Source organism: Larimichthys crocea, chromosome XIII (assembly GCF_000972845.2).
Source record: "Larimichthys crocea isolate SSNF chromosome XIII, L_crocea_2.0, whole genome shotgun sequence".
In the NCBI taxonomy this organism is placed as follows: domain Eukaryota; kingdom Metazoa; phylum Chordata; class Actinopteri; family Sciaenidae; genus Larimichthys; species Larimichthys crocea.
The window spans coordinates 30,033,778-30,322,135 of record NC_040023.1 but is presented as its reverse complement, the minus strand read 5'-3'; the positions used below and the strand labels follow the sequence as shown (position 1 = coordinate 30,322,135).

General features: G+C 41.6%; 9 protein-coding genes across 21 annotated transcripts; 6 read left to right on the top strand and 3 right to left on the bottom strand.

Annotated features, from left to right (window-relative positions):
* The first annotated feature begins 7,742 nt into the window (after positions 1 to 7,742).
* LOC104919556 (Scm polycomb group protein homolog 1) lies at positions 7,743 to 25,772 on the top strand. Of its 7 annotated transcripts, none has more exons than XM_010731604.3 (17): positions 9,020 to 9,123; positions 9,658 to 9,931; positions 11,553 to 11,620; positions 11,922 to 11,999; positions 12,249 to 12,319; positions 12,442 to 12,676; positions 13,157 to 13,245; positions 13,408 to 13,651; positions 18,938 to 19,182; positions 19,651 to 19,842; positions 20,460 to 20,586; positions 20,747 to 20,947; positions 21,168 to 21,338; positions 21,893 to 22,015; positions 23,903 to 24,031; positions 24,607 to 24,740; positions 24,875 to 25,772. In XM_010731604.3, exons 3-17 carry the CDS (start codon positions 11,596 to 11,598, stop codon positions 24,992 to 24,994), a joined length of 2,184 nt encoding a protein of 727 aa, XP_010729906.1. In that variant the 5' UTR covers positions 9,020 to 9,123; positions 9,658 to 9,931; positions 11,553 to 11,595; the 3' UTR covers positions 24,995 to 25,772. The 7 variants fall into 7 exon arrangements, with proteins under 7 accessions (XP_027143005.1, XP_010729906.1, XP_019122778.1 ...); XM_019267233.2 differs by having other exon boundaries at positions 13,405 to 13,651; positions 18,941 to 19,182; XM_027287205.1 differs by having other exon boundaries at positions 13,405 to 13,651; positions 23,975 to 24,031.
* A 6,910-nt stretch (positions 25,773 to 32,682) lies between these two features.
* cited4b (Cbp/p300-interacting transactivator, with Glu/Asp-rich carboxy-terminal domain, 4b) lies at positions 32,683 to 35,734 on the bottom strand. Its single transcript, XM_010731603.3, has 2 exons — positions 35,421 to 35,734; positions 32,683 to 34,398 (listed from the first exon to the last, which is right to left on the bottom strand). The coding sequence occupies exon 2, from the start codon at positions 34,387 to 34,389 to the stop codon at positions 33,613 to 33,615; it is 777 nt and encodes a 258-aa protein (XP_010729905.3). The 5' UTR covers positions 34,390 to 34,398; positions 35,421 to 35,734; the 3' UTR covers positions 32,683 to 33,612.
* A 43,500-nt stretch (positions 35,735 to 79,234) lies between these two features.
* On the top strand, positions 79,235 to 90,488 carry LOC104919591 (CTP synthase 1). The gene is made up of 18 exons (XM_019267153.2): positions 79,235 to 79,455; positions 80,137 to 80,317; positions 80,573 to 80,743; positions 80,933 to 81,033; positions 83,312 to 83,428; positions 83,539 to 83,622; positions 83,835 to 83,915; positions 84,315 to 84,466; positions 84,692 to 84,824; positions 85,036 to 85,124; positions 85,694 to 85,788; positions 86,892 to 86,954; positions 87,082 to 87,125; positions 87,212 to 87,308; positions 87,387 to 87,442; positions 87,609 to 87,705; positions 87,865 to 88,009; positions 88,580 to 90,488. The coding sequence occupies exons 2-18, from the start codon at positions 80,152 to 80,154 to the stop codon at positions 88,662 to 88,664; spliced, it is 1,776 nt and encodes a 591-aa protein (XP_019122698.1). The 5' UTR covers positions 79,235 to 79,455; positions 80,137 to 80,151; the 3' UTR covers positions 88,665 to 90,488.
* A 590-nt stretch (positions 90,489 to 91,078) lies between these two features.
* Positions 91,079 to 96,389, top strand: rab42b (RAB42, member RAS oncogene family). 4 transcript variants are annotated; one of them, XM_019267229.2, is made up of 3 exons: positions 91,079 to 91,599; positions 91,894 to 92,116; positions 93,019 to 96,389. In XM_019267229.2, the coding sequence occupies exons 2-3, from the start codon at positions 91,899 to 91,901 to the stop codon at positions 93,461 to 93,463; spliced, it is 663 nt and encodes a 220-aa protein (XP_019122774.2). In that variant the 5' UTR covers positions 91,079 to 91,599; positions 91,894 to 91,898; the 3' UTR covers positions 93,464 to 96,389. The 4 variants fall into 4 exon arrangements, with proteins under 4 accessions (XP_019122774.2, XP_019122773.2, XP_010729904.3 ...); XM_019267228.2 differs by having other exon boundaries at positions 91,080 to 91,794; XM_010731602.3 differs by having other exon boundaries at positions 91,081 to 91,599; positions 91,891 to 92,116.
* On the bottom strand, positions 95,755 to 100,020 carry taf12 (TAF12 RNA polymerase II, TATA box binding protein (TBP)-associated factor). The gene is made up of 6 exons (XM_019267230.2): positions 99,854 to 100,020; positions 98,740 to 98,951; positions 98,008 to 98,085; positions 97,631 to 97,745; positions 96,721 to 96,809; positions 95,755 to 96,535 (listed from the first exon to the last, which is right to left on the bottom strand). Exons 2-6 carry the CDS (start codon positions 98,815 to 98,817, stop codon positions 96,500 to 96,502), a joined length of 396 nt encoding a protein of 131 aa, XP_019122775.1. The 5' UTR covers positions 98,818 to 98,951; positions 99,854 to 100,020; the 3' UTR covers positions 95,755 to 96,499.
* Positions 100,021 to 101,640: 1,620 nt separating this feature from the next.
* Positions 101,641 to 110,504, top strand: si:ch211-79k12.1 (peroxidasin homolog). The gene is made up of 7 exons (XM_010731600.3): positions 101,641 to 101,792; positions 102,529 to 102,650; positions 103,154 to 103,352; positions 104,548 to 104,693; positions 106,805 to 106,949; positions 108,563 to 108,707; positions 109,695 to 110,504. Exons 1-7 carry the CDS (start codon positions 101,741 to 101,743, stop codon positions 109,780 to 109,782), a joined length of 897 nt encoding a protein of 298 aa, XP_010729902.2. The 5' UTR covers positions 101,641 to 101,740; the 3' UTR covers positions 109,783 to 110,504.
* Positions 110,505 to 113,595: 3,091 nt separating this feature from the next.
* On the top strand, positions 113,596 to 255,036 carry cadm4 (cell adhesion molecule 4). Of its 4 annotated transcripts, XM_019267175.2 has the most exons (10): positions 216,478 to 217,482; positions 224,792 to 224,938; positions 231,895 to 232,182; positions 235,054 to 235,215; positions 236,891 to 236,981; positions 242,408 to 242,580; positions 249,030 to 249,140; positions 251,740 to 251,868; positions 252,824 to 252,902; positions 253,074 to 255,036. In XM_019267175.2, the coding sequence occupies exons 1-9, from the start codon at positions 217,386 to 217,388 to the stop codon at positions 252,862 to 252,864; spliced, it is 1,239 nt and encodes a 412-aa protein (XP_019122720.1). In that variant the 5' UTR covers positions 216,478 to 217,385; the 3' UTR covers positions 252,865 to 252,902; positions 253,074 to 255,036. The 4 variants fall into 4 exon arrangements, with proteins under 4 accessions (XP_019122719.1, XP_019122720.1, XP_010742299.1 ...); XM_019267174.2 differs by lacking the exons at positions 216,478 to 217,482; positions 252,824 to 252,902 and adding an exon at positions 113,596 to 113,978; XM_010743997.3 differs by lacking the exon at positions 252,824 to 252,902 and having other exon boundaries at positions 216,631 to 217,482.
* Positions 255,037 to 257,076: 2,040 nt separating this feature from the next.
* Positions 257,077 to 259,510, bottom strand: LOC113747440 (adenosine receptor A1). Its single transcript, XM_027287260.1, has 2 exons — positions 259,092 to 259,510; positions 257,077 to 258,311 (listed from the first exon to the last, which is right to left on the bottom strand). Exons 1-2 carry the CDS (start codon positions 259,457 to 259,459, stop codon positions 257,456 to 257,458), a joined length of 1,224 nt encoding a protein of 407 aa, XP_027143061.1. The 5' UTR covers positions 259,460 to 259,510; the 3' UTR covers positions 257,077 to 257,455.
* A 3,808-nt stretch (positions 259,511 to 263,318) lies between these two features.
* Positions 263,319 to 269,120, top strand: rps19 (ribosomal protein S19). The gene is made up of 6 exons (XM_010743986.3): positions 263,319 to 263,386; positions 264,658 to 264,728; positions 265,050 to 265,150; positions 266,266 to 266,449; positions 267,038 to 267,092; positions 269,066 to 269,120. The coding sequence occupies exons 2-6, from the start codon at positions 264,658 to 264,660 to the stop codon at positions 269,093 to 269,095; spliced, it is 441 nt and encodes a 146-aa protein (XP_010742288.3). The 5' UTR covers positions 263,319 to 263,386; the 3' UTR covers positions 269,096 to 269,120.
* Positions 269,121 to 288,358: the final 19,238 nt, after the last annotated feature.

The following is a 288,358-nucleotide window of genomic DNA, read 5'->3' as shown; positions in this document are numbered from 1 at the left end:
AACTAAAAATAACTAACATATTGGCACATATGCAAACACGTTTATCTACAGTAAAGCGGGCAGTGTTTCAGGTTTCAGGATGAATCGGAGGGGTTGAAAGATTAACTGGCCAGGAAGGAAGAAAATATATATATTTCTGGTACATGAAATCACAGACATTTTTAGAACTTGGATCTTTGTTCTTGTGAAATAACACATCAAATTAGAAAACTAGTCAGATAAAACTCTCTGAGAAGCCAAACTCAACCTCCAGTCTTTGCTGTGTGCTCGCAGAGCGACGTGAGATCATTTAAAGGGTTGAAAAAGTCAAAAAGGTTAGGAACTACAACTTTGAGTACATGTAGCACCCACGCAGTGAAGATTGCCTATTGTTTTTTTGTTGCTTTTTTGTGATATTTTTGCAGGTTGAACATGCTGATGTTGTTTGAAAACTGCTGCTGGAAACAATGTCAGGATCAGGACATCCCTGCTTTTGGCTGTTCGATCAGAAATGGCACCACTTCATAAAGAAGCACTGGCTTCGGGAGCCTGGAGGTTCTGCTCGGTGACCACGAGCAATAATGCAATTTCCTTGCTTTTAACTGATATAAATGAATAGCAGAAAGTATGAATCACAGACATACACATTGTTAAGTACAATGTTTCATGTCTTGGAACTATTCATTGACTTGTTTTTACCATTTTTGCTCATCCGGGGATGGTAGATTGTGTGTTTTCTGCAGCAACAAATTTACACCCTAACGTTTGGGATCTGTCTTGGAGGTGTTTTTAGGTTGAGCAGCTTCAACGCTGAAGAGCAGCATGAAGCTACACTCCATCTAGGCACAGATACGCTAGGTTGGTGCGAGAGTTTGAGATACTGAAGTAACAAGATCTCTGGTTGAACTCTCACAAGATGAGAGATGAGGGAAGTGAAGAAAAACCAAACAGCGGGCTTCCGCCTCATACTCTGCTCTACGGGGTGCATTTGTGTGCGTGCACGCATGTGTGTACGTCTGTGTGTGTGTGTGTGTGTGGATGTTGTGGGTGTTTGTGTATTCTTTCTCCAGCAGGACCCCCAGATCAAAACCGCAACCCACTCTCCCTCCCCATGCCTCTCTCTCTTTCTCCATCTCTCCACCCCCTCTCTCATTAAAAACTGCAGGCCCTGGCTTCTAATTAAATCCCACTTGAAAAGTCTTAAAGTCAGCCTCAGATTGATTCAATTTGCATTTCTGAACAGAGAACATTGCCTAAAAGGATTAATAAATTGGACGAAAAAATGCCTTCTTTCTGCGCCACGCCGTCAGAGCTTGTAAGACAACATCCAAAGAGAAATATCCCCCCTCAACAAACGTCTATCCAACATATGCTCTTGCTCTCTCTCTTGCACGTCCCTCCCAGGATGCCAGCAGAGATGGGAAGTGTGTATCAGGACTCTGTGTGTGTGTGTGTGTGTGTGTGTGTGTGTGTGTGTGCGCATGCAAGTCCTCGTCTATGGAACAAGCGCAGAGTCCTCTGAGGCACAGTCAGGAAGGAACACACACATTCTGACTCTAACTGTGTGTACATGTGCATGCTTGTGAATGTGTGTGTATGTCTATTTATGCCTGCGTGTGTGTGTGTGTGTGTGTGCGTCTGGATATTTGTGTATGTGTGAGAGGGGCGACTTTGTTGGAGCGTGCCAGAGTGCTGAAAGTGACAAGAAGGCACAGTGGGAAAAGATCCTTGCTGTACTGTCAGTATGTGCAAAAACAGACCACGACGGTGGAGCCATGCCATTGGCTAGTGGACACCTACAGCAACATGTTTGGAAATCCAAAAACACATTGCCAGCTAAGAGAGCCAGATTCAATTAGTGCGATAAAATGAAAAGAGCAAGTAAGATATTTCAAACAGACCAAAATCTGATGCTGCTGCCAAAAAGAACAGCAAACAAACACTAATGTGAGAGTTTACATTTGCTTTGACACAATAGGTCTGTCTTCTTAATTGTACATTTACATCTTTTAGAAAAAAAAAAAATTGTAGTATATGTAGGTGTGGAACCAAACCAACAAGATAAGAAAGATACCTCTGAAATTTCCTCTGATGACAGCTATCAAAAAGGCATTTGCATCTGCAAATCAAACAGTGCAGTCTCTTTGAATGATTTGCGTTTCTTTTGAGTGTGTGGAATCAGCTGTTTTTTCAGTCATTTTCCGTCTTTCAACCCTCAAAACATTATGAAAAATGAGACCCAGCTTATCTTTCTTATCATGTCTGTTATACCTTTATCAAAAGCTTGTGTTTGCGGTGACAGCCACAGATTGTATATGTCCTCATATTTTTCTTATAAGTGCCGTCCTTTATGCTCGTGGTGATTTTCTCTCATCAGTGAAGATCATTGTGGCAAAGATTTAATCAAATTATTGTGTTCCCAAGGACTTTCATTCACCTCATGAGTTTTGAGTCAAGTCTTTCATGAAAACATGTTTTTGTTTTGTGTGTACAATTTTCTGGGAAAGTGTGATTTGTACTAGAGCGGACTGTTGGATGGGACACATTGTGTCAGTGTTGTTATTTGCCTGTCAAACTAGCTTGTATAATGGCTGATGGACTTTCATAGACTGCTGGTAGCTCAGTGGTTGAAGCCTTATTAATAAGAAACTAGAGCCACATGGAGACCCTGACAAACAGACAGGCATACAATATACTGTAGGCATGGCTTCGCTGCACGACACTTGGTTTGCCTGTAATTACAGTGACTCAAGCAGAAAAACTAGAATGTGATTAGTCCTTCCAGTACATCTGAAACAGAAGTGTCTGAAAAGGGAACAAAACCCAAAGAATTTTACATAATAAAAAGGAAAAAAATAAATCCGTAATCATCATTAGAAGTAGAAAGTTTGAGAGTTTCAAGAGAATAGTGAGTGACAAAAATGATAGTGTTACTGTGCTGTGTGCTCAGAGGAAAATCACCATGATCAAATGAATGTGGGGAGAGGAAAGTGGCTGAATTATCTGGCCCTGCTTTTTTATTAAACAACACTGACCCCTAGTGAAATTAGTTAGGATCATCCAGAGAGTCATTTGCATAATGCTTGTGTGCATGCGAGTGTGAATACACTTATCCATGAGGATTATGAAGCTTTGTGCAATATTTCTGTATGAATGTGTTTCTGTAGCTGGATGTGTGTGTATTTGTGTTTTTTTCATGTGTGTGTGTGTTCATACTGCATGTATGGGTCCATGTGCTTTCACTCGTCCACATATGTACAATCGTAACACATTAGATTTAAGTACAGAGTCTGTGTACAGTGTATGAGGTGTGTGTGTGTTCGTGTGTGTTTGTGTGCGTTCTTATAATGGTGCCTGGTGGACTGGGGCTTCCTTTGATGCGATGAAGGCCGACAGGCGTGAAACAGGTCCAATCAGGCGCGTGGGCGCTGCCAATTAACCCTTTTCACCGTGTGAAACCAAACATAATTGCCTGGGGTGCAGGGGGCCACTGGGCCATGGCCTGCCCAGCGTAGGCTGAAATGGGCATTAGCAGTGCTGCCAGGTGACCATTACACACAATTGAACTGCTGGGTGTTTCTCCAAATCACATAGTTAGAGTTGCTACCCAGACATAATTGGCATGGCATTACCAAATGGCCTCCATTTCTAATTTTCACACCTACGCTATTTATCTAGAATATCTTTAGAGATATTGCACTGTGCCAGGTTTATTACACTACTGCAGAGATACTGTATTTCAGTGATGTTTTGCACAGATTTCCCTCTGGGAGTGTGGATTACATTATGTTTGAAATATTAAATTTCTCTATTTGTAGTACATTTTGATATTGCTGATATAATTCTGTTCAGATTGTATGATAATTATAATGGGAACAAATAGTGGTTAATAAGTTAAGCTTTGTGAGCACTGATAATCAAATTTTATTCATGTTACGCTCAAGGCAAATAGCCCACATTTGAAAGTAGAGCACAGTTTAAATGAAAGTAGAGCAGTGCTCTCTTTGACAGTAATGCTGCAATGACATTTACTCAGTTGTAATTATTATTTGTCTTCTTTTTATATTCTTAAATTAATGATCATGGTTTGTGACTGCATGTAATAAAATGACTGCTTGCTATTGATGAAACTTAATCTTAATCAAACATAAGAACTGAACACAGGCATTCAACAGTCTCAGCAGTACATGTTTGACTTCTGGAAATTATCTGTTGGAATACAAATGTAATATAACATGGATACATAAAGATACAGAATAACGTCGGATGTTGATAGAACTGTATGTCCAAATACAGTTGATTGAATTGATGGTGAAAATACTGACTGGAATGGAATAATTTGACTTCCATAAATTTTACCTGAATTTCTGTCCCAATTTCAAGTCCCCACAACTCATCATTACAATCCACTGACACACTTCATTAGCCAAGTGGGAGTATCCAAGGATTCATGTCTCTGGTAACTCTCATTGTATTTAGACACACAGACAAAAATAAATGTGCAGACACACAAACCTAAACAATGATAACAACAGATAACTACTGTATATACAGAAAAGCATGCATATACTCTTTATATAAACAACACATATTAAATGTCATAAATCTGTCACTGTAAATCGTACATACAGGGTTGAAAAGTGAGAATGTAGGAGTGCTAGAAATGCTGTAATAAATGTATCAGTATCAAAACTGGTATTAGCTTATTGCAAATATGTTCATATCTGTGCATGTGCCAGATTAGTAACAAGAAACTGCAGCCAATTATATATAGCCAATAAATTGGCAACTCACTCTATATGCATTATAAATATGGCAACCTACATATAAAGGAATATTTATATGGTGTTACATGCTTTTGCACAAACTGCACTGTACATTAGACTTACACATTGTCTTTGATTTACTCAGTAAAAATTCAAGTAAAAATAAAATGAGGTTAAGAATACAATATGTAATATGTAAGAACATCATTACAAACAATACCACCCAGAGAATACTAAGTTAATATTATTTCAGCTGAAATGTCAGAGGTCCTAACTCTTGCAGGATGGTTCAGAGTAAGTAATACATATTATAGCGTTTGTGCCTTCAAGTTTCAGGTTTATTCGTCATATGCAGGTTAACACAGGGTCAACAATGCAATGCAAAAAAAAATGCATGTTCTATACACTGTACATGTGACACGGTTGTGACAACTATATTCAAGTACTGAGTATTACTGTATAAATAGATATGAACATACTACATAAATAAGATATATTACACTATTTATAATATCGATAGTAAGAGTAAAGTGACGGGTAAAGGATATTGCACAGTGGTTGGTTGCATTTTGCAGACAGGGTAAAGTGACAGGTGTTCTAAAAAAGTATTGCACAACATTTCCAACGTGGTTCAGTAGCAGCAGTCATGGCTGACACATATTTTGCAGATGTGTTAGATTATGCATTCAAAAGTCTGATGACCTGGTAGTAAAAAAACTGTTGCATATACTACCACAGTTAGTATGTTTTATACTTATATAGCCTATATGTGTTTATGATTGATAAAAAAAAGTTAATGCATAATGGAATCATTTATTCTGTATATAGTTTGTGTCTAAAGTATCTTATTATTGCATATGAATGCTTGTAGTTTACTCAATATATCAATCAATTATTATGACAAAGCCACTCTAAAAAACTGCAATACTTGAAAACCGAATTTGCACTGTTACATATTTCATTTTTGATAGACCTCTCTATGTATACTGTAAATTCTGTCCATACTGCCATACGTATATTTATATTTATACTGATAATTCTGTTATACTGTGCCATATTGCCACACATACTCTGTATGTCCTGTACATGTGACAGCACTGACAATAAAGTTGACTTGACTTGACTTGAAAAAATTGGCGGACCCCCTACAGTCCCTCTGTGGACAGGAGTACGGTATAGGGGGGAAAAGTTAGGACAATTCCAAGGGCCCACGACTGACAGGGGGTCCAAAAAATAGGCCCTAAAAAATAGGTAAACACCAATATAAAATTATTAAACCATCATCGAGTATATATATTTCAAATATAATAATGAAATAAATTATCTCTTTGTTTTTACATGTTTTGGGCAGTAAAAATTTAATAAAAATGGCCTTCAGCACATTTTTATGGTGGCTTTTAATCTTGCATCAAATAGTGAACTGCACTGCATACTGTATGCAGACTTGCATGCATGTACAAGTCACCAGCAGTAAATATTGTGCTAGTACTAGTACTGAATTACAAGACGCAAAACAGTTGCAAGCCTTTAATTAGAGTTATGTAAAGCTTTTGATGGGATAGTTAGGTCCTAGAGATGTGGTGACAACGGCTGCACAGAGGAGGGGGCCCAATTAGATTTTTTTGTCATGGGGCCCAAAATTTCTGGTGGCGCCCCTGTCTGTGGACCCCTTAGGGGTCACGGACCCCTGGTTGAAGACCCCTGTATTAGTATGTAAGTACAGTAGATATTTTAGTATTGCAGTGTAAAAGTTAATATATAAAACATAATTGGGCTATCCTGGGGTTAAATCTATTTTTTTAAACATTTCATATTGTTTTCTCTTCTATTGTTTTATTTGCTCTGGAGGTGATTACTTGGCAGTGTTTAACTGTGTGGAATGGAAATAATACCAATTAAAGCTAAGTGACAGCATTTTAAGAGAGGTGATTTTGGAAGTTATAGTCGATGTTGTTTGTGTTTTTTTAATGTGCCCTCTGTTTATCAGTTACCATCTGCATATGCAGTTAATATATTTGATCTTTTAAAGTGTGAAAAAAGACACTTAAATCCTCATGTAGCACATTATTATTAGTGTGATGTGGGTCTCTTTTGTAGGACTGGTTGCCTACCATGCCTGGAGGCCAGCGAGCTACAAAGATTTCTGGTTTCTGTCTTTGAAATGCTGCGCAGTTTTACATGTGGCACATGTGCAAAAGTTTGTTTACTAGTGTGATAAGTTAACTGAGTTAATAAAAAATCTTACACTCTTAATTACCCTGTTATTAACCACTTAATATAAAGTTATAACACTCTTTTTTTTTTGGAAACCTGTAGACACAAACAAGCTCAGATATGCTGCATCTCCAGTGTCTATAGCTGTTGGGATGGAAACCATATGACTGAGCCGCTGATTAAAACAAAGAGGAGAGGTAGACTAGAGTTTTTTACTAGAATGATAAATTAATTGAGTTAATCACCCTGTTATTAACCCCTTAATATAAAGTTATAACACTCAAGCTTAGATATGCTGCATCTCCAGTGTCTATAGCTGTTCGGATGGAAACGTTTATATTGTGCAATGAGTTTGATTCAAAAGGAAGTTCATATACACTGTACATTAAGCCAGAGAGGCTCTTAAATCAATGTAATCAATAAAGGGACCCTAAATCTGAGTCAGATATGGAGTACCGTATCCTTAAAGACAGGAAACCATATGACTGAGCTGCTGATTAAAACAACCATACATATAGATTTGCATAGATTTGTAATGCAGGTAGTAAATGTACTAACTGAAGTTGTGTAACACTTACACCTTGTATTAAGGCTTTCCTATTGCATCAAATGGCAACATTTCTGTCATTTCTACAAAGAGATGTGACATGTCTGGTGTCTTTGAACTCTTTTGATCGTGACTACAATTCAAAATAATGTAATAAATTGTCGCAGCAACAACAGACAAGTGTCAGCAAGTTCCTATTTCACACAATTGTAACGACAGCTTTATTTCATTCTTGTTTTTTAGAGTGTGACTGTTGTGTTGTGAGCTTGGTCAGTATTGCTGGAGCATGAGGAAACCTGTGCCACAGAAAGGTAAGAGATTATTTTGCCGCTCTCTGTATGACAGCAGTATTTTTTCCAAATATTTCAAACAAACCAATGTAAGTTTTTTACTAGTGTGATAAGTTAATTAAGTTAATAAAACCTCTTACACTCTTAATCACCCTGTTATTAACCCCTTAATATAAAGTTATAACACTCTTGTAGACACAAACAAGCTCAGATATGCTGCATCTCCAGTGTCTATAGCTGTTGGGATGGAAACGTTTATATTGTGCAATGAGTTGAAATCAAAAGGAAGTTCATATTTACTGTACATTAAGCCAGAGAGGCTCTTGAATCAATGTAATCAATAAAGGGACCTCAAATCTGAGTCAGATATGGATTACCGTATCTCCAAAGACAGGAAACCATATGACTGAGCCACTGATTAAAACAAGGAGGAGAGGTAGACTAGAGTTTTTTTACTAGTGTGATAAGTTAATTGAGTTAATAAAAACTCTTACTCTTAATCACCCTGTTATTAACCCCTTAATATAAAGTTATAACACTCTTGTAGACACAAACAAGCTCAGATATGCTGCATCTCCAGTGTCTATAGCTGTTGGGATGGAAACGTTTAGATTGTGCAATGAGTTGAATTCAAAAGGAAGTTCATATTTACTGTACATTAAGCCAGAGAGGCTCATAAATCAATGTAATCAATAAAGGAACCCCAAATTTGAGTCAGATATGGATTAATCCATTGAAATATGGATTTCAATGCTGCTGCTGCACTATAATTTCCCAGCTTGGGATAAATAAAGTATATCTATCTATTACCGTATCTCTAAAGACAGGGAACCACATGACTGAGCCACTGATAGGTAGACTCCCGTCCATCAAATGGGAATATTCTCGATTCTCTTTATCGCATTGTTTTGTTTCCCCACGTTTCACCAAAATTCAGCCAGATATATTAACATATCTTTGTTAAGGTAAATAAGAAGACTGTACAGCCCGGCATATTAGTTAATTACCCTGTTATAATGTAAAGTTAGCCTTGGGTTAAAGCTTAAACATTTCATATTGTTGTCTTCCTCTCTTGCTTGTAATGCTGACGTCTGGCCACTAGGTGTCGTCGTTTCCCCCCTTCTATCTCCCTCTCTCTCTCTCTCCATCCCTCCAAAGCTTGCCCGTTTGTCTGACTTGACTGCCCGACAAGAAGTGTTGGCAAACACCCCCCCCCCCCCCCCCCTCCTCTCTCTCCCTCTCTCTCTCTCCTCATCGTGTAGACAAAAAATGGCGGACAAGCGCTAAACCCACATCAGAAACACACACACACACGTTACAAAGCAAGGTAAACATCCTCGGACCGACGACCGAGCAACGTCTCCTTCTTGTGGGCGCTCGGTTTCACCGCCGAGCCCGCCCGGCTGATCCTGCTGATGTTTATAATCAGGTCAACGAGCTAAGCGGAGCCACTTTTAGCATGCTAACCTTAGCATCCCGGGGGCAAAAGTGGGCATGTCTGTGTGTGTAGCCGTGCGTAGCATAGCATGCTGGGTATGGTGGTTGGCTGCTGCATGTGTGCGAGTTTTTTCTTGAATGATTTTTTAAAAAAACCTCAAGAGGTTGCCGCCAACGTACACCAACAAAAAAAAACACAAATTTAAGCGATGCTGTCCCGTAAATGAGCATGTAGCGCGCATGCAAATATTGTTTATGTGTGTGTGTGTGTGTGCGCCTTTCTCTCCATGTGTCGGCTTTGTGTTTTGAATGAAGCTCAACAAGCGTGAGACGCGATATTTCGGCTGTAAATAGGTGGAGACAGCGTGTACATGTGAATACGAGTGCTCTTAGCTTATAGACGTGTTTGTTTTGTTTTTTAAAGGAAGTCTCCGGGTTAGCAACAGGAGGAGAAAGACAGAGAGACAGGAGAAAAAGAGAAAGAGGGGGGGTACCTGCTGAGCTCTGATAACACCAGTCCTCCTGTCACTTCCCCCCCCCACACACACACAGACGGAAAAACAAGGAGCGGGCCGCTTTAATTTGGACGCCATCCCCCTTTTTTTGCGAAAGGGAAAAAGGCGCACTTCTATTGAAAAAGGAAATCATCCGGAGAGAGGAGAGGAGAGACGCTGCTGAAACGGTTATGAAGTTTTAAGGTAGGTGTGTTTATATATATAGGAACAATTTACCTCTGATTTATTTTTTATGTATATATATAACCTGCTTTCATAGTGTTTTTCTCTGCAGAGAGAGATGTCTAACTAACACAGGGTGCCAGGATTTACTAGTTTATGTTATTGCTCACATGTTTTTTACATATTTATTTTTGTATTGTTTGTTTTATGTCTGTGGACACTGCAAGACAAGAAGAGAAACAGCCACTTAAAGCACTTGTTATATCACTTTGACCTGTTGACCTGTTGTGTTGTGTCTGGATGGTAGTGTTGGTTTTGGGTTACAAACATGTGGCTCCTCTCGAAACTTGTAAACATTTTACATAAATTACAGTTTATTTCATCAAAAGGCAAAGTTTTATTTATTGCTTGCCAGTGTTTAACTGCGTGGAGTGGGAATAATAACAATTAAAGCTAAGTGACACTGACAGAGGTGATTTCGGAAGTTATAGTCGATGCTGTTTGTGTTTTTTTTTAATGTGCCCTCTGTTTATAATTATCTTTTAAAGTGTGAAAAAAAGACACTTAAATCCTCATGTAGCACGTTATTTTGTAGGACTGGTTGCCTCCCATGTCGACCCCCTGCCTGGAGGCCAGGGAGCTACAAAGATTTCTGGTTTCTGTCTTTGAAACGCTGTGCAGTTTTACATGTGGCACATGTGCAAGAGTTTTTACTAGTGTGATAAGTTAATTGAGTTAATAAAAACTCTTACACTCTTAATTACCCTGTTATTAACCCCTTAATGTAAAGTTATAACACTCTTTTTTTTTTTTGGAAACCTGTAGACACAAACAAGCTCAGATATGCTGCATCTCCAGTGTCTACAGCTGTTGGGATGGAAACGTTTATATTGTGCAGTGAGTTGAAGTTAAATGGAAGTTCATGTTCACTGTACATTAAGCCAGAGAGGGTCTTAAATCAATGTAATCAATAAAGGGACCCCAAATCTGAGTCAGATATGGATTACCGTATCTCCAAAGACAGGAAACCATATGGCTGAGCCGCTGATTAAGACAAGGAGGAGAGGTAGACTCCCGTCCATCAAATGGGAATATTCTCGATGTCTTTATCGCATTGTTTTGTTTCCCAGTTATATTATTTTTCAGCTTGTTCCGGCTTTGTTTAAAAGATATGATACTCCTATTACACTGAGTGGAATATTCAAGCCTGTGTTTTTATTTTACTCCATCAAATGGAAATATTCTCAATTCTCTTTATCGCATTTCGATATCGCAGTTTTGTTTCCCACGTTTCACCAAAATTCAGCCAGACATATTAACATATCTTTGTTAAGTTAAATAAGGAGGCTGTACAGCATGGACTTGTAATGCCCGGCATACTAGTGGGTCAGTGAGGTTTAAATGTACTAACTGAAGTTGTGTAACACTTACACCTTGTATTAGGGCATCAAATGCCAACATTTTAGATTCTGAGTGTCATTTCTACAAAGTGATGTGACATGTCTGGTGTCTTTGAACTGTTTTGATCATGACTACAATTCAAAATAATGTAAAAAATTGTCACAGCAACAACAGACAAGAGTCAGCAAGTTCCTATTTCACACAATTGTTACAACACCTTTATTTCATTCTTGTTTTTTAGAGTGTGACTGTTGTGTTGTGAGCTTGGTCAGTATTACTGGAGCATGAGGAAACCTGTGCCACAGAAAGGTAAGAGATTATTTTGCCGCTCTCTGTATGACAGCAGTATTTTTTCCAAATATTTCATACAAACAGGTATTCATCATAACTTGCAGGCAAAGCTGGAGTTCTGGCATATTTTAGTTTGAGTTCATTCCAACCAATCCCTTTGTTGTTGGTTTTTTCTTCTGTGTAGTCAGATTCATATATTATCTTGTAATAGGCCTGTAATGCCAGACAATTTCTTCTTGGAGCAGGTATTGCAAAGTACTGACTGATATGAAAATAACCCGTAGTTGAGAGCTTATTCTGTATTTCTTGGCTCTTCTAGCTATAGAGTGGAAAGATGCCAGAAGGATCAAGCATGCCCGGAGTGGACGGCCCTCCCGGGTGCCCTCACAGTACCAAGGTAAATAACCCACAGCAGCTGGTGATATATGAAGTAAGTTTTAGGCAATTCTAACAGGAAACAGTGCCCAAGGATTTGCCTGAGCTTTGTTGCATTAATCATCAAGACACACATGTTGCTAATTGATTTTAAGCCTTGTGTCTTTTTGTTGTTTCGTGTCAGAGGCCCACAAAACATTGCATTGCAAACATGAATTCATCCATGACTGGAATAACCAATTTTTTTGTTGCTCCTCTTGTTCTGCTACAGGACATTTCAGTTGGGAGAAATACCTGAAAGAGACGGGTGCCATTGCTGCACCCTCGTCTTGCTTCAGACAGGTGACCGAGATTGATAGTTGGTTAATTATATTTCATTCCTTTGAACTCTTTCTCCACTTGCTGCTATTAGGCTGCCACTCTCCCAACTAACGCTTGTCCACTTGTCTGCCGTCACCATCCAGAGCCTCACGCCTCCACTTAACGAGTTCAAGGCTGGGATGAAGCTGGAGGCTCAGGACCCGCGAAACACCACGTCTACGTGCATCGCCACAGTGGTGGGCCTGACAGGCTCGCGGCTGCGTCTGCGCTTGGATGGGTCCGACAACAAGAATGACTTCTGGCGCCTGGTGGACTCGTCGGAAATCCAACCAATTGGCAACTGCGAGAAGAACGGAGGCATGCTCCAGCCACCACTCGGTACGGACACAAAATACATGACATTATTTTAAATGTCTTCTACTGATATCTTTTCTCCTTTTCATCTTTTATGTCCTATTTTTAAATTTTGGCCACTAGGTGTCCAAAATTTAGGTGTGACTGACAGCACTGAACGTCAATGTCTCATGTTCATGCCGAGTTTCTAATACAGCTTACAGCTTAGAGAAAGACAAAAAAAGCACTGCTTACTGAGACTGTTGCCACAAAGTGTTTGACATTTAGACCGTCGGTTGGACAAGAAAAGACGTCACGATGATTGTCACTTCTTTAGCTGTCTTGTTCCACCAACGGTCTAAATGTCAAATATATTTTATTCATAGTAACATAAATCCAAGAAAAGCTGATAACTCAATTATCAAAATAGTTGCAGTTTCGTTCACTAATCATAGTGGTTCCATGATCAATGTCGCTTGGAGCTAAAGCTAGTGTAGTTCTAAAAGCAGTTGTCTTCTTCTTCAGGTTTCCGTCTCAATGCATCCTCCTGGCCCATGTTCCTTCTGAAAACACTAAACGGAGCTGAGATGGCACCGTCTCGCATCTTTCACAAGGTACCTGTACAGGCACACAGCTCACTCTGAAAAACTAGTTGGTGGTCTGACTGCCAAAAAGAGTATTTGGTTGATTTTACTGCACTTCCTTGTTACACATGCACATATACTAACACCTGCCAAACCTGACCCTCCTTTTTTCCCCTCTATGTTTCCCAGCAGGAGCCTCCTGCACCAGAGCAGAACTCCTTCCAGGTGGGCATGAAGCTGGAGGCGGTGGACCGTAAAAATCCCCACTTCATCTGCCCGGCAACAGTGGGCGCCTTGCGCGGCGTCGAGGTGCTGGTCACCTTCGATGGCTGGCGGGGGGCCTTTGACTACTACTGCCGCTATGACTCGCGTGACATCTTCCCCGTCGGCTGGTGCACCCTCACAGGAGACAACCTTCAGCCGCCTGGCACCAAAGGTCAGGACCTTAACAGTAGGCTGAAAGTTTCACGAAAAAGGCTGTCACATGTTTGTCATTTTATTAGCGTGTGCCCAATCATCCATATTACAAAAATCGTTCTGACATTCACACCCACTTAACAGAGACATTGATCAGCCATGAGAAAAGTTTAGGGTCTGAACTATTTTCAGACTGTACTCAATGACTTCTAGGTGTTTAAATCACAAGTTTAATCATGATACGATATTAAATCGATACGATATTTACTGATATTAAAGTCTGATGCAATACTTTCTGCGTTCAAGTTCAAACTAAAATCTGATTTGACAATTTTCATACTGAACTCTTCTAGACATTTAAATGATTTCATCAACGCTCTCTCATGTCTTTGCAATTGTGATGCCTCTGGTCAAAACTGGTAAGCAGGTGGCATTTGTTAACGCAAGCACAAAGGGCCAATGCAGTGTTTTTGTTTTTTGTATCCAGCCAGGTCCATCGTGTTTCCTGAATATCTTATCTCGTAATAACATTCTTTGGGTAGAAAATAAACTTTGTCTGTAGCTCCGTCTCTTCTCTGAAATCCAAAATATTTTCAAACAGCTGATTTATTCCTTAGAGGGGAGTAGACATCCTCATCGTCTTTTCCTTGGCTGCTTGCCATTATCTGTCTGCCATCAGAACTATTTGAATGTTTAGGAAGGAGGTGCTTTTGGACTGAAATGGAGACACAGACATGCCATAGGGATTCCAAAATAAAGGCGCATCTTTAAAGATGATGATACGGCTCAATGTCATCGCTTTGCATCAGTTATATAGTATCATTGATCAGTGAATCGATACACTGATCCAGATTGATAATATACCCCTAATGTCTGTTGTCTGTTTGTCACATACAAAGAATCTGCCGTGGTGTTTTGGTGCATAACAAACATAAACATAAGTAGAGAATATAAATAAAACACAAGTATTAAAACATCAGGAAGCCTAGATAAAAAAAAAAAATTACAAAAACTTGAAGAAAAAAAATTAGATAACACATAAATAATATTTTATTTTATTGAAAAGAGCTGAACATGTGCAAGATAGTAATCCAAAGAAGATGAACGTTGGTGTAACACATGGAGTGCTACACAATCAATGCCAGCTTGGTTAACATGTCGTACAAACTAGTTCTGTGTGAGCATAACTCGACCTTTAGTGGTGTCCGGCCGTGCAGATCATTTTGGTTTTATTTGTTAAGTTTTATCCTACATACAGTATGTCTCTGAGATTTCGGCCTCCACTGCTGTAAAATGGAGGTAAATTTTTGTTTGTGGTGTTCACAGCCTTTAAAAACTGACCCTGTTCCTCTGGATGAAAACACAGGGGGACTGCGTGTTCTGTAGATTCACACTGTCAACAGTTTTTATTTCATTTCCTCAGTAGAAAGTGGTGCCAATGAATTGTCCTTGTTTCTGGAACACTGAAGATAGATATTTCAATACCCCAACATGTAAAAAAAAAAACAACAACAAATCTGTCTGCATGGCTGTTTACCCCTAGAGCTGAGATGAGGAAATTGATTTTTTGTTGCACTTTTACACTTACACACTCTTGTGGCCCACACACACACACACACACACACCGTATTTTCACTTATTTCCATGATTGGATGTCTTTTCAGGACAGTGGAAAAGTGTGTACAAAGTGTGTTTGTTTGGCATGTTTTCTTATAACTTAGATGTAGAGATTGGTCACAAAAATCCCAGCTCCAGCCAACTTTAACCTGAGCAGAGGTTTAATCAGTGAGGTCAACTGAAAACTTTAAGAGCTTTAAAAGGAGGTTTATAACTATACAGGGCTCTTTACATACATTACATGTACGTTGCTATGTAAGACATGTTACTATGTGAGACATATTTTTATTTATGCTATTTGTACACCAGGAATTGAATTTAACAATCCACGACTGTCAGCAAAAACACAACTTTACAGCCTTCGTAAGGTTTTTGTCGTGGGATTGCATCACGCTGAAAGATGACGCTTTTATTTTGTCGACTTCCTGTATGTTTACATCCATGCTGATACAATCTGAAAACTTTGTACAGTGAAATGAGCCCTTTTGTGGTCAAAGAGTACACATTTTAGACATTTAGTGGTGTAATTTCTTCCTTTTAAATCCAAGAACTGATGGAAATGTTTCCACAATAATGAGTAGACTTCATGTTCTACTGGAGTTTGCTGTTACTTTCATGTTGTTATTTGTGGGTTTGTTTGGCGAATCACAGTTTGCAGTCTTGTTGTTGGAATTACATCATACGCCCGAAGGCGATATGATGTAGAAAACATCCTTGTTAATTTGTTATTTCAAATTCCTGATGGTGTTGAATCTCTCTCCACATAACCTGTTCTTTTGAACTGAGCGATAAAGTAGACGTGTCTGACACAATCTGACGAGGAGCAGTACAGGAGTTATAACTATGTTAACTTCCTCAACATGAGCCGGAGCCAGAGCTGGGAACCAGAGTAAGCAATTTGTTATCCAAAACTACCTAAAAGGAAGAAGTGGATAGAAGGGTTATCAGCAACAGGGTCAGCTGTACTCATCTGGTAAAATCCACAGTATGTGAAGGAGTGGAAAAGGAAGGAGGGAAATGGGGGAGGCAGGACATGTCTTTGTAGCCTGCTAGTGTTTTATGAAGGCCTGGCTCCCAACCAGTTGGCAGAGCGAGGGCCATGACGTGGTTGAAGCGAGCCTGGAGTGCCCCTCCACAGGCCTCTCGCTGGCACCACGGCTAGCAGTCTGATCAGATGCCTCGTAGAGAATCGGGCTAAGAGAGGGGATAGACACAAAGAGAAAAGACAGACATGCTGTGAAAGGTGGACTGTTTACATTCTCAGCAGATGGTGGGAGGAGAGAAGAAGAGAAGGGAGGAAAAAAGAAAGAGAAGGGAGGAGCAACGCAGAGGAAGAGTGGTAGAGGAGGACAGGGCAAGAGGAGAGGGTGAATCTCAGGACAGCTGTGCAGACAACCACACACTTTTGACTTTTTGTTTGGGCGAGAGAGAGGTGAGTAAAGATGAATGAAGTTACCGAAATGCAGCCAGAGTGAAGCACTTGAGCAGTTATGTTCCTGTAATATGAATCTGGTAGTGGTGGCTTTGTGAACTCAATGAACTCAGTGCACCCGGCCGAGAGAGAGAGAGAGAGGAAAAGAGAGTTTGCTTGTTACGCGTTTGTTTGGCCGTATTTACAAGGACTGTCATTGATCAATGAGCATGTAACCTCGAGCTCCTTAAACCTTTCAAACACATTACGTGGGATTCGTCCAATCTGTGTCGGATCAATCAGGCTTCTTGCTTCTTTCTCTTTTTTTTTTTTTTTTTTTTTTTTTCTTTTTTTGTTTGGTTTTCTTAGCTTCACAGTTGCTCCCCTATGAAAAGTAGCAGGTTGAGCTTTGCATTGATCCGTGTGCTCGCGTGAAAGTGTGTTTAATAAATACAGCCCCATGAGCCAAGACCTGCGTTAATGAATGTGGCTGCTCCTCTTGTAAATCTGTCTGAGTTGATCCAGGATGAATACCAGTGCATTTAAGCTTATGTGTGTTTGTGTGTATAGACTTGCAGGTGCATGTGAAGCCAGTTATCCGGGCTATACTGTGGTTCTTTCTTCTGTGTTTTTTCATGCACACATTCTTGATATTTTGCCAGCTGTGTTGGCTTATATGAAGTACACTGGTTACTTGGTTGTTTTTATTTATTCAATATACAGTGGGCCCTCACTCTGGATGATTTAATCATGTGCATGTTCCCACAGTAGTTCCATGTGATTTCTGAAATGCTCCCTATCGTGAAAGGAAAGGGTGTGCGTGTGTGTGAGTTCAAGGGTGAGAGTGTGAGGGATACATTTTAAGACCGTCTCGCAGCTGACAGCAGCTTGCTTCTTTATTAAGGTGTTCACAAGTTTCTTTTCTTTTTATTATTCTTCCCAGCAGGGACTTGAATATGGACCCAAGGAAAATGATCTTGAATTGCCTCTGTGCTTTCTTTCAAAAGGACTACTTCCCCTTTTGCCTGATATCTTGTTTTTCCTCTGCTTGATCTTTATATTTAGTCAGAGTTAGGGATCATGGTTTATGCAGGTAGCGCCTGTTTGTCTGATTTATTTAAAAAAATATTTTCTAGCTTACTTTTAGCGTCATCTGGCCTTGCAGGTGGTTATTGGTGTTTATTTGTTTTTGAGATATCATTCTGGGAGTGGAATTTTGTTTGCGGTAAAATTGAAAAGTCGCCATGAAATTGAAACAGAGTATTTATTCTTCCTAAAGTATAAACTAAATTCCATTCTTCTCATTCGTATTAACAAGTTTCTCAATACTTAGACAAAGAAAGCTCAAATTTCGTGCATGAGAAGACACTATTGGAGCTTAGTAGAAAATGTGTTTTGTTATGTGGATGAACCAGCCTTTCATATTACAAGAGTAAGTACTCTGATTACCACGGGGATGTCTTACTGTCATGATTAAATTAATTCAGTCACATTGTCACATCTAATCCTACAGGAGACTACTTGACTTGACTATAGAGAAATCATTTTGCAGTGAGTGAATCAGTTCCGTGACTTTATTTATATGCAGGAAAAAAAGCAAACGACTAAACCCTTTGAGTCTACCGAATGGTTAAAAATCGCAGAATGAGCTTTCCTATGACTCTAAAGCACACTATAGTCCGCGAGATGTAGAGCGGTGTCCTCAGGCTCATAACCGAGGAAAGGAAGTTCAAGTGAGGAGAAATGTTTTCGCTGCCGAGAATGTTTGACCTTCTCTGCTGCTGTGCAGCTGCGAGAAGCTTGAGCTCAGGTGTGAGGAACAGTCTGGATTTAGTTTGTGCATTCGATTTTTTGGTTTTCTTTTTTTCAAGGTTTGATGCAGCATGTTGTGAAATTGAAATGCCGTTCATCATCTGTGAACAGTGTTCAGAGCACAGGTGAATGAGGGTAATACTTGATGGGCCACATTTGTGCACGAGTGTATAACGTCTTCTTGTTTGGTTGCTGCTGTGGTCAAACGGGGACAACGCTTAAGGCTTGTTGGATGTGTGCGCAGTCAGTGTTATTGAATACTCACATTGATGAGGAAGTATTTTTCTAAACTCACAAATGCAATTAATAAAAACTCTGACTGTGCAAACATTATTACACTTCTCTGTACCCCCTGTGATCAAACGTGGAGCCTGGAGCTATAATTCTTAATTCAGCTTTTTTTTATTCAACTCCTCTTTTCTTGTGTGTGTGTGTGTGTGTGTGCGCCCATCGTTTCCCTTTCAGTAGTTTTGCCTAAGAGCCTTGCGGCACTGACAGACGGGAGCGTGGAGAGCCCAGCCATGCACCCCACCCCCACGGTGGGCAGACCTCCAGGTCAACGAGGACGCAAGCCAGGCCGCAGGAAAACCAAGGTGACGGGGCCCTGGAGTCAGAAGGGTTCAGCGCTGGGACCACAGAGCATCCAGCCAGGCAAAGGCCTGGAGCCCATCAAGGTCCCCAAGAAACGAGGCCCCAAGCCTGGCAGTAAGGTCAGTATGGTTGGGTTAGTCAGAGACCGATGCTTGTCTCTTAATTGCAGGATCAGTTCACCCAAATTACAGTAAAACAACAACGTATTTTCGGGAGGCACGATGCTGCAGTGGTTAGCACTGTCGCCTCACAGTTTCCTGGTATGAACCCTCAGCCAACCTTTCTGTGTGGAGTCTACATGGATCCTCTCCAGCTTCCTCCCACAGTCCAAAAACATGCAGGTTAATAGGGGTGAATATGAGCGTGAATGGTTCTTTCTCATGTGTCAGCCTTGTGATGAACTGACAACCCTGCCTCGCCCATTGTAAGCTGGGATCGGCTCCAGCCCCTCGTGACCCTGATAAAGAAAAGCATCAGCCACAGTGTTCAAGTTGGATGCATGTAGACATAGTAGAACATCACAACATATCGAGTTTGAGTCCACTCGATGACTCCTGTGTCCTCTTCTCTCTGCTCTTTGTTTACAGCTGGGCTGGGCAAAGAGAGCAGGCTGGCTGGAGGATGCTATGGCTGGCCCAGGACGGCCAGTGACAGGACCAGGGCGAACCAGAGGCAGACTGCCTGCCAACTGGACACAGAGGATAGCTCTGCAGCAAGCCCAGACTCAGGCAGAACCTATCAAGATCCCAAAGAAACGAGGGCCCAAGCCTGGCAGCAAGGTAGCCGTCCAGTACATACACATCAACACAAATCACTGGAGCGCAGAATGCCAAATTTCAGCATCTGTCTGCATGATGAGGTTATCTAATGTGTGTCATTCATTTTGGACCACATAATACATCATCTGTTAACATTTCTGTTTATCAGCTGCTTTACATGGACAAGTTGTTTAGTCTGAAACTGGCTCAGAATCAAAGAAAAGATGTGTTAGTGAGGCAGATCGAGCTGGTTTAAATTTCAAAGGCACCTACGGTTCCAAAAGCACAGCGGTTGTCCACGACAAATGTTGATCAGCATTCAGTTTGTATGCTGGCAAAGCAGGTAGCTGCACTCATCAGGTCCCAATAATGTGCTGAGGAGAGATTTATGAAACAACTCGGCTGATGAATGAGTTCTCCTTTTGATCTTGATTTTGTTTTCTCATGTTGCAGCGTGTTACATTTACAGGAAGGCACTTTGCTTTGTGATCACACGTATGAGAATAACGACTAAGCACATCACGAGACTCACATCTGGTGCTGTGTTATGAACTGGTCTGATCAAATGTGCCCACAGGGATGAACCAGTTAAGAGACAAATGCTGTAAAATGTCTGAATGCGTGTTTTTGTTGTACAGAGAAAACCACGCGTGGTACCTAATCCAGTCCCCACGTCTCCTACCAGCAGCACCCCAGAGCCCGACACCAGCACTGTGCCTCTGGACAATGCTACCATCCCCAACTCTGCACTACAGGCTCCCACAGGTACACAACATCCACAGACCTGGACGTACCGCAGATCATTATTGTTATATATGTAGGACTATCCGTCACGCAATCTAAGTGGTTAAAAGGTTCAAAATAAGCGTAGTGTTTTTTTTTATTTAGTTACAAATTCATTCAACCTCTTCTTGTTTACCCCTAGTTTGTGTTTACCTAAACAAATACGGCAAGGTGGGACCCCATTTGGACCAACGGCGTATCCAGCAGCTCCCGGACCACTTTGGGCCAGGACGGGCCTCTTCGGTACTTCAGCAGTGTGTTCAGGCTTGTGTGGACTCTGCACACAACCAGGGCACGGTCTTCTCCTGCCTCAAGTCTGGACAAGGAGGCGAAGTCATTTCAGGTGGCAATTTTCTCTCTCTCACTCCCCCCTCACTCCTCCTTGGGGAATGTTTGCTTTATTGTGGCATTGTCATATCTTTTGTTCCGTTAGATCAGAATGTGGTGCTGTTGTTATGTGTCAATTCTGTTGATAGAACATGTTGCTTTTCCTCGTTTTTGCACGTCAAAACACTGCACACGTCATTGATCCTCTCTTCTTTGCTCCTGTTTGTCCCGTCTAGCCTTCTTTGACCAGCAGCAGCGCACCCTGACCCTGCCCACGGTCAGCAGTGTCACCTACGTCCTCCGCTTCCTGGAAAAACTCTGCCACAACCTTCACTGCGACCCTTTGTTTGGCAGCCAGCCTGTAGCCAGAGGAGGTCTGCACTACGACAGTCACACGTACACTACAGGTCAGTACTGTGTGACACATTTTATATAGATTTAATTCAAACTTAATGCCTTAATGAACCAATGAACCTTTAGGACACAAGTATTAGACCTAGGAGATAAAAAACTCCCTACAGCAAAAGCACGTCTGTTTGCTTCTCTCATGGGGACATGAGTAAGCTTCTAAATACTCAAGAGAGGTGCACCACATGCCTCTCCGGGGTGTCTCCAGTATGTTTACACTGCTGTACAAAATAACATATTGAAATGTGGGAAACATTAACGTTTCTAATTTGATGTCTAGAGTTTATATTTTTGGAAGCAAGATAAATCAGACATTAGACATTTTGTTGGCTACCAGCGGTTATTATTTATTAATTTACTGGAGTGAAGGAACAGTTCATCTTTGCCACGTTGATTACTGTGTCCATCATTCATCCTACAAGTCAAAACCCTGATCACGAAGGAGGTTAACGAGAGTGCAATCAAATGACATACACTCTGGTCAACTTATCACATCTGTATCTCTATCTCCTCTGCCTGTATCAACTGTTTCCTCCGTCTGTGTTGATGTTAGAGAGGAGAAGTTTTGGAGACAGCTTGACGACAGGCCCAGGTCGAGGCACAAAGCGGTTCCTCCAGGACTTCAACAGTCCCTTACCTCAGAAACTGGCCAAAATCTCCCGGCACTCCACGGACGGTATGCTGCTTTTTTTTTTATATCTGCCCTGTGCCTCATTATTCTGAAAAGGGGACGATGTCCTGCTTGTTTTTAATAAAACAGTTAAATATGAACGTCGGTATTATTAGTAGTTAGACAGCCCTGTTTCCAAAAAGGTTGGCTCGCTGTGAAATGTAAATAGCAACCAAATGTGCAAAACATTGAAACCCAAGACAATTCATCAAACACTGAAATTCAGAAGTTTTATTATTTTTGGAAAATCATATGCCTATCTTGAATTGGCTGCCAGCAACATGTTTAGAAAAAAGCTGGGACAGTGGCACCAAAGATGGAAAAAGTTGTCAAAAGCTAAAAGAAAACACCTCGTGGAATGTCTCTCAGTTAATGAGGTTAATATATAAAAAGATCATCACAGGGAGGCCGAGGCTTTCTGAAGTAAAGACAGGGAGAACGACTGCGCTGACAAATAGTGCAACAATTTCTAAATATTGTTTTTAACTCTCTACAGTACAAAATATCATTAAAAGACTGCCCACAAAGATGGCACCACATCAAAAGTAGATTCTATTGTGGACATCACTGCATGGGCTGAGGAACACTTCCAAAAACCATCGTCGGTGAACACAGTTTGTCACTGTATCCAAAAGTGCAAGTTGAAACTCTACCACGTTAAGAGGATACTGTATAGAAACCTGATCCAGAAACACAGCTGCCCTATGTGGGCCAGAGCTCATTTAAAATGTTCTGAGGCAGTGGAAAATTTGAAATTTGTTGCATCCTCTGTGCTAAAGAGGAGAGTGATCATCTGTGTTTCTATCAGCAGACCGTTCAAAAGACATAAATTGTGATGGTATGGGGGGTCCATTAGTGCATGTAGCATGAGTAACATGCACCATTAATGCAGGTTTGGGAGCAACATATACATATGGACCACAGGGGAAGCCCTGCTTATTTTAGCAAGACAATCCCAAACCACATTCTGTATTTCAACAGCATGGCTCATAGTAAAAAAAAGGAGTCCGGGTGCTAAAAATGTTTGGTACGTGATGAGACATAAAATACGACAAAAGAGGACCCCGAACTGTTGAGCAGCTGAAATCCTACACCAAGCAAGAATGGGAAACGTTCCACTTTCAAGATTACAGCATTTGGTCTCCTCAGTTCCCAGACGCTCACAGAGTGTTGTTAGAAGAAGAGGTGATGCAACACGGTGGTAAACATGACCCCGTGCCAATGTTTTTTTCTTTTAAACATGTTGCTGGCATCATATTCAAAATGTGCATATTACATTCCAGAAACAATAAAATATCAGTTTCAGCATTTGATTAGTGGTTTCAATCTTTTGCACATCATCGCATTTAGTTTCTTTTCACATTTTACACAGTGTGCTTTTTTTTGTTTTTTTGGAAACGGTTGGATAAGCAGCGGCTCTCAACTCCGATTCTGCACCACATTTTATGAGACATTTCTAATAATCACCTCCTCTGAGTTGTCCACTAAATCCTTATAGAAGCTTATAAAAGGAGGCAGTAAAACAGAAGAAGCTCTTGGCTCAGGGGCGAGTGGTATTAAGTTCCGGGAGGGGGGGTAGGAGGTTAATCATTTAATCATCTTTCAATTTCCTTAGATTTTAATTAAATTAATGGAATATTTGAAGAGATTTATGTAAAAGGGCCTTTCACTTTTACAGGCCAGAACACACAGTCAAATCATTGTCATGCTTTCTGAGGGTTAGAGGCGATATCACTGTGTGTATAGTATATCCTGAGAATAAGTCAGCCAGTTGAATTCCTTTTGTGTAGCATTTTAGTCACTGTATATTTATATTTGATGTATCTTATTTGTTATCTTAAAGCCTCCCTGTCTTTATTCTGTCTCACTGGCGAGTCTTCCGTTGTCTTTCAGGTGAGTCTTTTGAGAACAGTGTTACCGTATCCGAGCACTTAAAGAAGAGCCCTCTCTCTCCAAACTCTACAGTACAAGCTACCAGCCAGAGGTCTTCCTCCAAGCTGCTGCATCATAACAACTCTACAGGTAAGACAAGACACCGGTACAGGAAATATTGTCGCCGTCTACGTTGACTGTCTCTTGTTTCACTGTAGTGTTTTTATTGCTACAAAGTGGCCGTCCGGACTAAAAACCGTCCTTCAAGAAACAGCGAGACAGTGAATTTCAATAACGTCGAGTTTGTGTAACAAATCCACGAGGCTTACGAGGCAAACTGTAGCAACACAATGGTCACATTATAAAGTAATCTAGCAGGAATGTCCCCTTGCACATACTGGAGCCCTCTGCTTCATCGCTGGAAAGATCCCATTCAAATGGTGCAGAAGTTATATATTTACAAGATGAATAATAGCAAAAGATTTAAAGCTGTTAAACCCCCGACTGTTCAAATTACTTCAAGGGATATGAAGGCAGATATATTTCGGGGTTCAGTTGAGCTAGGGTCGCTTCAACCACTGTAAATATTCTTTTCCTGAACAGTACTGTGATATGGTTGGTGGATCACAGCGAAAAGTTTGATGTAACATAACAGTACAGGGTTAGGGTTAGGGTTAGGTGAAATACCAGATGTTTCATTTGAATTTGCGCTTTTGCTCTTCCAGGCTCGGCCAGTTTCCGGGAGAGCCCGAGACCCAGCGGCCAAGACCCCAACCTGTGGACAGTGGAGGACGTCATGCAGTATATCAGACATATCGACCCAGTGTTGGCCCCACATGCTGACCTTTTCAGAAAACATGTATGTATTCTCTCATAATGGGGAAGAAGATGCCCCCCACAAAAAATTGATATGTATACATTTCAGTTAACTCGGTGAACAGCTTCGTAAAGGAAACAGTCCTTAAAGTATTCCCTTCCTCCCCTCTGCTACAGGAAATTGACGGCAAAGCACTCCTGTTGCTGCGTAGCGACATGATGATGAAATACATGGGCTTGAAGCTCGGCCCCGCCCTCAAACTCACCTTCCACATCGACAAGCTCAAACGGGCTTGACGGGGTCAGCCGACCGGTCGTAGCCTTCCAAAGGACTGAACTCCAAACCATCCATCCTCCCTGTTATAGGATCAGTATATAATGCACTGCATACCGGACATGTTCTGACCATTTACCTGTAGCAGCTTCCATCAGACCATATCTGGTATTATATACCCCTGTCCTGACCTCATCCAATGAGGAATGTTTATTTTTGTGTAGCACAATCCAGCCCTAAGGCAGCATGGGATATGTAGGATTACCCACTTGTCCGTCATCTGTTTTGCATTTCAGCATAACTTGAAGAGTCATAATGTGGCCATTTTAACTGTAAAAGGCTTTTTTTTGGCCAACTTTTATTACGTTACATTTATTCTGTACATTTCATATTTTGTACTTCATGGATATATGGACTTGTATTTTTTGCCTTTTTCAATGGTTTGTGTGGGATATGTTAAAAAGAAAGAAAACCCTAAAGGAAGAAAAGAAAACACTACATTCATCCCAATAGCTGGGGATGCTTCTGATTAACGTCTCTGTTTGAGGCATAATTTTGCAACTGCAACAGTATGATTTATGGGGAGGGGGGGGAAACATGTTTTATGAAAGGAAAAAAAAACTTTATTCTGAAAATACTGCCATGAGAAAATCTGTTTCTTTTCTCTTATTCTGGATGTTGTTTACAATGCCTTGTCTTGTCTTTGTTATTTGTACTTTTTTAATTTTTTATACTATATTATTAGAGTTCCTACATGGAGAGCCCTATCATACTTAACATTGTTCAATAAATATATAATAATGAACTGTTGGTTTATTTATTCTGTGCTTTATTGTTCTGTGGTGTCGACATTTTAAACCTTTAATTTGTGATTACAACTTGTTTACACTCCACTACATAAAATGGTTTGTTCGGTAATTGATTAATTGATTTAAGAATATGTTATCCCTTTAAATTGCCTGACCTTTTCATGAAAGGTAGGTTTGACATTTTGAGGTTTTTCTTTAACTGAACCGACAGATTAATTCAATTATTCACAATTTTACATTAAAGGTTACATTTAGTTGCCATTTACTGTATTATTGTTTCATTTTCAGTCATTTACCAACAGAGGGCAGCACAGCCTTGCATACCTTTTTGCGGTCACGTCTCCTTGCTGTTTCTCCTTGGGATTCACTGACATGCACTGCCATGGGTGGCCATATCTCCATCTGGTAGACTCAGCATGATAATCTCACTGATATTTTTACACCATGTTAAGATGACTTATGGTTATCAGCATTTTGTTGCTCCATTGTTAGTGTCTCCTGTGTTGCCGTGTGGCTATTTTCACATATTTTCCAGTATTTAAAGACCCTCTTCTTTCATGTGTGTGTGTGTGTGTGTGTGTATATATATATATATATATATATAAATATATATATATATATATATAGAATTATGGGAACCTATTGTTCATGCTGTTTCTGGTAAATATTGCTGTCATTGTTTCTTTCAGTACGTCGAGTGGGCTATTAGGCTTGTGGGCACAGAATTACTGTCTACTGAAGCAGCTCGACACAAAACAGAAAAACCTAACCACATCCTCTTAGTGAAAACAGGAAAACATATCACGCAGGGTTGAAAAACAGTGACCAAACCCACTGATTCTAACTGAAATGGATGAGTATGAATGCATGTCTGTGTGTGAGAGCATATGACACATGCACACAATCTGTGCTGTGTTTGTGTGTTATGCTCAGGCACATGTGACAAGCTCAGAGCTCGTGGCTGATGCCTGTGCTTGTTGATGTGTAATAGTAGCCAAAGTGTTGTGCATGAAGCCAGTGCTATTTATAGAAATAACAGCTCCTTGTGCTGCATATTGTGTTAGTGAAGGTTGTGAAGTGAGTTTTTACTTCAGCTCCTAACACCACAGTGGGATTTTTTATCAGGTGGCATTCTTGTTTTGCTGATTGAGCAGTGTGTTCTGGCCTTTAAGTAGAAAGGTGAATATTCGGTATTACTGGCTTGGTTCTCTGTAAACAGACAAGCGAGATTTATTATCTTTACTGTTATGACATACAGTGGAATTGAGTATGTCTGGGAAATTCTCCCCCTGATATTTACCAACAATGCTGTGCAATGCCCCTGAGTCACCCGCTGGTCCCCCCCCAACAGTCAAACACCATGTAAAGCAGCGAGACAGTTTCAGTATGTATGAAAGGAAGCATTGCGGGCTTGCAGATCAGTCATAACTGTGAGAGAGAAAAAAAAACGACTTTCTCAGGTTTTTGCTTCAGGTGTTATGGCATTGCCATTATTCTCTGCAGAAGCAGTCTGGCATGTAGCACTCTGCAGAAAAGTGTGGGCACAGTTAGAGAGAAATAATAGAGAAAGGTGGTTAGTCCACCAACTTTTCTCCAGCTGATACTAGAATTCCCAGCATGCCTTCGAGCTGTCAATTGAGGTGCTCTCTGTGGGGGTGAGAGTCCTGCTTGGCCTTGGATCCTGTTGTGCCTATGAAAGGCCCGAGGCTTTGGTTATAAAAGAATGGACTTGAATTTGTTTTGTCAGGTTGATCTTTAGAAGATGCTTCTAGATTGTACATCGTGTCCTGGTTTATAATGCATTATGTGCGTAAACCGAATCAGTGGTTTAAAAAGTCAGTGGCATTACCCTCAGAAGAAGCCATCTCCCCCTTAGTTCACTTGAATTCTTGGATGCCTATAGGATCATTTGATCCCATAAACTCTCAATAATCAAGTCAACATACCCTAATATTGCTGTTGGACTTAACTCCAGACAACAACAAATACATAAGGTCTGTCCAAAGACATAATAATCTCTGAACTACCTTTAACAAAGCTCATATTTAGGTTATTCTATGTAATCTCCTTTTGATAACTAAAGTAATACTTTTTACTTACATCCACTGAGCCTCCCCTGAAACTGTTTGGAAACCCCTTCCCCCCCTGGAGAGGCCTGCCTCCTAATTTAAAAACCTCTGATCTAAATGCTTCAAGAATTGTGAGTACACAGTATTTTTTATTTTTTGCAATGCAGCAACTTCCACGCAACATTCTGCAGCATAGGACACTTTTGTCTGTTACCGGTCAATCGTAGGACAAAAACCTCTGAGGGTTTATATAACCATATAATGAGGGATGGAAAAAGAAAATGTGATCACCGCTCAGAGAAACCATAACATGCAAAGGAAGAAGACCCGGAGATCTGCTCAGTTTGCTCGTCTCCAGTGACTTCTGATTGAGAGATAATATCTGCTAAGATCTCTGTCTCAACAGCCCTTACCACCCCCCCCAAACACACTCACCCTGTCAGTCCCATGCCTACAGATGGTGTGGGCTGGGCTAATGTCAGGATTTTCCTGCAAGGAAAATGTTGGTCACATGGCAGCATGGGTATTATCTATCCAGAAGTGAAAAGAAAGTCGCATATAAACACACGAAAAACCACAAACACAGAAAGGCGTAGGTATAACAAATGACGTGCAAATGGTTTCCCTTGGCATTAACACATTGATGTAACAGTATATGGAGATTTCACCAGCAGGATAATACTTACAAAGCCTGACAAGAAGTACTCTCTTGTATTAATTCCACCCCCAGCCTATAGCCTGTTACTCTGTCTTTGGTAGCATGTGCATGCCACTGTCACCAGCTTAGCACGCAGGCTTAAAGCCCTGCACCCAAAGACGCTGTGTACAGAACATAGCTTGTGCTAATACTGTTTCTCTCTCTATTCTAACCTCCGAAACCAGCCAGGCCAAATCATTTCCCTGCTCACGTTAAACAGGCCACCGTCAAAATAAAAGTGAGCACAACAATATGGCATTCTGAAACAGCCTTGCAACAAACCACTGCCTTTGTAAAGCTTATAATGTTCAATCTTTGTTCAGACTGCCAAAGTCACCTCTACATTATATTGTACAGAGAGTAACAACAGGAACAGCATGGTTGATTTAACACATCGGGGGGGTTGTTTTGGATTTGTATTACATTGCACAAGTGTTAAATGTTAGTGTGTCCTTGGAATCTGCTAAATAATAAAAGTTGTTTGTGTTTCTATGGCTGAATGTGTTTGAATTACACAATAAAATCTTTTCTATCTGTTAATTCATGCGGTTAAAAGACTAACAAATAAAAAAACACACTAAACAACATTTTACCCAGGGTTGTTACCAGTTCAGCTCTACAGTATATGTGCTGACATCGGGGTTAACTTTCTGCCACTCTTGTGAAACCGCAGTTCTGCTCAGTTTGGCTCAACTGTCTAAATCACACAACCCTTAAATATTTACCACCTTTAGACATTGTTGGGACACATCGGTGTGTTTGAGCTGGCTCGACGGAGAAGTGTCAGCTGTGTGCAGGAAAATAAATTATTTACACCCACCCCCCCCCCTTCTACTTCAAAGAGCTTGGCAAACCATTCAACCCCAGATTTAGGGAGGAGGGGGTCGGAGGAGGAGTTGCCAGTCACTAGGCAACCTCTGTGTCACCTGCCCCGACATGCCAAAATCAGCCACTTACCTCTGGAGGCTGCATTCACAAGGTACACGACTGCATTTAAAAGCCTCCTCAGCTGGATTCATATGGAAAACAAAACAAGTACTGAGGCACAGTTCAACTATGTGTGGCTCCAGGAAAGAAAGTGTGATGTGATTATACTGCTTTTTCCCCCCTCCCTCATGTGGGATAGAGGAAGAGTTTTGTTGCTTAGAAGACGCTGAGCTGAACGCAACGCTGCAACAAATGATGTTTTTTCAAAGAAAGCCTTTGTATTGAAATATCTATGATGTGTTGCTTTTATGACGGATAGGGAGGAGCGGCGTCCAATAAGACTACGGATCAAGTGAAGAGAGAGGACGACTGATCGGTTAGAAAATGAAGAAGTTCTGCTTGAGCAGCATGTCCACTGAATGAACTCTGCCCTGTGGGATCTGCTGTTTATTTACTCCCTGCCAGCACACACACACACACACACACACACATACACATGCACACACAAGTTTGACACAAAACATGCATTAAAAAAAACCCCTCCAAACTCTCTTGTTAAAGCAGGACAAGTTCAAACATGTGTCCTCTTCACATAATATTCATAAACACTGAGATGGAAACATGCCCCTTGTTGTCAATAAATAACTCATCCACTCATCTGGGAAACTTCAGTTTCTCTCTCTGTCTTTCTCACTTTCACTTTATATATATATATATATATACACACTTTACAGTTATGCACAGTGGGGGATTCTTGTTTTTTTTTTATCTCAGAATTAGCACTCGAATGAAAGATAACGCTCTGTTTAGTCACACCGTTTCGACATTACAAATCGCCAGTGCTTGTTTCATAACTAACATCTTCTGCATGATCTCTGAGTGACGGGATTTTCTCATTTATTCGGATCCTACCGTAATCTACCAACACACTGTAGGTGTAAGGATCACAATGACCATAGATGAGACATAAATCCTTTATCTTCCCCCCCCAGGCTCCACATTGATACTGAGGTATCCCTGTTAGCCTGTTTGATCAGGTTGTGTGCTGATGGTGTGAGTGTGTGTGCATGTGAAGACCTGGCCATGCGTGACAACAGCAAATGACCACCTATCCATCATTGGCACTAGGGCCTGAGATTACTATGAGCTCAGGCTTGGCACCAGCTGGACCGAAGCCTGCCGAGGGAAAACTAGACATAATACATAAGACATAATATACAGATATATAGTACAGGAGAGAGGAATGTAATCTGGATTTGCATTTAGCATGTCATGTGTGATGTTTATTGAAGGATTTTCCATGGAATCATAAAAGTGTTGTGGGAAAACCCAGCTAAGAAATCCCCGAAAACTAGAACACTAGAACAAAAAAAAAAATACCTCCACCTCATTTCTAATTGTAAGCTGGAGAGATCCTTCACTCTAACCTCACCTCACCTCTCGTCTCTTTCACTATGCTTCTCTGCTTCACTATCAGAATGTGGCTTTTGGTTTCTGACTTATATTGAGAGAACAAGCAAGCTGCCACAGGAAGACACTGTTGTCTGGAGCAGTTTTGCTGTGGGTGGGCTGAAAACGAGAGAGTAAGAAAAACAGAAGTAACTGTAAACGTCTTCTAGTGTCCCACCCTGCTTAGCCCCGCGTCTAGACTGGCCTCTGCGAGGCGGGCGGCAGTCATAACAAGGGATTGAGAGAGCAAACATGGCTGTTTAGCGTCGTTGGCCATTTGTCTATGGAGTCACAATCAAGAAAACAAAACCTCTGCATTTAATTGGGGCTAAACAAGGAGCTCGCAGTGCAGTGTACAATTATGAGATATATGAGGAGACAGAGTTCTGACAATGTGCCAACACGCCCCATGTGCCACACACCAGAAGACCATCTCACCAGATTGGCACTGAGCAAGGGACCTGCAACCGTTACTAAGCACTGTGCCAAGGCTGTTGGCCTACTTATGGGCCATTCTCTTGATAGTGTCAAGCCAAGAAAACACACACACACACACACCATCGAGCGAGTCTTTGTTGCTTGAAACAAGCGTGCATTTAGGCCAAGATATTTCAGTTTAGATCATCCCTGATAACAGGTTTCAAATTGAACATCAGTCTTTAACACAATTGGACTAATGAGAATAGATAAGGCCGCGGGAGCAGAGTTAACTCCAATATTGAGCAATCAGCAAACACTATTCCTGGTTGTGAGCAACCGCAGTGCTCTCATTTTTCCCCCTTGTTACTCGTGATGCCGCTAAAGATGCCTTTGTTGACAATGATGAAAAGCTAAATGTGGTGATGCCATTCCCAACATGACCTCAATCAAGCGTTTTCGTAGCCCGGAGGCACAAAACAATCCAAAAAAACTCAGCCACCGCAGAGAATCTCTTTACCCTCATTTTATAATGAACGCAATTAGAGGAAAATTGTATTACTCCTCCAACTTGGCTGTGGCTTAGACTGGAGTGGGGTTGTTTTGAATTTGTATGTCATTTGTTCAAAGTTATTGTTTGGAGTAAATAGTGGGTTTCTCTCACCATCCACTGGGAGAGCTGGGAAAAAGGCAGCAATGTCTTTTGAGTCAGGGCTTACAAGCTTTAAGTCAGTTAAACCCCCATCAAGGTAAGCATTCTTTGGTCATTCTCACCTCCCCCAACCACACACACACACACACACACACACTACTCTTTACACACAGTAAAGCAACAAATGTGCTGCAGAGAAACCAGATATTTAAATGCTGATGCTTTTTCCTAAGGTGCCAGCCTTTGAGTAAATATTTTACCATTACTGTAATTATTTTCACAACCTACAATGTCAGTGCGTGGTATTTGCTTAGATAAATAACAAGAAAGGAAATGTTGAATAGTAAATATCATTTAGATATCACTACCTGGAGATGTCACATTAGACACTGACATAGAAAACAGCTTGTCTTTTGCAAGCCAGCAGAGAAATGTTCACGTCAATCATGCCCCTATCAGTGACACTGTGCCTTTTTAGAGATGAAAATGTCAAATTGAAGAAAAGATAGGATACTGAAAACCCAGGAGATCCCGAGTAGAGGATACATCCTTCTCAAAAAAGCAGAAATATTGTATCTGTTTAAACATTTCCATCCCAGACTTAAGAGAAACTGAGGTTTCCCTTCAACCACAGGTTAACTAAAGTACTTAGCTCTCAGATGCCTAGGGGAAGAGAACTGTGCAATGAATGGAAAAGCAGGCCACATTTCTATCCAGGCCATCTTTATTGATCCTCAAAACCCCTTTTCACAAAGACCATCCCCCCATCTTGACCACAAAAAAAGAGGGACAATATAAACAACCAATAAATAAGAATCTGCGCGATTAAGGCGGTTCTACATCTCCAATAGAACACAACAGTGTGGACATGTTGGAGTTATACAGCTTCATACAGTACAAGCAGTTAAGTTCTTTTGAAAACATCACGTCTAAAAAAAAAAGGCAACACTTTACCAAAAGTGAACCATTTTTTAAAGATCTGGATGATAACCCCATTAAAAATGAGACGTTGTACTTCTGTTTGATTTTTGGGATAGAAAATCCAACTCTTTTTGGGTGACCTTGTCATCAAAGCTTATTTTTTTAACACTAGGCCAAATAGAATGGAGAAAAAAAATCATGAACAGAGAACTTGAATTTAATTTTCTTCTCCAATCCTACTCTCAGGGAAAAAAAATCATTAAAACCACTTGGTTCCCAAAAAAAAAATGGAGATGGTGGTTGTTCTTTATATCAGTTTTCTCAGATAGGGATAAATAAATACACCTTTTTACTGGTAAACTGTCAGAGTCCAGGCTTAGAGGCTACACAGTGTCATAGCATTGTTCAGAGTGGCTTTTGAGAATTTCAGCATTACATTCATGTCCAGGAAATGGGAGAGGTGGAACCAGGCATTAAAGCCAGCCACCCCTCTGGCCACTAGCACATGTGAGACTCGAGCACTGCGTGTTCCCTGTGGATATCCAGAGTTCTCTTCTGTGCACCCTGCGCCGCAACTTGGCTTAGTTGTACAGGGAGGTGCCCACGAAATAAAAAGTGAAGAGATGAGCACCCTTCATCCATCCTGGACAATCCTCACTCTTCTGTCTCCATTTGTGCCCCTTTTGCAAATCAGGTCCTCTCAGCAGCTAACAGTGCTGGGCTGCTGTTTGCTGACAAAGTCTGAGATGAAGTCAAACTCATTCTGGCCCAGGAAAAGTTCTGGCAGCTCCTGGACCCGATCCAACCCCAGCTCCATGACCAACGAGGTCAGGACCTCCTCGTCGATCATATCAGCGTCCATGCCGTTCAGGGCTAGGGCCGGCCCGGCCATGTGCTGCATGTTGGCCAGCTGGGCCGGGTTCATGCGGTACTGGGTCGTGGGCCCCATGTGGTTCCCACCCATAGGCCCCAGTGGGTGTCCATGGTACTGGGTGTTGAGTTTCTGCAGCTGCATGCTGGCCATGAGCTGCTGGGATGTTAACCCTCCATTCATGAACTGTTGTTGTTGCTGTTGTTGCTGTTGTTGCTGCTGCTGCTGTTGCGGGTGCTGGGCTTGTTGCTGGTGCTGCTGTGGGTGCATGTGATGCTGCTGCTGGGGGTGATGCTGTTGCTGCTGTGGCTGACCATTATACATCATGTTACCAGAGGTCATCTGATGGTGACCCATCTGGGCCCCATTCAGCTGTCCATTCATGGGTCCGCCCACCATGCCCTGCCGCTGCCTCATGGCTGTCTCCATGTTGGCCTGGGCGCCACCATAGTGCATCATCTGGCCATTGGGCAGCGCCCTCATGCCCTGCTGGTTGGTATGCTGCTGGTGACCTGCCTGCAGGCCGCCATTCATGCCCATCCTGTAACCGTGGAGACTGGCGCCCGCTGAGCTGTGATTCATGGGCATCATCAGATGGTCTGCCATGCCTCCTGTCTACGAGCAGAGAGAAGACACTGTCAGGACAATGCAGGGAGCAGACAAGATGTTTGGAAGCAGCAAAAAAAAAAAAGGGAGAGAAGCAGCTGACATTGCATGAACATATTCAGCTGAACACCAAACTAGTTAGGATGCACAACAATTGTGCTTCCCATGTGATGAGATGTGCAGATTGCTGTGGTCCAAACCAATTTCATACTCATGACCACACGTCTTTCACCTTGCTTGAGATGAAACAAAAAAGACATAAAACATACAATTCTCTTACTAATGTCACAATCCCACCTCAAGTTAAACCACCGGAGAGAGAAAAAACGCTTCCGGAGGAGGAAGAAGAAAAGATCTGCAAGGTTGTTTTTGCCTATTGGCGAACACCGAAAACCTTGCTCGTGTGTTTAGTCTTCCTCAAACCTCCCCTCTTTGTGCCAGTGAATGAACGCTCAGGTTGAAATTACAGGTTAACATACATTGTTTGGGTACATTTTTTCCCCCCTTCCTCCTTCTTCCAAGCCAGATAATTCATGCACGACGGGAATCGACAAAATAAAGAGGAAATAAATAAAATAAAAACGCGTGCATGGCGTAACGCATTGCTTAAATATCTATGTTGCATGCCAGCTGAGGCAGGAGAAATCTGTTACATTTTACGCACGTAAGGTTGCAACAAAGAACACTGACATCATGCAACATCTCCCCAACAGCTGAATCACCACATTTTCTTAACAAGGCAAAGGGGGAGAAAGAAAGAAAGAAAAAATCCCAACAAAGGCTTCTTCGCTTCTCTCCCGATGACTTCACTCCGATTTGTTTAAACGTTTGTATTTAGAAATCTTGCGCGCCGTGGTCAAAATATCTATTTATTTATTATTTTTGCACATCTCGACTTTGAAACAAGGGGAATGCAAACAATGGAGCAAGGAACAGCAGACCAACACACACACACGCACACACACACAGCAAAAAAAAAAACGCAATTTCTCCAACAAATATATCCGATTAAAAAAAAAAAAATCACTTACCCGTATCCGCTACGTTTTCACAAAGTTGCGCGACTTTGCCTCGGTCCCGTCTTTTAAAAACAGTTTTCCTCTGCAAGGTAAATAAAAAAAAAAGAAAATAGAGAGAGAGAGAGACAACTCCTCTGAATTACAGTATGTATTCCACAGGGTTACGCTTCATGCTCAAGCAGGGGGGACGGTGTGCACAAAAGACTGCCGCATCAGATCTTGAAACGACTGCCTATTTTCTGGGTCAACTCAGGGATTATGTACATCTAAAAAGCTCAGAGGAAGGCAGTCGGGGAGAGGTGGAGCCTCGGTCCTGCCTCTTCTTTGTTCCTATTGGCCCTACTTAATATACTTGTGCATGGGCGTAGAAAAAAAGAAAAAGAAAAAAAAAGAAAAAGGTCTGTTGGAGAGCTGTGACACAGTAGCCAATTTAAATACCCTCCTCCACACTGTTTCTTTTTGAAAGAATATTTGGAGATCTTGTTTGTCTTTAAGTAAAATGCTGGTGAAATTAAGTTGTATTCATTTTCTAGATAGATAGATAGATATGTTTGCTTGTGTTACATGCATTTGCATTGGTGAAATCCCAACTTGTCTGCACCTACTTATCTATTTGGCCTGTGTGCATGTGAAGCAGGAGTGTTACCCCGGTATGTGCATGCACACTTCATCTCTCCAAGATCACCGAGATCGCTCTTAGTCCATGTGACCCACCAGTCTGCTGTGTGTTCGCCTCTGCTAAGGCAGTGTGGAGGGAGGGCAGAGGAATGTAGCCTGTGTGCTATTCTAGGCCACACTGGCTGCAGCAGCAGTGTAACTACTGCTGTGCATGGATGTGTGTTTGCCTCATTTTTTACGTGTATGGACTGTGGATGCAGGCATGTGTGTATTTTTCTGTGTGTGTGTGTAGCTCCACTCTGCAGATGCACACATCTCTCGATTGCCCACTTCAGGACAACGACCTCTTGCCTGCAATTGCAAATGAATGGAAGCACTTTGAGAGAGAGAGAGAGCCAATCTATTGTCCAGGGAATTTGTCTATAAATGGGCAACCCCTGGCAGGCGTTTGTCATTGTTTGACATTGTCCTGCCACTTTAAGCTAGTGTTAATAAGCCACTCCCAGATGTAGGTACTATCTGAGAAACTCACCCAGCCAGTCAGTCCAAACAAAGCACACAATCAACATAAGTTTCTGCTGTCAGGAGCTCTTTTAGTCAAGCATGTGCAATGTTACCGCAGTCTGTGACAATATGACAAACACGCATTTTTAAAACGCATCAAAACAGTCTGTATTTTTATCCCAAGGCCAAAAGCTCCTAATGGTGTCATTTGCATTAGGGAGCGCCTGCAATGTGTCCAAACCTTCTGGAGCTCACCAATCAAATCACTGTCTGTTTAAAACCCAGGATATTTGCATGAAATCGCAATCAGCCATGATTGTGGCGGAAGATGTGCATTTCGTAATTATATATCTCTTGAATGAGATTGCATTGTTGTAATTAGATGAAGGGTACGCTGCAGTCTTTCTTTTTAAATGCTGCTTTTCTGTATATTATGTATGTGCCATATACTGTGGTTTAAAGGAGGAGCTTCCACACATCTTGCCCTAAGCCATTTATTGATTTCTGTGCTTATGCGTGAGTGTGCATGTGTGTTTTTATTTCAGGGATAAAGAGCAAGAGAGAGAGAGAGTAAAAGTCCATGTGACTGTGTTTATAGGAGCAATAGGCTGGAAGTGTTGCTTCCATTCCCAGCTTTGGACACACCCCTGTGCTACACTGTAAAACATGCAATAAAAATGCTGCTGTTGCAGGATCTGTTCATTTCACACAGGTTTCCCCCTCTAACAGGATCTGAGGAGTTAGTGGTTTAAGCCATTAAACATATAGTACGTGTCCTCAGCACGTCAGTATTAGCCTTTGCAACCTCTGATGAGCTCCCCCTAAACAAGGCCTCAACATTCCTCGCTGACTCTTCTTTATGACAGCATGTAGCCACTAACTGCTTTGTCAGAGGGGTGTACAACTTTGTCCTTGCATGCATCATCTGGTCAGGCAGCCTACGTGTAATTCTAGGCATCTGCACTACTTCTAGCAACCTTACAACCTCCTTGCTGTTATGAAGTTGACCACACAGACCACAAAACATCTAGCTACCGCTTCCAGGCCCTCTATGTCAGACTTCAAGGGAGCTGGCAGATGGTCTATAGAGATGTAGAGGCCAATGTTCATTGCTTTTCAACACAGTCTGGGAGTATGTTGAGAGCCCCCTTGGAGCTAAGGCACCCACTGGAGTGGAGTGGTCGTGGAAGACCGATGTTCTCTACAGAGGAATTGCCTGCTGGTTGATGCATTTCCTACCAACTTCTGCAAGTTGGTAGGAAAGAAACTGATAGAAACGTAACACCCAAAACTGAAGAGCAAGATATTCCATCTGGCAGACAGTCAACATACCACTGCTGATTGGTGCGTCTCAGTTGGACATACCTTTCTACACAGTATCTCAGTACCACTTGAAACCTATTTGAAGTGGTACTAATGCTAATATATTTCAAATTGAATCACAATATTAGTACTCCTTGTAATGCTTTATACTAAATCCTGCATGCTTATTATAGTATTGCAAAATTTGAACCCCTGTGGCACAATAGCACAGTCCTGCAGGCTGATAAATGACTTTTTTTTTTACAAAACTAGGCGAGTAGATCGAGAAACTAATGGGCAACAACTACACTTGACACTTGGAATTACAGTATTATCTACCACTGAACTGATTGCCCAAGTCATCTTTAATCTCTGTCACCATCAACTAATAGCCACTGATCTAAGTCCAGCTGACTCAATCCTGCCTACCTGACTAATCCTCCCAACACAGCCTCTGCCAGTAATGATGGATGATGTTAGTAAGAGCCTCGTGGCTGGTAAACATATATGTGTGGGTATATGGAGGTGGACACTCAGAAAATGCAGCCACATCCTTCAAATAAATGGTTTCACCTGCATCACTTCTGGTATCACCATTCTCGAAATAATGCGTTGGCTTATCTCAAATAAAACATACTCACTGTATTTGTTTTAACACCTGAATTTACTGAATTACTGATAATTACTGGTTAGGTATTTAAGGACCATGTACATATAAGTTCCAGTTGGTGAACTGTTTATTTCGGGTGCTTCTAATTGTAGTGATCTATGACCTTAAACTTTTTAACTTCTGGCACTCACAAGAGTCAACCAGACTGACACAGTCAACTAATCACTTGAAACATAAAACGTAAATGGACATTCTTTTTAATACATGGCCAACGTTTGCTGTCTTCAGACATGAGTGAACTCTGAACTGTATAAATTGTATTTTACAATAGCTACACACCATCAGCATTAATGAAATATCACCTTATTCATCAGAACAAAGCGTGTGATAAAAATGCACATTTCCCCTGAGATGTGAAACCAAAAGTCAGTTTGCCTCTCTGTCTCTCTCCTTCTCTCGCTTTGGGGGAGGGTTGTTATTGTTCTGGTAAATGAGAGAGTCTCTATAAATACTCCCAAGGCTTCCTTCTCAGTCTAAACCACCAATCAACAGTCACTGTTCAGGCCGAGCAGCTGAGAGAGAGCAATAAGCCTGAGTCAAGGCTAACGTGGGACGGAGTGGGGGGAGGGTCTGAGTCAAACACACTGTGGTGGAGAAGTGGGTGAGGGACTTTGGAGGGGGGATAAACCTGGTAACTGCCACTCACAGACCCGAGGCCACAAGTGGGGGGTGAGGCTTGAGTGAAAGTAGTGATTTGTTGGGTGGGGGGTGGTCAGAAGGTACAACATTAAAGCAGCTTTCCAACAACTTCTGTGATTGTTCCATGTAAAGCTAAAATAACACCTTTAAAACAGCTCAAGTGATACACTCTATTAAGAATAGGCTTATAGTTTGTCTCTATGAGGAAAATTAGGTCAGTCTTGTTGGGTTGGGCAATATAATTGAAATCAAGTGATACACTTGATTGGCCTTTTTTTAGATACTTATTTCATGCCACTTGAAAAGCCCTAGGCTTGATCTGACTAAAACTACAATCAGAGGGTGCAGACCTCTGCCAAGGCCAATAGTCCAGTCTTTTATAATCTGAAAATCTGCAAGTGCAACAACATGTCTGTATTGAAATTACACTTGCAGTGCTAACAAAGGTAAAAAAACAAACAAAAAAAACAATTATATATGCACCTATATCTATGCACCTCGGATCTGCTCTGCAGGTTTCTTTCTTGTTCCATGCTACATCCTTTTAAGCAAGTTTTGTGAAAGTCAAGCCAGTAGTTTTTTTAGCATGTTCTTGCTGACCGACAAACAAAGGGCACAGAAAACATAAAACAATAAAGCAGATCCGAGAATAGATTTGGTAAGAATAGGCTAATATTTTGTCTGTGTGCAGAAAATTAGGTCAGTCTTGTTGGCCAGTCCTGGAGTCATGCAACTCTGTTAGAAGTACAGTAAAAGCTGTGAGCTCTCAATGAACTAGTTATCCCACCACGACTGAAGACGCAAGAGTTCATAACAGAGCCGAACAGCCTCACTAAGTGATGGCAACATAATCCCGCTGTCATAGAGAGAAGTGAGACATGATAATTACTTAAATGTAAGTTAATGCAGCACTCTTTGGAACAGTAGACATGCACAATCTAAACAGAGGATTGTGCCACTTTTACTCAGTGATTGTCTAGGTGCGAGGGGGGGTTTCAATGTAACATGGTGTTTGAACTTCTTTCTCAAGCTCTGTTTTGTTATTCCTCACACAAATACTTCAGTACAACACCATGATTGCCTCACAGGCGATACTGTCCAAAAATGTGTGCCATTATCCAACGCTCATTTATGCTTCATTCACTAAACCAACTGCTCAGAAGGCCCATTGTTATGAAAACACACAATGCTATAAGTCTTAAAGAATGCGAAGTTCCTGTTAGCCTAGAAAGTCGAGACCGTGAAGGGATGTCTCAGGCACTGAGACGACTTCCCCAGCCCAGCTGAAAATTCCGACTTATCATGATAAGAAATACATGATAAGTAGTGTAGCCTGCAGGTGTTCACACACTCCAACGCTGACTTAATGCAAGCTACACAAATACAACTGGAGTTCTCCCTAGGTTTCATGTATCCATTCTTGGCCCATTACCAAGCAATGTCACTCATTTACAGTCAGCACCACAAGTCCACTGCCTGCATTTCCAAGCAACACAATTCCTCAGCATTTACTAGCCTGAGGGATCATTGTCGACACAAACACTAATCATGTCCCCTCCACTGAACTTCCTGCCTCGCAGCCACTGATGACGTTTCCAGTTACCTCCAGGAACATGCAACATACAGAACAGGAGTGAGGGACACACACACACAGACTGGATGGACAACAAGAGCCAGCACAACCTGTCAAACAAGTAGCTACTATTGAAGAAAGGAGTGGGAGAGCACAGTGACGATGTGAAGAATGACCTATTAATCATTCATTATCTCCCAGCACTGTTAATGAGGTGACGACTCTTAAATAATTAGCAATGTGACTGAAGCATATTTCCATAGCAGTAGCCCGAGGACGTGGAGGGCATTGGGGACGAGCGGGGAAGGGAATATGGGATACACCAGCCGCAAAAAGAACAGCCCCCACACCAGCTTAGCAAACAATAACTATCCTGATAGGGGGCTCTGGGAGGCATGGACAGAGAGATAGAGATAGACAGAAGAGAAGAGAGATAATGAAGTTGTATGCAATATTGAAACAAGAATGAGCCATGAAGGAAATCACACTTTGAAATAGTTATGTCTATATGTAGTGGGCGTTTAAGTTGTTCACCCAGCAGCCTTCATTATCCGTCTGTCTCGTTTCAAGAGGGGCAGGCCAAGGCCTTCAGGCTTTTCTAACACACAAGTCAACGGGGAACTGCAGCCGGCTAGCACCCCAGCCTGCCATGGGCCTATTCATCTTCTGCAAAACACACAAAAGAGCAGACCATGAGCCACATTCTTGACATCCAACCTCATCACCCCCACTACCCTCCCACCCCCTGGCCCTGACTCGCGCCCCTCCCCCAGTCCCTCACACCAGTCAGGGCAGACAGGAGCTGCTATGCTGCACTACCTAACTGGCTGGCTGGCTGGCTGGCTGGCTGGTTGGAGCTGTTTGGTGGAGGAAGGGATGCATGGAGGGGAAGGAAGGGTACAGGGAGAGGGGGCAGGGATGTTTTCTCTTCAGTCAGCTAATTGACTCACAGATGTCAGGAGGAGTCAGGTTTGTGGCGGGGCTAAAGCACCCGGGGACACTTTTCTCCTCAACAAACAAACATAACACCTATGCAGACACACACACGCCAGCAAAGATTGTGCACACACCCGCACACATGCATGTACCTGTGGCCTTCTCGCCTGTTTCTCTCTCGCACACCTCTTCGGCAAACAGATATGTCTCCAGGTTGGACAGGGGGGGATTGAGGGTGGGCTTTTTTTTTTTCACCTATCTAAAATAAATCTCCAGGTCTAAATATGACAGTGAGCTGTAACCTAGCTCTGACTGTAGCTCAGCTGCTGTACAAAAACACTGAAGAACTGACAGCCTTTTGTGGACAGTAGGAATCTGGATTGTTCTGGGCATAATTTCATTTTTCTGTTTACCATCTGGGGAGCCTCTGTGGCTGTCAAGCTAAAGCAGGTCTCATCTGCTGATACACTGGTTCAATAACAGTTGAGGCGGTTCAAAAGCCGGACAGTCTATGATATGACCTATTTTCAAGCCAAGATTTCGTGTCATACCATGTTTGCACACTGCACCTACATGTATGCACTGCAGAATTTAAATGGATTCTCCGAACACCCAAACCACTGACAGCTGTGTGTGTGTGTGTGTGTGTGTGTGTGTGTGTGTGTGTGCATCTGTCATCATGTTCACGTGTTTGTGTGTTCCAACTAGACTGCTAAACAGCTGAGCCCAAATTGAAAGTCAGTGCTGTCATTCCCTATATTTACCAAATGACTCACCCGCAGCAGAAATCTGTTTGGACACACAGTTAGTATTCAAGCAGTTGGTTACAACATCTTTGACAGCAGCAAAATAATTAGGAGAGAACGTGTGGGTCAATAAGGAAAATATTGCAGAATTACAGTCGTGGGAGAGCTCACTAGAATAAGCTCTGGTCTCTGGGGTGTTGACAAAGACAAGGGAAGGGGTAAAAGGCAAAGTGTTGCATGTTTGGAGTTTAACAGTTTACAGATCTTTACATTTTCAGATATCCATCCTCCGTAGGGACCTTCAAAAGCACAGTAATGTTGTACTATCAAGAAAACAAAAATCATGCATTATTGAGTTGTACCAAAAGCTCTGTGCCTGCATGATGTTTCCCATGTGGCCTCCACTGGTCTTCCCATCATGAGGTCTGTTGTTAATAGTGGAGCCATATCCCGCTCCTACGCCGGCGCTGACAGCTAGACATCCCCACCAGGAAACAGCTAGTTCTCCTTCCTGACCGGGGCACCTCTTCTGTGTTACACCACCATCACGCCTAAACGTTGAGCAATGTCCTGCTGAGCACTTGTCTTGGCGGGTTAACACATATGCTATATGTGCACACGCACACGCTTCAACACAGACACACAAACATCAACACACACACATACACAGGCCAATCCACTGCCCACTAGTGCTCCTATAGTCCGCCTGTCCTCTTCCTGTTTTTCCACTCACCCACACTGTTGTCACTCTGGCCAGGAAGCTGTGGGAGAGATACGCATGACAAAGTCTCTCTTTATTAAATTGGCAAGAGTGTCTGTAGTGCTTTTGGAGTCTCCGTTTGTGTGTATGTGCGTGTGTCTGTCTGTCTGTTTGAGAGAGAGAGAAGAGAAGAAGAGAGCAAGCACTGAGGAGATGGGGGTGGGGACCTAAGCCAAGGGCTAGAGGCTTATCCAAGATCCACTCTAGGCTCATCCTTGGATATTGCTGTTTGAAACCATGAATCAAGAACAGGATAAAACAGAATAAAAACCAAAAGGCCACTGTCATGTTTCCATAACAATATCCATCCACTGCAAGAAACTGTCAAAGAACATTTTTAGATACTGATTTAATAAATACCTGAACCTCGTGTTCAAGCACTATTATCCAGTGAATACACTATTATCCACCATGTTCTGAAAATACAAATTCTGGTATCAAACTTATGTAACTGATGTAGCTACTTGCATTAACTCAAACCATGATCTTTTCCTGAACCTCATCAAGTACTTTTAAAGATCTTTTTTTGTTGTTGGTCTTTTTATGCCTTTAATGATAGGACAGCTGAAGACAGACAGGAAGCAGAGAGAGGGGGAGTGACACGCAGTAAATGGCCGTCTGATGCAGGATTCGAACCGGGGCCAGCTGCAGCAAGGACTGAAGCCTCTACACACGGGGCGGCCGCTTAACCCACTACGCTACCGACCGCCCCTCATCCAATACTTTTGATTGCTGATTGTTTCGCAAAACACTGACCTCGCCGAAGGTCATCTGACTGTTGTTACCATGGCAACAGAAGTCACCTTTCTTGCATGTTGAAATACATTAAGATATTAGGGGGGGAAAAGCTCTCGGTAGAGTGTGTATATTTGGAATTCTTTCCGAACAACGGTTATCGAATCACCTTCCCAAAACCAAAAAGAGTGAAAGCTGCGAATGTGAGCTTACCTGACTGCGTACTCTAATATCTAATAACATAGCATTATTTCCAAAGACGCAAGTAGCCCATCATTAGCTAATGTTATGTGTGGTTACAAGTTACGCAGGGCGTAGCGACCAGTCACTTTGACTAAGTGTGTTAAATCATTGTCTAGTTAGCGACTGAGAGCACATCTTGCCGCTACGTCACCGAGCTACCAGCACCACTTATTTCGAGTGGACGTGTGAAGGATTTTCCATGTGCCACTTTCTGGTCTGGTTGAGCAGTAAAGCTCCAAGTGCTTCTCTTAAAACTCTGTATTTGAATGTGCATTTAAATATTTGTTGTCACTATGTAGTTTTATGTGAGTTATTCTCTAAACAGACGCTGACTGATGCAACACTTTCATCTGTATAAAACATTGCACATTACTTTCAATTCATTTCTGCAGCCAGCATAGCTGCACACGGTCTCCACGTCCATGTGCAGGAGATAACGACAGGGAGGACAGAGGACAAGATAAGACACTGTGCTCTGCGGTCAGGGAGTACGCCCTCCTCTCCCTCCTCCATTCTCCGTCCTCTCCTGTGTCCTTCTTATCTGCTGCCTCTGTCTTGACCTCCACCCTGCTGCATGGTGTTTAGTCAGGGGATAAAACAGCATGGGACTGGTCAAGTCAACACTCTTAAAACACTCAACAGAGCACTCCTCTCATAGAAAAATATAATGCTTTCATTTTGTATTTGTCAAAACTGTGTAATTGCACAAGGTTTTTAGATTAGTATGCAATGCTTTGCTTTGTAGAGCAAAGGCTGCACACGGAGGATTTTCTATTTAGAAATTTCTCGGACACGTTCGATGAAAAAACCCTCAAAGTATGATGCACGTTGTTAGCAGCAATGTTTATACAGGAAACATAGTTTAAGACCAAAATAATATTTCACTGCACTTTAAATTGGGAATGAATGTATCAGTGCATTGACGAATGCTGAGTGGCTGATGTTGCAAATGCAGACATTACGACAGGCTGTGTCAACATAGTCAAGTTTAGTTTTTCTGATGTTGAAATGCAACCTGACTGGTAATGAATTGTCCAATCCTGCAGTTGTGAAAGAAACTGACGTTGTTTTCACATGGGAAAATTTATAAATCATTGTTGCTATTAATATGCAGGGGATGAGGGTAGTCACGTTCAGCACGGACCACAGTATGGGGCGGAGGTGACGGTTCACCTCCTGAGCACTGCTAAGGTGTGCTTGAGCAATGCACCGAACCCCTAACTACTCCCTGGACACTGCTGAGTCGCTGCCCACCACTCCACAATCTTCAGAATTTCCCCATTGTTAATCTTCTTCTTCTTAATGGCTATAGATAATAGACCAGTTAAACTACTGCTACATGTATAATACTATGTTTTAAATCATAATAGTTAAATGGTGCACTTTTCCAACCTTATCATTCAGAAGACCTACTCGGTTTAACAGAGGAACCAAAATTGTCGCAGTGTGACATGGCTTGATCACATCCTCCACGTTAGCTTTGGGTGACTAATGAAAACACATTCTTATTTAAGTGACTCCTGGCTGGTCAGACTGTTTCAACAGATTTGGAGGAGTGAGCATCTGCACACGTTAAACAACAACGTGTCTTGCACAAATTGCGACACAACACGTAGCAGCCAGCTAATATTACTTATGTCCAAGTCCAACAGCAAGAAGCCCAGCTCGGAGTCCGTCGTTCATTTAACAAAGCTCTTACCAACGATTAAAAGTCTGTCCCAGATTTACTCTTGTCTGGCGGCCTCTTGCTTGTTCACCCTCCTTTTCTCTTCTATCTTTCTTGGTCATCCTATTCAGTCTCTTCGCATCGGGTCTTGTTCGGGTGGTCATTACGACATTGCTCCAAGTCTACCTACCCTTCCCCCCCGTCATGGGATATCATACCTGGAGCCTGAAGTTACACTTGAGTAACAGTATGCTGGAAACAACCTATTTTGCACGTGTTGTTCAACCACTACTGAGGGCAGAAGTGTTTTGTGTATACATATGTTATGTTTGTGTACATATGTTGTAGACGATTGGGCAAAAAGCCTGCCATCATACAGCCTTCTCCTGTGTCCTGCTGCCTCTGATCTATCATCTTTTGCATGTCCTAGTCACTACGCACTGAACCATACAAAATAGAAATGAGGGTAGACACTTTCAGTCATTTTCTCCTTAAGGGCATTTACTGTATAGTGTTGCACAAATGACACATGATAGGGGGGAAAGTAGTTTTGGAAAGAATGAATAAAGAGACCTTGAGTTTTACACCTCTGCACTACTGACTAATCCTACAAGTCCTCCAAACTTGACAACAAAATAGGAAATGTGTCTATGCTCTTCAGAATGAAACATGAAAGTATGGTTTGACAACCCTTATGGCAAGACATTTGCTTGTGCCTTAGAAAAAAACATTCCAAACTGTTGGAAAATAGATCAATTTTTACTAAAGTTTGGTTGGGTTCAGGCACAAACACAACTTGGTTGGGTTTGGGGAAATAATGGTTTGGGTTAAAATAAGTACTTTGTTAAGGTTAGTGGACTTTTGTCCTCATGGTTACAATAACAAACATGGTTAATGTTAGGGAGCAACCATGGTCATGCCTTAAAAACAACATTTACTGTCAGCTGAAAACAGGAAACAGCAGTATTACGTGTTAAAGTCCGATGTTTTGTTGACCCATCCAGCCTCCTCCCTGTGCAGACTTTGACACTCATGACAACATCCTTTGCTTTCGTCATAATTAGTACGTCTGTTAGAGGACTTTGTCACTTTAAGTGTGAATAATTGTTGTTTTGGGGCACTTACTAAGACGACTGATGCCGTCATTCATCTTGGGAGGACAGTCTTGGCTAATTGTAGCTTGACTTGGGTGTGAATGTCAGATTCTGGGTTTGAAAAGTTACAAAAAAACTCAACTACCCACAATAAAACAAAGAAAACTAAAACTGTTATTAACTGCTGTTCAAAAATCTCAGCGCAACAATGTCTGCAAAACTTTGGCAAAAAAAAAAACATGATTTAATTGGACTTCTTTATCCTAAATCTCACACTTAGAGAAGGTAAAAAAAAAAAATCTCTCACTAGTTATGGAGCAAACTGGAAGCAAATGTTTGCTAAATCAAAATGGGCAGCAATCAGTCACTGGCTAGCAAAGGCTATTCATCCATTTAATAATTTCCCGGTTTTATTTTTCGTTCCAGCTGGCTGTAGCGACAACTTTGAGCAGAAGATGCAATTACTTCACACCTCCAGTTGCATTTTGGGAGGTGTGAAGCTTATTCAAAAATGGTGACACAAGGTCAGTTTGCCATTTCTGCCAAGGGGAAGAATACAAGTAGAGAAGCCATTCCCAAGTCAGCTTTTGTAACTCCACTTCCTTGTGAAAAAACTGTGATTACCCTGTTGTGATGTGCCATTTTGCCATGAGGAACTGAAACACCTACACAGACCAAACAACACCGTTGATGTGTTAGAACAATTTCAAAAACACTTTTGAAATGTTTTGCAGTTTAGAGCTGTGAAAAAAACCACTGCCACAATGCTGCTGTTCTCTTTTAATGTTTCATAAACAAGTTGCCGTGCTAAAATCTTAACAACTACATGATAGGGTGAGGAGAGGAAACGCAACAATAGATTTGGTGATCCAAGGTGGACAAAGATGTCCTTATTTGACTATGGCAGCAATTCAGTCATAACGGCATAGCTCATTTCCATCCCTTACCAAAAAGACAATGATGGCATTATCAGTGAAATGGGATGAGCTGCCACAAGCTACCTCCTGTGGGGAATTCCTGGCGATCAGGACACACACTTCCCCACACAAACATATACAACATAAAGTACCATTGCCTATTCAATGGACTTTGATGGATATTCTGCTTCAGCCAGGCAGGCGAACTCATCTGCCACCAGTTATCGAGGCGTTAGCACATGACTGTTTGACTTGTGATATGAATCATGAACAAATTCATAGGATGGAAAAGGGAACTCAGAATCAGTCATAGTTGTCCAGAAGTACAAGCAGTCTGTAAGTCATTCTCTTGTTCACATATCAAGATTTATGTGACTGATAAAGCAACAGTTTCTGTACTTGATCGGGGGCGGCAGCATTTGACACAACACTTGCACCTTTATCTAGTCATGACAACTCTACTATGACAAACTGGAGTGTCTCCGACATTGAGCTGTTTCACTGTCGGGCAATTTCATCTCCAGAACAGGCATATGATTCAGAGAGGTTTTGTAGCAATGAGGCAGTAGAAGAGTTATAGTTTGGAGCAGCTTCCTTGGTACAACTTTCAGTACAGGAGGAAGAAAATCTTCCCAGCATAGCAAAGAAGTCTTTGTCTCCTCTGACTTCTTTGTTCCCTGTCATAATACAGCCATACCTAGGGCCATCAAGGCTTTTCAAAGTCCCTACAGCATGTATGGGAAGCTGTGTAAATCAATAACCTTCAAGTGCTAAATTGTTTGCTCGCCATTGATCGAGCAGAATCTACATTCTCTGAGATTCAATCCGCCTAATAACAACCATTATTTGTTTCCCTCTGCTTCAAATCCCAGAGTTGGAGTCCCCTTGCTTTGAATTGAGACAAATCTATATATTGATGCCCCGCTTGTTTTTCTTAGCTGACCCTTTACAGGTGTGAGGTTGAATTCATAACTGTGTGTTAATGTGTATGAAGTGAAGTGACGGCAGGACACCTACACGTGAACCACCATTCTGGCTGTTGACAGTGTCCACAGACTTATAACAGTCAAGTCGAATCAGTGTGCCGGTCCACTGAATACATTTCATTCTGCCTGGCATGACATGACCTTTAGATACTGTTAATGTATTTATACATGATAAAACCACTGGTCCGTGACGGCTAAAATGTAGCTGGTCATTGAGCACAGATTTAAGAGCTGTTCACTTCATCTAGGAGAGACTAATTGAAAGGAAGGTTTAGACGGTTATTAATGAAATTTATGTGTTATTCACAACACAATATAGTAAAAGCTGGGAGGGAAATATGAGTCCTTAACAATAAGACTGGGATGATGTGACACCATGGGGATAAATAAAGAATATCCCAGATGGAGTATAGACATTGTTGTTGCTTATTTGCTTTTCTTGCTGAGGGTTACGTGAGAAAATCAATGCCACTCTAACGTCTGTATGCTACAGCCAGGACACAATTAGCTTAGCCTGGACTGGAAACAACTAGCCAGCCTCTGTCCAAAGTCTGTTAGTGACTTCCTGGGGTCACTGTGATGACAAGCGCCCAGAAAGGGGGAATTCTTCCAACAAGTAACTGAATCATAAGATCAAACAAGCAAGATTTTATCATATTTATTGCACAGGACAGGAGAGTGTTACTGAATACTCTTTATTCTGCACGGTATGGCATGACCCTTAACCGTTTGCTTGAAGACAAAGATTTGAAGTTGATCATCATGGGAACAGCACTTGACAAAAACCAACCTCATCTTTCAATCTTGATTTTTTTAGACCACATGATCGAGGAGAGAAAAAAAAAATGCAAGTTTGAACATCAATATTTCCATCACAACTGGGCACCATCATCTGCATCACGTGATGCGATCAAAAGCACTTTGTGGCGAGTGTATTGAGTCAATACGAAAAAGCCGTCTTCCTGATTGAACTTTGACCCAGACTGATTTATCTCAGCCTCTCTTGTCGAATTTCCGGGCTTATTTCTATGGTAGTGATGAGTTTATCCACTCTGTAATTTAGATAACACCACCCCCCCCCCTTTACCACACATCTTCAACAGTGTGATGCAACTGCTTAACATGGGAGGAAACAAGCGAAGCCAAGTGAATAATCTGGGGTATGTTTGCAAGTGTTACAGAAAAAGGTGCAATCTTTTTTTTCAGAACTGCGTCCGGAGCTCAAACAAACAGTGAAGAAAATGTGTCCCCTCTGTTTTGGTGAGATGCTGATTACCTTATCAATATTTGAGGGGCAAGCTGAGTAATTTATGGGACCGCTGACACAATGACTATGTAGCTGAGTGGGGCCTTGCCATAGTCTCTCCAGACTTCAGGGGCTTCAAGTGGGAATGCTCGTAAATAACGTTGCTCGCGTGTTTCAGTTGAGGGGGGGGAGGGGGTCAGGAGGCTTGAGGCATTGATCAGCTCTTGTGTGCATATTGTGAGACATTGAATTATATATGCACATGTGTGTGATTGTGCACACATGGTATATTGTATTACAGGCCACAGCATCCAATCGTCTTCCCTTCTCCTGCGCTATCCAAAGAGACCCCCACTCTGTTTCTCCACCAGGCTTATCTTGCCCAGCCGTTCATTCTTCCGAGAAGCAGCGTTCGGCAGAAAGAGACATCTGCTCAGTGAGAGAATGCCCTAATTATTCATGACCATTTAGCCATTCAGGATTTGGTCTGCGCGGCATATGTGGTGTTTCTCATAAGTACGCGTCAGCCACACTTGTTAATGGCAGTTTCATTATTATTGTTTTGTATTCTGTACCTCCAAATTATCACAACAGTAATTCTGTTCAGTCTACCAGTAGTTGGTCATTATAATTCAAGACAAATATTATAAGTCTGTTGAAAAGAGAAAAACACAACACAAGAAGAAGGATGATGTGTTTTCGTTGGCCTTATTTCTTTTTGCTTTGGTGTGTTTTTCTTGTAATTTTCTGCAGTTTCAATGTTTATTCTCAAACCCGTGTGACATCACACTGATACCTCTATTGTTAGGGGTTTTTTTCTCAGGTGTGTTCAGGACGTTCTCTCCAGAGAGCATTTCAGACCCGCACAAACACAAGCAAATGCCCAAACTGCTCTGAAAATTTGTGTTGACTTCCCCTCCCCTCACTCTGCCATTCTTCTCTCCCTCCCTCTCCCCTCATCTGTTTGCCCTTATCACAACAAAACCTTGTCACCACGGTAGCTGTGGCCACGTAAATCAGCCCCGGCCAGCATCATCTGTTCCCAGCTGTTTACCTCCAGCCAAACAAAGGAGTCTGTCTTTTTGTTGTCGCTGGGGTGGAGTGCTGCGTCGGCTGAGGGCTGTTATTCAACAGCACACGCCGCTATCAGCCCCCCCTTCTCTGAAAAGGCCAGTTCAACACAGGGAATCAATGGAATAGGAAAGGAGGGGAAGATGTCAATGTGGGGGTTGTCGGACACTTAGAAACTATAAGCAATCCTTCTTTCCCAAAGGAGCCAAGACAGACAGGGCACAAAGGAAAGCCACATCACGAGCAAACATGAAAAGCAAATAAATAGTTGCGCTTCCCCTCTCTTCTCAGCTCAGGTGTATGCAGGAGCTGTTCTCTGGGGAGGAGGGGGTTCAGTTGTGTCTCCAGAGGAGGCTTAGCAAGCGTCTGTAGGAGCTCCGAGGTCTCGTTTGCATCTGCAAATGAGACAGAACCCGGCTGGCCCATGTCACCTTGGCAACAGGCCATCAGCACCTCCCTCTCTCCTATATTAGCAGCCATGGTTGTCTGTCTGCTTGTCAGTCTGCACCCTGCCTCCCTCCAACCCTCCACTGCAGGTCTCATCAGCACAACAGCAGCAGTAGCAGCATCCGCTACCTGACTAGTCCCAAAGGATTAAGCATCTTCCTAAATCTTTCATTGAAACCGTCAAATAGAGACAAAAACAGCATTATAAAAGATGAATGCCAAAGGCTTTTGTGGGTGTCCCAGTGAATCCGATTCAAAGCAAAGAATTGGCAGCAATAACGTGCTGTGGTCATGAAATTTACATGGTGCCTATGCCAAATGACGAGAGACTGGCAGCCTTGTTTCTTTAGGTTTTTGCATAATTTGTGCTGTTGATCGGTTAAGTGTCAGCCAACAAGTTGCACAGAGATGCCAAGGCAGGTCTGTGACCCTGCAACTAAGCCCGAGAGAAGAAACATACAGAGCAAACTCATCTTTTCAATTACCTTCACTATTGATCTTCAGAAGGTCACTGATGTGTTGGGTACACTGTTTTTCAGCGTCATGTGTCACAGACAGTTCACAGACAAAATAGTGGCACATTGTGTTTCTCTCTTCCTCTTTGAGCGCTATTATTAAACCACACAGGGATGTCAAATGTTGTCTCTCGCAAAATGTTTTGCAGCCCTTGAATTTTGTTGTCGGTCACCTCTTTATTGTTTTTTTTTTGTTCTACATATTATGAAGGGATAAAAAGTGTGTGTAAAACTGCTTTCTTTCTTTCTTTCTTTCTTTCTTTCTTTCTTTCTTTCTTCCTTCCTTTCTTCCTTTCTTCCTCCCTCCCTCCCTCATTTCTGCTTTCCCCACTAAGCTTGTGCGTCCCCTCCCCCCTTATAACATGCCATACGCTTCCTGTTTACTCTTGATACAACTGGAAGAGAGTGGTTTGGATTTGGCTCCTTAAAATTCCTCGCATAGATACACCGCAAGCAGTTGGCATCCTAAAAAATCATATCAAGTCTCATCTTATCAATTCCATTTCGGTCTTACAAAAATGCCCGATTAGCTTTAAATTTGACTAAACTGACCGATTAAGCTGTTATATGCCAGTTAATGTCAAGATTTGAGTCAAGCTCGCTGTGCTCACAGTATTGCACACAGACAGTGTCAGACAGTGCCAGCCCTCCCATTCAAATGATGCAAATATGATTTCAGTGGATGGGATCCAAACGGTTCATGCTGAAAGCAATTAAACTCAACTGATGCAACTCTGCTTGACTGGAATTCAGCATATGCTTACATCATCACATCCAAAGTGATTGTGTGTTTGAAAAAATGAGATTATTTAATATATAAATATATATTCGCTCAGCGATACATTTTAATTAGGCATTCGTTTACGGTTAGAATCTTTGCAAATAAAAGCTGTATTAGTAAAGAGAGTTTCCTTTCAGTGTAAATCAATCCATATGATGTATCCTCTGCGGGTTGCTTAGAAACTCAGCTCTGTTGCACTTTTAACAGCGTGTAGCTTGTAGAACTTTTTATGTCACTAATAACAGTCTGCTGTTACAGAGCTCTTCAGTCGACTGGTTTCATCTTTTAACATCTACGTGGTCATGACACTTAAATGATAATTTACCCTGGGTGTAATACTTAGATGTTAATGCGACCTCTTTGGGTATTCATGTAAAAACAGAGTCCAACACCTTCTAACCTTTGAGCCTGTGAGTGCAGCATGCTTATGTTTGCCTTGGCGACCAGTGTAACGCTAGCCCCAGCTCTGCGGCCGCAGGGTGTGTAACTTAATCACGTCCGGTGTGATTGGCAACACTGATGAATGTCCACTTTGTTTGCACAGCACATTCATCCCCCCCTCAGGTTGGATGCAACCAAGACTAAATCTAATTAAACAAGGACACTGCTCCCTGCCCCCATCGCTATCCCATCAGCACTGAGGGAGTCACGGTCCCTGTGTATACCGTGGCAAACATGAATCCTTTTGTTTTTTTGAAACTCAGACACAAGGATCAGTGCTCTCACACGTGTGACCTATTTTTCAGACATCCTGTAGGCAATGAGCCACACCTCCGGCTGCCTTGTCTGATTTTTCATCACAGGTCACAGCACTTTTTTATGGGTCCTGTGGAATGAAGCCATTCTAGTGCTCATTGACTCTTTGTCATTGTGGTAAGATCGTCTTTAGTCAGGAAGGTAAATTAGAAATGGATCAATGCGGAATGAAGTAGTGACAGGGCTAAAGAGGGTCCACATGTCTTTTTTCTTTTCAATACAATGTCCTTTTCTTATGAGGGCTCTGCCCTTGTTGGAACTGATCCATGGCCATCTAGTGTGACTCACATATCCTGGTTTATGTGAAACATTTGTCATTACACATGCAACAAAGAAAGTAGCATGCCTTATTACGAAACAACACTACACATTTAATCGTAATAGTAGTAATCATATAGTAATATACTGTAACTGTAGTTCTTTAAAAAGAAAAACTAATTGTGTGTCTGGATTCATGTGACAGAAGTCCAGATGCTAGGGTGGTATGGCGGTTCCCTATTATGCAAATTAAATTAATTACAGCATGTAAATAATGCTAATAACCTGTGAAATTATGGCCTACATAAACAAATGCACATGGATGTTGCTGCTATATTTATGTATTTGCATGATTCTTGCAGTTTTTGAAGGCCTTGGGTAAAAGCATCAGCTAGCTAAATGTAAATGTGGGTATAAATCGGACCTGTGGCTCTTTGCTGCATGTCTTTCTCCAATAAAGATTAATAAACAAAATATAATATATATATATATATTATATATATTATATATCTATATAATATCTATATATATTATATATATATATAATATCTATATATATATATATATCTATATATATATATCTAAATATATACATTGACAGGGCAAGTCATCATTAGGAACATCAGACAAAATCCGTTCTTATGGCATCGGTATTAAAGTTGTCTACTGAAGTGAAGTAATTGAAGCGTCTTAACCTTACCTGCACCAAATATGTATATTTAACAAAAATCTATATACTCAAAGCATAATTATTTCTAAAACATGTGGAAATATCCAGACTTCTCGTGCATGCTGCATTGTTTTTTTTTTTTCATATGTTAAAGCACCTGCTCTTCTATTGGTAAGAACATGATTATCTTGGCTCACCTGATTAACCCCCCTCCTGCTTATTTGACATTTCCCCAGTCAACCAAATGGCTCAAGACAACCAGTTCTCCTAGTCAAAGTAGAGGCAGGAACATTGCATGCGCATGTTTGTCAGCTCAAAAGTATATTTGGAACATACTGAAGACACAGATGGACTGTGAAGAAGTGGCTACCACCTTTGCACGCTGCTGAACTGAGAACAGCAGAGGAGGCACCCTCCATGCAATGAAGCCAGTAAAGGCACACTGAGCAGAAACAAGCAGGTAGCTTGCTCCTCTTGCTGATCACAAATATAGAAGATGAAGATGAAGACATCCCTTGCTATATAGTTGTCTTGGGAACTAAATATGAAGGTCATCCCCATTTATTAAAGGACCAGTTTGTAGGATTTATCGGTGGAGTTATTGATTGCAACCCTGCGCGTTTTGGGCCAGTGTGCATCTGGTGGTAGACGCCATTGCTGTCATTACATGTCAAATTGGCTTCACCATTCAGAATCAGAATCAGAAATACTTTATTAATCCCTGCAGGGAAATTGTGTGTCCAGGGCGTCTGAAGACATATAGGGTTAATCTTCAAGGTAATAAATAATGATTCTTACACTAGAGTGAGGTTCAGTCATACTAAATGAAGTAAGGTAATTCTTGCAGTATTTAAAAAATGAGATAATCACATCATTGATTATGATCATCAGCAGTGGAAGCATGTACAAATAGGTCGATGTGTAGGTCAGACTTAGTTTGGCAAGGAAAAACTGGAAAAACTTTAAAATTAAAGTTTGTTTCTGGCATTAATTCATACCCCAAACCGTCCTTGGAAGACTGCAGTGAGCCTGGATGACAATAACAAAGTAATGTGTGCTGATAAGGAGCGGCAAAGAAGTGAAAGCCTGAAGGTCAGTCCTGGTTGTGCTGGGAGCTCCCAGAGCGCTGAGGATTCTGCTGACATCCGCCGTCTTTGTTCTGCGTAATTGGCTAAAAGACTGAGCAACTATATTTACACATCCCCTGAAGAACATTAATTACAGACTGAGAGAGAGAAAGAAGTATCATCACTTTGCTGGTAGCTGCACATATGAATGCTTATTAAGGATGGTAGATAATATACTTCCTCTGGTACCATTAAAGATCACATACACGAATCAGACAGCTTAAATAAGCTCAACAAGCATGAGTGTTGATTTATTCACACAGTATGTCATTGGGAAGGATTTGTATTAAATCTGACATTTCAAACATTTGATGGCAGCTGATATATTCTTGATAAGACATAACAACCAATACTACATACGTACGGTGACGGAGAAGGTTTTCTTTATCTACTTCAACTGCAGGTAATTTTCTTTTTCATTTCTTAGATGTGTCTTGACAATCTTTGAAAAAGTCTAGGCAGTCTCATTCACCTGTGGATTATACATAGAAATGAAATGACAAAAATCAAATACATTCAAGAAAAGACTAGTCATGCTCCAAAACATGTCCTTAAGATTAAGAAGAAAGAACATTTGGTATGTCTGCCTTCTCTGCAATGGATTTTCTCCCTGGGCAAATCTGTCCCCTTTAATAATTTGCAACAGCAAATATTTTTATGGAAAAATAAAATGCTATCTGAATTACTTTTTATCAACATAATTAGGAAATATTTCTAATGAACACGTCTGCCAAGTCATAGAAATGTTCATATGGAACATACATATTGAAAATGTTTATTTACAGTATATTTATGAAGTTTGTTTTCTCCTCTATATCTGTTATTGTAGTACAATATGTGGTAATAGCAAGTAAATCATGAGTAACATGTTCATGTATTTATGTTTAGGCACTATTCTCAGGATAGAAATCTGTTTGGTTTGTATTGTGCTTGTATTGTTCAACAACTATTGGATGTATCCCTGATTTAGTGCCACCATAAACTCCAATTATAATTTGCTCAATGTTGGTTTATGACCAAATGCCTGCAAAACTAATGTCATAGTGAGTTAACATATTACAATCAAACACCTATCCATTGTTGTGCTGATTATAATATGTACTAATTTGTTATCCTGCTGTAGCTACCCTGAAAATATCTTGACAGGGGTGTTGATTATTCGCATTGACAAACTAATACCAGCCCAACAACAAGATGAATCCAGATATATCACCAACATCTGTTAGGAATAATTAAAAATGCATTTTAATGTTTTTAATTTGACATATTAAGCAGTTTAGTAACTAAAACAGACACACCCCTCTTGTGTTTGTACATCACATGGACACATGAATGGCTTAGCCAAAAAAAATGAGACCACACCTTTTTCCTGCAGTTTGTATCCTGCTTTTTTTTTGTGAAGGTGTGTCCTGTAGTGGTGACTCTGTGTTCTCTGGTTTTTGAAACAGCCATGTTGTTGTTGAAGGAATTGCGTGCATTTCCACTACAGGGGATGCCTGCTAGAGACCTTGTTAACCACTTCCTGTTATTGTCTATCACAGGAAGTGGATGGCCACTACATTGCAAAAGTTCAATGGCAGACTTTCAGTTTTCCTCTGTGTGTGTGTGTGTGTGTACGCGTGTGTGTATTTGTATTTTGTAACGGATAGGCGCGGATTACACAACACGTTAAGGAAACAGGGAAAAAAAAAAAACCTATAAACAACCAGACCAAGAAGCAAACAAACAAAATGTGACCACTGTCGTTGTAAACAATAACTGAAACTATTTTTTATGTGCAACCAGGGCCAGTTTGCCAAAATACCCCTCCCAGGGAATAATAGACTAATCATTTGTGCATCAAAGCAGCGCTGAGGGGGGGTTAATACACTTCACAACACCACCCACAGCAGCTTTAATCGTTACAACAGTTAATTTTACGATAATACATTTCAAGCAGATCCTCTCAGAGGTTACTTTCAAAAAGCAGTTGATTAAGTACAGTGCTCTGCGAGAAATACAATAGGACTACTTGACTAGAGAGCAAGAAAAGTAGCGAGGGAATTGTGATAAAAGGCAGCAAGGCATCAAGCTATTTGTCTGAGGCTTTCAACTGGAATTGTGATGGAATACTACACAGAAGCATTAGCAACAGAATAGTGTGGATGATGTGACAATCTTGTCTGCAGTAGCAAGACACCTGTGACTTATAAACATGACTGAAATGCAGGAGTAAGACCTTAGCTACTACGGGGACTTAAAAATCAAATCTGTAAAAAGTGATTTATGACACAGTGAGACCCTAATCCTTCACTTTATGACCCTCCTGCCACAGAGAATGGCATACCTCAGCAGGTAAGGAATTTTTTTAGGATTTTCTTTCAGGCTTTAGAAATAATTTTTCCCGAAGCCGAGAGAAAGGGGAAACATGTAATTACAGGAGCACATAACCATAAACAAAAGAGCGCAAGGGATAAATCACATTTCACAGGCATTGTTACGTCTTGTCTGATGTTTGTCAAATTACATCATGCGAATGTTTTGAGTTCTTAATGTGTGACCAGTACGGCTTATTATTCAGAGTAACCAAGAGCGGTGATGCAATTGAATGAAACCGCCCAATAATTTCCCATGGAGCATGTTTTTGTACCCCTCTCTTATTCGTCATTAGTCCACATTGTTGTTGTTGTTTTTTTTTATTTGAGCTATAAAACATCAAACTAATGCATGAAATCTATTGACACATGAGCCAATCATAGTGTTATTTCTATTTTGTATTTATGAGGATATGGAGCCTTTTGTTGTATAACCTCAAATACTGGTTGAAGGAGACTGACAGAGGGTGCAAGTGCAAGGGAAAGGGAAGAAGAATAACAGTTCTCGCTGAGGAGGATAGGGAGTTGGCTGATGTAATTGAGATAGAATGAGACGGTATCAGCACTGGGGTCACCATGAATAAACAGAGGGAGGGCACTGAGGACAAGGGAGTATGTGAAGGAGAAAGAGGCCAACTCTGTGCATGGTGTGTGTGTGTGTGGAAACATTCTCCTATATGCCTTTGAGCATATGTGCAGCTTGCATGCATGTCCATGTGTGTGTGTGAGGATCATCATTGTGATGGGGGGAAGGGAAAGCCTTCGCTTTAAGCCCTGGAACTGACTGACTGACTGGTGTTTTCCCCTGTGGAGTGCTGGCTGTGTTTGTGCTGCATCAAATAAAGACCTCGCTCCCGGGGAATACCCGTGGGATCGTCACCTACACAAAACACCATCACACACAACGTTGTCCTCTTCTTTGTCTCGCCCACACGTCTATCTCCCGAATGTATTTGTTCAAACTCCAATGCGCTCATGCACTCATTTATCACGACACATCATCCACATCAACAATCAACAGTATGGCACACAATAAAAACTGACAGCCGCGGGGAGTGGGGTGATCATGATAGAAGCATTTCATGCATGTGAAGAGCAGATCATCATCATCATCATCATCATCATCATCATCAAGTGTTTGCAAATAAATATTTGCATTTATTCGCAACATGTTTGGAGTAACAGATGGTTTGGGTTTACACATCTTTACAGTGCAAACAGTGCCAGGTGTAAGTGTCACAAATATGTCACTAACTTGACTTTTAGATGCTTCTGTGCAACATAGGCAGATACACATGTGACAATGATGAAATAAATATCGTAACATATGGCCTTGATCGAACCCGTAACTTCTGGGTTGGGATGGATTGGACCAACTGTCGGGCTCTGACAGTGCAGATATAGTTACTGTACGATAGTTACTATAGATACTCACCCCGTACAGGATACAAAAGGACAGTCTTTTGGGATGAGTAGAGCTGGAATGTACACCACATTGAAGATACAACAGATGGTATCTAAACACGATTTAGCTCAGAAGACCTCAGAAAAGCTTCAGTATTTCCTGTGTAATTAAAATGGACGAGATGAGGATAAATACACAGCGCGGTCACTTGCCATGGTGCCGGTACACATGCGGATACATGTTTCCTCTGATGGCATGACACGCTGTAGATAATGTGAAAGAAAGGGCATTTTTGCTGTAGTTTTACAGTAGGCAAAGAGCTTCTGCTGTGAAATTAACAGTTTGGGAAATAATTTAAATCATTTTCTTGCTGAGACTTAAATAAGAAGATTGATACGCCTTCTATATCTGTAAGTATGAAGTTAGAGCCATGAGAGAATTAACTTAGTTTGGCACAAATACTTGAAAAGGGTAGCATGGGTTAATTTTTACTTACTTAACATTTTACTTACTTACTTCTTACATACTTAATTGACTTGTAATCAGCTAAATATCTGTTTTTACTCTATATAACTCTGGGCACTGGGTACAATAAAAAGTCACATACCCGCAAGTATCTCACTGATTTTGGTAAAATCCAATATTTCATGGAGAAAATGGTTTCTAGCCTTCCCTCATCCTCCGGCTACGGTCCGTCAACTCTCAGTTATTGACAGTAAAGCAAGCAAGTGCAACAACACAAGACATAGCAGCAACCTTTAGTTATTAGTCCGACAGTGAGAAGCCCAGCTCAGCATCTCTCTTTCAGCCTTTTATTTTGCGATGCTCTTGCCATCGACTAAAAGCCGGTCTGACATTCACTTTTGTCCAGTGGTTTCTCGCTTGCCTCGCTCCTTTTTCTCCCTGTGAAGATGTTACATTAGCGAAGTTACATAATGTTAAGTGAAATGCAGGAATTTCATTATATTGGGCATTGATCTCTCTTGTAACCCCATTTTAAACTGACCCTGGGTTGTTGAGATAATCTCCTTCATCTTAATCTGACGGTCAGCTGGCTTGCACTATTGGGCTGTTCTTGACCATCTGTGGCTGACCATTACCCGTGTTTTTTTTTGCAGTGTGTCCTAGTGTGGTGACTGGTCAGCTGGCTGAGAAAGCTGAAAAGTTGGCAAGAGACAGCTGTCTGACTGGATGTTCAGCCTATTGAAGCAGTGATTTTACACATTACAAGCATGGTTCACTGTGTCTTCCCACTCTCTGAGTGATCCCTCAAAGGCTTCCCACTCATGTGTGTTCATCAGAAGGCACAGACAAAAAAAAATCCCCACTGGGAATTGAATACTGGGTCTTAACAATCCAATAGACACCGAAGTTGTTAGAAGGAAGCTGGTACTGGCATTTGAGCAAAGAACTAAAAAACAAAATGTTATTTAATTTGAAATATGTTGTCTCAGGGGGAAGGCATTCTGGGAAATGTTGGACCATGTGATGATTAGCTGGGTCTATCTAGACGACGAAGGTTGAAGGAAAGTGGGTACACCAGAAAAGTCTGTGTCAACACTTCTGAGTCTCAAACACCCCCTGTAGGCTTCGATGCTGCCTCTACAAAGCTCACTTTAAACACAATAAACCAGAGTAGCAGAGTTGTATTGTGGACTATTGAGCCAAAGTGGATTTAGAGATACAATGTGCACCACTATGAGTTTGTTCATTTCTAGCGACTAATAATATGCACAGACATGCCTGAGCACGTACGCATGCAGACATACACACAAAAACACAAAACAACACAAAAACGTGTCCAAAACAGAGACAGACATGTGTGCCGTGAACGTGAGCATGTCCTGGCTAGTCTCCCTGGAAGCAGCCTTAGCAGAGCCAGGGGACTGAATGAGGCCTTTTGAGTCCTGGCTGGTGAGGGGCAGGTCCATTGTTAAGGACAGCTGGGCCTCTTGTTTCTTGCTTTCTCTCTAGGGGCAATGGGCACCCAATATGAGGAGATTGGGTTTCTACCACACACTCCCTCCCAGCCCCCCACGCATCTGTAGCAGCATTGACTGTGACTGTCTATCCTTCTGTCTGAGGCCACTTCAGAACTCTACTCACTGAGAAAAACCTTCCTGTTGCACTTAAGTCTGAATCTAAGAGGAATGCAAATACAAAAAAGCCTATATTATATAGGATTGAACATTATTAAGACACATCTGTTAAATTCTGCTGAATCTAAGAAATGTTTTTCATATGCAGCAATATCATCACACAGTTGACTGTTGCATATCACTGGCAGTAACACTACTCGGCTTCTTTGTAGCATTATTCCTAAATCACACGCACAGTTCCGTGCTCATTCTTGTCACCACATCTCGTCCTTCAGTATCTCCATCCCCCATTCCTCCACCCCTCTCCTTTTTTTCCCACACTCTCCTCCTTCCTTTCCCTGCCTGAGGGAGAGCTGTGATTGGGTGAATAGAGCTGCTCTCTGCAGAGTGTACTCCGTCTGTCACTATCCTTGTGGCAGGAGAGTGGAATGGAATAAAGCTCCCAAACTGGGCTATTAAAGGCTATTTTCATCCCTGCACGTCTGTTTCTGTGGGCTCATGCTCCAAATATAGATCTGGCACCAGTGGCGCTAATGAAACACGTCCCCCTTTTCGCTGGTTTAAATCTACTTATGTAATCTCTTCCTCGCATCAACAGGAGCTGGCCATACCTTACCATCTGGGCCTGATCCTGCCGTTATCTCCTCCTGTCATTACTGTCTTAGAAAACCAGGCCTGTGGGGTTTTTTTCTTTTTCTTTTAGAGGTCAGGTGCATGAGGTGGAAACGGACGGGAGTAGGAGCAGCGTGTTTCCATTTGGATGTTGAGCACAAATCCAAGAAAAACACGCTGGGTGTGACCTACAAGTTCTAGCCAGTATCCTGTCATTCCAGTGCACAATGCCGGGAGGGTGGTGACAAATCCCTAAGCCACTTTGTGTCAGAGGAAGACACAAATAGAGTTGCGTTCCATGTGACAGATGCTGCACACAGAGGGCCGTGTTAAAAATCAGTGACAGTTCAGTTCCCCCGATGTTCCACACTTTGTTCCTCTAAAAAAATAAATACATAAAGCGGTCGAGGCAAAAAGTCTGCATGCACTGGAATTCATCAGTAAGCAGTAATGTCATAAACACCCCAAAAGACACAACCATGGATGGCTTTGTTTGTGTCACCTGTTTTTGTAGTAAAAGCACTTTGGTATTTGGGGGAAAAAAACAGATTCAGCAAACATGCTCATCAGCTAAGTAGAGTTTATGGAGGGATGTTTTAAAATCATGGGGGACAGGTATGTTCCTAACACGTGCTGAGCTGTTTATTTTAAGGCTGAGTCATAACTACAGTGGTTCAGCAGCATGTTTTAATGGAGCAAGCATTAGCAAGTAAGTGATTTATAAGAATGAAGCTCTTTTCCCAGTTTCTCTACAGCTACATGCAAGTGCGCGTGGCAGCATTCCCCTATCTCTCCTGTGTGCGTTCGCTGAATAGAGAGTACTATGGGTCAGTGGAGCAGCTGGTGACTGGGAGGAAGAACTTAACCAGGCCTCCTTTGTGGATCAGCTGTCTCTGGCCGAGCTTTGTCATTCCAAATTGGGTCCCTTACATCCAGAGCCTGGGGAGGTTTTGACATGTAAATGGAGGACTGAGAGCTCCAAAGACCCACGATTACTCACCAAAATGCTACAGGGGCCAAAAAACGGTTCCCTGAGATGCACTGCTGGGGATGGGGGGGATGACACAAACGCAGCATCACCGCAGACTGAAGTGTGCCTCACAGTCTGGAATTATGTTAATGATTAAGCTTCCGTCTGGACACCAAACAGTCTCCACCATAATAGAATTATTTATGGATGATATGGGCAGTCACTATGTGGGCAGTCGTATGAAGCATGTAAACACTGTAAAGCCCTTTGGGACACTGTTATATTGGGTCGTACAATAAATAAAGTCGATGTGACAATAATATTTTATTTACCTGTTAATTCATTTACCAGGGCAATACTGATAAATAGTGCTACATGGGGAAAAAGAAACGCAACAGATGTTGCGATTCACATCCGAGCCAATTTGCAGCCATTTGGTGTTTAAATTAGTTTAACAATCATTATAATTTGAGAGAAGAGAGCAGATAAAGCAAACTGTGCACATGAATATATGCATGTGTCAATGTGTGTATGCAATGTACGTGAATGTGTATGCACTGATGGAAAACCTGTGCGTGTATCTGCATATATGATTGTGTACATGTACGTCAGCAGTGGATCCATTCAAATCTTATTCACCGTCCGCGCCTTTGTTGCTGTTGTTTAAGCCATTGTTCAATGAAAACTTAAACGATGACTGCATGATGAACACATGCGCGATAGACAAAACACATGCAAATCAAGAAAACATCTTCACCAGTTTCACATACACATACAGCATTTAGAAGAAAAAAAAAGATGCAAAGTGAGAAAACACAAGCGAATACAGGAACGCTGCAAGTAGCACTGGCAGCGACGAAAACAGTTTCCAGGAGACACTAAAAAGTGATGAACACAGCTGGGACATGCTTACTTTTGCCATAGTTTGTGTTGCCAAGTTTATGAAGTCGGATGTCCATAAGTGGTGTTGGAAAATATGCTAAAATGTAGGTTGTTTTGGTGGGACAACAAGCGTATCCCAGCTGTATCCGGGTGTGTTCATTACTTTTTAGTGTCCCCTGGAAACAGTTTCTGCTGTCATCTGTGCTACTTGCAAAGTTTCTGTTGTTGTGTTTTGGTATTTGCAGCATATTTCTTTATTGTATAGAAACTTACAAACCATGTGGTTTCAATGTATGTTAATATATATATCTTCTTAGACAGCATTGGCATTCTGACTTTAACAGCTGCAGAGCATAAAAGTTAAGAATATTTTAGTGAGTTTAACTTTATTCTATTAACGTGTGCAAAAGAATATGAGTGACAACAATTAACAAACAGGTATGCTGAACTTTTGCACACAAAAATAAGTGGAAAATAAACTATATGGAAAGCCATATTATATAAGCCTAACCTTTGATCATTTCAGTAGCTCTATAAAATGAAGCTTATGGCCAAACAGCAACGCCCCAGTGAGCTGGTGTTCACCATGTCTGCGTGCCACATGTGCGTCTGGCTGTTAAACACTTCCAACTCCCTCACTCAGAGGAGAAGCTGCTCGTATGTGGTTAAATCGTTAACAATGATTCTTTAACCAAGAGAGCAAACAAACAAGAATAACCTCGGCACATTTGGACATGCTCCAGAGCTGCAAACATCATTGCAATAACACAACGAAAATACTCTGTGGCCTCAATAATGCACAACATCACACATCTGGAGTGTGTGTCTGTCTCATATTTATAAGAGAGGAGAAAACCAACGGCGGAGAGCAGCTGAGCAGCAGTAGCAGTCGGCACACAGGAAGTGAAATTTGCTCAATATACTGTAGCCTGAGGCAGTTTGAGGGATAATTGCTGACACTCCTAGCTCGCTAGATAGCCATTCCATGGTGCAGTGGTCAGGAAAACCCTCTGTTACTGACAGCTGTCTGAAGCACGGCACACAGAAAGGACATGACACGAAGCATGTACACATGGATTTACCCATGTCCTCCATACTGCCTGCACAGCTTATTATAGGAGGATGCTGGCAGCATAATAAACCAGGAATTGCTGCCCACTGTGGCAGAGTGCTTCTTTCCAGGCTGCCCCACTTTCTGCCAGTAGTTGTTGACTTGGTTTATTTGTTCCGAATGGCCACTTATTGTTGTTTTTTTCTTCACTGTTTATGAGGATATGGAGTGGTTCTACAATTGTGGGCAGAGAACATTTAGGCCCTACTGCTGTGCCTGTGTGAATAGTTTCCATCACTGGCATCAGGGTTGTGATGCTGGGCTTCTGTAAATAAGGAAACGTTTATCACACCCACAGAGAAGACTGCAATAATGACTTTTAATTGACAGCAGGACAAACTGTTCAACAAAAGTTGCCTAATGTGTTTGCATGATGTAAAGCACTGCCTACATTGAATGCCAATCACACAGTAATCTGATATGCCTTTACAGTACAGTGACGCAGTAAGAGAGAGAGAGAGAGAGAGAGGCAGGGCATGGGTGTGTGGGGTGTAAGGAGATGAACAGAGTAGCAGATAATGACCTCAGCTTCCATCTGCTGGGCACCGCGGGGCGGAGACACCTTCAACCTGCCACCGGTCGGTCGCCACGGCAATCTGCCGCTCCCCATCGTCCTGGTGACATCTGCTTTTGGGTGACTGAAAGATGAATGCAGCACCAGCCGCATGGGCACAAAACAGACGTCACGCAGACCACTAGACACACACACACACACAAACACTGCGGCACAGATGGCCAGAGACACACTACTGTGGAGATTACAATCTAGGCATTCTCCACTGCCTCTAACCTCTCAGTAAAGTGGATATAATATAATGACAGGTTTGTGTTAGTGCGATGATGTTTGCAGTTTTGGGTCTCTTCCGAAAGAGCTGGCATCGGCGGGCCACTGGCTAGTGTTCCATAAATGTTGTCATAGTGCAGTTTATTTAGGCTATGCAATACCCCCATAACCTCTAGTCACACTGCTCACATGCATAACACAATCGTTCACCTGTTTAAGAAATCAAAGTCATGTTTATGCCTCATGAGTTCATAATACCAATTTGTTTGTTTTTAGCGCATGGGGAATAAATGTTGTTTACTAGTACTCTGTATCTATGGCGATATCGTTTTGCTTGACTAGAGTCCCCAGCCACAGCTGTCACAGTTATTTAGTGCCTCTGCGGTAACCTTGGAAACACCCACCCTGCATACAAGTGTTTTTCCAAAGTGAGATCCTGATAAGCAGGTGAAGAGCTGGGAATATGATGATTAGACACAAAGCAGCATGAAAAAAGTCACAAAAACCACCTTATGCGCTGGGTTCACTGAGGAGAAGGACATCTGGAGGGAGGACAGAAAGAGAGAGAGGAAATTAAGGGGTGGGGCCGGCAGTGACAGGGGAACAGTGAAGGAGTTGCAGAGGAGGCAAAGGAAAAAGAGGGGAATTCAGGTCAGTGTTGTGGATTATGCATGTTGGGCTGGCATTTTCATCCACGTTTTTGGAGAAAGAAAGAAATGCTAGGTGAAAAGGGCAAATGAGTGACAGATGATCACGAGGTGAAAACATGATCAATTGTAATTTGCTATCAGAGTTTCTCAAAGTGCATGACTGAACCTTTGTGGTTTGTATTTAAGGGACGTGCTGACAGGTTATGCCCAGTCATAAAATATAACTCTATGCTCAGTTGGATGAATGTGAACCAAAACAACAAATCTGCTTTTTGAAATAAAGCAAGTAAAACTTGGAACTGGCATTTGCAGCAGAAACAAAGTTAAACCCATCTGTAGATGGAGAAGAACAGTAATTGTCAGCTAAAACAGGCCATATTTTAATGGACTTATTTCAGTTTTCTAAAATAGCAGGAACGCTTAGTTTATGAATTGCAATTCCAAGAATAACTCCATGATTCCAGTAGCTTGGTCAAGCAGCTCTGTTTAGAGTCCAGAATAGCCCTTTTATTGGTTTTAAAAAACAAAACACCTCCTATGCCAGTGTCAGAGGCGTCAAAGTACAAAAGTATGTCAACCCTCAGTGTTTACTGGGTCAGAGACTATTTGGGTCAACCTGGGTATACTGATATTTGTGTTTTTCTGATCCAGCTTGAAGTGCCAGAGCAGAAATTTTACTGCAGAAACATTTGAGTTAGGGGTTAGGGTTATATATTAAATCAAACTATATACAATCCTACAATCCACATGAGACCAATCTCTTCAACCTGGCATTTAAAAGACCATCTCATCACATTCTTAACGTGGGTGGATATTTGAAATTTTGTTATTCCACTGTTCTGTGTTTTTACATCGTGCCCCTTCATCTCTGTGCCATAAGTACTGCTGTCCCTGCAGGGGAATCAACCAGGCAGATAAGTGAACTGGGCTATTTAGCAAACTTCCTCTAAGAAAAACAAAATGCTCCTGTGTTTCAAAGGCTGTTTGGTCAGAAACACGACATGACGTGTAATGTGGGTGGAAAATATGAAGGCCGGTCGAACTGTGGAAACAGCATGCATGACTCTTTAATGTTTCCTCCTCTTATCATGATCGATATGAATGAGAGAAAGTCTATATACACCTGCAGCTCTTTTTTTTTTTTAGATGTTTCGAAGAAGCGCACAGGATGGCAGAGATGATCAAAGCACAGCAAGGCAGCTAGATACATTCCTGCCTTGTTAGCAGTTGCCAGCAAACAAACTTCTACCTGCTTCAGAGCTTTGAAGCTTTGAAACTTTATTGACATGTATTGGCTGGGCTGGTTATTTTCACCTTCACATGTACAGTGGGAGCACTGACAATCCGACCAAATCATACAGTGTATACCCAGCTTTACTCAGTAGAACTGCTCTATTCTTTTCAGCATCTTTCAGTTATTTTTGAACCAGCTGATGAGCAGCATGATACCTGCCTGACTTCGTACACAGTGTGCAGCTTTGTATGTGACCATGAGGATGTTGAAATCTTCTCTCAACTGACAGAAACAACTAGTGTTCTCAAGTCTAGTCTATCAGTTGACCTGACCTGACTTCAGTGTTGCTGGAATACTTCTGGTCATGACATGCAGTGTGAAATGTCACTTCCAAATCTGAGCTTTAGTTGCTAGTAGCTCCTTACCTGTTAGAGTTGATGCTGTGAGCAAAAAAAAAAAAAAAAAAAAAAAGATAGTATCCACATATAAATAAAAGAAGGCAACAAGGAAAGGGAACCAAACTAGAAAGGAGGGAGACAAGATGGAAACGAGAAAAAACAGGAAACAAAACAAGGTAAACAAAAATTGGAAAACTGGGACACAAAAGAAGGAAACAACAAAACAAGAAAAACAGGAAAGAATGAAAATAAATGAACCAAGGAAAGAAACCAAGGAAACAAACAAGGAAAAAATAGTAAAGAAGGGGAAAAAAAGGAAAAGTGGAAAACAAGGGAATGAAGGAAGGGAACAAAAAAGGAAACATAGAAACAAACAAGAGTTTGGCCGAAGCTGCTGGTTACAGAAGTGTTATTTCCCCTTTTGTATTCCCATTTTTAGTTTTTTCTTTAAATAATATGTTGATTTAATCATAGTCTTTATCTTCCATCTTTATAATCTTTATCTTTCATCCACCATTAGTAGTGCACGTAACAGAATTTTAAGCTTGGTAATTGAATGTTTCTTGCTCAAATGCACTCTGGGAAGGATTGTTAACTTCAACCTTGAAGATAGACAAACTTGTACTTTTTTAGTTTTTATAAAAAAAAATTTAATCAAAGAACTAGATCATGGGAGGGAAAGATATGTGGGAGACTAGATATGAGATATTAAATAGACCTTTGTCTCTGTCTTTTTATATTATGAGAACTGTAAGCATGCATGTAATCAACCGATTAGTGATCAAACACTGTGTTACAACATCACCAAAAAGTAGTTTCAGGGTGTGTCAAACAAGGTAAAGAAAGAAGGAAATGAGGACACGGCAACAGGGTAACAATGACACAAGGACACTGAAGAAACAAAAGAAGGAAACCAGAAAATAAAAGAAGGAAACAAGGAAATAGTTAAGTATTATTATGTATGGGGAAATGAATAGGGCTTTAACAGGTGCACCTAAAATTTCTCCTCTAACTTTTCGACCATGGTTGATTTGTTGGGTATTATTGAAGTAGCCTAGACATTCAACATTGTGCACAAATAGAAACATTTCGAGCTGTTAATTGATTTTGGGGTAGTGAACCTCCAGGACAGACTGACCGTCACATAGCCATATATTATTACTGTTTAACACCAATAAGGGTAGCATTTAAGCAAAACATTTCCCTACGACATGTACAGCTGACAAACAGCACACATTTGAATCTACACAATGTCCAATATTTAATACTTTTCTAATACTGTCTGTCTGCTGCCTTAGTGCTTGGTGGCATGCAGTCAGTTTATCAGAGCTTGTTTGCTGCAAACAGCTGCTTGCTGGTGAAAACTGGATTGATGAGGGAGGTGAGGCGAATACAAAATAGGGCAGCTATCCTGACAAGTTGACACGTGTCAGCTATGATGACACACATTAAGATGCCACCAGTCTGTAGGATTGCCAATGGTTTTGTATGTTGTGATGGCCCTCAGAGACCAACAGTGTGTGTAGTCTTTAAATGTGTAGAATCTAAACTAAAAGATGAGCTTCACATGATATATTGATTCAATAATAATTAATGCAACTTTAAAGATTCAGTGTGTAGGATTTAGTGACATCTAGTGGTGAGGTGGAAGATGGCAACCAACTGAATACCCTTCACCCCACATTCCCCTTCCAAGCTACTGGCTACTGTAGAAACATTACATACATAACAATACGTAAAAAGGCAAATTTTTAGGTAACAAAAAGACTTTTCAGGTGATTATACACTAATGAAAACATACTGAATATTAAACTCCATGTCTATCATATTCTGCCCAGAGATCTTACACACTGGACCTTAAAAAGTTAATAAAAAACAAATGTTAATAAAGCTAATTTGCCTTCCTGTGTGGCTTGTTTTTGTGCGTAGCAACAAAAACATTGTTGTACAGCAACTGACTTGTGGAAGATTCACCAGCCTGTTTCTGGCTCTACAGACTCTGCAAATTTAACATCACACTCTGAAGATTCCACTCGCTACCCCCAGCCAAGTGTGGAGGTCCACAACACACACACACACACACACACACACCAACTCATTTATACGCACGTAGCCGCAAAATCACATATTCCCCAAAACACATGCGGGCACATACTCACACATGCATCCACGCTGACTTACATGTGCACACACACAAACATGGACACGATCCCCGCTGTGCCTGTAAAATCAGCATAGCTCTCAGAAATTCCACTAACACCTCCCACCCCATGTGGACGCACACATACACAAATACACACACACGCGCACACTCCTGTGTACCCACACAATTAATGTGAAATCACATCCATCTTCCACCCCTCTGCCCCTCCCCTGTTCTCCATTACAAATAGCTGAGGATTGCATTCTCTCCCTCTGGCCTTGCCTGATGTTGTTTTTACATGTCTTGTTGTGTGCAATACTCTCGCTTATGTAAGACAAAATTACCCAACATGAATGTTATTCTCAGTGGGGGTGATTGCACTGGTGCATTCCAAACTCAATGAGAGACGGAGGGAAATTGAGAGAGAGGTGAGAGGGAGATAATCTTTCCTTAATGATTATTTTTATGGCAGCCATGCTTCACTTCGTTCTCAACAATGAAGACAGAGGGAAAGCAGCGGAGAGGGAGGTATGCTGCAAAACTCATGAGTCAGATTCAAACTCACCAGCACCTGCTGAGTTACCACGATGCCTTAGAGTCAACAATCTTAAGTGGATTACTTCTTTGCAGATTTAACCCCTGCCTCAGCATGAGTACTGGGGATTCTTTGATAAACATTGACCAAGAGATAAGGAAGGAGTGTGTCCAGTTAAGATCTTGTTTACCCAATACAGAGTCAAAGGAGGCTGGAGTCTAGTCTAGCATAAATTGGATCGAGGAGAGCGAAATATCCTCTTGTACAGTTTGTAGAACACATTGAATATGAATACGGAGAAGAACGTTTCAAGGCTGATGAAAGAGGATTTGCCCGAAACAACAAAGGAATAAGATACGTTGGTCAATGGCTTTTTGTTTCTGATGCTTCATGCACGACAACAACTGGCACATTCAGTCCTTTTGCCTGGAATGACCCATAAAAGTCTCATGGAGGACCTTGATGAACCTTTGGTCTCTGTAGCAAGTTAGTGTTACATTCAGGCTTGTTACCAAACAGTTTACAATCAACAAGGGCCAAACCACATTGGTTCTGGCTGGGTCATGTTCCTGCATTCTTCCATACATGTGATCCAAAGTGATATGTCCTCCGATCAAGTCGTCCATTGTCCCTGCCCGTCGTCATGAAGACTTCTCAGAGATGAAGCAGGGGGGTGAGATGCAGACAGATCCTCTATTGATAAGGTGACCAAAATAGTACATCTCTTTTTATAATACTGTAGACTGTCTGTGGAATAATGTACTGGCAAACACACATGAGGTATGGGACAGGATTAGTGACAATTTGACTGATGGCAGGTTCTTGTAGGCAAAGTACAGAACGTGCCTAATATATAACTATAGTGACATTTGTACTGTTTAACCAAGAATTAATAAATTAAATTAAAGCTGCACTAATCAATATTTTCATATAAACAGTCAGTTAAACAACAGCATGAAAGGTGATGTTTGTATCGTTGAAACATCAGAGAATTATCATTCAATGCTGAAGCTCTGTGGAGCTATTAGCTTCTTGTAGCTGACTGTTCTGGTTTTCAAGCCCACAACTCCACTGTTTTGGTTCAGTTCCACTCTGGTCAACCTTGTTTCCAAACACAACCAAAACACATTTTTCGAGAGATTTTGCCTTTTACTTGACAAATATATCAGAAAAATAATATGCTAACATTGTGTTAACATTTTGTACAAATGCCGCCAAGTGACGCTGGTTCTAGATTGGATCGTTTGCATTTTCCACAGGTTTTTTGCATCCACTGTTGTTTCTCCTACATGCTTATAAAAAGAAGGTGAGGCGAGCGGTTTACAATATGTCACCTTTCTACTACACACCACTGAACCCTACACACTGGTCCTTTAAATAAAAAAAAGTTGAAAAAACAGAAACAGATTAAACAAAAAGTTCATTGTAGTCAGTATGGAAAAATCTTGGTCGACTAAAATTCTACCTACTCTTCAACCATTTAATTGGTTAATGAGAAAAAGTCAGCCACGGTGCACTGGGTGCATTTTACTGCTGGATGCCAGTTAGAGTCACACACACACATTGCCAAGCAAATTAATTTCTGCAGTTGGCCTATTTCTTTTTCACATGTAGCTGTATCATAAATGCAAATTTACATACAGAAGTAACACACACAGTAACTGGCATTTATTCTCGATAACTGGCAACCAACTGAAACTAGTGCCCTGAAACATACAGTATTTTTCAGGCAGCAAATATTTATAGCTAATATTTTTGAGGAAGACCACTAACATTAGTTATCATTACGTATGCTTAACTTTCTTCTTGCTGTCACTCTAAGGTTTAATGTGGTTGTCTCAGTTGTCTCATTGAGTGTTGCATTGCAGGATTTACATACTGCTGTGTGTTTTCTTTTGGATGCTGTTCTGCAGATCAACTCTTTGTGGTTTAGGTAGGCAGGTTTTATTAGAGAAGATTTGGCTGGCATCTCTTCCTAGACAGCAACAGCTACTTCTCCGTCTCCCACATCCACTTTTATTGGAGTGCTGTGTGAAGAGGGTGGTGAACGGTGACAGTTAACAGTAACAAAAATGTCAAATTAGAAGTGAGTCAAGTTATTGGTTTTCCAATCACAGTAATGATCCTGAGTCCTCTTATCCGAGACAAGTTTGAGTAAAAATGCAGTTGATTCCCGAGATGAGACCTTTAAAAAGTGGTCTCGAGACTGCAACACTGGGACAGCTGTTAACATTATACCATCCATCCATCATTGAGCTTGAACTGTTAGCAGTCCATAGTAAATATGTACACACATTGTCATCAAAAATAAACTTTAGCAACTCCGCTCTTCTGTCCTCTACGATTTGTGGTGGTTTCTTTGAAATGGTGTCAATTACTGATTAAAGTTAACTAACTTTAGGTTAGGATTATCAGTCTCAGTTAGGTTGAGTGAGTTGTGAAAACAAGGTTTTTGACTTCCTGATTTATGGGTCTTATTATTTATTAAACCAGATCAGTAAAATATATTTTTAAATCATTTTTATTCATAACCAAAGTTATTTCTAACTCAATATAGACTATCACTCAAAACTACAATACATAAGGCATGTGTATGTTTTCCCACCCCTGAAAATATTGGATTAGGAAACCCTTTTCATTTTATGAAAGTCACACCAATAAGAATTAGCTTGGACAATTAACCGAGCATATGGACCAACCAATCAACCCACATCTTTTTTCAGAACATATACCTAACATTAGGGAAATGGAAATAACCTAAGCGCCACTAAACTTCACGGTCATGTTTAGCTATTTTAAACTTGATAGTGTCTGAACTATCAGCAGCAAATCCCACCTCTCCAGGCTGTAATGGATGCTGCCACAGCTAAGTGGTGTAAGCAAGCTGAACAATCTTCAATGCATGAAGAGGTTAAAATAATTGAATAACGGAGTTAGTGATAAAAGGGCTGCTTGTTCACCTCAGCCTAACATCTGACTTGAGAATGACATGTGGTCTAGAAGCGCTTATGCACGTGGTCACAAGGCATCAGGGTACATCTCTTCTGTATCTTTGGACTGATCTGTTATCAAACCGAGTACTCAATGTCCAGGGAGTTGTGAATGCCATTCAGTTATTTTGAGGAACAGCACTGAATATGATACTAATTTAAGATGGGAAGGGAAACAATCTCTCAGTGTGTTTTGATTTAAAACAGTTAGATAGAATCATCTTTACATGGCCGCCTGTTTGTATTTTAAATCTTCAGTGTGCTTTTTTTAATTAAAAGAATCCCTCTGTGTTTGGCTTGGCTTTTGGCATATCGATCTCATTACTATTGCCTCATCAAAAAACTCTTCACAGAACATATAATAGCAGTCCCGGTCAAAGGCCACAACCCTGAGTACCCGGGCTTGTTTGCACATTACACACATTATTTATAATGGAATACATGGCTTGATGAATGAGCTCCCATGATCTTCCTCTCAATCTCTTATTGAGCAGGCATGTCCTCCTGAAGGGGGGCTTAGTGGAGAAAAAAGAGGAGAGCATGCGGTTTAAATTAATCAATCCTTCCCATTTCCCCCCTCTCCTCCTAGGCAGACAGACCTCTCCTGGAGGGGGGTCTGCGGCAGTGGGGCAGAAGAAAAAAAAACAAAACACTGTCATCTGTTTTCATGGAGGTGGCAGAGGCCCAGCACCTAGCTGTGCTTTGGCTAAGAGTAAGAGGAGAGAGATAGAGAAAGGAAGGAGTGAAATGAGGTGACAAGGAGTTGGGGGGGGGGGTTGTAGTGTAGGGAAGAGATAGAACAGGCTAAAGGGAAAGGTGTAGGAGGAAGGAGGTCACGGAGAAGAAATAGACATGAGAGAGCAGGAGGCCGCATGCTAAGAGTTGGGTCGGGATAATAGTCGAGGATCATGGGATATGCTGGCCCCCATACGTGTACAAAGGCAGCTCACAGATGACAGTGCAGTGGCATACCAGGCAGTGATCCAGAGTCTCATCCCCCATGGGAAGAGGCTCTCTCTCTCCTTCTATCTGAGTGTCTCTCTACCCCTCTCTCTCTCTCTCTCTCTCACACACAAAATCACTCAGTTTCATTTCTCTCCATTTCTCTCCCTCTCATATCTCTCTATTGTCATCCTTGGTCCCATGTTATCCAATAAACTCTCTCTCTCTCCCTCAATGCCTGTCCTCACTGGTGCTCATAATCAAATTAGATTTGCTCCAAGTAGCGGGAGGAAAGACTAACTCTCATTGCAGACACCAAACAGACAACGCCCTTCAACTGACATTTGTTTTCTCAATAACTTGTGGCTTAGGTAATGAGAAGAGAATGGTAGATGTCACACTCCCACACAGGCACACTCACATGCACGCCCATAGCGTAAACAGAGTATTAACTAGGTTTAAGACAATGACAACAAACTCAGAGTGTGGGTTTCTCCCAGTGGTCTATGGGCTGGATTTCACAGTACGACTATTGTCTTGCTTCTGTTTACAACCGCACCTGACCTTGTTGTCACATGTGTGACATGTCACTGTAGCTATTATTAGGGAACACATATGTGAGTATGTGTGTGGGAGGCACATAATGACACGTAAATTTACAGAAATATCTCTCATATTAGCGAAATTGTCACTTCAGAGAATATAATTAAAGTACAGCGTAATGATGAATAAAAGTCAATTTCTTCCATAACAGCATCAAATTAAACTTGTGCTGAGATGATTGGTCAATTATTTGAGAAAAAAAATGATCAGCCAACAATTTTGAGAGCCAATTAATCATAATGCCGTTTAATGTTTAATGAAGCAAATCAGTCAAATTTGCTGGTTATAGTTTCTGAAATGTGAGGATTTGCTACTCTTATTTCTTTTCTATCACTTTGAATTCTTTTCACTTTCCTCTGACAATTTGAGATGGCCAATTTAGACTAAATGATTATGGATCAACTGAAAATATTGATCAGCAGCCCTACAACGTCTGATGTATTTAGCACCCTGCTTCCTGTAATTTATCTGATCAAGCGCTACCCTTTGTATTATGCCCGTCACCTGATTAATATGCTTAAGTGAGTGTTTTTGCTCTGTTGCAGTGCTGCTCTGATCATCATTATCCATGCTACCCACATGCCTAACCATTTTCCACCACAGCCACTGTTTATCCAACCCACCAAGCACATGAGCAGCCATAATGACACTAATTGCCTAAGAGCTCACTTTTCCTCTGAGTGGTTGTGTACTGCATTGTGTCTTAAGAGCCATCTGTGTTCTCATCTTAAATCGATATATCTTTCACATTCCAAAACTACAAAAGGACAGGAAAAAAGGCACCACTCCCATTCATAAATAATGTGTCTAGGGTGCGGGGGATGTGAGCTACTGTTTCTTTGTGTATCTGTTTGAGCAGGGAGTTGGACGTCTCCAGCCCATTGGAGGTCTGGGAGAGTGAAGGAGCTCCTGACATCTGACCCTAGTGCTATCTAACTTGGAGTGGAGGTAGAGAAAATGTTGCCAACACACACAACAAACTGACTTTATTTCTGTCCAACTTTTATCTTGTATTTATATTTTATTAGGAACCACTTTAGTTTATTCTTATGCCACCAGATTATATGGTAATAAATAGTCTACTTTAGTAGAGATGGAGCAGGTGTTTAACTCCATCACATTAGCACCAGGAAAAATGAGTCATCAGTCTTTTTCATCTGTTTTGTGCTGCTGATAATCAGCATCAGAATTATTATAATTCTTATTCTTCTTATTACAATTATTATAAACTATGAAAATGGAGAAGAAGTTTTTCCATTTTTACCACAAGCATTTCAGATCAGAGCATTCTGACAGACTTTGTATGTTATGCGTTATGTATTTTAAAAATTGACTGGATTCTCTGTGCCATTTCTGTGTCTCACTTCCGGCCCGCTCTATCTGCTCTGTGCTGATTGACGTGGCTGGTCGCGGTGTTTGTCAGAAATAGAACAGCACGTGTTCTCCACGAAGCAGAGCGAAGACCTGCTTCTGGGACGCTTCTGAAATGCGCTGAGGCACTTCTGCTGGGGTCACCGCTTCAGCAGGTAGCTTACTGGCTGTCTTGCCTTGGGTTAGGATTATCTTAGTTTCGCATAAAAAAACAGGAGATAGGGAAAACAGATAGCTTGATGCTCTCTATTGTTAAAAAATACATTTAGCAACACCATTAAAGCTCACTAATTACCATGTGTCATTTTTGTTCCCACACTACATTTGTTGTGGTTTCTACAGGGACTTACATGCAGGATATGTTTCACAGCCACCAGGTGCAGTGATTCATGGAATCAATATTCTCAGTTAATGTTTGAAATGAAAGCAAACAAGTGTATTTCCCAAAATGTATAACTACACCTTGATAAGTGAAAATTCACATACTGATATGAGAATCCATAAACATGTCATCTTCTTTTTTCACCCTGCAGTCACTGACTAGACTGTCGGTGTCACAAACATGCAGTGCTTTATGATGCTGATTTTAAAAGCAGCAAAGTGAATGAATTTGTATGAGCTCCAATATGAATTGGTGGTCAAATCAGGCCAGGTTGAAAGAAGTTATTTTGAATATTTTGAATTTTGAATTTTGAAATAAATTAGCTAAATTAGCTTCTGTTCATCTTTAAAGGAAGGCAGCACGGTGCACTGCCATCCACAGATGTGTTTTCTAAAAAGGCGTATTCAAAGGATGTGGAATTACCTTTGAGTCGCCCTCTCTGTTATTTTAAGATGGCAGAGAGATAAGGGAAGCACAGTACCTTTTCATACAGGAGGTTAATGTGTGTCTGTGCTCACTTGTCAGATGTAATTGAAGGGAACAGCTTATGAAAATGAGGTGGCAGGGATGAGGTCTTTAATTAGATCAAGATCATGGACAGAAATGAATTAGAATCACCACTCTCATTACCCACAGCAAAACTGGAGCAACACGACAGTGAATACATGAAGGAAAACTTTAATATCTCAGAGACAGTGTTACTGTTTAAATGGGGTTTTGAGGGACCATTGATCTATTTTGTAGTGCCTCATTTAAACAAACCAGGATCTATCAGGATACTTATGCTTACAGCAGTTGTAATATTTTTGTTTCTGTATCTGATGCCTTATGTTCTTCCATAAAGTCACTGTGTTCATTATTTGCGAATAACCTTATGCATGCATAAAGCTCAATTTAGCCTAGATATATATGCTGAATAATGAAACATAGAGCTCATATGCCATCTAGTGGTAAACATCAACAACAAATCATACAAGAATGGCAGGTTACATTGTACAAAATCAACATGTATTCAAAAGATATATTAAATTAATCAGTAAATAAAAGTAAACAATGTATATATACACACACACACACACACATCATCATCATGTTGGAATAACAGCATGCAAGTTACATGTAACATCATTATGGTGAAAGCCATTGACAGCAGGTGATATATACATTCATCCATCCAGTTTCTCCAGGGTTGCTGGAGCCTATCTCAACTGGCATTATATATTATTATTATTACATTATTATTATATATGGTATGGTGTGTATGTATATTAGAGAGTAAGGTCCTGCTCTGTATGGGAAGTGCCGTGAGCAGATAATTTCTGTTATGATTCTGCTTACTTACTTACTTCTGTTTGGCACTACATTAATACAATTGAAACTTTAATGTAGAGAGATAGCAGTAGCAGCATGAGACACAGTAAACATAAATTAAACATGCATTAAAATTAACTTATGAGATAAATCTGAATTTAAATGAAACCTGAGCAAATACACAGAGAAGTTAATGTCATATATGTTATATAATGTGTGTGTGTGTGTGTGTGTGTATATATATATATATTGCACCTCTGTAGCAGGTCTTATCTACTTTTACTGCAACTGTTCTCAAATGATGCTTTTTGTCCTATAGGTTCTTTTCTTATTTGTTTCATTGTTGTAGTTTTATGTTTTGACTTTTCTTTTAATTTCTAATTTTTCATACAACTGCTCTGTTGTTGTCTATTTCTGTTTTTACTCTGCTCTGTGAAGCACTCTGGGCTACAATTCAGTATGAAAGGTGCTATAGAAATAAATAAAGTTGAAGTTGAAGTTATATGTATAGTAACAGTGCTAACTTGTATTTGTCAAAACATATGTGGTTCCTTTCTATGGTTGTTTACTGTATTGTGTAATTTCCTATTTTACGGTCATCTATAAATGTGTGAAATATAAATAAAAAATGTATATTTATCTATTTATGCATGCGTCATCCCGGTGAAAACCAGGTGAAAATTGTCTCCCGGTTAATTGTTCAGCTTCTCACTGTGACGCTCTCGGTAACCCAACTCTGGATTCTTGCAGCTGATTGGTGGATTGTGCAGGGGCGGGTGCCTGGGCTCTGCCTGACAGTCGCAGATGAGGGCACACACCGAACCACTAACAACAACATGAAACGGAAGGAAACGGGCGATACCGGAGAGAAGTACTTCAGTCAGCTTTCTGCACGCGTTTCCCCTGCAGTGAAAAACGTGGGGGCTTCGTGCTTCAGTAAACAGAAGCGGAGTTATTAGTTGTTTACTAAAACGCTGCTTGCCAACACCGCCCTCCTCATTCAGGCTTTGGGTAAGTTAAAAAAAAAGCAACTAGACAGTCAGTTTTTTTTTAACTTAGTCGTCCTTGTCTTGAAACTAATGACATTCAGCTGGTGCTGCAGTTGAAGTTAAGCTGCTGTCAGCTAGTTGAGCGGGCTGTGCAAGTCACTCAGCCTTGCACAGCCTGGAAATGTATCTTCAAAGACAGCTGGAAGTTATTATTTAGCTGGCAAAGGTGGTTGAGGCAGAGCAGATAGCTCTTTGTATGCTCCTGTTTTAATAGCTTTGTATGATAAATAATGCATTCAGAGCTCCATTTACTGACTGACAGTGAAGGGCTGCTGAACTGAGCAGCTGATAGGAGTTCCTCTGTATTTCCCGCCACTCAGTCTCATGTGGTTGAGTGACACAAACCCTCAATAATTTCAAATATGTGCAGCTTTAAACGCACCATGATGGGTTTTGGGATACTGTTATGTGTATCTGGTTTACTCGGTCAGTGTCACCAACTCATCTCTCCAAAAACAAGTTTCAAAACTTATTACTCCCAGATGGATTGTTTTCTAAGTGAGCCCACATGCAGCACACCCAGAACTCATAAATGTATGTATTGCATCAGCTCTTATTCTCACATGTTGTTGAGCTGGTTCAGTTTCACACACACACACACACATGGCATACATATTTAATTGTTTTTTTTGTGTGTGTTTAGTCTTCACATGCCACTATGAAGTACATCCTGGTCACCGGTGGTGTCATATCTGGTATCGGTAAGGGGATCATTGCCAGCAGCGTGGGAACAATCCTTAAGTCCTGCGGTCTTCATGTCACAGCCATCAAAATCGACCCGTATATTAATATTGACGCTGGGACCTTTTCGCCTTATGAACATGGTGAGTAATTGAATGCGTTCGTCGTCTCTGTTGTGTTGTATTTGATTGGGTGGTGGAGTCCTGCGGTTTCAATATTTGACAAGATGGGATGTGACAGCATGTGGCCTTGTGGATCAACAGTCCGCCCTTAGCCGAGTGGCACAGGGGAAGCTGTTTCTATATAATAGATATTTGTTGTGTCGGTGAGTAAGGCACTGAGTTTCTACCACTCACGCAATGATAAATAAACACAGAAATCATGTCTGCTTTGTACAGGTGAAGTTTTTGTTCTCGATGACGGCGGGGAGGTAGATCTGGACTTGGGGAATTATGAGCGTTTCCTGGACATCCGCCTGACCAGAGACAACAACCTAACCACTGGGAAGATCTACCAGTCAGTCATTAACAAGGAAAGGAGAGGAGACTACCTGGGCAAGACTGTACAGGGTGAGTGAGTGTGCCAGTTCCCAACTGACAGCTTGACAGATTAAATAAATAAAAACATTTACATCCCCACCTTAGGCAAAGGTTTGATGTGCATGCATCACAGACTTCCTTGTATTTCTTTTTTTCCAGGGTAGAACAGAGAATGTGGTAAGAGCCGTTTATTACTTACTTCTATAAATCTGTTTTCAGTGGTACCCCACATCACAGATGCCATCCAAGAGTGGGTGATGAAGCAGGCCAAGATCTCGGTAGACGATGATGGTGTGGAGCCTGAAGTTTGTGTCATTGAGGTATGTTGGTTCTCCACAAGCTGCAATGCATTCAGTGCAAAAGAACAAACCTTCCTTTTTCCAGTTTAAAACTGTCATAATATTTCAACTCCCTTAAGCCTCAGTTGTGATTTGTGACCAGAGCATTTATTAAGTGCATTGAAGAGAAATGGAGTAGGTTTTCGATCAGAAATGAAAGCAAGCATGTTGTCTAAAGCAATAAAAAAAATATTGGCACCCCTCAGCAAGCAATGGGAGATATTGCTGAATTTACACATCTGGGGCTGTGAGCAGAAAAACAAATATTATTTCTGAAAAACTGAAAAACCAGGGGATTTAAAAGTGTATTTGTTAAAGAGCATCTGTCTAACAACCCTTTTCAGAAAGCCTGGCTCTGTTTCCAGCCGTGGGATATCAAAACAATGTGTTTTTATTTTGTATTTGCTGCTGAAAAGGGTCAAATTCTCATTTTAAAAGGGTTCTAAAAAATAATAACCCCTGTCATAAAATATACAGTTCTGCTTGAAGTTTACATACCCTGGCAGAATTTGTAAGATTTATTCCATATTTTAAGAAAACATGAGTCATTAGGCGAAACACATTTCTTGAATCTTAATGCGTTTCGTTATAAACTATGAGGCAACACAGAATAACACAATCATTAAACAAAGCATTGCAATAAAGAAAATACTGAGATGGCCCCAAAAGTTGCATGTGCCTGCTGTTGGTAACATCAATGACAGCTTGCAGTCTTGTGATATGTGACATGTTTGAGATCTCTCCAAAGTGACTCAATGATATTGAGGTCAGGAGACTGTGATGGCTACTTAAAAACCTTCACCTGTTTCTTCTGTGACCACTGAAGGATTTGTTTTGAATAATTGTCATGCTGCAAAGTCCAAGTGTGTCCCATGTGCAGCATTCAGGCTGATAAATGCAAATTGTCCTCCAATATTTGCACATAATGTGCTGCATTCATCTTGCCATCAAATTTAAATCCCCAGAGCCGCAGTAGCTCACCATCCCCCAGAACATCAGAGCTCCACCTTCATGCTTCACAGTAAGGATGGTTTGCTTTCTGTCATAGATCATGTTGACTCGTCTTCAAACGTGGCGTTTTATAGTAAAATTCGCACTTTGTTCCAGAAGGTTTGAGGCTTGCATAGACACTGTTCTGCGTATTGTAAGTGGACTGTAATGTTGGGACAGGAACCACCAATTGTAGCAATTTGAAACAACCCCACCACTTCTTTTCAGCTTTTAATTAAGCTTGCCTGTGGGGTTTTCTTTCCTTGTAGTTGTAGCTGAAATCTTTGTTTGTCTCCCTGACCATGGTATCAACAGAACACCTAATTTTGGTTCTAACACTAATGATTTTCAAATGTTTGTATATCTTTTTATAATCTTTCCTGAAGTTCCGCTACCTTTTCTTGCAGCTCTTTTGACAGTTCCTTTGCTTTCCCTGTGGCTCAGTATCTAGAAAAGTCAACGTAGCTCTGGGTGCAGAACTATATTTTAACACCATCATTAAAGACAATCACATAATGACCTTATTATTACCTTACAAATGCATCAAGAATTTAAGGACATGTCTCAGCAGGATTTTGAAAAAAACGCGTCTATTCATTTATATTCAGTAGGTGCTACTACTGCATTGCTGTCTGTACAGGTCTCTCTATCAGACAGACATGTGGTTCAGAACACTACAGCATCTCTAAGGCCAGTAAAGTATATCACATACTGGCTTCCTGTTGGTCAAATAATTGATTTTTTTAAAAATCGATTTTGACCTCGCAGGTCTTCAGGGAGAAGCAGCATTCAGTTTTTATGCACGTGTCTAACATCCAGAAAACCTGAAGCTGCACCAACTCTTAAAATGTATAACTTTCTGTTTTCCTGTGCAGTAAAAAAGTTAGGACTGTTTATTAATATCATATTTATTTGTAGCTGCACTGTAATTATTATTCTACTTCTAGTTCTTCTAAAATCCTGTGTTTTTTACCTTTTTCCATCTGTGATCTCTTTTCTAATGCCTTTGTTTCTTATGCAAATCACCTTTAATTGCCTTGTTATTGAACAGTGCTATGCAAAAAAACATGTCTTGCCTTGCCTCGCTTCCAGCAATTATTTTATGGCATATATCAAAACCAGTTGTGACAGTGTATCCAGTGCGGCCAATGACATTTTGCAGCCTCTAAGGCTGTGTTAGGGTTACGTAAGGTACTGAGAAACCAACCTGTGTGTTCATGTCTGCAGTTTTGTTGTCTGCCAGTCGTCTAAGCTGCTGTTTTGTCAACAGCTGGGAGGCACAGTGGGGGACATCGAGAGCATGCCCTTTATCGAGGCCTTCAGACAGTTCCAGTTCAAGGTGAAGAGGGAGAACTTCTGCAACATCCATGTCAGCTTGGTACCACAGGTATGGCACCTCAGTCATATGAAAAAATGGCTTATGGCTATAGAACAATAAAAGACAACACTAGTTTTTTTTAACATTTATGCTATAATTTACGGTGAATTTGTCCTCAGCCCAAGGCCACAGGAGAGCAAAAAACCAAACCAACCCAAAACAGTGTCCGAGAGCTCAGAGGCCTGGGCTTGTCTCCAGATTTGGTGAGTTAGATTACAGTTTCCCTCCGGCACCCCAGATATGGCAGGTATGCCTCTGATTTCCCTCTATTGTAGTAATCTGTTACCAATAATTCTGGGTTACGTATCATAGTCAATACAAACAAATAAAATCTAAGATATAATTTCAAGTAGGAATCTTTGACACTATACCATGGTCCTATTGTGATTTTTAAAAACATTTTAATTTTTGTCAGATTATGTGCCGCTGTTCAATGCCCTTAGAAACGACTGTCAAGGAGAAGATATCCATGTTCTGTCATGTGGAGCCCTCTCAGGTAAAGTACTGTGATTATAAAGGGTAAGGGGACTAGTGCAATTCACGCTCCTTACATCTGCAGTTGTGGTATTGTATTGTGGATTTTTAATAATACAAGAGGTATAAGGTACATACAAGGAGGACATAAGCTAAGTAGGTAAGGATAACTACTATTTCTCTGTATGCTGTTGTAAAGCAGGGCTGAATGATGTATGACTGTTTGTGGTGACTGGTCAGAAATCACAAAAGACACCACAGATCAACAATAGTGTAACTTAAATTCATGATTGTACGGTTGAGTAATACAAAACATAATAATAAAAATATTATCAGATAGACAATTATATTAAACCACAATTTGAACAATTATCAGTTAAAAAAATGAAGATGAAAGAACATGTTTTGTAATTCTTTCCAGGTGATCTGTGTCCAAGATGTCTCCACAGTCTACAGAGTGCCCCTGCTGCTTGAGGACCAGGGTCTTGTGAAGTACTTCTGTCAACGGCTGAACCTGCCTGTCATGATGAAGCCCAAGAAGATGCTCACAAAGTGGAAACAGATGGCTGACAGGTCAGAAAGTGACTTACTTTTTATCAATTTATGTTAAACTTCTGAAGCAGTCCGTTTATTCATCCAGGCACTTTGTCACACCTGGGAATTGTGTTACAACCCAAATACTAAAAGACAAATGTTCCAACTGTGGAGGTAAAATACCTGAATGTTGAATTGTTCTTGTAGTAGGTGTAAAGTTATGATTAAATTATACGCCAGAGAATCATCTTTCTTTCTTTTCAGATCTGACCGTCTCTTGGAGAATGTTTCCATAGCCCTGGTGGGGAAATACACAAAGTTAGCTGACTCCTACACCTCTGTTATCAAAGCCCTAGAGCACTCAGCCCTCGCCATAAATCACAAGCTAGAGGTCAAGGTATGAAAACATTTCACACTTTCATGTTTTGTATATTGATTTCTGAATTTGGCATCACTGCTTTGCAGTCTGCGCTGTGTGTTGTTATGGAACACCTCTTAAAACTGGCATCATATCTAACATTTGCCCATATTTATACAGCAGTCGGACTGCTCACCGTGGCGTAGACTGATCTCTTTCCAGCTGATGTTGTTTTTTGTTATCATTACAGTACATAGACTCTGCAGAACTGGAGCCTAGCACTCTGAAAGATGAGCCAGTGAAATATCATGCAGCCTGGCAAAACCTCTGCAGTTCTAAGTAAGTAGACAAACCTGGGAGGACATAGGTGCCAGCAGGTGTGGATGATTTTACTATATATTTTACAGTCAATGTACCACATGGTGGCAGCAGAGTGCTGCCATGCACAATTGTTTATGCAGCTTCATAAAATGATCAGTGGACTCCTGTGCTTTGTAGAAATGTATGTTTTATTGCATCCATATATAAAGATTAGGTCTGCAATGTACTCTTAAAAAATGTTTTATTACGAAAACAAAGATAAAAGTATGTAAGACTTAAAATTGTGAGTCCTATAACTATTTTCGAACAGGATAGTTAACAGAGGGCTGAAACAATAACAGGCTTTTATACTGTATATACCTTTCACGGAAGGGTTGAATACATATTCGTAGCAGTAGTCTGTCTTTCCAGTCAAACAATAGGCGTATACAAAATCTACCTGAAATTGTCTTGAATTCTTCCTCTCAGACTGTCATTTCTGTTTTTTTTTAGTCCTATCACCATTATCAGTAATGTGTCTCTGTGTGCACGTGTTTATATTGCATAATGTTTGCCTGAAGCTGTCATTGCTTTCTTTCTGCCCACAGAGGTGTGTTGGTACCAGGAGGCTTCGGTGCGAGAGGGACAGAGGGCAAGATGCTTGCTATTAATTGGGCTAGAAAACAGAATAAGCCATTTCTGGGTAAGATAGGTTCAAAACTCCTCTGTCTCATAAGTTCTTGAGTCTCATAGTCCTTCCTATGTGATGACCGTTGCTTAAGATATGGCATTAACTCTTGGTATCATACTCGTATTACTGTGGATAAAACAAAATTAATCGGCACAAAAAGGCATTTGCTGCTCTGGACTTTGACATGGTTTGTTATTTTACAAGCTTAATGTTTGATCAAAATTAAGAGAACAGTGAAAGTGAAAACAGACCTTCTAAATTATATGAAGTTCAAATATAAAACAAAATACAACTGATTGCATAAGTATTCCACCAATTACCTTTGATGCACTTAAATCACTGGAGTATTTAGGAGGTGCACATTCACTTCAATGCCTGTCACCTTATGGCAGCATCGTGCTGTGGGAATGCTTCTGTGCAACAGTTCCTGGCTTTGTGCAGGGCAAAATTCAGCAAAAGTGCAGATAAATCTTAAAGTAAAATCTGTTATGGTCTCTGTGACTTTGGATACAATGTATTTCCCTGCAGAACATCAACCTGAAATACAAAGCCAAAGCTGTACAGAATGGAAAAACAATGTTAATGTCTGAAAGTGTGGCTGGACTTTAAAGTTACTGTTCAGCCCCAATCTCCATGTAGCTTTACATAGTTTGACCAATTATGCAAAGAGAAATCAGAAAATGTTGTGTTGAGGTTGTTACAGACACACACTGTCCATAAATTCAAAGCTTAAATTGCTACCACAGGTAACTCTCCGAAGGATAGCCCTAAAGGGCATGAATACTTGTGCAGTTTCCTTGTTTGTTGCATTCATACGGAATTTAGATGCACTTGTAGAGATTTCTTCTCACTTTGACATTGAAGAATATTTTTTGTTGTTGTTCAGAAAAAAGCTAAATTGCATCCATTTAAAACATTCAAAGTTCTAAAAAATGAAGAAACGTTGAAAAGAGAGACATGAATACCTTTTCTCGACACTGCATAATCATATGAAAATACACTGGTGTTAGTCATGTAAGTGGTTTACACAGTGGGGATCTTCAGTCTTTGTTTATTCATGAATCCTTACAATAGCTCTCATTATGCATGAATCCTGCTGGTCTTGTTTTGTGCAGGCGTGTGTTTGGGCATGCAGCTGGCGGTGTGCGAGTTTGCTCGCAATGTTCTCGGATGGGAAGGTGAGTTCAGCCGTGGACAGCGCTAAGGAAAATCTGATTCCTATGGTTTCTAATTTAATAATGAAAGAACCTCAGACATGTTGTGAGGTTGATTTGAGCTTTCATCAGTTTCGCTTATCTCTTTCAGATGCCAACTCCACAGAATTTAATCCCGATTCACAATACCCTGTGGTAGGTTATCTTTCTCTGCCATGCCACATACCACATCATCAGCAGAGTCTTCACCAAAATGGTTTTAACATGTTTAATCTTGGCAGGTTATTGATATGCCAGAGCACAACCCAGGGCAGATGGGTGGGACTATGAGGTTGGGGAAGAGACGGACTATTTTCAAATCCATCCCCAGTGTACTGAGTATGTGTTTTCCTTAAATTAATGGTGGTCTTCTTGAGCTCTGTTGTGTTTCTGACGACTCACATTTCATTGTTCTAGAAAAACTGTACGGAGATGTGGCATACGTTGACGAGAGGCACAGACACAGATTTGAGGTAGAGACCAAAACATTCTGTCTGTACATGCTGCAGGGACTCAACAGTCGCTTATTATTTGTTCTGTTTTTCAAATTCCTGACAAGATCTGTTGTTAAAGTATAATAAGATGACCTCAAAACCTTACTTACTACAAAAACCTTTCCTGAACCTGTGTGCAATTTAGGTGAACCCTGAGCTGAAAGACCACTTTGAAACAAAGGGTCTTCGGTTTGTTGGCCAGGATGTAGAAGGAGAGAGAATGGAGATCATTGAATTGGACGGTGAGTGGAAAGTGTTCTTGTAAACAAGAATCTACATTCAGTTGCACGATGATGAATACAACATTCTGTGTATCACCGGGCAGATTGTCAGGACGAACTCTTGTAATCTCTGCTGTTCCTTTTAAACATTCACTAATCCACTTGTCTTTGTTGTTTCAGATCATTGTTACTTTGTTGGAGTGCAATACCATCCAGAATTCAACTCCAGGCCTATCAAACCTTCTCCTCCATATTTCGGTCTCCTGCTGGCTGCTGCAGGAAAACTCCAGGGCTACTTGAACAAAGGCTGTTGCCTTTCTCCACGGTCAGCACTGACACAGCAATGTGTTGTTCATGTGAAACTGCTAAATTACTGTCCACAGTTCATAGATTTAGCTGTAACTATTGTTAGCTCTCTCACAGTCCACATTGTTTTCTTCCTACAATTTTGTAATAACTTTAACAGTAAATTAGCAGTTATGTTTTAATTTAGTGCTTTGTAGCCATCAATTAAATTGGTTCTTCTTGGAGTGGCATCAAAACACTTATATCTTTCCATATTTAATCTGCTAACTTGCAATAATGCTGATTAGTACATGCAGGAACCAAAGCAATGTATACCATATTTTATAAAGTATGTATTATTCATAATTGAATTCACTCAAAAAATATAGTTGGAAATTACCATTCACATTAACAAGTCAACTAAATGTATCTGTTGTCATAATCTACACCCTTGTATTATACAATGTAATTACATCAAAGGACCCATGGGTACTACAGATACAGTTTACAGTGACGCTGTGTCATCATAGGACCTGCAATCACATTAAAGCAGTCCCTGTTAGGCATAACTGCTAGCATACTCATTTTATATATTCATCTTTCATTGCAGGGACACTTACAGCTGCAGCAGCGGCAGCAGCTCTCCTGAAACGGATATCTGCGAGCTGAAGTTCCCCGCTTTGTCCGGAGACTAAAGCACATAGTTGTGTTTGTGTTTGTGCACATGTGCAGGTAAATGCAAGGCCCAGAAAAAGAAACTGATCTACTGACAAGTCAATCTTTTTTTTTATTATTTAGCCGTTTTTACACTCTGTTTGGTACTAAATGTTGTTTGTTTGTAGTTTATACTGAGAATATATTTTGCCTTCGGAGATTGTATGAAAGGTAAACGGCCGTGTTGTGGTTAGCTCCATGGAGCTTTAGAGTTGCTGCAGTGAGCAAAAAACAGAAAAGTGTTTATGAGGCAAATGTAAGAAAAGGACACTGTGGAATAACTGTGCAGAAAACGTTTGCTGAATGAAAAAAAATGGAATAGGGTAAGACATCGGCCTATCATAATATCGTATGTCTTGCAACTTTAATATCATGGTACTCGGGTTGTGAGGAGATGGAGGGCTTATTTTGCTGTTAGATATTGAGACTCTCAGAATAAGCAGACCTGTTTGCAGGAAGCATCAGCGGCAAAGGGTGAAGGTCAGAGTCAGGGTCTGTGCAATCAGGTTTCCTGTCTTCCTGCAAATTAATCCAATCTAAAGGATGAAATCACTGATAAGAAACAGGACTAAGAATGCAGTGACTTACCGGTTTCATTATTAAATGTTGGGGCAAGGTTTTGTAAACATAAAGGTTGCTGAGTTGGATCTTTTAGTGCAGTGTAAACAAATGGCAACAAAGTGGGAAAAGGATCATTGCACTATGCTCACCAAAACAGACTGTACACCCCTCAGGTGCATAACCCCTGCATAAGAGATGCTGGCAGTTTTATTTTTTCATTTTTACTAAAATTGTAAACACAGAAAAAGGTTTGTGTGATTTTATACATCCATAGTGTTGTGAAATATATTCATGCATTATAATTGTGAAAATGGGATTTTTCCTTCAGGTTCTGTCTACCATCAAAATCTGTAATCATGATTTGATACATTTGTTTGTCTTTTTTGCCTGTGTATTGCATGTTTGTCATTGTCTTTTATAGGTTTATTTTATTAGTGTATGTCTCCTTATAGGTTTTAATATGACTTTGCATATGAAAATACTCATTCAGGGTTACAACACTAAAGTGTAAACTACAGGTTATTCTGGTTTCAAATAATCTTATACTGTTACATGGAATAATGCATGCTAATCTGTACGTGAAATTAACCTGGACAGCAAAGTTGTGCTTTTGTGACTCTGGGGTATATATGAAATATTCTGTCCTAACAACATGACTTGTTTATTTAATATCAAGGACAATGGGTTTAAATTCTGCATGAGAGTTGTACTAGGCAAACTTGCACTTTTGGATGTTTAGGTTTTTTCTGCCTTTTTAAACCAGAACTCACCAGTTTAGGTTGCATGACTTTTATGTTTGAGACCTTTTTCCTGCTGACATCGACAAACGGTTTTGAAGTCCATTGCCTTTTACTGCCATATCTGACCCAGAACTTCCTAAAACGGATTTTGCTGACGCACAGTCATCTGACAATCCAGTCAGTTGATGTGTCTCTTGATCAACAGTATTAATTGAAAAAGAAAGCTTGCCATATGAAAAGTAATTCAGTCTTCAAAGCTGAAACTTGGATCTCATTTCAAAACAACAGTAGCAGTCAACTGTAGATGACACGGTTCAAAGTTACATTTTCACTTGTAGTCTTGTCAAACTGAGTGATATTAAATAATGACAATGTTTTCATTTATATGTTGGTGACTCATATGTATTGGGGATAAAAAACACATTTTATATTTATAAAGTTCAGATGCATGTATGATGTGCTATATGTATTTATTCTGAATAAATCTATTTTTATTCACAGTGACAGTCTGGCCTTTATTCCAGTGGAGCTGAGAGCTGTAGCAAGTTCTGCATTTTACCAGTAATGATGTGACTCTTGTTGTTTTGAAGTTCTGAGATAAGCAATGATATATCCACACTTGAAGAAACTGAAGAGCTTTGTACTCACAGATAGCATCATTTTCATTCGCTTTGAACGAGTGCTTTAAACCAACTGATGCCTAATAAAGCTAAAAAAGCCTGAAGCTGCACTAGCAGCTTCTAGAGGCTGAGTGAGATCATTACACCCCACAAGATGAAAAGCTAGCAGTAGAGGTTTACTGAAATGAAGTAAACAAACCTTTAACAGAGCATGTTGTCTAGTCATAATCCCCAGAGAAAGCACAGTCAGTTTGGGAGCAGACTGTTGATTCATATTTGGACTACAGCCTTTAATGATTGGCACCCATGTTACTAAACCGGCCACTAAATTAAGATAGACATGAAATCATCAATAAAATATTCTGTGTAAATACAACCTCCAACAAACCCACTATAGAAAAGTGTGTTGCATATCCTGAGTCTACCCTAGTTCCCAGGGAATGTAAAGCTGTATTGTTACAACTTCCCTTTTTATTTAGCAATGCTCCCTCCCGCACAAGACCATAAAATGATAAGAATAGCTAAAAATTGTATGGGAAAACAGTGGCCCGCACATTTAGATTATGATTGTTAATGATGACATGCAGTTATAAGCTGGTGACAACAGGAAACCGCATGGTTTGCCTTGATATTGTGTTAAAAGCAGCTACTGCTTCCTTATAATCCACGCCCCCTTCCCTTCTCTTCCACATCCGCCCTTTCCTCAACAGCCCTCCCTGTGTCTTTGTAGTTTTGCCCCACCTTTTGTCAAGCAAGAACAGGCAAACTTTAGAAGTCCACACCCCCACACTGCACACTCAAGCCCATGCCTACAGTAGCAGTTAAGAGAAGTGCACCGATACTGGAATCTGCTTTGTGGGACAGATTACTCTACATACCTGTCTTAGAGGATTTGGCAAACCACTATGGGAATTACTCATACTACAGCCATCAATAGAAAAAGGAGTTGGAGATGACTTTAAACGCAAGCTACCGTGCTACTGATTGTGACATTTGTAAGGAGTGGCTTGTGTGATCGTTTCTCAACATTTTGGATATCAGAGATAGGGAAACAGTTGGTGGGAAGCTTGTGTTATGGAAGCTTAGATTGCTAGTCTCTTGGAAGTTGCTGCCCTTGCACCATCTAGGCTGCAGTATATTAATCCTCAATCCTTCCTAACCTTATTGCAACCCCTTTTAAAATTCCTTAAGTGTGTATCCTACTTTTTCTCTCTTCCCTACAACTTCTTGTATACACCTCTGTATCCTTGCAAGTTGTCTTGACCGTCTTCATCTTTTGTGACTAGCAGAAACAATGGACCTGACTTTGTGGCAGTACCAGTTCAGGATCATCATGCTGGGGGACTCCACAGTGGGCAAATCCTCCTTGCTGAAGCGCTACACTGAAGACTTGTTCCTGGAGTCCATCAACCAGACGGTGGGTGTAGACTTTTATGTTCACTTCCTGGAGGTGGAGCCGGGGGTTCGTGTCAAACTGCAGTTCTGGGACACAGCTGGACAGGAGAGGTTCAGGTGAGGGTGAACCCATGTTGTGACAAATAGGGATGATTTGTCTGTCTTCTAAATTGGTACCTGTTGCAGTTGAACACCTCTCCATATGCAGATTTCAGATTCTTGGATGTCTTAATGAATCACAAATCCCCTCTTTACATACACCAGACCTACGAGCACTATTCTGTTCTTACACTGAATAATGAAGAAATGACTCACATGCATGCAAATACACTACCGCTGATTATTCCATTCACACCCAAGCTGTTCATCAGTGTTTGCATTGAGCTACGACTGTATCCACCCTGTCGCCCTCACAAGATCAGTGCGCAGTGTGTACAGAGATGCAGTATACGTAAGTCGAAAAAGGTAGATCTTTAAAAATGGCATTATTCTTCCTGCTTAGCATATTTAAGGAAACTTGGGGATGCATGTTTCATTTTGTCTCTAGATTCATTATTTCAATTCTCCAGTTGAATGAGCCGTAGCAAATTGCAAACTGCGCCTGTTTGTGTTTACCTCCTCTCTGCATGGCATCTGTAGCCGAGTAATCCCACGAGTCAGCCAAATCAGGTGTATTTTCACACAGTAGTATTTTACCGAAGAAGTATGCTGGCTGCAGGGAGGATCCTTTACTAAGCCTTTCCTTTGGTTTAAACATTCAGTGATTCATGAGGGAAGTACGTGCCTCTCAAAGGTTTCATGATTAGAGTGAGAAAGACATAGTTTCTTACAAAGAAACAGACTCTTTGTCAATCACCTTTCAACTCAAACAGTGCAGATAATCATCTCATTATTTGCTCACTTTAACATGAAATACGTTGGTAGCAAAGTCTGAACTCTGCCCTATCTAGTATGGGCTTTGAGAGTTTGAAATTCAAACCTGCTCCTTCTTTCTTGACCTATTTCTCTTGTCTTCGCAGGTCAGTGACCCGTTCTTATTACCGCAACTCAGTCGGAGCCCTGCTGGTGTTTGACATTACCAACCAAGCCTCCTTTAACCATATCAAGGAGTGGCATGATGAGGTGTGCGAGCGAGTGCAGCCTCATAAGGTTCTGTTCGTCCTGGTGGGTCATAAGAGTGACCAAGATGCTAAGGGGGAAAGAGTGGTAAGTCGGGAAGACGCTGTGAAACTGGCCGGGCAGCTAGGGATTCCCTATATGGAGGTCTCTGCCAAGACAGGCCAGTACGTGAGGGAGGCCTTTGAGCTGCTCACTCGACGGGTTTACCAGGGCCTGTTGAGTGGAGAGGTAGAGCTGCAAGAGGGCTGGGATGGAGTCAAGTGTGCTACACCACAGGCGCCACACTTGCAGAGAGCCAGCCTGATACAGCACAGCATAGCCCCAAAGAAAAAGTGCTGTAGTTAAACTGTGGACTGTTGGTGGTCACCCATGTGCACGGATGTTACTGTGAAACCAAAATCGGCCTCCAGGAAGTTGGATTAATGGTGGAATCTTACTGTTCTACCATGACCATCATGATTTTTGTGCCTTTTTTTGTGAATAAACATATCATAACCATTAATCAGAGCAATGTAAGAGCAAGCACTTTCTGACTTTGTACAATACTTCTGAAAGGTTTTGAGTAACTGATCATTTTAGCCATGGTAGTGGCGTGGAGATCTTTTGTTGGTCAGTTGGTCCACCACTTTTGGGTCAAACCTAAAAACCATTGGATAGGTTTCCATGATATTTTGACAGTGTAACAAGAGGATTATTTCCTACTGACTTTGACGGTCTCTTGATTTTCATCTACCACCTAGTGAAATGTCTCGACTTTTGTCTTTTGAGACAGCTACCGACTTTAGATGGTAAAAAATTCACGGAGTACCGACAGGGTAGCTGATGCATTGAATTTTTAGAATGAACATAGACGTTTTTTTGTGGGTGGTGCACCGATACGACTATGCAAATATACTCAGCTTGGCTTCTTTCCTAAATAAATAACTTAATTAAATAGTATTTCATTTAAATATTCTTGAACATGTTAAATAAGTAAACATTGTCAACCAGTTCTTGTTGACATTGCTGAGAGCTGCTTCTCCCCCTTTACTTCTGTGCTGCTTGCCACAGTGTGGTAAATTGCAGTGCACTCAGATATATTACCACAAGCGTTTTTCTTTATATAACAGGAAGAAACAGTTCCGGCCCACTTTAACCTGTGGTGGTAGATGTTAGCATTATATTGATTTTTGGATCTTTATAGTGTAAAAGTGCAGTGATGGTGACTGATTGTAACTCAGCACATTTACTCAGGTACTGTACCAATTTAAGGTACATGTACGTTACTTACTCTACTCCACTACATCTCAGGGTTAAATTGTATTTTTTTATTCCACTACTATTTGTCCGACTAATACTGATACAGCTGTAAACTGTACTAATACAAGGTACTAGTTACTTTTTGGATTCCTGTCTAGAGAAAATCATCACCTAAATTTAGCTCAGCTTCTGAGATCATGAAAAGTTAATTTATTTTTTAAACACACTTGAGTCTCACAGGACAGCAACGCTACAAACATTTGATGATCTTAGAATGAATAGAATATGATGTACTGCGGGAAATACCAATCAGTGTACATTAAAATCAGCTTAACATTAAACATCAACAGCAATAAAAATGCAGCATGCACATTAATGTGCCGCCTAAATGCCATGCAATAGTAAAACACTGACAGTGATGCTTTTTCTTTTAATACATTATACAAGGTTTTTAATGCAGTGTTTTTACTTGTAGTGGAGTATTTTCACAGTGTTGAAAGCCGAAGTTTTTACTCAGGTAAAAGGGTCTGAATATTTTTTCCACCACTACAAAAGTGGCTGCCAACCTGGAAGTCTGAAGCCAAAAGCATTTTTGAGATATATCTGATCATTAAGGAAGTTTTGTTACATTTTTTTCAAATTCAGCTTTTGCTTTTTTCTTGTGAAATACTTGGGTTTTTTTCTCTTTCATAGAGCCAAAAAATAATCTTTAGTCACACTGCTCACAGCTCATGTCCACAATATAAAAGTTTGGGAACAACTGTGCTAAAAGACATTCTGCTTTTTCCTCAGATCCCATTTGTGGACATAAATCTGTGATCCCTGTCTATCTCATTCTGTCCATGACTGGCAGCAGTTAATGTATTGGGTCCCCTGGTTGGGATTAGAAACATCACCTTAGGCCTTCATGTGAATTAATCTTTTCAGGAAAATGCTTTGTTCAGTAATTGCACAACATCCTGGAAGTGAGTGATTGTTTTCAGGTGCTGTTGTTAAAAATTAATTAAATAAAAACTCTGGGGTGCCTTTGGATATTGCTCTTTTGAAATGTTTTGACAGCTTTCCATAGCAATTACTATTCATCTGGCTGACGAACAGCCTCCTGTGTTTCTGCAACCATAACGCATATCATTTATTTTGCTACTTAAGAGACACCCAGTATTAAGATTCACTGACACGTTAACTGTTGTGTCTGTAGACCGGTTTGTGTCCTTGGTTCTCTGGAAAACATACAGCTAGTCAGCTGTTGTTTTGCCCCCAGTGTTTAAAACTACTGGGAGATCCAGTCATAAATGTGGAGAACCACTTGCAAGCACAAGGGAGGAAACACTTAAATGCACAGCAATAAGTGAATTTTGTTTCACGTTAGTTACAAAGTAAAAGCCTTGCCTACAGACTCAAGTCATTTATTTATTTTTTTGAATCCGACATCGTGAAAAGTCAACATCTGGGGACCAATTGTTCGAACGTTTTTTGGATGCAATTTGCTGAAATAGTCAAAAGTAAAAACATTTACAAGGGTGGTTGAAATAAACGTGTTAATGTAATAAAACCTACTGCATTCAGTAACAATACATAACACCATGCACATGTCTAACAACAGAGAAACAATTTACTGCATTTGTGGCCACCCTCAGCAGTAGGAATTTGGTATTATAAACTATATTCATTAGGAAAAAAAATAATCAAAAGCATTGTGAGTAGAGCGGGTAAACAGGGCAGCCATAATCTCTCACATACTGAACAGTTATGATTATCTATTATTGGCGAGATAACAAACAAATATCAAAATGCTCTAGAGTATCAAAAAGGTAAACTGGATACAGCAGTGGTCAAAATCCAAAAGAAGTATTCCAGTAAATGTTTATTGACAAAAATGCAATGAATAGAGTTCTGCCAGACTTTGCTAAATGGCAACAAACAGAATCAGAGACAAGAATTACATTGTTGTGTGACAGCACTGGCAAAACACTCAAAAGTTAGGGAGTCAATGACAATGAAACACTATCTAATGTCAAAAAAAAAAAAAAAAGGATAATCCCCCACCCACCCAAACCAGCTCTTTCATGTTCAGTCCAAAAAAAAAAAAAAAAAAAAAAAACAATACACAGAGTGGGTACGACACATTAGCATACAGTCTTGCTATTTTTTGGTTGTCTTGCGGATCAGCGCCATTCTCTGAAATGACAACAAATACAAAAACAGTTAGACCCACCGTGTGTGTGCTCATTAACATACTAAATAATACTGACAAATACAAGATTAATTAATTAATTAATTAATTAACATTTGACGTGTTTCCCTACATGTAACAAGAAATATTCTAACATGTTCAACAGAAACAAAAGTCATCTATTGCTCACCTGTTTGTGAGCCTCTGTGGTGCACGCCTTCTTGAACGGCCGGATCTCATCTGAGCCATAACCAGGAATCCACATGTTCCACTGACGCTCTGAGAAAAACAACGCACAATGTCAGCAGGACACGGGACTTGAAAACACTTATTTAGTGACAATAAATACATATATAAATAGAACTATCGGGGCGATCTGTTCCTTGTCGGTAACTTTGTCTGTTAGTAAGTGTCACCATCTCCATTCCAAAACCGGTAAATAACAAAATATAACAACACAAATAATTCAAACTTCAGACTGTCTGGACTACTCTGTGTGTGCTTTAAACTAAACAAAGCCAAGCAGCGGGGATGACAGCACACCTTCCTGTGATTTGGTTGCTGTATTACCATAAAACTATCTACACGTTTCTTTTCCATTTCCTCACTGAGTGTCTGCAAAAATATCACAAATTACTTCAACACCAAGGTGGAGAACATGCTGTTTTTTGGCACAAAAATGTAATCAAAAGTTTGTTTTTTGGATTTTATCCACAACACGGGGATCCATTAAAGTTTTCTTTTGATGTGAAGTTTTTATAAAAAAATAAAAATGAAAACTTAATCGTCTCAAGGTTTTTCTTTAAAAACAGAAAGTTTGATGCATTCCTTATTACATTCAAAGTAACCGTCATATTTGAACATTAACGTTATGGATAAAATTAATGAGATGATACTTTGAGTTAAGAAGCGAAAAATAAACCTGAGATATGGAGTCCTGAGACGATCAATTTGGAAAGCAATTATCCCCCAGTAATTACAAGCTCATCATTTCATCTTCTACACTTCTGTGTGACCCACAGAGACACACACTAAACCCACCGTTGCGAAAATATTACATGTCACACAACCAAGAAAAAAAATAGCAACCAGCAACTCACCAAGATGTAATTGAACATCCTTCACCTCCAAGGTGTTGGACTTACGATGACGTGCCAGTTGACAGGCCGCTGTCACTACACTCTCTATAAAGTCATCTGCAATTTGTAGCAGCATCTGAGAAGGGGAGACATTTTGAAAACCCATCAGCCGTAAAAAGGAAAGCAACATTTCACAGCGGCTGGAAAACTCCTCATATTTTCTGCTGCTGCTTACACATTTATCATGCAGCCACACTTTCAGCGGAATAAGATTTCTAAATGATGGATGTGGCAACAGGTTAGGACAGCAACAGAAACAAGAATGCAACTGGTATTTTCACACAAAAACATCCACATCTGCCTATGTTTACAGCTGCATAAAAAAAACACTGACAGACCTCCTCAACGTCCTCATCCAGCTGCTCATTCGGATCAATCTCTCTCACCAGGTCCTGTAGTTTCTTCTTACTAAGCACCTAGAAAGAAAACATATAAACATACACTCGGGTACAAAAGAGTACAGGTATGCAGATGTGTGCCCTCTATAAAAAGTCTAATGTTGGCTCTTAATTTAATTATTTACAATTTAAGACAAGACCCTTGTTAGCTGTGGGGCTGAAATGTGATTTTGACAGTAACGTGTAAAAAATAAAATCCTTAAGCCAGCTATAATACATCTCCAAAAAGACGAACCACGATGTATAATCCATCATTAACTGCTTGGGGGGGAAACAGGATATAAAAGATATAAATACGGTAAATTGTACCGAGGGAGTGTCACACATTTAAGCTACCTCTAAGAAGAGTAAGTAGTTCTTAAAAATGAATTAATGGTGAATGTCATTAAGACTATAGGACCAGTGGGACTGTTAATCATTAGATACGGGCTGTGATCAAAATGATGCAATAAATCAACTTGCACATTAAAGACACAGAACTGCGCTGGGGGTTGTTATTCCTTTGTGCTCGCCAGTTTTGTAGCTCACATTTGCAAGGGAAATGTTACCGTTCCTAATCTACAGGATGAAATTTGCATGTGTGTGCGTTTATTCAAAGAGCAAGTCAGATGCTGGTACAGAGACACAGCCCAGCAGCAGCAGCAGCATCATCTTTGGGTTTGTGAGACTAACCTGAGATCCCTCTGGACTACTTCTGCCAGGAGGGCCTGGTGTCAGGGCCTTCACTGCTGTCGTGGTGCTGTTAGCCATGCTGGTGGCAACAGGAAGAATTTGGGAGGAAGTCTGGAGGCAAAACTGTTTTGGTCTGCACCTGTGTGAACAGAATCCTGACGGGCACGGATGAGGATGACGGATTATCTTCTACAGGGACCACGTCCGTAAATCTGCCGGAAACAGGAATCAAAGCACAGGTTGGCATCACAGAGGAAACAGGCTGATAAATCTGATTACAGCATCCTTATTAAAAAAAAAGTGATATAATAATATTAGCCTTTAAAGCTGTATGTATAAACTGATATCTGTTTTATCTTTATTAGATTAGATATACTTTATTCAACCAACCACAGGGAAATGTACTTGTTACAGCAGCAGAGGAAAGTGTAGCATACACTACAGAATTAGAAAAAACACAATAAATAGACAGAAATATCTATAACCTACACAATAAACACTCAACCTTTAAAACACTGAGGATAAAAGTGGCATGATGATGAGTATTGTAATATAAAGTGACCATAGTGTGAGAAATATTGCATGATACAAATAATAAATATTACTGCAAGAGTAGTGACCATGACATAAATAATTTATCTTTATTTGTCCAGCTTATTTTATTTTATTCTTTCAGTTTCTATTTTTGCCTCTGGGCATTCTTCACTTGTCGTGCTGATATTTCACTATTTTTTATAGAGAAATAGTTTAATAACTTTGTTTTAATCGGTGCAGTGTAGATATGTCAGTGATGGTATTAGCTGCAGGAAACACAAGCTCAGCCTTATCGGTAAAACAACGCTGCATATTCAAAGAGTTAGCTCAACGAAAGCCCGCTCATGAAATAAAACGTCCTCTGAAGCGACTTCGGAGCGACTGTGTGCGTTTATTAAACGCACCAAACGCGTGAACCGCGGGCTGTAACGCAGCAGCACATGCTAAAAACAATAGCAGCTATTGAAGCTTTTGGTTTTTAGCCGGACGTGCTAACGTTAGCGGCTAACTCCAGCCGCGCGGCTCTCTCTCTCTCTCGCGCGCTGCATCCTCAGATCACGCGCCTGAGTCGACAACTCACCGAATTATCACGAGCACTATCTGTCCATGTTTCGACGTCGTCGTCGCGGTGGCAGCGGGTCAGTTTGAGACAGAAACACTCGTTTGAATTCAACCCGAACCCCCAAAAAAATAATCAGCGAGGAAAAATGTTTTTCACTACTTCCGCTGTGCTTGATATCTATTTCCGGTGATAACGTCCCGACTCTACTCCGCCACCTGCTGGATGTGACGTGGAACTGCACCACGATGAATATTATGGCGCAGCAAAATGTAAACACAGAGAGAGGCGGGCACGGTGCACGAAGGCGTCTTTATTGTTAGTTACATCAAACAAAACAATACAGGCATAAAAATACAGGCAGTATAACATGAATTTAATACACAGAAGTCTATTTCAATATATTAGAATTATCTTTAATTCGCCAGGTATGTGTACAGACACGAGGAATTTGACTCCGGTTACTCTTTGCTCTTTTATATCAAACATATAGGTAGTCTACAGTTAAAAAACAAAAGAACAGAGGACTTGACAGGTAAACGTAAACATAAACATAAACAAGAACAAAAACTATGTACATATAAAATATATACATATATATGCTATAGTAATGATATAAAACAAATATGTGCGATGTAATAGTAATGTCAATAATTACAACGAGGATGAGTTTTTAAACTTTAAACCACCAACATTAACAATGTTGTACTATGCAGTGGATGTATTACTTCATTATATTTGCCATTCGAGATGACATGCATACATATCCGTGTTTGTTATGCACCAAAACCGAAACCTACTGAGCAACATACCTATTTCTGATTGCGACTGAAAAATCTTCTTCAGGAAGACATCTTACAATAGGTTTACTTTAAGTGTTTCAGAGCGCTTGCTGAGACTTTTCCATGTTTTATTCTTCCAAATAACCGCGCAGAAAGTTGTTAATATCCTTAGCAGACATGGTTAGGATGGGGTCTCTCTCATTTTGTCTGTGTATTATGTCTACAATACAGACAAAATGAAAGAGTCCGTTGGAAATAATAGGCTGCTCAAAAATCGAGGTCTTTCATTTGCACCCAAAGGTTAAATATAGCCTAGATAAAGTTCTGTGTCTGTGTGTGGATTTTAGATGCACAGCTACCAAAATATTTTTACACGTCCTTTGAGAGACATTTGCTCTATGTTAAGACTGAACATCATATTTTAACAATGTACCAATGTAGGTCTGTGGTGGAGGCAGGATGAAAGCTCTGACTGAAAATGAAAAAAGGGAAATATTTTAGATTAAATGTCAGTTAGTCTAAAGATGACTCTGTAAGCATTATGCGTCGGAGTGCAGCAAACAGTCTCTGAGACTCCTTGACAGACTGAATTTCTTTCGATCTTGTCTCCTGTTCAGCTCTGGTTAACAGCGAATCGATCAAAGGTCAGACCTTATGAAGCGTAAAATGTTTGCTTGTATGGCATTGCATTTCACTCCGGGATATTCCCAAGCTCTGCGGCAACTTGTCAACACTTCTCAATTTTCTGTTCTTCTACTTTCTTCAGGAACGACACTGACCGCCGCAACAGGTTCAGACTGAAAACATGAGACAAATGACGCACTGAAAATGAGCGGACCGCCACAGTTTCTTCATTTAAATAACATCTCATGCATTAACGCGTCCCATCAAAAGATATAATGAGGCTCATTGAGCAATTTATATAATGATTTGGATGAATAGTTTATTTGTGCTTTCAGAATTACAGACTATTTTCGAGCCCACTTCCTGAAAAAAAACAAGAGTTGTAAGCCACACCTACATCTCGTTAGACATAAGTACTGAGCAAACTTTCATTTCAGATTAGAAGCTGCGTAGGACTGCACACCATCATTCTGATATTGGAAAGACTTCTTTTTTTACAGTCATGAAAGTGCTTGTACTTGTTGCAGTGGTCGCCTTGATTCATGGCAGTGATGGTAACTATGTTGTTGTTGTTTTTTTTCTCATTCTCTATCAAAGACAATCTCCTCCAAACATAGATTAGATTGCTCCTCTATAATGAGCTGTTGGTTTAATATTCAAGTCTGCTTCTGATCTTTTTTTTTTTTCTTCACAAATATATTCATACAGTTTCTGTCTCTGGGGTGTGTGTGTGTGTGTGTGTGTGTGTGTGTATTTGTGTGTCTGCTTGCCTTTGTGAGTTTGTTTTTTGAGGGTTTTTTTCTTCTTCCTCTTCTGTCACACTGATGGGTTTCCCCTGGTGGCTTATGAAACACAGACTAAAACAGGAAGCGTTGGTGAAATTATCAAGAGACTCATGAGAAAAACAATTAAATATCCATTATGTATACATACTGTATCTTTACATAAAATTCACATTTTAACTTGGAGAAAAAAATGCTGTAAACTTGAGTAAACATTTTTGTGTTTATGATTTAAAGACAAATTGCCTCAGTCATCGCTGTGACAGTAAAGTGGAAGAACCTGTTGTTGGTCATGTGGTCATAGCTACTTTGACTTTGATAGTATTGGCAGTTTTCCAACGGGAGCCTGAAACAAATGTCAGGAAGAGGGAGAGGTTGTTTTGAAAGTGTTGCTCTGAACAGCAGCTGTAGATCCCCGGGGCTGGTCAGCACGCCTTCACTCCTGAGCCCCCCTGCCTGTTCATGTTGCGATCAATAACCTGCATCTGTAATCTCTGTCCACATGCAGCCACTTTGCTCATTAAAGGGCCAACCGAGCCGATTCTGGAGGGAGTGGAGTTCAAACTGGAGTGTCTGTACTCAGACTCTGAATTCAACATCAGCCAAGTCCACTTTGAGATCTTCTACAGGGTGAGTCAAGGGATCCAATGGGTAGGGGGTATGTGAGAAGAAAGCAGTGGCACATTTTAAAAGTTCAGGATCCTCCACTCACTGTTATGTGGGTTTGCTTAAAACAGTGCAGAGCTTGAATATTTTATTGTCATCGTTTGAACCTTTTCCAAACAAATGTGAAATATTCTCATTGATGTAGTGGGGAAACATGAATAATTATTTTATTGATGTTGTTTTTATATATCTTTACATAAAAAAAGAATGTTTACTGAACAATCATGTGTCATAACATTTGTCTACGTAAACTAATATGCAATTCCTGCCCCTACATGGGCAGTTAAGTGCTTTGTGCAAATGTCACATTGAGCAGCTGTTTGCTGAGTGTTTGAACACAGTCGAGAACTTTATACAAACTCCTCAAGTTAATCATTATGTTGTACATACTACTTTTGGATCACTCCTGATATCTCTGATATCTCAACCTTTATAATGGTCTTTCTTTCTTTCCCTCTCTTCACCAGTACATGCAGGAATGGCATCCAGTTCGGGAGCGATCTTGGTGCTACTATTCCATGAAAATCGAGCAGACTGCCGAGAGTCTTGTCATGACTATCCCCCGAGCAGGAAGGTACTCTGAGGGGCCCTACCGCTGTGTGTCCAACGCCGACAATGTGACTGCACCAGACAACTCCTCCCAAGAGCTGGCCATCAAAGTACACTGTGAGTGCCTGGGTTGATGGGTAGGTGGTGTGCGGGGACTGTCTGTTGAACAACGAGTCGGTGATACTATATTTCTCTTTTGCCAAATAAAGAAACCTTAGATTTTTCTGTGTTGTCTGTGTCCTGCAGAGGTCAAAGAGACTTCTGCAGAAATCTGACAACAAGCTAGATAAAAATGTGTCCTGCAAATAAGGCGCACAGCTTCTGAGTTTCACTTTCTAATAAGGAAATGTGCAGCATAGCTGAGAATACTGACATTACTGACAAAGGAGGAAGTATAAATATACACTGGTAAATAATCTAGGTAAGAAAACCGAACAGAAAGACCCTGAAACCTGGCAATTTTCCTCATATTTCCAACCAGCAGGAGGTAAAGACAATCTTTCAGACACTGTGGACACAGCTTTCTTCACAGTGAGAAATAGAAAAACACATGAATAGTTAATAACACAAGACATATCTATGCAGGGCAGCTGCAGACTGTGTACAACAAAACAACTGCAAAAATTACAGATCCAGCCCAAACACTGTGTTACCTATGATAGGTTGACTGCAGCCATTTCATTTATTATTATTATTATTTTTTTTTTTCTGCGCTCTGTGCAAACAAAAACACATTCTTTCCTTGGTAGGGTTCAAGTTTGCAACTATCAGTGTAGGATACACGGTTGAATGAAACGACATCCATAGCATAGCTAGTCAGATTATCAGTGTCCTCTATCTTCTCAGTGGCCATCAAATCGACCGTGATGCTGTTTGATAGGCTCCTCAGCCTCATGGGGGGAATCAATAAGAAAGAAAGATTAGAATGGACTAAAGAACTGAAGGAGACAGAAGAGGGAGAGAAGCCAGGAGCTGGATGGACGTGGGCCATCTATAGAGATGGAAGAGAAAATGAGCCATTATTCACAACACTGCCTCTCTAAAGACTTCGATAAGATGAAGCCTATTATCATTATTATTGATTGCTTGGTACAGTCTGTACCACTGGGAGGCATTCATACTTGAGCCTATATACTCAAATATACTGAAAAGATAAGTGTTTACCAGCTGCTCCCACTGCAAACATATGTTCAGTCACGTCCGAAACTCATGGAGAGGTAGCTTCAGTGTACATAAAATTTCTTGCTTCATTAATGCTTGATCACGCTTCCTAACTACCGCTGTGTGTGTGGGTTTTTTGTTTTTTTTTTAGATATGGGAGAGCTGTCAGTGTCCAGGGAGGGCTTCACCAGCTACCTGGGTGTCCCACAGGACCTGAAGGTGCGAGTTGGAGATGACGTGGTGCTCAAGTGCTCTGCCAGCTCATCAGAAGAGCCAAGCTACTCCTGGAATAAGAACGTGAGAGAGCGTCAGGAATGTGCACACAGTGGCAGTGTCCTCATTATGCTTTTGGAAACTTGTCATTCTCTCTCCCACTCTCTCCCTCGCTCTGGTTTCAGTGTGACCTCTTTATTTTTTTTTTCCCCTGTCTTCTTCCAGTCTCTCTTGGGCCTTCTTTTTTCCCTCAGCTTTGCTCAAGCATTCTCTTAATTTTCTTTCCTCTTCACATCTCTGCTACACTCCCTGTCTTTCTCAAGCCACTTGTTTCCCCCTCGCCTGTCGTCTTTTCTTCTCCTCCTCCTCCTCCTCTTCTGAAGAAGTGCTCTGTATTTAAGTGACCGGTTGGCTTAGGCTCACCGCTCGCTGGGGATTGCGGCTTGCCCACTTACTGAGGATTAATAGTTTAATGAGGTCTAGACAAGAGCCAGTCAACCTGAAAACAATTATGTGGATAGATTTCTAATGATTTTTTTAATGTTTGGTTAACCACTATTGAATTATTCAACTGGGCTCTTCACTGAGCTAAGGAACCCTGGCCCGAGGGAAATTAAGACATCTCGGTGTAAAATGCCATAGTGACAATGTGAATGTAGAACAAGAAGAAAGTTGACGAGTTACACTGTACCCTTGTGGTGAGAAAATGGTATTACACTTGATGTGGTGATGCCAAAATCACAACTTCCAGCACCAGCAAACAACATGTATAATAAAGTCATAGAAACTATGAAGATATCTCGGGAACAGGCAGACATAATTGGCAAGTATTCCCTTTTGTTATTCTTCTTGATAAGTCGCCACTGAGGTTAATATGCTTGTTAAAGGGTCACTGTTAATCCTGGTTTTAAATGAGCTTACAAGTCCAAATCCAATTCAGTGGACATTTTATACCGCTAAGACTGTTTTGTCCTCTGCATGATCGTGTGGAGTGCTTTAGGTTTTTGTCATCATTTGTTGAATATACAGCACTGTCACTTTGATAAATAATAATAATAATAATAATATTTATTGTCAGCATGACTGGCAGTTCTGTCACTGAATGGAGTCATTCAGCGCACCAGCTCACCTGTCGATCTATCTACTCACACACACGACCTTTAGTAAAGAAGGAATGACTCATTCAAGGAAACGACGAGCTGAACTGAGATGAGATAAAAATGTTAGTGGGTGTGTGTCTGTGTGTGTGTAAGCTCGCTGTACCTATGTCAGGCATGGATATGGGGCACAAAGTGGCATCAGAATGGCCCACTTTGACAGACAGCTGCCGTGGGCACATTGCCCCCCGGTAATGACAGCAGGACAGAGGCAGAAACGGGCCACTGCTTTAGGAGCCAGTGGATTTGCATACAAAATGCTGCTTTGGCCAGACCTGGCCTTTATGGGAAATCCTCTTAATTCAGATCCATTCAAATTGAAATGGACTTTCTTGGCAGGAGCTGCAGCTCCCAGGAGCCAAATCATTTGCATGGTGTAATGTCTTTTTTTTTTTTCTTTACCCCCTCCTTCACGTTCGTTTGTTTTCCAATCCTTGTGTTTGGCCTATTATTTGTTTCCTCCCATGTCGGGCTCTTTCTCATAATAGTGCTGCTATTTTTGTGTCAACAATTCATCCTGCTCCCTTGCCATCTCATTATGTGTTGTGTTAACAGTGTGTTGTTGCGGCATCATTCTTTGCGGATGATAGTGTTATCTGGGTTATTGACTTGTGTCGATGTGTGTTCATTCATTGGGATTACTGCACAGGTAAATACACTTCATTTGGGACTTTGGTGACTGTTCTCTGAGGACCATGCGCCAACACATATTTCGATCTTTCTGTCTGTGTCCCTGTGCCATTGCTGAAACAGTCTCTCTGTTACTGCCTACCTTGTTCTATTTCGTTCGCTCTTTGTTCCTCTTCCGTTCATACACAACTCAAAAAAACAAAATAAGACTTTCTGCCCCTTTACATATCTGAAACTCTGCGTTTCTCTCTCTTTCCCCAACTTGCATCGTCTGTTCTCACTCTCTCCTATGCTTCCAGTGAAGGATGATTTAAATTTGTGTGACTTAGTCGATTCTGAGTCGATAAAATGTATTTTTGCCTCCTGCCCTACTTTGTGTTCTCTTGTATGTCTCTATCTTTCTCTCAGGGTAACGACTGGATCCTGCCTTCCTCCACACTCACGCTGAAGAAGGTGAGCGAGGCAGATGAGGGAACGTACACTTGCATGGCCGAGCATCCCTCCATGGCGTCACTCAACAAGAAACGCACCATCAGCATCACCGTGCTGTCCGGTAAGAAGAGAAATACCTGAACATCTCCTTTTGTCCTTTATTCTGGCTAAGTCTAGATGGTTGTTGCCGCTTCCTCTTTCCGAGAAACTGGTAAGCGAAAACAATGTTCCATTACCTCTTACCTCTACCAATCAAAAGAGAAGTCAGGTGCATTAACGTCATCGTGAACATATGCAGAAGTTCTTATTTGTAATTGTGAAACCGTTAAACCCCCGAAATTTCTGAGGAAAACGTTACAGTGCAAAGGTTTTAGTTGCACAGAGAAGTGAGAAAAACCACTTTGATGCTGTAACAAAGAGACAAATACATTTCTAAAAAAAGCACTTCACATGAAAAAGGTGAGAAAAAAAGTCCCAAATACGTCAAATGGAGCGACAGTGAGATGATACCAGTTGCTGTACATTTGAGTATATACAGCAATGACAGAACAGCAACAACTTTAAAAGATAAGATGATAGTAATTAGATATAAAAGAAGCAATGCTTTTTTACCTGACCTTTGATTTTTTTCCCCCTCTGTTGACAGAAATGCCATGTCAAACATAAGTGCACTCCAGGGCACCGAATGAAAAGACACAGACCTAAGAGTGGTTCAGAATACTCGTGAGCCATTTGAAGTGTCCTTTCGTGTATTTGTTCCAAATTGCAATGTACACTTTCTGAGATTCAGAAAAAAACCCATGGGATTTTCTAATATGATCAGAAAGCATACATTGAATACATCGTAGCACTTTATGATAGTAAGTGAACATTTACAGACGCTCGATTAAAACTCTGGTCGTCTGTTAGCCTTTGTGGATTAACGTCTACGCAGTGGACAGTTTCTCTTTGTCTGAGTCTGCATGACTGACAAACTGTCTCGTTCCTCACGAAACGTGAAGATTGTATTCAAGTGGAGAGCTAATTTCATTACAACATTACAGCTAATCCAATTTACAGCACTTCATCTGTCTTCATCATCTTTATCAGTGACCTGTGAGATGACTGCACTATGTTAACGCACTGCAATTTTTAAACACTACCCTCTTAGCCAGTAGGATTCATAAGCCCTGTGATTTCAATCGTTTGAAATTATGCAACCTCTAAAAATGCAATTAAGCCAATGCATGTTATTTATTATGGTAGAGTTATCTTATTACGGCTGCAATTGACTCATTGGTCACTGCGCTCCACGGTGTCTCCAGTATTTTCTCAGAAGCACATGTACTAATTAAAACGGTAATAATTTCTCCATGCTGAAATAATGCTTGCTCATCCTTGAAGGTATGGTGAGCAAATGTTGCATGTCACTGCCGTTGCTTTGAAATTGCATTACAATAGTGGTACAAACCTTTAGCAAACATTCCTGGTGCGAATCCATGCGACTCTAACTGCCAAGAAATCCTCTTAACATATGGAATTAGAGGATGCATGAACAAACGAGGCATGTGTTGCTGCTTCAAATACTCATGATTGTGTTTTCTCAGTCTTTACTTTGACACCTTTTTTCTTCCACAAACAAACTGCAGGTTGCCTTTAGAGGTTTTGCCTGGAGGCGGGAGGCTTATAGTTTTACTGATTTCATAGTCTGTGTGATACATGTTTCCCTTCATGTTTGACTGATCTGCCCCACAGCTGATGCCCCCTGGTATGAGTCTAGTAATGGCCGTCTCATGTTGATGACCTCGGCTGCAGCTGTGTCTCTCCTGGTGTTCATCCTCTCCATGACTGTGTTCCTGTGCCGCAGGGCCAAGCAGACCAAGACCAGCAAGGGACCCATGTAAGGAAGGGCGATATATTTGAGTGTAATCTGCGTGTGTGTGGGATTGTTATTTTAAATCGCATTCAAAATCTGATGGATAGCGTGCCTCTGAATGCACGTGTGCCTGTGTGATTGTTTGATTTCTTTATCCACACTCACCTTCCTATTTTCCTTAACTCAGCCCAAGTCTCCTGCAGTGTGACTTTATATTACAGATATGGTTATTGCTGCAATATTTCATTCTGTCTCGTGCTAGAACCAAGGCCATCTCAGTTACAGCCTGTATATTATAGTGCCTGTGCCAGTGTGCACCTTTGTGTATACTTCACCTTGTGTGTGTGTGTGTGTGTGTGTGTGTGTGTGTGCGTGTTATATATGCTTCGTTCTTGCAGTAAACCTCTCCACACATGTGCAAACTGGTGCCTGTGCGATTTTATGTGTTTCAAAAGGCATTATCCACACTGAATATTAAAGTCTATCTCAGCAGGTCTGACCTACTTGACCCCATCCTTGATCTTTTCCATGCTCCCTCAGCTCCCATGCGTTTCTGCACACTTTCTGCTCATGGAAAGTCAGGGCTAATAGCACCAAGCTTCCTTCTGTGACAGTATATAAAGTATGAAATAGGAAATAGCAATCATTAGTGCATTAGCGAAAATCCTATTAAATCCGCTGCCGACAGTATGTTAATGTGCACCGTGACCCCATGCAGCTTTGCTCATTAACTTCTTTCCCATGTGGACATGATTTCTATGTGTTTCCTGTGACATTGAAGAAAGTTTAATCCTTATATGTGTGGCTCGGTATGTGTATATGAGCATGTGCACATGAAAAGAGAGATGGAGAGTGAAAGAGAAAAATAGACTTTCACATCAAGAGCCAGGTGTGGTTCCATCCCTCGCTTCTAGTCTATAATTTCCTCACTTATACTTTTCTAGTGCCTACTGGGAGATCGATATACTGATAATCACGGTCCTCTGTCTTTCTTTCTCTCCCGCTTCCCAGTGATGACCGGTCTCAGAAGAAGCCCATCTACAAAGCCAGTGTGGAATCCCTGCCCTCCACCTGTGGAGACAAGCAACCTCTGGTGTAACTGCACAGGCAGGTGCAAGGATGAAGAGGCTGGGGGTAGAAGATGGAAGGAGAGAGACGAGGAAGATGTAGTGGGTGGCCAGAAAATGAGCGATTCTTAAAGCGGGAGGAGGTGGTATAGGATTATGGATAGCCATGCTGAGGGAGGAGAGAGGGAAGGAAGGGGGGAGACAAAGAGGGATATTTGGTTACTATAGCAAGAGCAAAATCTAAATCAGTAGCAAGATAAGTGTAAAAAAAAAAAAATCCTGAAGGGCAAATGATTGCTTTAGAGACATAAAAGCTGCTTTGCTTGTGGGTGTGTACTGCAGTTATGCATCTTTGACAAAAAGGTGGCCAATTTCTCATCATTTATTTTTGCAGTGCAGAAAATTGTGAGCTACGTTATTAGTGAAAATGATGGGAGGGTGGCTATTGTGTACTGCAAGAGCTGTACTGCGAGGCCTCCTTGTGCAATTCTTTCCTTTCCGTAAAAAGAAGAAGAAAAAAAAAACACATAATTGCTCAGCTGTGTATTATGAATGAGCCATTTGGGTAATAAGACGGGGTTTTAGTTCGCTGCTTTGTTTCTCTTTCAATCTGTTTTCCAAAGCAGAACCAGCTCAAAGCACCTATGAGAAGGTCATTATAATCTCTTTACTGTGACAGCTATCAAGCACATTGCACTGTTATTTAATTTACTGTACCTTGGATTACTTTGATATTAAATGGCTTTTGAGAAAATATTGTTCGCTTGCCTCGTGTGTGCCATTGATTTTTGTTCCATTTTACAAAAGGAGACAATGTGTTGAAAGCCGGACATGCATGCTCGCCCGGCCGCACGTCTTTCTCGATCTGGTGGCATCTCAGGCTTGCATCAGCTTGTTTACCAACCTTTCCCTTCAGTCTGTAAGACCTTACTCTGAAGCAATGACCTTTACTCAAAGTACTGTGTCTGTGCATGCTTGTGTTTTTCCCCCCATCTGGCTGTGAGCACAAAACCCACTCACTCAAGTTCAGCTCACATACACATATGTGAACTAAAGACTAACACTCACTCAGAGAAAAATAGTGAGGTCACGTAACCTTGAAACTTTGTCCATCGATTATAAAAGTAGGCAAGGTCAGCTCAAGCCAGTTCAACTTCAATATGGAGCACGTTCACGTTTATTCTGATTCACCTAAAGTAACTAGCATAGAATACATCTTCATCTTTTTATTTCCTCCACTGTTGCCTTGTAACCCTTAGCGCCGTGCCACAGCACCATCGCTTATTACCATAACCGTGCTCATAATGCAGAGAATTTCATTACGCTTGTCTGCTGAAGTTATGTAGGGTTTTATGTGGTTTTATTATCGGTGTGTGGTTGACCGTAGGCTGTCGTTAATAATGGGCGAAGCGGCAGTTTAACAATGACACTCCATTAAGGGGTGCATGCGCCACAGAGCACAGCCAGGATAATGTTATTAAACTGATTATTCAAGCCCCCCTGTACAGCTCTCCACTGCTGCAGCCATCCTTTGTTGAGCATTTTACAGACTCCTTGTATTTCTTCTCCAGCTCCACAAACTTTTGCTTACTTTATGTCTTAGGTCAAGCCCATGAATAAAAGACACGAGATATAGAGACTGTAACCAAAATAGACAGGACTTTTTAAAAATCGGTCATGCTCTGTCAGAAAAAGTACAGTGTTTTTAAATTTAAAAAATGCCGTCCTGCATGTGAAATGCCAGTGAGCACCATTTTGTTTTGGCCTTTGAGTCAGTCATGAGTGAAAAGCTATGTGCTCCCTTATGGGCTTTGGACCCCGGGCTTCAACCGTTTGGCCAGAAAAGACAAGATTATGTATCAGGAATTTCACACAGTGGAGCTGTCCCCGAGGTACAAGGCTCTGGTTGGGAGGGAGAGAAGTGTAGTTTACAGTAACATTTTGACCTTGATAGTGCCTCATGGATAAACCACCGGACAACAGCTCGGGGCAATGCAGGAGCTGTGCAGAGAATACAGAGCAGTGAAATGTTTTGTTTGGGGAAAGGCATGATCCTAACAGGACAGGGGTCTGTGACATTTAGGTCTGGCAACTCAGTCTGGTAGGCAGCTGTCCAGGTAGTCCTCAGTCACTCACACTAGCCTTCATGTAAAGGTGACTTATACCAGACATGACACCCCATTGACTATCGCCAGGCATCTGTAACTTCATGCCACTGCCTACTGCTGTTCTCGTCACGGTCACTTGGTTTTGTATGTGCTTTCTGCATATGTTGTGTCAAATGGCTGAAAATGAAGGAGTGGAGCTCGCTGGAGAAGCAGGTGTTTTCCCCTCATTACTTCCTGACAATGCCCCATCTGGTGCGTGGGAGCTGCTGCCACCGACTCCCTGCCAACCCGGGGAACAAACACTCGCGGGGAGGCTGACGGGGAAAAATAGGATGGGATGGGAATTGGAGAATGAGTGCAACAGATATCATCCTCACCAAAACAACGAGGTTAAAAACTTGTTGTGTCGATACTAAAAATCAGTGAGGGGAGAAAGCCTGAAGCTGAGGCTTTACGATTTCTCACAGATCCATAAGTCGAAGTCAGATATGAGGCGTGAGTTCAAAGTAACTTTATGGAAAGCCAAGGGTAGAGATATTAATATTAATGCTAATGGACTGGTTTCATATTTTACTGCCTGTGTCAACTTTTCTGAATGTATTAGACAAACTGACCAAAAGTGCCTGGGAAGATTTGTGACAGATGAGAGAGAGGCCAAAGCAGATTTGAAACCCATGACGGGCTATCCCTAATTTTACATGAAGGGGGCGCCAAAGATACAGTTTCAAAAAGATGCCTGCAAGCCTTTGAGGTTACAAACCCGTGTTATAACACTAGATTAGAGAGGGGGGGCAAGGGAGGGGGGGGAGATGAGGAAAGAGAAACAATTTTCATAATGGAGCAGCGCTCTCTGACTGGAAAACACAATTATGGACAAACTGTGGCCACAGCATGAGGGTAAAGTTAAAGAGGCCCTTTAGCGGGACTTAATAGGCCCTGACTACAGATGAGCAGAAACACTGGGTCGTCCGGTGCACAAGTTTTTGTTCCAGGCCATTAGCGTCATTGTGAACGGCGATTTAAACCGAATACACTTAGGTCTGCACTCCTTGATGAGCCCCGTGCACGATGAAGCAGCTCCTGCAACATGTCCCCTGATCTCTGAACACCTGGAGACTGCTGCACATTCTGATTTGGCAGTAAGTCAATAAACAACCTTACCTCTGGTTCTGATCAGCGAGTTGACAAGTAATCGTTAACAAATTAAAGTGAACAATTAAAATAGCTCCGTTTGCGCGTCAGCATTAAAATGTGGTAAAAGGTGATTGCTGACGCGCAGACGAATCGGCACATCCGCGCACTGATTGGTGCGCTCAATCGCTTTTTTTCTAATTTGACTTCAGAATACAACAAATGACTGCAACATTATTGTCTCCTCAAACAGTAAACATCTGTTCCATTTTCCGTCATCTTAATCATTGTGTCAAACATCCCTTTTCGCTCCGTGGAACTGAATTTGAAATAAATTGGTTATTTGCGTCTGAAAATTAATGTTGGTTATCAATCACATTTAGAACGGATTGATTTCAATTAATTGGAAGGTGCAGCCCTTCTTCCCTCCCCTGCTCTCCTCCTCTAGAGCCTATTTCTTTTGAAAAGCCCAACCCCTCGTTCTCATCCGCACACTCCTCCACCTGCTCTTGCTCTCTGCAATTGGTCAGAAACACACACAGGCCCGCCCTTATTGGCAATCTTTTTTTTTTTTTTTTTTTTTTTAAATATATTTACAATGTAAAGTAACCAAGAAAAACCGGCCAAACCATAATTTTCAGGCATTCAGAGAGAGTGGGTGTGTGTGTCTGTTTGGAGCATTACTATGTACAGACCTGCTGTTACGCACTGAGCGATTGATAAAACACACACTCGCTCACGCACAGCCGCCCGCGCGTTTACGCACACACACACACACGCACACGCACACACACATACACAGACGCTGAAGGCGCTGTAGGCAGAGTGAACCTGCGGGTTCATGTCACTCTGATTTCTCCAAGGAAGAGGAATACTGACGAAGAGATCAAGGGAGAGGGAATATCAGCGACAAGACATGGCTTTCGCGACCGTGTGGAACTACTGCATCCCTCTCAGCATCATCACAGTCGCCTGCTTGGTGCGCACTGGTAAGGTTCCGAGAGGAAGGACCGAATGAGTGTGATGTGAATGAGAAGAGTGTTAAGCCGTGTCGATGTGCTGCTGCTTTTGTTTCCGTGCAAGTTTTAAACCAAGTCTTCTAGAAGAAGAAGCTGAATTAAAAACGCACCGGGTCTATTCTGACTTGTCAGACAGGAAAATAAGAGAGGGGGGTGGAAGGAGGAGCTGACCGCGGGACAAAACACGTGCGGATATTCCAGTTTACAATCATCCTGCGGATTATTGTTAATATTCAACATGGTCTAATTACAATCAAAGCCGTTTTGCGCAAATCTAGGCTACATCTGTGGTACTGTTTGGGTATGAGTCATTGTGTTGATCACTTCTAGCAACTGTTAAGCTGGAACACCCCCGAGCACCTCATTGCAAAAGTGAAAGGCTTAGGCTCTCTGGCACTTTCTTCCTGCCCACGCAAAAATATGTATTAGAATTATTCTGTGCTCTGTTGACCTTTGTGCGTCACAGCATTATGATTATTCTCTCCTTCCAGTCCATGATGGGGAGTTATTGTGTCATAGCTGCTGCTGCTGTGTGTGTGTGTGCATGTGTGTGTGTGTGTGAGAGAGAGAGAGAGAGAGAGAGAGAAAAAGAGAGAGAGATGGGAGTCCCGAGAGACATATGTGCATAACAGCCATCCATGTAGAGAGCTCCGATTGATTATTCTGACAGCCACATGAGAGCTCATAACAAATACCCGCAGTGGACCAGACATGTGTGACACACCAGACCCAGCAGTGGTGTTTGTTAACTGCTTTTATATTCTGCGGTAGTGTGAGCGACTGAAAGGACCTTTGAGACCTCACCTTATCAGATACAATAACGTACAACAATCTATTACAAAGCCTTGTTGATGGCACCTGCAGTGCTTTTCTTACCATCACTCCTCCCACCGGAGCATTTCATTGTGGGATAGTCCTGCATAGGCATCATGGTAAACCACCTTTATCACAAGTGCATCTGCTGCAAAAAAAAAACAAAAAACGAGGATTTGGATTAATCTCAATCATGACTGTGAGCAACTCCAGCCTCGTGGCATTCTGTGCCATCTGCTTGTAAAATACAGACTCATAACAAACCTTATTAAATTCCACCCAAAGCTTCAGTGATTCTGGCTGAGCAGGAACGGTAAAGCAGGAAGTGCACACATGAAAAGCTGCATGAGCTGTCCCGTGGCTATACGTTGTCCTAAGGCAGTGAAAAGGTTAACCGCGAGGTCGGATATTGTCTCAGTCAGACCTGTGCTGTGTTGTTGTGATGATGTCTTTTTATATAAGGACCACTACATTTCTTCATAGCCATTCTCCCGGCTGCAGTGAGACCACCCTCTCCACGGCCTGTGTATTGATTTCTTCCCTTGAGTGTCTTTGTGTGCATGTATGTCTGCTCCCGTAAGAGTGGTGGGCTGATTTATATGCACGTGTGTGTAAGCGCTTGTATGCCGTTCAAACCGGGGTACTGTGTAAGAGGTCCACGTTTGTGTATGTGTGTCTGCATGACTCTTTATGAATATGCTTGTGCGTTGCATGTAAATTTGCTTTATGTCTATGTGTGTGTGTGTGTGTGCGTGTGTGTGCGTGTGCGTGTGTGCTGCTTATGGGGTTTTGCCTGAGCTGCAGGCAACCTCTGCTGGGGGCTGCTCACTGATCACTGTCATTAATCTAGCCGCTGACAGGGGCCGGGAGAGACAGTGGGTCGGGGGAATGGAGGGTTGTTACAGGGAGGGGGTGGATGGAGGAAGGAAGGAGAGAAGGAAGTGCAAAGATGGTCTGTTTCTTAACACTCTTGCACATATACCCTGCATGCTTTTAAAAAATGTATTTCTGATAACATATCAGCAAGTCCGTTTCCTATTTCCTCCACAGAGAAAAAGGCAAAACTAATTTAGAAGAAAGGAAAAAGGAAAGGGTTGGTAGTTGTTGTTGTTGTTATGCCAGGACAGAGATTGACGGATTGATTGGATGGATAGACGAATGAGTGGACATATAGATTGAGAGGGTGCTGTGAAGACGGGCGAGGCTGGGAGACTTGGCCCCTCGTTTGAACTGCGATGGAGAGACAGAGGGATGGAAAGATGGAGAGAGCAAGAAAGGCAGAATTGAGCGAGTGAGAGAAGAAGAGGGAGAGAAGAAAGGCAGAAAGACTTCACAGTGTGTCTGACGGGAAGGCCTGAGGGACACGCACACACACACACACACACACACAATCACAATCACACGCACACAGATTCACCGCTGTGTGTTTGTGCATGGCTTTGTGGGGGTGATCCACAAGCAGCAGTGGGCCAAACTTATACCACACGTATAGTTACAAATGTGGTTAACTCCTCCTCTGATGCTTGCCCACCCTTAATCGCCACCACGCACCTCTCCATCACTTCCATTCCTCCACCTCCTCCCCATTCCTCTTCTGTGCCTCCATTACCACCTGCCTTATCGCTGTGTGCATTAAATCACCTCCATTTGTTTATTTGAATGTGTGCAATGAGAGCCATCCGTTTGAGCTTGTTCCCCATCATGCTGTTTGGACCTTGGCTGGGACTCTGGTGGTTGAAAAACGACAGCAGTTGGACGTACTTGTGGGAGGAGATTTGAATACCAATTATAGCTGCTATATGTGTGCGAGCACACACACACACACACGCACACACAGAGAGACGCATACAAACGCACACAGACAGAGGCCATGCATAAATCAATGTCGCTGTGAGTCACAGAAGGGAGGCCTGGCGTGTAAACACAAACATCAAGGGAAATGCTGTACACACAAAAACTAAAAATATGGATATACACGAGCACGCGCATATGTGCAGAAATACACGCATACACACACACACACATCACACATCACACCTTGCCTATAGACAGCTTACGTAGCACATTAGTTTCTTTTGAACGTGGGACTATAGGAGTGCTAATGCATGAGTTTGTCTGAGCCCGATTGCAGTTTTTGATGCTTGTCAGATGCAGTTTGCATCATGCCAGAGTTAAGATTGCCTCTTTACTTTCTTTCACATCCACACTTCCATTGAGCTGGGGTTGCTATTTCAGCGCGTTTCTTTGTTCTCTATAATGTGCTGAAAAAGTCTCCACCGTAAGCCAAGGTCTATCCTTTGATCCAAACCTTGGAGGATAATTCACCCCCCAAAATAAAATAAACTTGTCGACAATTTAATTAAAAAACAGAGCAAGACCTCCATCCCCTGCTCTCTGCCATGCCATCTGCTGGTTCATGGTGTAAATTTAAACTTGTGGCACAATCAGATTTTCGTGTTTTTTTTCTTTCTTTCTCCGATACACTGTATTTTGTAGGTCTAAATAATTGGACAACCTGAACTTGGCAGCCAGTGCTGGCATGCCCGTCAGCACAAGAGAAGCTGAAATGTGCCTCTTTTTAAAAAAAAATAAAAAAATAAAATGCTGCCTACTGCTGTCGTGCACGCCTCTGTTTGATCAACTGATGCAGTCTTAAAGGGTCCTGACAGGGTGGCCCACTATCTCAGCTGAGCAACTGCCTCGGCATAAGCTCCATAAACAAATTGAACTGTGCCGCTTTTTTTTTTTCTTTTTTCGGGCGAGTCATGACTGAAAGAGTTACGGGAGCTTAGTGTGGGCTGGTTTTATTCTCTCCTGGGCTTTTATGGATCCATTACTTAGGAGCAGAAGAAGTTCCTAGAAACACCGTTTAGTGCAGGTGATGTATTTTACTGTAATTATCTCCTAATCTGCCCCCCCTCAGTCTTCAGTGCAATCCATAACTCCTTGTTTTGAAACTGCTTTTGTTTCACACAATGATTGCATCTTAATAACCCCCTCCAGCATTATAGACCAGGTCCAGAGAAGGTTTTATTTTTTATAACAACTTGGATAGAAATAAAAGGAAATAAGACATGACAAATCCTCGTGTCTCCACCGCAAGAGCACATCATATGACATGGTCATATCCCTTTTTGGCATCCTGTTTACTGAACTGTGTTTCAGTCTGTCCTCAGGGGGAGGTTCATGTTGAAAAAGAATACATGGGGCACAATGATTGAAAGGGCCTCACAAAGACACCAATTGGTAATTGAAGCCTTATATCTCATTTGACCATTTGTTTAATTGTCCATTAGTGAAACTTTCTGTCAATCTAATCAGGGCAGCGCTAATGTAGAAACACTCTTTATGGCTGCCACCTCATCTCCTTCCCATTACTATTCCCCAGACAGAGCCGCTTGTGATTATCATAATGGTGATCTATGTCGTCCTTATGTGTCTCTCTGTGAGAACAACTGGCGTTTCACCAACTTTGCCGTTTAAGTTTTTTAATGCTGAGTATGATGCCAAGGACGTCTCCTCCATTTCGCTGGCATCCGAAGCCTGCCAATCAATCCAGCGCTCTTAACTCCATCCGGTTTGATTGGCTCGCTATAAAAGCGAAACGCCCTTTCTCGGGTTGCAGCTTTCCATACCGTGTCCTGACGTCCCCTGAGCCAGAAGCTTTTCTCCAGCCGCTGACCACTCTCGGCGTATATTTGTCTTTGTTGTGTGTGTGTGTGTGAGCGTAAACGCACCATGTGATCTTTGTACTGGGCGTACTGTTATAAACCCGCTGAAGTTGAATTGCGATCAGGGAACAGTGACGCAGGGAGAGGGAGAGAGAGGATACCGAGTCTGAGAAAACATTAAAACACCATGGGGTGAGCATTCCTTGCTATTGGTGACACAGTTTCCATGACTAAGAGTAAACGTTTATACCTCCTGCTTGGCCCTGGGCTTGTTTAACACCCTCCCTTGCTGCTGTGACACCTGTCTCTGCAGCTCCCATGGGGCGCAGTGCTAACTTGGCCAGACAGCGGCCTCCGGTAACACCGGTAACCAAGGTGATTATCCTTACTCAGGCACTGCAACGGAGCTCTCACCAGCCGTGATTGGACAAGAGAGGCTGATTGAGCTGAAAAGGGCAAGTGCCTAAAATTGAAGAGCTAGAAGTTGTGTACTCTGTTGGTGCAGAGGCTAATACACATCCCATCTGGAAGAATTGATGTAGAGATAAGATGAGGGGAGGATGTCTGATAATGAGGTGCTCATCCAGGGGTAACGAGGATCAGCAGAGTAGTTAAACCCAGGTGAAACTGTGAAGTCTGGGCAGAGAGGTTTCCAACAAGACCCCTTTTCCCTTTACCCTTGGGAGGTCTGTGTGTCCAGCAGAGGCGAGCTGATGAAGAGTGACCAGGCTTAGCAAGGGCACCGAGGGAGTGATGGGGTCAGAGAGAGAGAGAGAGAGGGAGAGATGCATCGCTGCACAGTGCATAAAAGAGTGAAGGAACGGCGCGATGGGGGTGGAGGGAAAGCGCCAGGGGCATGCGTCACAGACCAGTGAAGCAGGGAGGAGCAGAGGAGAAAGTCAGGCAGAGAGGAGTCCAACAAATAAGTGAATGATTGCAGGATTTCGGCTCTAAAATGGATGTATGTAAGGAAGAGAAAAAAAAAAAAACAAGGGAGCGAGCGCAACCCCAGCTCCCCGCGAATGACTGATTTGCTGTGTGGCTGTGTGAGGAAGGAGGGAAGGGTGAGATTAAGAAGGTGGGAGCAGCGTAGAAAAGTACAGGGTGCTGGTGTGAGAAGAGGATGGAGGTGAAGAGGAGGAGGAGGAGCAGAAGGAGGAGGAGGAGGGAAGACAGAGAGATGGATGGTGATACACAGAGATAAAGACAGAGAGAGGGCAAGCACTGTGTAGGTGACCAAACCAGAGAGACAAGGTGTCATGATCGATGAGGTCAGAGCATACAAACACACACACACACACACACTCTGACACACACACACACACACCTAGACACAAGCAAACATGTATTGAAATTGTTTTCCAGCAGCTCACGGCCAGTCCTCCCACTTACAGGGAAGCTACATGGTGCTTCAACTCGGAGAATTAAACGCCCACACACGAACAAGGCTATTCTCCTGTTTGCCATTTAGAATCCTTCGTCGTATCATCACTATTAATAGGTACGCTTTGATGAAATTGTCAGATACTAAAAATTGACAGTCAAAGCGCCGCACAATCTACTGGGAAATCAGGCGGTGAATTTCAAGGCGGACACAACAATGGCGAAGAGGTCTCAGATTAGTTTTCTATCACGAAAAACTCTTCTAACGTTTTCTCCCAGGAGTGAGAAATTCATTTGAGCTATGACCATGTCTGGCATAGATAACATCACTGTTTATAGGGTGATCAGAACTTGATGAAGTTAACAAATGTTTAAAGCATAAAACATTTGAAGTTGGTAGGGGGGGAAAAAAGGGGGAATGGATTTAATAAGCAAACTCAAAGATTATCTTTGCGAACATAAGAGAAAACCACCCATCCGTTCTGGTTAACTGCATGCACTTTAAAAACCAAAGGCTATCACTCAGTGAAAGACAAGCGATAGCAGTGTCTGCCAATAGATCAAACTCAGATTGCCGGGCTCCATTCTGGATAGATGCCAAGTGATTGTTGACCCAGCTACTGAAAAAAAAATAAAAAATCTACTGCAGCTTTTGCAATACTTCCCACCGCAACTCCTACACTCCCTCTGCCGCTTGTCCCTATCTGTTTGTTCTTCTCGTCATCTGTTTCTCAGGCCTAAGAGCCAAGAGCTTCAACATCAGGAGTGAAAAAGCTTTGATCCACTTCATTAGCAAACCGCAAACAACCATTAATTATAGGCAATTAATTAGCAGCACATGAAAACAATCCTGGAGATGCTGGCCGCTCGCAAAGACCCCCCCAAGCATTTGTAAGTAAGGAACAATTGAGCGAGAGAGAGAGATGGACAGAGAAAAGAAGAAGAAAGAAAAGGCAAAAAAAAATAAAAAATGAGGGGAATAAGCCTGCAGTCATGCTTAATGTGCTGGGGCGAGATTTACTGCAATGATTTGCTGGGCTCTTTTAAGATTCATAAGGTCATCAATTCATGCTCTGATCTCAGCAGGGCAAAACAAAAGTGAGGCTATGCACCGTCTGCGCTTGAAGTAAAGAGAAAAGAAAAGAAGCCGGGCCAAATTGGATTGGTGCTGTGATTGTTTCTGCAGAGATTGTTACAGTTGGCAAGGCCACTTAAAAAAGTGGCCAAGCACCAATGACCTTGAGGAAAGCTCTGGCTGATTCTCTCCCAGGATTCATTTTCTCATGGGCAGCTGAGGGGCATTTAAGTGCACGACTGCTGATTCACCTTATGGCAGTTAACAGGTACAACCCCCCCTCCCTACCCTTACCTCCCATAAAGTGTACCAGCAGATTGAAGCGGTGCTTCGACTCATGTCCACAGACGTGTTCCTATCTCTGGTCCATCTGTCAGGTGAATAATCTTATCGTGGACTGCAGAAGGACCATGTCTTTGCTTTCTGGCCATTGCAGTAGAGGAGTTGAACAGCCGTGAAGTCTGTGATAGTGAATGACACAAGCCTTGGGCATTGGGCGCAGTTGCGGAGAAACAGTGGTTCATAGCAACTACCACCCGCTGGGCCATACTGGTTAACTGAGCTGTGAAGCAGCTTGCAGAAACCAGTGGGGTTCTGTGGTCAGTACCAAAGTCATTTTTAGCTTTTGTGGACTCTGTAGCCATGGAGAGCAAGTGGTTTTTGTGTCTGAAATATAGATCCTCCAGAGACTCAGTACACACAGCAAGACACCACAGTCGCCTCTTGACTGCATATACAGTAACATACTTTATTGCAAGAGAAACTAATAAAAGAAAGCTATGGGGGAATGTGCTTTCACTTCTGACTATTTTTCCCCTTCCCAAAGGCCAGAATGGCTACCACCTGTCCTCTTCCCCTTTATCAGACCAACTGTGATTTAGTCACCAAGCTTCCAGTTTGTTGTATATCGTAATTCAAAATGACCCGTGATACATTTTACCTAAAAATGTGCTTTTACTATCATTATCAATTTGCAAAATGCATCTCGCGGTAGGGGAAAATGTATCTTCCATTGTTCAGGGTTGTAAAAAGGATTACAAGTGCTTGCCATCTTCCTAAAAGTCTTGCATATCATTAGTTTAAACTGCGATTGGTATGTCAAGTCACTTTGAAGTAAAAACTCTTTGATTTATGCTTTGTAAGGCAGGAAATTGAGGTTGCCAACAAAGATGAAGGCTAAACAATATCTGGGAAATAGGTGCGAGTCTGCCCAAATGAACAGAAGACAAAGTTAATTTCTCAATGTCAGGATCAGATCAAGAGAGATAACGGAGAAGTTTCCCGTATCTGGTAAATGTGTCTCTGTTGGTTAGATAACGTTGCCAGTTGAGGAACAAACAACATTATTTGACATTTTGGACAACTTTGCTGGATGAATTTTACTCTGGATGCTTGCGAGTTTCTTCAACTTAGATAAAGGAGTTTAAATTAGTATGTAAAGACCAATTTCAACACTGAAGAAAAGTTGGCAACCCATTAGTAAACAGCTCACTTCAGCATCCTAGACAACACTATTTGTTTGTGTGTTGTGCAGATACTGAAATAATATAGTGGTACCAAGATTACACTTAATTATGCTGACATCCTAATGTCACTGTTATCTTAAATACAAGTCATACTTACAAATCCAATGAATTAAAAAAAAATAAACTAATAAATTTCAGTGCTATGTTCAAGCTCTGGTCCAGATGACCTTAATTCTATTAACCATACTTTGGAGTTATTAGTCAGGGAAATTACACATCAACAACAAACTAATGGCTTTTAGAAAAATAAAAAACCTTGTAAGATTACTAGTGTTGAGTTATTATAATAGCATCAGCATTATGATATATCTATCTTTACTTTTTCTACATATTTTCATTTTACTTCTAAAGCAATTTACTCAAAACCACGGTGACATTGGTTTGGAGGGGGGTCAAATTTGGTTTTGTGACAGCACTACCTGTATATGCAATTATAACGGATGCTTATTTACCATGGAGATGGATTCGAGTAGCGCTTTGCGGAAGGCGATTTATGAGCTTATGGGGAAAATTAAAAACAAACATAAACCATAAGTAATTAAAAAGCAGGTTGATCCCAAATGATGACTGATGTGCAAATCTCTGGCCGTGTTACAGAAGTGTCCACAAATCTGCGGCAAAACAAGCAGGCAGGCAGGGATGGCAGGTTGGCTTATGAACATACATACACGCTCACGTGCAGAAATTTGCATATGGACAAATACAAATATTACACTGCACTCGGGAGATGGTAGAGACCTTTTCAAACTTATTTACTGCAGCATGTTGTGTCCTGCTGCTCGCTTCTTTTTAAATGCCACGTTGTCTCTCTGGCCTCCTTTTTATGAGCTTCTCCAAGATAGTGTAGACAAAGAGAGGGACACACCTGGTTATTGTATTTAAAGTACAAAAACATATTCACAAATGCACCTAGACGTGTGCTTAGAGCCTTTATCCTGCCTTTTGTCCTCAAACAAAACCTGTTTTCACTCTTGATCGCTGTACTGGTTTCCTCTCTCCGAGATTTTTATGCCTTGTTCTTTTTTCTCCTCCATCTGTCTTTCTCCCCTTCAACCACTCCCTCCTCTCTGATCCCTCACTCCCAATTTTCCCGCAGTGTGTAGCTAGTTCAAGGGCCTCGACAGTGACTTAGTGTCTTTTGTCTGTACTCGCTATGATCACTCAAAAGCTTTTTTATCCGTCCTACCTCTCCCTGTGCGCCTGTCATTCGACGTCTAACCTTGTTGGTACTTAAATGCCGGTGCCCATGCCCATGCACACCCTCCGCTCATCTGCTCCAGGTGCATGTGTCCGCATGAATCTGCTCCAACTGTTTCTGAGAGTTTGCAATGAGGGGGGGAAACTCAGTGATAGATGGAAAGTAAGATTTTGGTGAAGGGGAGAGGGGAAACATTTAGTTGCCAGGAACCTTTGTTGATGGATCTTTTGGCTAACCGTGTCTCCTTCCCCCCCTGCTGCTTGCACCCTGTTCTGCCTCCTCTTCCTATCAACCTCTTATACTGTAGCTGCAGGCTATGGGGTTGCCAGAGCCAGGTGTGGAGAGGTAGACAGTGAGAAGAAGGGAGAGGAAGAAAAAACGGGAGAGAGAGAGAGGATTGACAGGGCCCAGGTGGCCAGCTTGAACGCCTATGCTTCTGCTTTCTCATTTGCATAGACAAAATGTTTTTTTCCCTCTGTCAGACTCTTTATTTTCCTCACTCTCTCTTTCCATTTACACACACCGCATCGATTCATTCCCAATATTATTTTTGTTTTCTCCCCAACTCCTGCCGCTTCTCAGAATAAGTTCCACTTTCTTTTCCTTCCTTTTCTTTTAACTTTCTGTTTTCTTTTTATAGTCAATTGCCTTTTTTTTTTTCCATTTTACCGTACCTCCAGATTTACCTTCTCTCCCCATCTCTCTTGCTCTGGGCTTGCTGAACTGTGCATTTTACTTATATGCTGCTCTGCAATATTCTGGAGGTGGAGGCTTATTTTCATCGTACGTGCACTTCAGAGACCGTGCAGTCCCCCCAACCATCTCCATTCATCTCCCACCCACCTTCTCTTGCTCCCATGACTGTTTTTAACTAACCCTATATCTCCTCTCTCCCTTTCAGCGCCCTCCATCCCCCCTGCCCTACTCATTTCATTTCTCCTGAAGCCTGTGCATAACTTTGTGTTTCCTATTATTTTCAGCAACTCAGAGTTTAGATCCTTCATATTTAATTCCTTCATCTACTTTTTTTTTTACCAGTCTCTTGTGATCAGGCCATCACTCCCGCACAAACACACACTCCATCACTCCTCCTCTACTTTTTTTCCATCTCTCTTTCTTAACCTCTGTGGTGCTTTATCTCACTTATCCATTATATATCATGATTCACCTCTACTTTGGCCTGTTCATGGCATAATGGCCTTTTTACAGTGGAGTGTGCTGCTGTGTAGGTGTGTGTGTGTTTGAAAGAGGCTGAGTAGTATTCTGCTCACACGTGCAGGCACATACACATGCATCGTTGTCCTGCCGTTTTTGTCATGCCAAACACACTCCTTGACTGGCTCAGCCTGAGCCTGAGCCTAATTTGTGCATAAACAAGCATGTGCTTAGGTACAAATACTCTGGATACTTTCTAAAAAAGTCAATATACACACCTTGTGGCAGGTTCTCATCTGTAAAATTTCACATAGAGGCACATATATACAGTTGACAGTGTCTGCAAGATAACCACACATCGATTTGGTACACTCAGACATGCACATAAACAGACACACACACACACACAAACACAGAAGAAAACAGCCATCAGGTTGCTTCAGAATTGCTGAATTGAGTTATGTTGCCTGTCAGTCAACTCCCACACACACACACACACACACACACACACACACCCCTGACAGATCCCTTCCACACACACATCAGCCCCGGCTGACGGTGCATATTTCGTATGGGGAAGGGACTCAATTACGGCGAAGGTGAAAGAAGCAATAAACACGGCACAGATACAGTGAGGCTCGCTCAGCAGCGCTGCAGTCAATCACAGAACCAGGTAGGTAGCCGCTGCCGCTTTTGCTCATCCACTTGTGAAGTGCCCGGGAATGGCCAGGGGTGGTGGATGGAAAGAGGGAGGAGGGGAGGGAGGGAAGTGGATGCAGAGGAGCAAAACTCTGCCATCCGACCCTCCTGGAAATGATGTGGCTGTAACCAACTTTTACATAGACCTGCCACTGAGAGGACAGAGAGGTGGGATGGATGGGGGAGGGGGGGTGGCAGTGAGAGATAACAGCTGACCTTCATTTTAGCTCTCAGCATACACTCATAGTGTATATATATATATATATATACACAAACACAAGCACATACAAAAACACTTGACATCAGTGGCACTGTAGCATGGCTACATAATTTGGTCACCCACCCACACTAGAGGACCAACAGTACCATCACAAACACAAAATAATGCATCATTTGCCCAGGATGCATCTGTTCTTTTTCCCTTTGTTTGTGTGTGTGTGTGTGGGTTTATGTGCGAGGCTGATAGAACAAACACCTAGCCTGATTCAGCTGTTGCCTTAAATCCATTTAACCTCAATCATAATCATAGAGACAGTTCTTACTTCTGAACCTAAACAACTTTGAAATACAAGTCTGTGTTACTACTTACTTTCATGGTAAGTGCCACCGTTTCTATGAAAACGATGTGTTTACCGAGTTAATTGCTGAGATCTAGGAACATGGTGACCTCAACTGGCACACAAGCTAATTATTGCCAAGTGTCTGCTGTAAACACCCATCACAGTTTACAGAGTGGCTTCCTGTATCAACTCTGACCTACTGTACTTTAATTGGACATGAACACAGTTGTTCATTTATCGAGCGTTTCAGGTTTTTACCACAAAAAAAAAGTAATTTAGAATGATCTAACTTGACTGTTGGCTCGCTTACAACCTGTCTGACCATCTGACCTCTCATACTTCCTACTTTGATAGGTTCAGTATTATCATAGCCAATAAAAAAATATGCGCTAGGACACGAATGTGATTTTGATATTTGGCAGCCTTGGGCACTAGCTGACAGCTAATGGGGTTACACCTGGCAGGCTTACCAAAATATAAATAAAAAAGAAAAAGAGCTAGACAGCTGACAAAATTTAGCTCCATCTCAGCTATAACGGGTACCCTGTCTGTGGGGCACAGGTGGTGTGTGTCAAAACAGGTACATAACCTGTGAATATTTAAATCCTGCAGGTATGGTGATTTTACCCGAGGTGTTGTCAAGCAGAATTTCAACTTTTAAAATGTCTGTAAGATCCAGTAAAAAACACAGCCTGTCAATGGATCTAACAGACTTTCACATATTTAGTAGCTGGTAAATGTTCTGCCATACACCCGCCCACGCATCACACATTCACATAAAGTTCTGTAAAAAAGTTGTGTTCGTGCTCTGAATTCCCACTTGCATGTTGAGATTCAGACCAACAGATGGAGTTCTGTAAATATGTATACTCGGGCAAACATGCAACGCATACAAATGAAAGCAGGTAGGTGAATGAGCATGTACTTGAAATCGCACGCACGTCATACTGTGACAGTTTAGTAGTTGCATTAACAGCATTGCACGACGCCAGGCTTAATAACTACAGCAGAGGTGGAGAGGGAGGAAGTGACTGCCTACTGAGAATCTAATAGTTCCAGCAGCTCTCTCACTCACCTCAGCTACCTTTTCGATCCTATCTGTCTCTCTCCATCTTTTATTCATTTCTGTTCCCCTCAGCACATCCGTATTTCTCTTTGCCTCCTCCTCTGTCTCCCTCTCTCTCCACCTTGTCCTGCCTCTGAATTTACCACCAAGGCTTACCTTTTGGCAGTTCCTCCTCCACTTTTCTCCGCCTGCTCATCTCTCCCTGTGTCTTTTTTCCTCTTGGCCTCGCTTTCTCTCAGTCATAGTCTCTTATGCTCCATCTCGGTATCAAATCCCATTCTTTTGTACTTGGCCCAAACCTATACTCTCCCCATTCTGTCTCACAGTCTGCACTGTGTCTTTCAGAAGTTTGAGTTGGCAGAGAGTTATGAAGGGACAGCTTAAAAGAGATGGAAGGAAAAAAGTGGTAAGGAGGTCAGGTATCTTGTGGAAACCAATGCTGTAAAGACCATCGCAAACACGCATCCACCAGCTTTAATCTCATTAATTGCTTGTGCAAAACTCAGGGGTTGTGACACTCTTGTTATTGCTTTGTGTTATTAATATAAAGAGTCACAAAATGAAGGGGCTGGAATCAATAAGCGGCCTTAAAGGGAAATTAAACAAGGAAAGAAAGGGACAGGGCACGGGGACAAACTTGGTGCAGCTCTGACATTGTTATTAGTTGCTGCTGCCCTTTAATGAGGGTTATTTAACGGGCCAGAAAACAGGCGCACACACAGCAGCCAGCAAAGTGAATGCTGATTTGCAATTTCAAGTACAGACCAAAGTCTGACAAAACTCCTTTTTATACTAAACTAAAAACAATGGGAGTGAAATATGAAGGTGCCGGAAAAAGCAAAGAACTTGGCCATACCCCTGCAGCCTGCCCTTAAATCCCCCACATTCACTCTCGCTTGTGTTTGTCGTTTGTTCTACTTTTATCCTCATTTACCTCTCTCTGCTCTAGGTCTTTCTTTATCTGTCTTCCTCCTTCTCTCCCATTTTCCCACAGCGCCTTTCTTTTATGGGAAATGTATTCATTATAGGACAATAAAGGTCTGTTTGGAAAGAGCGGACTGGCTTTTAGAATGGCGTGTTTAAAAGCAGCAAGAGGCACAGAAAGTATGTGATGGCATTACACACCTGATGTCTTCACTCAAAGGTAGCGCTCCTCTCCGCTCCGCACCGCTGCCTACCCCCTCGACATCATATCAGAGCTCCTGCAGTAGAACAATGCTTTTTAGGCTATTAGAGCTGAGGAGAGTTCTCGGAAATCAACTGTGCTTAACTGCTGCACACTGCACGCAGCCTGCAGCACAAATATAGAGCTATTCACAGACTGGTATGAATGCAACACGAGTTTCAGTGCCACTTTGGCATTGCCATATTTACATTTAACAATTGTCTGGATCCAAGTGTGACACTCAGTTCAATTATGTGATGTGTCTCCCCTGTGTAAACACAGCTCAGAAGTGTAATGTAATTCAATGTAATAAAGACACCTCAAGGGTGGATGACAGAGATGGATAGAGCAAAGCAGTCACAGAACCTCATCTGCATGGCGTTAGTTCAGCCTGGATTAGTTGGTGTTCCCAACTTATTTTTCTCTACTTCTAATGGGAAGAAGTTTGGGATATATTTGTTAAGTAACGTTAACGACAGTTAATTATTAAATCACAAGTTTTCATGGCAGTTGCCAACACTTGCAACACATTTGCACAGTGAGAACAAAAATGGCGTATATGTGCTTGAAACACATGTATTCTTGAGTTAGGCTATTAATATGCATCGTATCACTGGGTATAATGGCTGATAATTACCAAGAAAGGAAGTTAATATAGCACAATTCATATTTAATCTGATTTGGCTGAAATAATATATGTATAAACCCAGTATCACTTTGGCTTTAATGAACTGGTTACAGAACAGGCATCTCGACTTGTCAGAGCCAATAAATTACAGGTGGACTGAATCATAGTAACAATGGCTCAGTTCCATTAAGCGTCATAGTCATAGGACCTCTGTGTCATTCCTACATCTGTGACTATTCTTGCTTGTGTTCAACCATTGATTGCATGATCATTCTAGTAAGTAGCCTTTAGTCCCTTTGTAGCATCAGACCACCAAAATCAACTTACAAGATGCAGGTTATATACTTTTCATATAATTTTCATATATTATAATTACTTTTGGTGAATCTAATGTTGTCTTTAAACAGAAATGACTTGCTTTTTATACACACTATATGATTAAACAGTGTGTGTTGATGCACCGTTGAGCAAATTAACAACTGAACTCGAAACAACATTACCGATGAAAGGAAAATTAAAAGTATCAATTTTATTTTGCTTATTTTGTTTTGCATTTTTGTTTTTTTACCTCTGCCAAATGTGGTGACAACATCACTGGCTCCCCCTCAGCCGCCATCATTAATGATTTGTAAAAAGTGTATATATAACCAGTAGACACTTTTATTACATTCTGGCACAGAAAAGCTCAGTGGCATTTGATCGGAAAACAGTCCAACAGCGGAAACAATACAAACTCCGTACTGTACTGTACTACACAGCCAACAGAAGAAGTAAAATGCCCAACATATACAAACCACTGCGACAATAAATGCAAAATAACTAATATCTTAGAAATAGAGTCAAGTGGTGAAAGGCAGATAAAAGTGGTAGTATCCTACAAGACATAGATGGTCCAATTTTGATTAAAAATAAAACTCATCTCAGTGATGTCTTCATTTGTCAACATCCAGTCTGTGGGTTATACAGTTTGGAAAGATCCCCCCTCATAAAACAACAACAGAGGAATGTGATATTTGGTGTCAATGTCTGTCATAAAGAACAGTCTGACCTCAGGCTTAATAACAGAATTCGTCAAACACACCGATCTCAGATCCCTAAGTGAGAGCTGAGGCTGGCCATTTTGCACATATTATGTGGAGCTGAAGCAACACAAAGCGCTGTCAGCAGTGATGAATCTAGCCTGCAGGTGTTTACAGGTGTAGGCATGTGTGGTGTCGACGCTCTGTGGGGGGGCAGATGATTCAAAACTAAAAGTGTGAATAAACACACAAAAGCAGAACTATGAAAAACACTCTGCCAGATTTATTATTCTGTCAAATTCATCTCAAGTCAGTGTGAAATTTTTGCGCAAGGGCACGTGTATGATGCCTGTTCGCACAATTATCCAATAATGGATGTCAACAAATCCCTGTTTGACCTTATTTGGACATAACAACAGACTTGTTTTGTCCTTAATTTGGCTTTGGCAGCATTCTCTGACAGCTTCACAGCGCTCATTTTAGTGCAGTAATTACACACCTCCATCACACACTGATATGGTGTGAGCGTATTCATGTGTTCCTCGGTATTTTATAATCTCATGCATGATATTTCTATATTACAGCACAATACATTAGATTTACATACTGCACACTCATATATCTACTTGCATAATACTAAAACCATCATATAGCATGACGTTATTGCACTCATCCATTACTGTTATGTGTTGCTGTGTTGAGAATCTGTTGAGACCGACATCACGTTGTGCTGAGAAGATTACGGCTCCAAATAAAATGTTGCCCAAAGCTTAAATTGCCTCTTTGATGTTATCTTTCTCTTTGCCACATTGCTATTTCACACTCAGTTGTACACATGAAAAGCGCCATAAATGTGTAATAATAAGTGGAGGAAAGAAATAAAGCTAGAGAGAGAAGTTCAAACTCGGCGTATGTTCTCACCTCCCAACAGCTGGCCAGTCACTGAGTGAAGTGTGAATGTTGGATTGGCGTTTTTGGAAATTTACAGAAAAATATCACAGTACTATGTTACTTTCAACCACTGATTCAGAGACATTTGTACACAAACACAGATTTTGTTCAGCACTATTAACTAGCTTGAAAATTGATGGTCTAAGGTCTAATTTTCCCTTTGATTGTTCTACTCTCTGCCCCTTTCAGCCGTCATATGATGTCTAGTCCGTCTTCTTGCATCTCCCTTTGGATTCTTTTAAACTTAAAGATTCATATTTGACAAATATATACTTGAATCAATGTGCATGTGTTTGCTGCTCCCCTGCTGTGTGGTGTCCCGCAGGTGTCGGTTTTTGGCCCAATTTTCTTTGATACACAGATCTATTTCTCTGCAAAACCCAATTATATGAATAAACTGTTATCCCTCCATGATTGCTTAGCTACCACCAGGATGTTTTTTTTTAATTCCTCCACCTAAATCCAGTCCTGTTTTCTTTAGCTAAGAAGTTTCACAAAAATCAGAGGTTTCTTTTCTTCCTCTGATCTCAAACTCTTAATTCGCACTTTCATTTTCTCCTGCCTAGGTTATTGTAATTCCCTCTACAAGAGGCTTAGGCAAGATGCTTTAAATTGCTTACAGTTGGTTCAAAATGCAGCTGCCAGGCTACTACAAGCCATCTGCCCCACTTTACCGTTGTTCATGCTTCCCTCTATTGGCTTGTAAAATTCAGAATCAACTACATCTTCTTGGTTTCATATAAGGAACTGCATGACTTGGCCCTACATTTTTTTTATCCCCGCATTTCACTTCTCAACCACTCTGATCCTCAAATCTTGGCCTTTCATCTATTCCCCGCTCCGACTGCAAAACAGGGTTAAGGTGACCGCGCATTTGCCGTTTTAACCCTAACCCTCTGGAACCATCTTCCCCAAATCTTTCAGATTTACTGAATCGTTGGACTTTTTTTAAGGAGCTCCTTAAAACCCAACTCTGCACAGACAAGCCTTTTTTATAGCTCTCCTTCCCTGTATTTGCTTTTTTTTTGTGGGCTTCTCTTTGGTCTTGCTATGTATTTTTATTTTGTAGTTTTCTGTTATACCTATTTTATATTTTTCGTGTGCTTGCATGAAGCAAAAGTCTATATAAATAAAAGGAAGCTTTGTTTACATAGAATTGTCACTATTCTAGTCTTGGTAAAGTAGAAAGTAGTGCAGGAATTACCCATTTATATAAAGCTAAAAAGCATCAGTTATAACCCAACTATTAATACAACAGCATTATTCACCACACAAAAGGGGTATAAATTTCCTGCTATAAATCAGATGACAGATATCTTTTCCCTGCACATCTCTGCATTTGCGTTTCCATTTTAGTGTATTAATGTGCTTCAAGGGTCTGTGTGTGTGGGCGAGCGTGTGTGGGTATTATCTGCATGTGTGTGTGCGTTTCAGGCTTGTGTTTGTTGCCGCTTCTGTTTTGAAAGAGTACAAAGAGCCCGCAGTGGGAGTAAAAGCGCAGCCTCTAGTGCTATAGGCCTCCGATGAAGAGATTAGCGGGGAGAGCTGTGAAATAAAGAGTGTTAATTAAAAGGAGAGCGCGAAGGTGTGGGAAAATCAGGTAAGAGAGATAACATGGAGTCAGGGAACTGAATAAAAAATTATTTACCTGCTCCCACACACACACACACAAACACACAGAAAAACCCATTTTAACCCGAGTAGATAGAAGAAGAAGAAGAAAATGAGCAAGTTAGTGATGTGGAAAGAGTGCAAGAAAGGGAGCAACGCTGAGTGGGAGGCAATGGGAATAAGGGATTAATTGAACCTGATTTTAATCCTGCTGTTTGTGTCTGCTTGTTGTATGTGTTTAAAGAGTGTGTTCTTGTGCTTGTTCCAGGGGGGTCAAGTAAGGGAAAGTAAAAGTTTAAAAAGTGAGGGCCATGAGGGCTGCGATGGCAGATTAAGAAGAGGAAGAAAACTATTTACCACACTTCCTTCCTTCGTGTTTTGAAGCCGCCCGAGTAAATGTGTGAGGAGATAACAGTCGAGCACTTGAAATGATTACGGTTTCTAACCATAACATAATTACTGAGAGCAATAATGTTTATGTGTCTGAAAAGGGAGAAAGGGAGGACGGGGCAGGGGTGAAGAGAAAGGAAAGGGAGTTTGTCAGCCCATAAAAACAGTTTTAGCTTAAAAAAGTTTGGAGTTATAGGAGGACGGGGGGTGTGGGGGGGGCGGCGACGTTGGAAAAAGTTGGAGAGGAGGAAAGGGCAGTAAGAGAGAAAGCATGAAAAGAGAGAGGCAATGAGCAAAAGGGATTAATCGAAAAGGATTTTAATCCCGCCGGTGATATTAGGGTGTGCTATATTTGGGGGGTGCCAGGGGGGGGCGGGAACTTCGAGAGACGGGGAGAAACAGAGAGAGTGGAGGAGGGGGGGGTGGGGGGGATTACATCTGTAAATCATTTTAATGACGCCTCTCCTCTGCATTAGGGGGCAGCCAGGAGGCCAAATAAACAGTGTGTAATTAGAGCTGGGGAATGGGAAATAGAAATGGCGAGAGAGCTGGGGCAATGGAAAGTCATTTGGTAAAGTAAAGGATTGGAGCAGGAGACCTTTGGACAATAATGGTTATAGCTCTCATTATATGGTGCCGCTGTTAAGAAATGAGACCTGACAATGTCTGTGCAACCCGCTGAAGAGGATGATGAAGCTGCAGGCGGGCCGCAGCGGTGACGTCAGTTAGCACTGCGATGATGATGATGATGGTGGTGGTGGAGGTGAAGGCAGTAATGTAAGATATCATCCTCCCGGGTGGAGGATGATGGTGATGAAGGTACTATTCTAATGTTGATTATGATGGTTGGAGTTATGATTACAGTAATGGAGGTGAAGATGAATGTGATGACAGAGTCACGGTTGGCAGTGCTGTCAGTTCTCCTAATTAGCCATCCATCCATTTTCTATAGCCACTTATCCTGTGCAGGGTCACCGGAGGGATAGAGCCTCTCCCAGCATGCATTATGTGAGCGCTGGGAGGTATATCACAGGGTTATCACATACACTAAAATAGTCATGCTCTCATATTAACACCGTTTCCAATCACATGAACTAAATTTCTCTGGACTGTTGGAGAGGAGTAGAGCCCCTGTGCCTCGCTGCTCTGCTAATTATTGTAAGCTAAATTTGCAATCTGTTTTCGGCTGCTCCATATAATTGCATGTCTGAGAAGCTGGTGGTGTGCTCTCTATGTTCAGTGCAAACTGAGCAGACACCTGCACAAAAGTAAGGAATGAAGCAAAATGTTAGTTTTCTCCTATCAAAAAGGTTTTTCATTATATAAATAGAGGTATATTTCAACATTGATATATGGATTTTTTTTTCTTTCATTTCAATCATGAAATGTCAGGAAATTGTGAAAAGTACCTCATCACAAGCTTCAAATCGCTCCTTGAAACCAAAAACATTCAACTTTCAAATGATATAAAACATGTTGTCAAATATGAAATTCTTATACCTGCAAATGTAATGCAGTGCTCAACAGATATTGTTTGATAATGTTTATAGTAGAATATTTTGTGATTAATTATCTCTCAGTCAATCTGTGGTTCAACTTCAACTAATCATATATATATATAAAATATTATTATATTACATTAGAATAGTTATTGTTTGAAATTATTCTGCCTGTGTAGGAGGCTCTGAGAGGATCCCTTCCTAAAGCGATTATGATGTAAAACAAGGGTGACAAAATCCACCATCCTATTTCTGTGTGCTGAAAATGGCTTCAAAGTTCAGCTGAATCTAATGTGAGGCTTTCAGCAGTGAGATGGAAAATCAAGAGGTTATCTTCAAGGGGTTATGTTCCAATGTCGTTGTAGTACAAAATTCCTTCTTTGTGTTTCCCCAGACGGTGTTTCTTTGCTGAGCTTAAGTTCAGGAATAAAAACAAAAAGAGGGAAGTATTTTATTTTTTGTGTGTGGCTATTTTATGCCTTTATTGGAGAGTTGACAGAATAGAGAGGTACAGGGAATGACATGCAATGCGAGTGCTGCAGACAGATTCAAACCGGAGACATTGCACTTCATGGTTCAACACCTTTGGCCACCAGGCTGGCCTGGAGGGAACTTTATATACTAAAGACACTGTAACTTTTGAAGATGCAAACTCAGTTTGTCTAACTCAAAATGCTGATTTGAGTGAATTCTGTAGTGCAATTTTCTTGTCTCACCACTTTCGTTGAAATCCTCTGCAAGGATCCTTGGAAAAACACTTACTCCTACTTACTTACAACTAATAACTTTCAACATGCATGTGGGCTGTAAAAGAACAAGTGTGGGTGAAAAGGTATTATTGCCAGCAATCATGGGCTGTCACTCCTATGAGTGGTTGCATATAATAATTTCTGTCCTGGTGAAAATGACAATTACAGTCATGTTGCTGATATAATTGCAGGTGAAGCCCATGTAAAGCTTCAGTACAGACGTTGTGACAATGACGTGGCGTGGGCACATGTGATGTAACGCGAAGCATTTGAATGTAATTTAATTTTGTTGCATGTCATAGATCAGCTCCCATTTATAAAGGTTTGTTCTCTCACACATGTTGACAGTGCCTCTGTAAGTAATTCTATCATTACCACAGCGCCAACGCTGATAATAACAAAAATGAACTATTACATTTGCTGTCATCAATCATCCGACAGGGCCTGAGGGATTGCCCTTTGTCGTTCCTGTCTGACCTCCGCCTCACACTTCCACCAATCCATAATTCATGTGGTGTGTAGTAGCTACTGGATGGCGATACTGAGATGCTATCAGCTCTACACGGACGGCTGTTTGTTTAGCTGAAGAGCTGCATATAAATGAATGCGGCTGGGAAGGAAAACCATAGGCTTATTTAAGGTGCAACGGATGCTGGCTTTGGAGTGAATGAGCGGAAAGAGGAACAGAAGGATGGGAAGGAACCAGGTGGAGAAGTGTGACAGCGTGCACTCAGCTGATGCACAGGTGTATGTGCTTCGTATGTGAGTGTGTGACTGCATGTGTTTAACGGCTTGGGAAAAGATGAGGGGGATTTGTGTGAAAGAGTAAATGGATGAGAAGAGGGGGAACTGATTAAGGTGTGTGTGTGTGTGTGTTTCTGTGTCTCATAAGCATGTCAGTGTGTGATTATTCTCTGACCTGTTGCCTCTGGCTCCATGTCTGTGTAGACACACACACACACACACACACACACTAAAACATACACACTCTTCTAAATCCAATGTGTGAATCCAGCCAAGGGCCATGGGGCAGGCAGGAAATGCACCTCAGAGACACAGAATATCTCTCTTGCTCCTTTTTTTTTCACTCTCTGATCTCTCCCTCCCTCTTGTTCACTCACTGATCTCTCCCTCCCATGATCCCCCCCCCTCTTTCCTCCTTTCCCTCCCTCCTAAATCCTCATCTCCATATTCATAGACAGAGGGGCTCTTTAAGAGGGCTGCTATCTGAAATGGGCCGGCAGCACCTCTTGTTTGTGGCTCTCCAAATGGAGAAAAGCCATTTCCTCTTCCTGTCAAGCATGGAGGTATACTAGTCCGTGTATGCATGTGTGTGTGTGTGTGTGTGTGTGTGTGTGTGTGCATGCACATCTGTGGGGTGCGACTATGTTTGGATGGAGAGTTGCGTTGTCAGGCAGTTTCACAGTCTTATAGACTCGGCGCAGGCCAACTGTTGGAAGCTAAACCTCGCTTCCACTTTTACAATCACACTTCTCGTAAAACTCGCTAAACTGCAGCAGTGATGAGGAAGTGGGGAAATACAGAAATGCGGCATCAAAGGCAGAATTAACAGGAAAGGAGAAAGTAGACTTTGTAGTCGGTGGTTTCTGTTAAAATTCATATGACTGCTCACATTAATAAGAAAAACAGTGAGTGAAATTTCTTGCCGTTTTTTAAAACCTCATATTTTATACAGCTCTGCAAAGCATGATTGATGGTCTCTTGTTCAGTGATGGATTGTCTGTGCAGGCTGAGTAAGATGTTTCCTGAGTTGTTTTCTGTGCTGTTTGTATATGAATGGGAGTGAATGACATCACATTAAAAAGATGCTAAAAAGGATTGAAAGAATGATAAAAAAAATGAGCACAAACTGAAATAAATAATCTTTAATAAAACAAAAACAAAGTACCTGATTGAATGTACGAGACTTGAACTGCATTTACGTGTGCCTCAAACTATAAATAACACAATATAAATGTATTTCATTAAACGCTGGGACATTCTCATAATGAAAAGTCCATAAATAACTCACCATTACCAATATGCATAATTGCATTAGTGAAATGAATCAAATCCATGTAACACTGTCATCACAATCACATCTGTCTGCAGTCAAATGATGCAACCCTGTTGTATGGTATCTTCTCATTTATAATGAATGAACATATGAACGCTAGAACGACTAGAGAGCAATTCAACCTAATCTTAGCGCCCGAGGGATGAGGAGAAGCAAGAGGGAGAGCAGAAGGTGAGTAAAACAACTGGGGTGCAAAAATGAAATTTAAATCGTGCAAGCTGAGTTGTGAAGAGTCGAGAGTTTTCTTCGCCTACTTCCACCTTCCACCCGTGTTTTATTTCTTTCTCATCTTCGCTGTATTTGTGATGCAATCGAGGGCAATGGCTGCTTTACTTAGAGATTCATCGAGTCATCATGAGAGAAAAATACAGGGTGGCGGAGGGTGGCTTTCTCTTTCATTCCCTGTATTTTTTCCTGTCTCCTTATGTGCGGATTGAGTCCACCTCCGTTGGATCAAAGCCATGATGTTGCATTAATGGTACGTCACACGTTGACTCGTGTCTAGCCATCCCAGAAGTACTTGCGTGTTTGGCTCAGAGTCAGGTTACTGCTTCACGGAATCAAATGTTTGAAGCTTTTGTCTCTAAAAACCCTAAATCCCACAGAGCTTTAAGCAGAATCTGGGTGGCTGAGGGCTGCCTGAGATTTTGGAGGGCCTGTTCTATTGCTGAGACAAACATTTGGATAAATTGAAATATAAATGCATGGGTAGAGAGATGGATATGTAGATGGGCCTAAATGATTATTATGATTCATCTCTGTCTCCTGAAAATAATGTTCATAGACAACTAATTTGCATTAGCACATATGTTTAATTAATAGAGTATGTTTTTAATCAACATAATGAGAAAACTTTTCTATTGATCATATCTGAAAACCGTTCACCGTCAACAGATTTCATTTGTTTTCACACAACATCTGCTCCTGGCGACTACAGCGTGATGAACAGTTTTGAGGTTATGAGTAGGCAAATCAAAGTGTTTGGTTAAAGTTAAGGGGACATTTTTGTGTTTTAAACTTTAAACAAGACTAGAAGCATCCTCTCTGAGGATGTGCTAACACCAGCATGCCAACATTAATTAGAACTAAACACAAAGTACAGGTTAACAGGAACTGATGTTTAGCTTTAGGCCTATTTGGCCATAAACCAAAATAGTACTATTAGTAGTAGTCTTAAAGGGATTACCAATGTTTTACAATTCATCCTGTGCTGACCCTGAATGTTTGTACAAAAGGTCAAGGCAAGTAGAAAAAACTATGGTGGCTGTAAAATCCACTAAAAATTAAAGACATCCGATTTAGAGCTAGAAACATACGGTCCAACATGGTGGACTCTGTGGAAGAGCACCTGTGGCATCTGTAGATATTAAAAGGCTCATCCTAAGGTAACAAAAACATCATTCTTATTTCAGGTGATTTTACACAAATGAAAACATAGTTATGTGTCATATTCCATGTCTGCCGTATTCTGTACCAAGAGCAGTCTAAATCTTCCACACTGGGCCTTTGACCGAACAAGACTCGGCATGCAGGATGCAATCCACAGTTTCAGGTGTCAAAGGCCTCTGCTTTGTACACCCGACCACCCAACCTGACCTCCTCCCTGTGACCTTTTGTGCTGTATAATCACGGCATACTCTCTGGATTAAAAAAAGAAATGCCAGTGAATATAATCCAGGCAGTGGACACACCTCCATTAAAATAACATTTCCTTGGAAATAGGCATTTCATAGAAGTCAATGTTGCATGATTGAATGACAGAAATAAAGCATGGTCAGTTGATCAAACAAAAGCTATGACATTTTCTCTTCAATCTGTCAACACGTTATTGTACAAGGAAACTACTTTTGCACCTCAGGACAGGGTAATGAAGGTGTTTATCCATCATCAGTCACAATTCTAACTACATGCCTATGTGAGTGACTGATTGGCAGACGCGTAGGGATAATGACATACATGCCAATCTGCGGGCATTTCTGTGCCGTGCATCAGGATTTGATTGCAACTGTTGTTGAAAATGGCTACGTATCAGCAGGTGGACATGATGTGGCTTTAGTCAGTGCTGGTTTAAAGTATTCATATGCTGTGTGCATGTGTGTTTTTAAGGTGGATCCAGGTGTTCCAAAGAAACTACTTCTTACCAGACCTGTAAAACCAGTCTCATCTGTCACTGAGTCACACATACAAGACTACGCACCCATACGAGAATGTGTGAGAACCGTCTTTGATGCCAGAAAACCGAAACATAAGAAATATAAGGGCAGGCACAAACACACGTACACACAAACACTGTACATTTATCCTCATTTACTCCTCCTGCCTTCCCCTCCTACTCCCACTTTCTCCTCACTAATCCTTTTTTTCTCAGTGTTCTCTGTGGGCTGATTTTCTTCCCCCCTACAATCCTTCTTTCTCCTCTCTCCCCATTCTTTTCATTTTAAACTTTTCCCTTGTTTATTCCCCCTGCCTTGCTCCCTTTTCTTCCCTATCCCTCCTTGCCTCCCTCCTGTCTTTTCTCCTTCCACCTGCTCTCATTTCTCTTCCTGGCTCATTTTCTCCTTCTACCCATGTCTCCTAGTGTATCGCTACAGACTCTTGTAGTCAATTATCCTTTCTGTTAATGAGCAGATAAATCTAATTGCTCTCTCCTTCAGTGCCGTCGGCGTCTCTCTTCCCTGCCTTTCTAAGCCTGCAGGATGCGCATCATTCTCTCCCCTCGTCATTTTTCAACCTTTCCTCCGAACAGTGGCACTATTCCTCTTTTTTCCCCTCTCTTGTGGCTTCTTAATGCTTACATTGATTTGACTTGGTCTTCCTGTTGGTTTACCGCTTGTATATTTCATGTCAGGACTATTTATGTCTTCCCGCTGCCTTGACCTTTTCATTCACCACACCTCCTAAACTTTCACCTCAGCTGACCTTCACTCCTCCTCTGCACACTTTATCACTCCTCTTCTTCTCTCTGCTTCAGTGTGACCAGTAGTTTAAGGGGGATGATAGACTGTGAAGGGCTGGTGGTCATAGGGATTGATAGTGGCAGAGAGCACGGGTGGTTTACCTTCTCCACTCATGGGGTCAGCTCTCTGGCTTATAATCTTTCCACTATTGACAGATTTTTATAGTCTCACCCATTTCACAGTCACAGACTGAAGCACAAACTAATTAAAGAGCTGCCACTGTTAGGCTACTGTTTAGCAACAATGGCCACAGAACAGAAACAAGCACAGAGGAGGAATGGTATTGTTAATAGAAGTTTGTTTTTAATTATAGACTAATTATAGATTATAGTTTGTTGCATGTAGACTCACGGCCAACCAGTGAACTACTGACCAGTGTTGGGGAAAATTCTTTACCAAAGAGGAAATAAATACACATGTTTTGCAAAATGAGTTTAAATTGTGAATGTCTGAGCTGAAAGAATTGAACAATTAGCATTATTTGATTGACAGAAAATTAATTGGCTGGAATTTTTAATAATTATTCACCTTTATCTCTTTAGACCCCAGTACAATTCTAAAAAGTGGCTGCAGTTTATTGAGAACCCCTCTCTCAAATGAGCGTCTTTACTACTTAACAAACAGCTCAGTCTCAAAAACGGAACAAATTTAACAATCAAGTTGTTTTCATTTTTTTTTTTTAAAAGACAACTTCCTCTTTAATTTGATAGTGTGTTGCATATGTTGGGTTGAGTATGATTCAACACTTAAAACAACATCAGAATGGAAAGGAAACTCTTGTAACTGTAATCGGTTTCCTTTATAAAAACAAACAGCAGTGCAGCTAAATGAGAAAATGGGTTAGACTGTTGTAAAAGCAATGTGAAGACCTTAGACTCTGGCAAATTAGAATGCCTGTTTGTCGCTATTTTCTGACTTTTTATACACTACAATAAGAAGAAGTTGAACCGGGAAAATAAACAGTAATTAATCGCTCATTAGTTGTTGCAGCACTAATGAAAAGACACTGCCTTTTAAGAAATCTCTCCCTTGGGTCAGACACTCAAGTTATTTCCATTATGAACATTTAGTCCTCTTTAGTCCATCTTTTCTTGAGTGCTGATCTGAAAAAGCCATTGAAGGTTTTCCTCTGTTAGTGACCATATAATGAACATATTTGCTTTTTGCATGGACATAATGCTTGTTATCACAATACAAGTAAAAAAAGAAAATATATACTGAAATTGGTAAACTCAGCAACACTGATCCTTGTGCTCACCTTAATGCTCTGCATGAGGTTCATTTTTGCAGCTTTATTTCCTCTTAGTGCAGTGAGCAGCGCACCTCCCCGCTACAGTTACAATAGGGTGAAAACTGATGTGTCAACACTCCATAATGTATGTGAAATGTTGGCAGAGGAGGCGTCTTATTGACATAATTGATGTCGCTGGATGGCAGGGTGAGTGTAATAATAGACATTACACAGTAGTAGCAAACAGCATGGAGATAGCTCTGAATCAGCTTGCTGTGCTGTGCAGGGGTCAGCATGAATTATCAGTTACTGTAACACTTTGATACAAAGTTGGCGAGGAAAGCATGTTAATACTGAAGAATGCTCATGCCAGAATTCAAACCTGGTACCTCCAAACAGGATGGATGGGTCACTATTACACTGAAAGACTTAATGTGCAGTGCAGCCACATAAACATGCCAAGTCTGTATAACAGCACTGCATTTGGTGCTTGATTTGTCAGTGTTTTGGTTCTATCAATAAAACTATTAATAAGCCATATATTGTAACAAGCTTGTTTTAGTCTAGTCAGCATGGCAAAAGGTTTTGTCTGACTGATGTTTTATTCTCCAGTCTAGCCAACGCAGTGGCACAGTCTCAGGAATCATGGTTGCCAACTCAAAATTAGTGCTGATCCAAAAATCTGACAGGGCAGATGTCATACTTGAAAGTGTTATATTTGCTGTAGTCGTCACTAAAACTGTATTAAAGACTGTAGGAAATCCCCCAACTTTTTTTTTTGCAGCCACACAAACAAACTGGCAACGACAGCCACGTTTCAATATGTCCCTTCAGAAACCTCACGTCTGTGGTTTTCTGTCTCTGAGCAAAAAGATAGTCGTTAGGACTTCCGGCAATGCTGAGTGAAAACTCAACAGATTCTGCCAATAGAGTAACCAGGGGGAAATATATCAAAAATCCCCTTCAGACTTTCACAATTGATGAAATTCTGATCCATGATTGCATAAAGTATAAAAGTACCAGCAGGGTATACCACATATTTGACTCATACACTGGCTCTACATTCATCATAAGGTATTATGGAAAGGGCTAAAATAATCTTTAAGTGTAATGTGCCATAACAACACTGTCAAAGCAATGTATGTGTTTCATTACACATTGTGCAGTTGTGTTTTGTGCAGGTACACTAGAATAGCACTGGCAAGGCACCCGATTTTATTTTGTGCTGGCAGGAATTTAGTCTCGGTGATGTAAGTGATATACATGATGTCCCAGTATTTGGAAAGCCAAAGAGTGCTAAAAATAATCTGTCATAACCGTTATGGACCTGTGAGGGGTTCAGAAAGGCATAAACACACACACACAAGGGAGAGAAGACACGGTGCAACACTGCCAAAACTCGATTGAAATTATATTTCACATAATTCATACTCATGCATACATAAACATCAAAGGAAACTACTATCTATAGCCAAACACAGATGCATAAAAATGGGCACATACACGTTGGGACATGGAAAGATAAAACATTTTTCTCAGGCGTGCGTATATGCCGCTGAAATACAGAAATTGATACAGAAGCGTGGACCTGCTGTGCATGTACACAGTGGGGCGTAGAAAATTAAGCAAAGAATGGAGGGAACATCACACACAAGCACACACAGCAAGACCAGAGGGAATACAAACAAGAGAACGATGAGCCATCATATGGTGTCATCAAGCTGTGGGATACATTTATGTACAGATGATGTGGGTCTGTGTACATTTAATTCAAGTGTATGTGTAATGTAGTATCAAAGCATACTGGAAAAGCTTTTATCTGTACCAGTCTTTATGTGTCAGTGAAAAAAAACACAGTGTGCAGCGGAGTGTGTATTTGCGAGAGTGACTGTGTGTACTTGCACGGCAGGTCAGGTTTAGTTCATTTCCACTTCATCTACCCCGAGCTCGTTGTCTCCTGCTGAGCCAATCAGTGTCCCCCGAGACAACCTATGTCTCCAGCAGTTCCCGAAGAGCCAAGCTCGGTGATGAACGAAAGCCCGGTCCACACAAATTTACACCTGGGTACATTCAAACACACACACGAATGGATATACAGAATTCAGACTTGCTTGAGTCTCCCGGTTAGATGAGCTCTTTTCTCATCACTGCAGAGCCCTGTGGGAAGTGAGAAGAGGGGGATAAGGATGGTTGAGTAATGATAAAAGGGGGAGTCAGGGCATAATTTGCAGCCGCACCCATTAAGTGGTGGTGCTGTCATCAAACACAGCTGCCATCAGGAGCCAGCCAATCTTGGCTAGCCCACACACAGTACATGTCAGTGGCATGGCCTCTGGCTACCTACATCAAAGATGGTCACTGTTTCAGAGTGGGTGGCCATGCTGGTGGAGCTGCCATCCTAGGCTTCGAGACTCATTTGCCACCTGCTGGCACATTAAATGCCAAATTAGAAAGCCTGTTGTTTCATCAGAAACCTGCAAGTCTGACATTTGTTCTGTAAGGAAGAAAACTTGGGGCTGATTACAGACGGCAATCAGAGCCCTTAGGTGTTCTTCTTCAGGGCATGAGTGAAGCATTAAAATCTTAAGTGATAATTCCCCTTTTTTATCCCATGAAATATGAAATATTCTTGCCTGAGGTAGGGTTACGTAAAACTGTATTGCATGGTTTGGTTCACAGTGAAAATCATGAAAACATCATTACTGTTTAGTCTCTCAGAGTGCAAAACAAAGCAGAACTAGACCAAGCATAATAAATAAAATAAAATGCATTGCCAGTAGTCCTTTTATAATTCAATTTTTACCTTGGAAGTGTAAAAACTCTGGTAAGAGTCCAAACCAGTGACCTGAAAAGCAACCAACACAGCCACATTAGTGGCCGCAGTGATTCTCATCGCTTCCTCACAGGAGACAGGCACATTTCATTTCTGCTCTTTTATTGGAAAGCCGTCAGATGTGATTGATTCCATTGGAAGATACACCTCGATAATATTGATCACCTGCCCTGCCTTGGGCAACATTACCTCCACTAGCAGTGAGATGAAATCTGCTGCAAACAGCTCAAAGCCAATTTTATTCAAGCCAAGTCCTTGTTTGTCTTGGGAGGAACAAGAAGCAGCAGATTTAACAACAAGAATCTTAAAGGGTCTCCAGGGAGAGGAGTTTTTTATTATTATTTATTTATAGATTTTTACATTTTAATGCTGATAAATTCGACAAAAAAAAGTGAAGCAAAGGAGGGTTTGTAGTATTTATAGATGGGCGTGGGTGTCATCTCTTGGAATAAGTGCAGACTTTTTTTTTTAACTCTCTATATTGTCCAACGAGTCATGCTGCCGGTAAGGTGAGAGTGTGGAAACCTATTCATTATGCATAGGATGAGGGTGCTACCGGACAGTCATGCAAATGTGATTTATAAATAGCAACCGTTGGCAAAAGGATGACGTTTGGTTCCCAGCTATCTCAGGTGTAGTTGCTGAAATCAGTGAGAGCTACTTGAGCTAAATGATTCTGACCACTACCAGGTGTATAAATCCATATTTTGTAGGATGACTTTGATTTAAAATCCGTGTTATTGTAGCTAATGCGATCTGGCAGCAGCAGGGAGAAAACAATTCATTATGTGTCTGACTATTCATAGTTTCGCCTTCACCTTTCATGACACGTGATGAAATATAGCAGATCGTGAAATATAATGAAAAGACTTGATCTGTGAGAACCGAAAAGCAGAGTAGCTCATGCACGACGAAGCTTGTGAAATGAATTTGGAAGGGGAAAATGAGGCACTTTAGGAGTGGAGAAGAGCTGATTAATGGTAGGGAACAAGTGTGATTGATTATACGATGAAGTTAATCTTTTATTTCCCTCCTACTCTCCCCCATCCTCCCAACCCCCCCCTTCACAATAATGCCCCCCTTCACTGACCTCAACACCTCTGTGAATGTTTCAAGCTCTTTTTTTTATTTATTTCTTTTTTCCCCGAAAACACTCGGATGCGTGATTATCTCCGCTCGCTGCTCTCCAAATCAAATGCCGATCACCACGTGCAGCTGACGGAACGGCACAGAGATGCACAGCTGTGCCTTTTCCCCTTAGGCAAAATCAGTGTTTCTCCCATCATGCCCCCCCCCCAAAGTATAAGTCAAAAAAGATTGCCTGAAAAATCTGAGTTAAAAATAAGTTTTAAAGTGAAACAAAGGAAAGATTTCTGCGTTGTCTTGGAATTAAAGCAGAAGATGTTTTTCTTATCTTTTTTTCAGGGTGTAAAATGTTTTTTTTTATTTTTTATTTTTTTAAATCACACAATTCACTATGTGGCAAAGTAAACGTTGAGACATTTGTATTGATTTTAATCAGCAGCCTTATTAAACCCTTTGCAGGAGTATATCTTAAGATCATTTCATATTGATCAGCTCATTCCACCTTATAAAACTGTGGTGTTTCCGACAGTGATAGAAGATGTAAAACGGGATGTCAGATTCTAGATAATATAATGAAAATCCAGCCTGTCTTGAGAAGCTTAGACTCTACAGACGGAGCTCCATCTGCCAACATTTCTACCAACAAATCTAATTTGGAGATATTGTTGCTATGAATTCCTTTTGATGTAGACTTCCAACTACCAGGAACGAGAACAAGGATTTATATACTAAATAGGCTTGTGCATTTATTCATCACTTAGGTTGAACTTGTACAAATGGATCAATATTATTACAGAATGTTTGCAAAATGGATCAGAGTTTGTACATTGGTGGTCTAGCTTGTGTTCAACAGACAACCTACCTTGTTACCAACCTTGTAATTTCCTGAGGGGGGAATAAGAGCATCAGTGCAGGAAGTGTGTTTGTAAGCATTATCTCCTGGCTCAGTGGTAATTATTCTTGCATTCAAATGGTTCAGTTCAAATGAATAAAGTATGAATTCTTGTGCATGTGTGCAAAGAACCGCTCCTTATGGGGAATGAAAACAACAGAGTTTGTCAGAGAGAATGATGAACTGTTGCTCTATAGGCGGAGAAAACACTCCGGTCGGTAAGGAGGCACAGAGTGTTGGTTGGTTAGTCAGTCTGCCGGGTCTGAGAGTCCTCATCTGACTCCACAGCCTTGACAGTCTCACGTGGGCCTACATCAGTTTTTCTCCTTACCCGACTGATTGATCGTGATGACATGTCTTCTCCTGTGTGTCTCTTCTCTGTGGTTACATGGTGCTTTATGGCAGCTGCAGTCAGAGTCAAAGGCTGTGGGCCTTGCATCATGGCAGGAGATTTTTTGCCTTGTAAAACCTAGTATTCCTGGAAATGGCTTCAGTGAAGTAGGCTTTATTTCAGCAAATAAATATGACAAAGCACAAGGACCGAAGCGGTAAAAGGATTGGGGAGGTAACATTAATAGGAAAAGAAAATGATAAAAGCCAAGGGGCTTATAAAACAACACGCTTAAAAAAATAATGGAGGGAAAAAAAGAAATGACAAATGCACTACTGAACTGGGCAGAGAAAACAAAAAGACAACAAAACCTATCCAAGTAGAAATCACTGTGGATATTTACTCAATAAAAGAATCTTCACAAATTAAACAATGCTGGCAAAACGAGAAGGAAGTAGAAAACAAAAACAAAAAGTGAATGTCTCCTAGCTTCACATTTCTACATTTCTATTTTGGGCGAACAACCAGAGCGGTTTATTTACTTATTTAGTTTTTATATATTATATATATTTATATATATATCTATATATATATATAAATATATATAATATATAAATAAATATATTTATTAATCATTATCCATGAGTAGATTAGCTTTGTTGCTAGAGAAACACATAGACATTGATCGACATCTTAGATGTTGTGGGTACTGAACCTGTGGACTTGTGCATGCAGGTGGAGTCTCTCTAACCATTACATCATCATTTTCTCCACAAAAAAACACCTATGTTAAGACAAAGATAACACAATTGTGTGAAAAGAACAGAAAATGACAGTCGCTATGTGGCTTGGGCAAAAACAAATCTTTATACCAGTCCGTCCGAACAGTAAAGTAAATTGTATAGGTTTCCTGCTGAGCACATTGTTTCAGACAGTACTTATCTGGAAACTTGCTGCCAGATCAAAGTCATTGCCTGAAATGAACAATTGAAAAAGGAAGCTTTTTTTTTTTTCTCCCAGAATAAAATGAACACGCTGCATTTACATTGATGGATTGCGGCTGCAGATTGACAAGATTGTCTGTCAGCAGGATGTTTGATGGAGTTCCAAAGTCAGTGTATTCCTCTGAGATTTTGAATAGCACAGACACAGTTACACAAAAAAAATACACATCCGAATATAGAAAAACTAGAATTGTAGCACACTGAATGACACAGGTGGGTCAAAAGAATAGCAAGAAAAATGGTAGTGATAAACAAGAAAAATACATTCAATGACCCCTGTCTTCCTTCAAGTTGATCTTTGTTTTTCCCCTCGTTCATCTTTTGAAGTCAAACTTCTCAACGGCTCCAAAGTTTTCTTTGGGCATTCAGAGCCATGCGTGAGAGCAACACAGTTTCAGACTGCCGGGAACGTCTGCTGAATTACAGACGCTGTTAAGACTGTTAGTCTGCCGTTTCAAGTCGGCGATGGATGCTCCTGCACTGCTTATAAGCTAAGCCAGGCTATGACAGGTAATCACTATTATGCCTGCGTTTCCATTTGGGTTACTGATCACAGCATAAAAACCCATAGGCCTGATTTGTGTGTGCTATAAAGCCTAGGGAATGAAATGAGAGAAAAAGTGAAGTGGGATGTGGGAATGGTGTTCGAGAAGGGTGGAGAGATGGAAAGATATAAGTGTTAGAGGAGGTGTGATAATGAAAGAATGGAGGCAGGGATATATGGAGATGGAAAGGGAGGGGGTGTCTGAAAACTATTCTCATATGGAGATGTGGAGATTGGACAGGAGGGTGAGAGACTGGAAGAATGACAAGTGTGTGGGCCAATCAATAAGATCCTGTCAGGCAGATGGCAAATTGGAGAGTGGCGTGACACTGAGACAAATTGACACAATCAGATGAACACTCGTTGGAGGATGTGTGTGCATGTGCATGCGTGTGTGTGTGTGTGTGACGTACAGAAGACAAATAGCAGAATCAACACACATGCATGGAGAAATGAGTAGTGGTGGTGGGGTGAAGATAATGTGAGAAATGGGAATGGAAAGAGAGAAAAAAGAGGCGTCTCTCGGAGTGGAAAGAAGAAATGAGAGCACAGCAAGTGGGAGAAAGCGAAGGTGCGTGTGGTTTAGAACAAGTGTATAGACCATAACCTTAAATCTGTCAGTGTTGGGGCCAATATTCTGCTCGTCTGTCCTTGTGTCACTCACACATTTGCTTTCCATCTCAGTCTCACAAGCATCCCTCTTTGCAATTGCGCATTAATTTTTCAGTGTCAATCTGGCTTGTGCCCTTAGCCCTACTATCTTCTCCACTCTTAGCTTTTCTCATTTCTTCACCACTCTTCTCAGTTCCCATATTTTTCTTCTCACTTTCAGTATATCTTCCCTTTGGATTTGTTTTGTTGTTGTTGCCGCTGCATGCCTTTGGTAATGTGTGTGTTTGAGTGCCTGTTTGTACCCATTCGGCTCTAGTTTATTCCGTCAGCACCATTTGTCTTTTTTGTTTGTTTGTGAGCGAGAGATAGATAAATATAATTAGACAAATGAAATAGCGCCTTCCCTGTTTTATCTCTCTTTGCTCTCTCTCTGTTGGGCGTAATCCATCTCTTGCTCCTTCCTTCCGTTGCCCCTTTTACCCTTCTCTGTCTTCTCCCCCCTTTTTTTTTTTTACTTCCCATCCTGTCTCTTGCTCCCTCCGTCTCTTGCCCTAACGTATTTTCATTTGGGCTGTGAAAGTTGCTGTTTGAATAGGCATATTTGTCCTGCTTAATAGCATACCTCCTCGCTCACTATGTGATTTAGCTCCTTGGCCTTATCTCGTGCAAACACAACCACTTCTTTCTATATCTGGGGGCTTCTCACACTCTCTCTCTTTCACTCCCTGTTTTTTTTTTTTTTTTTTTTTTCCTCCTGCGTGGCTCTCTCCTTCCGCCCACACCTCTGGCCATTTCAACGGCCCACTGCTTTATCGAAATACCGTTTAAAAAAAAAGAAGAAAAGAGGCAACAATCATGCGTTTTGTATGACTAGATATGATAACTGTAGCATTTTGCCATTACATCAGTGTAGGCCGCTGTAGGCCATTTATCTAATAAGCAGCAGGTAACAAAAAAAAATCATAAATCTTCCAAGTGTTTGATTTCCATTGGGCTTTTATTTGCACTAATCTGACCTCATTTTACAATTACATTTTATCTGACAACATGAAGCATTTGAGCCTGACCTTTTTAGATGGAATGTAGGTGGGGGTGGTGGTGGAGAAATTTGCTCCTCTCACCTCCTACAAATCACCACCAAGGTTACATCCCCCCAGCTACTTGGTGTTCAGTACCGGAAGACTGCAGTTGTACTTGGGAGCTCCCTGGTGTGGCTGTGTGAACTGTGACTGTGAATGAATCTATCTATCTATCTATCTATCTATCTATCTATCTATCTATCCATCTATCCATCCATCCATCCATCCATCCATATCAAAATGATTGTTTATACAATAATGCATGAAATGAAATAGAAAGATACATGAAAACAGATAATTATTCTCTTTGAAAATGCTGAATCCTACCCTAATGATAATCTCTGAGCGGATAGCTCATAGCCTACTCATGTTTTATCTACCATAGTGCTGATTATTATGTTTGACAGAGCATGTTTTGTTTTTCTCCCCTCAAATGTCAGTGGTTTTGCAACAGGAGACTCTTTCTGTGTCAGAAATATCACAGAGGCAAACATGGAGCCAACCCCCAGGAGAGAGATGCTTCCAAAACCCAATTACATTGTCCTTCCAAAGCATCAGTCAGCCACTGCGTGCATCTGCACGGACGAGAGGCACAAGCCAGACTGTTGTTCATAGATTCGAGAGAACATACTGCTCTTTTCGTTTCTTTCTTTCGAGTTTCACGGACTGGAAAGAAGGGGAATTCAGTCCGGGCTTCTTTTGTTGTTCAACATTTTTCAAACATGTCCAACTAACCTTCGCCGCTACTCTAGTTTAAGCACCTCTGCTTATGTCGTTTATGAGATTGAATTTTGAAGAGAAGCTGTGCATGAGTGGGGGGATTTACAGATGTAATGAACACAGACGTGCGCAAATGTCGAAATGCGATGCAAAACACACACACACACACACACAGCGGATAAACAATGCATGCATACATACACAGGCACTCATAACAAACACAGACTTCATACAAGATGACTTTCGTGCGCGTACGCACACACTGACTTGATTTTGGGCGACACACAAATAAAGACTTATCCTTGTAGAGTTCTTATGCAAGCAGATTTACGTAATCAATGTCTGAGAATGTAGCTGTACTGTCAGTCTTTGTCTGCATGGGAGCACTGGGAATTGTAGCACTATTGTAGCACTCAAAAACGGATGTAAAGTGGGACCTGACCCCCTTTAGCCCGAATGCTCTGAATTTGGTTAAGTATGTTTGTGATTAAAGTTTTTGTGCCTATTCACAGAGAGTTTTTACGGTAAAAGACATTTCTTTTTTTTTTTAATGTTAAAGGGAGCTTTCAGGTTATGTCAAGTTTGCACTTCCACTTTAGTTTTCTTCTGAACCAAAGCAAAAAAAAAAAAAAAAGTTGTTTCGTGTCCTTTCGTTTTATCTTTGTTCCTTTTTCAAAGTGCATATCGAGAGACAATCAAAGTGTCTAAAGTACTTCACTATTCGCTAAAGAGGAGGGCAACAGTTTAAGGTCACAGCTGCAAAATCAAGCATCAAATTTGTTTAATTTCTATGGGAATAGCTGGGGAAAGTGTTTCTTTTGAGTGTTGTGTAATAGGTTGTGACAGGTTCTAACAGGTACAGACTAACTGTACTTGTTTCAAATTAGACCTGCAAACTCTTAGTCATGCACTGAATATGATTGCTGATGATATCTTAAAACAATCAGTTCTTGAACGACATGGAAATATGACATTGTATTATGACACGGCCCATATATTGGCACTTAGGGGAAAAAGAATAATGTGCTGTCAGAAAAATGCAAACAAAGCCAACCTCGAGATGCGAGGCACACGGCTATTTGTGTTTCCATTAACAATAATGTGTTGATTTGTGACATTTTTTTCCACCTAGATAAATACCTAAACATGAAATATAAATGACTTTTCTATTAGGTAATTCTATTATGGTGACCTCGCCAACTGAGGAATTCGCAGTTGGAAACCAGAATGTCTCTCTTCGTATATCCATTAAAGCATCCAAGGGTAATTTGTTGCACTTGATTCAGCTTCTCATAGCAGTCTGCACCTTCTCAGTTGCTCATTTGGATGAACACTGGGACCTCTCAGTGCAGTTATTCAGTTACAGCTTTGCTGTCACCTACACAAATGGATCAAAGGAAATGAGTATCACTATGATTCAGAGTATGAATACACCACTTGCCCAGGCACCAATGGCTTCGGGAAAACATTCAGAGGTCAGAGTTGTACCTAGAGAGTTGAAGGGGAAATCAAAAGGAAATTGTTGTGACGCACATTACAATAAAAACTTGTTTATCACGTCAGTAAGCTAATTATTAATGTGTGTGTGTGTGTGTGTGAAGGCTTTTTTTGTTAGTATAGGTGTGAACTGCATGCAAAGTGCAGCTGAGTGTCAGAGTCGTGATCCCACTTCTGCAATCTTACTGTTTTTTTTCAGTCGCTAACAAGCATTTGTCCAACCAATTGTCCATCCTGTTGTCACATTTTCAAAACTCTAAACACAATTAGCACAGCATCGGTCTTTTTGTGACCATACCATTCACACATTTCACACTGCATAATGTTTTCACACAACATGCAGTCAGTGAACACATTTCCACCATGCTTACATTTTCTTAAACAGACAAGCTATACCGAACAACAAAATTATGGATTGTTTTTGTATTATTTACGAATGTTAACGCACAGCATCCCACAATATCAAAAACAATATTCCAAACCTTAGATACAGTATAAAAACCTCTGCTTCTGCATGATATTAGTTCAACAACAATATATCTCAGCTGATAATACAGTTTTTTTTTCAATCGCTAACAAGCACTTACCCATACTTCACTTTTTCCTCAACCCCATAGAGGAGTTCTTTTCTGCATGGAGGTGGAAGGTTTATGACCATCAGCCACAAGACCAGATGTCCCTCCTTGAAGCCATGGATGCTGGCTGCAGGGACCACAGTTGATGATTGCCAAGGGTGGATCTGACATACCAAGCGGTTTTATCCCAGGTGCATCACCTTGGATAATATCAGATGCGATGTTGATGAAAAAATGTGGCCTGGCCCTGAAGATCGCAAAGATTAGATACAGTATTTTTGTGCTTTTTTTTTAGTTCGCCCCCCCTTTTTATCTGGGCTTTTTGCTGTTTTTGTTCAGAATGCTCTTGTGTGTTTCATGGATATTTTAGTTCACCGTAAGCAATACTGTAAAACTTTTTCTGTTCTATCACACAGTATTTCTACTGTACCTCCTGTAGTAAACAGTAAAATGAAATGAATGTGAACATTACATGTGTACGTACAGTTCCCAACTAAGAAATTTAGTGTAAAAACGGTGGATTGCATGTTTTGCATGGAAATACCTGTAAAACTGAAACATAAAAGTCTATGCAGTTTTTGTCAACAATGGCCAGCATTTTGAAACCTGGTGTACTTTGATTGACTGCATTTACCTTGTGAAGTGAAATCAAGTGTTATTCTCTGACAGAATAATTTCATTTTGAGTCAGATTTCCAGTGTTTTGGTAAAATTAGTGTGTGCAGAGAAAGATGTGTTGTATTTTGAAATCAGGAGTTGGTATATATTAAACAAAATGTGTTTTTGAGAAGAAAATTATCCATTTGGCCAATTGTGTTTTGTGGGTGTGAGTCTTTGTTAAGAGTTTAGAAAAAGTATCTGAAGTATGGGTAAGCGCTTGTTAAGAGTTTAGAAAAAGTATCTGAAGTATGGGTAAGCGCTTGTTAACGATTGAAAAAAACTGTAAACTACTAATTGTTGTGACAAATCGCTTATTCATATTCAGCGTGCTCCTTTTCCCAGCCCCCTGTATTTGCATGTTCGTGTCACTGTGCTGCAGGTACGCCGTGTGTGGGTGTCCATGTTTGGCACCGAGCTGTTTCACTGTATGCCAGCTCACCAGCGTGATTTTTCTCGGGGACAAGGCTAGGTCATGTTTGTACTTGTTAGTTTCGGGGAGCTGGCTGTGAGTGTGTGCCAAAGTGTGACTCTGGGTAATTTAGCATGTGAACCTGTCTGTCTTGTTGACGTGTCTGTCTCTCGTGTCTGTATCTGTCTGTGCAAAAGCAGGAAAGTGACATTTTCCCGGGTGCTTTTGGATTTTAAAAATATAGATTGCCATTATAATATAGTGAGAGTTTCTCTTTGAATGTATCTTAACATGATGGGATTAATCGTACACCAGCACCAGAGCTGTTAAAACCCTTGTTACTGAAAATATACAGTTCATCCTATATACAGCATCGACAGAATTATGGCGTTCGTGGGCCAGTAGACGAGTGCTCAAATCGTTAAAATTCTGTCATGTTATTAAACTTATATTAATTGATTTTATTGCAGATGTAGGGGTAGCTGAACACGCTGCAAGCACAACACTGACATGTTATTAACTTGGAGTTGTTACGGCTAACAAACAGTCGCCTCCAGCAGACACGAAGCAACTTTAGTATTTATTTGGAGTCATGTCTCTGCCCAACTGCCAAATATGTCCTTTATTTACTCTGGTTTTAGCTCTGTCTTCAGCAATTCCCGAGGGAAACGTTTGTCTCTTTTGCTGATAAATGGTGACGCTGAATGATAGTCGCTAACTTTTTCTGTTTGGTGGGTGGTAGGTCATGTACATTTGGTTTATTGGGGCTTTTTTGTCGCTGAAAAACAGCTGTGTGATGTTTCTGGAAACGAGGTTGACGATGACAGCGGTGAGATTGAACCAGAAATAGTAAAGCTGCAGCCTTTGAGCTGAAAGATGCTAAAACAATGAAGAGAACTGTAGAGTCTGATTATTCATAGTTTACAGTGTGTTGATCACAAAATGATTGATTATTGCAGCTTGAAGACATGGACATAACGATGATGTTTTATATACATATAAGATGTGATCACTTTACAGTTTTGATGATTTTGCGGACAGTATCAAATAGAGCTGGAATAATGACTCAATTGACATTAAATAATCTGCAATTTTTTTGATACTTAATTCTTAATGAATGCCATTTTCAAGCAGAATATCCTCAGATTTAGTCCTCAAGTTCCAACTTTTATAATGGCAGGATTTGCTGCTTCTCTAAACTGGATTTTGGACCTTGGATCCAAAGTTTATTTCCCCACTATTTTTTGACATTGCATAGACCAAATGAATGACTTGCCGATGAAAAAAAAAATGTTAGTTGCAGCCCTACTATCAAGACATAAATCTCAAAATGTCAAAGGCTGGACGCACAGAAGCAACTCGTGACACTTGTTGTGCATTTCTTTATTTCCAGTGACATGTGTGTCTCCTTTACTCTGTATTTTAGGGGGCTGTGTCTGTGTGCTACTTGTGTCAAGGAGGAAGTGTGTTTCTGTGTCAGACTGTCTGCCCGTATCAGTGCCAGATGTGTTGTGCTGGGTGTAAGATGTGTTGTGGACGTATGTTTATTTATACTGCCCCGCATTTGTGTCAAAATGTCAGCCAGGATTAACGTCACTGAGTTAACAAGTGTTTAAGTACACTTGGGGTGGGTGTTGACTTAGATGGCTTTGAGTGTCACTGAAATTTAAAGTCAGAAAATCAGTTTGGATCAAAGTCTTTTTTTTCTTTTTCTTTTTTAATGCATGTGTCCATGGTGACGATGTTATGCCTTCCTATTTTGATCAGTTTGTCCTGTCTCTCTGTGACAGTGCATGAGTTAGTGCAGGTGCTGTACATGTGTGAATGTGCAGCCTGTGCACTACAGTAGTTCCATGCGCATCCACTGCATCAACACACCACAGTAAATTGGTAGATTAGCACATGAGGTTGTGTTCACAGGCTCAGAGCCCTGTGTCTCCCTGCTGTTCATTAGACTGTCTCTCCGTCTGGCTGTGTGTCTGTCTGCTTGGCTAATAGGCTTTATGGCTTGTTGGCTGCTTGGATCACAGTATCCGTGGGTGCGTGAAAGCCTGAAAATGTCTTAAATTGTCTAAATGAAAATGTCCTCAATACACTTTAGAGACGTAATTTTTCCTCATGCAGTTTCTTTATTCGGGAGGACTAACAGAGATTACTAAATACAATTGGACTTAATGTCCCCTAACAATTCCCTTGTGTCCTTTTGTTTATATTGCTAATGCACTGTTTAAGATTTCAATTCAGTTATGTCGAAGTGCTTGCTCGGTTAGCTGTTTCTCTTTCTCTCGATTGGTATCATTTAAAAATGCATTAAGTCGAGCCTCCTAAAGCTTGCAGATACTCAGTAATGACTAAATGCATGTCCACCTGTATGATTATGTGTCTCACTGTTTTGCTACCTGTGGAGTTCAGGTCTAAAGTCGATGAATGGCTCTATTGAATAGGTGGCTCCGTGTCTTTGTTGGTGTCTGCACGTCCAATAGTTTGCGGAGCTCGCTGGCAGTCTGTCTGTCTGGCACTTTTCCAGAGGCATTACTCCTCGGTCCCAGTTTCCTGTGTGAATATTTAATGAGGGCGTCTCGCATGCTAATAGGCTCACTGTAATTACCTCTCCCCTCTCCTCTCTCCCCATTTCTCAGACCGCAGCCGCCCAATGCCAATGTTATTTTTAGATGGCAGTAATGATAACTCTCCCTCACGTCACAAACATCCCCCTCACCACCGATTAGCAGAATCGAATTCACCCGTCTCTCTTTTCTTTTCTTTTTTTTTCCCGTTCTAACACTCTTCCTGTTCTCCAGTTAGGTCATTTTTTTTCTCTTTCTCCACATCACCAGCTTATTCCTCTTCTCTGCCCACTCTTTTCTAATTCCCTTTTTCTCTCTTTCATCTCCTCTGTGGAAAATGGGATAGCAACAAACATTCATTCGGCTCTGCTCTCGTTTCTCTTTTGCTTCTGTCATCCCCCTCCTCTCTTCCCACCTTTATCCTCCTCTTCTCTAGCCCTCAGCGTGTGCTTTTTCTTTTCCTTTTACTCACACTTTTCTCCCCCCTTCATTCCTCACACCTGCCTTATCCCTTCGTAACCCTCTGTCTCAACTTTCTCACCTCCTTTTATAACAGCCTGCTCTTTCCTTTTTTTTCCCGAGGAAGTTTTAGCAGCTGTGTGAATGTGTCAGCCTGAGCGATGTCATTTTTCTCTCTCTCGCACTGCTCCCTCCATCTTTCTCACTTCCCTTTCTTAGACTCTCTGTCTCTCTAATCTTTCCTTCTCCCATTCTTCCTTCCCTCCTGTCGTTGCTCACCTCACAGCCTGAACCTCAATATCCGACTGGGCTTTATTAGTATGACATTCATGGCTGCAAAGCCCTTTATCCCAGTCTGTCCCCTCTCCACCACCACCTCCCTCTTCCTCCCTGTAGCTGTTGCGCGCACACACACACACATATTCACAAAAACTGACATTCACATGCTGACAGAGTGGCAGCCAAACACCTACACACACACACACACCTCCTTTCTAATCTCAGTGGTGATTTTCGGACCCTCTGATCTGCTTCTTTTTTGTTTCATCTACCAACGTCACTCGCCTAACCTGTTCTCCCACTCTCCTCCTCTTCTTTCTTTCCATCCGTGCATCATAAATCTCTCTCTGTGTGTGTCAGTCATTTTCCTCTTTTTCTCTCGGCAAGCGCTCAGGTTCCATTAGTGTTCCAGTCAAAATAAAGACGGCCCTGTGTAATTCAAAAGAGGAAGATTAGAAAAACTAAATGAAGATAGATCAGAGTGGTGAAAGGGGGGGGGAAATGCTCGCTGGAAACTGGAGTAGGGCAAAGTATCTTGTTCTTCATTATCTCTTTTATTCTCTCTTTCTGACTGTTTCTCAATTTCCTCTCTTTTCTCTGTCTCCTTCCCTCTCTCTCTCTCACACGTTATCCAGGCCTCCAGAGGGATCCGCTTTAGAGCGGCATGAAAATCAATCACTCTGTCCCGTCCACCCTTCTTTCATCTTGTCGTGACGTGTTTTTCGTAGTGTGTGTGTGTGTGTGTGTGTGTGTGTGTGTGGTGGTGAGGGGGGGGGTCTTTCACCCATCCTCTTTTGTCCTCATCCTTGTTCGTTTTTTTTGGGAGGCTCAATCCCATCCACTTTAAAAGCAAATCACTTGGCATTTGCTTAAGGTGGAGTGGGGTGATAAAACAAAGCAACCCCAGTTTGGCCTCCCTTTGCGCCCCTGCAAACACTCGGCTCCATGATCTGCATAGTGATTGGAGTGCGGGTTGGGTGGGAGTCTAATTCGAGTTGTCCATGTTTTTGAGGTGTGTCCTTTTTAATTCTAAGAGTGGCTGCCTGATCTGCCGCGCCTGTAATCCAATCGGTTGTCCTGTTTAAAAGACTAAATTAACCCTCGTCTAACCTCTAGCACTTCTCTGTCTGCCTCAGTCTGTCATGCTCCCTCAGGCAGCGGAGGAGAGGGAGGAACAAGGGAAAGGGGAGAAAAACAGAGAGATGGAGACAGACACACTGTGGATTTCAAACCATGTTACTGTGTTGCAGAGAGGTTGAGGTTGAATGTGTATGTGTGTGCTCTATCCTTGTGAGCACCGGTCTGAGCTCGAGACCTTGGGGAATGAGGACAATACAGACAAGGGAGGATCTCACCCAAGCTCAGTTGAAGGATCAGTTCACCCATATCTCAAAAACCTGAATTAAAAACAACAACAAAACCGCTCATTTTCTCTCTCTATTTTCAGCGAACATGCGCCGTTTATTTGACCAGCTTTTGGAGATATGGCCGGCATAATCATCAGGAGCAATTGCGGCCAAGGATTTGGTGATTCAATAACCACCCATCCTGATTAATAGATGACTCACTCTAGCTCTTGAACATTTTAAATGCAATTTAAAGGCTGTGAGCACCTGTTTTAAGAAGAATAAAGCCTGATAGGTTAGGTTTAGGGAATTATGCAATCAATGGAGAGCTGTCATATATAGGAATATAAATAAGATGACACCATGTTTTTGTGCATCACACTATCCCTAAAACACAAACAAACACACAGTGATGCAAAAAGACTCCTTTTTTTCCCATTTTGGAAATGAAAGCAAAACAGAATACCTTATACACTCCCATAAATGCTTGAGGCGACGGAAGATTTATTTGTAAGACACAGTGCCAAACCCCCCGGAGCTTTCATCATATTAAGATTCTATAATATGTTTTGTTGTATTGTCGACAATCCCTCCCTGATACACACACCCGTAAACACACACATGCACCTTGTATCTCCAGCGCTGCTCAATTTGTTATTGTAAAAATGTTTCCCAATATCACTTTTTTTATTTCTCATTCCTTGCTATTCACAGGACTTTCTCTCCTTCTTCCCCCTCCCCCTCCTCCGCCTCCCTCTGTTTTATTTTTTTTATTTTTTTTTACGTTGTCAGGTCCCAGGAGTCATATCTAAAGTGTCCATTGGGGATTCAGTGCTTTCATTAAAGTCATTACGCAATCACCCATACTCCCTCCTTTTTTTCAGTCGTTTTCTCTCCTTCTCTCCTGCGGCCCTCCCTTGCTCACTGCTGTCTGTCACATGTTGTAAAAAATGATACAGGAGATTCGTATATTTATTTCCTCCTCTTTCTCCCTCTCATCTCATCTTCGTTCTGGCTTCAATCTGTTTCCAAACACTCGCGTGTCTTGCAGCCTCCCTTTTCCTTCACTTTCTATTTCTCTGATGCTTTCTTTCCTTTCACTCTCTTTTATTTTTTCTCTCCTCAGCCTCACATTATAATCTCTCCATCTTTTTTTAGCCACCTCTCCCTCCTGGCGCGCGGCTTGCCTTTGTAACATGGCATGTACATGTAAATCCGTAACTATTCTCCACAGATTAAGCCACGACGCAGCACCCCCACTTCTGTTTTCGGTCCGTTATCCACACTTCTTGTGATCTCACCGTGAATTACCTCTCTCTCTCTCTCTCTCTCTCTCTCTGGCTTTTCTTTCTTCCAGTTTTCACCCCCCCTCCATTCCTGCTACTTTGATTTCTGCTGGCTCTTCGCTGTGTTCTGCTTTGCTCATCTCTCATCTGTGCTTCCCCCTCTCTTTCAACTAACTTTGTTTCTCATCGTCTTTTAATCCCCCTTCCTGTCCCCCCCTCGGCTTCTTTTCCTCATTTAATCCCTCACTCTCTTCCCTCTCTGTCATTCTTTCACTTTCTCCAGGCTTCCACTTCTCTTTCCCTTCATCTTCTTGCTCACCACCCCCTCTCCCTAAAAATCTGTTTTAAAAAAAGAACATCCAAGTTTTTCTGACTTCCTTTTTCTCTTTTCTCAGACTTCCCCCTCCTCCCCCTGCATTATAACAGTATGTGTACTGTATATATATCACTATGCCCTTGGTGTTGTCCCAGATCTGAATGTGGGCCCTTGGGGACCACACCTCCTAACAGCCTAATGAATCCAGGGCCCAACATGAATATTTCAAACTCTGCCTTGTTCCTGTTTACTTAATGACAGAGCTAATTCAAATGGCTCCATTGATTAAAAATTCATTTTATTTGTTAGATGCTTGCCTTTTTATTTATTCCTACCACTGCCTACATAAACAGCCGGGGTGTGAATGTGGGGTGTGTTTACGAGGCTGTTTGTGAGGATCGGAGATACTTGCAGACAAGTGGGGGTTTGATTTACACTCCATGAGATCCCCTCTGAGTTGATAACATGTGTGCAGAGTAAAGGAGCGCACGTGTGTGTGTGTTTATACGTGTGTGTCTGCGTGCGCATGGCCTAATTTCCACATTGTTTTCCCATCTTTTCCTCTGGAGGCCTCACTATCACAGCAGAACAACTTCCTTTATTACAGGGAGAGAACACAGAAATCACACTGCTTTAATGCAGTCAGACCTCCTTTATTCCATCTTTTCCTGCCTTCTCATTTATTCGAATGATCGCTGCTATTCAATCTTTTCGCCCTTGCTGTCTGTGCCCTCTCCTCTTTCCTCTTATCTTGTCTCTTTTATACAAGTAAAACAAGCCTGTTTATTCTTCATATCTATTTTGGCGTGTTTGTTTCTTCAGTCAGTGCCAGTCCACAGCACTGCATTCTGAAGACAGTCCTGCTGGTAATGATTAACACCTCACTCTTATGTGTTTTTTTATGTGTGAGTACGGAGGACATTGGCAGGTGCACATGCCCGCTCGGTCTACGGATCTCGAGTGACAGCTGATCACAGACCTTCTGCATTGACGCATGTCTCCCTTTAACTGCTCCTGTCTTCATCTCTCCACTGATCTCCCCCTGTTCTGACTCTCCATGTGTACCTCCTCTCTGATCCTCCTCTTTGTAACGTTTACCACTCACCATCTTGCCTGTTCGTCTCTATTCTCAATCCCTTTCTACCTCTTCCAGATGTCGGGGGAAAAAAAAAGAAATCTCTCATTTATTTGATTTTTTTTTCTTCTTTTAACCCCTCCTCCCCGCGCCCTTCTTCACGTAATCTTGTCACAAGGCCCAGGCAAGTGAGGAAAAGAAAAGGGAGCGTGTGGAAAATGGAAAAATGGGCTCTTTATTCATGTACTTCCCGCTTTTCTTTCTTCTTATATGCCGGGTTTTTTTTTGCCGGAAGGGTGAGTTTGTCGCACATATCTGAGAGGAGAAAGAGAGAGAGAGAGAGAGAGAGAGAGAGAAAGAGAGAGAGAGGGGAAAAAAAGGAGTGAGATGGTACAGAACAGCGAGGGAACAGAGAGGGAGTGCGAGTCAGAAAGTGATTTTTTTGAAGGGTTGTCAGGCCGTGTCAAGTCAGAGAAAAGAAGGGACAAGAGGAGAGAGGAAGAATGCGGAGGTGTCAAATCTGTTTATCTCCCTAAAGAAAGTGACAGTCGTTTACCAGCTAACAATCCATTCTGGCTGCTGCACTCCTCTCCGACTCCCTAGCCTCTGCCTCTTATTCTGTCTTTCACTCTATTTCCTTCCCTCTCCCCTAGAGCGTGCTTTCAGAAGCGGCCTCGCCAATTTACTGTAACTCTCCATCATCTTTTTCTCTCTTTCCTCATTTTCCCATTTCATCGTCCTGCATTTCCTTTCTCAATCAAATATACATGGGGCTTTCGCAGGCCTCTCCCTCTCTTTCTCGCTTTTCTCACTCTTTAAAACATTCTCTCGTGTTTTCTTCCACCAACTGTCACGGCATTTTATCTTGACATTTCAAAACCGCCGTGCTCTCTCCAGGAAAAAAAAATGTCTCAATTGTACACATGATGTTGGGCTCATTCATGTGCATGAGTGTGTGTGTTTGTTACCCTGCCTTTATTCAAGAGTGTGTGTAGGCCTTCCATTTCATGAAGTATTCTGATGCCCTGAGGCCTCGCTCGGGATCACACCATTCATATTGTCTGCATGCTGTTGTCAACTTTGACAAAAATCACTTTGTGTGTGTCTGCGTCTCTATTTGTGTGTGTGTTTATGTGTGGACAAGGCATTTTCAAGATTGCTCACGTGTGGACAAGGATAAATAATTGATTACGCTGGAAGTATACCCGCCATTGTCTCCAACATGACGTCTGATTGATGCTGCGCTGGGGGGGGGAGTGTGATCGCGCACTGTGTGTGTATTCATACGCGTGTGTGTGCTCTCTCAAAGAGTAATTATCACTAGGAGGTTGCTGCCCTATTGGCAAATGCCAAATGTTTTGTTCTGCTCTGCTCCAGGTTAATTGGCTGATTGAAGTACAAGACTCCTACTAATGTTTTACTGTGCTGTTATGTGTGAGTGTGCGTGCCTGTGTGTTGATGTGTGCGTTTTCACACGCTTAAACCGTGTTAGGAAAAGGACACGATTTGGTACTAAAACAAAGAAAACGCAGTGCTAGAGGTGATAATGAGGGTAAATCCTGTTATGTGTGTGCAGACACACTGAATGTTCTTAAAGGATAATTCCGGTTTTGTTACGACATGGGTCTCATTTTTGGAGTTTTTAGCAGTTATGATAACATTGTACTCGACAAAGTAAGTGCTAAAATCTGGGAACATGTCGACATTGCTACAACCCAAAACATCCAAATGATTAAACAGGTTGTAAACAAACTAGTTTATCTGTCTAACTTTATTTAGAGGCAAAACCTGAAGTAAATATGCCAGCGACGTTGTTTATAATCCATCATTGTACAGGTACTGTGAGCATACAGCCGTGGCAAATACTGGCCTATTTTGTAATCCAGTTTTTCCACAATATTTGACAGAATTTTACTTTGTTTTCTCCTCCACGTAAGTTTGGCTAAGTTTGTCTGACTGCTCGTATGTCTTTTTTGGGGCCTTTTCAAGCTTTATTTTTGATAGAGACAGCTGAAGAGTGGCAGGAATGCAGGGAGAGAGAGACGGGGAATGACATGCGGGAAAGAGCCACAGGTCGGATTTGAATCCTGGGCTTCCGCAGCAAGGACTGCCGCCCACAGCTTGTATGTACTTTTTGACAGATCTCAGCAATTAGCTTGGTGAGCACAACACCATTATTACCATTAGCAACAAAGGCCAAAACTGCCAAAAATAAATACCAAGTCGTTATAAACTATAATTATCATTTAGGTCCCTTTTGTTAAAGTTGATCACTGGAAAAAAAAAAAACAGAGGGCAGGCTGAAATGTCACTTGTGCATGAGAAGAATGCATGAAAAGCTCTGGACATGTGTCCACATGCAAATAGAGTGTATGTCTGTGTAAGAGTGCTCAAGAGAGAAATAGAGATAAAGTGTGCCCTTTCAAGTGTATATATGTGTGTGAGCGTGTGTGTGTGTAAGCCCGTGGATCAGAGTGCTGTTTAAATGAGAGGGGTAATGCTGTAGCTTTGTCAAAGCGACGAGGGGCCTAACTCAGCATTAGTCCGACTGATCTCCATTTGTTCCACCCATGTAGAGAGTCAGACAGGGAACCAAAGAGAGAGAGAGAGAGAGAGAGAGAGAGAAAGAGGGAAACAGAGAGGCAGAGTGAGTGTGATGAATTACATAACCATTTGGGAGTTGGGATGGGGCAGAAAGGTTGGAATGGAAGAGAGCCAAACAGAGAGAAAAAAGAGGAAAGAGCCAAATTGTTATGAAGATGGTGGCTAAATTTGAAATTACTGTAAGCAACAAGTGCAAGCTCAGCACTAAGGCTGTAATTCTCTGAGGACACATGTAGAAAACGCCACGGCGGGTCTATGCAGGGAAAGATGTTTCAGATATGCATAGGTTGCACCACTCTTCCTAAATGTCAAACAATATGCTGTGTGAACCTGAGCATCAAACAGGCTGATTTGTTGATCCAAATTCTGCTAGGTGGTGGGTATGAACACATGAAACAGCCCCTGAAATGTCTCCTAAAGACTTCTGCGCACCTTTAGTGTTGTGCCCAGAGAATGTTATGTTCCAGTCTTTTCATATTGATCCACTCTGGAGAACATTTTCAAAAAAGCCTTTTCTTTTCATGTGTGAAATAGATCTTAGTGCGGACAGAGGGGCCAAGAGAAAAGATGCAATTTGAAAATGTGTCCTTGTGTGAGAACGCTGTAAAAGAAAGGAACACGGAATTTGAAAGGAGGAAAATTAGAGTAAGGGAAAGATGGGAGTCGAGAACTCCGGAGCTTTGTTGCTCGGGTATCGTTTCCCCTCCTCTTTCTCTCCCTCTCCACCATCGCGGTCCTTTGATCTAAGCTCATGCCGAATTTAGAGATGTGGTTTAGCCCTAACCTTTCGTCATCTTGCTCTCTCTCACTCTGTTTCTCTCTCTCACACACACACAGCACAAATCCGAGCATTCACATGGCTTCATGCTGTTATAATTTGGGTTCCGCGTGAGTGGGTGCATGACGATGACAGCCAGAGGACGGCATGAAAGAGCTGCCACCCAGTCCTCGGGTTGAGACAAGCTCATACTCCCAAACCCTGATGATCTTCCTAACCAGCTCCACATCACATTATAACTCAAGGTCTTAAAAATCTAACACTGATGCCCTGGGCCCTTTTCCAGATGTAATTATCATACACTAGAAATCTCACTCACTGTGCCACAGAAACTCAGTCTTTGAAAAATTACCCATGTATTTTTCTTTTCAGTAGTCTCAAGGCTCAAAGACTGTAATCTGTTTTTGTTTTTTTTTGAATGAAGAAATGTTCAATCAAGAATGCCCAAACGATGATAATTAACAAATCAAAAAGGACTTCTGAAGTAGTGCAAAGCGTGATGTTATCAACAGACCAAGGTTATCATAGTAAGGGAAAATAAAATTGAAATATTGTTGAAAAACACTGTCGAACTGACTATTTTTCACAATGTAGGTTTTATTTGTATCTCAATCAAAAGGCAGGCACTCGTGCTGAAGCTTGAAAATGCTTTTCAGGTGCAAAAAGGAAAAAGGAAATGAAAAAGTGAGGTGGTAAGAGGCGAAAGTTTTTCATACACTTTCTGCCTCTTACCGTCTTTCTTTTGACTGGCCGTTGCCAGTGTCGCATTTTTCTGCTGGCCTATTTAATCTAAAAAAATATTTTTTTAAAATACAATACCAGAGTAAAAATTGTGAGTCCTGCTGATGCTCGTCTTGAGACTCCTTTTGTGGGTTGTTTTGCATATTGTCACCTTTTGAAGATGAAATTTACTGTAGATAGATACTTTTTTTGCAACTCTTCTAGATTTTTTTTTTTGTCAGACTGTTTGGCTTGGTCACAAACTCCTGTGAAGAGCTCACACTGTGCTGCATTCTTAATATTTGATTTATTGTGTTTTATTGTGAAAGATTTTTTTCTTTTTTCTTGGGGACAGGGAGACAGCAGAAGAGCCTAAACACTAACTGCCAATTAGATGATGCTTTTACGCACTAACTTGTCTGTTCATGTGATCTACATTTGCACAACACTACACTACAAAAATATGTATCCATTTTCAAGAACTATCTTAAACGATCTTAACTGAGATTGCTGTTGCCAGTGCGTTTAACATGCCTAATTTTAAATTATGGTTGTCAATTCTTCAAGTCTGTCTTAAAACGGTATTCATGAATAATATCAGTCGCTGTAATAGCATTTTTGCAGAATGACGACCGTGAGAAGTATCAGTGAAACAAGTGAAAAAATGTTAACCAGGAAGATGTTTTGAAAGACAGAGCATGCCGGTATGGCATTTCCTCATTATTCAACAGTATATCTGGCATCTAACAAAGATCCATGGCTGAGATCAAACCACAATCCAATTGACCTCCAGCACACCCTGTTTAATCATTTTTTTTCAGCTTTTGTTACACATAACTAAATCTAGTAACACTTAGACTGCAATTTAAAGCTATAGAGCATTTGCTGATGTAAAATCCCACATACTATCAAATGAAATGCTTCTTTTGAATGAGGGTGAATGTTAAATGAATAATTGACTGCCTGAGATGGCAGTGTAAGTATCTGAGACATTTACTGCTCACTTTTCCTCTGCATCGCCATTATTTAACAGGTAAAAGTCTCTTTGAGATTAAAATCTCTCTTTTTTTAAGAGAGACATGGCCAAGAGAGCAGCATATAACATTATTATAACATTCAAATACTTAGAGCATAAACAGGCTAAGATGACGTTCACACGCTACAAAGGATCATAGGCAATCCAGTTAATATGAGTATACAGAAGTACCAAAATAAAGTAAATATACACAATACATTTAAGACACAGAGAGTGCTATTGGCTGGATCCTTGAAAATTATGAAGTTTACCAAATGTAAACATCCCCTAACGAGTGTTCCAGGAGACAAAGGCGGGCTAAGCTTTTTTGGCCCACACAAAGAGATACAGAAGCATATCTGATGTAGGAATACTCTTAATTTATACTTTGCGCTCCATGCAGCAAAAGATAAAAATGCTCTGTGTTATAAACAGTAGCATGTAAAACTACTCATGCATATTTAGCTAAACCAAAAATGTGCCAGGAGTATTTGCACAGTCACTTAACTTCTGCTCCTTGACTTCAGGGAGTAAAGATTGTTATGAAATTAATAGAGGTGCAGATTTTGTAATAAATACTGGCCCATAGGCGGGTGAGACAGCTTGATAATTGTGCATTTTGAGTGAAGCATTCCTTATTGTTCACTCCATTTACAATTAAAATTGGACAACTGTGTCATGCCTAAAAGCCCCCCAAAAAAATACAGCTTGTGGAACGCTACTGAATGATGCGCATCAGAGAGGATTTAGAAGTGGGTGCACCCGATGCCAACCAAAAAAATAAGTAGGTATACTCCACCACTGGATGTGGGGAATCAACCAACCTCCAAGCCGCCAGGCTCAAGAGAGACAATCTCATAGTTTAAGAACCACAGGGGACTAGATACTAATCCTGTCCTAATCCTACTGTGACCTTTAAAATCTTTACAATGTAGTGGACAAGGTTGCATTTACAGTATGGAGCCTGGACCTAAAATGAAGCTCACAGGGAAAAAAAAAAAAGTTACGGGTTGGCTGGCTGTAATGGGCCGATATGGTGTGTTTATGTCGCGCCTGTGTAATCATGTTACACCCACTCTGACCTTGCTGCTGGCGGGCTTCCAATTTGAGTAGGTGGCCCATAGTGAGAGTATGTGAGGATAGAAGCAGGGGCGCTAAATCTGAGACTAGTTTTCCGAATGAGGATGTTGGCGGTGCACTGTCTGAGCCTGAGGGGTCGAGCATTAGCTGTGGTCACTGGGTGTGTAGAGAGATTTTGTGTGCGTGTGCATGTGTGTATGTGATCTTGGACGACTGGTCTGATCCTGTGCAGTTTACTGTGTGTGTGTGTGTGGTTGTGCTTGTTGAGTTTTAGCAGGAACCTGAGGGTTCAAGCTGCGGTTTTAGATGAATTATGTGTAGTTTTTTGTGTGTTTGGGATACACCATGTACATTTTTATACATGGATGTTGGGCTCATAGGCTGTGAATTGCACGTCGTGCGTGAAGTGTTATATCTCACCGTGACAGGTGAGAGGTCATGGCATGATAGAACAAGGGAGAGATCTCGAAACAGTAGGTGAGCTCAGTGAGGAAGTAATGTCGGCCAACACTTGGAAATTAGTCCTGGCACCTGCCTTAAAGCAAGGAGGGAGTGAAGGAAGGGAGGGTAAGGAATAGGGAGGAAGAGAAGGGTGACTCAATTTAGATTAATACAGCATTAAATAAATATTGTGACAATTTCCCACCTTCTCCTTTGTACGTCTCCATAATCACCGTTGCTCTTTTTCTTTTTTTTTGGCATTCTACTACTGTCTTATGTCTTTGCACATTTTCCAATATGATCTATTGTGATTTTTTTTTTCTGCGAGAATCATGTAAGTGTTGAACATGATTGTCATCATCTGTCAATGCCAGACAGGAAGGAGTCAGGGGGCACAGTTGCAGAGGTGGAAAAAAAATGACTCCAAGGCTAAAAGTTCATTTAGGGAGAGAGGAGGAGAAAATGAAATGATGAGAGCAAAGTATAATGAGAGAGAGGGAGATTGATGAATGGCAGGAGGAGAAGATGCAGATGATGCAAACGAGTGATCTTTTCACAAACACAACAGAAGCGACTGAGATCACCTGAGGAGCAAAGACACAAGAGCTAGAGAGGGGGGGGAGAAAAAAAAAAGATTAAATGACGAAAGTGAGTCGATATATTCCAGAAGTGGACGAGAGTGTGAATCAGAAAGGAGGAGCTGCAAGACAGGAGTGAGAGTAGAGCAAGTTCAGAGTCTTAGTATCAGAACCTCTCCCTCTGCCTGGCAGTTACTCCTTTATAATGACTCTCATTCAGCCTCCAGCCTTATTACCAGAGCTATTCAGCAGGCCTGCCCGCACGGGTCAAGTGATGTTGCCCTGAATCCTAAGTACCTTGTAGCACCTCTGCACCTCTTCTCACAAAGTCATTCATTAAAAAAAAATACACCTAGAGCTTGGAGGTGATGCAGAGAGCTTCGTTTTCATGTAGCTCAGCTTAGGAGAGCATACTGTAGCTGCAAGTTATTCAGAAAATATAAGATGCTTGTAGAAATGATGCTACAATTTGCAGAGTTACTATAAATCTCCAAGCTGATGGGTGAGCACTTTCAAGCAAGCGGGATCAAACATCAGTTTGGATATCGATTGTTGATACAATTGTGGTTTTTTCAGCTGCTGAGTGGGCGCTTCTGAGGCAGCGAAGTCAGCCAGTAGCAGCACTAGAGATTCATGATGTTGATGCTCAGAAATGTCTTTTGCAATCCTCCAGGCTGAGGCACAGGTAAGTAGAGAAGTGCTGAGAGCCGATAAAGAATATTCGCAGTGTTTAGTGAATATTGGAAATGCGCGTTTGTGCTGGAGTAGTGGGAAAATCAGTAATAGGTGATGGCAGCATAAATGCCAGCATGGCTTACCTTTTCTATTTTGTCATCTAAGCCAGATTGCTGTGTAAATGCCTGGCTTAGATAATGACATAAGGAGGTGTTAGGCTACATTACACCCTGTGTATTGCAATTAACACGTTGCTCCTATTACACAAAGCCGACCAAAATGGAAACAGCGGATAAAAGCTCTGAGGATTGTAAGCCAGAATGACGAGCTGGCCATTTACAGGTGTTTATATAAATAAGCTGAGAAATATATACTCGCTCTACAAAGCAAAAACAGTGCAATAATATCGCAGTGTAATGAAGGGGATAATTGTAGTAATGATATGGTGTGTTTGTGCCCATAGAGCTGTTTACCTGACTGCATAGGAACACCAGCTTACTTTAATGCAAACAGAATTACGGTGAACACTTAAAGCGCCGTGCAAATGAGGATAATTTGTAACCACTTGTTACATGATGATGTAAACGCGAGCAACCGTGCAGGTTGTGTTCCTGTAATAAGGTGGTTTTGTTTCGAAACTCCCATACAATAGACAGCCCTAAAATCCACCGAGGGAGGGCAAAGATTTGTACACTTCTTTTTTTAGCAACGCAAACCCTCATCCCACCTCCTCCTTCCCCCTGTCTCCTCCATTAATTACAGTTTCCATTCTCTTCTCCCGCCTCCCACCTCTCGTCACTCCATCATGGGAGAGAAGTAAAAATCCTTCTCACCCTGACTGCCCCTCCCCTCCACACCTTCATCCGTCATCCGTCTCCCATCATCCTTTCCTCCTCTCTTGGCTAACATCGGCCTTCCTCGCTTGCACATCACTGTCATGTTTCACCCACGATCTTTCTATCTATCTACCCCTCTGGAATAACCATATCTCCATCTTTCCCCCCTCTCTGTTACTCCGTTGGTTTACCTCCCATTCCTCCCTCTCACCTTATCCAATAGTCTCTCTCTCTCTCTCTCTTTCTGTTTCTGTCAGTGGAATGAAAGATAAAGATCTTTAATTAATCAATCCACATACTGTTGCCGACACCGTCTTTCTGTCTTACGTGTCTGGCTCTGCCGGTGAAAAGAAAAAAAAAAGAAGAAAAAAAAAAAGTTTGACCTTTTCCACCCTTTCTATAATTCATCCTCACTCGAAGAATACAAGAATATTATTTTTCCATATTCTGTGAGGTCAGCACGGCTCTGATCTCTGCACACCTGACTGAACATTCACACAGGAACCGGGGTGAAAGTTTACTTCCATTATGAAACTGAATTTAAAAATAGTTGATAGTCTTTTGTGCCATCTCTTTTTGTGTCCGTTAATTAAAACTACTTCGGTCTTAAGGGGTGTATTCAGTTGTGCAACTTAATTATTTCATGTCAGGTTAGGCAGTCCCCATTGAAAGTCAGGATATTCAACTTGTATTGACTTGATGACAGAATTCATGTCACGTTGATCCTTGTGCTTATGTGGAAAGTATTATTTGTGAGTGAGTTGTCTGTCACAGCCACTTCTGCAGCTTCAACTGTTGAACGTGACATTATGTGGACTAAACCAACAACTACAACAACTAACTTCCTGTTGTTTTGACAACCCTGACACATACCTGTAACTCCTCACCTCACGCAGTAGTATCCTCAGCAGTCTCCTCGCTTCACGTTTCTCGCTCCGTACACTCTCCTTCAACTCTCCCGTTCCCCCACCGTGAAGGCACTACTCAGTTTCAAAATTATTGTTGTATACAATACTCACCAGAGGGAGGAATTTATGGATGCTTGGAAAGCTTCCTGCTTGGCACTGACTGTCTTTCACTTTATTGCACCAGACAAAAAAAAAATCCAGCTTTAGTTGAAATTTTGCCTATTTTCGCCAAATGTGTGGCACCCAGAGCAAGTAGTTTGTTTGTCTCGCTCTGCTGGCCAGCTTCCACTGGATTATGCTTGGATGTTTTGAATTCTGGCAATCGAGGTGTGCTCACTGTAAGTTAATCTGAACAAGAGCCTTGATCAGATGCCTAAAATGTAAATGTCTCTTTTTTCATGTGTCCTTCTCTGATTTACAGCTAATCGACATCACCATATTTTCCCCTTCTTTGCCTGTTTGCATTGTGATTCCTTAGCCTTTCCCTTCTGTCCAACCTCACGCCTACCATTTCTTGTAGTAAGAAAGGAGCTGTACCAGCACACACACACACACACACATTCACACAGATGTTTTCACATCACACCATCACACATACAAACTCCACTGTGAGCCATGATTGTCTTCTACAGACAATAAGAGCGAAGAGTGACCTCTTGTAGCATCTGTGTGTCTTACACTATCTCTGTGTAATCCCTCATCTCCGCCTCTCCTCATCTCTACACCTGCTTCTCCTCACAGTCCTCGCTTCCACTGTTCCCGTCTTGTTCTGCTTTCCTCCCCATACTTGATTTCTTTGTTCGCACTCTTTTCTCTTTTCTTGCTAATCTGTCTCTTCTTTGTTCCCCGTTTTTTCCTCCATCTGACTTTGCCGTTTGTTTTATCTCTTGTTTTCCTGCTACAAGACATGCTGCTTTCGCTCCCCATCCTCCGTCCCTCTTGACTCGTTAGCTAGTTCACCATTGGCCATTGGAACATCCCGCTGTCCTTTCTTTTCTTCTCTTCTTTCATCTCATGTAGCCCGTTACGAGATCCACTCTTGGCTGTATGTTTACCTTTTCCAATTAAATTAAATGAATCAAAACTGGTGTTAATTACTCCTCCTTCGCTGACAAGCATGGAAAATCACTTCATGTTACAAGGGCATATTTCACTTGTGTAACAAAAAGCCAAGACACTCAGGCAAAATGTCTAAATGGATAAACACTAATTAAATGGTGTGATTAAAAGACACTGCAAAGTCGGGAATATGTCATGCACAATTTAGCACAGCTCAGCATGCTACAAAACCACAGTCTGACAGTTCTGCTCTCGGTTTCTGTGAATGACACTGATATGAATTATTTTAAGTCTAACTAACACTGACAGTTTTTTTAGTTGCCGTGACTTGTTACAACTTCCAGAGGAGTAGATCACTAAACAGGAATGAATCAATTATTTATTTGACACCAGTGCTATAAATATTATATCACATTTCATGTAAAGTTGCAGGCTAAACCAAACCTAAACAGTACACGCTGGACAAGTCACTAGTTCCCCAAACATACAGTATGCAGTATATAAAAATACACATTACCATCATCAATAACTTTTATTTTAGCTGTAGGAATATTTTGGTATTTTTGAATTGGATTGGACTTTCTAAAGAAAAATAGGAGGATTGAGACAGCAGGTCTTCATCAGCAGATGGTGTTTGGTCAGTCATCATGGAATTCGTTCGATTTAAAAGCCGATGATTTGAAGCTTTATTCTCGACCAGATATTGTAGTTTCTTTACTGATAAAGTTTATGTTATATGATTGAATGTTCCCGAACAGCAAATAAGTTGACCTTGTTGAAGACTTCATCATAGCATTGTTAATTTCAGGTTAGAATCTGTTAAAAATAGTCTAGCAACCCACATGCTAGACACAGCCGTGCTGCAGTGTTGTGAAGTGCTGTCACTGAAATGTCTCACTTACTATAGAATTACACTATTTCTCCATGTAGACATTTATCTGATATTCAGAGAACTGAAAAATGTCTTTAACAGTAGAATAACCTTCGGCCACTTCACCTAGATCTGGAATACTAACCTGACAAGCAAAGAAAAACGTATCTTAACAACTGTCTGACCCATGAAAAGATTGCAAAGAATTGCTCACAGTTGTAAAAAAACAAACAGTTACTACTAAAAAGGAAGCTACAGCAGCGGAGAATATTTGTTCCTTGAAACCTTGAGTCATTGTCAATCAGTACATTCCTGTTACAATTTCAGGAAATAGCCTTTCAAATTAAAGTATTTTTGAATGTCTTATTTCACCAACAGCTCAACAAAATATATTAGCTGCCACTGTATTAAACAATGAATGTCAGAAATGGAGGTGTAGTGTATATTAAAAATGCATCAATCTCTGATTAATTATCCCTCCTGAGATTGTGACGTGTTGAAACAGATTTGGCAGCCAAAGACTGTACCACCTCCTCCGCAGCTAGGTCTGCTTGGAGTTTCTGGATATTATAACAAGAGAAGAAAATAATAAATGGGCTTACATTTACACATGGGCAGCGAGTTTATTTATTCATCATATTTAGAAAGTAAGAATAGAACTTGCTCTCTCGGGTGTCTCCTTTTGTTTTGCCATCTATCTCGCCTTTCTGCTTCCTTCTACCCCCCCATCCCTCAGCTCTCTATTTCTTCTCTCTCTGCACGTGTCCACTGTCTGTGGTTAGAAAGAATTATTTGAAAGATTAATTGCAACCTACTGTACTGTGGTTACTGTCAGCAGCCCCGCTGGACCGTACAGAAAGAGAAAGAGGGAGAGATACGGAGTAAATTCAACAAGGGAGCTGTTAACAGACTGGGGTTGAGAATGAAAAAAAAGAAAATAAGAGGTGGTCTAGGAGACAGGAAGAGATGGAGGGAATACAGACGCGGAGGGAGAGATGCAGGGAGGAAAAGAGGGAGAAAGTGGAAAAGAGTGAGAGACGAGGACAGCGAAATAAGGGAGGGGTTTGGCAAGAGTCAGTGCAGAAAATGGAATTGGAGGCTACTGTAGCGTTACTCTATCTAGATGGGAAAATAAGGATATAGGTGGATTCAACACTGTGCATGAGAGTGAGGCTTAGGCAGTGAGTTATATGCTTTTGTGATGAGTTTGTGGGCCCCTGTGTGCATGTGCTTGCATGTACTACTTGCTCATGTGTGTCCTGGTGAGAACAAGTGGCTGCACTATTATTGTCCTTCTCTGGGGGGAAGCGGCGCCGAGTAGCTCACAGATACAAGTCGATGTAGTCTCGCAGTGTGAGTCTCTGTGTGTAATTCACTCATTATGACTTTGACCTTATCTCCAACTTGAGGTAGTCTCAGAAAAGCACATGTACCATTCATTATCCACTTCCCATGAAGAATTCAAAGAGAACTCATACTCTGTGTAGTTTTTGTTAACCTGAACCCGGCTACTCTGAGTGGACAAACGTAATGTGCGGGGTTCCCCAAGGCTCAGTCCTTGGACCTCTGCTATTTATCATTTACCTGTTTCCATTAGACCACATTAGTACAATGCACCAACATCAACTATCATAATTACGCAGACGACACTCAAACTGACCTTGCTCTGTCATCAAGCAACTACAATCCCTTTGATTGCCTCTGCAAGGGCATCGAATAAATAATTCATTGACTGCGCCTGAACTTTCTCCAGCTAGACAAAACTGAGATAATTGTTTTTGGTGTAAAAGAAAGAAAGCTGAGAGTTATCACTCATCTCGACTCTCTCTCTGGAAACCAAAAGGTCAGAAATCTTCGTGTAATCTTGGGCTCAGAGTTAAACTTTAACCAAAAATCGATGACAAAGAATACATACATACAAATACACAGAATCGGGCTTCTGGTGTCTCTGAGAATAAAGTTTGAAGTACTGCTGCTTTTCTGTAAATCTCTCAATGACTTAGGACTCTGACAGTGTTTTACCACATGAACTCAGCCTCTCAGGTCATTAGCCACAGGGCTGCTAAATGTTCCCAGAGTGCAAACTAAGCATGTAGAGGCAACAGTGTGTACCACAGAGCTGGTGCAAACTTCCAGAGGATATTAGACCTTCACCAGCTTTGACCTTTTAAATACAGTTTTAAAACTTTGGTGGTCCGCCTACAGATTTTATGGACTATTTGTAACATTTCAACTGCTTATAAGTCATTTTCTGGGGTAACCACAGGGTATTACATCTTGGTTAGGCTACAGTATGTTCATTGTCACATATACTCTGTAGATAATTTGTTAAACATCTAGAGACAAAGCAAAACTGTTGAAATATTACAAATATCTGTAATCTATAGATTATCCAAATTAAGTTTTACCAAAACTTGTCCTGCACTGCCTCTGACTGAACCTTAAATGCTCATCATAAACCATCTTCTTTCTTTGCTCTTTACTTTTTAATTTCATTCAAAACGGTTTCTGTTCTTTTAATTTGCAGTTTTAATGCACTTTGAATTAGCTTTGTGTACGAAACGTGCTACACAAATAAACATGCCTTGTCTTACACTATTAGTGTGATTAGATCACTTAGTGTTAATAGTTTTAGAACGGCTTTGTAATGATTCCACATGGATAGCTCTGGAATATTTTCACTTCTTATCCCCTTTCCTTGGATGTTTTCCTCCTTGTTTCTGCACTTTAACTGCACATCTTTGATTTAAAAACAAAAAATAAACAGCTCGTAATGTTACCAATAGTAACACTAGTACCAAAATATATGGCATTGCAATTTGCATACTGCTTAACACAGGGCACAACTGTAGCTGTCAAGGACCTCAAGGATCCTCCCGGCACTGCCTCATCAATTACTTGGCTACTCGATAACTACTGGCAGACTCAAGTACAACAGTAAATGAGATTCTTACATAATACGGCACAGGCCAATAATGTCTTTGGAAGCTTGCTGCATGCATTAGGATCAGTGGCCAGGTACTGCGATTCTGCAGTCGAATCAAATACAGTGCGTACTGCACATGCCAGCAAATCTTCTTCTATCAACACAGCACTAATAGAGTTATTCAACGTTGTTTTATGCCATATGTCACAGTTTTGGCCCACTGATATCAGTTTAAGCATAATCAGCAAAATCATCACATAACATCTGGTTGCCAGCTCCTGAGCACAAGACACCATTTTGATCAGTTGTATGTATTTCTTCTTAGCATTTTGTCATAAACTAATGAATAACATAGTAGAACAAAACTGTACCAGGGATTATATCAGGAGGATGAAAGCCAAATACTCTTGTTTTTCGTATGATATGATAACAGGAATGTGGACATGTACAAGGAATAGAAACAGCCAAACGGACACCTGTAAAACAGTGTTTTATTTCTGTGAAACACCATCATACATACAATCAATTTTTACTGAGTTGTGGGAAGACATGTTCAACCTGTCTAATGAATATATAACACACACAGTTCCTCCTGCAATATTACTGGCACTGTGTACAGATGCAGACCTTACAAACAGCACTGAGCTGTTGTGAGCGGATGTGATTTGAGCCGATGCTGCAGCAACACTGCCCTCTCTGCCCTCTCTATGTTTTGAGGTTTACCCGCACCGGAAAAGGCCTCTGCAGGTCCTCATCTAACAACTTCACCTATGCAATGCTTCATCTTTTTCTTCCTCTTTCGCACAAAGCAGAGCGACACAACCTGCTTAATGACATAATTGCTGGGGTATTTTTTTTTTTGTAACCTCAATCTCACAGTTGAGAGATAAACTCACTTAACAAACTGGTTTCCAAACAAAAATGATTTGTGTCTGTATCTATTTTTAGATTAACCTTTGCTGATGTCAACATTGACCGCTGTGAACACTTTTTAAGAGGACGGCTTCACAGTAATGGCATTCCTCTGTCTCCACATTAAAATGGATTTATTGTGTAGCACATAATCGTGTTCAGTTTGTACAAAAAGTAACATTTGCTTTCCACGGCAAAAGCATAAAGCATGACGGAAAACAGCAGGGGCTTCTGCTGTGACAATCTGAGTGACGGCTGACAAACAGTCATGCGTAAAGCTCAATATTATGCACTGTAGACTGTTTTCAGGTGTGGCGCTCTGCTACAACTGACTGAATGTCACAGAAACTCTGAAATATATGTGCAGTGAATTTAATAAATACTTTTGTGAAGCTTTTAGTATTTGACATTTATTGAGACTGTGTCAGAACATTGTCCATTCAACTCTGCTGGTGTTTGGGTATTTTCTGATCTTTCTTTCTTGCTGCTGTTGCTGGAGTGCATCATATTGGCAGGTGTTATGGACATGGATACATTAGAGACTCAGAAACCTTTACAGAATTAGAAGCGGATATTGCATTTGATTGCATTATATTTCGTGCGTGTGTGTGTGTGTGTGCGCCATTGGCAGTCTGACATGCAGAGACAAGGAGAGAGCTGGTAAAACCACACAGACGGTCAGCAGTTGGTTCATCTTAGCGAGTCATGTTGGTCAGTTTATAAATCTGTTATATTCTGATGCGCCAAATCAACCCACACACTGGGCGACCTACCAGGATGCATCTTGCTTCATCAGTCTGGTCACGTATATGCATGCGTGGGAGTTTTTTTTTTTTTTTATGTGTGTCTATTTTGAAACCTTTGTTTACCTCTTTGTGCCTATTTAACTATATATTGAGTCTTTTGTGTGTTCATGATGTGCCTGCGTTTATGTATTAATCCCTCTATTCACATTTGTACACATGCATACAGTAAGAATGTGTTTTGATGTCTGTGTGAGCCTGTCTGTGTGGCCTTTGAAATCTGCAGAGGGGGTTGTCTGTCTTTGTGCACCCGTCAGTCTTTCTGTCATGACAGTCAGACAGCAAAGAAAAAAAAGAGGGAGGAGTGGGAGAGCAAGCGGAGAAAAGGACGGATGAGAACAGGAGGAAAAAGAGACAGCGAGGCAGAGCTTGAGTTAGAGAATTGTTTCAGGCAGACAGTGTGTGTGTGTGTGTGTGTGTGTGTGTGCTTGTGTGAGTGTGTGTGCTTTTTAGTTTAACCTCGTACTGATCAGCATGACAACGAACACACACTCAGACACAACTTTCTGAGTGCTACACATGCTGGTAGAAGAGTCGTTTACACGTACACAATGTGAAAAAAGAAATCCCTGCAAAAATCAATTGTAGAACACAGACGCTCACCTAAGGATGAGCAGAGGCTCAAGTGAGTGGCCAACAATTCATCAGTTCATAAATAATTGGACACACGGAGAAGACACTGAGACACACATAGAGAGATCCCATCCAGACAGGACTCAAACATCTTTTTAGAGATTCACATGAATGCAGTAATGAGCTCTTCAATCCTTTTCTACACACAGGCTGGCTCTCCCGTGTGCATTCACCCAACTGCAACATTAACAGGCTAAAAGATTAAGAGCGCACACACACACACACACACACACACACACATGCACACATACATAAACCCCCGCTCTCTCTTTTTAACTCTCGCTCTCTGTCACCCACACAGACACACTGCTGAGCAGACCCATGTATCTCCAATCAAGTGTCAACTCTGCTTTAATTAGGTTTGAATGCTGTGGCTTGGTGTCCTGTGTGTGTGTGTGTGTGTGTACGTGCATCCTTTATGCCCAGCCGTGTGTGTGCGTAGGTGTGTGTGTATGCTCAGTCAACTCTCTCTGACTCTGTGTTTGACCACAGTAGATGGATGAGTTCACTCTGGTCTCTCACTCCCTCAGCCTTGCTCTGTGTGGGCCTTCACAGCACAACAAACCATCAAGTTCATACCCAGACGCTGACCTGTGGGCTGAATGAAGACAGCTAATCTACACCCACACTAAGGGCTGGACTGTTCCTGATCAGAACTACTTTGAATTGCAGGTTGTCGACCACATTGACAATAAAAAGTGTTTATATCATGTCCGTCAGGTAGAGACATGGTGTTGTTTAAAGGTCTGGTGTGTAAAACCTAGGAGGATCTATTGGCAGAAATTGAATATAATATACACAACCATGTTTTCGGTGTCCACTTGAAAGGCGAGGTTGAGCTGATTTGAGAACTTGAAATGTGGGAATAACATAGTACATCTTCATACAATCTCTCCTGGAAGACATTCACAGTGTTCCACCTGGTTTTCTCACATGAGAGATGAGGAAATAGAGAGCCAGAAAGAGTAGTTCAAACCCCGGCTACACCTTCTCACCTCTTACACAGCAGGCCGATCGCTGCATTGATGGGGATGAATGATGGATTGTCGGTTTTGCGAAATTACTAATCTAACATTGGCAGTGAAGGGTTGTCCAGCCTTCTTACAAACAGTTCCACTTGAGTATTATGGCCTTTTAAGCTGTTTTTTTGCCTTCGTTTCAGCCCTATTTCACCCATAAGGTGGCATCTTTCAGACCTTTGAACTGAGCATTTACAAATGCTCTTTCATGTGGTCAGTGAAAAGATAGTTTAGTGTAAGCCATGTGGGACATGTTTGCTGGCTGTGTGATAGTTAAGAATATGACTTTCTGTTGCCTCTTACCTGACTCGTCCGTCATCAAACAATAATGTGATGTGCCTGAGATCGGAAGAATGAACCGAGCTGAGACTCAGCAAAGCAACCCGGCTGTTTCATTTAGCTAACTGAAAGCAGGGAAAGACATTTAGACATTTCTTATTGTTTTGGTGTTTCAGTGTCGATCTCTACAAACACAACCTGACAACTATAATGTGAACTGAAGTCAGTCTTACATTTAAACAAGCTTTTCAGATTGTGCCCACTTAGTGCTGATTCAGACTGAGAGAAAACTAAACAAATAGTTGAAGAAAAAGAAAATTTGATCTAGTGTGATTGTGTGTAGGCTAACGCTTATGACAGATGTGATAAATATGCATCCTTGGGAAACTTGTGTATGTGTGTGTGTGTGTCTTTGTGTATTTGCACCTGATTGTTCGCACCATTATCTACATATAACCAATGTTGTTGATGGGGAAACAATCAATCGTCCAACAATCCCATTAGCAGGAGCTGCCTAGAGAAAGGGGTTTGTATGTGTGTGTTGGTGTTGGGTGGTGGGTTACTCTGTTAATTTGTGTCAGGCTATTTAGATCCACAATACATCCAAGAGAGAGAGAGGGGGGAGAGAGAAAGAAGGGAGACGAACGGGAGAACCGAATGTTAGGGACAGAAAACAAATGGAGTGGAAGGGAAAACAAGACCGGTGGCAGAGAAAGAGAGAGAGACAGATTAGATGGACGGGGGGGTAGACCAAGTGAGAAAATGGGATGAGAGAAGTGTCAGAGAAGGCCAAGGAGTCAAAGTCAGCATTTAATCCCCGAGACGGCTCACTGGCTGAGCAAAAATCAGCCTCACTACAAGTTACCAGACACCACAAACACATAGATATGAAGCATATCACGTGTTAAGGTGCACCCTTATATCCACTGAGTGCTATTGAGCACACATTTTCAAAATTGCACACAAGGACACAGGTCTGTATCCAGGATTATAGAAATGCTGAGGAGTCCAAACTTTTCCCAGTGCAGCCCTAGTATTTGACCAGACATAAAAAAGTGTTTATTTATTCACTTACCTGTTCATTTATATCTTTTATATTCTGTATCCCCACATGATGGTCTAAAAGCTGTTTCAAAGAATTCTCCACACTGCCAGAACTATCGGACTGGAATAAGTTTGAGGGAAAAATATAAAATCCCTTCATTTTATTTCAAACATGTTTAATTAGAAGCATGTCTTTAAGTCTGTGCAACAGTATATGTGCTGGTACAAGTTCTCCCAGGATTCCACTGCTGCACCAAGACAAGGACATTAGTTACTGCGAGCAAATGACTTAATTCACAAGCCATTTAGCACTGATCTCCTCCACCCCAGTAACTAGACACTACTGTCTGCAGCAATTCCACTAGCATTAGCCTCCGCATTAATTTCTTCATTACTTTTAGCATTAGCTTGGCTGAAGGCACGACACTGCCCTCTTAATTAAGTCTGTTTTGTGCGCCGAGCACTTCAGATCACGTTAGTGCGGTAACCGAAGCTGGACTACTCGGTCTTGCCTTGTTGCCTTCCTCATCACATGCCTGTTTCTCTTCTCGGGTTTTACTTCTTCGTATCCTTGCCTTCCCCGCTCACATTTGCTCTTGGGGTCACCAACCAACCATAACCAAGAGGAGAATTGTCTGAGTTTGTGAGCCGCATGTGTGCTGTATTTCTATCCGTGTGAGAAGCTTTTATTTAGATTAATACCCTTGTTATAAGAACATGTGTTCGACTAAATTTAAGTCTCAAGCTCAGACTGAGGCTAGGCAATGGGAAATGTAAGACATAGTGAAGGTTAATAATTAGGTTATGGCCTGGGAAATTAACACCATGCTTTGTGTACTGTAGGATACAAAGTAGCTGTTGTTTATCTCTGCAAGTTGGGTTTATCTTTCTACCTGTGTGCGTGAATAACATGGTTCAGCTGGTGGCTCAATTATTATTGGAGCAAGAGATGTACAGTGGATGAATGGAGGGAGGGAAATGTGCAGAGGAAAAGTGGATGACATGATAAAGCGGAGGCTTGGATGGGAACATTGAGGCAGAGTGTAGGACAGCTGTCCAACAGAGAGAAATGGGTGGCAGTGCCTGTGCTGACAAGGAAAAAGGTGAATACAGTGTAGGAGGAATGAAACAAGCTCAGTTGCCTTTTTTATCATACACCTTTATGCCGCAGAAGCAAAACAGTCCCAGGAAATTAGGTGTTTCCGACTTCCTTTTTTTAGCAGCGATGACGACAGCATAGAAGAAGACGTCTACGCCCTCACAGGTGACACAACTGACATGACAAATGTCCTTTACAGGGGCACATGAGAGGTGTTAGTAGTTAACATAATTGGTCAGAGATACAAGATGTCAGGAGTCCTGTTTGAAGCTGATTGCATGTCACTTGTGCCTCAGGCAAAATTCTTGCACAAGGTAAGAAATCGTCTGGAGCAAGAACTTCTTCATTTACATTTTCAGTGGAGTGAAGTTCGATTACATGTTAAACTTCCAGTTTGCACCATCTGCAGCGGCTGAACAGAACATCTTAGAGCTGAAGGATGAACATTTATTTAGTGCATACATAATATTGCGAGCAAACAACTCATGGTTATTAAAATGAGTTAATTAGATTTCTCTCTCTTCAACAGTAAAATGCTGTTATATCACATCAATAACAATGATCCAATTACTTCTAACATAATTATCTCAAAGGCACCATTCCCTTTAATGTGTACTCACTGGCACTGATACTTTTGATATTTGACAGATACATTGTTTTGTGTGTCAGATTTTGGGGGATAAAATATAATAACTATGTTTTTATTAGTGTAGAATCTGAAACCAAGAATCATGTTTTTATTAACTTAGAATGAGCCATTTATATTGACATTTGTTGCAGCTTGCACAGCCATAGACAAATCAAACATTGCCTTTAAATGGGGCCTCTCCTGTTTTTACCCATTTTTGCAGCCACTGTAGTCTTTCATATGTGGGGGCTTGCAATCAGTAATTACACCCACTTAATTGAATGTACTGTAAAATATTAAATATATGTTTGCACAGCATGGTATTGTAATTTTAACTGAAGTAAAGGATCAGAATACACAGATGCTGTCAATTTAAACCCTGCGTTGCTCATCTTCACTGTAATAAATTGGATATACCCGTACTTACAGTATGAAACTGATTTTTAGCCCATGATGAATGAGTTAAGTAAACATCGTCAGCCTTGCATGTGTTAGCATAATGCTGATTTTATAACACGAGGCATGTGGTCTCATCTGTTTTAACGTAACTGGAGATACATACGGGCGATGTGATTTGCATGTTTATGTTAGGATAATGTTAACATGCCATTAAAGCTTCTTGAGCTTAATTGCACTGAGAAAAGGAAATAAAGAAGGAAAGCGAGACAAATTAAAAGAGAGAGAGAGAGAGACAACGGGACATAAAGACAGATTAAAGGAGAGGAACAGGAAGAGAGTGAGAGACAGAATGAGAAGTGGCGAGAGAGAGAGAGAGAGTGCGAGAGAGAGAGAGAGATGAACAAAGACAGCACAGAGGCACCTCTAATGAAGATGAACAACAGAGAGAATCTGTCACTGAAGAGGAGCGATGGCTGATAGATGGCAGCGATAAAGGAGAAGACGAGTGTTTAACTCTCACAATGGTCATCATCTGGCCAGCCCATAATAGTCTGCCCATCCTGGCCACCCGGTGACATCACTGATCCTTACTGTGGTGGGGGGGGATGCTGGGGCGTTGGTGTCGCCGCGGCAACTAGCTCTTCTCCAGTTGTTGCCAGGCGGCAGTCTCCATGGAGATGTATATGGTGGGGGTGGGAGAGGGAGAGAGTGGAAAGGGGTCTAAGGGGCGACTGTGTGCGTGTCTGTGTGTGTGTGTGTGTGTGTGTGTGTGTGTGTGTGTGTGTGTGTGACCTCCTATTAAAAGAATTTTTCAAGTTGAAGTAGTAGCGCTATTAAATATAATGATGATGTTGACAGAGATTGAAAATCATATTTTCCACATATGTGGCTAATTCACACACTGGTGTTTGTTGAATAGAGTACCTTCACCTTGGAATAAAGCTTGTTTGGACTGACAGCTCTGTTACTTTGTGTCCATAGCTTCCCGTGTGTGTGTTTGTGTGTGTGCACAGATAGGAGTAGAGATAAAAGGAACAGATGGATCATGTGTGTGTGTGTGTTACAACACAGCAGTAAGTAAGGACCTCTGTCTTTCTGTCTTTAATGATATACTACCTGTAGCTAAGACAGTAGAAGACACACACACACACCTGAATACACACTGCTTTTTCTCTGTATCCTTTCACTGTATTCCCTCTTTCCTGCTTCACTTCACCTCCTCCATCTCTCCAACTCCCACTTCGCCCTCCCTCTTGTAATCAGATGTGAGTAATACACAGTGTCACCACAGCTCCTCTCCTCTCACATAGACACCGTACATAGAGTGCGCATGCAAACATTTCCTGCTTTGCTACAGGTGACACATTTGGCACTCTGCACCAACAAACCTTGTGTTCTGCGCCCAACATAGTACAGCACATACTGTACACGCCATTTATTGAACCTCCTGCTGCTCAGCACAAACATGTGAACTGCACCTTAATAGAGACACACATACACCGGATGGCTAACAAAATCAGCTGGCTGTGAGATCTATTAAGCTTGGAGGTTTTTGCAGTATTTGTGTAGGTTTGCTCTCGGATCATTGCTGTATGAATGTCAAATCTTGTGTGGGTATACGAGCTAAAGAACCCTCACAAGCTTAAAAAGCTGTTACAGTCAAAGAAAATGGATTAAGTGTTTGTTTTTTTCCAGGAAAATCCTTTTAGCATGTTTGTGAAAATATTAAACTAGTGATGGATGGAGAAAAGTCATGTTGTCTGTTTTTTTGCTGCTTTTTAATAATTATGTGAAAACCACAATCACTGTCATCTGCCGAGCTGCGTCCTGATGGCATCTCGTCTGCCGTGATTAGTTTAGTTACAGGAACGAAGTCTAAAAAATAGACTCACTCATAAAATACATTGCCTTTGTGGCGTAGCGCCTCTGCTTTTTTTTTTTCTGCCCTGCAGGTTCAGGATTTTATTTTATAGAGGTGTATTCATTTCCTCTGATGTTAGCAGGAGCTATCATTACTTCAGTGAAGGCAGTCCGCCTCTGCTAACAGCAGGAAAAGCTGAATTGCAGCAAGTGGCAAACCTGAGCATTTGTGACTCCGTGTAAAGTGCATTTTTCACTCCAAAAGTGTGTGCTCACACTCATTATGCATCAGCATTGATTTACCTTCTGTATAAAATATCACACAGGAGATTTATATCCACAAAGACTTGTATCCTCAGGGCCTTCAAACAACTTAAAGTCACATTAGTTTCTTTTACATACTCTTAATCTGTATGTTTGTATTGGGACTACTTGTAGCTGAAGCTTTGCATTCATGTTTATAATGGCTTCACCTGGAAATGTAGTAGGAATTGCCTCAGGTGTACAAGTTGTGTTTCAGTTTTAACCAGCAAGACGAGGCTTTGATGAGTACAGCCAGGTATTTAAACAAGCCTTTTCTGTGATTTTAAAATGAGTTGATCATACAAATTGCTCCGGAACAGTTGAAGTTAAATAGTTATTTTAGACCCTCAGTGGAAGCACAGGCTGTTAAGACACAATATTTGTGCCTGCAGGGATTAGTATTGGTACTTTGCGAACAGAGACTCCCTGGCTAGCCCTGATCCAGTGTGTCTCATTGCAGCTCTGCCAGTTTTTCTGCCAGGCACTTTAATCAGCTCCTCATTGCCGCATGAATTCCCTGTGTAGGCCTGGCCTCCCTCCCCTCGTGCCTGGCAGCCTGTTATTTTTTCCCTTCCACATCCACAGCGCATCAACCTGTAAGTGTCATTTAGCTATCAACACACACAGCTCCCCAGAGCTTTTTTGTTATTAAAAAATGGGACACGCTCCCCACGCCACCAGGGTGCCACGTGTTTCTGCGTGCGTACGCGTGTTTCGATGTTCATTTTGGCTACAGAGAGACAGTGCTATTACTAAGAGTAACCCCGTGTTCCCCTGGAGGAATCAATGAATCAAGAATTATTTGTGTGCATGTGCATGCGCCTGTGTGTAATCTTTTTAGAGCGCCAAGAAATAGGTGTGCTTATTTTTGCGTGCGAGAGATTGTGTGTATGTGTGTGATAGATGTTCTAGTTATGCGTGGGCTGAATGCTGCAAAGAGCTCAAACTGCGAAAGAAATGCAGCCCTGGGAATTTTGTTTTCCCTTATTGCTGTATGTCACCTCTCAAATTCACTCTTTTTTTTTTTTATTACATTTTGTGCTTCTGAATTTTTCATACCTCAGCCGAGATAAGTGGGGTGATTACCTACTTACATGCATTCGATTTTACCGGCTTGTATAAAAGCCCCCTGAGTGAAAAGTTATCCTTCTTGTTGCAGAGACCAACCTGTACCTGAGTTTGTGTCTACAGTAGCTGTCTACAACTCAATTTTCTCTCAGTTTATTTTCTTGAGTGTAGATTGACAGGAAAAGTGTTTATATCAGTGAATCATTAAAAATGACAAGTAGAAATGTCTCTGTGACACAGCTAGCTGCCATAACTGGCTTTATATTTCAACAGACCTGTAACTGGAGCAAAATGAACTGTCAGATACCGTATATAGGCTACTCTGTGTGTGTCTGTGTGTACAGATTTCATATTTGATCAATATTTAGTGTACATACTTCTGATCAATATTGAACAACCATGAGTGTGTGTGTTTGTGTGTGTGTGTGTTTGTGCGTACTTCAGTGCCATTTTTTTAGTCGGCACACTCTAACAGGCTTTAGCGCCGTCTAAATCTGTGCCGTATTAGTATTTATATATTCAACTTCATTTTCCACTCGTTTACACGCAAGCGCAAGCACATAGGTGCACAAACAGTGCACACGTGCACACACACACACACACACACATGCAGAATGCTTTATTTATTTATGGTAGTTTTTAAAGCTAATTAGTTTGAGTCCAAGGGAACACAGTAATTGCCTCCCAAGAGTAAAGGCGGATGACAATGGGAGGCCTAGTGAGGGAGAAAGAAACTGCAGAAGTGCAACTGAAAGTTGTGGAGTGGGAGGAGCTTTGCCAGTTTGAATGTGTTGGAAAGAAACGTGTTGACTTGCACCGTCGTTGAAACGTGGGCCTGTGTGACTGTGACAGATCACAGTTGACGGTGACTGAAACAGTGGCATCACCTTGTTGTATGGGTGTGAGCAAGTGTGTCAATGCAAGCTTGCTTAGCTAATGGTGTGTTTGTGGGTGTGGGTGTTGTGCGAGACGTCCCTTACTGACACTGTCAATACTGTATAATTTGAGTGACAGAGAGAGAGCGGGCGGGAAGAATTTGATGAAGACGGGCAGAGACAGTGAGGGGGAAATGTGTGTAAAGGTAGAAAAGGATTTCATGTTTAAGGAGATTGGGTAAGACAAGAAGAGATGCCGAAAGACACAACGTGACAAAGTTAGGCCAAACAAGAAAGAGAGATGCCCAGTGGCAAAATGATGCAGACTAAAAGATAGAAGGAAAGACAGAAGAAGAATCCAATGACAGGGGGTCTCGTTTAGCTCAGTTGGTAGAACATCCGCCGCATGTACAAAGGTTTCGTCCTTGCCGTGGCGGCCCAGGGTTCGAATCCGACCTGTGGCTCTTTCCTGCATGTCATTCCCCATCTCTTTTCTCCCTACATTCCTGTCACTCTTCAGCTGTCTCTATCCAAAAAAGCTCAAAAAGGCCAAAAAGAATATATAAAAGAATCCAATCCAAGAGAAAAGATGAAGATACTGAAAAATAGGACACCTCTGGGGTTATTTTTTTCAGGCTCAGGAAATCAATCATTCTATTAAACTCAATCCTTGCCGAATCTTTCTATGAATTTAATCCTGACTCACTGCCTTCTGCCCCCAAAACACATTTTTTTTCTAGTGTCTCTTCTTCTATTCTGTTCAGGGGTGAAAAATGAAATTATTACTCATTGAAAAATATAATGACATAGTGGCACCACAAGTGACTTAACAACAGAAGTACCATTTCTTGTAAAATTGCTTTTTCACTGCTAGCAGTCAATTGATGGGTTACAGGTATTCACTGACCGTCAACAGAGATCTTTTTGTGGTGGCTGTGGCACAGGTGGTAGAGTAGGTCGTCAAGTAATCAGAAGGCTTTGGACTGGAAGTACCGTATCAACTTTGAGGAGCAGTTGGCAGCATCTGCCAGGTATGACTGTGTGTGTGTGAATGGGTAAAGTGTTGTAAAGTGCTTTGAGTGGCTGGTAGACCAGAAAAGCACTGAATAAATACCAGTCCATTAAACTTATCCCTGATGACTGCACGCAACACTCGAGAAATCTGGTGTTCGCACTTCATTCACTTCTATCTTCCATCTTCCCGTGCCTTTTAGCTACCCTCCAACATTTCAACCCCTCCAGCAAACTAACACATCCTGGACTTATCTCTCCAGTAGACACACAGAACGAAAAAAAAAAAATTACATTAACCCTTTCATCCAAATCTCAGAAAAACAGTAAAGCTGGCCCCCAAAGTGTCAAAGAAAGAGTGTTACTGGAATTAGTAACAAACTGATGTCTCTTTAGGCGTCAGTATCCTCCTACTGTACAAGTGTTAGTCGGATGGTTGAACAGCGCCTGAAACCCCCTGAAACCATGTTTTTTTTTTTTTTAATGTAAGAAGTGGGGGGGGGGGATGGTGTCTGGCAGTTGGCAGTTTCTGTAACCTTCCACAACTGACAGTCTGACATTCACACCTATTTCGAGCAGTGATTGTTTGTTACCGTATGGTGGTAAGAAAGTAAGTCATTTTTGTCTCACGGTATTTTTTTTTTAATTCTTTACTCAACCGTCACTTCTGTCACTTTCCGTTTGTACAACCAATTGTAACACTACGAATGCCTTCCAGGGAGGATTGCCTTAAAATATGCTCTGTTATCTGCATATTTAAAAGATTAAAACCTCTCGCTGTTCTATATGACAGCCAGCTTTTTCACCCTGCTTTCAAGTGTGGCTGTTCCCAACAGTTATTAACACTTTTACCTTAGGATGTGGGCTACCAATTACTGAAAAAAATTAATCACATTTCAGTAACACATTGTAACATTACTAAGCTTGTCAAAAATTCGTTTGTATTTCACTCTATCCTGGACTCCAGATGTTGTCATGTTTTCTCATGTCCCCGTTCCCTTCTCTCCATCTCAGCATCTGGTAATGACAGTGAAAGTAATTGTAAAATTATAATGCAACAATTTAACACAGTACAAGTGGATTATATGTTCTACAGTACAGCACTGCAACGTGATCCACCATCTGCCACAGTGCCACATGCTAAAAGCTTTGTTTCGCTTTGCGCTTGAAGAACAGACACCTCTTTGTGCTGTGAAGCATGTTCCCTTTTTGCGGTAAAGTAAGGCAAGCTGATTTGCAAAATCAGAACTGATGGTTCACAGGTAAAACCAACTTTAAAAGCTGGTAGAGACTTCTTTGGTTCTTTCTTGTTCAAATGATGCATGTAGCACCTTTTAAACTACCCCTAAATGAGGGTTAAAGAGATATTCCTGCTCATTTTTCTCCTGCATCGTGGCAGAAGTAGACAAATCTAACTCTTATAGCCATGCAGTAAGTTTATCTTCCCTATCTCCCCCCACACTAACTCTCCTTATATCTCTCTCTCCACTTTCTTTTGGAGCTGCACCAGTCTTGCATACACCACAGTGCCTATGTGAGTTGTTGTGCGCTTCCATCAGTGGTTGCTCTCCTGGTCCTTGTATGTTTCAAGGCCATTAGTCACATTGTCACAGGGTCACTGCAGGTCACGGCAGAGTGCAGCCTGGGCTTGTTTACTCCTTGGCGCTGTGAGCTCATCTGTTCATCTCTCTGTCTGTCTCTGTTTTTTTCTGCTTCTCCCCCACTTAGCTTTCGGACCTCCTTCTTGCATTATAGCTTTGGTTTTCTGTTCAGATATCAAATTATTAAACACACTTTGCATGTCTACATACTGTGAGAACATATTCCTTAACTATAGTACCCTCATCAGCAGGGAAATAAACAAATTGCCAAAGCAATAAAGTATATGAAACAATCAATGTAAATCGACAAAATTAATCAACACTATGTTTATCACGCTCTGATTTATTCTTAGTTACATCTTCCCACGCTCTCGATCAAAAGAAAGCAAAGATGTTTCATCTGCATGATCAAATCCTTCTCTCATTGCCAAGAGTACAAGCACAAGTCCCATTACCGCCACACTATTGAACAAATAAGCAAGGTGACCATTACAAATCTAATGTATAAAGTAATAATATATTAAGGCAATATTCATCTAATTTCAGACTCTGACTCAAAATAAACTAGCGCCCATCTTCAAGATAATGAAGTGCCATGTCACCTAGTACAGCAGTGTGGCTCATTCATGTGTTTTTAACAATCAATCAGGCTTTGACTACACTGACACTACATTCATTACTGGTGATAAGAAGAATATAGAAATTCACCAGCCCTTCTTATAATCATTACAATGTTTGTCTTTGTGATTCTGTGACACACGATCACGTCTCATAATTCCAAAACCTAAACAGAGTTGGCATGATTAAATGTTTTTTTATACATCTGCAAAACACATTACCAACTATGTGAACGATGTAAGTGAACACATCTTTGCAAATCATTCTATTATTTTTTTTCTGATTGTTTTAAAATATCACGTAGATTCACCGACCTTTATCGAGAAGGATGACTGCTTATTGATCCTTGTGGGGAAATTGTTGAGTTTTTACCAATAAATGTGCTGTTAACAATTACAACCTTAATTAAACATCATGAGTGGAAGGTGTGAAGTATTAGAAAGACCACATAGTGCTAATTTTGAGATGTCAATAACAGTTCCAGCTGTTTTCATGAATGTGGATCGCAAAATTTTAGAAGTCCAATATACTACACCAATATAAAAATTAAATGCTCTCCATCTGTTTAGGTTCTTCCTCCCACTGACTTTTCCCTTTTTTCTCGTCTGTCTGTCAGACTGTGTGTCTTCTGTGCTGCTCTTTAACTGTATTATAAAGCCATTTTCCTACAGTAACCGCTCTGTCTCCGAGCCTCCCTCTGTACTCGCACTCTCCCCTCCTACCAGTTCAAATCAATGAAACAGCACAGGCCCTTCCTCTCCCCACTGACTCTCTGAATACAGTTCTCTCTCGTTCTCTGAATACTTTTCCCTCCCGCTGCTTTTTCTCCCTCTCTGTCTCTCTCTTTGAATGCTTTCGCCCCCGTCTTTCTGTCAGTCTGCCTGTCTGTCTCTCGCCGTCTCCCTGTCTGTCATCTCTGCTGGACAGTTAGTCTGTTTTCATAAAACTTCCTCTGTCCTCCACTGGCTGGATTTTAAAATGTCAGATGAGAGCCAGAGGGCAGTGTTTTTTTTTCTTTTCTCGTTTCTGTTTTCTTTTTTTACACAGTCTTTCCCACACACACACACACACACACACACACACACACACACACACACACACACACACATAGACACACATGCACATACTTCTTCGCTTCCGCTGCTCACACGCATACATTTGGTGACTCATAACACTTTTGTTTATGTACGCTCACACACACTTGGTCTTTTTATATATAGTCATATATCATATATCTTATATATATATTATATATATTATTATATTATATATATATATATTATATATATTATCCTTCTCACCCCGACGGGGGGTGGTATCCGTGTCATCCTCAAGCTCGCGTCTAGAGCCCTGGGAGTTTGAGGGTTCTGCGCAGTATCTTCGATGTTCCTAGGACTGCTCTTCTGGACTGAGGCTTCAGATGTTGTTCCTAGGATTTGCTGGAGCCACTCTCCCAGTTTGGGGGTTACTGCCCCAAGTGCCCCCACTACCATGGGGACCACGCTACCCTTGACCTTCCACATCCGTTCCAGCTGCTCTTTCAACCCTTGATACTTCTCAAGTTTCTCATGTTCCTTCTTCCTGATGTTGGCGTCAGCTGGGATTGCCACATCTATCACCACTACCCTCTTCTGCTCTTTGTCCACCACCACTATGTCCAGTTGGTTAGACCTGTTTGTCAGTCTGGAAGCTGAAATCCCACAGAACCTTGGCCCTGTTGTTCTCAGCCACCTTCTATATATACCCAGTATAGTGACTGGTGATGGTGTCTAATTTTTAGTATACGCTGACATGCCACATGTAGGCTTGCCTGTAATGAAGCTGTTCTGCTCTTCACCAGCACAGCCAATTACAGCAGGCATCCCGAGCACAGCTTTTAAATTCCCCTCAGCGGAGGATGAGAACAGACAGAGTGGTGCGACAGCTATGTTCTCACGTCATTTGTCGTTTGCCAGTTCTCTGGCAGAACACGGGGAATAGGAGGTGACTTTGCCATATTGTTGATGCTGGCGTGTCATTTGTTGTAGAGTGGAGGAAGCAAATTAGTGATGCTTATCTCAGTTATGGAGAATTTGTTTAATTGGAAATCCTCGTGATGGAAAGAAAAGAATGGGCAAAAAAAAAGAGTGCTTTTGTGTCTGGTTAACCACTCAAAAGATTTTTCAACATGTCGCATTAGAAAAAGAAGTTTAATTTCACAGCTACTTGCGGATGTCTTTGAGTGGATGTGCAGGAGTGTAAATAGCATTAGTTGTTCGTACACACACGTTGACGTGTCTGTTTATTGTTGGACTGTGATGTGTGTGTTTCTTTTGGAAGTCGCTCCGAATTCTCAGTACGGACGTGTGCATGTAGTTTGTGCACATATGCCAGTATGTTTCGTGTTATAGACTGTCAATAAATGTGTGTTTACACGACTGTTTAGCAGCAGCTGTGTTTGTCTGCAAAGGAAATAGATCGTAAGCTCTTTGTCCAATTGCAAACAAGATGCAAGTGTTAGTCTTATTCAGACGCAGTGAAAGACTTACAGTTGCGGCTTCTTTCTCCAGATGTGTGTGAGGAATAGTGAGCGATGGGAAAGGATGGGAGAGAAATGTTTAGAAACGATGGAGGAGAAGGAGGTAAAGGCGGAATTTGACAAAGAGGAATCGATGTGTTTTCACAACAGCAGCTAAACAAGTATGAGAAGAGAGGGAAAGGGGGTTAGGAAATCTGATTGTGGCTATGGACGTAAAAAGAAAAAAAAGAGAGCGATGAGCGGAAATTGAGTTGAGAGGTTAAATGACAGAAATGCCGGGTGAAAGGCTGAAGCGAGATAAAGATGCACACACTGAGAGAGAGACAGACAGGGTCATGCCAGTTTCCCTGCCATTGTCAAAGTCAAATGCTGCCGGTTGCTTGTGAAACATGCAAATGAAATGTAAATTAGCGGAACCTCTGGTGGAGAGGGGTGGTTTTCATGTTGACGTTGTCATGGAAATGCCCAGTGACACACACGCACACGTCCGTGTGTGTGCATATGTGTGTGTGTGCGGGTTTGCGTGCAGTCATGTGGCTGGATGGATGGATTGGTCAAGGGGTGAGAGAGGGATTTAAAAGAGGGGTGGACGGACGGTTAATGAAGATGAAAGAGTGAGAGACTGCCTATCTACGAGTTAAGGACGGCAGAGAGGACGAGAGAACTGCATCCGGCCAATAATGCAAAATACTGAATCCTGGAACAAATTTAATAGAGGTGAACTGAATAATAGGCGAGGGTAAACAATTGACGTTATTGGTGGAAAATGAGACAAGACAAGTGGAGAGAGGGGGGAAGCAGTATGAAGCAAACAAGGCTGAAAGAGCCTGCTTGTGTTGTCTGTTCATCACTCTCTTCTCTGTCCTTCAAGTTATTCCTCCTCTCCTCCATTGATGCATCAGTCCTTCGCCTCTAACGTCTCTCCTTCTGCACTCAGCATCCCTCAGCCATTTCTCTTTGTATTTTAAAGGCCCATTAAGCAAGGCAGGTGCTGTAGCTGTTAAGTCAAACACATGTGTGCACATGTTCAAGTCTTTCACCGTAGATTTCTTTTCTCCTGGATCATTTTCGCATTTATTTTTTTTTTCCTCTAGGTGTTCCTTTCAAATAAGGCCGTACTATTATACTGACAACAACTCAACCAATCAGTCTGCAGGTCGTTCCTTTTGACATTGAGTGACAGCGAAAGCAGCGCGAAACTTTTATTGTTCCCAACCACTTCCTCTTGGGAACGGAGCCAGTGAGTGTGAGCAGCAGTTCATAAAGTATGCAGTTTAAAGTGGAGATTCAACAGTGACTGCATCTTTATGTGCATACCAATATGATATGCAGAGAAACAAACAATTAAGTAAAGTATGTGTAGGAAAGTGATTGAGATCCCCAAATAATAAAATAAGTACAGGAGGGTGAGATGTCGGAGGTAATGAGAGTGCAGCAGCAACGATGGACAGAGAAAAAAAAAGACGTCGAGATAATGAAGAAGAAAAATCACATCAACTAGGAAGGGCAAATGAGAAAGAGAGAGACACACAGACCAACAGAGGGAGATAAACAGGCAGTGAGAGGGATATAGCCGAGGATGCAGAGTACACAGGAGGTATGGAAATGAGTGGAGAGAGATGAGAAAAGGAGGGAAAGTGAGGGAAGGAAGTAAAACGAGTGATGCGAAGAGGAGAGCGGGAGGACAGAGGAGGGAGGAGGAGTAGTCGTGCAGGGAAAGTCTGTGAGGCGAGGGAGAGGGCTAACAGAGGGCCGTGTTTTACAAATTGCCATTTGAGAGAAGCCAACGGAGGGATGAGGGGGGGGAAAAAAAATACAACAACCACAGACCGGCTCCAGATTGCACACAGCGAGAGATGTACTCAGACACCTCCGAACACTGCATCATGCACACATGGGTGAACTCGCACGCACATACTCGACTGATTCAGGAGCAGGTAGACAGAAAGCACAGATGATTCAATGGGTAAATTGCAGTAGCATCGTATCTCTGAACTCAGCCTTACCTCTCATTGTTTCCCCTTATTCACTGACCCCTAAATATACCGCGTGTCAACTATCAGGTGGCTGAGAGAAATGTTCTTTCCAGCTCTGACTCTGAACCCACCTTTAACCCCAAACTATCTTTGAGTCACATGGATATAAAAGTGTAAGAGTAATGCTGTTTTTATTAAGGGGTTGTGTCAAAGTCTGTTTCCCCTGACCTTAACCCAAAGCCCATAGCCCAAATCCCAAACAAATCATCTTTGTGACCCAAAGTATAGCCTAACCAATGACCTTAACCCCAAACACAGAGGACAGGAAACTGTGTTAAAAATAAAAACATCTACTTATTTATACTCTTAGCTGCTTCAGACAAGACAAGAGACAAGAACAGAAACATGATAACACTGTGTTCCCTCCTGATAACAAAATGTTGATTCGACACAGGTGTATCTTAACAGAAATGACACATATCCAAAGGGACAAACATCACGGGACATGATTTTTGCTCCTTTTTATACATGCAGAATTCTGTAATGTGCTGGCAATGTCAAGGACTGCTGCACAGTGCGACGGCAAAACGATCATGTCTTAAGTGACTAATTTACATAAGTATGAAACTGTGCAGTTTATTTCTTTCTGTCTATAGTCTCATCCACGAGCGAAATGACAGCAGCCTTTCCAGAGCCTTGAACAGTCTCTTGACTCTTAATAATTTCTTGTTTCCATGTTTCATTTCGCCATTGTTTAAATTCCTGTGTGACATATAGTGCTGTCATGATCACTTTTCTTCCAAATGCACAGATGATTGGCTTGGATTTATTTATTGGAACGTGTGTGTGTGTGTGTGTGTGTGTGAATGAGAATTTTATGCAAAAAGCTTTTGAACATTTTGTGTTCTTCAGTGCTCATCCCTGCCTCCCATATTCAGCTCCAACATCTGTTTCAACAAGAACTGCAGTAAATTACTTATTGAAATACTGTTCCTTTTGAACTTCAATCTAAAACTAACCTAAAACCAAAACCCAAGTGAAACTTTTCACAGAAGAACAATGCATGCATTCAGACACAGTTAGAGACACTCTGGCTGTCTTTGTCCCACTCTGTTAAAGCCCTCCAAACCTGCCAGGCGCTCACTCTAGAGCGTATCTTTCCAGAGGCCCTGCTGACACTCTTTTCTCTTGGCCCTTATCCCTCCTCTTCCAGCTCCACGCTCCAGCAACACAGGACATCATAAAAGTCCCATCAGCACAGCACCACCCTTTCTTCCCCACCCACTGTCCTTCCCTCCCATCTCACAGCCTCGCCGATCTCCTCCAGTACACTCTGGCCATCAGCAGCAAATGAGGGAAGAGACTGAAAACATATAATGGGAAAATTGTCCTCCTCCTTGGCAGTTTTATTCCCGTAACTCTTTGAAACTTGATTTGTAAGACCACATTTAATAGTGAAAGCAACAAGGTTATTATTCATGTATTCATTGATTTTTAATTTTTTTTTTTTTGACCTGGTCAGACATTTTTTTTACACTGTGTAAACAAACAGTATGTTTCCTAGCCAAGTATCCATCAGGTCAACAGTAACAAACTGTTAATTTTCCTCCTCATAACACATTTCTGGAATCATTTGAAACCTGCATAGTTTGCACCCATTTTCCCTGGCTAGCACTTTGCACCTATTGTTGGCACTAATGTCCCCCAACTGTGGAATAGTGTGAAAGCGTTGGCAGGGTGTGCACAAAATAGCAAATGATACAAACCAAATGAGGATCAACTAAACACCAAAAACAACAACACTGTAATTAAGTCATTTTTGGAGGGTACTCTTTCAAACCTGTAAATTGAAGTGTGCCTTATACAATGTAATATTTGCTACTTTTTAAGTCATAATCACTACTGTGTATGTCTACACTTTGAACTGTGTTCAAAACTCTCATGTGTATCTTTTTGTAGTCACACCATACATTCTTGTAGTCACACCAAGGACACAAAGGAGATACCGTGAAGCGCTGCCCGCTTCCTTTTGGCACCAATGTTTTGAGCTCTCAGACAGAGCCTCGCTTGGCTGGATCGGTTCTATATTTCTTTTCTTTTAACAGACTGATTCATGTTTATATTTATTTACAAAACAAATTGCCTCAATCCATTCCATCCATACCTTTTATCATTTATCAAAGAAGTGTGCTTTGTTAAAAATACATTTTCTACATGGATCGGCCCTTTCATTTGACTGCCCTCCATTAAAAATGCATTAAACATCAATGGTCACTGGTATGTGATACTTTGTACTTTTGCTTACAGTAGTTTTACTTGTAGTTGAATAACATTTCAATGTACAACGTAACCAGACTTGAGTATAGATTTTCAGTGCCCTATTCAGTGCACTATTGTTGGATGACTAATAGTTCCTTCCAGCCTAAGTGGGGAAAATATATGCCGAGCTGACCTATAGATCCAATCAAAAAATGCCGTAGAGACATCTGAGTTGTTTTTGATTGCTATAACTTTTAAGTTTGAACAGCACATTTAGTCATTTCTGTCCCACTCCTGCTTTTTTCCATCCTAGAAATATTTCCAAATTACAGAATATTGTGCTTCAGAACAACTACTAGAATTGATTATATATGCCTCGGTCTCTCTTGGCTGTCGGCGCTGCAGAAATTACAGCTGGTTCAGAGTGCCACAGCAGGACTTTTCATGTAGAATCAGCTGCAGGGAACATATTACCCCTATTCTTGATTTTATGTCACTGAATGCTTGTGAAATGCGATGGTGATTTCAGGATTCTGAGTAAAAAAAAGACTCTGCTTTCAGTCTTAGTGAGACAGCTCGACTTACATAGTGGGGAAGGTTTACAGGTTTATTTACAAGGTTCAGGATCAAGAAGAGAGTGAGTCCGTACCTTTTGTCCTCAGGGTCTGTAATAGCCAGCCTTTAGGTTAGTTACCTACAACTTATTTGGACAAAGAGGCCTTTTATCGATGACTTGTGTTTTACGGCGTGAAGTCTATCTTTGTCATTTGTTTTGCTTTATTGACTTGTGAGGCACTTTGTGATGCCTGCTATATAAAAGTGCTACACACAAATACATTTTAGCTTTTATAGTACTTTACCTAGAACAACAAATGTAAACCTTTTTTATGAAATGTGTGGAGTTGAATTACTGTTTCATCAATAAGTAAGGGCAGCAAAACAGAGTTTTATTTACTCGAGAAAACAACAGCACACACACACGCACACACAATTTGTGGCTCTCAAGGTTGACAAGTTAGATAAAAGCCTTTGGTAACAATAATACCTTTGTGTTTCTTCTGCCTTTTTCACTTTCAAAATGTTATCCACAATGATTAGATTTTCATACCACATCAACATTCAAGACATTGCTTCATTCCTTTCAAAATACAGCCTGTTTATTCACCTTTAGAGTTTGAAATGAGCTTTACATAGGCCTCGTGCGCAGTCAGATCATAGCCACAGTAGTGGGAAATTGCCATTTCATAAGAAGCGATGTGGTGTGTAATATTTGGTATAGCATTCAGGTAGTGTGAGAACTATGTCACACCGCTCTGTCTCATACTCTGTGAAGGGCCTTCACCATTCTTCTCTGTCAATATAGGGCAGATCCACTGGGGGACCAGACTGAATACATGAGCCATTTGGATGAGAGCCTTTTCATGCACTGACAGTCTCTGGGGTTTTCTGAATTCTCTTTGTGTCACAGAGACATGCAGTGTATGTGTACGTGTTGGGAGGAGGGTCAACAAAGAGTGATGATAGGCTGACGTAACAAGGCCCAATGATGAGAATAAACAGGAGGTTGGCCTGACTTTCAAGTCAGCTTCGATTAATGAACAAAAGCTCTATTGATGTGGTGGTTATTGGTAGTGCTTTGCTCAAGGCTATCTGCATACATTGGTATAATGTATGTTTGTGCAGCATGTAAACATCTAGGTAATGTATAAACCAGTAGGTAAACTGGTCCTATGGCGTGTTTATTTCTTTCGAAGCAGCTGTCACGGTCAAACACTATACCTTCTTCTTTATTTCTTTGTACCTTTTCTCTCCGTCTCTCTCCTCTGCAGATAAACAATAAACAATATGCGCAAGGTTCATTACTTTTGCACCTGGCGTTATAATTTAATTTAGAATCTAATTAAAAAAAACAAAAAAACAACAATATAAAATCACCTTCAGTGAAAATCAGATGATAAAACTGCTGTTTGCTGCTGTGTTTTTGAACTGTTCATAGTTTTTTACTTGTCTTGATGGAGGCTTGAGTGTCAGTCAGGCTGACCGTCTAAAGAGGCAGAGGGGCAACAGGTCAGTGGAACTATAGAAGCCAGAGCCTCTCTGCGAAGTGACACTGACAGGATCTCATATAGCAAAGTGAGGAAGCGAAAAATAGTCTTTCAGACAAACTGAAAATAGCCCAAATATTCTCTTTGAAGTTGCCATGAGAAAGAAACCATTGTGACACCTTCAAAGACGTTAGTGTGCGTTTGCACCCTCAGGTTTTCTGTGGCGTGGTTACAGTAGGTCTTAAGCTCCATGGTGACAACATGTAATATAGATGCTTTGACTTGGCAAGAAGAAATATAAAAAATAATAATAAAAAAAAAAAAACCTCAACATCCGTGTGGTCACTTGACTATAAAATTTAGGAGGGGGGCTTTATACACCAGTACCCAGGGGACCATCATCTCATAATCTGTCCATGACTTAGAGGGACTCTTATGCATAAATAGCACCTCATTTGCATTGTATCCCCATTTGTCTCTTCACTTTCTATTACCCAAACATTCTCTGAGCTGTCGCTTCACAAAAGGATCTCATTTACTGTAAACAGCAGTGAGCTTTTTGCTGCAGCACTTTTTTTTTTAATATGTGTGTGTAAACTTTTCCATTTCTTCTTTCTTTTTTCCCCCCCGTGTAAATAAAAAACAGAGACAAAGAGCCTGACATGTCTCTAACTGTCATACGTTGATGTGCAAAACAATAGCACCACCACAGAGGTGAGAAACTGTGATTTTTTTATAGAGGCTATGAATGTTAATATGGACACATAACTCTGCAGCGTGTTTACGGCGTTGTTTACTGGTCACCGTATTAGCTGTTATCTCAGCTCTGTGGGGGTCAGCAGGAGAGGGGAGGAAAAGGGAAGATTATGGCGCTCATTTGGCCCCCATTGTCCTGCAGTAGGTTTCAAATTTAGTAGCGTACGGGAGCGGGAAAAGCAGGGGAAGAGGAAGACAATGGAGGAGAGAAGATATGAGAGAGAACTCTTTTGTCTGCTGTTATTTTACGGCTCACAATGACCTCTGTGTTTGACAAGTGAGATGGGAGGCGAGCTGGCAATAGAAGTGTCAGATGATGCGACAGCGTACTGTAAATGCTAAATAATCCCAGCAGAATGAAAAGAGCAAGGGACAGGGGGGGGATAATGGAAAGGATGCAGAGAACGGGAGGGGAGAGGAGGAGGAGGAGGAGTGGATAGTCAATTATGTGGGGAATGAGGTATGTCGAAAATGTGTGGCCTCCTGAAAATGTAGCATAGTGGCCTACTCTGCACGTGAACACAGAGAGACATCCCGGGCTGACATTTAAACGTGATTTTTCAAAGGAATAAATTGCATGTGGTTATTTAGATTAACAGTCTTTAATAATTACGCTGCATTTTCCTTCCACTTGTTTAATACTGCCCACATACACGCACATGCATGAATATATCGCTGCATTTGTCCTCTATCGCATAACTTGCAGACTCTTGCGCACATACGCACAAAGGCGGCGTTATCCTCCTCGGCTTCTTCTCTGTCTCTTCTGGTGAATAAACAATAACTCATCTTTGTGACAATAAAAGTTGACACTCCACCCTTCCCATGAATTCAAGATGAATGGCCCCTCGACACAATGAAGGAGCGCCGCACACTCGGCCTGTCCCTAACCGGATTTCTTCCACCACTCAGACTACCCCAACAACCCTCTTCCATCCCTGTCTTCCCTTCCTTTCTGGAGTTAAATTCAAATCGTGCAGACTGCTTGATGAATCCATTGTTACCAAAGCACTTCAGAGAGAGCTAAATGTGGGTTGAATTAATGGGGGCTCAGGACCAAATAGCTTTCAAAAGGCAGCCCTTCTTCAGCTTTCCTCATTGCTCATGTTCATCCGTCGCTCCTCTTTTTTTTTTTTTTGTATACTGTGTCTTCCACTCACTCATTTTTTCCCCCTCTCCTCCCCTCAGGGCTTAAATAAATACTCTTTCTACTTCTTCCTCATCTCTGATGAAGATTCCCTCCATCCCTCTCCGACTCCTTTCATCATTTCTTGTTTCTGTGTTTTTTATCTATCACGTCGCATATCTATCCTACTTCTCCTCTCTCTCTCTCTCTGTCTCTCGCTACTTCTTTGTTTTCCCTTTCTCATTCTGTCATCACAAATTACCTGTCCTCTTAGTCTCTCCTTCTCAGCGCAGCACTCCCTCCATTCATACGTCTCCCTCGTCAGCCCATTCGTGTATTCTTCTTCTTCTTTTTTTATCTTCCTCATCTGTCTCCCCATCCCTCTTTCACTCCACCGTGAGCAGCAGGGTGTCTACAGTCCTCCTGGGTGTGTTTGGTGTCATGGCCAAGCTTGTCTTGTCGCCGCAGGCAGCTTTCAACACTGTCGGCCTTAATGTAGAACACACACTCAGTACAGGCACACACACACACACACACATTTAAAGATGCTGACTCAAAGCAGCAAGGAGTTGATCTCTGAGGGACAATTTAAGGTCAGTCTAAGGGCTGTGACATTATCAGAGAATGCAGCTCATGTTTTTGTGTGTATGTCAGGGTGTGAGTCCACACAGGGATATTCGCTATTTTAATTTGCATTTGTCTGCTCCCTGCTTATGTATAAGCATGTGTCCCCATGCTCTAATATATTTTAGGGGTACCATCAGCCACTTCAAATTTCATCTGTTTGTGGCTATAATATGTGTCTGCGTGTGTCCCTGTGCTGCAATATTATACAGGAGCTATCACTGTGAATTGTGGTTTCCTTTTTATGTGTGTGTGTGTGTGTGTGTGTGCGCACACATCCTATTTAGCTCCTCCCCTGCCCTGTCCTCTCTTTGAACTCTGCTCCAGTGTTCACCGCAACAACTGCCGGACACAAGGACCATACCAATCAGATTCTGGGAAGACAAACAGTCAGTTTCAGTTCGTAACGACTTTCATTTAATAAAAAAAACAAAAAACAGCCAGACTTTTACTGGAAGAAACAGACGTTCAAACTGATTTTCAGTTAAATTTTTATGCTCCCACGCACCGAAAAGTTGCACTGTTGCCTGCTGCCAGATGAAACTGTTTGCCACAGTTTGCAGGAAACAAAGGGCTTCCTGTGACAACTGAGTATATGCTTCTGGTAATAGATGGAGAAGTAAAAATGAGGAGAGAGAATGTAGCTGATGGTGCTGCAGGATCGTAATCTGAAGAGCCCCTGAAAGTAATAAACAATAATATAATACGAAGATAAAAAAAAAAAATATTGTTGCCATGATTGCTGTTTTTGTACCTATTGCATTCTTAATATTTTCTCTTATTTAAAAATGAATGCAGAAGATTTTTCTTGGAAAATAACAATGGGAAATAATGAGCCCTCAACAAGCAGTGTATAGACACATGCTAGATGTGGACAACAAACATAAAAGCAGCAAATACACACTGAGTCATCGACATTGGTGAGACACAGAGAGAGAGAGAGAGACGGGGACAGCGATGAAAGGCAGATAATTGCTTCATGTAGAGGAGATGAAACATGGGAGACAAAGAAGGAAAGACGGAGAGCGAGAGATAGTGTAACGGATTATGAATACCCAGCAAGAAGCACAATGTGACAAACTGATAAGAAATAGCATGATGCATCATGACAGGAAGAAGGAAAGGCGCAGTGAAGGAGGGAGTGACAGTAGGTGGAATAGGATGGAGTCAAGGAGAGGTAACATGATGGAGGTACAGGAAGGGGGGGTGTAGTGGACGAGGACAACAGTGGGATGGATGGAAAGAGGGAGAAAAGGGAGGGGGGCAGATAGAAAGGAGGGCTGGTGAAGCGATGAGGCGAAAAAGCACAGCACACAAGGGAGAGATAGAAATGATGGAAGGATCGCAGCTGAGGCACCGGGACAGACGGATAGAGACACAGCAATAGAGGGGGGGGATGGAGTGAGACAAAAAAGCAGGAGGCCTTCAGTGCTTCCTGCTGCCTGAAATGATGACATGGTAACATAATAACATAGTGTTTGACAGATGCTTGTAGTCGGAGTTCTCACACTTGTGCAGATACATTTTCATAAGCATCAGTGTCCACAGGAATGGAGCCGCCTTACCCTTGACATGAGAGGATCTTTGCAGAAAGTGAGCAGGACTTGTGTGTTACAAAGCATGGACACCCAAAAAATAATGATTCATTTCATAACACAGGAGGAGGAGAGGAAGAAAATAGGGAGGAATAGAATGGGATGGGAGAGAGACTCAAAAAAAGACTTGCACAGAGTAAGGCTGGTGGTATGCCAGAGGATTATCTGGCTGATTTACAGCAGATTTGCCCATCCGGACAATTGGATCAAAGGCTTGATCTCGACCAGTGGACAGCCTAAATTTATCTGGTGCAGTGAGGGGGTTTTAAAATTCAATTTCAACTAACCCCTGTGAACTTTCCAGATTGATCTGAGTTACCCCATTAATGTCAAACATGTCTGATAATTACAATCCAACATCTGTACAGGCCCTTGACAAATCCTGCACTGTATAAGCATCAGAAAATCAGTCCAACAGCAGATCAGTCCGTAACCAGTGAGAGCAGAGTTTATTATCGTGAGAGGTGAGACTGAGCATGCGGAGTCTGATCCTCTGCCAGAAAATGTTGTTTTGATTGGGGATTCGTTGGATCAAGTGAGTTCTTGTGAGATTAGGGGTCCTAACACAGTTGGTGTTATATAATGAGCCAAGAGGGTCACCTCCAGGTTTATTGTTAACGGATAATATGGCTGTTTGTATAAGTTTGAAAATCTCTCTTCTTTAGCTATCTCCCAGTGGTGTTTTAACAGAACCAGAGACAAAACAGTTCATTTTTGCACCATCAGAAGAAGACATTCAGCTGCCAATTTAGTTTTTGCTTGAAAAACAACTTGCGCAGATTTGAAAATTGTCTAAGACAGAAAATCCATCACAGTAAAAAAAAACGAAGCCTTGATTCGGTCTTGTTAGAGTTCTGTTCTATCATTATCTCATTGTGCCAGAGAGTCCCCAGGTTGAGTGCTTTCATATCACCGTGTTACATTGTGCTCCACTTACTGTCAATCACCTGACAACTACGCAAAGAAATGAAATTCTCTGGCGGGGACCGTAATCCCTCTCAAAGCATGTTGCATCACAAAAACTGTCACAATCTAAAACATCGTCACAGCCATGTCTTATTCTTTGAGGCGTCTTTGTTAGCTAGGTTCAACTTTCAAGCCAGATTTGTTAAGATAAACTTTGGAAAACACTGACTTAAAAGAAAAAAATCATCCCAGACTAGAGATTGAAATGCATAAATATATGTAACCTGTAAATGACATCAGTATTCATTTTTTTGAGTGAGTGGTACCTTCGCAATATGAGGCAGTATATTTACAAAATAGGTTTGGGTTTTAAAGCTATTGAGTGCTTCCTACAGAGAGAGGGAAGGGGGAGGGAGAGCTGACGAAAATGGAGTTTGAGTGCTTTGACATCAATAACTGTGTCGGGAGAACATAAAAACAGAGTAAAAAGCTTGACGGAGAAAAAGAGGAGGAGGTTTGTGCTGGTGACACTGAAGTCTTACTGACTAACCCCAGCATACATCCCTTCCCCCCCCTCTCCTCCTGATCACAGTAGTTTGTCCCATGGGAGCAACTCACCTGATTGGCTGCTTTACAGGGGCAGGCGACTCTGGGGTCCGGAGGTGAGCGTGTTTTCTGATAGGTGGTTGCTAGGCGATGGATGTTAGTATGAGGGAGCTGGGTATGGAGAAAGAACCAGCTGCAATTGATGATTGTGTGTAGCTATGTCTGCCATGTGTGTGTATGTGTGTGTGTGTGTGTGTTTATGATGCTGTGTGTGGGGGATGTGTGATGTGTTTTTATGTGCTTCCATACATGAGAGGGTTTGCATGGTTTACTGGTGTTGGTTCCTTCCAAAATAACTCCATGACTGAATTGTACAGTTGCATGTATCAATTAAATGCTGTGTAAGTGTACACGTGCATGTTTGTGTGATAGCCTCCTGCGGGCACAGCAATGTAATAACTATCATTAAACCAAACCATGGGCTCATGCTCTCATCTAAGACTAAAAGGAAATTAAAAGAGGGCCACTGTCAGAGCCAGAACAATCAAAAGACAGTGTGGCAGTGTGCGCTGGTAAATAATACATATATAATACTTACATAAAGATAATTTCATTTATGGAGGAACACACCCTTGGAAACTGTATCAGTGTGCAGGCCCCACATAGTGCCTTATTAGGCCTGTTTGTGACTGCTGCAGCTTAATTTTCTCTCCTGCTGAGGGTGTTATTCTCTTCATTAGCATTATCAACAGGTGTACTGGGGCCTCGCAGATAAAACATTGCCTGATAGCAACAGTATCGCACGTGTTAATAATACTAGTAGGGATCTAATACTTCTGCTTGTGGTTAGTCTCAAATCCTCCACACTCCCTCGAGCTACAGTAGTTAACCGACTGTGATGTTGATCAAGTTGAATGAAATGTGAAATTGGGAATTTTTTTTTTTTGAGAGGTATATAAAATTTAGGCTGCTTAATTGCTGCGAGCTACTTTAGCTCATTTAGTGGATCCCTCTGCTGCGGCTTGGCAGACTCTCGGCCCACTTTCAGTAGTCCAGGAGTAAATAGAGGAATGGGCGTGTGTGTGTGTGTGTGTGTGTGTGTGTGTGCATGTTTGTGAGTTAATTCACTGTGCGCTGTGTTTGAGAGGCACGGTGTGCTGTCTGCTCATTAAAGCAGTTTGAACAAGCCTCTGCTTGTTAAAGGCAAACGGCGCCCAGTAGCCCCCTGTACAATAAAAGAGGGCAAGAAAGTCTCTTAGATGAATTGATATGTTATTTTTCACTTGGCACAAGAAGGATGGTGCTTCAAGCTGCTTTTGGCCCCATATGTGATCCACTGAGTGCTGTATGTGATTGACAGTTCTTACAAAAGGCAAAGTGAAGTAAAAGTTTTTTTACAGCTTTTTACAATAATGTTCTTTAATTTTCTTCCTTAACCAAAAACTCACATGTCCAGTTGGAAAATAATTAGCAGACTGGAGCCTTTGTTAAGGTCTCCCTGTGTGTGTGTGCCCGTGTGTGTGTGTTTGTATAAATTCAGCCCTTTTCTTCTTATTATGATTAGTATATTGTAGATGTGTCAGCTTAATTATTCCCTCACTGTAGTGGCTGATTGTGTGTGCTTGTGTGGCCGTATGTTCGTTGCTTTCAGTGCAGTGCCAGAGAGCACTAATACTTATTACTTGATAAAAACAGTGGTGGTGCATTATAAATGAACAAACAGTGCCTGAGGGTAGTTCAAGCTGGAGGATGTGAAGGAGAGAGCAGAGAAGAAGAGGAGGAAAGGGCTCATGAATAAAAACAGTGCCGTGTCAGAGTCACTTGTGTAGAGAAAGTGATAGGTACCTTGAACATGCCAACTGGCTGTTCAGTAAGTCCTGATATATGTGGGCAGTTAGTTTTAGTGAGGAAGGGATGGAGAAGCATAATATGCTGAATTTGATACCTCTGATGTTGGCAAAAAAACTTTGAATACAATGACACTTTTTTTTCTCCCAAGTGGAAAAAAACATAAATATAGAGAGATAACAAAGCATAAAAAAAAAACAAGAACAACAAAAAAGTGAAAGAAATCAAATCAAAACGAGTCCTCGACTCGAGACAGCATTGGCAGAGAGACAGATGGTGGGAAAGAGTCCAAGGTTATAGCCTGAGGAAAAGTGATAGACTTGTTCAAATCCAATAAATCATACTTGCTTTTTCAATCAGTAGTCATTACTTTTATCTGTTTACCAACTATTGCCTCTTAAACCACAATTAGTAAGCTCATCATGTGTCACAATTAGTGAGATAGTCATTTGTCAGCATTTTATCATCATTTGTCTGATATGATCGTTAAACTGTAGGAAGTTCAAACGTGGCTAGATGCTCAAGTACGTTATTTGTAGGGAACAATGTCATAAAAAAAAGCAATTCAAAGTGCTGCACAGAGTAATAGAAAATAAGTTGAAATACATCTCCAATGACAAAAACATCCTGTTGACCTTCATGGGGAAATTAGCCAGCATATATAAATAAAACAGGTTTTTGTCACATTATTCTCTTGCATTATTAACACCATCGTACATCCCCACGAAACTCTGACAAGTGTGAGAATGACAAAAACAGCTGCAAAATCAGATATTCAAACTGACACAAAGAGACGACAGTGGAATAACAAAGAAATAAAATGAGGAGGGCTGCTTGTCAGAGTCACCTTGTATGAACAGGGAGTGTGTGTCCCAGTGAGGGATGTTTGGTACAAGTCAGACTAAAGAGAGAAGGACAGGGTTGGAGAAAAGAGAAGACAGATGAAAGAGGAGGAGTGGTTAAAAAAAGAGCCCTGACAGATTGTCATTAAGAAGGACAGCTGCCTTTTTACATGCTGAGTCCTCCAATCTATAATCCACATGAGCACGCACGCACACACACACACACACACACACACACACAAATTCACTCACATTTTGCTTCCAGGTATTATAGTCTCATTAAAATAAATGGAGAGATATCTATTTCAAGAGTAACTTAAAAGAGACAATGAAAGATGCACTAATCTAATTTAATAACAAGTTCAGTCAACATACACTTAAAAACTAAATTATTAAAATTCTTGGAAAATAGGAGAAGACGGAAGATTTTAATTTCACAGTGCTTTGCAGCCACTTTTGTTTACAAGGTGCGGAAACCAGTCATGTTTGGAATTAATGTGCAATGTATTTAATTAGAACGGGATCTGTGAAGTGTTACGATCATTTTTGGACTTGTGGCGATGTGAGGGCAACGTCAAGAGTAAAGTTCAACACAAAATAAATCAAACTAATTGTGCATTTATCTTCTTACTGTCATATGGCAGACTTTGATGATACGTATGGCAACAAATTATCTCCAGTAATGCACAGATGCAGACACACAGGCATGCATATGACAGATATTAAGTTTGACTTAATATGGTACCCCCATTTCATGTGCATCCCTCCTTACATAAAAACGTAAGGAGGGATGCATATTCGCATATGAAGTCAATGGTGAAAAATGTGAGCAGGTACGCTTAGCCCAAAATTTGCTTGAGGCAGCAGAAACTGAGGCAAATCTATAACTTAAATGTTTTATCTGGAGCAAAAAAAAAAAAAAACTCTGTTTATCCCTGGGCTTTTAATCTGTTTCATAAATGTATAGTGGGAAAACAGGTGGAGAGGTGGAGGTGAAATGGCTTTGCTGGTGAACTCTCTTGCTATCTTACAGCAGTAGCAGTCTGCACAGTTGGCCGTCTGTCAAAAGACAAATTTGGATCACTTTCTCCCCGAGCACACCGTACGAATTCTTTTATTTGAGCTTAATCTAATGAAGCTCCAGTTGCCTGAGTTAGCTTGTGCAAGCAGGGTTTATTAGGTTTAATGCATGAGTTGCATTTTACACAACAAAACCCGCATGTCAAGATGTAATCCACAAAACAATGTCGAGGCAAAAACAAAGACAAAAAAAAGGCACTAACAGACTAACTTTGGGAGGCAGCCACTTGATCGTGCTAACTCAGACTGCCACTTATATTAACTTCAGCCAAATTTTAAAAGAGGGATTGCTTCACAGCCACTTTGCACAGGGGGAATGACTTTAGCAACTTCTATTGTTGTACATTTGGTATGTAAGAACTGTATTAACAAACCAAACCTTTACCGAAAAGTGTGTCTACACGCATGTGGCTGTCTGCGCAACCATGCAGAGATGTGCACGCCTCATCACAAAGTCAGACAGGCGTGAATGAACTAGCCTAACCAAACACACTCTCTTTCTCCTCATAACACAGTGAATAATTGAACCGACGTACCTACGGCCGTATTAACATAGTGTAGCTTTAATATGCGGGGAGAGAACGAAGGACAGAGAGCGGGAAGAGGCAGAAAGACTGAAAGATGGGGAGAAAGGCTGTGGGAAAACATGAAGGGACTGGAAAAGGGAAGGGATGAGAGGAAAAGAATGGAAGGAAGAAAGTGGGAGAGTGATAGGGAAGCAGTGGAGCAAATCAAAGTAAAATTAAGTGCATTTACATATTTAGATGAGCGCTTCTAGTCAGCCTGTCTAATTGTTTCATCTCCATTTTTCATTTGCACGCCGCTCAATCCAAAAGCAGCAGGCCGTGAGGAAAGTTTCTCTCTCTCCCCTCCTCACCGTTACTTTATCACATTCACACTTGTCCCTCTCTGACTCTCTACCCCTCGCAGCCGCCTTTTTCGTTATCCGGGTCATTACCATACACTTTTTGTCCGTTCGCACTTGTTCTCCCTATCTCCCCTACGCCCCCTGCTCCTGCTGTCTCTCGCCATGTTTTATGCATACGAGGATACTGCCCCACATGTGTCCAGAAATGTGTGTGTGTGTGCAAAGGTTTCGCTGCTAATGCCCTTTCTACCAACATGTTTTATGCATTGTGTTGTCTCGGCGAATACAACTATGTGGATGTCAATGTCCAATATGTGTGTGTGTGTGCGTGTGTGCACACTCACCCACTATTAAACCCTTCAAATTAGCATGAACTATGTCAGGAGCAGCCAAGCCACGTTAACCTTCTATCACTGATTTTCCCCCTTTCTTTATGCCTTTCTTCACACTCCATAAATCTGTCTCTCTCCTCGCTCTCACAACCTTTCCTTCCCTCTCTCCTCTCCTCTCTCCTCTCCATCCTTCTCCCTCTCTGCCTCACTGCTGCTCATCACTTTGTTTGCATCTCCTTTCTCTCTACATTACTTCCCCTTGCTCTTCGAAATGTCCCCCCTTCTTTGTAGACCCACGCTCATCAGCACAATCTATTAGTGTGTGTCTGTGCGAGCATGTGCGCATGTGTTTGATAGTGTATCCTTGCTTAGGGGCCTGTGTTTGTTTCTGTTTATGTGAGCCTCTTTACTTGCAAGTGTGTTTAGGTCGAACTGTGCGTGGAAGCCAAATTGTGTCTCCCATAAGTGTTTATGTGCAGTAGTGTGTCTGTGCCTGTGCAGGGTATATATATATGTGTGTGTGCGTGTGTGTGTGTTTCGGTGTGAATGTGCGTGTGCACATTCATGCGAGTGTGTCTGCTGGCATAAAAGGTTGTTATGTGCTTTAGGTGTTAATTGGCTGAGGAGCTTCGTTAATATTCTCCTTGCGAGCCTGCTCGTCAGGAACAGAGCCGGCAAACTGATGAGTGTGTGATTTTCCTCCAGAGAGAAAGAGCGAGAGAGAGAGAGAAAGGGAGAAAGAGTAACAAGAGTGACTTCTGTGCAAAGACCCTCTGTAAGGTCAGAGTGAGAGAAGAGTAGAGCAAGAGAAGGATCGGAAAATAGGCAGAGAGGACAAGTAGGGAGGGAGATGGACGAGGGAGGGGGTCTGGGACGCAACAGACAGAGTGAGAAAGACAGAAAGAGATGGAGGGAAAGAGAGATGTGATAAAAAAGCCATAAAGGGTTCCATTGAGACATTGGGTGAAAGGAAAGATTATATCATGCAAGGGAGAAATTATCCCTTTGTTAGGCATTTGTGAATTGGCAGAATGGGGGCAAGTTGCCAGTGTACCCCAGGGCGAGGTGGCACATAAGTGCTCAGTTCTAATCAACCCCACACTATATGCCACGGCGGCACGCAGCTAACCTGGTCCAGACCTCGCTCGCAGCTACACATACACAATGAAATATACAAACCATTCTCCTGCAGAGCGCACCGAAACGAAACGTCACGCGCTGTGGCCTTGACAGGTTGATGTGCACATCAATAATACCCATATACCTGGAAAGTAAAAAGGCAAAATGGTGAACATGCCTTTATGGCACACTGACAACGTATCTATAACACGTACACACATCAGAGAACAAAGCAGAACGTGTAACGCGCAAATGTTTGCCCCGTGAACTGGGAACACAGAGAGGGGAGACTGACACATGCACCGCAGCAGAGAAAACAGTGAGCAGAGAGTCACAGCTTGTCACTAGGAGGTATAATGCCAAATAGATAATGAGTGTTACTCCCAGCAGGTAGCTGTGTAGCATGTGGCTCACAGCACACACTGAAACACTCGTTAGGAGGCTCCAACAGTACGTTCTCAACTTGGCAGGTAACACTGTTTGCATTTATCTTACTGAATAAGGGATGACTGAGAGAGGGGGGGGGCTTGCATGGCTATGCATAAAATATGGACATAATGTCTTCTCATGCTTAAACTGTGTATCTTTCTATTAATGCATGCATGAAATACAGCAAGGTCTAAGAGCACTTTTAAATATCATGTCTGCATTCAAAAACATGCAGACGTATTGGCCTATAACACCTTGAATTATGAAGTTCCCTTGACTGATCAAATGAGGAAACCTGCAACTTCCTTGAATCCTGCTGTGTCCTTTTTGACTGCTAGTGTTTCAGAAGTTTCTCTCACTTCCTGGCCAACCACGTACTCTGTCCATTTATCCAACAAAACACATATACTAATTTAGTAACTGGTAATTAAGTCATTTATTGCCACTTTTTCCAGGCCTGGAAGTTTGATTTAGCCATGTAGCACAAGGGTCAGAGGGGAGAGACAGTTGGGTGTACAAAGCACAGGTTCTGTCTGAGACTGGAGATCTGGAGGTTTGCGTGCTGTCAGTGTTTGTTGTGTTGGTAGATTTAGGCTACTAAAACTTTTAGGGCATTCTGGTAGCTCTTCTGGTAGAGCATGTAGTGTCCTTACTGCAGAAGTTCAGGTTCAAATCCAGCATCGGTCCTTTCCTGCATGTCATCAACACTCTCCCGTCTCCGCTCCTGCGTTTTCTGTCTTTCTCTGCTATCACTCAAATAAAGCAAAATGTCAAAAACACAAAGTATTAAAATCTAAAACAATGGTTTTGGTTAAATACAGAAAGTCCACCATCTCGTGCATCCAGTCAATCACCTTAACCAAGTAGTTTGATGGCTGTGGGTTGCATAACCATACACAATAACAACAGAAGTATAGGTAATAGTTAATGGCCACTGTTGGAAACACATGCAGATATTTCTGGGTATTGGATCTTGTATTTAAGAACATGGTCTAAGAATATATACTGTATAGCGGATCCACTCCTTAGAGAGATAGACGCTTCTTTGTTGGTTAATGTCCAGACATCTCTTGGTGTAACCGATTTGCAGTCTCCGACCTTTTATTGTGGAGACAATCTGCAAAACTGGCTCACACTCATGTATGAGCCTGACACCATAACATCTCTGGTAGTCTTTAGGATGAAAGCACATATATATGTGAAAGGTTCTGAGCCCTGTGTTTGTTAAATAACCTAATGTCTGATTACGTGAATTCAACACAGTGAATTAAACAAAGGAAAAGCATTTCTACTGCCGTAGAAGCATCAACTGGCTTATTCAACTCAAGTACCACGAGCCATCAATGGTAATTTCCATCTTCGGCTCTTGCAGCCTGTCACTTGAGAGTGTTTTGTTCTAAAATGTATGTTCAGTTCTTTGCCAGGCTTGAAAAGATTAGGCTAAAATTGTGCAGTGAATGCACAGTTGATGCATGGTTAACACATAATGGGTTGAGACTAATAATAGGATTTCTACAATAGCTACCACAGCGCCTTTATGCATTTCCTTCCATCCTGTAAAACCACTGAAAAGACCAGTGCCAAGTCTGTTGTCTGCCAGTGACTGAGTTTAATCTCCTGCTTTACCGTAGATGCACAGAGGAAGGTGATGCAAAGTAAGGAGTATATGGAAAAGCACTCAGCCTGCCATGTTTCAAATCCTAATGTCTGCTTTGTATTCCTGTTAGCCTGTCATGATGTGGGCCATATTGACTTTTATTTATTTACCAGACTCCGATGTCAACAGACTGAGAAAAATAAAGAAAATCAAAACTTCATAATCCAAAATTGTGTAAAGAAAGACGGACGGTGTCACCCAAATCGAAATGTGCCCAAATGATCAGGTCGTATTGATCCCTTTGCCCAGGAGCGTAAGGTGAGCAGGAAGTAGCCTGAGCTCTGCCTCCAGAAAACGCAGTCACTGATAGTGTCCATAGATCGAGGAGCTGTGACTTTTCTAATTAGAGAGTTCAGAGCAAACCCAGTTGGATTAGCTAGTGCATGGCTCTAGGCTAGCTATTAACACCAAGTCAGCCAGAAAAACAAGAAATCAGAAAGATGGAGGAGAAGAAAAGCAGAGGGTTATGGAGAGAGTGGGCATAGCCTTGTAAATGCATCTGGGTCAAAATGTTTCTTTTTTTTTTTTTTGACAGAAAATGGCCTATAATTTGGTATTTTTTATTTTCTCCTTGTAAAGATAGTGTTTAAGCACATTGGTCTGCAGTATCTTAAACAGTAGCTGCATAGTATTTTGTATTTTGTTTACACTGGAGAGCATCCCAGAGGAGATTACTCAATCAGGACACTTCAGATAATACTTTCCTGTGAGTGATTAAACTTTCTAGCGGTCTGGGACTTTGTGGCAGCTCCATAAAACAAACTTTATTTTAAAAAAGAAAAAGAACTTTCAGAATGTACACAATCTATATTCATGGATAGCTGTATGTATGAGTTCACATGCCTAGATTAATGTAACCACACTAATACTTGGTGGTTCTCTTATGCTGAAACACCCTTGGGGAGATGTTCACTTGCTTTACCTTTCAGAAACACGTCTTCCTTTATACTTTGCCAACTAATAAACCCTCAAGAATTACGCCTACACAGACACATAAACATGGACCCCCCATAACACGCCTGCACACAAACTCACTCATACACATACATTTTACCAACCCACTCGCCTGCACAACCTCAAGGGAGACATAAGAAATAAATTCGACACTTCCGTTTACCCAAGAAGCGCCTTAAGGACAAAGAGAAATTTAATCTTGGATAAGCCTCCCGATAGAATCTCTGCATTAGCCCTCTGCTGCTGGTTCACATCTATCCCATCAACCCTTACCTCCCACACCTTGGCCCGATTCCCTCACATCCCTCGTCCTCCACACTGCTCGTTTTTCCTCATCTCTCCTCCTCTGCCTCTCTCCGACTGTCTCACCACTTTCACCACTTTTTTTCCCCCACACTCTTATGTCCTGCACTCTTTTCCTCACCTCCCCGCGACTACTCTTGCCACCTCCATCCCTCCATCTCTTTGACACGCCCTTGTCTCACACCTCATGCCTTCACCGCCTTTCCCCAACAGCATCCATCTCTCCATCTATTCCCAGTCATAGTACATACTGTATGTATCTATATTTCTGCTCCTCTACCTTGTCGAGGGGGGCTTTTAATACCATTGGTATTAAACGCTGGCACAACCTCCTCAGCATACTTAAGCAGGCAGGGATCCTTGTAAGACTGTTTGAGTGCTTAATATTTTCAGCACGCCGCTGACTTAAGCCCCTTAAGTGCTTTGGCAACACTTATTCCACGGTGGCACCAATGAAGCCCATTAAAAATTTGATTTGGATGAGAGAGAGAGAAGAGAGGGAGAGAAAAAAGAGGAAGGGGGGGGGATAGGGGACACAATTTACCATTACCTCCCTTCCTTCCGCACACACTGCGACAAAAACAAATACCCCATCGGGGGGTTGCCCACATAGGGACTTTGTAGACACACAAATACCCACACATGCACACGCACTCACAACAAGTGCAATGTTTTTGTCTGTAATTATGTCCTTTGTTGCTCTGTAAAACACTTTGTGATGACCCTATTTTGTTAAAAGCACTTGATAAATGAATTTGACTTTATTTGACTTGATAATAGGGAACAGCGTGATTCAAATTGAATGCATAAAGGTGTTTGTAAATAGAACTTGCGGCAGATTAGAACTGATAGTTTATGATCAGTTGATTAAGAACAAGTAGAGGTGCTACTGTAATAGCAAAACTGTGTTGTCTTGCGCATTTTACGGGACAATGAAAGTCGTATACGCGCAGTCTACAGTAGTTAACTTCCGTCATTGGCTTTGTATTGCCAGTTTTATTGCCAATAGCAGTAATGATAGTACATGTGGCAATGAGCATGAACAAAGGAATTGCATTATGCACGATGCGTTGATGTGAAATATACAGACAGGTTGATCTAGCGGTTAGCAATGATTTCTGTTATACCTTTTTATTGAGCCCGGTTCACATCAGCATAACTCATAACACAGTCATAGTCTCGTTCATTTCTGCCTCATCCATATACGCTTGAAATTACAAATACCACACACAAACATGCGCATAGTTCTTGTCAGCAGACAGCCGTGCGCTTCCCTGCAGCCATAAAAACGGTCATTTAACATAAAGAGGCACTATGATGCCTCTGTGTGTGCCTGCATGGATAAATTAATGGGTAGTAGATAGAGAAAGGGCCAAACAGACAGCCAAATGTACACTCTGCTTCAGTCAACACTGGACAGACGAGCACATTCAGACACACACGCCGCCACTGTTTGTTGACCTGAAAGGCAACCATTGTCACTGCTTCTATCCACACACACACTCATCTCTAACCTTCACAAAATAGTATGCAAAATATGCAGACACTGATCCCACACACAGACACGCACACACACGCTTTTTTTAGCAAGGGGAGGGTGGCCAGGGTTATATAAACAAGTGGAAGACAGAAAACGGATAGACAGATGGATGCGATCAGCGGTACTACATTGGGATTATAGCAATTTTCATAGATCAGCAGGAAAGAAGTGATGCTAAAGGAGGCGAAACGTGCGGGGAACTAACTACGGAGGGACTGGAGGACTGAAGGAAGAGGAGAGAGAAAGAGGGCAGAACGGATAAACTAAACACAATTTGAGGAGATCAATTTGAACAAGTGAATAGACTTTGTTTCTGTCTGTCTGCTGCCAGGCCCCAGACCTGCAAGACCCGTGCTGCTGGTCCACACTAATACAGAGTAATTTTCTCAGCGTCAGCCAGTTGACCGGTGAAGTCAGCGCCGTAGGAAAGATTGGCGATGATACGTTTTCGGCTTTGCCAGAAGAGTCAGGGCCATCGCCGTTAGAGCTCATTGTGTTTGCAGTGGCACAGAGAGTGAGAGAGAGAGAGCGGGTAGTGTGTAGTAATCTAAAGATGACACCCGCACTTTACTCCATCAGATAGTGCTCAGTGAGGTGTGTGGTGCAGCTCGTCACACTTTGTCTCTGCACTGCAAATACACACACACACACATATTTACACACATAAAAACACACGAGCTACACACTCCCGGAGCTTGGCGATGCATTAGGTGCTGACAATCAGTGGAACTCTGTCCGGGCCTTTTAATACAGCAGGCTTTCAAATCAGAGTGTATGAGTGAGTGTGTAACTGGAGTTCACCCAGGCACTGACTGCACCCAGCGAAGCATGTTGGAAAGGAAGCGTTAGGCAGGTCGATGTTGCACGATTATACTGTCTGATAGCCTGTGATTATTCTGAGGAGACTTAAATTACCACGTAAAATCACTGTCCATTAACGCTACAGTGTATACATGATAGCATATCGAAAGAGTTCTAGCATTCATGCGAGTAATGGTAGATACCTTGTGAGAATAATGAACAAGTCTCTGGTGTGAAATAGCAGACCAAAAAAAAAAAAGTGTAATATCTGAAACTAAAGCGTCTGCTTGCAGTTTGCACAACCTCTTGCGAGGCGGTTATTCTACACAGGGCAAGCACTTCCACTTTCTGTCTTTATAGAGCGACACTCAAGCTCAATGGATTTTATTTAACCTTCGCTATCTCCAGATGAGTTGATAGATAGAGTCTCCATCTCCCCCAGAGGCCTGGTCAGTTCGGTTATAGCTCAAAGGAACATTGACTTCTGCCCGCTGATTTGTTGGTTGAGAAGAGCAGAAAATCTTGTTTGACTCATTAAATACAATCTCGGTAAGAATGAGAATTGTTGCCCTAGATTTCGATGTCCTCGAGGGCATGGCGATATAGGTAGCTCTGTTTCAAAAAGTTGGAGTTCAGTCGACACCGGTAGAGGCACTTGACTCGCTTTGGAAGACAGTTTCTCAACCTGTATCTGAATGAAATATAGTATTATTGATGTTTCGTGCTCCTCTGAGCAGTGTGGTTTGACCTAGACAGAGACATGCAGTCTGTTGTTGTGGTTAATTGTGTGGTTGATTGCTAGGACGCCTGGTGCTCTGATCTAGCTTGGCTCGGAGTTTGACACAGCAGTGTGCAGTCAGCGAGGTGCTAATTAAGTCATCCCTCGTTTGTTTAATTGCATAGCTGCCATTACTGAATACCCTTGTTGGTAACGAACATAGTAGACCCTATTGCGGGTCTTCTTTGGTCACCTTTGGTATTGCTTTTTCTGGTTTATTGATCTAAGATATCTTGGGCTTTGGTCTCAGGAGGCTCGGCAGTGTTTGCTTTGTTGTCGCCTTGCTCAGATGGGACAGAGTTCCTGTGCAGCTTTAGAGCAGCAAAGCTTTCCCACTGTATGGATTTAAGACAACGCATGTTATAAGTTCTTTCTAAGCAGCACAAGGTGCTAAAGTCAACAGTAGAACTTTTTGTTGCTCTAAGCTCATCTCTGTGTGCATTGTGATATACTGTCTAAATCACGAGCTCTGTTAGCACCCTGAGCTCAAGCCAAACGTCTGTGTGTTGCATGCAAACCCTTGCCACAAATCATTCCTGTGTGACTTAGCAGCTCAAGCAGTGTCTTTGCATGTGTCGTGATGCACTGTAGCACATAAGAGTCCTTTCTTTAGAGTGCTGTCCTCAAACAACAACTTCTGTCTGATTGCACTGAAGTAAAGCTGGGCAGATAGTGTGTGCACGTGCCTGCAGCATTGCAGTTGAGAACAAATCAGAGTGTGTGTGCGTGTGGACTAGTTTGTCTATAGCAGTGCAGGCAGGGTCACAGAGGAGCCATTGATCAAGCTTGCACATCCACACACACACACACACACATTCACACACAGATTCTCAATACACAATGAGGCCTGTCCGGAGCTCTGTCCTCTGCCGCCTCCTCCCTGCCCCCTTCTCTCTAGCCCTGCGCAGCCTGGTCCTGGTCCTGCTTTGCATCACTCGTAAGTCATGCATGCTCATATGTACTGTACATACACACACACACTCACACACACCTATGCAGATTATATGAAGTATCAAGAAGTCTAGAATCCAGAGGGAAACACATTACACTAAATAAGTCATGGAAACAAACACATAACTCACATGTACCCACTCATTTCATATTAGAGTCAGGATGTGGCAATTTAGTATAAACACAAGCTTGTTGTTCTTTTAATTTAAACTCCCTGCAGATCTACCTCTTGTGAACATGATACTAATTGCTGTAAATTGATACAGAATGAAATCCACTGCAGTGCCCAGTACGTGGCCAGGGGAGGAATAGCTCATGATGGAATCGTGAAATGAGAGTTTCAGATGAATTGTTCAAAATGCTGGTAATTAAGTTAGAATTGGTAATTAAGATTAAGACTAGAGAGAATATGAAGACAGGAGCATATGCCCAGGAGGTGAAAATAAGAGGAATGAATGAGGAGAGAAAGAGTGTGGATGGATGGACCAAAGACTTGAAGGGAAACAGTCGCAAATGAAAATACAGAGAGAAAGGGAGATATAAGAGGCGGCTGAAGCCTTCTTCTCAGCTTTGCTGTGAAGAACCTAATAAAAGAAAGTTGGACCCCAGAGTGGGAGAGATATGGCAAGCCAAATGGAGAGGTTGTCGAATAGAGAGAATGGGTGTGCAGTGCAAGAGACTAATATATTGTGATAGAGAGAGACAGACCGACACAAGGAAAGAAGGACCTGGCTAGATATAAATTAGTACTGTATTGGACGGAGGGAGCAGCAGAGGCAGAAAAAGAGAAAGTCAGACGGAGAGAAAAGAACAACACAGTCTGTGTGTGCGCGCAAGAAAAGACAGAGACGCAGGGGAGGGGTACAAAGCTAAAACAAGAGACAAGGCCTCAAAAAAAAAAAGCCGCATGAGGTCGAGATCTGAATCCAAGAGTCGTAACACTGATTGAACGTGCAGCAAAGATGTAAAAATATATGTGAAGTAGAGTAGGATGAGTGGCTGCTATTAATACCTCCTGTCATTATTATTATGCATTTAATACAGAGAGATGTTCTTCCCCTGCTGCTCATTGGTAAACAAGTGTCGTGCCGCTGTGCACAGCACCTTCTCCACTGTGCCAGCCGATCTCACTTCAGTGTTGTTGTTTTTTTTTGGGGGGGGGGTTGCATATTAAATCAACAGAAGGACATTGTGTTATGTGGTATGTTGAGGGGGATGCTGGGTGCGCGTAACAATGGGGGAGTGAGGGATACGGAGAAAGAATGAGTTTGTGTCTTGGCAGTCGGCATGGTTATGTAATTCATGCCAGTAGGGCAGTTTTGTGTTGGGCCTTGAATGTGCACAATCCCTCGTAGACACAAGCACGCACACACACACAGACACACACACTCTTGCTTTAAAGTTCATGCACACGCCTGTATATTTCTTCTTTCTCACATACACATTTGTCAGCATCACACGCGCAGCCACACACCAAAGGGAAGGCAGCCATGTAGTGGATTTTGAAGGGGTGTTAAGACCAGTGCTTTTGGCTGTGGTGACTCTCCAGTGTGGTAGCCGCCGTGTAATAGCCCTGTAAATTTCCTTTAAGCCGCTGTTGGGTTGTGTGTGGTGGCCATTGTCGCAGGGTTGTTGGGGCTGTGAAAGACCCAAGCCATAAAAAAAAATAAAAAATCCATGCACAGCACATAGAGCTAAACAGCTTTAACTGTCAGAAAAGAAAGAAGGAAGGAAAGAGTGGGGGAGATGGTGGTTTTCGTGAAGGGTAAGACGAGGTGAATGAGAGAGCAGAAAGAGTAATGGGATGGGTGGACATGAGGAGAGGTGAGAGCGCTCAGGGAGATGCAATGCAGCGGGAGAGGGAAGAAGCGGGGATGGGGCAGAAGAGGGACGAGGTGATTGAAATACACCTAAGGGCCGGAGAGACATAAAGATGCGAAGGTCAAAACGAGAAAGAAGTGGGGAGAGGAGGGGAGGAGGTAGAAGGAAAGAAGGGGGAAGTGATCAGAGGAAGAAGACAATGGATTTTAATGCTGAGGATGGAGTGCAGTGTGGCTGGGGGAGCGAAGTGAGAGGATGTGAAATATAAATAAGTGAAAGTAAATGTTTCTAATGAGAGGTCAAGAGTGAACAGAGGCAATTTTATGCTGATTTTGCTATTGACAGTGCAGTGCTCACAGTACACACACAGTGCACGATGGAGAGGGAGCCTGAAGTTCCTGCCAAAGAGAAAGAAAGATTAAGAAAGAGGGATAGAAAGTGGAGAGAGGGCTGAGCTCTAAGACTGGCAATTAAAAGAGGCAAAAGTTGAGAAAAAGATGAAAGTGGGAGGAAAAACTCCGATATTCACTCTCCTGCTTTGCTCCTTTATTTTGTCCTCTTGTCCTATTCCGTCCTCACTTTTTTCTCCATCCCTTCTTCGCTCCCTCTCTTCCGCTCTCTCGGCACTCGATAAAAACAGCGCGATTATGCCGCAGACTTGAGCTGCAGAACAAATCACATTTAGCAAAGGAGAGTGTGGAGATGGAACCAGCAGAGAGGCAGGAAAAGATTCCCACTGAGTCACAAAAAAGAGAAAGAACGGGCAGGAGAGAGAGAAAGATTGCAAGAGGAATGAAAGCCTATTGCAGCTTGGTAAGAAACTATTGCAAAGGGAGGGGTGGAGGGGGAGGGGGGGGGCTACACGAAGAAAGAAAACGAGGGAGGGACAGGAGTGAAAAGACGGCAGCTAAAGGGAGAGAGAAAGAAAGTGCTGCAACAATTCTCCTGAGGCCCAGGAGAGGAGAGGAGAGGAGAGGAGAGGATAGGGAATCTTTAGGACAGCAATGATGAAGAAGATGAATGAAGAACGACGCAAGGGGGGAAAAGAAGGTGGAAGAAGACAGGAAGAAAGAGAAAGGGACGGTGAAAGGGAGGAAGGATTAGATAAGGCAGAAGGTGTGGAGGAGAGGATGGAGAAGACTGCAGGTTTTAAATAAAAAGAGAAAGATGGTGAGAATTAGTAGATAGACATGAGCCAAGGAAAGAATTTTGAGTTGTGGACCAAGAGAGGGTCGCTCCAAAAAAAAAAAGAAATGAGGAGAAAAGCTAGTGAAGAGAGGGGGGAAAGCAGGACAGGAGGAAGCAACGTGAATGGAGGTAATGAGCGAGACGAGGGCAAGATTTGTAAAAGATTATATATTATTTATAGAGGGATCATCTTTTTTTTCTTTGCACTGGGTTTGATTGGCAGAGTTCTGGCTCCCTGAGAGAGATGAGGTGATAATTTTAGACTAGGAAAAAGAAAGGGGGCAGAGGGAACAGGGGAGAATTGTGGGTCTGCAGAGGGAGGTATGGAGGGAGAAGAACCTCAAAGTCAGCTTTTTCATAGAGAGCCTGTATGCTGCTCTGTGATTAACCTGGAGCAAATGTGCGTGCACACATACACGATCAGGCACATAAACATCTCAGACTTCATCTGCATACATACTGTGAAAACCGGCTCGCCTCGCAGACTCGAGGGATGGCGGGAAAGAGGTACATCCAGATGGGAGGAGATGGAGAAGATGCCAATGGACGACCCCATAAGAATGGGAGCTATGAGCTGCTGCTATTGTTTTAATTAAAGCAGTAATAACATAAGGGCATGTGCATTGTAGTCTACTGCATCGATTAACTTGTAAATCCGTGGCCGGCATGCAAAAAAACCCAAAAAAAAACACACAAGCTCTCTTGGCTCACTTCCAATTGAAAGATAATGAGAGATAATGAATAGGGAGACAGTGACTGTGCTGCGTCAAGGATACATGAGGGCTTGTTTGGGGGCAAACAGAGACAGCTCATGTCTTCTGTGGCTTGTCTTTTTTGTCCTGTCTTTTCCTCTCTTCACTCTCAGAGACATTGAGAGAGAGGGAAAAAAGGAAGAGTGAAATCAAGAGGAGAGAGAGAGAGAGAGAGGTGCAGCAAGGCGGTAATTCAGGCGCCTAACCCTGCACCGGTGAGGCAGTTTCCAAAATTTACCGTGACCAAGGGTGAGCCGGCAGTCCACCTGGCTGCCTCCCAAATCCCCCCCCCTCTCTCTTTTAACTCTCCACACCTCCCTTCTTCTCCTCCCTCTGTCCCTCTATCTCCCTCAGCTTATAACTCAACCCCATTGCGGGACCATTAGAACGGGCCCCTGAACAGCCTTGTCTTATGAATTTGAACGCATATTATTTATTTATTTGTTTATGTATTTTGAAATGATGGTCCTTCTTGGATCTCTATTGCTGTAGTAAATAATGGCTCCTCTTTTTCTTTTCTTTTTTTTTCTTTTTTTCTGGGGGCTGTGACAGTAGGGGCATTTTCAAATGATGAGCAGCACCTATTCACTGCTATGAAATACTGCCCCCGCTTGGTTGGAGAAAGAAGTGATTGTTTTTGTTCCCCCCCTCCTCCTGTTTTATTTATCCGTTGATCATAGCCAGTCAGTGCACTACCATGATATCGATTGCTCTCAGCATTTTCTCTTAATATGATTTGACGCTTGAGTATTTTATTATGGACACAGATTTTAATGGGGGCCAGATTAATACCACTGCCACAGATGTTTATCCCTCCTTCTCTCTGCTCTGTACCATGCTGGTGATCAGAAGAACAGTCTCATGGCCTTGATGTGATGCCTATAAAAACCTGCTGTCATGCTAAAGTGCTGAACCCAGCTGCGTATGAGCGGGAGTTGAAGAATATGCGTCATCTCTTGTATATTTTTGGCCAGCCCCTGCCAGCTGCATTATTATACCAAAAGCATCATTTCCTAACTCCCTGCTATCATTTCCTGGTTAGAGCCTTCACTCCCCCACCGTCACTCCATCCCTCCGTTCTCTTTGCCCAGATTGAGCATCTAGCAGCAGCCAGCAGGTGTTTTCAGGGTGGCATCTCCCAGCAGGCGACAGCGGATGCCAGCCATTCCGCTCGCAACAGCGGTTAACATTTCATTTTTTATTTTTCTTGGTCCCTTTTTCTTTTGCACTTTACCACTACAGCGCTGCAGCTAATTTCCTTTGAAGGGGTGACAGCTGTCAGGAGAAGTGGGTGTACAAATGGACAGCTAATTAGTTTTTCTGGCCTCCTCCCAGAAGCAAACTTTAGACCGCTTTCTTTGTCTTGTTTAGACTCATTCTCCCTCTAGAAGTCTTGTTGGTTCTGATGGGTCACTAATCACAAACAGATTTTGTCAAGATGCACAGTAGCATGATTACAATTAACAGCGTTTAAAACAATGGAGGCCAAGCCCCGTTGCCACGGTGATGAGTAATAACAGCCATTAGAAAAATAATTGGGATGGCGGTGGCAGGCCCTGATGCCCCCTGATATGATTCACAATATTGATGCAGAGAATTGGAGCAATAATGACTACAATTAGTGGTAATTGTCAAGTTTTTTTTTTCTCTCTGTTCCATCGAGTATTAGAGTCCCCTTTGTCTCCATCCCCTCTTGTTTTTTTTTTTGTCCTCAGTTCAATATCCACTGTGTCTCTCTGTTTCCCCCGATGTGATAAATATGTAGGCTTTGAGTATTTCATTAAAAGAGATTAAAATCGAGGAGAGAATTAAATTTGGATGAAGTTGCCGGGATCTAGATGATGTCAAAGTCGTTTAATTGCAATATGCCAACCCTTCCATATGCCCACCTATTGTGCATGTATGCTCACCCACACATGCACTGGAACTTAGAATTGCTTGGTTGCAGATATAGACATTTATTTTGGCCCAAAGCAGTCAAGTCAGCAACTCCTGCTATGGCAGCCACCATCTGTTTGTCTCACAACATTTCCTGCCTTTTGAAGGTGTTTTACAGAGTTGAGAGACACTACTAGACCCGGCAGTGAAATATATATAGTCTCTCCATCTTTATCGGCACACCTTATTGCCTGCTTCATCATCATGCTTCAGTATTGATGTTTTTCGTTCTCTAAATCTTCCCCATGGCCAACAATTTGCCAGAGAGAGAGAGAGAGGGAATGCAAATTGGGGATGCAAATTGGTAAATACTAGTTTTGGGATGCCAGCAAGCTGGTGCTCTCTTCAAGGCAATCACATTCCACTCCTGGCTTGAGACTTATGGCTAATTGCGCATAAATCAGTTGAATTCAAACGGTGGAGCTCGTGTCCATTGTGCTCGGCGGGAGGTGTGACTCAGCCGAGCTGTGTCAACAGCCTGACCCACAATCAGAGAATAATCAACCTCCTCATTACTGACTCTTGGGCTGTCAGCAACATCAAAGAGACTCCATGCTGTTTCTCAGCCCCCTTGTCTAAAAATATTTGGTTTAGGAGGCAGACATGTTTGTTTGTGAGGAAGGTTTATGTGCGCCGCTTCACGTATATGGATCATATGGATATTTCTGTGTGTGCATCCACACTTGTACTATCACACACATAGATGTTCATACAGGAGTCTGTGTGCTTAGGCCAAAGCTGGTGTGTGTGTGTGATCCCTCTGGCCTTTTCCAAGTACCTGTAATAAGAGCCGTTGCATTGGGATAATGGAGTGTAATCAATTGGTTTAGCTTGCACCTGGATGAGAAATGGCATTTTAGAATGTGTGCATTTCAGGCTGCTGCCATGGTTTCTCAGCTCTGCACTATGGCCAGCTTTTTTTTTTTTTTTTTGAGTTGATCACAGACTCATGCCATGAGACTGCAGTTTAAGCTATTAATAAATGCACAGGTGGTGGCATGGCCGTCATCCAGCCTGTGCTCTCTCTGTGTGCATTTGTGACCACGGGGTTGTGTTTATGTGTGTACATTGGTATGTGTGTTTGCATTGTCTAAATTCAAAACCAACAGCCACTTAGGGATTTAATATGGCATTATGTATTCAAATGTGTGTGTTGATGCATTCTGTTAGACTAGCCAGAGGCAAAAGGGTTGTTTGTATGTGTGTGTTTGTGCACATAAAAAGATGAATGGCAGTAATTATAATCATCCCTATTATAATCATAAGAACACACTGTTCATAAAGAGCCTCTTTTACTTCTTGAGGTCTTCAGTGTCTTTTCTCTCGCTCTCAATATCTTTATCTCTATCACTCTGTCTCCTCCTCTCTATTCCCTCCCCCTCTCTATTCCACCCTTGTTGTGTCCATATGATGAATAGCGCCTAAATGAAGGATGCTTTAAGCACCTCATTTTGAAAGGTTCTATCTCAAGTGAGGTGCAAATTGAACATTTTTCTTTTCTCCGCATCTGTTCCTCCTATATGTCCCTCTCATCTTCCCATCTCCATCTCCCATCCTCGGTGTCACTATTTTAACGTGCATCTTTCTCTCTCTCAGCCCGTTGTCAGGCAGTGCAGGCGGAGAATGTGACAGTTTTGGAGGGAGGTACGGCCCAGATCTCCTGCCGCCTGCAGAACTACGATGGATCTATCGTGGTCATCCAGAATCCTCGTCGGCAGACGCTTTTCTTCAACGGCACACGAGGTGTGTATGGGCGTGCACACGGACAAACTTTATCTGTGTCTATTTATCTGTGTCTATGCGTTTGCCCTCAGTGACTTTTGAAACCAGCATTTTCAACACATTAACAATGACTCTTGCACTTTACTTTTTTTTTTTTTTTGCAAATGTCCTCACTTTGTCTTTGAAGTGATTCCGCATTAAAAAGTCAGATAACCTCAGAGTTAATGTTGGAGAAGGTGTTATTCTCTGCCCTAACAGTGTGGCTGTTTTTAAAAGCACAGTTCGAAGCTCTCTGCATAATCCACTGTTAACCCCTGCGATGAGATCAGAACGTATTTAATCTGCTCATTAGAGCATGGCCTTGGCAATCACATGTTTTTTTAAAGGTGGCTTTATCATTATAACCGATATTATAATAAATGCAGATTTCATTGAGGGCCTCAGGGTTGAAAGGCGCTACACTTTCTTTCTTTTTTTTAAACAAATTAACACCAAATGCTGCTACCTTAGCCAGATTTTCTCCTACTGCTCCTAGGAAACCTTTGAGCAAAAGAACAATCATCAAGGATCTTAAACATTGTGTTTGGAATTTGTGTCATGCTACTTAATTGGAACAAAATTTTGCATTATGTTTTGTGGTGTAGCAACAGTTATTCATGCCCTTTTAATCTAAGTGATACACTAACCTGAGGTTAGCTCAGGTTTGAGACTGTAGTTTGTAGCTGATTAGAGTTAAGGGCAAGAGGGTGAATCTGAATATTTTAAAATTAGTTTTGGTCACTCAAGATTAAGAGGCTGACAACAGAATGAATGGTCAGAAAACATGGACACTACATGATCAACAGGTACATTTATAAAAACATGAATTTAGTAGGCTTAAAACCACTGACCCACAAATAGATACACAATTGGCAGTAACAAAGCAACAGTAACAAAATCCAACCAACAAATCTATTACAAGTACACAAAGGAACAGCACACATTTGCACACATGTGCCAGGTTTTAAGCTCACATTGCATTGTATGCAAGTAATGCTGTTCTTCTGCACAGCTCTTTTCCCCAAATCATATCAAAAACACAGCTGAAGTGTTCCAAAGTAGGCATGAGCTCAAACAGGTTTGAGAGCGTAGCCGATCGGAAACCCCAAATCCCTTTGAAAGAGCGCTCCCTCACTGCTCAACGGAGCTTGGCATTGTGCAAACTGTTCAACAGTGTCTTTTTATATCTATGTTCCAAGATCTAAGTCTCTGAGTTCACTGCTTGGTCAGCCCATTTAGTTTCCCCTGACAAGCTGCTCCAAAGATAGTTTTGATCAGTTTCAGAGAGGGATTTGTTCTTCTGTTGTAATTGTGTGACAGGTGTTAATTTTCTCCAGCTTGATTTAGACTCCGAGAGACTCTCTCGCTGAGCTAACATCACTTGAGCTGCTCTAGCCGCATGTTGCTGTGTTCCAAAGTAGCTCATGCTGTTACATATTATGTTATGTTATCTACAGTTACTAAGGCCATATCTTTATCCTGCTATGATACAGTTTTTGTATTTGAGCTTGTAAAAGACCACTTCAGCTGCAAGGACCAGTGCCATTCTCACATAAACTATATAACTGGTTACATATTATTCCAGTATATAAAATGACAAATAAATTCCAGTGCTTGGGGTAAGTAGATAGACATATTCAACCGCGGTACTGTGATCACAACAATGACTTGTGGAAGTGTCAATAAAATGAATGAATGGCTGCCAGATTGAGAGCTGAATTTCTCTAGTTGACCTTGTAGTTAAACCTCCAAGTGACGAAGAGAGCTTTAAAGGACATTTCCAGCAACACTACTAACATCATTTGCCTACTGTGCTCAGACTAAAAAGGATTGATAGAGCGTGCTTAAACCTGTTATTACAGCAATGCTACGTGATTGGAAAATTGGAATTTTTTTGCAGTTTTGCACCCCACATCTCCATAGTGCAATACCACTGTAGTAAATGTGGAACATTGTACATGTGCATTTGTCTTGATTATATAACTTATGATCAAAAACTAGCAAGTCAATAACTTTGGTAACAGCCAAACATTAAACAAGAGCAACAACACAAGGCATAGCAGCCAGCTACTTATTTAATTACTTACTAGTTCAACAGCAACAAGCCCACAAACATCTCGCCAACGACTAAAAGTCAGTCCTAGATTTACTCTTGTCTGGCAGCCTTTTTCTCGGTCACACTTTTTCTCTTTCTGAACCTCCTCCTTCGTGCAACTCAGTCTGTTCACCGCTACCAGGCTCCGTATGTTATTGTCTGTTATGTCTGTTATGTTGCCATTCCGGCTTCACTTCCCCGTTGGCATCCTACCCATCAGTCCTGAAAACCTCCTGTTCCCAGGTGGTTCAAACACTCCCCCAGTGCCCTGAGCATACAGGACAGGCAACAAGTGAGGTAACATTAGCTCACAGCAGGTAACGTTACAGTACAGTTAAGCAGTTTACTGTCCATCTGCATATAAAAGAGCAGCCAGAGGACATCTGAGGGGAAAAAGCAGAAAATATTTCCTCCATAAAATATGATTCACTTTCACTTAAATCAGTGGAATAGTAGTGGTGTGTGGCATTTTACACTTTTCAACGTATTGATTACTGCAGGTTGCAAAGTGCGAGAACAGGTGTACAGGGCTCAGAGTGGGAAGCTGAGCCACCTGATTAACATCGAAATTATTTTTTAGGATAGAAAAAATACATAATGTTGCTTCAAACATAATTGCAAATTGCAATCTCTTTTTTATATTTCATGTTTGCAAACATATGGCATGGTATTTTTGTCTGAACGTTTGCACTTGAACACATTGTCACATTTTTAATTATTACAGCTTCCAGAACTTGTAATTATATTGATTCGACAATCAAGACTCCCACACTCCCCTTGGGGAACAGTCTTTGACAAATGGTAGGTGCAGAAGATTTTCTTAACAGTACACCAAGATTAGACTAGGCGCTTTCATTGTTCACCGTTACTGCATTGAAATACTTCTGCACACATATTCTTCTCGTTAGTCACCTCGATCACAGAGCGGCCGTAATTGGGTAGTTGAGGTCTCTGCTTTGGAAACCTCACTTTCAACTTTCCCCCCAATTCCACTAGATCACCACCACCGGTAAGTTCCATTAAGTATTTAAACAGAGCCGCCCCATCTGCTCTCCCACGAGACATGGACTTGCACCCTTCGGAAGGCACGATGACGCCTAATCAGAGCGAAGACGAAGAAAGGGTCTGAAAGCCAGAGTGAAAGAGAAAATGAGAAAGAATAAGGAAAAAAAAAAGTCAGGGAGACTGAGACAAAGGGCGGAGGAAAGAACGACACAGCAACAGAGAGAATAAGGAAAAGGAGTGTCAGGCGATGGAGAGAAAGAGACAGCACTGGGAAATGATCCAAAGGTTAGGCAAGGTATAAAGTATAGATGGCTTCCTGTAACTAATTTGGCTCCTGTAAGCACTGAAAAGCCTCATTGGGGACATTTTCTGTGAGTGTAAATTACACCTCACTCTGACTCTCTCTACCTCCAACGCTGGCTCCATCACTCGCTGTAGGGCCCTGCCATTTCTGCCTATTGCCCATCTGCGTCCCAGATATCAGACTAACAAACTGTGGCCTTTCTGTGCCGAGCCATTCCACACTAACTGCCCAAATCGAGGCACTGCTGTAAGTGCTGTGAATTAGGCTGCAACCAGGCAGGGATGTGTTTTATGAGATTGCGGGGACTGATAGCTATAATGGAGTGGTGAAACTAACCAAATGGACCCTTTCTCCTCAGTGGTCCATATCTCTCTTTCTCCTGGTATTGCCAACTCTCCTCAGCATGCAAATGAGATAGGACAATAAAGGTGAACTTGGACTTGAACAGAAGTCTGACATTTAGTTGCCATTTAGTGCAGAGAGGGGGAAAAAAGATTTACCTATCTGTGGGGAATAGCTCTCTAACAATGCTCTCGCTGCCATCCGGTGGAGGGGAAATTTTGGAGGTGGGGTGGAGAGATTACTGTGGTGTACTTCCAGTAAGAGTGGACTAACTCCATCGCTCCAGGCCGCTCTCTTTCAGATCCCTGTGGATTTCTGTCTCTATCTATATTATTTTCCTTCCCGCCTGCCGCATTATGTAGCTATATTAGACTATTTCTCTCATTCTTTCTTCCTCCTTCACTCTCTCTCTCTCTTGCGTGCACAGACACGCACTAAGCCAATATCTTTGCCATAGTGTCTGTGTTGTGATGAATTATCCTGCGAGATGGCCGGTTGTTACATCGGGAAAGTGTCTGCTGTGAGCCAAAACCAACACAAAGGAGCACAGAGAGGGACCAAATAAAATAGAGATGGAGAGTGAGGGAGAGGTTTCACTGTCAAGTCGATACAAAGTGAGTCTCAAATGAGAATCTATGGAGATCGAGCCACTGTCACCTAGAGACTGTTATTAGCGTTATTTGTTATTATCAGCATTTTTCTTGCCATTGATTCTATTCTTACTTCAGTAACAAAAGGAAAATTGTCGCATGTTCACTTCTTCTCTTCCTCCTTGTCGCTTTGCCTTCTTTTCTTTCTCATTTGTTCATTATGCATCATAGCTTTTTGTTCTGAGGTGGAATTGGAGGAGGATTAAGTGTTGGACAGGTGTTTTTACTCTTTGTTTTGCAGTGTTTACGCTGTGCACAATTTCAGTATTTAGCCTGTCATTCAAAGGGCGGCACCACTCAATATAGCAGCTTTCTTAAACTAATTTTTGGTTGTGCAATAGGCTTTATTAGCATAGCACTTTTCAAAAGAGTTACCAAGTGCTTCACAGCAAGTAAAACAATAATGATTAAAACCCAATACGTCCAACAATAAAAATGCCAGACACTAATTAGAAATGGGCTTAAGGAGAATAAAGCAACCAGTTACAAATGAAATTAATGAATACATTCTAGTTTAGGGTTGTCCAATCAGTGCTTTGGAAATTGTACAACACTCTCCCTCAAAGCTGGAAATGAGAGAAGCAAGACATCTGTTATGTTGTACCAGTGCACAGCCCTCCATCGAGACTGACTTTGCAAACTCTCTCTGAACTTTTTTATATCAAACTGAGCTTTAGATTTAGCAGCGCTATCAATTCCAGAGCAGAAAATCGTCTTGGTGCTGTCACAGCCACTACTTCTCCCATGTTTTGCAATTTTTCCTCTGCAGAGCTGTCCATGGGAGTGATATCACAAATTAGAAGATGGTTGAAACTCTAGTTTCCAGACCGTGGGAGATGGAACTGACTGTTTGCTAATACAGAGCAAACTATCTCGAGGCTAAGGAATAACTGATTCAAAAGCTGTAAATGTCATATAACTCAATTAAACAGCCCTTGCTTCTCTTGTGCTGTTTGGTGTATTTGCCAATTACTGTCCTGCCTGCCAAAAGGTAACTGCTTTGTATTTTCAAAGATAAAAAAAAAAATATATAGATATATATTAGTATATTGTAGGCATTAATTAACAAACACACATAGTGTTATGCCTACAGCCAGGGCCAGCTAATGTCATTCACCTGCAATGCCACAGCAAAATCACTTTCAGTCCTCCAACTCTGGACCTGTATTTCCAATCTAACACGTATCCTTATCGGCAAGAAAAGTGAAAGCAATTGCCGCAACTGTCACTTTCTTGGCCTGTAAGTAGCAACATCAGCGTACCTACATCTACAGGTCTGAACTGCTATTACTTTATTTCCCTGTGGGTGGTACAGGTTTGCACTAGCCTGGCTCCAGACTGAATTGCTGGCCACATGGAGGTTTTTTTTCTCCAACAATTCAACAAGGTCTGGTGCTGTTGACAGCCCAGCCAATTAATACGGCACAAGGAAAATGCCAAAAATAAGACTACTGTGACGCTGCAGGAGTCTGCATGTCTGTGTTGACACTCGCTACTGATTTAGTCACTGATGACACAGAGGTGGTAAATGAGAGACTAGCAAGACGTCTTTCTTATCGTTCTCTGACACAAGCTGGTCACTCTTGAAGCTCAGCGAATATTGGATATTGGCAAAGATTGGAAATAAGCTCTTCTCCTCACTAGCATCCCGAGTGACTGTAGCATCCAAGCCAAAAAAGCAGATATCAAAGGTGGGGTCATTCACGCTGGAGACAGTTGATTGTTGAGTTTCATTTTGAGCACTTCAGATATCAACATTGTGCTTCTTTGTTCGTTTCCTATGTATGTTGGTATTTGATGTCCTGGAAATGACTCATTAATCAACAATTTTTCTCCAGTATGACTGAGCCGCAATGACCAACACATCAGTTGATCAGTTGGGTCAAAATACCAGCCTTCCAGAAACAGAAAAAGGTTAACACGAAAACAATGTCAGACCGATTAATGAAGTGAAACAAGAATTCAGTCCAATTAGGTTTGCAAAATAGGCTCTCACTGACCAAACAGCTGCTCCATGTGGAGAACCTGCAGCCTTGTAAATGCAAATAAGTCAGTTTGCGACTGAGGTGCTTCTTATCTGAAAAGAAATTCAAAATAAAGCAAATAAAAGCCCGCCAGTAAGACAAGTTCTTTAATATGGTACTCACTTTGACACTTGTATTTTGTGTGTGTGTGTGTGTGTGTTTCGCTGGTGTACAAAAACAATTCTTAATGCTCTGTGTCTGTCGCTTTAGAAAAAAGAGTCATTATGAAAATAAAAGTCTTTATTTATACAGTACAGTATTTACAGTATTTAGTATTTTTTAAAATTTAGTCTTACTTCACAGGCAGATTGTAATTTTTCTACCAATGATTGATGTCCTTACCCTCTCTCCCCTTGTCCTTGTCACACTTCTTGTCACTTTACCCCCCATCATCCATTTCCTCCCACCTCATCTTCCTCTCTCCACCCCCCTTCCTCCTTAATAACCCCATCCCACGCTGTCTCACTTCCGCCTCACCTCCATCCCACGTCCACTCCACCATCTCCATCCACCTCCAGCCTTGAAGGACGACCGTTTCCAGATGGTGCTCTTCACGCCACGGCTGGTGCGCATCACATTGACCAACGTCAGTGTGTCAGATGAGGGTGGCTACTTCTGCCAGCTCTACACTGATGCCACGCACCACCAGGTGGCGACGCTGTCTGTTTCGGTGCCCCCCGAGACGCCCACGGTGGAGGTGAAACAGGATGCCGTGGAGGGAGGCGAGGTGGAGCTCACCTGTGTCTCGCCACGCAGCAAGCCGGCCGCAACCCTGCGTTGGATGCGCAGTGGCCGGGAGATACCAGGTATGTGGACATGCTTGATAGATGGACTGATGGATAAATTCTTATGGGAGATAAATGAGAAACCTAATGGGAAAATATAGGACAGGTGAAGTAGAATGGGTTGGATGACTGCTGAATAAAAGAAGGATGGGTGATGGATCGGTTGACAGAGGGAATGGCAGATGGATCAATTGATGGGAGCAGGTTAAGATGGATGGGTGGATAAATGGATGAAGAAAATTGCATTTCTGGCTGCCGGGCTGCCAAAATCTCTCCTCTCTTCCTTGTGTTCTTTGCAATATTTATAGGCGACGATCTAGTTTCAAATGATCAAACACACTTTTTGAGACATGTACAGTAATAACTTTTCTATTTCCATTCCTTCGAGGAAGAGTCACAAGTTCATAGAAGTATACGTGTGTTGATCTTTAGGTTTAGAAGACAGGCGTCAACAGAAAGCATTAGAAAGATTTCAGTTTAAAATTCCTTTCCCTATCAAAACAGATACAAATCCCACTCTATATATCTTTCTCTCCCGTTGCTCTTAAATTTTTTTAATTCAGATATGTTTTCTTTGCACATAATCTCACAAAGTACACCATTACACACACCATTACACAAAGAACAGACACACTCTTCTCACTTTCAAACACTCACCAAATGTAATTTCATCCACTGTCATCTAACTCTCCCTTTCTCTTTGCTCCTCGTGAATCTGTGAGCCATCCATCAGTGTGTTACCTTGATCTATCCTCCTTTCTAACTTGCTGTCTCCCTTGGCTTTTCTCAGTTAAAGGGGCACTTCACTCAATAATACATCTGAGAACTGTCTTTCTATTGCCTGTGGTCTATTTGACCCCCTCTATTAAATCATAAATTGTGTATAACTCAATTGAGCACGGACATGACAATTCTAAGTTATGCAAGGCATAACTCGGGCTCATGGATGTCATGTAATTTTTAAATAAACACAGACATTGTTTAAAAGCACAAATTGCTGTGAAATGCGTTCCGTTTTTTGTTATTCATGAATTCATACTCGGCGCCTTCTAATATCTCACGCAGATCCGATGAAATGATGTGAGATAATCTGGTGTCAACAGTGTTTGAAACATGCATTGAGCAATGCTTTGCCCTTTCAAACTTAATGTCAGCCTTTGTCTCTTTTACTTTCTATTTTTGTCTGACACTCCAGGGCTTTTTCATCCAGTCTCTCCCCCTTTTTCTCTGTCAGCGTACGGCTGTCACTGCCATTCTGTCTCTACCTTCCTCTCTATTCCTTCCTCTTCTTTTCTTTTAATCATCTCTTTCTTGTTTAGTTTTTTTTTTCTTAAATTTCACTGGTTACAAAGACGCGATGCTTTTTCACCTTGGTTAATGGTTGCAAAGATAGACACCCCTTTGTTCTCTCTCATCTCATCTTGTTTAATGGCTCTTCTCTTCGCCCCGTTTTGTCTCGTCTTGTTTCCTCTTACTTCTTTCTTTCCTTACTTCCCACTCCTGTCCTCCTGTTTCCTCACTTCCCCTCTTTTCTCCTCTGTTTTTCCTCTACTCTCATCTCCTCTCTATCTCAGTTTGTCCTCTCGTTTCCGCTATACGGTTTCTCATCCTCTACCTATTTTCTCTCTCCTCCTCTCCCCTTACCAGTTCTTTATTCCTATCCTCTACTTTTTTGTCTTTTCCTCCTCTCCTGCTTCCTCTGTACTTGATTCCTCCCCTCTGCTACTGTTTCCCCCACTCTCTTCTTCATTTCTCCTGTTTCCTCTCCCTTCATCTCTTAATTTTTTCTACCCTCTCCTGGTTTCTCTCCTCTCCTCTCTTCTCCCCTGTCTTTTGACTTTAAATGAACTGTGACACTAAAGGTTAGAGGCAGATCCCAACAGATATGAGAAAGCACTCTTTAATTAAGACACTATCTTCCCGCTGCTCCTTTACTCCTGCTCATCTGCACCCACTGCCGTCCTCTCTCACGCTTGGATTGGGCTTGCTTTCATTTGCTGGCTGGCAATAATTGAATACTCAGCACGATATAAGTAATATTGTTGTATTCTGCCTCAACAAGCACAACCTCCCAATACGTGACCGTGTCACCCTCTCTGGTCCTCCTCCCTCCTTCTGTCTCTCCTCCTCCTCTCTTCTCACAACTTTCCTTCCACTGTGCATCTGGCTTGGCACTCTTATCGTTCTCTTTCATGTCTGGAGCTTTTCTCGCCGCTGCTCTCCTCTCTCCCCCTCCTCCATCAATCTTGCCCATTTTTCTGCCCTCTCTTTCTATCTATCTTTCTCTTTCTCTCTCTGACTACGAGTCCCTCTCTCTCGTCTGCCTTTGTTCTCTCACCCTGGTCCTTTGACGTCCCCCTCTCTCTCCCCGTGTCTCGCTCAGTTAAAATCTCAATTCGGTTATGCATATTCTCTCTTTTATCCTTCTCCCTCCCTCATCTCTCTATCTCTTTCTCTCTTTCACTCGCGCACCCTCGCAAAATATTCCGTTGATTCGTCATCTGCAAACAAACAGTTCTGCTTCTCATAATTGCCATGAAATATAGATGCAAATTGCTTTCTCTTCTCTCTCTCTCTTATTCTGCCCTCCATCATGCCCCCCCCCTACAGGTATCTAGTGCTGCTGCAAAAAAACAAATTCATCATCCACTAACTTCTTCTTCCTTTCAATCTGCCCAATTCTTCTCTCCACCTCTGTGTTCTCCTCTAAACGTGTCCACCTCTTCTCTCCCTCCCTCCTTCCTCCCTGTCTCTTTCCCTTTCCCACCATAGGTGTGATGTCTCAGCAGGGGGAAAAGGAACAGTGGGCATGTTTTGTCTGTTAACTTGTTTCTTGGCTACCCTACCTGTCCTCTTTCCTTCCATCGTCTCATCCCCTCCGTCTCTCTCCAGGTGTTGTATCCCAGCAAGACAACGGGAAGACATTCAGCGTATCCAGCACCATCAGGATCCCAGTAGAAAGGAAAGACAACGGGGCGGCGCTGAGCTGTGAGGCGTTCCACCCAGCACTGAGTGGGCAGAAGAGGATTCGACACTACCGCCTGGATGTGCATTGTAAGTCTCTCCATCAGTCAAAGTGTGTTTGTGTGTGTGCTCAACCTCAGCCATATCATCATGCTTTCTATCCGTCTTGGAAACAAATTGCACAAGTTGCTCCTTCACTACTATTCATTATAGTGTTTCATTTTAATGCCAGCCAAAATTTTGTCAGCATCATTCTTCAAATGTTGGATATTCACAAAATAAAGCTCATTTAAAAACAGTTCAGAGTTTTTAACAGAGTCATTTTCAGATCTGCCCTGTGTGAGCCCTGCTCTTATTAAATCCTAATACCTACAAATCTTGTCATGCAAGGAGCTGGCAGAAACAGGCCTGTGGCCAGGTTAGGGTCTTGGCCTGCAGTTTAAGAATTAAACCTCCACGAGCCGAGAAAACCTGGGGCACATTAGTATGTGCGATGATCCTAGTGCTGTTCTGGGATTGCTGTATTGCTGGCCTATTTACACAGTATGCGCTGAAATCTCTGCACATATGTCCATCCAAGGCGGGCAAAAGCAAACAGTCAAAAATACTGCAAGGAGATTAATAATGATAATTGGCTTAAGGCTAATATTTACTCTGGGCAACAACCTTACATAGGAGCATATTCAATTTAAAATCTCAGTATTTTCACAAATCTGTTGATTGTTGAGTAGGATTAGTCTTGAATATTTGACAGATATAATCTTTATCCTTTCTGTCTGAAATGAATCATTTAATATCTACAAAAAGTATTTTTATTTGCTTGTAATCCTGTCAAACATACAGTTTGCCTCTACTACTTTTGTTTTGACATTTCTGTCTTCTGTTCATTTGATATGATGGCAGAAAAAACAACAACAACCGCCATTTGTTTGCAATTCATTTGATTACTATTGAATAATGATTTTAATTTGTTGTATTCAGTTTGCAAACATAATTTTTTTCAATTCAGAAAAAACAAAGTAATATCAGGAACACTTCAACTGAGAGACACCGGATTTAAATTCTGAGATTAGTTGATACATCACTACTATTTTGTCTTCCATCAAGTCAACCGATATTCAATTACTCCATTTGTTCTCTCCTCCTACGGTTCAATATGATTCCACTCCCACTGTATATCAATCATGTTAGAAACAAACATCCTTCAGCCATATAGATAATTACAGTTAGTGATAATATTCATCGGCAGCTAGTACTTCTGCATCAGTCTTTAGGGCCAATTAATTTGCTACACGTATACTATAATGTTTACTGATAGATCCGAATGATTCATATTCAACAGTTTTGTCAATGTGTGTGCTGGTGGTTCCTCCAGCCAGACAACTGGTAATAATGACCAACTGTCAGTGTGGATTTGGCTTCCCATCGCTCTGTTGCTGAAGTAAGTGTAGTACAGCAGCTGCTGGAGCGGTGGGCTGCTCATGATAACAGGTGTCTCAACCATAGGATTGTCGGCTGGTTGCCTTGGAAACAGATGTTAAAGACACTTCCTCCCGCCACTTTCTCGCTTTTCCCTCGTTCCTCCTTTTTGTTCCCTCGCTGTCTCTCTCTCTCTTTCTTTCTCTCATTACTAATTTTCTTTCTGTCCTCTCTGATTATCACTCCATTGTGATCATTTTGATCTGTTTTGTTTTCAATTGCGCCTGTCTTGTTTGTACTCATTTATCTACGCCTCTCATCTTCTCATCTTTCTCTCTCCCCACAGTTGCACCCACAGTGAGAATTGTTCCTCCTACTGGCATTTTGAGAGAGGGCGACTCACTCACTCTGACTTGCTCCGTCTCTGGGAACCCCCTGTAAGTCTAACAAACATGCTATAGAACCTGCTGCTGTGGTATACACATGAACACGCATACATCCATTCTGCACTATTGTTGGACATAACGTCATAAGGTAAAGCCAATAGAGAAAGAGAAAATGCTACTGCTGACCTCTTTTGCTATTTTGGTTTTTAAAAAAAACAACATATTTGAAGGTCAAGTAGGTGTGATTATTTAAAACGTTGCTAGATAAAGAAATTCATACCTGCTTCAACCTCCAAAGCGCAAGCTGACACAAAAAGCTGCTTGTGCCAACTTTTTGGAGTTGTCATAGCAGTGTGTTAATGCTTTTTCTCTCTTTCCATAATGAATTCATGACAAAATAATTGAGTATAAAAGGTTGGCCCAAAGCATTTGCCCTTGAAAAGCTGCAATGAGTCTTGACAAATCGGCTTAAGGATACACAGAAAGCACTTGATTGACGACAATAATGCAGAAGGTTGCCAGATTTAATGACAGCTCCTTACAAACGCAAATTTTCATAAAATGGTAATATGGGACGGCAAGTATGCACATTAAAACTGTTTTGGGAAATTGTTTTGAGCTGCGATGAGCTGCGTGACATTCAGGTCATAACATCACCAACAAACAGCTGGTAGCTTCAGGTAGCAGCTACAAGCATTCAGGGCTCTACTTTCATTCTGGCCATCTGTTTGGAGGGTAAAATCGTTCAGTTCACACATTTACCCAGAGCGAGTGTAGAATAAGCTTCGAATTCAGTAACCTGAAATGATTGCGACAAAGGTCTACGTTGCTGTGACTGCAGACTGTAAAGAGCAGTGCAGAAGTTAAACCAGTGATGTTGCTAAGCATGTGGTGATGTTTCCATAGATTTTCTCAGAGCAACTTTTTAAAAAAGTAATGAAGATATATAGAAAAAAACAGAAACGAAAAGGCAAAGAACAGTTTTTAGAGTCTAAACACACCGACAAACAGATCACACAGATATACCAATGAGTTAGTAAGCTGCGCTACCAAAAGGTTGTTTGCCTAAAGTTTGATTTATGGGCACTAAGATGAATCAGACAGGTGATCTGTGACAGAGACTGCCTTACTATATATGCTGTTTATTTTCCAAGTAATTTACTATCCATCATGCACAAAAACAAATCTTCTTAATAGCTATTGAGAACATGTCCTTGAGTAACCTTTATCTGCTCTAGTGGAGCTTTTCACTGGCCGCAGCAGAAATCATTGGATTTTCTGGACGGCTACCAAATGTGCAAGAGTAAAGCAGGGCAGCACTGAAAGGAGAACTTGTGCACTTTGTCAACCCTCAATAGAGATCCAAAAAAAAAAAAAAAAAAAAAGATGGAATGGATGAGCTTCTTCCCTAAGTAGCTTAAAATAGCCAGCTGCAAAAGATCTTACCCCTTTTTTCTCTGTATCATGTGTTGTTAAAATGAACATTAGGTTGACCTCTTTCTGTATAATTACTATGACACATAATTACAAGGCTCTTTCTTGGAAACTTGAGTAATTACCAACTACCTCTAATCTCCACCAACTTCAATATATTCCCTATAATTGCTGCAATATCTCTCGATTCTTTCTAGCAACCGTTCTCAGAAAGGAACAGCAACTGCGTATCAACTCCTTTCTAGCAAATGAATAGGAAACAGACAATCAAAATGAAATGAGACCACACGCTGTCCTCTACAAATGATGCAGGCTCCCTTTGTGGAAATCAATCCCCAAATGTGTCATCCCATGAACTATAATTGAAGTTAAACCAAGGGTGTCTAATCTATCACAAGTAAAATTACAGTATTAACACCGCCATCAAACGTAGAGAAGCTTTCTGGATTAATGGACTTAACACTGTTAAACCATCAGGACTTAATGAGGAGTCAAGCCTTAGTTGTATTTGAATATGTCTTAATATGTCTGCTTCATATGATATGATATGATATTATATGATATAATATAATATATGTGTGTATGGCTCTCTTACAGGTATCTTTATTTTTAATCAACTGATATAACTGAACCATTTTTCCATATTTTTCCAGATATTTGTAGTGTTATGCTGATATGTTACTATTTGTTATTACTGATGCAGTCATTAATACATTTTATATATTAATAATAATGTATTAGTGTGAAGCTAGCCTTCTTTATATATTAATAATAATGTATTAGTGTGAAGCTAGCCTTCCCAGCCTGTGCTCAGAAAGAGAATGTGAGCCTTTTTATTTCTTGACTGGCTTCATTTAACTAAAAAGACGGTCAAAACATTATCATTTAATAAAGTTTTTGTTGCCATAAGCCTTATGCGCCCCAGTATACTTTGAACAATATCTCTGAAGTCTCTCCTGATACTATCATCAAGCCAGTCACAATGTGTGTGTAATCACCAGTGCCAAAGACACACTGTGTTTCAAAGTTTCATCAAAACCTGAAGAAATGTGCAGTCTGTGATATCAACTGATGTTTAATACTGGACGGGCAGATAAAAACCACCTGATCCATATTTTATTGCATGGAGGAGAGAGAAGATTAGCTCCATATGGGAGAGGTATAAAAAAGAGAAGAGTGTAAAAGTATATGAGAAACTGATGTGGAATGTGTGGACATATCATAAACCTGTATGTGATACTGTATGCGATGGCTACAAAACCCAATCAGCAGTCAACAACTTTTAAGAGCCTGCTTTGAAACAAAGCCTTTTTCTAGTGTGTTCACAGCCCTTTGTGCACTTTCCAGAGGGGTATTGGGTCCTAAGCTCTTAAACCCTCTCCTAGATGGCCCGTCTGTCTGTGGGCATCAAGTCCACTAAAGCTCCCCAGTAAACCTCCATGCAGCCAAACTGCATGCATGCGTGTGTTTATGTGTGTGTGATGACTTAAGTGAAATCCCACAGTGAGGACTGGCTGAGAAGCATATTGGCTATGGCCCCACTGAAGCTTTGTAACGGGTGGTTGGGGACACTGTGTGTGTATGTGTGTGTGTGTGTGTGGTAGTGTTTGTGTGGTGCATGCACATGAATGTGACAGTGAGAGATGGGACAGCGGGCCACTCTGGACTCTGACCCTCATCTCATGCTGTACTGCACACACACACACACTCATACACGTTACAGTCCCCTTGTCAGCCTCCTGCTTGCTCCCTGGCCCAGTTAACTGCCTGTTAAGTATTAATGACCAATTATATGCCACTTCCTTTTGGTGAAGGGTTACACTCATTGTTTGTCTGTTATTAGGATGATGAGAGAGAGAGAGATGGAGACATTTAGTCATTTTACTTAATTGCCTGCTTATTTGTCTGTTAGCATTTGAAAGAACTCCTGTGTGTGGGAGTATAAGTAGATGGAGAGAGAGGAAAAGTTTGTGATTTTGTGCATGTTTAATCAGTGCAGTTTAAGAGAGAGAGTGTGTGTGTGACTAAGCAAAGAAGAGGTTTAATTAGACGTCCTTAGGGATTAGAACCCAGATGAGTCAGGATTGTAATCTGGCCAGGGTGGCATGAGCCATGACACTCAGCCAAACACACACATATACACACAGTTTTGTTTGCCAGGATGTCTCTGTAATCCTCGCACCTTCTGTCTCCTCTGTCTGCCCGTCTTTCACGACCAATTCATTTTGTCTGCCCGCTCCTTCCCTTCATCTCCCACTGCGCCATCTCTTCTATTCTCTTCTGTCTTTACCTGTAGTATCTCTTTTTCAATCCTTGTCATTCCTCTTGCTTTTTTTTTTCATCCTCTCTGCACTTCTGACACCCTATTTCTCTCCCATCTGCCCTCTTTTCCCCCTTGCCAACTCTTTCACATGATTGTCGCCCCCTGACCATCCATCTCCTCATTATTTGTCAGGATGCAGTCCTCTGTTGCCATTGGCTCGTTTCTCGGAGTCTCTTTTTTTTTTTTTTTTTTTTTTTCTCGTGTCATCGGCCCCCTGTGGGCTTCTTTACTCTCCTTCTTCACCTCTCTTTTTATAGAATCCCCCGGTGCCTGTGCTTTGATCCCTTGTCTCTTTTCACTTTCTCATTTTTAGTACCCTTAAGCGCTTCAGTTTTTGCTAAATGCATTTAAGACTAGCAGACTGTTACTTGCATTAAGTAGAGGTAGTTACACATTATGTTAATCGTGTGGTTATCAGTGCTGGGCAAGTCACTTACTTATTACTTCATAGAAAAACTAATTAAATCATTACTCAACAGCAAATGTACTAAGTTATATCACTTTTTTAAAGGTGACTTTTAAGGTGACTTTAAAAGTAAAAAAACAAAACAAGAAACTTAGATGTTCCATGTAGAAACAGAAAATGAGACCTTGTGGTTTAACAAGCAGCCAGCTCACATTTTAGGGGTATATACTGACCATCAGCAGCTGGGTAGGTCAACTGACTGCAGACTACATAAGTCCTGTGCTCAGAGCGTAGCTGCAGGCTTCACACGCCCTTCATTTATGAAAAAAACAAGTGAGTCCTGAATTAACCAGTAGCTGACACTTGCAGCAATAAGACTTTGAGTTATAGAGATTATTCTCCTCTTGTACAGTAGTAGAGGCAGAACTGTTTCCCCACACCTCTAATCTGTGCACCAAGTAAACTAAATATAATATGACTGATACATTTACAAATGAATATTTCTATAATTTAAAATACTGACAAAAGTAAATCGTAATACATTACTAAAAGTCCTTGACTTGACTTGACTAGGCTACTAAATAATACATTGCTGTCTAACACTGCTGTTTGTAGATAGAAAAGGTTGAACTGAATTAAATAAGTCTGTGTAATTATTATATGTGATACAATATGTGTCAATCTAAAATATAGCTGTATTTAATTGGCTTGCAGTAGAGGTTACATATCATGCTGTTGCTGTCGGGTATTTGTACATATTAGTGTGCATGCATGTGGGAGGGAATGCAAATCTGACTCAGGGTCAAGTTTTTGGAGTTGAAGTTTGAATTCTTATGGCTCCAACTAAGTATAATGTTAAAGGTTTAATATTGACAGCCTGTCTTCAACATGTTTAAAAAGCTGTAAACTATACAGTCAATGCTCTCAGCCATGCCCTCCAGTAGGGCTATAATCCATTATCTGTGGTGGGTCTGGCCATGCATCACTCAGAAAACAGTCTTGCTGTGGATGTGAGGGGAGATATTAAACTAAAGTGAGATTGTTTTTAGTAGAACACCACGACTTAAACTTCAAATAAAACACTGGCAAAGTAAAAAATATGGGACCTTCATTTATGAATGTATCTATTGATTATTTATCACTCCAACTAATGAATGTCTGCCCTGGGTGTGTGCATTTCAGACCTATGTGTGCAATGAATAACAACAACAGAGTGTGAAAATTAAATTTTCCCAGATGTGGGATTAATAAAGCACTTTCTCCTTCTTCTTCTTCTTCTTCTCCTTAAATCTTTCTCCTTCTTCTCACCCTCAGGCCGAGGACCATTCAGTGGTCCAAGATTAACGACACCTTACCTGAGAGGTCAGAGATTTCTGGCCCCACCTTTCAGATTTCCCGTCTTAGCCAATCACACAACGGGACATACTTGTGCCAGGCCCAGAACAACTATGGACGTGCTGCCGATCATTACACCCTATTGGTGTATGGTGAGTAACCATGTTGCAGGTTTTCTTAGAGTTTCCACAAGTGGTTTGAAAGTTTGCTCCATTGATTCTTTTTCTTTATTGTTTTCATTCCCCGTCCAAGTCTCCCTGGCAATTGTTAACTGTTCTGAATAATTTTGTGTTCAATAGATCTTTTGTTTGTAACATTTCTTGTTCTTGTGTTTTGATGAGTTTTTTGGAGAAATCTTTTAAACTTTATCGATCCTTTTATCTTCCCAGAGTCTTCGGAGCCTGGCTATTCTGGCAGTGGGCAATAGACCCATTAAATCATGATGCTTGTCTCATCTGTCTTTCAGTTTTATTTGTTTCCCTGACTCGCTACACAGCAGGAAACCTCTGCTAGACCTCCTGTGCAATTGATTCAACAGAGATATTGATTCGTAGGCTACCGTGCTCAGATACTGGTCGCCAACATCATTATTCAGGCTATATCTTATAAAGAACCAATTTATCATGTCTGCTGTGACCCAATCCTCTTTTCAGGGAATTCAGAGTAACTTACATCTCCAAGTGCAATAAATAAAGAGTCAAGATGTTGTGATTGCACTAAATGAATTTCATCACCCTGGGCACATAGAAAAATATGACATGTAGACTGGATTTTTGGCAAAAAAAAGCAAGTGGAACATCTGTTGCATTTAAAATTCAGGCAAATCAACTCTGTGTGTTGCATGAGCAGAGATTTCGGGGAGAGGGTGGAGGAACAAGGAGCTTTTGTTGTCAGGTTTTACAAGTTTTCCAAGATGTTGCACCTAGATTCACTGGTGGTTGGTAAATTCTTAATGAAGGTTGACCCAGAAAAAACTGCATGCTGTGGCTCGGAGAGGATGACGTTGGAACTTGCAATATGGAGATCTTGTATCACCATGAAGTTATTTTTTCAGAAAATAGGACAATTTGTCCAACTTTCTCCCTGAGTTTGAAGCACATTTGAAAAACAGGGTTTTGATGCGCGTTAATGCCGTGTAATACACGCGTGGAACAACTGAGTAAACTTGCAGTCAAACAGACAAAATTGGAATTGAAAGATTTTAATGGAAAAGCAGTGAAGCTATTATCAGAGGCTTCTACGGTTTCACATCCAGAGCATTTGTGGTTTGGCCTAATTACATGACTGCTGTCACTAAGGTGATTTGCCCTTTTTGAGCTTCATCCCCCCTTGCTGGCTGCTCATGTTATTGCACTCAAGTGTGTGATGTTGAGATCTGAAACGGAGGAACGGATGGAGGGAACAGAAACATGATATCTTATGTAACATTTTTAGGCTGCCTTTGGTTAGCACCCTCTCATCTATCCATCACACTTACACTATCTCCCTCCATCACACGCGCACACACTGAATCGACAGTCACAGACGCTCCTGTACAACCACGCCGAGCATCAAACGCCACGCATAATGGCAGCTTTCCGCAGGCATCAGGGGTGGCAACGGTGGCAAGATGAAAGGTGACATCCCCACCCACTTCCCTCCCTCTCTCTGTCTCTGTCTTTCTCTCTCTGTCCTAGAAGGTTACACACGTGGAGCTCTGATGTGCGTTGCCACCTCTAAAGAAAAATGTTCTGTCTTTCTCGCTCCTCCTCAACATCCTCCCTCATCATTTTCTCTGGCTGTTTTCTTCATTTGTTTTTCCCTGTGCCATTTTTTTCCCTGTCCTACATTTCATCATTTATCTTCTTTATTTCATGCCGCTGCTCTATGCTGGTCGTTAATTATGATTATCATGTTTCCCCCCTCCTCATCCTCTCTTATTGTTTAAAGAGGGTATATTTTAAGTAAGAAATTTTGCCCAAAATCTATAAATGAACAGAAATCCACATAACCTTCATCAGCCAAGCTTCAGCTCTTCTGCTCTGCACCATGGATTTCCAGCAATCAGCTTCTTAAATCCTCCTGATGTAGCTCCACATCAGTGCTGGTTTGCTGTACTTACAAGAAATATGTACTCGCCCACTAGGCAGATTGTTTTAAATTTTATCTCAAAGAGCTCAGAGTTGTTGATTCAGCCATCATATTAATCTGTAGACTGAAAGTCACTCGTGGTGTTAATTCCTCCTCAAGAAATGTCAAATGAATTCAGACTACAATGTTTCCAGCGATACGTGTCTTGAATGCTACATAAGACAGTGTGTTTTCTGTACATCACTGTGAGTGTAAACAACAAACCACCATGGGTGATTTAATACGGTGTTAGTGAGCTGCTGCATTTTCGACGATTAACTGTGAAATTCACCAGTCAGTATTGGAAATAAATATGATTTCACTCTGTAAAATATGTTCAGATGACTCATCGCTCATATCACTTATCCACAGTGTTCCTTTTTTTCTCACCCACGTTTTAACAGTGGGTGTCTTATTTTTTTTAGTAATAGTGAACGTCTCATTTTGTATTGCTCTTCACTTATTCTTAAAGAGATAGAAAATAGATACAGTCTCCTGTGACTCCTTTTCTTGCACCTCAATTTACCTTCTCTGCAAGCTTATTTTCTGTTTCAGTCAAAACTATTTCAACCTCTCCCTCTCTCTCTCTCTCTCTGTCCCCTGTCTTCAGTTATTCTCTGTGCTCTGTTGCTATTCCTTTCTCCCTTCCCTTTCTTTTCCTCGACATCCTTCCTTTCCTCTATTCTGCCTGCTGCTCTCACCTCTTTTACGCCACCTGTCCACTTCCTCTCCCCAGTCCTCCCACATCCTTTGTGTTTCACCTTGCCACCGGTTTGACCTCTGTTCTCAGTTCAGCTGCAGTTCAGTGTCTTTACTCAAAGAAAGAAGGCTTGAGAATATACCACAGAGAGAAGCGAGTGTTACCGAGTGAGGAGTTGGGGGAGGGACAGATGGGCCGAGTGAGGCAAGGGGAAGGCTTGGAGGAAGTGATGGAGGGATGAAAAGGACGATGGAGGTCGGATGCACTCAGCACCGCAGCCTGACAGATAAACGTAATGTCAGTTTGCTTGGCTCACAGCCTTTCCAGAGGGAATTCCAGGGTGTACTGGGGAAGGAAAGAGGGCAAGGAGGTAGAGCTGGAGGATCTGTGTTGTAAAAGATGAGTCAGCAGAAAAGAAACCATTTTATTGCAGGTGCAGGAAAACTACCGGTGCTCTCTCTCTCGTCTCTCCTTCTCATTTCATGTCAACCTTCCCTCTGTGAGAGTTATCAGCCATCAGGGTCTGTACACTAGGTACAAACTCAGGCAAAAAGTGACTGCCAGTTTGTAGTAGGTGCTTTAGGTGCCGCCACTTTATGGAGGGAGATGGCTTAATGCTGGCGAAGGAGAACAGAGAGCTAGAGGTAGAAAATCTCTCCAGGGAGCCTGGGCCACGGCAAAGACGTGACGCCATGAAGCTGAGCTTTATTTGACTGGTCATACTTTTGTATGCTGCGTGTGAGGGTGTCCTGTGTGCTTTGATGTGTTTATGATTTAGGGAAAGTGAGTGAAACTTTTCTCATTAGTGTGCATGTAAGTGTGTGCACCACTTAATACGATGAAATTACTTTCTGCAACTTTCCACAAGTCACTAATGATATAAATGTGAGAAATTGTTTTGAATGAATCACGCAGCACACACAGTCATACGCAATCATACACATTGCACACACACACACACACACACTCAGTAAGTATCTGCAGAATGTGTAGAGGGATGTGGCTTCTGTTGGTTGTTTCATCTCTGTGCCACCATTGTTAAGGAGAAATTGGATTTTTTTTTTTTTTGTCCATGTGTGTGTAAACGCAAGGGTGCACGTGAATGCGTGTGCTCGTGACTGGGAGGAGAATGTTGCAGATTGTCTGGTGAAAGCCTGGAGGGCTCCCTTATGTAATTGAACTGAGCTGCTGCACTCAGATGAATCGCCAAGCCAATAAAACCCATTAGAATTGAATTGCATGAGAGAGTGTGGGAGACGGAGGAAAAAAAAAGCAAAAAGAGAGGCTGAGGTAGAGATAGGGAGATAAGAATTGCTAGTTTGCATAATATGTAACATACTTATATGCAGGTGTGTCCGTTATTGTGAAACAGAACGGGAAGTGAGCAATGGGAAGAATAGATATACTAATGGTTTTACAGAAGATTTCATAGAAAGCAGAGGGGAGTGATAGAAAGATGAAAGGATTGGTACACAGCGAGAGATACCAGGTGACCGGGGATTAGACCGTGTCTCCTCAGCTGTTGTAATGAGCCGTCAGGATAATTGGAATGAAAAACATAGGCCTCCATTTAATGAAGTGAGACTTTCAAAGAAACATAGAATGACAGTGGAAAATGCTGGGGGTGAGTAGGGGAGGAAGCCAGGCAGATGTAATACAGAGTCAATTTAGTTTTCCTTCATGTCATGTATGGAAGAAAACAGTGCACTTATATTGATACCTGAGTGTATTTTCAAGGAGTTTCAACCAATCAGTGTTGGCCTTTATGGCCTCAGCAGTGGTCCTTTGACCAGTTTCTAATATTCTCTGCACTGATTGACAGCCGGAGCCAACGCTATTCTGGACAAGGTCCTTATAATCAGGAGCATTGAACATGAAAGTATAACAGGGCTCATCCAAAATGGTGGAGCAGTATCCTCAGGCGCACTTCTGTGAGAAGGAGATACGGAGGAGAAACGTCATTATCGGAAGTGCCACCACATCTATCCCTGGAAATAACATGGGCTGCGTGCCTGATTGGCAGCCACATAGTGTTAATGAATAACAATATGATTTGGGTGGGAGAAAAAAGGACGCTATCGGCCAAGAGAACGACAGCTGTATGGCATTCTCCTTAATTAAGTTGAAGAGAGGCAGTGAGGGAACGTCGTCACCGAGGAATGAAACCAGAGACGCAGCCGAATTAGGGAGACTGAAGGAGGAAGGCTGTGCAAATGAGAGGAAGAGAGTTTGGCTGAAGACTAACAAGGAAAGGAAGTGAGAGATGTTGGTAGGAAGATAAGAAAAAGTTGGAAATGGTGAGAACGATTTTTAGGTCATTCGTGATAGTCAAGAGAAATTAATCAGCATCCAGTTAATTAGTGCTGTGACCTGGGCCATTAATCCTCAGGCTCAAGTGACTACCACATCTGTCCACACACACACACACACATGTGCAAAACACAGGTATATACGCTCATTTAGAGAGAGCAGCGGCAGACACACACACACACACTTAAATCATCTCTCTGCTCCACTTTTCTCTTCTTTTCTCTTTGGCTTCACAGAAAACTCTCTCTCATCTCTTTGTCTTTCCCACATAATAACCTGCGCATCATGTACGTTTCTTTGCTGAGAGAGGGAAGACCATGCTGGGCTCGAAGAAAAAAAATAAAAAATAAAAACAGGAGGGGGGTATAGTGCTGACATAAGAAGAGTGCAAAAAGAGATTGATGATCTCAGGGCCAGTGGGAGAAAGGGAGAGAAGAGACAGAGGAATACTTACCAATAAATTACTCTTGAGCAGAAAGGGCAGTGTGTGTGTGTGTGTGTGTGTGTGTGTGTTTGTGTGCATGTGTGTGTGTCCTGAGGCTTTGAGTACATGGACTACCTTGCGTGTTGTGATTTCATGGAGATTGTTTGATGAAGCGGCTTGTTCTTCGCTCATAAAGTGCTGATTCGCACGCACACGTTCGCACCCACTCCTCCGTCTCCCTTTTAGTTCTTGTCAGCCATTATTTTTGTCTTTAACGGCAATATGAACTTGTCTCTTTCTACCTCTCTCTACCTACCATTGTATCTCAGCCATTGATTCGAAGAATGTGTCAAGATCCAGGCTATTGTTCGGCATTGAATGAGACAGTCCCAGCATGGCGCTGTTCCACTGGGAATGCATCTGTCACAGACAATGTATCTGTCTCTTCTGCCATTGTACCATAGAAAATGTGTCAGTGATAGAGAATGTGTTTCTATATATTCCAGTTGCCTCGTAGATGAATGTCAATCTGCCAGGTGTAATTCTCTTCAGCCGACGCTTTAAAGCATGTCTTTCCCATTGTAAACATCTTCTTTAACCCCCCCCAGCTGCCAGGGAACATCATTTGTCCTTGTCTTTATCTCTTGTCAGGGGTCGAGATCGATTCCATTTCGCACACACGGCCAATTTGGGAAAATAATTAGTAACATTTGTCTCTGGTATCGAAATGGCATCAGCCTCGATTGCTGATGAGCGTGTTTGAAATAAGTCTTTCCTTTCAGTTCTTTTATTTTTTTTACGTCTTTCCCTCCCTCTCAACATTCATTGGAAGAGACGAGCTGTCTTTGAGACTACCGTCCAATGATTATCAAGCGGGATGCTGAGGTAGAGCGGAACCTCAGTTATTAATCAAATCTAATAAAGCATGTGTAATGTTTCATAGATAGTAGTAACCTCGCTATAAAACCCTGCAACACCTTTGTTGAACTGTCACTGCATGTTGTAGATAATAGCATTTTGTGTATGTCTGTGTTATCCCATTCCCTGTCTGTCTGTAGATAATGTGTCAGTCACTACCACGGTCCCTCCCACTCCTACCACCCAACCAATCACCTCCCATTCCACCACCCCAACCCTCCTAACACCCAGCTTCGCCCCGGACCCAGAAGGTAACACACACACACCTTACTATTCTGCCTGCGCTACCCTGCATCTCTCCTCGTCCTTCCCTGCTCTCCTTTGTTGTCGTTCACTCCCGTACTCATCTGATGACTCTCAGGTGGCCCACACCACCACGCACCATCACACACCAACACACACACACACACATGCACACTTTTTCTACCGCAACCTTCTTTTGCCCTGCATCTTCATGAGCCTGCAGATGCTTGGACGTGCGCCGTGCACAACCACCCACTCTCTCACTCTCTCTCTCTTTCTTATCACTGGCTATTTGATGCTCCCCACACACACATTGCCCAGTCAGCATTTGTGTATATGTGTGTTCGTGTGCGCATGGTCCAGGGTGGGTCTCTTGGTGCTTGGTGGGTACTGTTGATGAATCTGCGCTCAGAGTTTAAGGAACTGGCAACACACCCAGTCTTTAGCTGACTGACGCTGGCCTCTGGGGGGGCTTTGGAGATGCCACACAACCATTTCTGCATACACACACATTCATAAACACACACACACATGCACGCATACAAAGAGAGAGAGGGGGAGAGTGAGAGAAAGAAAGATCAGGGATCCAGGTGGTTGTCTAATCGTATTCTCCCAGATGAATGTTACGCAGCAGGAGAAAGGCTCCTCTGCACTACCCCGAGTGTGTATGTGTGTGTTTCACTAGTTTCTCTCTCTTTTCATCTACAGAATCTATTTATCTCATACATACACTCACACAAACACATTTGTTCACTGGTATCTCTTCTTTGTTTTCATTCCATACCTGTGCCTGCTCTCTGTCTCCCCTGCATTGCTACTTAAAAGGCAAGATGAAGCGGAGGAAGCGGGAGCTTCTTGTTTTTCTGTTTCCACTGCCGCCGTCTGCGGCGGATAGAGGATGCTCACCTGCTGGGCATATGTGAAGATGTCATAAAGTGTCACAGGTTGAATATTTTGGCGAATGTTTAGTTGATGCTGATGTATCATCTGAGTGGCTCCTCGGAGAAACAATAACCCACTTTGATACTGACATTTCCTGTGGAGCTTTGGGCTGCGGTGGATTAAGAACAGGGTGGTGTGAGGTAAAGGTGTAGTGCCTGGGTCATTGCTTTTTCATCCCCTGTGAAATATTGCTTGCTCGATCCTATCACAGTCCCATGTGCCTGCAAATGCACCAATATTCACTTTACCAATAACCGATCATACACAGGAGCAGGAATGTGATGCGCTTCATGCTCCATGAGAACAACGGGTACAGGAACACACCGTCTCCTCCTCAGCTGTCAATCCCGGCTCCTCTTTCTTTCTCTTACCTCTTCCATCACTTTCTCTCCTGATCTCTATGCATTAGCACTGTATTAATGATTCATGTTTTAATTCCGCTCTGTCAAGGTCCAAGAGCCGCATCAATAACTCTGTGTCCTTGCCTCCTATTGGCCTTAGCAGCTCTTACATTACACCCCCTCAGCCTCATCAAAAAAAGGAAAAAAAAGAAGCTTTTGTTACCGTCAGCAACTCAGACGCTGTCTCAGTACTTAGGTCCAGACTTAAAGAGTTTTTTTTTCCAGTGGAAAATTACCTTAATTCATACTTTACCATCCATTTCTTTCTCTTTCTCCAAATCCCTGCACTCTATACTGTCAGACAGAATTTATTGGGGAAACTGGACACAGACACGTGTTTGCTATATCATCTGTGTTATGACTGCAACTAACAATAATACAGTTAATCTGCGGAGGGTGTTGTCTAACTGACTAATTGTTTAATCTACAAAATATGTTATAAAATTTACCAGAGCTTGTATGTGATATCTTCAAATTGGTTGTTTTGTTTGACCAACAGTCCCAGTACCGATATTATTCAATTTAAAGAGATATAAAGCACAGAAAACAGACTGATTTTAAAAGCTGGAGCAGCAAATGTTTGACATTTTTGCTCGATAAAGGACTTAAACAATTAATCAGTGATTAAAATTGTCATTTAAATTGTCTGTCAGCAGAATAATTGCTTACTTGACTACTCATTTCAGCACTAACCTACAATTTCTTTCATTATTCCACTTTTTTTTTTTCTCGCTTTAAAGCAGTGCAAAGCTGGTAAAAGGTGGGGGTTGACATTAATTATTCCTTCACGCTGCTGCAATTTTCTTCTATAAAATGTCACAGAACTTAGCTCACCTTTTTATCCCTCGTCACTCATATTGAGGTGAAGTGTTTGATGTCATTTCCCAGGGTGGCACTACTCGTAAACACACTCAAAGTTCTCCCATTCAAAATGCATTGTGGTGTTTTTCTTGATTTCCTGATTCACTCTCCTCATTTCAACACCTTTTTCTCACATTCTGTGCAGTAGGGGGTGATGAAAGGTGATAACGCAGGTTGGGTAGAAGATATCGACTTCTCTTTTCTCCTGTGCTCTCCCCCATGCTGGTGGTTTAATGTGCTCACTTTCTCTCACTTTTTTTTTTCCTATCTATCCTGCTTTTTTTGATCCATCTCTCCGTCTTTGTCTCTGTTTCTCTGCCTGCACTTTACTCTCCATATTTCACTTTATGTATCTCACACTCCACCCACACACACATTATTTATCTCTTTTGTTCTTTCTCAGATCCCGGTGCAGTGGTGGAGACTCACAGTGCAGTACCATATGCAGTGATAGGTGGCGTTCTGGCACTTCTGGTTTTCACCGTCATCTGTGTCCTCATTGTCACCATCTGGTGCTCCGTCCGACAGAAAGGTAATACACAAAAGTTCCTTTCACAATGCAATGGGAAACATTTTGGCAATATTATATCACATTTTTCATAGGCACCTTTTCTTATTTCACTTTCTGGAGTAACGTGCTGTGAAAAAGAATCATTGCTGGCCGCTTTACAACTAGATTCTTTAAAAATAATCTTTTTAACTGAGGTGTAAACTTGTCAGCGCCAAGCAGACAGGATGGGATGCTCCTCTCCAGGAAGGCACTGTCCATGATGGACGACCTTGGCCAGGATAGCGGAACAGATAGGGTGGGGTGGGAAATGTAGGTGTGGTCCGCATGTTTTATGACTATATGTTAGTGTATCAAGGCTCATCTATTAAAAGCAGCCTCCCTTGCGTTCCCTATCTTTTTAAGTGCTCCCTGTGTTGGCAGCCTTCGACTGTGCGCCACAGCTGCCAAGAAATTATCCGGAAACTGCGTACCAGGCAGCAACCAGCCATTACTTACCCTATGGCTAGACAAGCTGTCAGTCAGCATTCAGTATGACTTGACTGCCAATCAGCACAGAGACAGGAGGATTACAACCAAACTATGTTGATACAGGGCCATTAGGGCTTTGTCTTCGGTCCGACGTGACTGTCAGCATGCCAGTCAACCTCTGCAGTTAGGAGAATGAGAGTGTCAGTCACCCCCGGAGTGAAGGGACACTCGAGCAGGAAGATGACTTGAGCAGTTCTTGCTCTCTGTAACCTGTACTGCACCGAATCATTAATCATACAGACCTGAGGGGTGTTAAAATATGTTTAATAGGATTTATGAGTGACGCAAACGTGCCATTGTTCTCTTGCGCCTAACCTTCCCTCCACCCTTTTCTGCCAATGTCTCCTCCCTCCCTATCTTCTATTCTTTATTATCTCCTCCACCTACTCCTTCTCTTCTGCCTCTTCTATTCACACAACCATCCCCTACCCTTAATTTCTGCCGGTAGGCTCGTACCGTACCCGAGAGCCTATTCTTGCTTGGTATTGACCTAACAATCAGTTAACTAATGAATTAATCTGTCACAGGTATGGTATTTAATAATATTTTGGCTGAGTGGTTTGATAATGCTGCATGGCTCTGCAATGATCATGACGCTTCGCCACCTAACCTTCCCCCTACAATCTCCCCCACGCTCTCTCTCTCTCTCTCTCTATGTCTCTCCCTGTATCTCTTTCTTTCTATCTCTTTTCGTTCAGGTTCCTATCTTACCCATGAGGCCAGCGGGTTGGATGAACATGGTGAGGTGCAGGAGGCCTTCCTCAATGGGAACGACGCCAGCCAGGGCAAGAAGGAGTACCTACTGTAGCCCTTCTCCTTTCCTATCCCCATCTCTTCTGACCTCATCCCTCTATTTCCCTTCTCTCCCCCTCTCCCACCTTATATACAGTATACACACACACAGAAACATGCACACACACACACACTTCTGTACAATGCGCCATAACAGAGGGCCTTCTGAAAACGACTGTATACAGATACTGCACACAGCCAATCCATCCCACTCCATCCCACTCCATATCCTCCATACACACACCCACCAGAGACAGATTGAGAAAAAGAGAGCCTATAGACCCACCAGCCATTAACGACTGTGCCATATTCTATAAGTCGGGGAAGCTGTGGAAAATGGAGCGAGATAGAGAGAGGGGGACGTGAATTTAGACAAAAAACGAAATGATGCCGTAATTATTTTGATCGAGAGGGAAGCTGGGAGCACAAAGAAAACAGGCACTCTGCCCGTGCAGTCGCCAAAGTGGAAGGGGGAATTAGAGGCAGATGACTGCTATAATTCCACGCCTGAAGAAAACCATCCATTTCACGAAGCTCCATCTTTAACTGGCGGAGACAGTGGAAGCTGTGTGGGAGGAGGGAGGAGGGAGACGGGGGAGTTTGGGGGGTTTAGTTGACCAGGAGCTATTGAGCGCCAGATGCTAGAAAATTGAAATTTTTTAAAATTGCCAAAGCATCTTGCCTACTGAGCGCAACCCATATATAATTCCTTAACAACACTAGAGTGTGTAAGCTCAACATCCCAGAGAGTATCCAGACTTTATTAACAAGCTGACTGTCCTGTTTTGCTATCCCTGTTGGGTGACCTGCCAATAATTTGTAAGAATAATTATCTTTTAGTGATGGCTTTTTATCTCTCACTGCAACAGTGAAGAGAAGGTGGTTCTCTTTTAATTTACTTTCCATCTCCTCCTCCGTCTCCATTCACCTGTTACCATCGTCTCCCCTCTCCCTTATATCTCTCTTTCTCTCTGTCGGTCCCCCTCATCGCTCCTCCTTTGTTGGCTCCTAATAATGAAAGGATTAGTGTTGGGCTGCGTTCCTGACAAAGAAGAAATGAATATGACTTGCTAAGGCATTAAGAAAAAGCTTAATTATTTTAGAATGTCATTAAGAGGATAAAAAGGTTTAGAAGTCTCAATAAGAAGGGCGAGGGGAGTGATAGCAAAAGGCGTAAATGAGAAAATAAAATGGATGGATTTCTTTTCTGAATGCTACCACACATATGCAGATACATGCATACATTCATACGTACAGTAAACATGTTGACAGAACAAGTATACATATCTCTGAATTCCTTATTTGTATAAAAAAAAAAGAACAGCAACATAAATTAAAGGAAACTTTTAAGAAATATGAAAACAGTTTACTATTGAAACGCATTATGAAGCAACTATACTAACACAGAATATTAGCCTATAGAGGTGCAAAGCCGAACAAACTACTGTCCAGTGATCTTTAAAGAAAATAAAGAAAAGAATAAAAAAAGAAAAATCATTTGTCTTTATGAGAAACCAGAGGTCTTATTGATTTTTTATTAATTATTATTATTATTTGAACAATTATGATTGTTGTTAATGTTATTATTATTGCCGTTGTTATTATTATAATTGTAAATGTTAAAGAAATGTACACTTCCCATGGTTTGTTTTTGGTTCTACTGTAGAGAAATTGCTGTCTTTTTTCACTCTTACCTTTCCTCTCTCTCCCAGTCTTTCTCTCTCTGCGTCTCCTGTGCCTAGTCGTCTCTTCTCCTGTCTTTCACTCTTGTTTATTTTAGTCCATGTGTCATTGTTGATATATAGCTAACTATTTCTTTATAGGGGAAAGATACAAAGCACGACAAAATAAAAAAGAATCCAAAAATAACCTTTGGGATCAGACTTTTTTTTTGGGGGGGTGTTTACTGTGTAATTAGCAGGTGCTGTTTTTTAAAAAAAAGAGCAGAAGACGGAGCATATGATTAGATCAATGGGGAAGTGGAGTTATAGGTGGGAAGATAAAGTTGAAGGCGATGGAGCCGTTTATAACTGGCAGCTCATTCAGAATAAATAGAATAATCAAAACAGAAGGGTCCGTGGCGTCACTAATCATAAGATCAGATAATGAGGAAGAACGGCTGACAGGAAGGTTGAGTCAGATGCACGCAGAAAAATATGACTTTGCCATTAACTTCCATGCAATCAATACCCGATTCTGTCGAGAAGCACTCAACATGTCCATCTGTGCACAGGGCTAGATTTGAAAGCCGCCGGAGGTCGCCGGGTGATAGATCGATGTGTTTCTCTTCCATCGATGGCAAGGCTCCACGGTCGCCTGTCATAAAGACAGATTGTCAAACGGCAATCAAAGTAATGGACTTGCCAGGCGCTACCAGCATGAGTTGACACTCTGGCCAACAAACAATTCACACACGCACATATATACAAGTCGAAGCCAGACATAGCTTCGGTTTATGATGGAGCAAAGGTAGCACAGGTAGCTCCTGCTATCAGACCCACCGTGGTCGATGAGTAATAAAACTAAGAATATTGTCCTTTTTATACGTCCTCAAAAAAAAGAAAAGGTATGTCTTTCAAACAAATGTTTCATCTGTTGTTTTCCTGTAGGATTCACAACACTCAGTCTGGATGCATTCGGTGGTTTGGCTTCTCTTCTCCTCGACAAAAATATTTTATTTCAAGTTGACTATTTTGTTTTCCATAAAGAAAGTTTTCAGTCATTCAAATTCAGAGGAGCTCTCTAGGTAGTTGTTATTGCTGTTGTTTGCTTGCTCTGGTGCATCCTGGGAAACTGGCCATTATCTGACCATAACAATGTTATAATTCAGCTTCTAGACCTGATGATAATCACACCACCACTGTCATCATAGAGAGTGATTATCAAATCAATAGACATAAGCAAAAATGAGATCGAAACAAGCCAGACAACAGTCGTCATATTCCTCCCTGAGTGAATGTAGCATAATCTGGCCAATAACGACAGCAAGAAGTCTATGAATAACTCGCACGGCTTCACCCTGATGTTAGTTTCACCGATTAACGTACTGGAACGGGTTCACGTCAGAGAATTCCCCATTTATGACCCATTTATGACACTCATTTATCATTTCTACGAGTTTCAGTACATATCGCAGTCCATCCAAACACAACCTCTTTATATTTCTGGTGGCTACATGGTGGATTACACACAGTTTTAACCATCTGTAAAGCCAACCCTAATGACCCTAGGATGAGGAACGCAGCTTATGTTCACTGGTCTTCTGACCCTAGTGTGGCAAGGAGGTGTGTACACAGTTACAGCATTGCATGAGGCATTGATTGAGGTGCCTGAGTGTGTTGAAGCTGAGCATAATCAGGAAGCAGAGAGGCAGGCAGAACAATTGAATGGGCAGGCGTGCCAGAGAAGCTGGGGAAAATCTTTTTTTTCCCAGATTCGTCTATCAATAATGTGTTCCAGGCAGGGATTATTTGGGTAGTGATGGAGGACAGAAAATAAATGCAAAATTGACACAAGACCTGCAGAGACAGCTGGAAAAAAGAGGGGACAACAACAAATATAAAGCCGGAGAGGAAGCGGGAGGAAGAGCTACTGAGAAACAGAAAAAACAAAAGAGAAAGTGTGTTAATGTTATGCCCATGTTCCATGCAGATAGAGATGGATTTCTCCATCAGTGATTTCTTAAACCAACACGGTTCAAGACGAACAATCCAATCAGAGTGAGCAAGGTCCTTTTTATTACAAGTGAGGATCACATTGTATTTACAAGTGTAATCAAAACAGCCATGAAGATTGTGTCATAACCAGGTTAATGATGTTTCCTGTACAATGCTGCATCCTCTATGGACCACTATGTTATTACTGAATGTTTAATTAAAAGCTGTCACTCATATATCTACATTACTGGTGGTTGGCTTAGCGGAGACTTAGAGCAGACTTAGAAAAAGACCCATAGGAAGAGCAGTCAAAGAAAACAGACATCTGTGATCAGGATAGTCGTCATCATCTGGAGACTTAATTTTCTCGCTGACATTTGGTATGGGACCTGATAATTAACTGGCCTTTTCATTTGCGGGTTATTCATAACGTCTGTGCATGAGGTTGCTGATTAGTTAAAAAGCCAACAACAAAACACAGGAACATGGTATCTTTATTCTTCTTTAGTCCACAAGGCATTTGTGGAACAACACTAGCTTTTTCTCGTGCATACAAAGCAAGGAACATCGTTTTCGATGACAAAAGTGTACATTTAAAACAAAATTTACAGATCTTCCGTTTAGTCACGTATTCAGACCTCTGGACACACTTTTGCTTTAAGGGAGTGTTTGGCTGAAGACCATGGAGATGCCTGCACTGCCTCACACAGGGCCATGCGGACAGATTTTCCTCTGGACGGTACAGCTACTGCAGGTGGAAGGTGGGGAACAGACAGAGGAAAGGGTGTCTGCGCTTCCTCTTTTTTCTTAGGAGGAGTGAAGAGGATCTGGGGCACAATGCTGTACAGCTGGAAGAGGAACAGCGCAACTGCATGAGCCCAGGCAGGAAGCGGGGTACTGGGGGTGAAAAGCGCGAGTGCATGGATAATGTGGAGCGGCAGGCACAGCAGAACTAAAAGGGAGAGGGACAAAGCCAAGGAACGGGCCTGGCAGGAGTCATTTTTAGGGGGGTCTGTGTTACTAAAATGAGTCTTCCTGGGTTTAATGCATAGCAGGTCAAGGTAAATGGCCAGAAGGCAAACCAAGGGGAGTATGAACTCCATCATCCCATGGACATAGACCAGGAACTGGGGACTGAGAATGGTGTCAGGGGCACACACTCCCCAGTGGCTGCTGTGAATCTCAGCGTAGGTGAAGTTGTGGTTGTCCTCCATATAAAACTTTGACAGGAAGCCTCCATATGGAAGGTACTTTCCAATGACCTTGCGGTCATGGTGGTACTTAGGGGCCAGTGGAGTGGTATTGGGTAAAGAGGTTGTCCAGTTGCCATGGAGCCCATGGCCAGCTGTGCCTGGATCAGACCCATCTCTTCTCCAGACGTCGAGAGCATCCAAGCCGATAAACTGGGCGAAGGAGGACAGGACAGAGGCCACCCAGCACAGCAGAACTACACACAGAGCTCGTTGACGGGTGATCACTGAGGAGTATCTGTTTTTCACAAACATTAGATTTAGACACTTTTGAATTGCACTTATACTAAAAATCCTTGCTCAAATGTCCTATACCAAAGAAAGAAATGATCACAAGTATTTTCTTTTTTCTTTTTTGTCCTAAACTAGTTCAACACTCATCTCAAACTGGCTCACCTTACTTCTATCAGGTAAAGGGCATTTTCATTTTAAAATGCATTTCTGTCTTTCGTAAGAGATGTGCTCCTCTAACAACCGTAATATCTACAAGATGTGAGCGAGTACTGACTCACTTCCACTCAAAGGCTGGATTTGTAGGTCATTGTCAATCAAACATCTAAGAGCCCCAGAGCCTATTGATATTTACTCACTCCTGTCTCTGGAATGGCAGTTTAAGCAGTGTATGATAAAAGACAGGATAACAGTCTTATGAGCACTGAACAAACAAACTGTTTTGATACTGTCATACAATGGTGCATCTTGACATGCTTCCTGCCTTTTTCCCTTTACCCTTATATTGATTTTCTTCCTTTACAGCTGAAAGCACACTTGAGAGCATTGGTTGACTCCTGCCACCCACATATTTGCCCTCTCCCACACACACAAGATACTGTAATATAAAATGTGAAAAAAGTGTAATTTTAATTAACATTAATAGTGGTTCATTATTTGTCTGAGAGAAGTGTATCTTATATAAGGCATTTAACTGGGGTTTCTTTGTAACATGTTAATATTAAATAGATACTTTTTCTCTTTGTATTCTACCGCTTAAAGGGATTTAACCCTCGCTAAGACTCACCTGTCTGCCAAGTGAAGCTGCAGGTGGGCGTCCAGTGTAAGCAGCATTAACAAGAACATGGTAAACTGCCTGACCAGCATGGGGCAACACACCAAGGTAATGCAGGTGTACAGACACTGTGGGGTTCGCAGGTTGAGTAGCACAGTCACAGGAACCGTGACTGCACCACCTACAGCCCCCACCCAACCCAGGCACAGCTGCAGACAGCATGAGACACTCCCAGCTTTGGTCCGTGCACCCTGGGTCATCACCTGCACATCAGATACTGCACCACTACGGCTGACGGCCAGACACAACCTCACACTCACCACAATTACACATGCAGATATAATGCATTCACACAGGGAGTACAGCCACATGATCTCCATGTCTGGGATAGATGGAGGGAAAAAAATACAAACAAATGACTGATAATGGAATATATTTGAATGCACTTTAAAACTCATTATGGATAATGATGTGAAAGAGCAAAAATTAAAGAAAAATGTATTGATGCAAATAAAGCTTCATTTACTCCTACTCTAGTTGCCACTATTGCCCTGTGTTCCCACATGGCTATTTCAGCAAAGACTGCCCCAGCAGTGTTAACTTGCATTGTCAAAGGAATAGTCAAACATAGAGAAAAACAAAGAATAGAGAGAATACAAATGAGAACTCGGGGACAAAGGGTTGAAGAAATGTTGAGGTTAAGCATAGGGGTGTAGGTCAGAATAATAGATACAGTCAGCAAAAGAGGGAGACGGTACAGATGTGGAAGGATAGAGAATGTGATGCAGGTTTGTGCTAGGGGCAGAGAGACAGGCACGGAGAGAGTAGATATTTTGATAGGTATTGGAGAACAGTAAACGTGCCTGGAGAGTGAAAAGGTCAGGCCAGACCAGACTTGACAGAACTTCTCCGCTGAGGATGTGAGCACCATGCAAACATAGAGCAGCAAGCCCCAAAATAGGTGCCAACATAATGTTAACACTCTCTGTTCTTGCCTTTTTTTTTCCCTGTTCTTGTTTTGTCTCTCTTCTCCCTACAGCCCACCGTGCATCATTTGCACATTCATATTCCCTGAAACACAAATAGGCTGAGGCATTTATGCGTAAATGCATGAACACTGACAATCATAGGAGTGCACACTCCCTCGATGAGTAATTTCCGGCAAATGCATTCAAAAATGATTGGCAGTTAATTTCAGTGCATTTTCAAACAATAGTCTTGCATAAAGCGAAGTAGATGAATATTGAAATAGCAGATTTACAGCAGCAATATGACACCTGTCCATTCCACGTAATTAGTTTGACCTTTTCAGAACATTTTGTGTTAGTCGTCACTTTTCCAGAATAATCATGACTGGCTGAAATAACCTCTTGATACTGCTTCATAATCACTTTACACAGTTGTCTCCTGTCTCGCCACTTGAAGGGCCTAAGCAAAATTGATTTACTGAAGTAATTAATGCAGTTTAATCCACCTTGTGTGAGTTTCTGATTCAAAGTGGTGGCTGGTCACTCTCAGTGTAATTAATTACCTTAATTAATCAATTATGCTCTTTAAAACAACATTTAAGCTATAGGGCCGAACCTTCCAACATGGTAAGAGCTTTTTAGAGAGACAAGTGGTGTCGGTTTGTTGATATAATGTTGAAGAAGTAAATTAGAATGAAAAGGTATAGTTACCTGTTGTGAAGACCTGTGATGACAGATGGTTTACACAAATCTCTATAATCTATCCTCTCTGCCTCTCGCTACTCTAAACTGTCAGAGTATAAACCTGATTCATAAACCTCTGCTTATCCACCTGCCTTCTATCTCGCTTCCGCTCCTGTCTCTGTAAACATATCAATTGTGTCAATGTTGGAGCGTGGCTGCCCTTTCCATCTGAGACGTGCAAAGGGCAAGGCCAACCCTGCCAACTGAGGAAATATGTAAATAAGGTACGCACACATATGCACATATATGAGTCCAGACACTCAGAAATGGGTTTTATTCTTTGTTGCTACAGCAAAAACCTTCTCAGTCAAATTTGATTTGTCCGATTTTCTTTGATTTGAGAGAGACAAACAGGAATAATAGGTAGCTCTTAACTCTGAAGGGAATGTGCTTTTTGATGAGGGACATATGTTGGAGGTGATAAAGATGAGCAGAGATATTAAAGATATTTTACATTCTTATCTAAAGGCATTGTTACCTAAATTAAAATAAGCAGGAAGTCAATATATTGCGAAGACAGGGAAAGCATACCCTCAATAATAGGTATCTCTAAAACTTTGTTAAGTATGTTGGACGGTTCATTCAGATAGATTTAGCTTTATTAATTCCTGAAGGGAGATTAGGTCATCATAGCAGTCTGGTATATTTGAATGCAATAAAAATACAATAAAATAAAATACTGAGGTAGAAAAAAATAAAAATAAAAATACAATAAAATAAAATACTGAGGTAGAAAAAAATAAAAAATAAAACAAAATTCTGTATTTTATATACAGAATTGGACAAGGACACATAAAAATAACATATTTGCCTCTCATGAATCATTATTCATTAACATTAAGATTTAATTGTTCAAGATAATTGTTGTTATGTAATAAGTTGTTATTCGGTAAATGTGGAAGATGCAGAGACTGAAAAGATTAGCAACAAATTACATCAGGGATGTTCAAAGTATGGTCAGATTTTATGCAGCCTGAAGTCTTATTTTTATAATATATTATTTATGGCCTGCTAGGATTGTCAGATACTCTATGGCTTGAAGATTTGGCCTGTTTTGGTTATAACGAAGCATTTGAACCTTTAAGGACATAACTGCTGGTGTTATGTATCTGTAGATGTAACACTAAATGTTACTTTCTGAATGATTTTGTGAAAGACAAGAGCAAGAGTGTTACGTTTTAAACTTAAATGTTAATAGACTTTGCATTACTCATAATAAATCATGTTTAGAATGAACATGAGGTTCAGATTTGTATTAACTTCATGCAAGTTTATCGTAGTCTATAAAATTAATTTTTTGTTATTTGACTCCAGATGTGAAAGAAAGGAAGAATTGTTTTTTTTTTTAGATTTGTTCACACCTGATTGGCTTAGATTTGGTTAATGTTATGGAATTTTCTATCCTTAGGTTACACAAGGTCACGTGTGGGCCTTGAGGTCCTCGGCAGTATTAGTTGTTTGGCTTTGGTTGCGAACAGTAGGTGCCAGTCTATCTCAACACTGTGGTGGCCATGGTTGAAGAGACCTATTGCTGCCTTCTTAGACATAATAGATAGCTTGCTGTTGACGTTCCAATCTGCGTAAACAGACATCTGTGTCTCCAGACTAGAATATGCTGACAATAACACCTGCATGAATAAAAACATTCTCTTTGACTAATTCTGGGCGTATAGTATTTGTGGTGATATCTTGGAGTTTAAAGTCTGACCACCAGGATGAGTTGGGCAGAATGTTAGACCAACTCAGGCACTTCTGATGAACTTTAAGAGTGTCTCCAGTTCTCCTTGGGCCAAGCGTCAATAAATAATACAGCATAAGACATCAGAGGCTCCTGAACACTTTCTTCCTTCCTGACCTCACCATTGACCACTGACTTCAGCCAAAATTGTTACAGAACAGTGCATTTGTATGTTTATTGGTAATATTTTCATTTTAAAAATGTTAGTATTGTAAAATCTGGCCCTCTTTGAAAGAAGTTTGGACACCCCTTGAGCAGTATAGGGGGGAAAAGTTAGGACAATTTCAAGGGCCCACAACTGACAGGGCCCCCCCTGTCAGTTGTGGGTAGGTAAACACCAATATAAAATTATTAAACCATCATCATTGAGTATATACATTTCAAATATAATAATGAAATTAATTATCTCTTTGTTTTTACGTGCTTTGAGCAGTAAAAGTTAAATAAAAATGGCCTTTAGCACATTTTTATGGTGGCTTGCATACTGTATGCAGACTTGCATGCATGTACAAATCACCAGCAGTAAATATTGTGCTAGTACTAGTATTGAACTACAAGATGCAAAACAGTTGCACGCCTTTGATTAGAGTTATGTAAAGCTTTTAATGGGACAGTTGTGGTGTGGTGACAACAGCTGCACAGAGGAGGGGGGCCCAATTTGATTTTTTTGTCATGGGGCCCAAAATTGTCTTGGCAGCGCCCCTGCCCCTGAGTTACATATGTCTATGGTCGGTGTGATGAGAAGCATCGATGGAAAAAACAACGCTATAGTCTCGCGTGATGAAACGAGACCTGCCCGTTTTAACACGAGTCGGAAACCCCGTTCCTCCCTCTTCCCTTTGCTGTCCACACGCAAGGTAAAGCGCTATTTTCAGTCCTCGCTCATATCCGAGTAAATTGCGTACTAATATTTAGCGTATACCCCTCAAAACGCGGCCAGGTAGGGTATAAAACACAGGTTAATAAAACAGTTGAGCTTTGGGTGAGGTTAGTAGCCGTGTCGATGTGTTTTATAAGCGTTTTAACTTGAGCGCTCAGCTCGTAGTAGGTCTGTTAGTAATGGCTGCCCCCATGCTACCTCGTTGGGGCCTGCTAGCATGTGCGGATTTATCCTCACGATTACCGCTGATTTGTAACGTTATTAAATGTCATACATGTTCCCAAACGAAGCAGCTTGAAGTTTTTTGTCAAATCAGGGTATTGTCTTTTTTTAAATAGTCGGGTTCATGGCGAAATGAGGGCTAGGTCTGAGGCGGTCCGGTGGCTAGTTGATAAGCGCTACTCACCCCGCTCTTAGAGAGCTGAAGCCGGCTGGAAACGTGCAGCCGAGACCCCCTCCACACGTGTGTGTGCTCTGGCATTGTGTTTTAGTAATATCACATAGTTGCACTGAACAGCTCAACTCTCGGTGTTATAGCTCAGTCGTATTCAAGAGTAACAGCTCAGTAATAATACATTTTATTTCATAGGCTCCTTTCTGTCACCTTACAATAAATGAGAGTAGACAGCAAATAACAGCAAACAAACAAAGAACCATAAAAGTATTTCAAATTACAAGAATACCACATTAAAAACAGGTTATATAGGACAATGCAATTGAATCAGATGGCTGTTTCAAACATTTTAAGTGCACACTTGAATTGTGAGAGTGAGTAGATGTTCCTTATGACGGGGGTAAAGAGATCCAGACGGGCGGAGGGGACGTTCAGGTGGATGGAGGAGGAAGATCTGAGGGGGGAGCAGCAACATGGAGAAGATCCAAGAGAGAGATGGTGGTGCAAGGTTATGAATGGGTTTGAATGTGAGCAGAAGGATTTTTGTAGTTTATGCGGGATTTGACCGAGAGCCAGTGGAGCTGTTGCATGGGACAGGAGTGATGTGGTGGTCTGGTGATAAATTCTGGACCAGTTGGAGCTTATGGAGAGATTTGTGGGTGAGGCCAAGGCAAGGATGAGGGAGTTGCAGTAGTCCAGGCGGGAGGTGACGAGGCTATGAACCAGGATGGCAGTGGTATGAGGTGTAAGGGAGGGACAGAGGTGTCACATAGGTAGAAATAGGTGGACCAGGTGATGATATAGTCCCAGTGCACTTGTAATGTAATCTAACATTAGTGTGTTTTCTCTTTTAGATGCCGGGTGTCACAGTAAAAGACGTCAACCAGCAGGAGTTTGTCCGTGCCCTGGCTGCCTTCCTGAAGAAGTGAGTATTTTTGTTTTTCCATGTCTCGTTCTTGACGTTTCAGTGAACTACATACCTTTTGAGGGATGCAGTTATAAGTGTTGTTTTTAAATATACCACCAGAAGCAGGTCAGAGCATATGAAGCTGATACTCTTGCCTGATTTGTTAGTTTTGGGATGTGTCCACATGGTTGAATGCTCTTATTGTGGATAATAGTGTCTGTCTTTGTTTCACCACAGTGTACCCTACTTAGCTGTGTACGCAGTGTTATTATAACCGCCGCTTCATTACAGAAGCTTGTTGAGGTTTAGTTCATGCTCACGCTGCTCGTCTGTCCCCAGGTCAGGAAAGCTGAAGGTGCCCGACTGGGTGGACCTTGTCAAGCTGGGTAAGCACAAGGAGCTGGCCCCCAGTGATGAGAACTGGTTTTACATCAGAGCTGGTGAGTCCAAATATCAATCTTCGTTTTGTTTCCACAGGCTATGGTGTCTCTTTGACACTCCTCCCTCAAATGTCTCTTACCCTCTTTGAAGTACTTCATTTTATATCAATGAAGGGATGTATAGAAGTTTGTAGATTTAAAGTGGTAGTGGAAGGTGCTTTAAATGCAGTGTGTAATACATTTCAGTGATTTGATGCTTAATTAAATTTCCTTAAAGTGGCAAAAAGTGTTTATCCTTTTTTCAAAAAATTACTGACGTGTGTAAAGAGCATACCTTTGTGTAACTGTTGACTCAAATGTTTCCCCTTTTTTATTTGAGATGTGTATTTTTAGTACTTGTTGGATTATTGCGTACTCTGAAAATGAAATTCAAATTTAAGTCTAGTTTCTAAAATGATTCTGCTGCATGATTGAGTTTAACAGGAGCATATCTTCAGTCACAATCTCTGCTATAATCTTCTCTGCCCTGGTAGCATCACAACAGTGTTCATTTTGACAAATTAAATTATGATGAGCAATGATATCCATGCTGTTTTCTCCTCATGGTTAATCATTGGAATGGTTGTTCTACGATTATACAAGTTTAATGTTGAATAACTTGCACTGCACATTCATTTAGCCTGTGTTTTTATTTTTGGACACTTTTACTTTTGTTTGTCACCTCTGTTACAAGTGACTGAAAGCATTGAATGTTTTCTGTGTTATCTGTGGCTGTGCATGCACTGATGTCCACACTTATTATTTATCCATGGTGATATCTAGTCAAGCAAGTTAGTTTTGTTGCTTAGATGTCTGCTATTGTGACTTTATACCCGATGGCTGCCAGACTACTAGGGCCTAAATTTCATAAATTATGATTGAAAAGCAAAAAACAGGAGGAGGAAAGCTTGTTACTTTGCTTCTTGTGCCATAGCTTAAAGGTGTAGTTGAAAGTAATGTTACTCTTACTGCCTGACCGTGAATGGGTTTTTCATTTTCGATTTTGTTCATGAATTAAAATTCCTGTCTTTGGCTTTTCTCTCCTCTTTTTTAACATTATTACTTTGGTAACCCTCAAAGCAACATGCTGCTCCTGATGCTGCATAGTAACACCCTCCTATCTTCTGCTCTCACAGCATCCACAGTCCGCCACCTCTACCTCCGTGGAGGTGCTGGTGTTGGATCCATGACCAAGATCTATGGAAGTCGCCAGAGGAACGGCGTGTGCCCTGCCCACTACAGCGTAGGATCCAAGAACGTGGCTCGTAAGGTGCTCCAGGCCCTCGAGCTGCTCAAGATGATTGAGAAGGATCCCAATGGGTACGTGCCTCTTTTTAAATAGCTGCCACTAGATAATATCTTTACATTTAAAGCTTGAAATGTTTAGTCTGTTCAAGGTTGAACAGGGCTTGTGCTTCTGTAGGCACATAGTTGGTACCACCCTTAACTCATGCAGTCCTCAATTCTCCTCTGCATTTTCATATTTGCAGAACCATGACGTCAAATAAATCCATTAATGTGATTCTGGTTGCCTGAAATCTTTAAATGCATAAGCATGAATTTTGCTTTGAGTCTGCAGTAAGTACGTGCTCACACCGTAGGCACAGGACTAATTGATTGGCTTGGTTTTTTTATTCAGTTTAAGTAGACGGGAAAATGAAATTCCATTCAGAGTTGCCTTTTGTTTCAGGGTTGATGATGAATAATTTTTGCAGACGTGTCGGTTGGAGAATTGATATGTGGCTTTCTCTGACTGTAATGCTGTGATTGATGTGGCGTTAAGAAGTATTTATTGATGACTTAAGCGTTTTGTGTATTGATTTTTGACCAAGTTATGTTGCTTTATGTATTCTATTATGTTCCTTAATTTCTCTGTTTTTAATTTTTGCTGTGTTTCATCTCCCTCAGTGGTCGCAGACTAACCTCCCAGGGAACCAGAGACCTGGATAGAATTGCTGGCCAGGTGAGAAACTGATCTCTTTAGATAGATAATGTTGACATGAACACAAATTACGTTAGTAAGTAAAGTGCTGGGGTTTTAGTAAGACCAAGTAAAGCCTTAATTACCCAACTTGCCCATTTATCTGAGCTCTTTGAGCTACTATGCATGTCTAGGATGCAATACTCATTCTGAAATTTGAGTGATATATACCGTTAGTTACTGCAGTGTACTGGACAAAGTACATGAATTGATGTCTGGTGTAGCCAAAAACCTGTGAATGTGCCCCTTCTTACTGCATTGACTCATCCTTGAACACAGTGCATTCAGCCTGTGCTACACAAGGGGCGCGGCCCAACAAACCTGAAATAATTAGGGTTGGCAGCATACCATGGGAGGGCGACGGAAACAGGTTGTAACGGACGGTTTTACTAAGATGGATGGAAAATGTTGATTTCACAAGGGCAATGTCATTTAAAGTGTTTGCATCTGAAACAGACAAATCCATTTACTGATGATGTGTATGAATACTAATAAGCGAGATCTACACCAACACCGCTGGCTGTACGCTGTGTCCTTCCACTTACGATGTATGTTGCATCATGAAAGTGATTTTCTGTCCCCCGTCGAACATCTTCAGTGCCTCTGTTTCTCTGCCTCTGTTTTTTAAAGCACGGCTTTGCATTGGGTTCAACTTTGTGACCCATGTACATGATTCAGCACTTGTATAACAAACTGAGCCACACCAAGCCTTATTCATCACATTAATAGATTAACCTGTGTCAGTTATGTGTGGGTTTTATTCTGTCCTGTGATGATTTAACAGCTGCAATAAGAGCATTTCTGAAATATAGACCATTTTCTACTGGCAGCCATAAACTGCTTTAAGTGGCTTGAGTTCAGTATGTATGCTCCAGCCTGGTCTGTCTTACTGCTCCACTTTAAATGCTCCTAATCAGGCGCCTCAGCTGTTGGATGAATAGCATTGCTACCTCATGCTGCCTAGGCAAAGGTTGTTTTCAGTGACTGACTGTATGATGCACTCTGGCATTTTGTTTGACATTCAGACGCACTCAGGATGATGGCCTGAAGTGTGTGTGATCACAGAAATGTCATCCATACACACCTCGTCTGTTGTGAGTACACAGACGCAGTGTCACTTCAGAATGCAAGTCTTTTTTTTTTTTTAAAGCACTTGTCCTTGGGCAAATCTTTCCTGTGCCACCCAAGTGTGTTACATGTCTTGTGTGGCACCGTGCTGGAATTGTTTTGTTCGCTTTCACTAAGAAACAAATCACAGTTGGGCCTTGTCAAAAATCAGGAGAGGCAGCAGCGTTGTGATAATCCAAGGGTAAAGGGGGTAAACACGAGGAGGGAATTTCATGCTTGGGAAGTCTGCCGTATGGCACCGGTTTTCTCCTTGTTTACCCATGCTAATGAGCAGTATGCAGATGAGCAGACCTGGGCTCAGCCCCGCCTACATGCTGCACAAACCATCAGGAAACGGTTTGTGTGGCTCCGCTACCTCCTTGTGGATCCCCCCCCCTTGTGTGTTGTTTGATGGGTTTTTAGGAGATTGATGCGTTTCCCTTTTGCAAGTGAGATTTCTGCCATGTACTGTCAGGAGACATTTATATTTTGCCGTTACTATAGCATAAAACTATCCTAAGCTGTCACCACTATATGAAATTGTGTTTTGATGGTGTCTTACTACTTAAGTTGCACATTTCCTGTTCAAATGTAATATTGCGGTGGGCCTTAATGTGTTGAGAAATTCACATCAAACAATATGAGACGGGAGGTTTAATTTGATTGTGACTGATTTAGAAATGAGTTTGAATAGTAGGGGTCATTTGTGCAAACTCTTGTAGCATGATAAAACCATTAAGATAGCGTTTTTTATTTTCCTCCAGTAAGTCATTTTGTATTTTCAATTTGACTGCTGCAGGATTCAAGTTATGAATATCCCTGATGTGTCTTCTTTTTTTTCCCCACAGGTTGCAGCTGCCAGCAAGAAAACCGTTTAATAAACCTTTTTTGGAGAAAGTCAAATGCTGTGTGCTTTTTTTTCATGCTTTTGAATAATGACTATGAACCTGAGATCAATGATGATTTCGCTCAGTATTTTCAAGTACTAAAGTGCTCATCCAAAAAATTTCTTGGAATTAGTCTGTGGCTGACCGGTGTTTTCAAGTCAAGCCAGATTGATTTTAGAAAGGGCAAACTGTTTGAACCAATGAGCTATTTTCCACCAAAGTATGAGCTCTTGGAGTTTGCAAGAGGAAGCTGATCTACTTCATGAAATGATCCCAAGCTGGTTTCTGGCTGTCTGCTTTAAATGTCATTTAGTTGAAAGGGCAGCAAATGACCATTAGTTGTCGTGTTTTCAGATCCTCATATCCTCTAACCAGCAAGCGCTCGCTACAGGGTGCTGTTTCATTAAGCAGCTTGAAAAGGTTTCCTGGGAGCTGTTTTTTTTATCAGAGAGCCAATACAGCTCATCAGTGGCCAGTGTCTTTGTCACAGCACCAATTGGGTTTCTATCTAGTTTATTGTGTTCGTGTATCAGATATAGTTTGTCTTCAGATTGATCCATGATACCATGACAACTATGGAAAATTGTTCCCTTTTTAATAAAGGTAAATGATTACATTACCATAAATAACAATTGGCAGTTCAGTAGCTGGTAAGGAATGATGTCATGATTTAACAGTTTCAGTCAAGGCCATAGTGCCACCTAGAGACTTGAACAGCCAAAAACAGCATGTTATTGAAGCAACTTGACAATGTTATCGAACAAATGCTGTACATCTACTGTTTGAAACTTATCAGATGGGAAATATGAACCATCCCAACTTGGCTATTTAGAAAGTCTTGCAAGAAAGCAACTCTGTAGTCATTTATATATGGTTGGTAAATTAAAAGTAAATCTCTAGGGCTACGCAAGGTCTAATTTCTAATTATCTTATTTAAGCTACCTGGTTAGTTTAGATTTAAATCCACAACTAGTCTTTTTCCCCAACATGTATGAACTTTAAATCTTCAGTTTGGTTAAGCTGACATCAATCCTTGTGCTTTTGGTAATACGTTTGCATGTTCTGTCGCACAAAGCTCAATCAGTAAGAGCACTTGACTGGTTTTAATTTGGCGGTGCTTCTTGGATCCTGCAGAGGGTGCCAAAGTCTATAGAATATCTATCAGGGCTAAACATGCACTTTGGGGCGATTACCTCTGAGGTGCCTTCACAGGTCACTTTAAAGCCGTGGCACTTTTTTTTTTTTTTTTAATAGCATCTGCTACGAGAGGCTGCCTTTTATGGAAATTTGAGGGAGCAATTCAATTTGAGAGACTGACATATTCCTAAATTAGTTTTAACGTTTTGCATAAGACACAACACTTTTGAATTATATCCTCAAATCATAACAGCTGCGGGAGCTTTCCATGCAGAAATGGAATACGCAGGGCCAATTGACTGTAAAACATCCAATCTGTTTTCATTTTCAGTTTGAGCCAGTGGAGCTTCATGTGGCGGCTTTTATTTTATTATTTTCTTTTACTAGGCTTGAGGCAGCGAAGGTACAAGCACAACCAAATGAGTAGAGAGAGGAACGAGTTGGGCTCAGTGGTCATGTATATCTCTGTCCACTTTAAGAGAATACAGATTGCTTCTACACTGTTAACTCGATTCATGTCTAGATTTGAAGAACAAGCACCAGAAGGCATTGTTTGCCGACAGAGCTGAGCTGTTGTACACAGCCTGCTGTGCTCCAAGTGTGTGTGTGTGAGCGAGCTTATACGTGCTCCTGTGTTTGCGAGATATAGTGTGTTGTAGATCCCTGAACAGTGAGCCGTGCAGTCTGCGTTTGCCAGTCTGTCATCCACTGTATCTGTGTGTGTACAGTACACATAATAGCGTGCGCTCCCCCATCCAACTGAGCACACCGCCGTCTCGTCTTTTGTTTTATGTCAATCATCATAAACAGTTCATCAATTATTCTGCACGTCTCCCAGGAAATATTAATCTCTTTCTATAAACCAACTCATTGTCTCTCACTCATCGTCCCCTCCATCTCTGTCCTCTGTTTGCCAACTCCCTCCTTTTTTCATTTGAAGACCAGCTGTTCCTGCACACCTGAACCCATCGCCTCTCCCTCCCTGAGCCCATCCCTCTCTTCCTCCCCCTCTCTCTCTGCCTTCATGATCCCTCTTCTACCCTGTAATTTGGAAGAGAGAGAGAAGGATAAACATGTCCTTGAGTGGTAGAGAGAAATGTGTGGAATCCACCGGAGGAGGTCTACCATGTTTGTTCACTCTCTACAGTTCGACTGCGTGTGTGTGTGTGTGTGTGCGTGCATGCTCACGTGTGTACTTTGTACAATCACATTTGATAATGTGTGCTGTTTTTCAAGACTATTTCAGTGTTCTTCTGTCACAGAGTTTTGTCATTGTGTGCAGTGTAAATACCAGCAGTCGTCACAACAGCAATTACTGCTGTGGAACAATTACCGCTTTAACAAATGCACATCCAAGTGGTTTATCCTGTGTGTGTGTGTGTGTGTGTGTGTGTGTGTGTGTGTGTGTAGGTGGCTGTGCCTACTCACTCTCCAAATTCTTTGGCAGCTCAACTCGATCACACTGAGAATGGATGCAGACCTGCCTCTCACCTCTCAGGGCTGCAACAGCCGATAACTAAGAAATGTCTCCGCTGCACAAGTCTCTCTAAAATAGAAGCACTATCAGGAGAGACTCCTACACACACACACACACACACACACACACACACACACACACATATTGTCAACCCACAGCTTCATGCCCTGTGGCATGTTTTCCTCAGAAGACAAGACATACCTCAGAATGTTCCCCAGCATTCCCAGTCTCCTGCGTATTGAGTTAACTTGAGTTTTCTTGGAAAAGCTGGCAGATATCCCAGAGAATACAATTCTGGCTTTATGGAGATAACATCAGCACTTCCTGTCACAGAAAACAATGTGTTTCTCGTGAAGTATATTATTCCCAAACAAAATGTCCCTTGCTTTCATGCAGTTTTTTTTAAAACCACAATCTTATTCAGTTTCATGTGTGTTAAAAACCCATTTTTATACTGAGGATAGTGATCTTGTATATTTTGCCCTTAGTCCTTGTCAATATAGTCTGTAATAAAACTGAAGTCAGCAAGTGTTTGACCCAACACAACAGACAAGGTGAGGTGTGTTGATGCTTTGTGGCGAGGGTCAGCCCTTGCCTGCAAAGTGTGTTTATAGAAATTAGTCTGAGGTTAAAAGGTTGATGTTGTTTTAGTAGAGAGCTGAGCTGCTGTAAGTGAGAAAACTCCTCAAGCTGCACACTTATCTGTCCCAGTGGGTGTGCAGAGGCTGATTGATAGATGTGTTTGGTGTCTGGAGAATGGAAAAAAGAAAAAAAAGTTTGACCTTGCTGAGTTCCTGGATAGTTTAGTTTTATATACATCTGTCTACTGTGTGTGTGCGCGTGTGTTTGTTTCTGTTCTTCTGTGTGCTGTCAGCTTTAATCCCTCATCCTGTGTTTGGCCTGAGAGCAGGTGGTGTAAACATGCAACGTGCCGCTGAGCCTGCCTGGCACCATAGGGCACTGTAGCACTGCCCCACAGCAGGTGTGTATATACGAGTGTGTGTGTGTGTGTAGGCGAAACACTCACCATGTGTCACTGGCTTTGGGTCTCTGTGAGCTTTGTGTGTGTGTGTGTGTGTGTGTGTGTGTCTCCTTAGATCGCAAGTCTGAATCCCCTCCACCTGTCACAGAGGGTGGGGTGCAAAGGGAGGATGACAGGGCACAGAACAGATGCTGTCTACAAAGCCAGCCGAACTGACTGAATTGCACAGTGTGTCTTCAGCGTGTGTGTGTAGGCCATATAATTTCTACGTCGTGTTTGTGCTTGTGTGCGCGCACATTCAGATCAGAGCTTTCAAGTCATTCATACTTTGATGCTGCGGCCTTGCGCTTTCTTCAGCACAGAACAAAAGAGTTACACGGGGAGACAGCCAGACACCTATGTGACATCAGCTGTGGAGATAGCTGACACAGTGACAGACTCAGATAGTAGGAAGTGTGTGTTCGTGGCGCTGTGCTTCATCATCTCTATCTCTTACAGTCCACCCCCCTCCCTATCTGCCTGCGTGAGGGAAAGAGGAAACGTCTACAAAGAAATGCCAAGCAGAGGTGTCAGAAACTGACCAAACACTGTCTGACCTCGGCTACCAGAGAGCAAGCACAGCTCAGCTGGGAGACACAGGTCACTTACCTATGTTAAACTGCAGAAAAAAATTCTCTAAAGCATGCTCCATTTACAGTGATATGTTAAGTTAACCTTGCGGATCTGTGGCCTTTTGCAGTTTCATGTCATGTTGGATTTACTGTAAACACGAGCTCTTGACTTAAACCATCCACTTCAAGGTTGTGGCAGGAGAAAAGTGTCTTAGGCCAAGATTTGACCAAAAGGTACAGAGATCATAAAATCAAATTTTATTTATATATATATATATATATTATATATATATATATAGATATTATATATATATCTATCTATTATGTAATCAAATTGATCAGCCATCATTCACATCAGTCAAAAAGAAAAAAAAGTTATGTGTGCTACCTTTACACAATTTAAAATAGTTGATAAGAGTTTAAAAGCTTTAAATTTTCCACATTCCAGCAGTGTGGTGTCATTTTATTCTTTTACCTCCATGGACATGACTAACACCAGTTATGACTGACCCATTGGTCATATTGCATTTTTCATATCTCTTGCCAGGAATGCTGTTATCAGTCCAATACTTTGTTCTAGACTGAAATATCTTCCCATGACATTTTGCTCAAGCATTCATGGTCCCCAGAGTATGAATAATACTGACTGACCTCTAGCCCTTTTCCTCTAGCAAGTGAAATAGCTCAACACCTGTTGGACGGATTGCCATGAAATTTACAACAGGATATTCAGGAACCCCAGAGGACACATTCTAAAGACTGGTGGTTGCCCAACTTTTCCTCTGGTGCTACAAGCATATCAAAGCTTTCACAAATCTTGGGTACAGATATCCAGTGGGCCCAGAAGATCCTCTCTGTCTTTTTAGCTCAGAATTGTCCAGTTTTTGAGACTTAAACAAGACTACTTTTTCTAACTTCTCACCCTCCTTCCTTTCTCTGTTTCCATTAAATCCATACCCCTTCCTCCTCCTCCCACCTCCAGTCTAAACAATCCCTCAGACTCTCACTTCATCGCTCTAATGATCTTTCTCTTTCAACCTTTCTATTGTATGGCCCTGTCCCCCCTCTTCCTGCTATCTCCTTTCCCCCTTCTTTATCCCTTAGTACCATTACTAGCCTATTACCCCTTCCCCCAGCCTCATCATTCCTCACCAGGACTTAATGCCCTCAGCTTGTTGCATTGTCATGACTCTACTCAAAAGTTTTTTACAGATCCCTGAACTTCTTTAAATCACATCTAACATTAAAACTTTATTTTAAGGGGAGAATGAACTGCACAGAGATTTTTTAAAAATATTATCAGTTAACGCAGACAAATCTTGTCATCATTTTCATGCGGGTGGATTTCATAGTTGATTTGCCAAGCTCATCAGTAAAATGTGTCTCAGTGGGTCAGTGCACATCTAAATAGCCAACTACATCTTTTTAAGTAAGAAAAAGAGGCTGTGATTAATTGTTGTGGCTGACAAAATTGCTGCAAACGTTGGAAATGTTTCAAAGGATAATTTAGTTTTATTACCGCTTAGGTCTGATTTTTATAGTTTGGGCCATCATTTTAAATCATGATAACATTTTACTCAAGTAATTGATAAGATCTGAGACCATTACAACGTGGCTATAGTGACGAGTATTGGAGATGAAAACAGGTGATCAGGCAGTTTGGGAACAGTGATCAGTGATCGCTTCAGTAAATAAAGTTCATTTTCTACAGTACTTTAGTTTCTTGCAATTTTGTGGTACGTGTACTCTGTGTGTCTACTCTACTAGACTTTGTTACTGGCAATTCTCATAAAAGTAAAAGGTTATTTAAATCCCTTTATACGGATGTGAAACCCAAACAAGGTGCTTCCAAATCCCTTACTGCACATGAAAACTGCTGTGTACAGTAGATCAGAATATACCAGAAAGGGGGTTGTCTGACAGTTTGTCTCTTTGCACTAGACGGCAAACCTCTAGTGCAAAGAGACACGTAGCTTCAGTGTGATTATCTTGTGACTTCCTAACATGTTTTTTAGTTAAATTTTAGAGAGTAACTCAATGAAGCTCGAGGGCTGCATGCCAGCACACTGTACAGGGTTTGCTGTACTTACTGCACATGTGCTATTCACTGGATTTTCATTTGTGACATCCAACCCAGGTGTGTTGTTGTTGTTGCTGTGAGCGTCCACATGTGTTTGTGGCACAGGGTTGCCAAGGTTAGGGAACTCATTCCAGACTGCTGTTGTGATGTTGTGTACTATACTTGTCTTTTACACACGATGACCTTAATCTGATTTCCTCTTCGCTCCCTTGGGGAAAAATATCAACATGCCTTTATTTTCTCTCAACCTCCTCACTGCCTTGCATCTACTTCTGTCTGTCTGCCTATCTGTCTGTCTCGTCTCTGTCCTTTTCACTGTACCACTTATGTATTTATTCTCTTTACTTATTTTATTCTTTGTACCTGCATGTTTTGTGTCCATGTTTTTTATATTTCATCCTTTGCCACTCCTTTCAGGCACTCAACTGTTTAAAAAAATGTGTCCTTGGACTCAGGAAACCTTCAGTCTGTCAATGAGCTTTTGTTCGCGTATCTTCCTCTCCTCCCTGAAGAGATGTAGATAAACGAACCTATCCTTCACCATTATCAATGTGCTACTGTCTTTCTTGTGCATACATGTGTGTTTGTGTGTGTAAGTGTGTGTGCCAAAAAAAGAAGTACACACTGTTAATGTGTGCATGTGAAAACTGTGACAGAGAGGTGAGCAGAAATCTTATTAACTGCTGAGCTGCTTTCAAAGCTGTCTGCTCTCCGTACCCACAGTTCACCGAGAAAACAGCCTCTTCACTCTGCTCTGTCCCTGCCAGGAATAAATTGTGTTTTCTAAAGCAGTGCAAATGCAAACTGTGCACATTTCTGCACATTTAAAAATAAATAAATAATTCCAATTATGCATAATGACACCGGATACGGTATTTTTCAGTTGTGTTGGTTTAAGGGCCGAGATTAGTTGCCATTTGGGACTTCATGGATTCATGACTTCAGTGTGAGAGAGAAAGCTGAGACCAAACACTGTAATTGACCGTTGACAACAATCAGAGAAATCGTACCGTTCCTCCATGGAAGCCCAGGCGCACCACAGAGACCCATCTTGTGAGAGAGCGTTTAATTTGACGACTGGGTCCTGCTGTGCCAGAGGTTTGGTACAACATTAGGCTAACATTATGCACTAGCCTCCGGGCCTGCCGAATATGGGCAAAGCACAGGGTCACGCCTCTGTGGGCCCTGACAGAGAAATTGTTCTTCTGGTTTCTCTCTGTCTCATTTTCCCCTCTCATTATTTCATTTTTTTCATTCTCCATTGTCTAGTTACTCCTCTCTCTCTCTCTCTCTCTCTCTCTTTCTCTCTCTCCCATCTGGCTTTTCCAGCTGAGGTCAACAGTCCGCTATAGCACCGGGACACAGGAATCTCATGAATAGCAATGTACCAAACTGGCAGCCCCCCTGACATTTAAAAAAGTATGTGTAAAACTGAAGTTCATTTCAATATTTTGATTGTGATGTAAAGAGGCTCCATCCTGTGTTCCTTCCATTTTTTAATATTCACTTCAGTCGGTTTCAATAAAACCGCACACTTTATTTAAACATAATAATTTCCCCTTTCCCCCATCATGTCATTTTGTAGTACTGTATTTTCAATCATATCTCTTCCTGCCACAGTAAAATGCAGCGTGTCCTTTGACTTCCATCCAAACAAACAAACCTTGCATGCTCATCAGAACGATGGCGTATCTCTGTGTTTCTTTGTAACACAGTGTATAATGTTACACACACAGCCACTGCCTGTCTGCCTTTTCCGAAACAGCTGCTAAAGTTCAAGGTCTGGCCACCTAAAAGGTCGTCCTGAGTTTATTCACATGAATCTTGTCTGGTCTATTAATGCCTGTGTGTGTGTGTGTGTGTGGGCACCTTTTGTTTCTGAGCGAGAACACTTTGACTGTCTTTGAGACAGTCTTGATCTAGTTTCACACCATTCCACAGTAGATTACTCCACCACGTCTGTCCCAAATTTATTTCGCCAACCTCTTACTCCTTTCCTCCCACATTTCCTCCCTCACTTTGGTGCTGTCTAACTCTGCTTCCTACATTTTCCCTCTTAGCCCCCATCATCCACCCACCCACCCATGTTGCTTTTTCCCTTTGCCTCTCTCTCTACTCTGCTGGTGGGCCAGCCAGGAGGCAGTTTTTTTTGCGTTTGAGGAGCGTAATCTGCTCTTTCTCCTCTTCCTATTTCCATTTCAATCCTCTGTTCACAGCTGGAACCAAGGCGCTCTGCATACAGATGAGCAAGAGTTGACTTTTTCTAGAGCAAGCGATGGGCAGGAGAAGGGGAGGATGAGGAGGTAGACAGAGTGAGATAAAGAGAGGGGGGCACCAAAGGCAGAAAAATGAAAGATTGTGCGAGGAGGCAAAGCAACAGTTGCTGACGGGGGAAACTGTTGAATTTAAAACTTTAATTTCAACTTTATACAAGTGCACAAAGGAAAATGAAATGTTTTTTGCGGGTCATAACACCTTGCAAAACAAGAAGCAAAACAAGACAAAATGACAGGAAAATGCAGTCTATCAATCAAACAGCATGTCACAGCGAATTCTAAAGTAAAACAAAGTAGTATAAAACAACACAGTCCGCGTTAGACATAAGAGCAGGATTGTGTTTTCTTTTATTGTAAAGCATTGATCATTTCTGAAGTGCACTTTCAGATTTTCTGTATTTTGAGGTGCAAGCACCACACATCTGCATGAAAAATGTTTCTTAAAAACATGAAGATGAAGGGCTCTCAGAGGTTCAAGCTGTTTTCATGTTTCATTCAATATTCCAATGTGACCTTAAAGCTTGCAGATTCTTCAAAATCAATTCAAAATAATGAAGAGGAAAAAATGTTTTTCTACCATTGAAGATATTTTTAGCCCTGTGTTCTTTTCAGTCCTCAGCGCTTCAATGCCTCTAATATGATTCCTTTTGAATACTGTAGAGAATTACACAAAGCTGATTCACTCGCTGCACAACAAAGCCACTAAACCAAAGATTCAGTTTCATGCACTTACATATGTATTATGACGTTCTGAACTGAGGAGGTCTCTGTTCATCACTGCCCAAGGTCAAGGCGCTTCGTCATCATCCTCAGATCCTGACAGCGATGACAAATGCCCACAAAGTCATCAGTGAGCGTGTGACTTAAGTTAAGTTAGGCCCGTATTGATGACCTCAGAGATCTGTTTAGCAGCAGAGGCTGAGTCATGTTGGGCTGGTAACCGGTGAATATAGAGCATTGTTTTGGAGTTTGGGCAGTCATATGATCTGCCTGCAGCATCCATTATGAGGGATGCAGATATGAACACACACACACACTAATTGATGTTATTGTTGTGAGATGGTGGGCCCCTAATGCACACTGCTCAAGTGCTGTGTAGCCGACCACTCGAGTTTCAGTCGAATCCCATTTATGGCAAAAAAAAAACCATCTGCTGCCAATTGATTACAAAAACAGATATCGATTTGAACGGGCAAGCTCAACAGCAGGAGTGATTCACTCATGAGGAGGCAATGGGGTGCGACAAAATGTGCTGACCACTTAATATGGCTATTTAATCTTTAATGTCATTGTCATTGTCCACTCCTTGAATTAGGGAGTGTTTCCAAATCTCTCTCTCTCTAAAGGATAAAAAGGCATGCTCCGCATCTCTCTGGGCGAATCAGCTCGAAATTAATGTAATTGAAAGTTCTTCTCCTCCCTCCACACGTGGCTCACTCCTCTTGCTCCGCCACAGCGGTGTGATAAACAGCCTTGCCACTCATTGGCAGCCCAGAGTTGCATTAAATCTCATCATGCCAAGTGGTCTGCCTAGCCCAGCAGGCCAAGGTAGATAAACTGCATGGCCGGTCAGAGGGGTCCCCCACACTCGCATGTGTTCACTTTTCCCTTTATTGACAGAAACCTTCTCTTAAGGTTGTTTACCCTCCCTTTTTCCTCTTCCCATCTCTTGCCCCGGGTCGATTTGCGGCAAGCAACATCTCTTTCTTTCCTTTCAATCACTTTCTTTTCATCCTGGCTGCACCCACGTTCTCCCTGCTTTCGTTCTCTCCCCACCCTTAAAACATCTGAGCAACTCACTTCTCCTGTCTTGTTCTTCCTGCTCCTTTTAAACTAATTGACTCTCCACACTTCTGACAGCCACCTACTGCTGTCTTTCTTCCCAATCGCTCCTTCTTTTTTTTTGTACCCCCCTCAGTCCCTCGTTTTCCCTTCCTCCTCTGTCCCCCACTTTCCCTCATAATGCCCTCCTGTGGAGTCACAGAAGTCCATATTGATGGCAACACTTGGCCATAGTGCGTGAGCGTGTGTCACGGTTCCTCAGCTCCCACTGCAGAGTCATTGTGGCTGTAATGCCGTAATTACCCCCCATTATGGATAAGAGGGGGTGAGAGAGGTAGTTTCAAAGGGAGGAGAAAGAGAGAGGGACGGAGGAAGGGGGGTGGATGTGAGGAGAGATGGATGAGAGGGAGTTGGACAGAGAGATGAGTGAGGGAGAAGATGCCAGAGTCTGACAGTGATTAAAAAAAAAAAGAGGGAGAAGACGTTTGATGATTAGTATGCTGGTCAGCAGATCAATCGGAGTGTGTGTGTGTGTGTGTGTGTGTGTGTGTGTGTGTGTGTGTGTGTGTGTGTGTGTGTGTGTGTGTGTGTGTGTGTGTGTGTGTGTGTGTGCGAAAGAGACAGCCTGTGACTGTGCATCTCAGGGGACAGCCTGCTCTTGGCCCCTGTCATCGTTTGGCCCTCATCAGTAGAGATGTAATGGTTCAAGCTTCATTGGACACACACAGATGGGTCCGTCACTTAGTCTACAGCTGACACACATATGTACATGCAGGTGGAAGAACAGATCAGGCAGCACTATAGAGGCATGGAGACAAATCTAATTGGAGTGCCACGCTTAATTTTATCTGGCTGTCTTAAATGAGAATCTCAGTTCGGAAATTTAAGATTTCAGCAAAGTTTCTGCGAGATAACTTCATTTGTATCTTGTAATTCTACCAGAGGAGTTTTTACTGAACATCTCATTTTGGATAGAGATAATTGTGTTCTTATGAGGCTGAACATGGACTGTTTGCCGTTTCACAAGGCTGTGTGTGTATATCTGAGTGTACACAGCAAAAGTGCTTTTAAATCACAGGATAACATTGCTTAAGGTCAAATCAGGAAACCCACTAGGGTAGCGAATAAGAATGCAAATAAGAATGTGCTCAGACATGTAACTAGCACATTTAAGATTGACGGAGGTGGTAAGATTTTCATATTCCTATCGTAACCCCAGGGCAGACAGAGTGAAAATGCAATTGCCTGCAATTCATTCAGTCGTGAGGGATGATTAATATTCTATAAAATGGTTTATATATTCGTATTCAAAGCCTGCAGGTTTAAGCACAGAGACGACACCGATGTCGAGTTGGTGTAGGCACGTTGAAGTCCACACAGCCCAGCAGGCATGAGGATCGTGTTTGTGAGCAACAGAAAGTGCAGCGCAGAGGCGCTGGAGACTTTGAAGGCAAAGAGTTGATTCCTAATTAATTTTCCTCTGAAAGCTGCATTTACATGCAGTACAGAAAAAAATGGCTGATGAGAAGCCAGCTGCGGTTCAAGAGTATAAAAGAGCAAGCTGCAAAAGAAATATAAAAATATGTTTCATATGTGTATGGTCCTGCTCTTGAAACTCATTAAACTGTTCACCCTGACTTAATTATTAAGTTTTCCGTTTGTAATTTTATATCAGATGGTGAAAAATAGTTTGAATTAGAGAACACTATCATACATGAAGTAATAAGAAGATCCGGTTTAATTTCTACACCTGATATGGGAAGAAATTAATGTTTTCTTTGGATGTCATGAAGGCGAACGTTTTCCTTTAGAGTGAATTCACGTTCTGTTTGCCCAGTGATTTTTCGACAGCATAAGATTCATGTTTACGTTAGTCAACTGTTGCATTCAGCTGGAAAGCACAGTGTCACCTTATATTTATGATGTCAGGTGGCAATTTGGTTTGTCTGTGCTCATGTTAGTGTGACATGAGCCTCTCAACAACTGCCCAATAACTCAGCTGTAGACTTTAAAAACTCAAAACAAAAAAAAGCAATGATAAGTTAACTTTAAGTAGATATATTTGCTGATATGAATATTATCCCAAATTGATTTTGTATGGTGTATTAAAACTGATGGGAAAGTATTTGACACTGATGTAGGAAACAAAGGAAGAAAATAGTCATTTGTAAGAATAAAACATGCGCAGCATTGGGTTTGTCTTTGAAGAAAAGCAAGACAAATATCAATGGATTACAGCCATCTCATAGTTTTTCTCACGGGCCTCACAGTACAAATAATACTGAACAAATTTGAATAGAACAAACAGAATTATAAAACACATTATTTGTGCTGTGCTGAAAATTATATTCTGCGCCGCTTTGGGAACATCTCTATGACATTGAATTCCTGAGTGACTTCCTGAGGGGATCAGACAGTTTTGTTTGAGATATATTAGGCTACATGAGTTTTATTTGAATGAAGGGCTTACAGCTGTGAATCAGAAAATGTCCCTGTATCCCAGTTTAATCACCATGCCTTTTGTCATAGTGTTGACAAGGAGTGGTTTCATTATTCACCGTCTACCGAGCAGCTCTAGGATTTTACTGTAGATTGCATTATTACTGCAATCCACCTCTCCTTTTCAGTTTAGACCAGCTCAAACGCACAGAGAAAATACAATAGAAAATACAATAGTGTATTCTTTTAAATGGATTTCCCCTTTAAAAACCATGAAAACTTGAAGTGGATAAATGACAGTTGTTTCCTGAGGATGAGTACGAACGAGGCTGAGTGAGACCCGGTTCGTGTAAACTGTGCTGCCAGCAGCTGACCACATAGATGACCTTTATGATGCACTGACCCGCTGTATGGGCACAGAGGCGGGTATGTGACTCCCATATTGTTCACCACCATTTCCTGTAGCTTGGCCCTGTCTACAGTGAGGATGACAGATTTCCCTCCCACAGACTTACTGTCAGAGTGGGTGGTGTTGCGCCTGGCACCCGGTCAGGCAGAACCCACTTTGATAGACGAAAACACATATTAGAAGGCATGGTCTAAAAATACCATGAAGCTTTGAACATAAACAAAGGGTAGCAACTCATTTCATCCTGTTATAATGGACACTACCAATGCACACTGCCAAGGAGGGCACAAAGTTCACTGAGTGATCCAGTGTTCCATCTAATGCAGGTAAAACCTTTGGGACAGAAAACAGAGTGATGTTAGGATGAATCATAATCATTACTTCATTTTAGTGACTCTATTGTTGAGTCTATTGATCATCAAAGCCAGTTGGCAGTAAATGGAGCGTATCATACGGTGGTGTTGAATTCCCAGAGAATTGCAACTTCACTGCACAAATTCTGCACTGTGACTCATGCACCACCATGTATCAATGCCTGGAAAACAGCTGTGTGATCGTCTGTAGCTTGGCCAAGAGTGAAGAGGCCAAGAAACAGAAGGAGACAGAATGGGAGCTGTAGGGAGAGTGGAAAGGGTGGGTAATAAAGATATATGGAGAGATTAGAGTGGACGGAGATGGAGGGCACGTACAGAAAGAGAGAGTGAAAGAGTGAGACAAAGGGGTAGATCAAAGAATCGTGGAGGAAAGTGAAGGATGGAGCTTCAGCATATTTTTCAATGCCACGGCCAGACATGAGAATACAGCTACCTTCACTTTCTGTCTCTCCAACTCTTTTTTTCCTCTCTCTGCCAATACTTTTGCTATTACCCCCCGAGGCTATATGTTACCCATCCCCTGACTTTGGAATTAAAGTGCTCCCCTCCTCCTCCTCCACTTCTAATCTGTTCTCTTCATTATTCTTTCATTACACATCTCCATTCCCTTTGTAGTGCCTCCATGTCTCTGTTTCTCTTTATCCCCTTGCTTTAGGCTGTGTCAAATATTCTCCCTGTCAGGTAGCCTAATTTTTGACATGGAGTGGGGGTGGTAAATCACATAAAACGTGGGACTATAAAATGGGCTGTCTGATTTATATTTTGCAAGGTTGTGACAATTTGCCCGTAAAGACGTGCAACGAGTGTCATATAGCTGCATGGTATTTTTTCTTCTGAAGTCTAAAAATGCTGACGAGTCTCAGTGCTAGCAGATTTTGCATACATGTTATGACCTTTTATATAATTTTAGCAACCATGGAGTTGTTTGATCTGCCATGAAAGGTTTATATAGAGAAAACATGGTTTCAGGGGTGGAAATATCTGTCGGTCAGTCGGTCGATCAGTTCACTTCTTGTCCTTGGTCAGTTCCATTTTGCCTGAAATGTTTCAACAACTGTTCAATGGTCTGAGTTGAAATTCTGCACAAACATCTGTGATGATGAAATTCATGATTTTAGTGATTTCTGACTTTCCATCTACCAGAACCAGCAGATCGAACATTTCATTTATCCAATCCGAAATTTCTCAACATTTACTGAATGGACTGGCACAAAATGTTGTACATATTCCCCAGACAATGTATTGTAATGACTTTAATGATCCTATGACATTTTCTCTAGCACCACTGCGTGGTTTTGTGGTTTGAGTCTCAACAGCTATTAAATGGATTGCCTTGAAATTTGGGACAGCCAGAAATGTCTCATTCGGGATGAATTATAATAACTTGATCACTTAAACTCAAACTCTTCAAATTTTACACATCAAAGTCTGTTTGCAGGTTTAAAAGCCTTTTGCGGCTCCAGAGGAAGTCACCGTCAGTTGAGGCTAAAGATTATAAGTTTGAAAATGAAAACAAATTTGGGGGTGTCGACTAAGAAACAGGCTTACCAGACTGTAGAATGCTGCTAATCTCTGCTCTATGTTGGCAGCTCAAGGCTAGTTTAGCTGCTACTGGCATAACCAGAACTCTTAAACAAGTTGTATTGTGGGTAATGTATATGCCAGGTTTTGACAAGGAAGAAGAGTAAAGCTCAGCTGTGTTTTTATCCTAGCAAAGTTTAGCATGCCAACACATTAAACCAAGATGGTGAATGCCTGGCTAAAGGCTTTGCATGCTTTTCTTTAGCAGCCATTAGGGACAGAGAAGAACTACAGCTTCTGATTGTGAAAGCAAAAACATAGATGATGGTTCTTAAAGAGTTATCTTCTTCAAAATGGTTAGATTAATCGTTTAAAAAAATGTGTTTGTGTTGTAAAAATTGGGGACCAGAAGGCGGGCATCAATATATAATATCACACTGCTCAACTTCCCCAGGAAAGCTTGTTCTGTGGAGCTGGAAAGGTACTTTCAGCTGACTGTCAGACTATAGATTGATGGGGAACAATGGAGATTCCATACTGGTTATGGAGGAGTGGACCAGCTTTGTATTCTTGCAAGGATACTGAGGGTTCATGTGAGTTCAACCATGCAGTCTACATGTGTGTGTGGAAAAGGCTTATGACTGTGGTCCCCCTAGGTTTCTTGTGGGTGGGAAACTGTGGGAACATGGAATGTTGGTTGACAAGGCCATTTATACAAGCCATGTGGTCTTTTATATAACCAGAGTAAGAGTTGTTTCCATACTCTAGTCATTCACATTGGCATCTATGGTTGGGATTTGCTAAGGTTGTACCTGAGCACCAGTTCTTCAGGGAAAAGAAAAAACCTTAAACTGAGATTGCAGATGAGCAGTAGGGAGTATCTTGCTTTGGTGATCACAAAATAACTTTTCTGGTATTTGCCTGTGATGCAGTTCTGATGTTCATATCAGACAGAGACCTTTAGGATGCTGACAGGTGGTTTGCCTTCTAATGTGAAGTAGTTGTGAAGGGCATAAGCACCTCCAAAGTATGTGGTACTCTGATGGAAAGTGGTGGATTCCCCTCTTCAGGTAGGGAGGCAGTTGCTTTCTAAAGTGAAGGAGTTGAAGTGTTTCATTGTGATGGTAAGATATAGAGTGGTAATCATAAAGAGAAAAATGCATTTAAAGGCGATGCTCCTCATCAGTTAAGCAAGATTCCAACTATTTCCTTTTTTAATGAATTCTGCATAGTGACAGAATGAACTAACTGACTCAGGGGGCTGAATTTAGTTTTATTTTTAACAAGCTTAGAGGTCCAGAGGGTGCTTGCAGTAAGACTTGTGCTCTTTTGTGTTAAAAGGAGATAGTCACAGTGGTTCAGGCATCTGGATTTCTCCCTGTGGAGGTAATCTGGGCATGTCTCTTTGGGAGGAGATCCTGGGGCAGACCCAGAACACACTGGAGGGATTAAATCCCATCTGCCCTGGGAATATACCAAGGTCCTTGTGGGGGAGCTAGAGGACATGGCTGGGGAGACTGGCATGTGAGCTATCTTGCTTAATATACTCCAGTTGCAGCCTGGACCCCAATGAGCTGCATAACATGGAGGCAAACAGCTATAGTCATGTACTTTTAAAAGACTGAAAAGTCAGCAGTGGTCAGCACCATATTAACACAAAGGTCGTTTTCCTCTGACATCATGCTCAGGTTGGGAAGCTCAAATTACTGCCATGCTCCAGGTTACAAGTGGTATGAGCAATTGGGAATCTGAGAAGTCATTTCACCACATCAAGATTAGTCAGCAATTGAACATACAATGGATAGGGAAAATCCCTTATTCCAAGGCCATATTTTAAGGCAAAACAACATATTTAATAAAGCAATGGCTACTATTTCTGTGTATAGTAACATCAGCCATTGTCTAACAGCAGCTGACAGGTTATCAAATATGTTATAGTACCATGAAATATGTATGCCCGATGTACCTCTGGATTTTCTCTTTGCTCTGTCTTTGTGGTGAAATGATAATGATTTGTCAGATTATCTGTGTTTGCTTGGCGGTGTTATTTCAAAATTTGCACAATATGCACCGTAGTATATGATTATTTTGTTTACACAAAGAGAGCATACAATTGAAGACCTATAATCTTTATCCCAAGTATGGGGGACATGGTTGCAAAATAATAGCATTTGAACAATATTCTGCACATGGTGGATTATGTCAAAGAACACAAAACAGAATCTGTCTGAAGACAGATGACAACCTTGTCATTTTCAAACTGCTTTTGTCTGACACTACATTTATAAATCATGTACAGGACTACCTCCTCATGCTGCTCAAGCCCACCTTTGCTTCACCCGTGGTGACTAAACAAGTTGGACTTTGAGACAGTAAGCAGCCGTTTGTCACCAAGACTGACTTCAAATACTTTGGGACTTATGCTGAGAAAACTTTTTAGTTTTAGACTTCACCCTTCTCTGCCTCACTCTTTTAATCCCTTTTCTCTCTCTCTCTCTCTTGCTTCATATATTCCCTTCAGTTCTCCATTCATATTACCCTCACGATCCTCCTCTGTGTTCTTCATCCTTCGTCCTCTTCCATCCTTATTTCCCCCTCCTCTCCTCTCATCTCCTCCCCTGCAGCTCCATTAGGTAATGAACCAATACAGTAAATCACAGCAACAGCCACTGTATGACTAAAGGCCTTACGTAAGAATGCCCTGTGCTTGGCTAAATCAGCATTAGCCACAGCTATGCGGCATGATACAGTGTAGGTCTTATGTAAGGCAGTATGAGGGTTACCCCAGTGTTAAGTCCTTCACCACAGGACAGAAGCCTTGTTAGTTAATGTTGTGTCTTTCCAGCATGTTGAGATGATTACGACTGAGTCGATATAAAGGATGAGTGGCCGTATTGATGTGAGATAGTCAGTGAGATGGCTTTTTCCGCTCCTGTTGTCATAGCTGGGAACAGACGGAGCGAAATCGTATCGAGGTTAAACTAACTGCTTCAGTCCGTCAAACTCTCAGTCCCCTATACAAACTCCTGCCAGTGTCTTCTTTATGACCAGAACAGCTGTGTGAGTATTCCAGGCAGCTCAACTATCAAATCCCATCCCCTGTGGGTGACTGTTCTGTGAATGCTGCAGTGGAGCAGGTTGAAAGTATCTCTTCTCCTCTTCGAACGCTGCTCAGAAAATATTAACCAGCTGTTTTGGACCAGCTATGTTTGGAATGTGTCTCTTTGAATACAACTGCCCTGCAAGGGACTATTATTACCTGCAGGGTGTGTCGATTATCTAGGGTGTCGCCGCAGTCAACCAGTCTCCAGTAGAAGGAAACTACAAGGAGACAGATGTTAATTTTGTGTACTTGAGCAGTGGTGCCAATAAGCCATCTTATAGGGGTCTGATATACCGTATGTTTATACTTTCAAACTCTATAGCTTAAAGGATTTGGCCTAATTCAACTCCATAGGTCACACAATACCCACTCCAAGCTGGTATTTGACTGGTATTAAAGCATTGTGAATAAGCCACTTAGCCCCGCATGATAACTGTACATCTGAACTGTAAATACCCAAATAGGCTGAACTATACTCTGTAAATACACAGAGTAATTCTGTAGGGATTACATGTCTAGGAATGAATGGTATGTCTGTCAGTGACAGACAGCTTAGCCTACTCCCAAGAAATGGCCCCCGGTTGCTTTACAAATGAAAATCATTATATGAGACATATGCAGGTTGGGGGTGGTACATGTACCAGGTATAACCAGGGCAGGAAATGTGTCTAAGTAGTTAAAGAAAGATGTTTTAGTCTCTGAATGATGGTTGGAAGTTATGAACAAGCCTTTTAACTATGGATGGAAATAATCTCCCATGTCTGCAGTTCTTTTTTTATTTATTTATATCACCCCAGATCATAACAGAAGTTATGTCCTGACACTTTCCATAGAGTAGGTGTAGACCATACTCTTTATGTCATTATTTACACACCAAACAATTCCCACCGTGAACAAGCACCTGTCAACATCGGCAAGAAAAAGTATCATTTCAAGAGGCAGAACGACCTCGAGCAGAACCTAGCGACCAGTTGAGTTTAAAGAAAGGGAGAAGTGACGATAATAATGATGGTAATGATAATCTAATGGTATTTGTAGTGGATGTCAGGCAGGACCACAGCAG

What these genes read in the sequence shown, in the direction of transcription:
- cadm4 (XM_010743997.3), top strand. Translation starts at nt 217,386, where the DNA reads ATGAGGCCTGTCCGGAGCTCTGTCCTCTGCCGCCTCCTCCCTGCCCCC. An exon ending in CTACCGCCTGGATGTGCATT is followed by an intron (nt 235,216 to 236,890) that starts GTAAGTCTCTCC and finishes CTCTCCCCACAG; the next exon opens with TTGCACCCACAGTGAGAATT. An exon ending in TCCGTCTCTGGGAACCCCCT is followed by an intron (nt 236,982 to 242,407) that starts GTAAGTCTAACA and finishes TCTCACCCTCAG; the next exon opens with GCCGAGGACCATTCAGTGGT.
- si:ch211-79k12.1 (XM_010731600.3), top strand. Translation starts at nt 101,741, where the DNA reads ATGAAAGTGCTTGTACTTGTTGCAGTGGTCGCCTTGATTCATGGCAGT. An exon ending in ACTTTGAGATCTTCTACAGG is followed by an intron (nt 102,651 to 103,153) that starts GTGAGTCAAGGG and finishes TCTCTTCACCAG; the next exon opens with TACATGCAGGAATGGCATCC. An exon ending in GCTGGCCATCAAAGTACACT is followed by an intron (nt 103,353 to 104,547) that starts GTGAGTGCCTGG and finishes TTTTTTTTTTAG; the next exon opens with ATATGGGAGAGCTGTCAGTG.
- taf12 (XM_019267230.2), bottom strand. Translation starts at nt 98,817, where the DNA reads ATGGCTAACAGCACCACGACAGCAGTGAAGGCCCTGACACCAGGCCCT. An exon ending in GTAGTCCAGAGGGATCTCAG is followed by an intron (nt 98,086 to 98,739) that starts GTTAGTCTCACA and finishes TTTTCTTTCTAG; the next exon opens with GTGCTTAGTAAGAAGAAACT. An exon ending in GGATGTTCAATTACATCTTG is followed by an intron (nt 96,810 to 97,630) that starts GTGAGTTGCTGG and finishes TGTTTTTCTCAG; the next exon opens with AGCGTCAGTGGAACATGTGG.
- rps19 (XM_010743986.3), top strand. Translation starts at nt 264,658, where the DNA reads ATGCCGGGTGTCACAGTAAAAGACGTCAACCAGCAGGAGTTTGTCCGT. An exon ending in CTGGCTGCCTTCCTGAAGAA is followed by an intron (nt 264,729 to 265,049) that starts GTGAGTATTTTT and finishes GTCTGTCCCCAG; the next exon opens with GTCAGGAAAGCTGAAGGTGC. An exon ending in CTGGTTTTACATCAGAGCTG is followed by an intron (nt 265,151 to 266,265) that starts GTGAGTCCAAAT and finishes CTGCTCTCACAG; the next exon opens with CATCCACAGTCCGCCACCTC.
- LOC113747440 (XM_027287260.1), bottom strand. Translation starts at nt 259,459, where the DNA reads ATGGAGATCATGTGGCTGTACTCCCTGTGTGAATGCATTATATCTGCA. An exon ending in CAGCTTCACTTGGCAGACAG is followed by an intron (nt 258,312 to 259,091) that starts GTGAGTCTTAGC and finishes TGTGAAAAACAG; the next exon opens with ATACTCCTCAGTGATCACCC.
- LOC104919591 (XM_019267153.2), top strand. Translation starts at nt 80,152, where the DNA reads ATGAAGTACATCCTGGTCACCGGTGGTGTCATATCTGGTATCGGTAAG. An exon ending in ATGTCAGCTTGGTACCACAG is followed by an intron (nt 83,429 to 83,538) that starts GTATGGCACCTC and finishes ATTTGTCCTCAG; the next exon opens with CCCAAGGCCACAGGAGAGCA. An exon ending in GGCACAGACACAGATTTGAG is followed by an intron (nt 87,443 to 87,608) that starts GTAGAGACCAAA and finishes TGTGCAATTTAG; the next exon opens with GTGAACCCTGAGCTGAAAGA.
- cited4b (XM_010731603.3), bottom strand. Translation starts at nt 34,389, where the DNA reads ATGGCAGACCATCTGATGATGCCCATGAATCACAGCTCAGCGGGCGCC.
- LOC104919556 (XM_027287204.1), top strand. Translation starts at nt 7,793, where the DNA reads ATGAGGAAACCTGTGCCACAGAAAG. An exon ending in GCCCCAAGCCTGGCAGTAAG is followed by an intron (nt 19,183 to 19,650) that starts GTCAGTATGGTT and finishes CTTTGTTTACAG; the next exon opens with CTGGGCTGGGCAAAGAGAGC. An exon ending in TGCACTACAGGCTCCCACAG is followed by an intron (nt 20,587 to 20,746) that starts GTACACAACATC and finishes GTTTACCCCTAG; the next exon opens with TTTGTGTTTACCTAAACAAA.
- rab42b (XM_010731602.3), top strand. Translation starts at nt 91,557, where the DNA reads ATGACTTTAAACGCAAGCTACCGTGCTACTGATTGTGACATTT. An exon ending in TGCTACTGATTGTGACATTT is followed by an intron (nt 91,600 to 91,890) that starts GTAAGGAGTGGC and finishes TTTTGTGACTAG; the next exon opens with CAGAAACAATGGACCTGACT. An exon ending in GCTGGACAGGAGAGGTTCAG is followed by an intron (nt 92,117 to 93,018) that starts GTGAGGGTGAAC and finishes TTGTCTTCGCAG; the next exon opens with GTCAGTGACCCGTTCTTATT.